This window comes from Schistocerca americana, chromosome 3 (assembly GCF_021461395.2).
Source record: "Schistocerca americana isolate TAMUIC-IGC-003095 chromosome 3, iqSchAmer2.1, whole genome shotgun sequence".
Taxonomy (NCBI): domain Eukaryota; kingdom Metazoa; phylum Arthropoda; class Insecta; order Orthoptera; family Acrididae; genus Schistocerca; species Schistocerca americana.
Genome location: NC_060121.1, coordinates 777,945,666 through 778,234,023, shown reverse-complemented (window position 1 = coordinate 778,234,023; position 288,358 = coordinate 777,945,666). Strand labels below are relative to the sequence as shown.

At 42.5% G+C, this 288,358-nt stretch overlaps 1 protein-coding gene across 1 annotated transcript; it reads right to left on the bottom strand.

Moving 5' to 3' along the window:
* Window positions 1–141,661: 141,661 nt before the first annotated feature.
* On the bottom strand, window positions 141,662–264,009 carry LOC124606396. Its single transcript, XM_047138377.1, has 5 exons — window positions 263,781–264,009; window positions 239,528–239,741; window positions 184,300–184,476; window positions 182,262–182,382; window positions 141,662–142,133 (listed from the first exon to the last, which is right to left on the bottom strand). Exons 1-5 carry the CDS (start codon window positions 264,007–264,009, stop codon window positions 142,023–142,025), a joined length of 852 nt encoding a protein of 283 aa, XP_046994333.1. The 3' UTR covers window positions 141,662–142,022.
* Between the last annotated feature and the right edge of the window lie 24,349 nt (window positions 264,010–288,358).

Genomic DNA, 288,358 nt, shown 5'->3' with positions numbered 1-288,358 from the left:
ATTTTGACAATGTTTACTGGAATACTCTCTTTCAAATTTTGAAGGTGGCAGGGGTAAAATACAAGGAGCGAAAGGCTATTTACAATTTGTACAGAAACCAGATGGCAGTTATAAGAGTCGAGGGGCATGAAAGGGAAGCAGTGGTTGGGAAGGGAGTGAGACAGGGTTGTAAGCCTGTAGGTATTAAAATCCATGGAGAATAAATAAAAACTCTGAGGTTTGCCGACGACATTGTAATTCTGTCAGAGACAGCAAAGGACTTGGAAGAACAGTTGAACGGAATGGATAGTGTCTTGAAAGGAAGATATCAGATAAACATCAATAAAAGCAAAACGATAATAATGGAATGTAGTCGAATTAAATCGGGTGATGTTGAGGGAATTAGATCAGGAAATGAGATGCTTAAAGTAGTAAATTAGTTTTGCTATTTGGGGAGCAAAATAACTGATGATGGTCGAAGTAGAATGGATATAAAATGTAGACTGGCAATGGCAAGGAAAGCGTTTCTGAAGAAGACAAATTTGTTAACATTGAGTATAGATTTAAGTGTTAGGAAGTCGTTTCTGAAAGTATTTGTATGGGGTGTAGGCATGTATGGAAGTGAAACATGGACAATAAATAGTTTAGACAAGAAAAGAATAGAAGCTTTCGAAATGTGGTGCTACACAAGAATGCTGAAGATTAGATGGACAGATCACATACGTAATAAGGAGGTATTGAATAGAATTGAGGAGAAGAGGAAGACTTGACTAGAAGAAGGGATCGGTTGGTGGGACATGTTCTGAGGCATTAAGGGATCACCAACATAGTATTGGTTGGCAGCGTGGAGGGTAAAAATCGTAGAGGGAGACCAAAAGATGAATACACTAAGCAGATTCAGAAGGATGTAGGCTGCAGTAGGTACTGGGACATGAAGCAGCTTGCACAGGATAGAGTAGCATGGCGAGCTGCATCAAACCAGTCTCCGGACTGAAGACAAAACAACATATAAGGAGTGTTCACATCAATAGGTATGAAATGTCGTAACGACCAAACCGGTTGAAATCTGCATCTGCCGCTTTGGAACAACGTAGTGCGACATCTACGGACGCGAATGTAGTATTGTCACATCCCCCTAAAAGATTTTGAGCTGAGTCCTCAGTAGGCATGTTTATGCTCTCTGCTTCTTGCGCAGTCGGCGATCTCATATTCACCGAATTCCTTGAGCGCGGAAAATCCATTAAATAGTGACGTATACTGTGAGACACTCCGTAGCCTACGCTAATCCACCAAGAACAGACGGCCTGGGTAGCTCGCGGAGGCAGTGATTCAGCTCCACAATAAAGCGCATCCGCATGTCTCGAAAGGGGTTCTGATACTTTTGATCAGACAGCGTATCTATTTAAACATATTAACCTATTATTCATCATAAATTCTGAGAGTTGCGTGTAGAGTTTCATACTCTGCAACATGTGTGTGACAACTCCTGCAGAGTTCTTACAGGAACACTTACACACGAGGAACACCAACATGACCGTGTAAAAAGTACAACTGAGGTTCTGCAACGCGCCAAGTCACCGATTCTGAGAAGTTGGCTGCAGTGACGTGGCGTGAGCACAGTGCTTGCGCGTTTCCTCCTTGTAAGGGGGCCCGTACAGTCACGCAGCACCTGGAACGAGACCTATTTCAGAAGACCTTTGCTAAAGGTCGCTTTGTGTCAAAATACTCCTGATCGTTGGTTTTTTTTGTAGTGAATTTTCATGTCAGAGAACAACATATAACGCTTCTTACGAAAAACGATGCGCTATTTTAATAACAACATTCAAGAGCCTGGAGGGTGGTTAGCAAACCACAATGGTTTACTAGACACGGACCTGCTAGAGATGGCATTTCTTGCCTTCCTCTGACGGGTAATTGCGTTTCCAAACCAGTAATGGGAGACAGTTTGACGTGTAATGTAAACTACGCCACAACTTGGCACGTTTCATATACTCTAAACCAGCAACTCACGTGAAATTCACAAAATACCAGAAAAATTCATTGGATAAAGTACGGGCCGGAACCCCGCACTATAATACTTGTAGTTATCTTCTCAGCCATCAAATCACACGAGATACCTGATTTTATGATGTACGAAAAAAAGATCACGTATAACATCTTTAATGACTGACTAAATTGCACGTATGTCGTTTGTGAGGTTATCTAAAGATACGTTCCTTGTGTCCAGACAGCTTGGATATACCACTCTTCTGCACAACATTTTGACGAATGGTGTAGCAGTTTTTATCCTGTGCTGCAAGCTACGATCGTAGGGCGGTTGAGGTCCACGTGATGACTTCCGAAGGCACATTATGAAGAGCTGAGACGTCAGACCAATGGAGAAATGCGTCTACTGTGTGTGTGTGTGTGTGTGTGTGTGTGTGTGTGTGTGTGTGTGTGTGTGTGTGTGTGTGTGTGCGCGCGCGCATCTACTAGTTGAAGCGTTTAGTAAACCCTCAAGAGAGTGATGACAGTGGCACGTAAAGTGCCCTCCGCCACACACCGTTGGGTGGCTTGCGGAGTATAAATGTAGATGTAGATGTAGAGGGCCGTTATTTACGATTCAGAAATGTGCAAAATGCCAAATTTTGCGACATCTTTGGTTGTATTCAAGTTGCCTGATGACCTACGAGAAAAACGAGGTCATACCACAATTGTCAGCAGAGCACAGTGCAGTTCAAATCAACCAAGAGGTTTTGGACAGCTCTGTTTCAAGTTCTTTATTTTTCCGACATTGACTGGCATGTGGTACGAGTGCATACGTCAGAATACGTGCAAGGATTCTGTTTAAGGTTGCTGTCTGAAAACGCTTACTTGTTATTCTTTACTACTATAAACTTGACTGCACGCAGCTAGGCAAATGGAGGTAAATGTATCAAAAGAGTATTTGGACTCTGCTATTAATACAGGACTCATATAGCGATGATTAAAAGATTTCCATCACGTGAGATGACCATCGAAATTTTAAACTGTCTACACTTTTAAGAGAAGCAGCTTGCAAACAGAAAGGCATAGTTGCGTACAAGCACGTCGAAATGTGACATAATAGGGAAGACTTCGCGTCTAGATAATCCCAAGCTGGCAAGCACTAGCAGAGACACTGATAAGTACGCCTTTCCACTCGTCGCCAACACACATTCTATATGCGTAGCTATACCTTACAGCTAACGTTCAACAGAAACGTAACAAACATTGGGCGTACCCCAAGAAAGCGTAGTAGAACCTCTAAAGCGTTCAATACACACAAAAGATTTATCAGGAGGAAATGCAGAGAGATTTGGAGCAAGCTACCACTGTATGTAATGAACGGCTGCTCTATTTGAATGTGGATGTAAGGTAATGCCCTTAACAAAGAGAGAAACATAGTATCCAAAGCGATGTGAAATGGGATGATTATGTGAAATAAGTGATAGGTAAGACCGTTGATCAATGGAAATGAGTCGGCTCTTCGGATGAATCACATTTTTGCAACAGTAGGTGGCTTGTCGTCTCCACAAACGCCGTCATCGAGATGGACAGACACAGGGGGAGAGGAGATGGACAGAACGGTGTGGAGTGGGGGTGGAGAAGGTGGACAGAGAGAAGGGGAAGGCGGTGACCGACAAAAAGGCAGGTAAAGAGGAGATGGGCTAATAGAAGACTAGAATTTATACATGGCCGCGGAGCGCCAGGTACTCAGCTAAAGAAACACATGAAGAATATGACAGGCTATTTTGTTAATAGACTATGTGGGCCTGATAGGCAACTACGTTCTTAGTCAGTGAAAGGTAAATTGCAAGGTCCGATTCCAGTAGACAACTCAGGTTTGGGTCAAACTTGCCCTCAGAGCTCCAGCCTACCGAACGGATTAAAGCACGAGGGTCACTCCAAAGGAAATGCTCACTATTTTTGCAAAAATACAGTTTTCATTCTGTATGTGTGAAAGTTTTACAGTGTGTAGATACATCCATTCCGCTTGTTTTCAAACTTAGTTCAACCTGTTCCCGTGAGTGGCGCCATCACAGCATACCTTCAAGATGGCTGCTACACTTGACGTTCGTCAGAAGCAACGTGCTGTCAGAATTCCTGTACTGTCAAAACGAGACAGTGGGAAACAGCCACAAGAGGTTGAAAAAGGTGTACGGAGATGCTGCTGTCGATCGCAGTACAGTCAGTCGGTGGGCAAGCAGGTTACGTGATGAAAGCGGGCACGGCAGTATTGAGGATCGTCCTCGCAGCGGCAGGCCTCGTACTGCACACACTCCAGACAATATGCAGAGAGTTAACGAATTGGTGACTGCTGACAGACGCATCACAGTGAACGAATTGTCACGCTACTTTGGGATGTTGTTGTTGTGGTCTTCAGTCCTGAGACTGGTTTGATGCAGCTCTCCATGCTACTCTATCCTGTGCAAGCTTCTTCATCTCCCAGTACTTACTGCAACCTACATCCCTCTGAATCTCCTTAGTGTATTGATCTCTTGGTCTCCCTCTACGATTTTTACCCTCCACGCTGCCCTCCAATGCTAAATTTGTGATCCCTTGATGCATCAAAACATGTCCTACCAACCGATCCCTTCTTCTATTCAAGTTGTGCCACAAACTTCTCTTCTCCCCAATCCTATTCAACACCTCCTCATTAGTTACGTGATCTACCCACCTTATCTTCAGCATTCTTCTGTAGCACCACATTTCGAAAGCTTCTATTCTCTTCTTGTCCAAACTGGTTATCGTCCATGTTTCACTTCCATACATGGCTACACTCCATACAAATACTTTCAGAAACGACTTGCTGACACTTAAATCTATACTCGATGTTAACAAATTTCTCTTCTTCAGAAACGCTTTCCTTGCCATTGCCAGTCTACATTTTATATCCTCTCTACTTCGACCATCATCAGTTATTTTACTCCCTAAATAGCAAAACTCCTTTACTACTTTGGGATAGGGGAAGGAAATGTTTGCAGAATATTGAAAGTGTTGACGTTAAAAAAAGATTGTGCCAGGTGGGTTCCCAGGATGTTGACAGTGGCTCACAAAGAAACAAGAACAACGGTATCCAGCGAAGTTTTGGAACAGTACGAGAATGGTGGAGATGAATTTCTTGGAAGAATTGTGACAGGTGATGAAACATGGCTCCATCATTTTTCACCAGAGACGGAGAGGCAATCAATGGAGTGGCATCATGAAATTCAAAAAATTCAAAACCACACCTTCTGCTGCAAAAGTTATCGCTACGGTGTTTTTCGATTCCGAAGGACTCTTGCTTGTGGACATGATGCCAGGTGGAACCACCATAAATTCTGATGCATATGTGACGACACTGAAGAAACTTCAAGCTCGACTGAGTCGTGTTCGACCACATCGGCAAAAGCAGGATGTTTTGCTGTTGCACGACAATGCACGGTCACATGCCAGTCAAAAAGCCATGGAAGCGATCACAAAACTCGGATGGACAACACTGAAACACCCGCCTTACAGTCCTGACCTGGCTCCATACGACAATCATCTCTTTGGGAAACTGAAGGACTCTCTTCGTGGAACAAGGTTTGAAGATGATGACTCCCTTGTGCACGCTGCCAAACAGTGGTTCCAACAGGTTGGTCCAGAATTTTACCGTGCGGGTATACAGGCGCTGGTTCCAAGATGGTGTAAGGCAGTTGAGAGGGATGGAAATTATGTGGAGAAATGAAAATATTGTTCCTAAAGGGCTACCCTCCATTCAAAGGCTGTTGCACGCAGCGACTGTTATATTGACTTTTAAATAATAGATTTCAGCTATCAGTCGGCATTTTCAAATTTTACTGGCAGATCTAGATTTCAACTAGAAACTAGCCATTCTCAATGCACTATCATTTTTGATTACATTTACATGCATTGATAAAAAATGATAGTGCATTGAGAATGGCTAGTTTCTAGCTGAAATCTGGATCTGCCAATAAAATTTGAAAAGGACGACTGATAGCTGAAATCTTTTATTTACACGGATTAAAGTAGTTTACAGAATTTTAATACACGAGGTTTCCGATAAAAGACATCAAGATGGCAGTGTTCCTTCGCTGCTGTGACCAGGAAATAATCACTGGTGCTTAAGTATGGCGCGGCGTGCTCGCAGCCAGCATCGTCGCCAGAATCTGGCTATCGCACGCACTGCACTGGCACTCCCCTGCGTGTTTGCTCCAGATAGCCGGGAACACACAGCACAGTACCCGCTTTGTCGGCCCGTGCGAAGTATCAACACGGAGCGCCGCGCTTACCGGCCGCAATTACCGAAGCGAGCGACACGTGCTCTCCGTCCAACCTGCGAGACACAGCCAGCTAAGAGCTGCACGGAGGGAGCCCGGATTCATTTCGCAGGCCTGAGCAGATTACTGACTATCTTAATTGTCGACAGGTGTCAACAGTAGTCTCCTAATGCCCTGATAAGCGCTGATTACTAGCACAGCTTGTTAACGAAAAAGTAGTCATCAGTTCGAACACTGGTTTAAAAAAGCTTTAGAAGGCATTACTAACAATCTGCGCTGTATTATTCTGACAAACTCACAAGATTAAGAAATATTTAACAATAATATATTCATTTTAGTTGTCTTTGAGCTCAGTCGCTGTCTATTATATTGTTGTTGTTGTTGTTGTTGTTGTTGTTGTCTTCAGTCCTGAGACTGGTTTGATGCAGCTGTCCATGCTACTCTATCCTGTGCAAGCTGCTTCATCTCCCAGTACCTACTGCAACCTACATCCTTCTGTATCTGTTTAGTGTATTCATCTCTTGGTCTCCCTCTACGATTTTTACCCTCCACGCTGCCCTCCAATACTAAATTGGTGATCCCTTGATGCCTCAGAACATGTCCTACCAACCGATCCCTTCTTCTAATCAAGTTGTGCCACAAACTCCTCTTCTCCCCAATCCTATTCAATACCTCCTCATTAGTTATATGATCTACCCATCTAATCTTCAGCATTCTTGTGTAGCACAACATTTCGAAAGCTTCTATTCTCTTCTTGTCCAAACTAGTTATCGTCCATGTTTCACTTCCATACATGGCTACACTCCATACAAATACTTTCAGAAACGACTTGCTGACACTTAAATCTATACTCGATGTTAACAAATTTCTCTTCTTCAGAAACGCTTTCCTTGCCATTGCCAGTCTACATTTTATATCCTTTCTACTTCGACAGTCATCAGTTATTTTGCTCCCCAAATAGCAAAACTCCTTTACTACTTTAAGTGTCTCATTTCCTAATCTAATTCCCTCAGCATCACCCGACTTAATTCGACTACATTCCATTACCCTCGTTTTACTTTTATTGATGTTCATCTTATATTCTCCTTTCAAAACACTATGCATTCCGTTCAACTGCTCTTCCAAGTCCTTTGCTGTCTCTGACAGAATTACAATGTCATCGGCGAACCTCAAAGTTTTTATTTCTTCCCCATGCATTTTAATGCCTCCTCCGAATTTTTCTTTTGTTTTCTTCACTGCTTGCTCAATATACAGATTCAATAACATCGGGGAGAGGCTACAACCCTGTCTCACTCCCTTCCCAACCACTGCTTCCCTTTCAAGTCCCTCTACTCATAACTGCCATCTGGTTTCTGTATGAATTGTAAATAGCCCTTCGCTCCCTGTATTTTACCCCTGCCGCCTTCAGAATTTGAAAGAGAGTATTCCAGTCAACATTGTCAAAAGCTTTCTCTAAGTCTACAAATGCTAGAAACGTGGGTTTGCCTTTCCTTAATCTTTCTTCTAAGATAAGTCGTAGGGTCAGTATTGCCTCACGTGTTCCAACATTTCTACGGAATCGAAACTGATCCTCCCCGAGGTCGGCTTCTACCAGTTTTTCCATTCGTCTGTAAAGAATTCGCGTTAGTATTTTGCATCCGTGACTTATTAAGCTGATAGTTCGGTAATTTTCACATCTGTCAGCACATGCTTTTTTGTGATTGGAATTATTATATTCTTCTTGAAGTCTGAGGGCATTTCGCCTGTCTCATACATCTTGCTCACCAGATGGTAGAGTTTTGTCAGGACTGGCTCTCCCGAAGCCGTCAGTAGTTCTAATGGAATGTTGTCTACTCCTGGGGCCTTGTTTCGACTCAGGTCTTTCATTGCTCTGTCAAACTCTTCACGCAGTATCATATCTCCCATTTCATCTTCATCTACATCCTCTTCCATTTCCATAATATTGTCCTCAAGTACATTGCCCTTGTATAGACCCTGTATATACTCCTTCCACCTTTCTGCTTTCCCTTCTTTGTCGATTATATTAGTTGCGCAAAATTAACAGTTAACAAATAACGGCAGCAATATCAAAACTGCTGTCGGTATTTTAACGATGCACTTACTGAAGATTCAGCTATGTATAAAGCTAAATGAAGATGTGTGAAAGCTTGAAACACGTTTTAGTATAAATCAAAATACATAAAAATGCACGTCTGCTGTATTTATTACAATAACAATACGTATTATTGCCGCGAAGAGAAACGCCAATTGCAGCGGAGACGGTTTTGAATCTTTGCAAAAAATCAACATTGATTCTAGAAACGGAGATCTTGTCAAACGCAAGACCTCCCATCAGACCCGGAGCGCCGTGAATAACGTGTTCAATGACTTCCAGAAAGCATTCGATATCGTACAGTCATTTAGTGGAGAAAATACAACCGTACCAACAGGTTTGTGATGGAAGCAAGACTTTCTTGCAGCCACAACTCAACACGATGTTGTTATAGAAATGAAATCATCGCATAGGTACATTATATGGGTGTAAATAGGCAAAGAGATTCACTATTGTTCCGTTACACTACCGCCGATAAATCATTGGTAATACTAACAACCGTGAAATACCTACGAGTAACATTCCAGAGCGTCCTAATTGGAATGACCGCCTCAAACGAATTGTGGGAAAATCAGATTCCAGGCCGACATTCATTCAATGGCAGAATCGCAAGGATACGTAATACATCCACAAAAGCAGCAGCATACGAACACCTGTTCCATCGATCCTTGATTATCGTGGCGATCTCCTACCAGATCAGATTAACAGAAGAGATGGAGAAGATCTAAGAAAGAATGCGGCCTTTCGTCACGGGATCGTTTAGTAAGAGTGAGAACTTTACGGAGATGCTCAACAAATTGCAGTGGCAGAAGTTTCAAGAGAGGAATTCCGCATCATGGAGCACATACTGTTGAAATTCCGAGAGCATGCGTTCTAGGAAGAGTTGAGCAGCACGTTCCTTCCTACCGCATAACTCCATAACTTAGTATCACGAAATGACCACGACGAGAAAATCAGAGAAATTACAGCTCATGCGGAGATTTATCTACAATGGTTCTTCATATATATATATATATATATATATATATATATATATATATATGAGAGAGAGAGAGAGAGAGAGAGAGAGAGAAACTCACGGTCAACAAACTGTACGTCCATTCCACAGATTCAACTAATTCTAACCCTCACAAACAGCCTGTGTAACCTTTCGTCCACCAAAACTGTGTGGGTTGCTGAAAACACAACACTGTCATAGATCCTACCGTAACTTAATTCTTGGAATGTTTATATCAGACATGTCGTGGTTATTCATATTTGTATGAAATCAAAACCGACAGCACATACAACAGAGGGTAAAACTGCTGTTCGTTATGAGGTGGAAAAATCTTGCAGAAGATAGCACGAAACACTATCTTGAACGTATCCACAGCATTGTGGTCACTTTCATGTGTGTTTTAGTATGAGCAGCTGAACAACTCCTCACGGTGGTGGACGTTTTTAGCTTTTGTGACATTCACAGCGACACTGTCTGCAAATGGCATTTAGGGCTTTTTGATTCTTTTTCTCAAGCACTCACATTCAGCATGTTAACGTTTCTTATGGCAATTCGGATATTTCACTCTTGAGTTATTTCGGCGTCTGGACGATGCAAAATGTTCAGTGTTTTAGTCACTATTTCAAGGTTTGGTATGAAACCTTTCAACGAGTGTTCTATGGTTATTTCACTAGTTCGATCTACTTAATTTTAGATTTCGAAATTTTATACGGTGTGGAGCTTCCGCAATAATATCTCTCTTCCCGTGACCCAGAGTACTTTGCACTCATGTTTCCCTCCCTGTGACGTGACTACTTCATGACTTTTGTGGAGATATATGTAAAGGACTTGGTTTATCGATTTACATATTTTAGTACATGGCAAATCCACAAATAACACTATCTTAATACTCGTCACACATATCACCCCTTCCCCACTACCTCGCTGAATCATAGGAGCTTTAATCTGAAAACAAAGCACCGCCGTGAAGAGAGGAGATAGCGGAGGCGGCATGAGTCACGATATACCGATACGTTACGAGACATTCGGCTGGGTCGTTGGCTTCCTTGTTTACGTGAGCCGCCTGCGTAAACTCTTCGGCGTCTGTAATTTGCGTTTTAGGTTACCTACTCAGACAAGACTACGTTTTCAGTCTCTAATATTTTAGGCCTTTGAGCCAGCCTTCTTAATTTTATAAAGTATTTGCATTAGTAGAGGATTACAATTTGCGTATCACCTCAGAATGGTTTCTCGTGCTCTCCAGCCAGAGGCGATACTTACCTTTCCACATATAAACTACGTAATGATGAAGCTCACCGAGACGTGAATGGTGGACGATAGTCGTATAACAGAAACTAGGGTTCTCGTTTTCCCTTCTATGGATGGAACACGCAATGCGCACTTACTCTCACATCCATAAGTTTCAGTAATTCAGTTACATCTTCGTGACACAAATCCAAAGTGCACACACGTCGTTCAAATTTATGGAGGAAAGACGAAATTGCCTACTTCTCCTTCTCCTTTGAACATACCCTCTCACGAGGTAGACAGGCCGTCAATCAGTCAATCAATCAATTCAGTATCACTTTCTAGGAAACTAGAACACGTAATTGTTACTGCCTAGTAACGAATGTAAACAGCTGAAATCGTTAAAACTGAACAAAGCCCCAGGTTCCGATGGAATCCCTATCAGATTCTACAACCAATTCGCAGCTAAGTTAGCTCCTGACTATAATCTATGGTAGATCCCTAGAACAAAACACAGTGCCCAGTTCTTGGAAAAAAGTACAGGTCACACCCGCCCACAAGAAGGGTAGCAGAAGTGGTTTTGCGCAACTTTCTCGGCAAAGTCTTGATACTGTAGATCTCGGAATGTGTAATTCCCTGAGATTTCCGAAATGAAAGTACTTGGCATCCAGCTTCAACTACCATTTCGAGTTCAAAGTTTGTTAACTCCCGTACTGCTGCCTTAATGACGCCGGAAACCTGAGTGCAAACGACAGCTCCGGCAATGCACTGCCCTTTTATATCTTATGTACGCTGTACTCCCGCCAACTGTATATGTGCCTATCGCCATGCCACGACTTTCGTCCACTCAGTGTATAGGTCAATCACCGATTACTTCGAAGACGGACAGAAACTAACGACAGGGTAGAAGAGAGAAAGAAAGATGCAGGCTCGAATGCGACGATTTTTGGCTAGTGCAGCACGCCCGGCTAGCCGGGCGATCTAACGCACTGCTTCGCGAGCGGGAAGGCGTGCCGGTCCCCGGCACGAATCCGCCCGGCGGATTAGTGTCGAAGTCCGGTGTGCCGGCCAGCATGTGGATGGTTTTTAAGGCGGTTTTCCATCTGCCTCGGCGAACGAGGGCTGATTCCCCTTCTTCCGCCTCAATTACACTGTGTCGGCGATTGCTGCGCAAACACTGTCTCCACGGACGCGTACACCATAATTACTCCACTGGGGACCGAACCGCGGCGGTGAACTGCGGTAGCCTGTTGTACGGTTGTGTACCACTGAGGGCTACGGCGGAGACGAAGCCTCTCCATCGTTTCAAGGTGCCAAGTTCAATACATACATACGCACATACAATATACACTACTGCCCATTAAAATTGCTACACCACGAAGATGGCGTGCTACAGACGCGAAATTTAAGCGACAGGAAGAAGATGCTGTGATATGCAAATGATTAGCTTTTCAGAGCATTCACACAAGGTTGGCGCCGGTGGCTACACCTCCAATGTGCTGACATGAAGAAAGTTTCAAACCGATTTCTAATACACAAACAGCAGTTGACCAGCGTTGCCTGGTGAAATGTTGTTGTAATTCCTCGTGTAAGGAGGAGAAATACGTACCATCACGTTTCCGACTTTGATAAAGGTCGGATTGTAGCCTATCGCGATTGCGGTTTATCCTATGGCGACATTGCTGTTCGCGTTGGTCGAGATCCAATGACTGTTAGCAGAATATGGAATCGGTGGGTTCAGGAGAGTAATACGGAATGCCGTGCTGGATCCCAACGGCCTCGTATCACTAGCAGTCGAGATGACAGGCATCTTATCCGCATGGCTGTAACGGACCGTGCAGCCACGTCTCGATCCCTGAGTCAACAGATGGGGACGTTTGTAAGACAACAACCATCTGCACGAATAGTTCGACGACGTTTGCAGCAGCACGGACTATCAGCTCGGAACTACGACTGCGGTTACCCTTGACGCTGCATCACAGGCAGGAGAGCCTGCGATGGTGTGCTCAACGACGAACCTGGGTGCACAAATGGCAAAACGTCATTTTTTCGGATGAATCCAGGTTCTGTTTACAGCATCATGATGGTAGCATCCGTGTTTGGCGACATCGCGGTGAACGCACATTGGAAGCGTGTATTCGTCATCGCCATACTGGCGTATCACCCGGTGTGATGGTAGGGTGCCATTGGTTGCGCGTCTCGGTCACCTCTTGTTCGCATTGACGGTACTTTGAACAGTGGACGTTACATTTCAGATATGTTACGACCCGTGGCTCTACCCTTCATTCGATCCTTGCGAAACCATATATTTCAGCAGGATAATGCACGACTCATGTTGCAGGTCCTGTGCGGGCCTTTCTGGATACAGAAAATGTTCGACTGCTGCCCTGGCCAGGACATTCTCCAGATCTCTCACCAATTGAACACGCCTGGTCAATGGTGGCCGAGCAACTGGCTCGTCACAATACGCCAGTCACTACTCTTGATGAACTGTAGTATCGTGTTGAAGCTGCATGGGCAGCTGTACCTGTACACGCCATCCAAGCTCTGTTTGACCCAATGCCCAGGCGTATCAAGGCTGTTATTACGGCCAGAGGTGGTTGTTCTGGGTACTGATTTCTCAGGTCCTATGCACCCAAATTGCGTGAAAATGTAATCACATGTCTTCTCTAGTATAATGTATTTGTCCAATGAATACCCGTTTATCATCTGCATTTCTTCTTGATGTAGCAATTTTAATGGCCAGTAGTGTACTAGTGTCGCCTAACGGAGTTTTGTATGGCCTTTATCGAATAAAAATTAAAGGTTTACGAAAGGTAGTTTCCTGTATGCTGTGGTTTGTTCCGTACCCTCGCATAAACCTCCATAGTTAGGGAATGTAAGACAGGTCCCGGGCTCGGGGTCCCGCCCGTAAACAAGCTAGCTACAGCTGGCGGCTGTCGGCTGCCCTCGCTCTGCCTACCAGTACGAGTACCAGCCGCGGCCTCTGCTGCGCCCTTTCGCCGCTGGAATGCCGCGCCGAGCCCCACCTCCCGGCCGGCTGGCTTGCGCCACGGCTGTACAAGGTACGCAGTTACAGCCAGGCGAACAGCTGACGCTCGTGCAGAAAAAGCTTTGCCCGCACTCCAAATTAGCAAGCACCACCTGCCTACGTGATTCATAATGCCACGCTTTCGGGTGTTCGGCCGAGGCGTTTCCTGTTTTCTACACAGACGTCGCCTTTTTTTCTTCGGGAAGAACATTTATCATACAGATTATACGTAATTCAAAAGAGCCCTGATCCCTTATTCAGCAATGTTGTTGTTGGTTTTCTTCTTCTTGTTCTTCTGTTGCTCTATATTTCATTACGAGTCTTGGCATCTTCAACTGAAACGTCCCCTTAGAAAAATTATAAATGACTGTGCTTAAACTGACACACAATATTTTTAGCGCAACGCAATCTGACATTCAAAAATCCCTACAAAGGAATGGCCCTGACTGACAATAACCTATACCTTTCATGAATCACTTACCTCACAAAAAGCTTCGTTACTCGAACTACTGCAATACAGTGAGCGCCACTACTGCCAGCTAAATAAAAGATTCTAACTATTGAAGGCACTATTGATAGGCATAGTTAGGAAGTGAAAGATTTTGATAAAGAACAAACAATGTATTTACCTTAATAGTCTTCAAAAGTCATTATATATATTAGTTCATGATATCCAGTATTACAAATTCACTCTCTCTGATGGACACACGTCCAGATCATCCGCTCTCAAAACTCCGCCATCTCTCTCCCCACATCCACCACTGCTGGCGGCTCACCTCCAACTGCGCAACGCTACGCGCTGTAACAGCCAACTGCCCAACACTACAATAGCAAATTCCAACAATGCAAACCAGCCACAGACTTCACACAGCACAGTCAGTGATTTACATATACAGCGCTACTTGGCGTTACCAACATAAAAACCTAAACAGCCTACTTACACAACGAATCTCGGCAATTTTCTTCTTAGCGGATACCACAGCAAGAAATCGAATAAAAGGTAGAATTCCTTTCACATCTGCATTGTTTACTTTTCTGGTTCACGACTAGTTTCTGCCTTTTAGGCCATTATCAAGTGATTTTCTGTTTCAAAGAGAGCACACACTACATTACCTTCACGAAGAGAAACGCAATGGTATGGACGTAACTTATTAGAAAGTAGAAAATTGTGTCATATGCATCAAAATGGAAGCGTCTTTAAATTTACGTGTTCTGTTCGCATATACTGTCTTGGTACTCTGACAGCCTGGCATTTTTATAAGGCGAAATTCAGAAAATTCCCGAAGAATACAGTAAAGCATGAAATAATACTTTCAAATAACTCTGTACCGGGTGATCAAAAAGTCAGTATAAATTTGAAAACTTAATAAACCACTGATAATGTAGATAGAGAGGTAAAAATTGACACACATGCTTGGAATGACACGGGGTCTAATCAGAACAAAAAGAAAGTATTGCTAGACGCGTGAAAGATCTCTTGCGCGCGTCGTTTGCTGATAATCCTGCGCCGAGCCGCCACTTTCGTCATGCCTGGCCTCCCAGGTCTCCAGACTTCAGGCCAAGCGATTATTGGCTTTGGGGTTACCTGAAGTCACAAGAGTATCGTGATTGACCGACATCTTTAGGGATGTTGAAAGACAACATCCGACGCCAATGCCTCACCATAACTCCGGACATGCTTTAAAGTGCTGTTCACAACATTATTCCTCAACTACATCTATTGTTGAGGAACGAAGGTGGACATATTGAGCATTTCCTGTAAAGATCATCATCTTTACTTTGTCTTGCTTTGTTATGCTAATTATTGCTTTTCTGATCAGATGAAGCGCCATCTGCCGGACGTTGTTTGAACTTCTGTTTTTTTTGGTTCTAATAAAACCCCATGTCATTCCAAGCATGTGTGTCAATTTGTACCTCTCTATCTACATTATTCCGTGATTTATTCAGTTTTCAAATTTATACTGACTTTTTGATCATCCGGTATGTATGTGTGTGAATGTAAGGAAAGTTAATTAATAGCAAGACATTAAAATATTGGAAAAATAAATATATTAAAATGTACTGGGAGGTAAGGCTAAATTTTAAATTGAATTTGTTGTGTAGACAATTTTTCATTGGTCGTTAGCAGAATGTGACTGAAGTTATTCAGAAACGTTTTGTTCTGTAGATCTGTTTGCTCATTAATAATAATGTGGCGGACTTTTTAAATGACTAAAAATTTCAGTGTACTCCAAGGTATTCATTTTCTTCCCTTTCTTCATATCACTACGTTTCCATTTGTGGACGAAACGTACTCTGCTCTCTTTCATACAGAAAATAATTTGAAAATCAATGCGCCAATAGTCGTGTGCCAATGAAGTGAATACAGAAAAAGTGAAAAATGCCACTGCCTTTTAATTCTCCATAATTTACCAGGACCTACCGCTCGAGCAGGCCATCCCCTACAGGTCATTTTCTGCAGGTCCCCCATGACTCAATTTACTTGTGTGGATCTCAGTCTACCACGTCCTCTGATCTCCAGAATTCACACTTATCATGCTTGGAAATACTTTAGTATGCAGAACACAAGTGTGTGTGTGTAAATGACTCATATTGTTACCACAAAGTGAGAAGGTTCATATGGCTCTGAGCACTATGGGACTTAACCTCTGAGGTCATCAGCTCCTTAGACTTAGCACTACATAAGCCTAACTAACCTAAGGACATCACACACATCCATGCCAGACTGAAGCGTCTAGAACCGCTCGGCCACCAAAGGACGGAGGAAACCTATAAAGTGACATTCACTCACTCACTCACTCACTCACTCACTCCCCACAGCACAAGAATTTTTGTAAGCGAAGTGATTCCACATGCATAGGAACAGTTTTTCTTCACGACGCACTATTGACAGGACAAGATTAAGGATTCACTGAGAAGCAACAGTTTGCAGTTGTCGATAGTCAGTGTGCCGGCCGAGCGAGTTGTTCTCATGTTCGGTAGGCGACACTTTGGGTGAGCAGAGGCAACGAGAAGCCAACGGCCTTGGCGCAGTGGTAACAACGGTTCCCGTCAGATCAACGAAGTTAAGCGTTGTCGGTCTGGGCTAGCATTTGGATGTGTGACCATCTGGTCTGCCGAGCGCTGTTGGCAAGCGGAGTGCACTCAGCCCTTGTGAGGCAAACTGAGGAGCTACTTGATTGAGAAGTAGCGGCTCCAGTCTCGTAAACACACACGGCCGGGAGAGCGGTGTGCTGACCACATGCCCCTCCGTATTCGCATCCAGTGGCGCCTGTGGGCTGAGGATGACACGGCGGCCTGTCGGTACCGTAGGGCCTTCGTGGCCTGTTCGGGCGGAGTTAAGTCTTAGAGGCAATGATATCACTACCACACGATGATTACTCAGCTAAATCTTAACTCCATTGAAGCGCTCTCCACATCGATGCCGTTCTTACATTTTTAAGAAAGCCTCTCCGTCGTTTCAAGGTGCCAAGTTCAATACATACATACGTACATATAAAATACACTACTGGCAATTAAAATTGCTACACCACGAAGATGACGTGCTACAGACGTGAAATTTAACCGACAGGGAGAAGATGCTGTGATATGCAAATGATTAGCTTTTCAGAGCATTCACACAAGGTTGGCGCCGGTGGCGACACCTACAACGTGCTGACATGAAGAAAGTTTCAAACCGATTTCTAATACACAAACAGCAGTTGACCAGCGTTGCCTGGTGAAACGTTGTTGTAATGCCTCGTGTAAGGAGGAGAAATGCGTACCATCACGTTTCCGACTTTGATAAAGGTCGGATTGTAGTCTATCGCGATTGCGGTTTATCGTATCGCGACATTGCTGCTCGCGTTGGTCGAGATCCAATGACTGTTAGCAGAATATCGAATAGGTGCGTTCAGGAGGGTAACACGGAACGCCGTACTGGATCCCAACGGCCTCGTATCACTAGCAGTCGCGATGACAGGCATCTTATCCGCACGGCTGTAACGCATCGTGCAGCCACGTCTCGATCCCTGAGTCAACAGATGGGGACGTTTGCAAGACAACAACCATTTGCACGAAGAGTTGGACGACGTTTGCAGCAGCATGGGCTATCAGCTCGGAGACCACGGCTGCGGTTACCCTCGACGCTGCATCACAGACAGGAGCGCTTGAGATGGTGTACTCAACAACGAACCTTGGTGCACGAATGGCAAAACGTCATTTTTTCGGATGAATCCAGGATCGTGATGGTCGCATCCGTGTTTGGCAACATCGTGGTGAATGCACGTTGGAAGCGTGGATTCGTCATCGTCATCCTGGATTATCACCCGGCGTGATGGTGTGGGGTGCCATTGGTTAGACGTCTGGGTCATTTCTTGTTCGCATTGTCGGCACTTTGAACAGTGGAAGTTACATTTCAGACGTGTTACGACCCGTGGCTCTACCCTTCATTCGATCCTTGCGAAACCCCACATTTCAGCAGGATAAATCACGACCACATGTTGCAGGTCCTGTACGGGCCTTTCTGGATGTCGAAAATGTTCGACTGCTGCCCTGCCCAGCACATTCTCCAGATCTCTTACGAATTGAAAGCGTCTGGTCAATGGTGGCCGAGCAACTGGCTCGTCACAATACGCCAGTCACTACTCTTGATGAACTGTGGTACCGTGTTGAATCTGCATGGGGAGCTGTACCTGTACACGCCATCCAAGCTCTGTTTGACTCAATGCCCTGGCGTATCAAGGCCGTTATTGCGGCCAGAGGTGGTTGTTCTGCGTACTGATGTCTCAGGATCTATGCACCCAAATTGCGTGAAAATGTGATTAAATGTCAGTTCTAGTATAATATATTTGTCGAATGAATAGCCGTTTATCATCTGCATTTCTTCTTGGTGTAGCAATTTTAATGGCCAGTAGTGTAATTACGTTATAGCTTTGTAACGAATCGTCGGAGACCGTGTACCCCTTTACCAAATAGCTTAAGAGGTACCCCTGAACGACCTCTGACAGTTTGTCGCTGAGTTCTGATTGGCAGTGTATAAATGAGGCTCTCTGTATAGCTGTCCTACTGCTGTAATTGGCAATTTTTCTATTAGGTGAGGTGAGAGTTTTTTGGTTTTAGTGGGTGCAGTGGGTAAGTGGTGGTGGTTTGACTTGGGTGAGCTGTGCAGCGCAGGGACGGGACACAGGCAGTGTCAGGGGCAACAGCCATCCACACAAAGGCTCCCGGCCGCCGGCCCGCGCACAATGGATCCCGCGGACAAAGGCGGCAGCCGCGTGTCGTCCGCGCTGGCCGGGGGGACACAGGACCGACTGCCCTCGCCTCACCGCCAAATCGCCACCGTTCGTCATTTATGGTTACAATGTCTGTCTTCATACAGTGTCTGCATCTTCGTAATTCAATTTCTTTTAGACATGCAAGTATGTCTGAAGGAACAGACGCCGTCACTGTCGGCTACAGCTGTGGTAAACAACACGAAACACACACTAACAAGGGAACCTCCCCATCGAACCCCCCTCAGATTTAATTACAAGTTGGCACAGTGGATAGGCCTTGAAAAACTGAACACAGATCAATCGAGAAAACAGGAAGAAGTTGTGTGGAACTATGAAAAAAATAAGCAAAATATACAAGCTGAGTAGTCCATGCGCAAGATAGGCAGCATCAAGGGCACTGTAAGCCCTGAAGCTTCGTGGTCCCGTGGTTAGCGTGAGCAGCTGCGAAACAAAAGGTCTTTGATTCAAGCCTCCCCCGCGTGAAATTTTTTTTTATTTTCAGACTATTATCAAAGTTAAGGCACTCAGACATAATCAATTTCGCTCTCCAAAATTCCAGGACATGTTCAGATTTGCTTGGACACATGCGGGATTTGACGGTCTACACACGGAAAAATTTGAAAACGTTAGAAACATATGTTTTGACAGAGCACAGGGAAAACTGCGACTGTGAAACTGTTGCAGTCATTTGTTGCAGTTCATGTGACAAACTCTTATGTTTTCATCACTTTTTTGGGAATGATTATCACATCCACAAGAAAACCTAAATCGGCAAGGTAGAAGAATCTTTTTACCCATTCGCCAAGTGTACAAGTTAGATGGGTCGACAACATATTCCTGTCAGGTGACGCACATGCCGTCACCAGTGTCGTATAGAATATATCAGACGTGCTGTCCTGTGGAGGAATCGGTTGACGTATGACCTTGCGAGGAAATGTTTTCGGTGCCCACTGGAGAGGCACGTCATTTCGTCTACTAATCGCACGGTTTTGCGATGCGGTGGCAAAACACATACACTAAACTTATTACGGTGAACAGAGATGTCAATGAACGAACGGACGGATCATTACTTTGCGAAAATAAAGAAAGTAAAATTTTCACCCGATGGAAGGCTTGCACCAAGGACTTCTCCCTCCAGAGCTGCTCACGCTAACCACGGGACCACGGCGCTACTGAGCTCACAATATCCTTAATGTTGCTTATGTTGCATGGACTACTCAGTTCGTATATTTTGCTTATTTTTTTCGTAGTTCCACACAACTTCTTCCTGTTTTCTCGATTGATCTGTGTCCAGTTTTTCAAGGCCTATCCACTGTGCCAACTTATAACTAAATCTGAGGGGGGGTGCGATGGGGAGGTTCCCTTGTAAGAAAACAAGACGGAAATCGGTAGATGTCGCGTACATCCAAAATTGAAAAAAATGACTACAATTTCAGAAAAGTGATCGATTTATTGAAGACAAAGAGCTTCACAGATTGAAAAAGTCAACAATGCATTAGTCCACCTCTGGCCATTGTGGAGGCAGTTATTCGCCTTGGCAGTGATTGACAAAGTTGTTAGATGTTCTCCTCATCGCAAATGACAAAATCCCAGCAAACGATCAGCTAGCGAGATGCTCTCATTCACAGGTCCTCGTGTGGAAACTGCTGCGCGGTGTGGGATCCTTACCAGATAGGAATGACGGAGTACATCGAAAAAGTTCAAAGAAGGGCACGAACGCTTTGTACTATCGCGAAATATGGGAGTGTCACAGAAATAATACAGGATTTGGGCTGGACATCATTAAAAGAAAGGCGTTTTTCATTGCGACGGAATCTTCTCATAAAATTCCAATCACCAACTTTCTCCAATGAAATTTTCACTCTACAGCGGAGTGTGCGCTGATAAGAAACTTCATTCAAGAAACGTCCCCCAGGCTGTGGCTAAGCCATGTCTCCGCAATATCCTTTCTTTCAGGAGTGCTACTTCTGCAAGGTTCGCAGGAGAGCTTCTGTAAAGTTTGGACGGTAGGAGACGAGGTACTGGCAGAAATAAAGCTGTGGGGACGGGGCGTGAGTCGTTCTTGGGTAGCTCAGTTGGTAGACCACTTGCCCGCGAAAGGCAAAGGTCCCGAGTTCGAGTCTCGGTCCGGCACACAGTTTTAATCTGCCAGGAAGTTTCACCAACTTTCTCCTCCCAATGCGAAAATATTTAGTTGACACCTACCTACATAGGGAGGAACGAGCACCACGATAAAATAAGGGAAATCAGAGCTCGTACGGAAAGATATAGGCGTTCATTCTTCCCGCGCGCTATACGAGATTGGAATAACAGAGAATTGTGAAGGTGGTTCGATGAACCCTCTGCCAGGCACTTAAATGTGATTTGCAGAGTATCCGTGTAGATGTAGATGTTTCGCAAGTTTGATGCAACTATAAGGGCCCGTCAAAAGAAAAGGAGATAGATGGAAAAATAAGTAAGCTATTTCTTATTTCAAAAGTAATCTCTGTAACTTCAATCATTTATCCCACTGTGAGACAAGACGGTAAATGCCTTCACGGAAAAATGTTTGCGATTGCCTACGGAACCATAATTGTACCCAGGCGTGCACTCTTCGTCCGAAGCAAATCGACGGCTACGAGTATCTTTCTCCAGGGCCCCAAAAATATCGCAATCGCATCGGGAGGGATCGGGACTGTACAGAGCACGTGCAAGGGGTTCCCGGCGAAATTTCTGCAGCGTGCTTTAAACAATCTTGCCAACATGTTGGCCCGCTGCGAAGTTTCGCTGGTAAGCCCTTACACCTCCTCCATACAGTCTCGACCTCTCCCGATGCGATTGCTACATTTTTGAGGCCCTGAAGAAAGCCGTTCGCAGCCGCTGATTTGCTTCGGACGAAGAGGGCCTACGTACAAGCGTGGCTCCACAGGCAACCGCAAACATTTTTCGACGAAGGCACACACCGTCTTCTTCTCAGACAATGGTATAGATGTATTAAAAATTACGGCGAATACTTTTGTAATAAACAGTTACTTTTTTCCATCCGTCTCATTCTCATGATTTCCAGGTATATAATGTAGTTCATGAAATAAGTTAGTGGCTTGTGGAAAATAATTTGATGCTAAATCACGGTAAGACTCAGTTTTTACAGTTCCTAACTCACAATTCAACAAGAACCGATATTTTGATCAGACAGAATAGGCATATTATAAGCGAGACGGAACAGTTCAAGTTCCAAGGCGTTCGGATAGATAGTAAGCTGTTGTGGAAAGCCCATGTCCAGGATCTTGTTCAGAAGCTAAATGCTGCTTTATTTACCATTAGAACAGTATCGGAAATAAATGACACTTCAATACGAAAAGTAGTCTACTTCGCATATTTTCATAGGCTTATGTCGTATGGTATTATTTTTTGGGGTAATTCTTCTGATTCAAAATGGGTGTTTTTGGCTCAAAAACGGGCTGTTCGAACTATATGTGGTGTAAGTTCGAGAACCTCTTGTCGACCCCTATTCAAAAATCTGGGAATTCTGACATTGCCCTCACAGTATATATTTTCTTTAATGTCATTTGTTGTTAGCAATATTAGCCTATTCCCAAGAATTAGCAGCTTTCACTCAGTTAATACTAGGCAGAAATCAAATCTGCATGTAGAATGCACTTCCTTGACTCTTGTGCAGAAAGGAGTGCAGTATTCTGCTGCATCCATTTTCAATAAGCTACCACAAGAACTCAAAAATGTTAGCAGTAGCCCAAACTCTTTTAAGTCTAAACTGAAGAGTTTCCTCATGGCTCACTCCTTCTATTCTGTCGAGGAGCTCCTGAAAGAGCTAAAAAATTAAGCAAATTCCAGTGTTACATTGTTGATTTTCTTCATTTAAACTTACGACTTGTCACCTGAATATGTTTTTTTATATTTCATTTTATCTGTTTCTAATATCGTGTTATAATTTCATGTATTGACTCGTTCCATGACCATGGAGACTTCTCCTTAATTTGGTCCCACGGAACAATAAATAAATAAATAAAATAAAAATAAATCGATAATCTGCCGTATTTTCGCCCATGCTTGTAAGAGATGACCCCTACAGTCTTGAACAGTGCAAGGTTCTTTATTTACGTGACCATTACGGCACTCCAACCCCAGTTCTCGATACCAGTAATATCGTACTGCTTTTCTGCGAAGTAACAGACATTTTTCTGACAATATTCACATTTGGTTTTATTAATGTATAGGTACTCCGATGTATCGATATATTACAGTGATATGGTTCTTGTGTGTATTCATTTCTGTGAGACTGTCATAATCTTTGACTTACTTGTAACCGTTTTGGCGCGAATGCGCACAGAGCAGTCTTTGTTTCACTTTCCAGAAGTTAAGTTGTTATTTCGCTTTGTAAAAGAACAGTCAAGTCTTGTGTTTGGTTAATGTGGAAATTAAATATATGAAGATTGATAAAAAACTTTCTTGATGATGTGACAATTAAGAAGTATATGTGAATTTACTAGAAGTTTAATAAAAATTTGGATCGTGAACCCCAAGTCAAAAATTATTCCTACCATACCATTTTTCCGATCAGCGATTGTTTGATCATTAAGAATTTCCTGAAAAACGCATTTGTTAGGTCTTCAAATATTGCTAAAATACAGATCTGGAACTTCCAGCAGTCAAATTGGAATCACCCTAGCAGCAACAAGATGAGCCATAACAACTTCGACGAAATCTACGTGGGAATCAATTCAAGATAAGTCCCAAAATTAATGACCTTTTTACATTGACTTCATTATTTCCATTCTGACCATACCATCCACATTCAATAACTGCGTGAGCAACATTATTAATCTGATTTCTAACCTACTTTGCGAGTGGTGGTATTGTTAGAACAGGTATCCGTAACTTCCCACTTCTTGATGTATTCACAATATACATAAATGACCTTGTGGATGACATCGGAAGTTCACTGAGGCTTTTTCCAGATGATGCTGTGGTGTATCGAGAGGTTGTAACAATGGAAAATTGTACTGAAATGCAGGAGGATCTGCAGCGAATTGACGCATGGTGCAGGGAATGGCAATTGAATCTCAATGTAGACAAGTGTAATGTGCTGTGAATACATAGAAAGATAGATCCCTTATCATTTAGCTACAAAATAGCAGGTCAGCAACTGGAAAAAGTTAATTCCATAAATTATCTGGGAGTAGGCATTAGGAGTGATTTAAAATGGAATGATCATATGAAGTTGATCGTTGGTAAAGCAGATGCCAGACTGAGATTCATTGGAAGAATCCTAAGGAAACGCAATCCGAAAACAAAGGAAGTAGGTTACAGTACACTTGTTCTCTCACTGCTTGAATACTGCTCAGCAGTGTGGGATCCGTACCAGATAGGGTTGATAGAGGAGAAAGAGAAGATCCAACGGAGAGCAGCGCGCTTCGTTACAGGATCATTTAGTAATCGCGAAAGCGTTTCGGAGATGATAGATAAACTCCAGTAGAAGACTCTTCAGGAGAGACGCTCAGTAGCTCGGTACGGGTTTTTGTTAATGTTTCGAGAACATACCCTCACCAAAGAGTCAAGCAAGCAGTATATTGCTCCCTCCTGCGTATATCTCGCCAAGAGACCATGAGGATAAAATCAGAGAGATTAGAGCCCACACAGAAGCATACCGACATCTTTCTTTCCACGAACAATACGAGACTGGAATAGAAGGGAGAACCGATAGAGGTACTCAAGGTACCCTCCGCCACACACAGTCAGGTGGCTTGCGGAGTATGGATGTAGATGTAAACCTAGTACAGACAGCTGGGAAAGTCGTTGCCTCTCACACCCTTCAAATCTTTAGGGCAAATGGCGTTTTCATTCCGGGCATGGTTGCCTCACCTCGCCTACGGCGTGACACGGGTTTGGTCTCACACTAACCTATATATTTCGTTGTGAATGCAACGTAGTCGCGCTTGGTTCAACCGTAACCGACAGCGTTAACTGCTGTCACGGTTGGGCTACAAAGGTGATACTTCGGTGATCAACCAGCGATTCGCCACGTGACGCCTTCGGGAAACTGGCCCGCGATGGAGCCGTTTGAAAGGATGGGCAGCGTGCAGCGGAACGCCTGGTTTTCCGCGGAGTGGAGAGACAGGTCGCTCGTGAGTCAGGGGGCCGCATGCCGTCTGCGCCGGAATGGCCTGCAGGCAGTGGCGGCTACGGCGCATGCGCCAGCGTCCCGCCCGGCCACAACGGCGTGCTAGAGGACCGCGGCGCAGCGACCAAAACTACAAACCAGAGGCGCGCTTCTTGCCGGCTTTGTGTGCTGTTCCGTCACTAATCTCATCATTCTCCTCACTTCTTAGTCTTGCTAGCGCCGAAGATGCGCCGCATTCCACTCCAATAAGAGTCGCCTCCGAAAAGGTTCCACTAGTTCTCTCGCTACTTGTGACGTACAGTCCTTCAAACGTCCCTTCGTAGCGGCAACGTTCGTGTATACGGTTTGCCTCTCACGATTATGCTGCTGTACCTGTTAGCATTACTGACAATACGGAATTAAGATCTTTCTTATCTCAAGCGGTCTCTCAAATTCCGAAACGAATTACAGCTCAGGCATCGATATTGATAGTTTGCAGTTTACTGTACGTCCGTAATACCTAAACCTCCGAATATACGAAACACTCCAAGGATTCTGAATAAACACCTCAAACATTTGGGCGAAATACAAAGCGCTGTAACCTGGCTCCTCACGGCATAAAACATGCTGCTCAGTCAAGATGTCGTAACTGACGACTATGGACCGATAATGATTAGGTGTCATCTAAAACACTTTTATTCTGTTAAATGACAGCGTACTGTGAGGTTTCCTAGTACAGGAAGAAAATAGGTAACCCCAATAAAAGATTAATGACGCTAACAGGTCACTAACTTTGTAAGGAAAGGCTTTTATTAGCAGCTAGTAATCAACGCTAACTAAATGTGGCGGTGTACCCATCACCGCAAGCTCGACAGAGGGCGTGTAGTAAGAAAATGGCGGGAATTAGGATCTTGGAATGGTAATTTATTTTAACCTGTACGGTAAATGCCGATAATGTAACCGCTTAACACTATTTCACCTTAGACTAAGCCTTCTCTCTATACTTCAACAGCCGGCCGTTGTGGCCGAGCGGTTCTAGGCGCTACAGTCTGGAACCGCGCGACCGCTACGGTCGCAGGTTCGAATCCTGCCTCGGGCATGGATGTGTGTGGTGTCCTTAGGTTAGTTAGGTTTAAGTAGTTCTAAGTTCTAGGGGACTGATGACCTCGGCAGTTAAGTCCCATAGTGCTCAGAGCCATTTTATACTTCAGCATTATAAACATGAGCGTTGCATGTGTGTCGACACAAAGCTACGTAACGCGCAAAACAATAATTAGAAGCCTATACACGGTGTTGCAAACAGTTTGTTTTATGCGTCAAGGGAGGGCACACTTCAGTTTTAGTACTGCTTAGTAACCGCTTAAGGGCTGCATGTCTGAACACTCACCAGTTCGTCTATATTGGTGAAGTCTACGTAAACTTTTCAAGTACACTTTTTACTAGGTTGTGCGTCAAGTCTTCATCGCATGCTGTTCACGGATGGACTGTAAGAAAAATAACTGTAGACATTATTCTCACCGACGCCGTCGAAGAATATTTTCACTGAACAATATCTTTAGTTCCGTCCCGAAAACTTGATGTTCGTATTTTATTAGCAGTTTTGTGCGATATATCGGTGACTTACAGTTTAAATTATTCAAACGAGTTCAACAATTCGAAATAAAATAGCCAAAAGTTACTTAATGATGCCCCCCCCCTTGCATTTTTTATTGTTTACGTACGATGTGTGTACATACTATACACCAAAATATTCGCCAGGTACTTGTTTATTAGGCTTTTCAAATATATGTGATTTTTTGTTGTTATAACGAATAGTGAGCTAAACATTTCGTACAAACATAGACGTCTGGCTAAGCTACAGCTCAGTTTCTTACCATGGCCATTGTTTCGGATTCACATTCGTTGTTTTCACCATGTGTCATCCAGATTTTCACTTTTGAATCTGACCTAGAAATCAGGCTACGTTACTACTCAGCCTTGGCACCACAACGAGGATGATGAAAAAAGGAGGCAGAGGGCATTATCACTCTCTAGACGATAAAATAATGGAGCAGCTCAAAGTAAGCCCACGGATTAAATGGTTTTGAGAGGCATTAATGTCAATCGCTCTTAGCCACCATTGTATAAAACAAGACCTACTTCGGTTCCAAATCGAGTGAAGAACGATTTAAGCAAGCCGCAAAATATTGTACAGTTTGTTGGAGCATAGTGCTGTTAATGGTAATCGTGATCTGCACTGTTAAAGACAGCAGTTATTGAAACCTTCTACATTAGCTATTGTGTGACTTCTTCTGGAATGCGAATATATATACCAGACGTTGGGTGAACAGTACGGCAAGGGTGACGATACGTACCTGTAAACAAGGCGAAGTTGCACGGCCTTTGCTAGATGTTTTGCCGCTCCAAGTGAGAATTCAAAATGACGCCTCCACTTTTCCACCAGCATCGGTCTTCTTGATATCCTTCCCCCTCCAACTAATTGTTTGATTGTTCGACGAAGGGCTCGGGGCACACGCAGCAAATAGTACTTACACATTTTGATGTTATTTTAACACAGGCAACAGTTCGACTAAAATTATAGTGTAAACTGTAGCTGAATGATTAAAATATACACAGAATTCGTTTCTACGATATTATCGCACCCCCCCCCCCCCCCCCCTTGTTTTGACTAATCAATCAAAAACTTTGTCAGATTTTTGGATGAACTCATTTTTAACTTCATCATGAAACAGAAGATCAGTGTTGTTAATAACATCCGCGTCATTGTTCTAGACTACGGATTCTGCTAAGAGTTTTTGTCGTAACAGCGCACGATGCCTAGTCCCTATACGCTTTAAAGCTTAGAATATCCTTTCTCGCCGTCAGCAAAGAGCAATATGCAACAAGGAGATTTCGGTCTGCGCTGCTGTCGTTAATTATACTGAGAAAATAGCTTGCAAGCACAAGGCACTCAATTTCTACACGTATGTCCCGGTGGTAAACAAGTCTTTACTCTCTCTTCCTGGTTGTTTGCGTACACATCAAATTTTAAGAAAACTACGACTAATTTGTTTGAGAAAAGACAGTTCTTTTCTCGTGCAAAGGGTATCTGCCACCCAGAGACACAATTACGCGCGCACGCACACACACACACACACACACACACACACACACACACACACACCAACTGATATTTATGTATGGTTATGATAAACTGTACATAACCTTTAACTCATTTGATTTATTTTGAAAGGTAATTACAAGAGGTAGCTTGTAAATACGTAATCGATTGTCCACAGGAAATAATAGTAGAACTCAAAATGTTCAAATGCGTGTGAAATCTTATAGGACTAAACTGCTAAGGTTATCAGTCCCTAAGCTTACACACTACGGGAAATACGGAAGCGTCCGATCCCGCCCGTCTGCTTTGACCCATGACGTCACAAATATGGCGGAAACAAAAACAAACACACACACTTTCCACAAGAAGCCTAATGACACTAACGGGACAAGCGCGGGAAATGGGGTGTTTTGGGTGGAAGGGGGGAACTAAATATAAACAAATTTAGACGCCTTGCGTAGCTACAACGTGTAAGTGAAGACAGCCATGCATGAATACCCACCCACCTCCCCAGGGGTCGTAACCCCTGCAACCCATAGAAGATAAAGATGCTTCAGTAGCTGATTAGTGTTTTTTGTCTTTTTTTTTAAAAAAAATATCACGGGATAGAACAAACAGATCAGAAAGATAAATATAATAAACCAAAACAGAAATTGGAGGAAACATAATTAAAATAAGTAATAAGCGTTTTTAAATTTAAAAAATCTCACGAGATAGAACGAACAGATCAGAAAAGTAAATAAAATAAGATAAAACAGAACTGGAGACAGCCACACTCAAACCAAACTCCGCGCCGTCATGACGTCACACACAACACCCTTACGTCACGGGTCAAAGCCGACGCGTGGGATCGGACGCTTCTGTCGAGCCCACACTACGTAACCTAAATTATACTAAGGACAAACACACACACCCATGCCCGAGGGAGGACTCGAACCTCCGCCGGGACCAGCCGCACAGTCCATGACTGCAGCGCCCCAGATCGCTCGGCTAAGCCCGCGCGGCATAGTAGAACTGAAAATATCAACAGAACCACTGAGGACAACTGTCGCTTGACAAATGGTCTACAGAGGCGAAAACAAAAAGAGGGACTGAACGTGGTAAGGCATCAGCACGCAAACACGATCACAAACCAGCGCTCGACAGACATGAATTAAGGTCATGTTTTTTTCCGTTTCGTATCCAGTTCTGAGACATCGTGGGATCACCAATTTAGTATTGGAGGGCAGCGTGGAGGGTAAAAATCGAAGAGGCAAATCAAGAGATGAATACACGAAGCAGATTCAGAAGGATGTAGGTTGCAGTAGGTACTGGGAGATGAAGAAGCTTGCACAGGATAGAGTAGCATGGAGAGCTGCATCAAACCAGTCTCAGGACTGAAGACCACAACAACACAACCCAGTAGTGGCTGCTTTAGTTTTCAGATTGATAAAGACAATGTGTGTCGTTTCGTCAAAGTAAATTCCGCCTGCTTTTGAAAACAATTAGCTGTTTTAAGTTTTCTCCTCATTTTTCGCTGCTCGATTTGAAATTAATTTTTTCCGCCCTTTGCCGCGCCTAAAATTGTTGTCCTAGGCGCTATCTAGCCTTGCCTAGAGGTAGAAGCGGCCCCGCGCAGCATTTGTTGCAGACGGCAGGTAAGAAGCAGCTGGCGTGGGCAGCCGGAGAGCGGCTCGCCTTGGCCTCCGCGCGGCGCACTCACCTTGCCGGTGGCCTTCTTGTAGCGCAGCGTCGCCTGCCGGATGAGATCCCTGACGAGCATGTCGCCGTCCCCGCAGGGCACCACCACCCGCACAGGCCCGAAGATCACAGTCACCTTCATGCCACCACACACTGCGTTTTACTCCAGCACAGAATCACACAGCACACGCGCCGCGTCGCGCACGAGCAGAACGGGCCGCACGAGCACACGGGTTGGCTGGCCGCATGACGGCGGCGTCGCCGAGCGCTTACTGCTGGAAGACCGGAGAGGAGCGCTGGAGGCTCCGGGACTGCCGTCGCTCCGCCCTCAGCCGCGCCGCCGACAAAAGCCGGAAAAACCTGTTTTCCACCGGCCCCAAGGTGCGGCGCTGGCGCCTGCCGCAGCGCGCCCTGCCACCTGGCGGCGGCCGGCCGAGACAATGGCGCGTTATCTGGCGGCGCACCTCCGAAGTACTGGGAGCCCAGGCCGGGCGGGTTGCGTGAACGCACCAAAATCAAAATTCGCTCGCACGCTAGTTTACTTTTTACTTATCTGCGTGTTCTACAGATCATAATTGCAATCTCCGCTATGATATGGCACGAGCCATTTAGTTTACAGCTTTTCTTTTTCTGATTTTGCGGCCTCATTGGACCAATTCAGTCAAACATTTTCTGCTCTTCTTCTACAATAGGTCTTTTTTTTTACCGAATTGCCCAGTATCTTTTCAGTCGTTCTAATCTTTTTTGTCGTTCCTCAGCTGTAAATACCCTTTTTATTTTTTGTCGTTTGTCTGCTTTTCATATAAATCTTATTTCAATGTTTTTTAGTTTCATTAAATTCTGTGCTTTATTTTGCAAATCGTCCAGGGTTCATTCTAGGTCTCTCATATCCGGCTGATTTCCTGTTATTCATTCTACTTCTTGCTTCATGTTCCAAAGCTTCTCTATAATTTTTGAATATCTGGATTCTGGTTTCCTCATAATGTGACCAAACAAAGACTGCCTTTTCCTGTATATACCACTTCATTTGCCACAATACCAAAAGAAACTTAAAACTGGAGTAGTGTTCATTGATCTGTCAGCAGCTAATGATGTGGTGTGGCGCTAGGGCCTATTATTGAAATTTTTAAGAGCTATACCTTGCAAAACTCTAGGCAACCCCTTAAGTAACATGTTAAGCAATAGGCAGTTTAAAGTACATCAAGGAGAAGAGAAAAGCAGATGGCATGTACTCACTAACAGATTACTTCAGGGCTCTGTTCTTGCTCCAGTGTTATTCAACCTCTACACAGCTGACCTGCCGAATTTGACCTGCCGAAAATTTCAATATGCAGATGACCTGGCAATTTCATATCAGAATGGAGACCTTTCTGAATGTGAAGAACACCTAACGAACAGCCTTACTAAACTTTATGAGTATTTTGAGACATGGCGACTAAGACCAAATGTTTCTAAAACCGAGGTAAGCCTGTTCCACCTCTCTAATCGCCTTTCATCAGCAAAGATCAGTCCACAGTTCGACCCTCTTGGCACAGTCAGATACAACAAAAGGCCAAAATACCTGGGAGTCACTCTGGACAGAACTTTAACATACAAAAAACACCTTCCCAACTTGGCCCAGAAGATACAAACACAAGTGAACCTTGTGAGAAAACTGGTAGGCAGTACATGGGCAGCAACCACATCAGTTTTCCGAGGAGCATCCCTTGCACTGGTATACTCTTCAGCAGAATACTGTGCACCAGTTTGGCTCCGAAGCACCCATGTAGCGAAAGTAGACGTCCAACTGAACTCAGTTATGAGAGTAATTAGTGGTGCAGTCCGGTCTACACTTACTTGCTGGCTACCAGTGCTTTCAAACATCTGTCCACCAGACCTCCGTCGAAAGGCTGCTCTTTACAACTTCTGTCAGCAAGTTTCTGAAAACAACTCTATCCCTCTTCATGACGATTTGCTATCACTGCCCAGGAAACTCCTCAAATCTAGAACACCAGCATATGAAATGGAAGTCCAAATGCTATCCACAGGATTCGACCTGGACGCAGAGTGGAAACGTGAGTGGCAAGCTACAAGAACCCGAAACCACGAACTTGTAGACAATCCAACAGTTCCAGTTCCAGGCTTCCTCCAACCAAGGGAGGTGTGGGTGCAGTTATACAGAAATCAGTCTGAAGAGGGTAGGTGCAAATACAACATGCACAAGTGGGGCTTTTCAAGTGACAGTGTGTGTGGTTGTGGTGACACCCAATGAGGCACATTGTGAATGAATGTCCAATCAGATGCTTCCCTGGTGGCATTGAGAAGCTCCATCAAGCATCCCACGAGGCACTCCGCTGGATCGAGTCCATCAACATCCGAGTGTAGTCCGAGCCGTTTTAAAACTTGTTTACGATATATAATTTCACATGTTCATTTTTATATATATTTCTTTGTTTTGCTAAATGTGTATTGCTGTAATTGATGCATACGATAATAATAATAATTTGCCACAATCCGCCATTGTCCATCTTTATGATATTTCTTATTTATGCATGTTCTAGCAATCTTCTGTGGGGTTGCTAGTCCCCCATCGGGCGCCTCCCTAGGTGGCGGATAGGGGAACACTCACCAGATATGGCGGGTACCGGGGAAATAAAATACCTGGGGTGGATGACCAAAACTAGCGTGGCTAGGACAAGTCACTGAGACATAGAGAAGGCAATGTTCTTAGAGCTAGACCCCCAAATACAAGGTCTCTGGTCCTCCAGGCTGGGGGTTGTGCAGACGGCTACCTCCCCTCTCATGGAAAACAAGATCTCATCACGATACTCTACACGTGCCTCGGAAACAGGACTGTCTTAATTGGAACAGAACTCGGAAACGAAAACCAGACTTAAGATTTGGAACATGCAATGTAAGAAGTTTGTTCAGGCCGGGAAGCATGCAAACTCTAGTCAGCCAACTAGAAAAATACACGCTACAAATTGTAGCACTGCAGGAAATCAGATGGTCAGGAACAGGGGCTGTAAGAACAAGTACAGGAAGTATTCTATGTGGAGATTGTGGTGACTATTGAGAATGTGGAACAGGCTGTTATGATAGTAGTACAGCGCTAAACTTGCTGAAAGAATTCAAATCCATAAATAACAGAATTTCATGCATAACAACTGCTGGGCAAAGCATAGATGTGACCTTTCTTAATGCATATGCTCCTTGTGAAGACAAAGATGAACTCATCAAAGAAGAATTCTATAGTTAACTGAATCTCACATATGGCTCACTGCCAAACCATAGTATCAAAATAATGCTTGGGGACTTCAATGCTAAGGTAGGAAGAGGGACAACTTCCAGGCCTGCCATTGGAAATGCCAGTTTACATAAAAAAGTAATGACAATGGTAGCGATTTTGCTGATATTCGCTACAGATCACAACTTATGCATATCTAGCACCATGTTCCCCCATAAAAATATTCATAAGGGGACATGGATATCACCTGTGAACCAGATAGATCATGTATGAATCCAAAAACGTTTTGCAAATTGCATCAAGGACACCAGGTCATACAGAGGAGGATATTGTGACACTGATTATTTCCTAGTAATAGCTAAAATGACAGTAAAATTTAAGAAAGCCACAAAGACAATGACCAAAAGGGTAATCTATAGTGTAAATTTGTTAAAGGAGCCAGAAAGAAAGGAGCAGTTTGTGACAGAACTAGCTGAGAAGATAACAAAGATGGAGAAAATGGTGTCTGGTCACCATAACATGAATGAAGACTGGACCAAAATCAAAACCACCCTGAATGAAGCAGCCGCAAAAGTTTTGGGGAAACGGGAAAAACCTAACCGGGTATGGTTCAGACGGAGATCTAGAAAGGAGTGGTTAGAAAACATGAACGATATACAACTAAAAGAGAACTTTACTCGAATAAGGAAAGAAACATCAACAGTTCTTAGACAGGAAAAAAGGAAATATTACAATGACATACTTAACGAGGCGGAGGAGCATCTTACTCACCACAGGACTAGACAAATGTGTCAAAACGTGAAGAAATATACCAGAATGTATGTAAAGAAAGAACAGTTGATTAAATATGAAAAAGGAAGAATACTAGTGAATAAAAAATAGACAGGGTAAAAATGGGCAGAATATTTCTCCCAGCTCAGAATACAGTTCAGGTACCAAGTTATTTTCTTTAGACATTAAAAATCTTTATACTAATGTCCCTGTACAGGTAAATTGACCGAGCGAGGTGGCGCAGTGGTTAGCACACTAGACTCGCATTCGGGAGGACGACGGTTCAATCCCGTCTCCAGCCATCCTGATTTAGGTTTTCCGTGATTTCCCTAAATCGTTTCAGGCAAATGCCGGAATGGTTCCTTTGAGAGGGCACGGCCGATTTCCTTCCACCACCACCACAGGTAAAGAAACATATGCTGATCAGATCGTTCCTGCGTCTTCCATGCATCCACAGGTTCATAAAAACGACTTTTTTCACTCTGACATTCACCGAGCTACTTCCATTCCACTTTCAAAAGAAAAGTTCAACGACCAAATCAATTTACTCAAAACGATAGTAGTTAATAATGAGTATAAACCTAGCATAGTAAATGACATCCTCAGAAAGAAAACTGTTAAAAGAGTTACTACCCTCGGCACCTCTATAATTGAATCCAACCCAAAAAAATATTTTTCTATTCATTTCTTGGGGTCCATCTCCTGTCAGATCCAACGTCTTCTGAGTAATAAATATAATTGCAACGTAGCCTTTCTACCAACAATAACTTGAAAAAAACTTCATTCATAATGTAAAATCGACTCGTTCCCCTTTAGAAAGTTCTGGCGTCCATAAAATTTTCTGCGATACCTGCTCTTCCTACTACTTAGGACAAACTGGACGTGCCTTTACAACCAGATATAAAGAACACCTTTTAAGAAAAAAACGACTCTAGCCCTCAAACTTCGTCTTTTACCGACCATCTTCTGATTACAGGTCACGCGCCTAAGCTATTTCCGATAGCAACATCTTGCGCACCGAAAAGAAGGGGCGTAAATTAGATATTCTTGAAGAATTAGAGATTTTTAAACGTATTTCTCGAAATGATGGCCTCATTCTCAATGAGCAGCTGCAGTTGCGTAACAAAAATTTCTGTAGCGGTATAAAGCCGTTATTTGACATTTAATTTCGGGTCTCCTCGTGCAGTTCACCGAAATGTTCTTTTCCATCTAAGCCATCGCATTATTTTTCATTTATTAAAAGATTTATTGGCTCTACTTCATGTTATATCTTTTTTTACAAGCTGTGTTATTCAGCCCTTTCTCTTTTGTATGTTCTATAATGACGTTTTTATTCAAATTGTACCTCTAAGACCTGTTGTAGACAAAATGTTACTGTATCGTTCGCTGTTAAACAAAACATTGGCCTTTATATTATGTACTGAACAATAATTATTATAATTTTCGCCTGTCTCCATTTGAATATTAAGTAGCCAAGTTGTACCTGCGGCTACTAGATGGCGCTCTCGCTGCGATGTCATGTACACTTGCCGCACTTAACGCGGGCGACTCAGTACGTTGCAACCTGTGGCTGTACAGGTATGAGCAGCCATTAAGACTGGCTCGCCATCACACATTCTTTTTGAATTTTTGTGACTAAAGCCCTTCTGGCTTGTTATTTATGTTATACTTGACATGTGAGTACTGTCTCTGTCTAGTATTGTTAGTCAGTATTTACAATTTTTTTATATGTCAAAAATTTTTCTTCAATAAATTTGTAATTATGTAATAAAACACTTTGTATGTCTAAATTCTGATGAAGGCACTCTTAGAAGTGTTGAAACTTGGTCAATAAGACTATATAAAGTGTGACTGAGGGCTCATTTGTTTCATTTTCTGCCAGCTCCTAAATTGCGAAGACCCCATAGAACTTCTTCCTTTTGAGTCCCCACAAACTGTGGACACAGAAGTGACTACTCCCACTGAATATGAAATCATACAAATACTCAAAAAATTAAAAAAACAACAAAGCGGCCGGGGAAGAGCAAATTGTTGCAGAGCTCATAAAAATGGAGGACCTGACCTTGTAAGAGCCATGACAAACCTCATACGGAAGGTCTGGGAGCAAGAAAGTCTCCCATAAGATAGGAAAGTGGCCATCATCTGTCCATTACTGAAAACGAATGATCCCCTGGTATGTGACAATTATAGGGGAACATCTCTGCTAGATGTCAGCTATAAAGTACTACCTCTATGCCTCCTAAATAGGATACTACCACTTGCTGATGAAGCTGTAGGAGACTACCAATGTAGGTTTAGACGCAACAGGTCAAGAGTGGACCACCTATTTACCCTACGTCAAACAACGGAGAAATGCTGGGAATATAATACAGATGTGCACATGCTCTTTACTGACTTCAAAAAAGTCTATGACAGCGTACGCAGGGGGACTATAATCAGAGCGCTAAAGGAATTTCAGTTTCCATCTAAAATAATCCGCTTGGTGGCAATGTGTCTAGAACAAACACTCTGTAAAGTGCAGACAAGTACCGGTCTATCAGAACAGTTCGAAGTTCGAACCGGCCTCAGACAGGGAGACGCCCTCTCCCCTATATTATTCAACTTTGTGCTAGAAAAAATAGACGGGGAATTTATGAAAACTGACCCCATTGGAATACCCCTAGACAACATGTTAATGACGCGACTGGCATACGCGGATGATATAATCCTAATCAGTGGTAGTAGAGAAGAGCTCAGAAGAATGGCAGGCTCGTACTGCAAGATTGCCACTAGGGCAGGCTTGCAAGTCAGTGAAGATAAGACAGAATACATGGTCCTGAGCAAGTCAGCGGGAGATGGGGACCCGCTCGCGGTGGACAGTCTCCGATTCAAGAGGTCAAAAACTTCCAAATACCTTGGTAGTCTCTGCAGTGATCGGAACTGCTGTGCAACTGAAATAAATGCAAGAATTGTCGGAGGCAACAGAGCATACTTTAGCCTTCGGAATGTGCTGAAGAAAAGATCCATGTCAAGAAGTTTTAAGATCAGGTTGTAGCAAAGTAAGATTATGCCAGTGGTTATGTACGGTTGTGAAAGCCTCAGTTTTAGGAGAACAGATGAAGAGAAATTACTTGCCTTCGAACGAAAAATTCTCCGAAAAATGTATGGTCCTGCGATTGATTCACAAACAGGGGAATGGAGAATTATAAAAAACCAAGAATCAAAAAGAGTTTTACGCACAGCCTGACATTATAAAAAGAAAAGAAGAAGAAGGTTGACCTGGGCTGCACCTGTAGCAAGGATAAATGAAGGGAGGATACCCCATGATGTGTTTGTGGGAGCTGTAGCTGGAAGGAGGTACCGGGGACGACAGTGAACAAGATGGAAGGACAATATTGTCAAGGACACCGAAGACGTGGGGCTAGGAGCGGGCGAATGGTGGCACGAGGCTCGCAACCGGGAACGATGGAGGAGGAGTATGGAGCAGGCATATGGTCACTGAGGCCCAAGACACGGATAAGTAAGTAAGCAATTTTTATCTCTACTCATAGGATTTTGTCGATTTTGTACTTTTGGGTGACATACAAGAGAGTTTCACTTCAATATGTCATCTCTGGTTGAACCACCGTCTTGCAATGTTTTAATTTAGTGTTGATTCATTGAAGTTTTTAGTGTTGTAGATCATGTTAATTTTTGAGCTTTTAACATTTTGTTACTTCTTTCTTCTCACGCAGTTTTCTCGTTCAAGTTGTATATAATAACATCTGCTATTTTTGATTTCCTGTTATTTACTGTTATGTGATTGATTATTAGTGGATTTGCTACGATTATCTCAGTCTTTTCGAATGATATCTGGAGTCCAATTTTTTGTACTGTATTGTGGGTTTGTTATTTGATCTCCGGCTTCTTGAATGTTATCAGCTAGTAACGCTAAGTCAGCTGCACATCCCAAGCAATTTAAGCTTATTTGAACTTTGTCGATTCCAGTTATTTTGTTTTTGGGATTTTCCTTCTACTATTCCCTAATTACGTACTCGAGTGCACAGTTTACAATTATAATAAATTTTCTGTTAGGCACCACGACCTGCAGGATGTCACAGGGCTCCGTACTGGACCCACTTCTTTCCCTTATTTTTGCAAACGAACTTATTATCTGTACAAAAAATACTTCAGTCTGTTTAATGATAACATAACCATTCTGACTGAAACTTCCCTCCACCCCCCCAATAACAGAATGAAAAACGTTTACTCACTACTTTAAGAGAGGTTCTACGACGGTCTCAATCAAATGGTCTCTCTCTCTCTCTCTTAACGTGAAGAAGACAACTTTGCACAATACGAAAAATACTAGATTACCTCACCATAAAATGCCAGGATCCAATAACAAGGGTACATTCTACTCGATTCCTTGTACAAACTCATCTTGACAGTACGCACACTAGAACTATGAACAAAACTAAACTCAGCAGCATTCGCTATTCGTATGATTTCTTTTATTTGTGAAAAACAGGCAATCAAAGTAGCTTGCTATCGTTATTTCCGTTCTGTTACAATGTATGTGATTACATTGTGGGGGTTATCAACTTAAAGGAAAGTGTATTTTTACTGTTCAAAAGAGGTTGAGAAACATGAAAAGAGTTCATCTCAGACACTCCCGCAGCTATTTATTCCAACAGTTAGGAATCCTCAGCTGCCATGCTAGTGCATTCTCTCCCTGACGAATTATACAAAAATCGTCCATATGGGTTGGGTTGTTTGGGGGAAAAGACCAAACAGCGAGGTCATCAGTCTCATCGGATTGGGGAAGGACGGGGAAGGAAGTCGGCCGTGCCCTTTCAAAGGAACCATCCCGGCAATTGCCTGGAGCGATCTAGGGAAATCACGGGAAACCTAAATCAGGATGGCCGGACACAGGATTGAACCGTCGTCCTCCCGAATGCGAGTCCAGTGTGCTAGCCACTGCGCCGCCTCGCTCAGTGAACCAGGCGTATCACGGACGTGACACACGAAATGAAAACCGATTTATTGGGTTGGTGCATAAGTTCGTAGCGTTTTTCCAAGCGTTTAATAAACACAAGAGATACACGTAACAGAGACTTTAGTCATCAATAATGTATTCTCCTTCGCTATTTACAACGGTATGCGAATGCTGTGATAACTTTTCGGCTCCGTGACTGCAAAAATCACGTGGTTTTGAGGCGAAGAACTCGTCGTGTCAATTTCTGAACGCATTTTCATCCGGAAATCAAGTTCAAATGGTTCAAATGACTCTGAGCACTTTGCGACTTAGCTTCTGAGGTCATCAGTCGCCTAGAGCTTAGAACTAATTAAACCTAACTAACCTAAGGACATCACACACATCCATGCCCGAGGCAGGATTCGAACATGCGACAGTAGCGGGCGCTCGGTTCCAGACTGTAGCGCCTAGAACTGCACGACCACTCCGGCCGGCGAAAGCAAGTTCCTTGAAGATAGTTGAACAGAGAGCGTAAAAGGCGTAAATTTGAGGGCGCAACATTAGCTGAATGAGGTGGTGCGGAATGGCTTCCCGGCACAATCCCTGTATGGTGTTTTTATCGGTCTATCAGAATGCGGGAGAGCGTTACCGTGGGGTAGCATCACGTCACGCAGTCTTCCTGGTCGTTGTTCTCGTCTGCAAGATGTCTCGTTTGTGACAATAAATGTCAGCAGTGATGGTTACACCTCGGGGAAGCGATTCGTAGTACATCACACCGTCGCTGTCCCACCAGCTGCAGAACATTACCTTTTGTGGATGAGCGCAGGCCTTTGAACGGTGAGTTTCTGCTATTTTTGGGCTCAAGCATTTCTTCCTTTTCCTTATGTTAGCGTAAAGACACTATTTCTCGTCACCAATAACGGTACAATATAGGTATTGTCGATGTTGTTAACGAGCCAATTAATGAGAGCAAGCAGAGATGCACATATGGCCACGCACTGATTTTTGTGGTTTTGGTTTAGAGAATGCGATAACCAAACACACAATTTTTGAACCTTCCACACTGCATGCAAACGCATCATTGCACTTTGGTGGAATGACCCCATTTCATCACATTTACCTTTTCTCGAGTACACTGACGTGGATCATTGTGGATTAACGCGTTTAAACGATATTCGTCAAACCTCGAAGATCTTCCTGAACGTGGAGAGTCATTAACGTCAAAACGATCCTCCTTTAAACGAGAAAAGCATTTTATTGCCGTGCTCTGTCTGATGGCAGTATCCCAATACACGGCGCAAATGCTTCTAGCTGCCTCCTCTGCTGTCACCTCTCTATTGAATTCAAAGGGAAGAATATGTCGGAAATGTACCCAGTTATCCACTTGTCACTCCATTTCCTAGGATCTACAGATTCATTCAGTATCTCCACATGAGAAAATGACAATATGTAAACTCAAATATCAACAGTGAACTGTTGTTGTTCTTGTTGTGGTCTTCAGTCCTGAGACTGGTTTGATGCAGCTCTCCATGCTACTCTACCCTGTGCAAGCTGCTTCATCTCCCAGTACCTACTGCAGCCTACATCCGCCTGAATCTGCTTAGTGTATTCATCTCTTGGTCTCCCTCTACGATTTTTACCCTCCGCGCTGCCCTCCAATACTAAATTGGTGATCCCTTGATGCCTCAGAACATGTCCTGCCAGCCGATCCCTTCTTCTAGTCAAGGTGTGCCACAAACTCCTCTTCTCCCCAATTCTATTCAATACCTCCTCATTAGTTATGTGATCTACCCATCTAATCTTCAGCATTCTTCTGTAGCACCACATTTCGAAAGATTCTATTCTCTTCTTGTCTAATCTATTTATCGTCCATGTTTCACTTCCATACATGGCTACACTCCATACAAATACTTTCAGAAATGACTTTCTGGCACTTAAATCTATACTCCATGTCAAACAAATTTCTCTTCTTCAGAAACGCTTTCCTTGCCACTGCCAGTCTACATTTTATATTCTCTCTACTTTGACCATCGTTAGTTATTTTTCTCCCCAAACAGCAAAACTCGTTTACTACTTTAAGTGTCTCATTTCGTAATCTAATACCCTCAGCATTTCCCGACGTAACTCCACTACATTCCATTATCCTCGTTTTGCTTTTGTTGATGTTCATCTTATATCCTCCTTTCAAGACACTGTCCATTCCATTCAACTGCTCTTCCAGGTCCTTTGCTGTCTCTGACAGAATTACAATGTCATCGGTGAACCTCAAAGTTTTTATTTCTTCTCAATGGATTTTAATTCCTACTCCGAATTTTTCTTTTGTTTCCTTTACTGCTTGCTCAATATACAGATTGAATAACATCGGGGATAGGCTACAATCCTTTCTTACTCCCTTCCCAACCACTGCTTCCCTTTCATGTTCCTCGACTCTTATAACTGCCATCTGGTTTCTGTACAAATTGTAAATAGCCTCTCGCTCTCTGTATTTTACCCCTGCCACCTTCAGAATTTGAAAGAGAGTATTCCAGTCAACATTGTCAAAAGCTTTCTCTAAGTCTACAAATGCTAGAAACGTAGGTTTGCCTTTTCTTAATCTTTCTTCTAAGATAAGTCGTAAGGTTAGTATTGCCTGACGTGTTCCAACATTTCTACGGAATCCAAATCGATCCTCCCCGAGGTCGGCTTCTACCAGTTTTTCCATTCGCCTGTAAGGAATTCGTGTTAGTATTTTGCAGTCGTGGCTTATTAAACTGATAGTTCGGTAATTCTCACATCTGTCAACACCTGCTTTCTTTGGGATTGGAATTATTATATTCTTCTTGAAGTCTGAGGGTATTTTGCCTGTCTCGTAAATCTTGCTCACCAGATGGTAGAGTTTTGTCAGGGCTGCCTCTCCCAAGGCTAGCAGCAGTTCTAATGGAACGTTGTCTTCTCCCGGGGCCTTGTTTCGACTTAGGTCTTTCAGTGCTAACAGTGAACAACAAATAAAATATGACACTCGATAAATAAACCCATATCAGCTGGGATACCAACATGCAAAATAGAAACGCCTTGAACTCACTCACCAGTCTAAACCATACAGAGACAAAATACAGCAGCATGGTACGCAAAGAGGTACATTACCGAAGTATGAACCACATGTCAAATCTATAGCTGGTACCGTGTACAGATTTAGAAAAGGACTTCCGCAAACGTTTTTCTTCTCTACATAGAATTTTTTTTGCATTACGTAATACTTGTAAGTTTGAAATACCAGTAATGAAGTGATTACTTAGGCTAAAACCTGTGAGTACTATTAACATAATCCATTAGCGCTTCTACATACACTCTAAGGCAAAAAAAAAAAAAGACGCACCACACAGGAGTTATCCGCTTGGGGCGAAATCGGTACGTGAGATTTATATGTACAGACGAAAAAATGATTACAATTTCAGAAAAATTGGATGATTTATTCAAGGGAAACAATTTCAGAAATCGAACAATAATGCATTGGTCCACCTTTGTCCCTCATGGAAGCAGTTATTCGGTTTGGCACTGATCGACAGAGACGCTGTATGTCCTCCTGAGTGATATCGTGCACAATTCCGTCCAACTAGTGCGTTAGACCGTCAAAATCTCTAGCTGGTTGTAGGGCGCTGCCCATAATGCTCCAAACGTTCTCGACTGGCCAAGGTATGGTTTTGCAAGCACGAAGACAAGAGGTATAAACACTCACCATGTGCGGGCGGGCGTTATCTGGCTGAAATACAAGCTCAGGATGGCTTGCGATGAAGGTCAAAAACCGTGAAACGTCTCTGTGAAGTCGTTTCATAAGACGCTTGTCGAATTCGGTACAAATTATTCGCTTTACTACCTGATTTTAGCTCAAGTCACGAACTCTTCCAGAAAGACTGAGCACACAGATAAGGCCTATTGAATATTACATGTGTGTTTGAATGTGGGCTTTCGGTTTTGTTTTGTGGGAAACACTGAGATGGTCATCGTCTGCCGGGAGCAGACGATGTTGCTTCTCGTTCGAAGGAGAGCACAGGATGACCAACTTAGGTTTCCAATACCTGACCAGAGAGGTTTAGCCATCTTAGTCGAAGGCTGTTTTTGTGTGTGAGGTTGGTGACGGAGAGCTACCCCTCTGGTAGCTTCCGCTGCACGTAGAGCTAGGTAATCTCGAAAGAGAAAGGGGCACTCTTCGCTGAACCCTTGGTGAGTACGGATAGTAGCTCTTAAGGGGGGTTCAGGTGATAGGAAGCAGGTTTAGTTAGGACTTCCTTATGTTTAACTGTTGAAATACTTAAGAACTTCAGCCTAACTGAAGCGTGTGAAGCGAGTTATTTTTCCGAATGTGCCATAATTATATTGCTTTAAATAGGCGATTTTTGGGTGTTTGAGTTAAAAGTATGGAAGCTACTTTGTTCATTTTGAACAACGATGAAGTAGAATTTCAGACGGTAAATCTGATTAGGAGAAGCTGTTCGGATCACTTCAACCGTACGTGAATGTAATACTGTGTCGAAGCGAGTATGATTTTTAATGATTTTTAATCTTATGTTTCGTGGAAGTTGCCTTTGACTTTGTGTGTCGATTTTGTGCCACGTGTTTGGTAATCAATGACACTTCTGGTCCACCACGGCCCGGAAATAGGCTTTATTTTAAGAGTTTGCTTGTTTAATGAGCTATAATTTCTGCAAGAATATCTGTTCTTTCGTGCGCTTTCTAAAAAGCAGCACAACAGTTTGATTCGGAACGTACCACGTGCTCTAGTTCTGCCGTTTGCAAGCAGCAGACGCAGTTAGTGTGTTGAATGATTATCGCACAACCTCGTGTATTGGTTAAACCTCTGTCCAAAATAGTGCATGCGTAGAATCGTAATGAAATCTCACTGAGATATTTTTATGGCATAAATGCAAAGGAGTTGATAGTATCATTGTCTCCCACCCCCGTTTTCTGTGATTCTTCTTGATGTAGTTAAATTGTGCTCTATTACATTCTCACGTAATTCTTACTTAAATACACTACTGGCCGTTAAAATTGCTACACCAAGAACAAATTCAGATGATAAACGGGTATTCATTGGACAAATATATTATACTAGAACTGATATGTGATTACATTTTCACGCAATTTGGGTGCATAGATCCTGAGAAATCAGTACCCAGAACAACCACCTCTGGTCGTAATAACGGCCTTGATACGCCTGGGCATTGAGTCAAACAGAGCTTGGATAGAGTGTACAGGTACAGCTGCCCATGCAGCTTCAACACGATACCACAGTGCATCAAGAGTAGTGACTGGCGTATTGTGACGAGGCAGTTGCCCGGCCCCCATTGACCAGAAGTCTAACATGGAAATTAAGCGTTTCCGGACACATGTCCACATAAAACCTTTTCTAGATTTGCGTGCGAGGAATGTTTCCTGAAAGTTTGGCCGTACCTTTTTGTAACACCCTGTATATTTACTGCTCTGTAATAGTCTATAAGCATGATTATTTCCATGAATTAAATTAGCTTTTTACGAAAATACCGTGAGTGTTTATGTTTTGTTTCTTTTTTCAAAGCCAAGAAATGTGTCAGGCTTGTCGAGTTTCCCGGAGTGTCGAGTTATCGAGAGACCAGTTTTCGGGGTTCTAATGTTGATCATATGACTCTAAGATGCTTAAAAATCTTTAAAACACACTATTTTTCATCTAAAATTTAGAAAATTTTCCGGGCAAGACCCCCACTATGCCTCGGCCCCCCCCCCCCCCCAATAATTTTTTAAGTCGGCTCCCCTGGCCATATGTACAAGTTTTTTAGTCTTTACCTATTTCAAGCCATTGTATAATCAAAATATTAGGTAACATGTCACTTTCAGAACAAACATAACGCCGTAGCGGACGCAGATACTGCTACGTACGACTTGATTCCGGATCCCTTGTTACACTCTCCTACCATAAGATCGTGGGTTGTTGTTTGTTGCAGTGGCCTTCAGTGCAGAGACTGGTTCGACGTTGATCTCCACGCTACTCTATCCTGTGCAAGCCTCATCATCCACGAATAACTACTGCAGCGCACATCCACTTGAACCTGCCTACCGTATTCACTCATTGGTCACCCTTCAAAATTTTTACCTCCCATATGACCCTCTATTACAGAAATGACGATCCCTTCATGCCTCAAGATGTGTCAATGATCCCTTCTTTTAGTCAAGTTGTAACTAAAGTTTCTTTCTTTCTCAATTCGATTCAGTACGTCTTTATGTATTATCCGAGCTACCCATCTAATCTTATACATTGTTCCGTAATTTCTGGAAATTATTCTGTAAAATACCTCATTTCAAAAGCTTCAGTGCTTTTCTTCTCTAAACTGCTTATAGTCCACATCTTACTTGCGTACAAGGCTATACTCCAGTCACATACGTCCAGGAAAGGCTTCCTAACACTTACATTTATAATCGATAATAAAATATGTTTCTTTTTTAGGAGCGCTTTTCTTGCGATTGCCAGTCTACATTTTACATCTTCTGTGCTTCGGTCACCAGCAGTTACTTTGTTGCTCAAATAACAAAAATTATCTCTTTCTTTAAATGTCTCATTTCCTAAAATAATTCCCTCAACCTCGCCTGATTTAATTCGACTACATTCCATTATCCATGTCTTGCTTTTGTTGATGTTCATCTCATAACCTCTTTTCAAGGAAGTATCCATTCCATTCAACTGCTCTTCCGAGTTCTTTGCTGCCTCTGACACATTTACATTGTCGTACACTAACCTCAATTTTGTTATTTCTCCTTCCTGAACTTTAATTATCTTTCCAAATTTCTCCTTGTTTACTTTTATTTCTTGCCCAATGTACAGACTGAATGATATCAGGGAAGGACTAAACCCTGCCTCCCTTCTCAACCATTGCCTCCCTTTCATCTTCCCCGACTTTTATAACTGCAGTCTGGTTTCTGTATTTTATCTCTGTTACGTTCAGAATTTCAAAGACTGTATTTCAGTCAGATTTGTCAATTTCTCTAAATCTACAAATGATATAAACGTCGGTATGTGTTCCCTAACCTGTCTTCTGAGATAAGTCGTAGGTTCAGTATTGCCTCGCGTGTTCCTACCTTTTCACAGAACCCAAACTGATCTTCCCTGGGGTAGGGTTCTACCAGTATTTTCATTCTTCTGTAAATACTTGATGTTAGTGTTCTGCAACCACACTTTTTGAATTGATAATGCAGTATTATTCACACTCGTCAGCATCTGTTCTCTTTGTATTTGGAACTGTTACATTCTTCTTGAAGCCGGAGGGTATTTCGCCTGTTTCATATACTCGTAACTTGCACACCAGCTGCAATCGTTTCTCAAGAACCTCAATAATTCTTTATGGGAATGATGTCTAGTCCAACAGCCTTGCTTCGACTCACATCTTTCAGTGCTCTGTTAAATTCTTCTCGCTGTATCATACCTCCCATCTTGTCATCATTTGCTTCCTCTTCTTCTTCTATAATATTGGCTTCAAGTTCTTGGTTGGCAGATCCAAAAAGCGGTAGACGGAATGTAACATCCAGCATAAGGATGCCTTCTCCATCATGATAACTTTCCCAGGCACTCCGCCGGTAGAGGTCTCCGCCCACGACGGAAATAGCATTGGCATCCGCAAGTCTTTTGTCGGCTTTCGGATAATTCTATTTAACCCATTCGGTACGTTGGAACTCTGACGGTAGGATTCCGCGAGGCCACATGTTTTACGTAAGTGACAGGTATGATTCAGGCATAAGGAAGCTGCCGGTACGACGGTTGCAGGATGTATGTGTAGTGGTGCATAAAACCATGACGTCGTCTTTAGCTCTTGCAGATGCCAACAGCACATTTCCAGGATACTGCACATTCGACCCAGTACTGCAGAGATCTGTACGGAGTAGGTAATAATACTGACGTAAACAATAATAATCTTTCTTATCGAGCGCTTATAATGCAAAAATGGATGAAAATAGTAACACTGAACTTTAACTTTTAGCCAGAAGGTAATTATTATTGCAGTTATCCTCAGATTCACCTGCGGATATTAGTAACGGCGCGTCTTTTATCCATAAAATCGATGTTAGTGCCAATATTCGCTTCTATGTAGACATCGGTCCCTAGGATAGGCGTTGCAGACACCTCAACCTGCTCGTACAAGATAACACCTGAAGGAGAATTAATTCAGCAATTCATTATGTGTAAGCGGTATTGCCATTGGCAAGTCACTTTGTATGAGAGGCCAAAAAAGGTGAATTACCAGTCTCCCTCTAGTGACATTACTGTTCTAGAACCAAAAAATGTAGCTGCTTACAGAATCAAAATGGACTTAATAAGAGACTTAATGAGCGTACATGACTGTCCATTCCGTAGGAGACCTACGCTAAAACCCCTTGTTTTTCTTTAGCCTGTAGAAACCATCGTGTAACCAAAGGATTACACAGCAATTTCACTTCAGAAAAAATAGTATATTTATTACATTGAATGAAGGTGGCATTTTTCCTCTTAGGCTGTAATATGTATTAGGCCTCTTCTTAATTATATGATTTGTCACGGCCTATATAGACATGTTGGAGTGTTTACACATAAAAAGCATGGTAAATACACTCTCTGATGAAAAGCAACAGGACACCTCAATGTATTGTCGAATTGGGCATCAGATATCACGCCAGGCGTATCCACCAGTATAAAACGAGGCAGGGAGTGTTCAAAAAATGGCTCTGAGCACTATGGGACTCAACTGCTGAGGTCATCAGTCCCCTAGAACTTAGAACTAGTTAAACCTAACTAACCTAAGGACAACACAAACATCCACGCCCGAGGCAGGATTCGAACCTGCGACCGTAGCGGTCTTGCGGTTCCAGACTGCAGCGCCTTTAACCGCACGGCCACTTCGGCCGGCAGGGAGTGTTGTGTTGTCAGTGGAGAAACGGTAAAAACAGAATGGGCCGGTCAGAAGACCTCAGTCAGTGAGAAACAGATCCATCAGGGACACTTCACTCCTTCTAAAGCTGCCCATCTCAATCATTGATGATGTGACTGTGAAGTGGAAATGGAAAGCAATAACCACTGGTAAACTAAGAAGACAGACAGACCTCAGTAGTGGAACAAAGACATTTCTGGAACAAATAATTTATTCAAAATGGCGGCTGGGTCTTCCTCACCCCCTATGACATCACCCCTCCCCTCCATCTAATTTCCCCCTCCCCTCCTATCCTCCTATGATGTGACTCCTGGAGATGGCAGGAAAAGATCAGTTGGGCTGCCCTAACTTGTGGAAATGGTGGGAAACAATAATTCTTTGATAGAGAGGGACTCAGGGAATTTTACGTATTTATGTATATATTTATAGCTCAATTGGGCTACTTTCAGTATACCTAATACAGAGACATGTGTGCTACCATTGATGTGGAGGGACTGATTGAGCTAGTTCACACTACATTCCGCAGAGGGTGCTATTGACCTCTCCCCTCTTCCCCCATTCCCCCTACTCCTATGACATCACCCATTCCCACCACCACTTTTCCCCTGGAAATGGCAGGAAAAGGTCAGCCTCTGTCCAGCTGCCAGAGAGGAAGGTTAGGTTAGTGCACTTTATTTTTGGTGGGAAACTGAAGTAAAGATCGCTCCTAATTACACATTTATATGCATAGTGCTACACAAGAAGTGTTTACATCGCAATGCGGCTCAAAAACGACGATGTCGCACAACTGGCGTTATCCTGCTGGGAAAAAAAATTCACAATACCACTCGAAACTAGTAGGAGGGGGATTCTAAATAAATAGCAACTCCACACTGGTTACCTCCTACACCTGCAAATTGGAATAAACCTCTCTACTCCACCTGTGAATTGGCGGGAAAAAGACTCAGTCTAGAACGGTAACTGAAACAGTTACCTAAACTGGGATATGCATAGAGCCTGGGGAAAAACTAGGAATGGGGTGATATTAAAAAAAATGACTACAGATACCTGCTACTGATAATACCACTGTTCTAAAAACGACTGCACAAAGAGTAACAGCACTTTGTAAATTACAGCCGTATGCTGCAGGATATAAAAGAAAATACGAAAAAGCTTTGTAAATTATTGTATGGTAATGTAGCGGATGTTAAAAGCGACTACACACTAAGCTGGTCATAGTGTGTTTAACGCGCAGTGTGGCACTGCGCAAGGTACTAAGTTGCTGGGTGGGGACACATCACGTTGGGATGACGGTGGGCCTTGTTCGATGCTCTGCCGCAGACTGCGGCCTGTAGCAGAGATGCCACGCACACTGCCAACCATCGCGATACCTGACAACCGCCAGAGGACACATCTACGTGATTACTCTGCTATTCACAATAAAGTGCCTCACAGAGAGTTCAACGAACCACCTTCAAGCAGTCTCTCTACCGTTCCACTCTCGAACGGCACGCGGGAAAAACGAGCACTTAAATTTTTCCGTGCGAGCTCTGATTTCTCTTATTTTATCGTGATGACCATTTCTCCCTATGTAGGTGGGTGCCAACAGAATGTTTTCGCAATCAGAGGTGAAAACTGGTGACTGAAATTTAATGAGAAGATCCCGTCGCAACGAAAAACGCCTTTGTTTAAATGATTGCCACTCCAATTCACGTATCATGTCTGCGGCACTGCCTCCCCTATTTCCTGATAGTACAGAACGAGCAGCCATTCTTTGAACTTTTTCAATATCATCCGTCAGTCCCACCTGATACGGATCCGACACCGCACAGAAATACTCCAGAATAGGGCGGACAAGCGTAGTTTAAGCAGTCTCTTTGGTAGATCTGTTGCACCTTCTAAGTGTTCTGACAATGAATCGCAGTCTTTGGTTTGCTCTACCCACAACATTATCTATGTGATCGTCCAATTTAGGTTATTTGTAATTGTAGTTCCTAAGTATTTAGTGTAATTTAAAGTCTTCAGATTTGTGTGACTTATCACGTAATCGAAATTTAGCGAATTTCTTTTGGTACTCATATGAATAACTTCACAGTTTTCTTTATTCAGGGTCAATTGCCACTTTCCGCTCTATAGAGATATCTTATCTAAATCATTTTGCAAGTCGTTTTGATCATCTGATGACTTTACAAGACGGTAAATGACAGCATCATCTGCAAACAATCTAAGACGGGTACACGGATTGTCTCCTGTGTCGTTAATATAGATAAGGAACAATAGAAGGCCTATAACACTTCCTTGGGGAATGCCGGATATTACTTCTGTTTTACTCCATGACTTTCCGTCTATTACTACGAACTGTGATCTTTCTGACAGGAAATCACGAATCCAGTAGCACAACTGAGGCGATACTCCGTAGGCACGGAGTTTGATTAGAAGACGCTTGTGAGGAACGGTGTCGAAAGCCTTCTGGAAATGCAAAAATATGGAATCAATTTGACATCCCCTATCGATAGCACTTTTTACTTCATGAGTGTAAAGAGCTATTTTCTGAATCCGTGCTGACTATATGTCAATAAATCGAGGTACTTCATAATGTTCGAATACATTATATGTTCTAAAACCCTATTGCAAACAACAGGTGCTGGAACAGCCTCCAGCAAACAGAGACACCGGAGCAGCCTTGCAAGCAGAAATTTTTAAAAAAATTCTATAGTGCTAAAATACATTTCGTTTGTTTCGGTAGTATAGGAGAGAGGTCTTTCTCTAATAAATCGATGTATTATTACAGCGATCTCGATATAGTATTATTAGATATAGTATTATTACAACGATCTCGATATAGTTGACCAGTGGCTGCATGGTAGCTCAGACATTGAGATGTCGAGATTAGAGACGTGGTGAATCAGAGTTCGAGCTACCGCTACCTGAATGGGCCTATGCAGTGCCTGATGATTCGAGGGAGATGATCACCTCCTGCCCCCAGAATGACAACATTAACGGCGCTGCTGGCTCAGGTAAATTGTTATGTTCACACGTTTTCTCTCCGTTTGGCATCTGTGTTTTTTAGTCAGTGTATTTTTCTTCCTCCATCTACTACCGACACGTCTACATGTTTAACTAATGTTCATTCTACAGCTAGTCAACGGGCAGTACCTGGCGGCGGGCTACCTGTGCGGGTGCGGCCTACTGCAACCATCACGGACCGGCTCGCACGCCGTCGACCAGAGAAGCAGCGGCGCTTAACCTGCAGCCGGAGTGGCTAGCATATCCGCAAAATGGCTGTTCATTCTGGCCAAGCGAGGGCGCTGGAGTTCCGCACCGGCGTCCTACGTCACCACCGCCACCACCACTACCGCCACCACCGCCGCCACCACCACCACCGTCGCCTTGGGTTAGTTGTAGTAGTAGTAGTAGTACGAATTGTATTTTAGCACTATAGAATTTTTTTAAAAATTTCTGCTTGCAAGGCTGCTCCGATGTCTCTGTTTGCTGGAGGCTGTGCCAGCACCTGTTGTTTGCAATAGGGTTTTAGAACATATAATGTGGTAGTAGTAGTAATAGTGATAGTTATATGGCTAGTAGCGGTCCCCACCCCCATCCTATTACAGGATATCAGATTACAAACATCATGTCAGAACCAGAATATGCAGTGATCGAGGATGCGTTTGATGGGGTATCTTGTTTACAAGGATCGAGAATCTGGCAGGGTGGTACAGGGATGTTACAAGTTTCCTTCGGCGTGCCATCCTGTCGTAGAGAGAGAGTTCACCAAATTCGTAAATGATCCGCGAAATCCCTCTGTGAAATGCAGCGCTGCGGGCTATCGCATCCCCCTCCCCCTTCCCAAAGAGAAGGCTCTGCAGAAGCGAAAATTACTGTCCATCTTCAGGGGAAAGACGAGGTGATTGATACGTGGGGAGGCGCTGGCGCCAGTCGCTTTCTCCGTTCCTCTGGCGCCGCTTATCTTTGCCTCGTTGGCCGGTGGTGGTGCTGGTGGGATGGCGGGCAGACTGGGTTTTGGCTTCGGAACGGCCGGTACGTGTCGCTGCTCAGAGAGTGAAACTTGTGATGATTAAATGGACACCCTAGCTGCAAACAGGCGTTGATGTACTTCATTGGGGACATGTTGAAAATGTATGCCCCGACTGGGACTCGAGCCCCAGATCTCGTGCTTACATGGCAGACGCTATATCCAACTGAGCCACCGCGGGCACAGAGGATAGTGCGTCTGCAGGGACTTATCCCTTGCACGCTCCCCGTGAGACCCACACTCCCAACATGTCCACACCACTACATTCGTAGTGCGCCTAATAGATGTTTGCCCATCATACTCATTACTCGTGGCAGATTAATCTACCAAGTCCGTACGAGTTCGGGCATAGCGTGTGCGTTCGCACAAGAAGGTCAATGGCCGGGAAGCCATATTTTAAAATATAAAATATAAAATATAAAAAAAATATTTAAAAAAATATAAAAAAAAACTCGTACGGACTTGGTAGATTAATCTGCCACGAGTAATGAGTATGACGGGCAAACATCTATTAGGCGCACTACGAATGTAGTGGTGTGGACATGTTGGGAATGTGGATCTCACAGGGAGCGTGCAAGGGATAAGTCCCTGCAAACGCACTATCCTCTGTGCCCGCGGTGGCGCAGTGGGATAGAGCGTCTGCCATGTAAGCACGAGATCCCGGGTTCGAGTCCCGGTCGGGGCACACATTTTCAACATGTCCCCAATGAAGTACATCAACGCCTGTTTGCAGCTAGGGTGTCCATTTAATCATCATTTCATTTCTAGCAAAGCTGCATGGTCATCCACGGTAACTGTTCCTTCTGGAACAGATACTACCGTCATTTGTGTTTGCGTGGAGTTAGCTGGATTTGACCGGTGTGTGTGGCTCGGAGTGCGGAAGCGGACCTGTTACTGCAAGTTCTTGAGGCGTGACTGGGACATGGTCTTCTTCACAGGACGCTGAGCAATGTGGTATTCATTTTCGTTAGTGGAGTTGAACTATGTACCATGCAGCTGTCTATTGAAGAAGTAGACATTCAAGCTTTCTAGTTTTGCCCTAGGGCCTACCCGTGTTATCACTAGCTTCTACCTTTTCTTATGAGTGTCAATATTGTAATGGAACTGCAAGGTACTGGTGTAATAATATTATGCTTTGTCTTAGCGTTGCCCTTTTAAAACTAGTCTGTTTGTGCTGGGGCAATTTTACATATTTTGAAATTCGAGGTCTACAGTTAATTCTTTTAAGCATTTTTAATTTGCCTTTGTCTTGATGTGATCTATCTTCGCAGAATTTTATCTTACTATATTCCGGGGCTGTTAACAGTGTTTCTTTTGGCTGTGGCTGTGTGTTTGTGCTTTTCTGTTGCAGCACTGCAGCGGGCGCCTAGTCCATGTCTAAATCGATGTCCGGAGTACGACGCCTTGGCCGACCAGTACCAGAGGGCACGGGAGGTTCTTTTGGCCCCGGGGAAAATGGCAACCGATACGGTGGCCGCTGAGTTCTTCGGGTTGCAGTGAGTGGAGATCTTGCATTAAGTTAAGTTTCCTCTGCATTGGGACGCCAAGGCGTCTGTTCCGTTTGTTATACTGCTTGTATATTTACCTTCAAAACCATAAAGGAAGGAGACTAGTGTTCTGAATTATTCCTTACGTGCAGCGGGAGTTGAACTTATGTACATGTTAAAGAGAAATACTTGATGGGTAGCGGAAATTGGCAATTATGTTAATTGTTCTATTGCGCTTGCCCAGGTGACCTATTTAAAAGAAACTTATTTCACCTTTATCATTCTAGTGCCCTTTGTTAAATGAAACTGATTTTACCTTTTATTATTGAAGTGCTTACAGTTAGTATAGAAGTTATAAGAAGTTCTTGTTTGTATGTAATTCAATCAGAAAGGTTTTATGTAATGTATTTTCTGACTTGTGTCTCCTGTTCAAAAGAAACTTATTACAGTTTTATTATTCTAGTGCCCTTGTAAAATGAAGCTGATTTTACCTTTTATTATTGAAGTGCTTACAGTTAGTATAGAAGTTATAAAAAGTTCTTGTTTGCATCTAATTCAATTAGAAAGGTATTGTGTAATGTACTTTTCTGACTTGTCAATAAGAGACACTTGTAGAAAATTTTTAGTTAATACTGTGCCCTTTGGGTTAAACTGTTGATCAGTAATAAATCTATTGTATCTTGCAAGTTCTCTGTACTTGTTATTATTTCACTTCTCACCGGTTTGCACGTTAACACCACGTTGCAGTGATATTGTGGAACACCTGGATCACTGAGTGGTTCCACGACCCTCCGTGAGTGCTATTTTGACCGGGATTTGGAGATGGCTGGTAGAGGATCCGGCAACGGCCTTGCCACAGTGGATACAAGAACGGTACCAACCAACCAAAGACTGGCGGAGATAAAACTCGTCGCAAGTGACAAGTGTGACGTATGTGGCATGACCGACACCCTCGAGCACCGATTCACGTGCGGGAATGCCATCAACATCTGGGAAGTGTGCCAGCAGATGGTGGCCCACATCAACAGAACGGCGCCGGGAAGCATCACAGTGGAAGCAATCACCGCCCCAGACTACAACCCATTTCCACGACCCAAGCGACTGGCGACTCTCTGGATCCTCGCCATGACGGCACACGCCATCGTAGCGCGGAGGCAGAATGACCGGCTGGCCTTCCTGATGGACCTCTGGGAGGAGAACAAGACGGCCCAGCAGCACAGGCGATACCACGAGAACTTCAAAAACTTCCTGCAGATTCCACTGCAGACAGCAATCGCCAGAGTCCTCCCCAGCCTGTGACCCTCAGCACCGCCACCAGCCACCTCACCACACTCACCACAAGAATAACGTGTGCAGTGATAGTGAACAAGTGCAACACAAAAGATAAAGAGCTTTCTCTTCTCGCATCAAATAGTGAAGTATAGTAGTATAAAGTGTTTCTTCCTAGTGGAATCAGTAACACAAAGTGCTCCCTAGTGGAAAGTGCCAACTACTCATTATTATTAGATATTTTGATTTCCTTTACTTTGTGCCTATAAAATTCTATTGATTACTCACACTATCCTTTCTGCTTCTCTTATGTAATATGACAAAATTTTCTCTCTTCTTCAATTAGGTATATTCTGTAGTATATGTAAAAAAAAAAAAAAAGTTTCTTCCCCTCTGCTCCACCTATCATGGTGACGTTCCTTCATACTGTCCCACTAAACAGTGTAACTAGAGGAAGAGATCAAACCAGAATACACAATGTGCCTGTGTCATCACAAGTGCATCACATACAGAAACATAAACTAAAAGCAGTGCAACGATGCCAAATATAAACTGTTATGCCTGTCCTGCAATGTCTACCCCCTCAAAAAAAAAAAAAAAAAAAAAAAAAAAAAAAAAAAAAGACAACAAATGGCCATGTAAAAGGGTTTAAGGAACAAACAATAAGAGAAAAACGAAAAAGGAAAATATAAAAACGAAAACATATAAAATGACAATAATATTAACCATCACTAGGATAATAGATTAATAGAATAAAATGTCTTTTTTTTAAATGTATCGTTGTTAAAATAATTAAATAAATATATATATGGTTACAAAAAAAAAAAAAAAGTTCCCGTCAGGTCACCGAACTTAAGCGCTGTCGGGCGAGGCCAGCACTTGACTGGGTGCCCATCCAGGCCGCCATGCGCTGTTGCCATTTTTCGGGGTGCACTCAGCCTCGTGATGCCAATTGAGGAGCTACTCGACCGAATAGTAGCGGCTCCGGTCAAGAATACCATCATAACGACCGGTGTAGCGTTGCTCTTGGGGGGGCAAAAAGAAAAAGAATTATTTCATATTTTTTTTGAAAAAATGTCGTAAAAGTGAATATTTTGCTGGGCCACTTGGCAACAGAATCAGGGATTGATTTCACTATTATAATAACACACGTTGAGCATTAAATACCTGAATAAGAGAAACATTATCATTTCTGTGCATTTTTATATTCGCGATGAAGTCATACCCGGAACAACACCAAGGGACCAGAAGATTTATAGACTTTAAAAGAAATGCAACACTACACAATTAAAAAACTTGGTTCAGGAATAATTGGAAAACGATAATGTTCCTTCTGCCTCATGCTGCGTTCGGCCCATCAACGTGATCGTAATTTCTGGTGATGAATTAACACAAAATAATTATCAACTGAGTAAATGAGGAGATGGAAATCATCAAGGTTAATTTACTAAAATAAGCACACTTATCTTTAACACACTTTACTTAATGCTACGTACCTTTTCATATTAAATTACAATAGACGACCATTGTGGTTAAATCCCTTATACATAACAGTCAAAATGTCCTCTTGATGCTGTCTGTTCGTAATCAGTTACAAGAAACTACATGTTTGCTGATTGGAAAAATAACAATTAGCATATTCATTCAATATTTTCACATGAAATATAAAATACCGTTGCGGAACGCAGCAAGTCCGCGTCCGCCTTTCATGGAATACAAACGGTAAAAGGTGAGACGCCAATTGCCTCATTTGTCTTGAAACAACGGAATTCTTTTTTATATCATTAATCGATACATGTACATAGAGATTTACAGGCACCGCGCAAGAACGGCAAAGATAGAGAATAATAGATTCTGTCGCTGCTATGCGATGGTTCATTTCTTTTACTTTACAATTGTTCGATAACTTTAAGCCATCAGGCGTTTACTATTGAGCGTATATTAATGTCTGTGAGCCGAAAATTACTAACATTACACCGGGAGAGTGGTGTGCTGACCACACGCCCCTCCCATCCGCATCCTCAGCTGAGGATGACATGGCGGTCTTTCCCGATGGGCCACTTGTGGCACGAAGACAGAGTACTGCTAAGTGCTGGTAGAGGATCCGGTAAAGCACGCAGTCGTGTTCTACATGTCGAGATCCATTAACATCTCCATGACCAAATAAATGGAGGGTCCAGCTATATCGAGCACGAAAGATATAGCAGGCATACATGAGTGTATTAATGTCAAGAATAAAACAGACGACGACTATTTCGCTTGGTCAATACTGGCTTTTGAAAGGAAATATAAGGTTCATCTGGAGCGTCCAGGGGAATACTGTGTTCGTAGTATTAATACATGTTACAACTATGTATTGAGTTCCTCGTTAAACTTTAGGACATACCCAAATTCTGGAGGCAGAATGAGGGTATTTCAATTAACGTTTTTGACTTGAAGAAAGACGGGCCAGATGACAATGGTAAAATCACCCACAAAGTCGTTTGGCCGCTGATACACTCCTGGAAATGGAAAAAAGAACACATTGACACCGCTGTGTCAGACCCACCATACTTGCTCCGGACACTGCGAGAGGGCTGTACAAGCAATGACCACACGCACGGCACAGCGGACACACCAGGAACCGCGGTGTTGGCCGTCGAATGGCGCTAGCTGCGCAGCGTTTGTGCACCGCCGCCGTCAGTGTCAGCCAGTTTGCCGTGGCATACGGAGCTCCATCGCAGTCTTTAACACTGGTAGCATGCCGCGACAGCGTGGACGTGAACCGTATGTGCAGTTGACGGACTTTGAGCGAGGGCGTATAGTGGGCATGCGGGAGGCCGGGTGGACGTACCGCCGAATTGCTCAACACGTGGGGCGTGAGGTCTCCACAGTACATCGATGTTGTCGCCAGTGGTCGGCGGAAGGTGCACGTGCCCGTCGACCTGGGACCGGACCGCAGCGACGCACGGATGCACGCCAAGACCGTAGGATCCTACGCAGTGCCGTAGGGGACCGCACCGCCACTTCCCAGCAAATTAGGGACACTGTTGCTCCTGGGGTATCGGCGAGGACCATTCGCAACCGTCTCCATGAAGCTGGGCTACGGTCCCGCACACCGTTAGGCCGTCTTCCGCTCACGCCCCAACATCGTGCAGCCCGCCTCCAGTGGTGTCGCGACAGGCGTGAATGGAGGGACGAATGGAGACGTGTCGTCTTCAGCGATGAGAGTCGCTTCTGCCTTGGTGCCAATGATGGTCGTATGCGTGTTTGGCGCCGTGCAGGTGAGCGCCACAATCAGGACTGCATACGACCGAGGCACACAGGGTCAACACCCGGCATCATGGTGTGGGGAGCGATCTCCTACACTGGCCGTACACCACTGGTGATCGTCGAGGGGACACTGAATAGTGCACGGTACATCCAAACCGTCATCGAACCCGTCGTTCTACCATTCCTAGACCGGCAAGGGAACTTGCTGTTCCAACAGGACAATGCACATCCGCATGTATCCCGTGCCACCCAACGTGCTCTAGAAGGTGTAAGTCAACTACCCTGGCCAGCAAGATCTCCGGATCTGTCCCCCATTGAGCATGTTTGGGACTGGATGAAGCGTCGTCTCACGCGGTCTGCACGTCCAGCACGAACGCTGGTCCAACTGAGGCGCCAGGTGGAAATGGCATGGCAAGCCGTTCCACAGGACTACATCCAGCATCTCTACGGTCGTCTCCATGGGAGAATAGCAGCCTGCATTGCTGCGAAAGGTGGATATACACTGTACTAGTGCCGACATTGTGCATGCTCTGTTGCCTGTGTCTATGTGCCTGTGGTTCTGTCAGTGTGATCATGTGATGTATCTGACCCCAGGAATGTGTCAATAAAGTTTCCCCTTCCTGGGACAATGAATTCACGGTGTTCTTATTTCAATTTCCAGGAGTGTATGTATCCAATTTTCTAGATCAGGAAAAGTTGCATGTTAAAATGCTGCTACTCTCAGTGACGATGAAAATCAGCACCACGTGTGGGTCAACGACATGTCCCGACTCCTTTCCTTCCAGTTGAGTAGATATGGAAATGAACAGCATATTTGCTACATGTGCCTCAATGTCTTTTCCTCAAGCGAGCATTTACCATAACATCAAGTTGGTTGCTCGGCCAATAAACCGGTGCATGCAGAGACAACAGCAGAGGAAAACAAATTCTTAAAGTTTAAGAATCACCACCACCATGAGTGAAGTCCCTTTGTAGTGTATACTGACTTCGAGTGCTTCCTCGCTCTTGTCAACAGTGTGAAGGTGATCCCAATGCCTCACATACAACATTCACCGAGAAACACAAACAGTATGTGGTGGCGCGCCAGGTGGAACGTAACTTTAATTCCAGTTTCAATCATCACAAATCATTCATCAGAGATAATCCTACGATTTTCTTAATCACTGAGCTCGAGAAACTTTCGTGGGAGATCGATAAGCTTTACAGCAACATCGTCCCCATGGCCAAGTCAAAGGAGAATGATGGTCTGTACAAGAAGGCTGTTGTCTGTCATATTCGTAGGTTGCCGTTAGACTGCAAAGTGGAAACTCCCTGTAAGGTCCGTTGTCACCTAACGCCGAAATTCTACAGTGTGGCTCACAATGCGTGTAACCTGAAGTATCAATTACCGTGACATGTACCTGTTTTCTTCCATAACTAGAGTGGGTATGATGCTAACTTTCTTGTTGAGCACTTTGCTGATTTCGGTGAAAAGAATGATCAGGTCATTGACCTACCTGAGAGCCTCGAGAAATATAAGTCATTTTACAAAGAAATAATGCCTCAAATAATGCCTCTTCCTCAGCTTGCTACGTTTTATACAGACACCTTCCAGAAACTTGTTGAAACTATGTGTCAAGGCGACAGGCACGTCACCTAAGCTGCATTTCCCGATGACGTAAAATTCCATCTTGTGACTAGAAATGGCGTTTTCCCATCTGGACAGTATGGCAAAAGTCGACGAAACAAGACTACCCGACATATATGTATTCTCCAGTAATTTCATGGGCGAAACCGTAACGGATGCAGAGTATGAGTATGTTGTGAATATCTGGCAGGAATTTAATATCCCAACTTTGGGCGAATATGCAAAGCATAGACATAGACTTGCTTGCAGATATTTCTCAAAACTTCTGGAAACTTCTGGAAATTAACGAACAATTCCATTTTCGGCAAAACTACGGGGAATTTAAAAATTCACCACAATATTTCTATTAGAACTGCATGGGAGGGGCATTATGGCTCAAGGAAATGCATCGCCAGACCATATTTCAAACGGGTCACTATATTCAATAAGAACTTTTTCGCTGTGGAGATGATGAAGGTTGCAGTAGAGTTCGCAAAACCTGACTATGTGGGGATGTGTATATTAGACCTACACAAACTTCACATATACCAGAATGAGATTTTCACTCTGCAGCGGAGTGTGCGCTGATATGAAACTTCCTGGCAGATTAAAACTGTGTACCCGAACGAGACTCGAACTCGGGACCTTTGCCTTTCGCGGCCAAGTGCTCTACCAACAGAGCTACCGAAGCACGACTCACGCCCGCTACTCACAGCTTTACTTCTGCCAGTACCTCGTCTCCTACCTTCCAAACTTTTGGTAGAGCACTTGCCCGCGAAAGGCAAAGGTCCCGAGTTCGAGTCTCGGTCGGGCACACAGTTTTAATCTGCCAGGAAGTTTCAAATATACCATTTCCATTATGAGTTTGCAAAAACTCATTTCGCTAGTCCGAAATTACTTTATACAGATACAGATAGCTTTACCTACTGGATGAAGAACTGCGATCCATATGAAGTAATTAGGTACCATGGCAATGAATTCGACACGTCCTCATACAACGTCATAATCCTTACGGTACCGTTCCACGGAACAAGAAGGTTATTGGGCAAATGAAAGAGGTGGTGAATGGATTACTGATCGTGTAGTTTGTAGGTCGGTGAGCAAAAATGTATGTGTATCGCACGCTGGGAGGTGACACCCAGAGATGGACTAAGGATGTACAACGTGATGGGTCAAGGCCCCTCACAGTTGACGATTACTTGTGGTTCCTATATGGTTGTTTTCACGGTGCTCCACCATAACCATAGAATATCGTGCAGGAAACTAGTATTCGATCACGAGGGCATGAGGTGCACACTGTGGTGCAATGTAAAATCTGGCTGTCGCCTCATTACGATAAATGGGTCGTTTGTGAGGACGGGACTGAGATCCTTCCATACTCACACTGTTCACTCCGTGACATGGGTGAAGAGAACTATAGGGAGTGAATCCGTGCGTGTACGATGAATGAATGCATGTGGAATAGTGTGACATACTCATCATAGTGTAAATAGTAGTAGGTTACACACCTTGTGTGCTATAAACAGTTTTTTCACGCACATCACACATATAAATATGTCACGTGGAACACACTTTGCCTGCCCACCACGTGTGCCATATACACAGTTTTGGTGTTTTTACACAGAAAAAAGATCAAACAATAAAAATTATAAAAGCACTGTATAAAAAAGTCAACTGGAATACATTTCACTTCCGTAAACTGTCTCACAGCACGTCATACAAAAATGTGTACCAGATACATATGTAAATAGTCTAGTTTTGAAGTTTCATCTGCTACTAGCCATCCCAGCCCTATTAGTTTTTAGTATTTCTTCTTCCCAGTCCAATGCAACTTGTAGATATTTCGGATACATCCAGTGTTACTACTTTAAGACTGTCCCTCGATAAATAGTCCATTGCAAAAAAAAAAAAAATCCCATGTTGCTCAAAACTGCTTGGACTGTAGGCTATAGGTACTATTAGTAATAGCACTAGCTTAAGGAAAACAAGTACCCCTGCTTGAATGTAAAATATGAATGTATCTGTTTTCTAAAAGAACCAAATTTTAACTTATATTTTGACTAAAGTTCAGTCTTGATCACGCCATTTTATGTTTTAATGACATAGGTAACCGGTTTCGGTTCTTTTTACAAAACCATCATCAGACCTGTGGATAAATTTTAGAAAATACTAGAAACCAATCTTTAAATAAAATGAAAGATCTTTAAATAAAATGAAAGATTGGTTTCTAGTATTTTCTAAAATTTATCCACAGGTCTGATGATGGTTTCGTAAAAAGAACCGAAACCGGTTACCTTTATCATTAAAACATAAATGGTGTGATCAAGACTGAACTTTAGTCGAAATATAATAATTAATTGATCACTGTTTTCCAAAAATGTTTACCAAAATTATACAAATTTTAACTGTTTTGAAAGGTATAAATATGTATTTTCCTAAAAAAAGAACTAAATTGTATCTCATGAAACAAATTCTACCTGTGGATTGTATCTCAGTAACCACTGCGCAGAAACAACCAAATTACATTACTGAACATTTACATGCGTCTGTGTCTGTGTCTAGACGAACAGAATTGTATCTCAAGAACCGAATTGTATCTCGAGAATCAAATTGTATCTGTAAGAAATGAATAAACGAAAAAATTCGTTACCACGTGTCTTTGTTGTTGTTATGTATAGAAAAACTATCCCACACATATATACATAAAGGATGTGTAGGGGACAAGTAACATTACTTTTTAACATAAGTCCTATTATGGAGGTGAAGTTTAAGATAGAGGACAACGAAATATGTGCAACGGTTTTATTGGACTATGTCTATCATGCTTCACATGTTTCGTTGTGGGAGCAGGTGACGTGTGACTTTGTCTGCCTCCAAAGATGTCAAGCAGACATGTCTAAAATTATATCTCCTGTGCTGGAGGAGGCCCACAGATGTGGTATCTGGGTAAAGTTACATACTGGCAAAAAATGAAAAAAGTACACACAGATTATGAGATAAAAATTAATTTATTTCTCATCCAGCTTAACGGTAATTTTACATTTTCATAAGGAGACCCAACACTATTTTCACACAGAGTCTTCTTCTTGAGTCGACAGAGAGCAGGGCATTTGTAGAACTCCAGGCCTCGAACAGCAGCAAACCTGAAGATTCGACGGATCCATGTGACCTTCTCCGCGCCTTTGACGTAGGTGATGGTATCTGTGCGGTCAAATAATAGAAGTGATGTCACCATATCTGTATGGGGTATACCAGGAACATCCCAGTGAATTTCAGAAATGTGTTAGCCACCTTGTACTTCTCCACATCTTAAAACACTTCACATCCTTTAAAAACCTTGGTGATGCAAGGCGGCTGAGGATACCTCTATTATACCAGCACGTTCTGTGTACGCTACAAGTGCAACATCTTTAAATATGAACTGTCCATACTTCTCATCATGGACTTCATGAAGGTCCACAATGATGTTCACACCTTGAGATCCCATTGTGAAATGCTTCAGGTATGGCACAACACTTGTTCATTTGTACAGCTCGACGAGCAACACCAGTGAGCGGGCAGTAGTTATCACACCGTCATGTAGAACTAGAGCACATGATGCAGTGTGCTCATGGAAATTTGCCAAAGATTCAAATTGAATTCTCACATCTATAGGCCTCGAGTTCAGACTTCTTGTTCTGTTTTGAGCAGTCTGTTACGATTGTTGGTGCCAGCTCTTTAATTTCCGTGGGATGAGTAGGCTTACTTCCTCTTCATAGTAAGAAGTATGGAACCGAGCATACATGTCAAATGCTAGATTATCTCCATTTTCATTCCACTGCAAACGCAAAATATCATATGGGTAGAATTCAGAGTTTAAGTACAATCTAACATTAGTTAACCCACAATTTTCAATTTTAACGGAATAATTTAATATATTCCCTCTTCTGTTGATATGGAACACAAGTAGGATGAATCTCGATGCCTCGAGTTGAGCAGAGGGTTTAGTAGCCCACGTTTGCCTGCCTGCAGTCGGTAAAACTGGGTATTCAGAAAACTCCCATGAACAGAAATATAATGGTAGAAATATATCTGAAATCTGAACTTTTAAAAGTTTCAAACGCTGCTCATCCAATACAGTGTTGTGTGGCATTTTCCATATTATTTTATTGATGATGATCTCGTTCTCCTCTTGTGCTCCCCGAATGTATGAGTTACTATCCGTTGCACTCCGTACCAGAATATGTTCCTGTTAAGAATTCAAAATAAAGTGTTGCTTGTCTTCAAAGTCTCCCATAAGCAGGTTTAGAGGTATACACTACTGGCTATTAAAAGTGCTACACCAAGAAGAAATGCAGATGATAAACGGGTATTCATTGGACAAATATATTATACTAGAACTGACATGTGATTACATTTTCACGCAGTTTGGGTGCATATATCCTGAGAAATCAGTACCCAGAAAAACCACCTCTGGCCGTAATAACGGCCTTGATACGCCCGTGCATTGAGTCAAACAGAGCTTGGATGGTGTGTACAGGTACAGCTGCCCATTCAGCTTCAACACGGTATCACGGTTCATCATAAGTAGTGACTGGCGTATTGTGACGAGCCAGTTGCTCGGCCACCATTGACCAGACGTTTTCAATTGGTGAGAGATCTGGAGAATGTGCTGGCCAGGGCAATAGTCGAACATTTTCTGTATCCAGAAAGGCCCGTACAGGACCTGCAGCATGCGGTCGTGCATTATCCTGCTGAAATGTTGGGTTTCGCAGGGATCGAATGAAGGGTAGAGCCACGGGTCATGACACATCTGAAATGTAACGTCCACGGTTCAAAGTGCCGTCAATACGAACAAGAGGTGACCGAGACTTGTAACCAATGGCACCCCATACCACCACGCCGGGTGATACGCCAGTATGGCGATGACGAATACACGCTTCCAATGTGCGTTCACCGCGATCTTGCCAAACACTGATGCGACCATCATGATGCTGTAAACGAAACCTAGATTCATCCGAAAAAATGACTTTTTGCCATTCGTGCACCCAGGTTCGTCGTTGAGTACACCATCGCAGGCGCTTCTGTCTGTGATGCAGTGTCAAGGGTAACCGCAGCCACGGTCTCCGAGCTGTTAGTCAGTGCTGCTGCAAACGTCGTCGAACTGTTCGTGCAGATTGTTGTCGTCTTGCAAACGTCCCCATCTGTTGACTCAGGGATCGATACGTGGCTGCACGATCCGTTACAGCCATGTGGATAAGATGCCTGTCATCTCGACCGCTAGTGATACGAGGCCGTTGGGATCCAGCACGGCGTTCCGTATTACCCCCCTGAACCCACCGATTACATATTGTGCTAACAGTCATTGGATCTCGGCCAACGCGAACAGCTAAGTCGCGATATAATAAATCGCAATCTCGATAGGCTGCAATCCGACTTTTATCAAAGTCGGAAACGTGATGGCACGCATTTCTCCTCCTCACACGAGGCATCACAACAACGTTTCACCAGGCAACGCCGGTCAACTGCTGTTTGTGTATGAGAAATCGGTTGGAAACTTTCCTCACGTCAGCACATTGTAGGTGTCTCCACCGGCGCCAACCTTGTGTGAATGCTCTGAAAAGTTAATCATTTGCATATCACAGCATCTTCTTCCTGACGGTTAAATTTCGCGTCTGTAGCACATCATCTTCGTAGTGCAGCAATTGTAATGCCCAGTAGTGTAAATGCAGTAAATCTCCTGTACTCTTCAGCTGTTCTACCGACCGGCTCGTCTATGAACCAGATCCGAGAAAGAAGCAGAGACATACATTTTAAGAGTTGATGCTATCCCTACATTGCGTGTACGGTCTATCTTGGCCCCATTAAGTTCATACCGTATCTCATGAAACAGGAATGCTGAGGCATTATGCGAAAGCTTCGATCCCACAGTAGCTTTACCATCCCTTTTCGTTAATGATCCATCAAGATATATTAAACTCCTGCATGGGAGGGTTTAAGCGTCTTGGTGTTGGATGACAATCCTAATCTCATATTTCTTGTTAAATGTGGTTGAAGCATAAGGTTTATGTGAGAAGTATTCTTGATGTATGGTACACTCGTCATACACCACTGGGCTAGTTATATCGAACGACGTCATTGCATGGTTTCACACTTACTGATTTAAGAAACTCGTAGTTTGCACGTGTGACCTTGCGGTTCTGTTGTAACGTGTCACGCTGAGTGTCGTGCACATCAGTTTTATATCTTATCCCCATAACTGCTTCATGACAGATGGCACACCTCAAGTCTCAGCTGTTTGAAGATCGCTGCCACTTCCAGGCTCACGGTAATGTGAGAGGTTGGGGGAGAGTCCACTGCAGGTCCCGACCAGTTGAAGCTCACTGCTGGTCTCTGCATGTTCAAGATCACTGGTGGTTCTGCTATGGATGTAGTCATTCGAAGATTGCCTCACTACAAAAGTCGACAATTTGATTATCCTGGTCCACAATATGTAGCTCCAGATAGTCGAATATCTGGACTGTTGCTGGAAGGTGTACAGTGTTGGTAGGAGTCTCAGTAATTTTATACCCAGTTCCAACTAATGGGAAGAATCTATAATTATATGAATCAATCTACGGTTGAGATAAGAGTTTGTTACAATGTTACACAGTAACTATATCTACCGACTGATCAGATCTGCAAAATTTACTACGATCCTTCCTCAAAACCTGTCCTTTTGTGAAACCCAGTGGTCATCCTACAATCATTGCATTCGCAGTCTCATTTCAGATCTAATTGTTTAGGTGTTTGCACATAGCACAATTTCTTTTCTAGACAGTTTTCTAAATTTCGTTTAAATCATCAGTCTCATACACAGCACACAATTTCTTTTCTACCGTTAATTTCCAAATGAACTTTACTGTTAGCCTCTGTGATATTCGGAGTGCTGTTGTGTATCAACAGCCCAATCAATGCGATACTCCACTCTCCATTGCTTAAATCAGTCGTTGGAAAGTAATTTGCGCGTTATTCAGATGATCGTTCTTTTAAAGTCAAAATATACGACATTGCATCGGAACATCAACTGATGAATGGATGCTTAATACAAGTATCGTTGTAACTCTTCTGGTGGTTGCAAGTCTCTAAATGAGTCGAAATGGTAGATGTTATTTGTATTTTTCTTAATATACGCCACCCAGTGGGTTCCAAGTCCTCCAGCATCATCTAAATTCACAATTCCACATTCTCTGGATTTCCACATAGTCTTCGGCAATGTGCTCCCCACAGACACACCACTGAATCCTGGGATGCCTTTTTCCCAATAAATTTGAGCAAATTTGTATTCGGAGTAGGTATTAAAATCCATGGAGAAGAAATAAAAACTTTAAGGTTCGCCGATGACATTGTAATTCTGTCAGAGACAGCAAAGGACTTGGAAGAGCAGTTGAACGAAATGGACAGTGTCTTGAAAGGAGGATATCAGATGAACATCAACAAAAGCAAAACGAGGATAATGGAATGTAGTCGAGTTAACTCGGGTGATGCTGAGGGAATTAGATTAGCAAATGAGACACTTAAAGTAGTAAACGAGTTTTGCTGTTTGGGGAGCAAAATAACTGATGATGGGCGAAGTAGATAGGATATAAAATGTAGAGTGGCAATGGCAAGGAAAGCGTTTCTGAAGAAGAGAAATTTGTTAACATCGAGTATAGATTTAAGTGCAAGGAAGTCGTTTCTGAAAGTATTTGTATGGAGTGTAGACATGTATGGAAGTGAAACATGGACGATAAATAGTTTGGACAAGAAGAGAATAGAAGCTTTCGAAATGTGGTGCTACAGAAGAATGCTGAAGATTAGATGGGTAGATCACATAACTAATGAGGGGGTATTGAATAGAATTGAGGAGAAGAGAAGTTTGTGGCACAACTTGACTAGAAGAAGGGATCAGTTGGTAGGACATGTTCTGAGGCATCAAGGGATCACCAATTTAGTATTGGAGGGCAGCGCGGAGGGTAAAAATTGTAGAGGGAGAACAAGAGATGAATACACTAAGCAGATTCAGAAGGATGTAGGCTGCAGTACGTACTGGGAGATGAAGAAGCTTGCACAGGATAGGGTAGCATGGAGAGCTGCATCAAATCAGTCTCAGGACTGAAGACCAGAACAACAACAAGCAATCTATCCGGTAGGATGGCTAACGGGATTTTTTTTATTTATGAAGAGACCTAGACCTTTCATGTATTGTTTCAGGTACAGTCGGTTGCCGATGGCTGCTGCTTCCATCATGTGGTTATGTGTCCTTGCCTCCTCTAGCTGCTCCTGTGAGTTCTGTGCGTTCTTGACAATTCTGGCAGAAGCCACAGCACCACCAGTCAGTGGACCTGCAAGGGCAGGAATGAGGAAGTGTTGAGTATTGGCAGAACCTGGGATACTTTAACCGGCCCTTTATGCTTCAGGGCGCTTTTAACTGCATAAATCGCTGCCAGGACAGTTTTTTATCATCCCTTCTTCTCCTTATCACCAAGAGCCAAACATTTTTGAAGCTTTGTACCAGGTCCACAGTAGTTATAACTCAGAATGTGCAGTTCAACTGGAATACCACTGCCTCCTACAACGTGTCTCGTGTTGTGCATCTTATGCTGTTATGCTGGTTCTGCTCTGTGCACTACATTTTACAGCAAATCATCAGCGTCAGTCCAGCTGTAGTGTGTTGCAGAAAAACCAAGCCATTTAACTAGTGCTCTATTCCCTCGACTTCTTATGACATGCTCTATGAGAAGTATGACTTCTCAAATGCTGACTTGTGTTTTGAGGTATGTGCCAAATTATCCAAATTAAATTTCTGTTTATGTGGATCCAGAATTTTAATACGACAGTATACCGTATCCATGTGTCCATTGTCATGAACATGGATTAGTCTAATTTTTATTGAAAGTTACGCCTATACCTACCGTTATTCAGTTTTCGTGTTTTATCAATAACGAGAAACCTGCATTGTGAATCTGGCAATCTCCACATATCTTTACAGCTTCATTGATTGACACATCAATTCCTGCATGCGTTTCCTCAGTGTGCTTTAAATTCAGATTGTCTTGTCCGAATGGTGTAATGAGGTTTTTCATTATGCTCTAACAACTGTTTCAGGATTATGGAATATGTGTGAGTCAAATACAATACGTCAACACTCGTATGACGACCAAAACAGAAATACTGTAGAATTTGGTCCTGGTATTCCACAGCAACATCATCGAATATGAAACAGTGTTTGATTTTACTTTTTCTGGTGCAGGGATTTCACTGCTTTGACCGAGTTTCATGTGTGTTACACCATAGACATCTTTTAGTATCTTTTGCAGCAGCTGGTACTTGGGCTGAAACAGAGTTTTTAAAAATACACATACACGCTCAAACTGGACTCCATCCAGGTGTGTTAACAGCAGCATGAGAACATTTGTCTTACGGCAACTGGATGGACGTGCAATTATCACTTGTGTATTATCAGGGAGGAGTATCCCATTTTTCTTATTCTTCTGGTCTTCTTCCGCACAGAACCAGTCGCTTACAAAAAAATTCTGATGCTTCACCCACTGTGCCATGATGCCAACTATGTCAGGTATTGGCGTGCAAAGGATTTTTATAGAAAAAACACATTTAATAAAACATTTAGGCACTATAACTCAATGAGCACCTTACTGACTGAGATAAAGTGGCTGCATTATAACGAGAAGGTTATGAAGTAAGAAAAATAAGGTTTGTAATAATATATGTTATTTACTCTTCGGTAACCATTCACAGGATGCAGTACATCAGCAAAATCCAGTGGTTCTTTTTTCACACAGTACAGTATGTAGCCAATAACAGTTTCTAGTACGCACAAAATTAAGCGTGTATTAACCTCAAGCCGGCCGCAGTGGCCGAGCGGCTCTAGGCGCTTCAGTCTGGAACCGCGCGACCGCTACGGTCGCAGGTTCGAATCCTGCCTCGGGCATGGATGTATGTGATGTCCTTAGGTTAGGTAGGTTGCAGTAGTTCTAAGTTCTAGGGGACTGATGACCTAAGATGGTAAGTCCCATAGTGCTCAGAGCCATTTACCTCAAACTGATGGGTTTTCCTCTAGCTTCTTCTTTTGGTCTCGTGTTGATACAGTGTTCTAAATCGTCTACATCCATACTATACGTATGGAGATAGTTCACAATGTCTTTATATGCACTTTGGATATAAGGCAACCATCTGTTCAGTCTTTCCAACGCAGTGGATAGCACCATCTGTAGGTCGAACAAATTTGCACGGTAGAGAGCTGTAAACAAATGGACCGTCCACCCGATCTCAGCATAAGTGATGTTATGGATAGCATCAGGCAGGCACAGAAAATCTCTGGGGGAGAGCGAGATGGATCAAATCCTTGGTCATCTGCTGATTGATGTAGGGTTCTGCATTACACAGTTTATCCAACTCCGACTCCATAAATCTCAATTTAACGCCTCTCGGTGCATTTTCAACATGCCAGTCACTGTCCACTGATGCTTCTAAACCAATATATAAGCTAAATCACCTCTCCACTACTTTGCAAGTACCATATACTAGACTGTGAATGCAGACGGATAACTGTGCCGTACGCCCATTCTATCATATACAACAAAGTACACCAGACAGCGCCCTATTCCGATACAATTAGATTAGCTACATATTTCCAGTACATCGATCATAATGCAGAATTTACAATTACGAACGGCCATCTTTCCCTGTCTGGAAGGGCGCCACAGAGTATTCTCGCACTCGTATGATGAAGTAGGAGAGTGACAGATCCCTCCCACATTGTCCTTGACCAATCCTTCCTGCAACACGGTTGGCAATTTCATCTGCACCTGACCAGAAGTATGAGGGTCCTACGTCTACTACATTCCACGTCTCGTGAAGGAACAGGGCGAGCTGTATCCGTAACCGATGTTCCACAAAGACTTTTCTCCACCCATCCATATCCACAAGATCTCTCCAGATGGGTGTGTGTCGAGGAGTGTAGCACCCCTTATCAGCGTATAATAGACATGAGAATGTTGCAGTGATATAACCGACGGTTAATACACTCCTGGAAATGGAAAAAAGAATACATTGACACCGGTGTGTCAGACCCACCATACTTGCACCGGACACTGCGAGAGGGCTGTACAAGCAATGATCACACGCACGGCACAGCGGACACACCAGGAACCGCGGTGTTGGCCGTCGAATGGCGCTAGCTGCGCAGCATTTGTGCACCGCCGCCGTCAGTGTCAGCCAGTTTGCCGTGGCATACGGAGCTCCATCGCAGTCTTTAACACTGGTGGCATGCCGCGTCAGCGTGGACGTGAACCGTATGTGCAGTTGACGGACTTTGAGCGAGGGCGTATAGTGGGCATGCGGGAGGCCGGGTGGACGTACCGCCGAATTGCTCAACACGTGGGGCGTGAGGTCTCCACAGTACATTGATGCTGTCGCCAGTGGTCGGCGGAAGGTGCACGTGCCCGTCGACCTGGGACCGGACCGCAGCGACGCACGGATGCACGCCAAGACCGTATGATCGTACGCAGTGCCGTAGGGGACCGCACCGCCACTTCCCAGCAAATTAGGGACACTGTTGCTCCTGGGGTATCGGCGAGGACCATTCGCAACCGTCTCCATGAAGCTGGGCTACGGTCCCGCACACCGTTAGGCCGTCTTCCGCTCACGCCCCAACATCGTGCAGCCCGCCTCCAGTGGTGTCGCGACAGGCGTGAATGGAGGGACGAATGGAGACGTGTCGTCTTCAGCGATGAGAGTAGCTTCTGCCTTGGTGCCAATGATGGTCGTATGCGTGTTTGGCGCCGTGCAGGTGAGCGCCACAATCAGGACTGCATACGACCGAGGCACACAGGGCCAACACCCGGCATCATGGTGTGGGGAGCGATCTCCTACACTGGCCGTACACCACTGGTGATCGTCGAGGGGACACTGAATAGTGCACGGTACATCCAAACCGTCATCGAACCCATCGTTCTACCATTCCTAGACCGGCAAGGGAACTTGCTGTTCCAACAGGACAATGCACGTCCGCATGTATCCCGTGCCACCCAACGTGCTCTAGAAGGTGTAAGTCAACTACCCTGGCCAGCAAGATCTCCGGATCTGTCCCCCATTGAGCATGTTTGGGACTGGATGAAGCGTCGTCTCACGCGGTCTGCACGTCCAGCACGAACGCTGGTCCAACTGAGGCGCCAGGTGGAAATGGCATGGCAAGCCGTTCCACAGGACTACATCCAGCATCTCTACGATCGTCTCCATGGGAGAATAGCAGCCTGCATTGCTGCGAAAGGTGGATATACACTGTACTAGTGCCAACATTGTGCATGCTCTGTTGCCTGTGTCTATGTGCCTGTGGTTCTGTCAGTGTGATCATGTGATGTATCTGACCCCAGGAATGTGTCAATAAAGTTTTCCCTTCCTGGGACAATGAATTCACGGTGTTCTTATTTCAATTTCCAGGAGTGTATATGATGGAGTCTCAGACAGATGGCGTTTGCAACATTTCACGTAAATCAGCTGTGCTATCAATTATGTAGTATTATTCCACTGCCTGGGGTCAGTACGAGGAAGATACCGGCATGAGAGAAATAATCATGGAGCATAAACACACACTCCTATGGTTACACGGTTCTGAACCTAAAAACGCTATATTATTAATGCCGGATCGTTTCCGAAGCATTAGTCGTGCGGAATGCGATGCTCTTAATACTCTAGCGCACGATATATTTGTCCAACATCAGACATACAACTACCTACAAGTTTTCTATCCCAATCATTACGGTGACAAACTTTAAAATGATAAAACTACTTCCTTGTGCACTATTCTGGGAAGACATCGTCAGTGTATATCCGCCTCTCGATCTGCTCATAAACCAACTAGAACGAAGTGAGGAGACTGCAGTTCTGTCTCGTAGCAAATTAATGGATTTTATACATTTTTTTAAGTCGGAAACGTACATACACTCATTCACACTTTTCGCGTCAGTCGTGCTTATAATTAGTAGTAGTAGCGATTTTCACAGATACCGCTGTGTCTCACTAAGAAATAGATCGAGGAGAAAACAACACGAATATTTTCGATAGTTAATACATTGCGCTGCCACCCATGCACTGCTGCACGAAAATGCACATGAAGAAGTAGCAACTTCTTACGAAGGAATAAGCACCACAATTAGTAGCCAAAGGAGATGTAACAGTCTTATTGCTGTTTACAGTAGCTTTACCACGGCTCTGGTAACATTCCTCTTGCACAAAGAAGTCCTGGTCAGATGTTAGGTAGTTTTGCTCATGTGCAGGATGACATAGCCATTACGTCCTAATACCATGTCTCTCGGGTACACCCTCCTCATGTAGGTAAAAAACGGGGTTACTATATTTTCAACTAACTAATTTCAACTACTTTTCAAGGTCAGCCAACTACCTACTTTCCCCATCCTAAATACAGGTACATGGATTATTGTTATAGGAAATATATTAGGATCTTTGGTAGGTCAGCGAATAAGACAGGCAAATATTGTAGTACAACATATGTATTAACTTTTACATAAACATTTGCATACATAAAAACTCTTTCCTTATTCTTGTTCGGTGTAGTTTTAATAATGTCCAATTCAATTTTTAACTTATAACTTGAATCCACATCTGAATCATCTATTTCTTTCCTCAGTCAGTAATTTCACAAGTACAGAGAAGGTGTGTTCTCGAATTTCAGTATGTATCTAATTTTTTCCTGTAAACTACCTCTTTAGTGGCTTTAACAACTAGTTCTGCTCCTTCCGGCAATTCTTCTGGACGTGAGCATTTGGAGATTTTAATTTTTCCTCTTATTTCCTACGTAACACTTTTATTCTAACACTCGACGTCTTCCGAGGTGTAGGCTGCCAGTTCTTCTGCTGCGCCGTCTTGTGGAATTTCGGTATACAACTTTAAGTTTACAACTTTTGCAAACGAATTGCCATTAAAGCTTGTTATGCCGTTGATTTTAAGCTCTGCAGACGGTTATTATGTTGCTAAGTGATTGACATCAAGGTCACCATATTTCGATATATTGTAACCATTGTTGTTAAGCAGATCCAAGGAGGAATGTGGTTTGATGAGCAGATTTTTCGTCTGTCCTTTATTATAGTAAACGTGCTCCAATACGCAGTTTTCCGCCAGTACTCCAGCGTATGGCCACTTGCCTCTGCTCTTTACAGTAGACGCTATTATTCCCCAGTCGTGGCCAGATTTTTCCATCCATTGTGTTGAAAGTCATACGAAAACCTAACCTGCACATCCACAATTTTCCATTTGCACCTTGTATTCTTCCTTTTTGGCAGTTGTTTTCTCCATATACTCCAGTTTCCTTTTCTTCACTTCGATGTCCTGCATATCCAGTTTTCTTTTCAGTGCTTTTAACACATTAACTGTACTTAAAGGTGTAATTTCTTTAATGGGGAATGGTTTAAGTCTGTTCGACATATTGGTTCTTTTTCTTACGACTTGCGGTATAATATTGCCTGTGTCAACCAATCTTAATTCTGCAGTATCTACATCGGATGTTCTACATTGAGAAAAATACGTTTCTCTTGCTTTAACACAACACTTCTGTATAATACTTATATCGCCTTTATTGGAGTCAGTGTTAAGTATCTCCACGTAATTTATAGATAGACGGTTAAAACAGGGCGCAGACAGAACATATCTGATGAGCATTTCCTGGTCTTGAGTATCAGGAAGACCTACTTGTACATCTGTCAATTTTCAGGTATTCTTATTACACCAGTACACAAACTGCAAAGCGTTATCAAACACAACACGACAGCTGTTCTGTAACTTACCTGTTAATGGGCGCGACATGGACGCAATTGGCACAGAGTAAAGAGGAGCACTTTGTAAATACTGTCTGTCGGTGTCTAATACTCGTGAACACTCTTGCTCAGGATCAAATGCAGGATCCATTCTGTAGGTGTATAGTGTACCCCCAACCTGGTAATGCCATGCTACTTAGCAAAGAAAGACCTAAACGTTTCTCGTAGTCGCATGTCAGGACACTTCATAAGGTCTATAATGTGGTTACCAATATCTTTGTTCACTCCAAGACTTGTTGTCCGACATATAAATTTATTATTTATCTCCATTCTACAGTTGGAGCTTAACCACGTTAGACAGTCTATTCCAACCGTCTCATCGTCGTCAACAATCACACTGCTGTTTCCCTGGCGATCTTCTTCCATGCTTAAGCCGTGGTTTGATATTAACTAGTCGCACATCTACATTTTATTAAAAATTCCGGCAAAGTCTCGCGTTATGTCCAAATCCAAAGGTAACAGTCGTCTACACGTAGTTGTCCCAGGCAGCTCATCCGTTAGAACATCTATTTTGACGACAGCTAATTCCAATTTATACGGTATAACCACAGGATTTTTTATATATTTCCTCGAAATAATTTCCGGTGCTTCCTTACCGATTTTTTCTCGCATCCCCCTGTCTGTCACACTGTCGTTCCCGTGTAGGAGAAAAGACAGCTTCTCCTTGACACCATGTCTTGCAGTGACGAAATTGGAGAATTTACTACTTAGAAAATAGTTAAATGAGCCACACTCTTTCTTCGTTAACTTTAGAGATCGCCCTCTTTCCAATTGTCTTTGACAGTCCACTTGATCACAGGTTTTAACCAGCATAGTGTTATCGTAAAACGGTTCTGATCAGTTGCGGCTGTCAAGCCTTCTTTTATACTCTAAAGATCCTAAATGGTGGCACTTCCGGTTACGTGATTTTCGGTCACGCACTCTACATTACTCCTAGCCGATTTGCGCTATTTTATTTGCAAGATGTGCTTACACCTATTACAGAATCACACGATTTGTTTCGTAAACGTCAGTGCGATGTAGCATCATACTGGTAAAATGGGATTTACCATAGTGCACAAAACATCCTCTTGAATTATAGCTTGCTTTTGTCGAGCAGTGTTGTGTTTTTTCCGACATGTGAGAAAATGGCGTGAAAAGCTGTATTCTTTAATGATATTTCACTTGTCTGAAATGTTTTTAATGAATACTTCCATGACGGTTTGCTTACAACAACTGATTTGAACGTGAGGGACGCTCTGAAATCATATAATGTGCCCATCAAGCTGAAACAAATCGCTTAACACAGATGTTTTTACCACGATGACGGTTTCGAAATAATGAGGATATTCTGCAGTGATTGGTGTTTTTGCAGCAAAATAGTGGAAGTTTTTTTCTTATCTTACGCAGGGTAGACATGCATAGGGGGTATGAAGCCTAACCTCTGCAGTTTGGTCATCTGTAATCGGCGACGGTGGTGTATTTTTTTTTCACTCCGTTGGATGCCGCAAAATAACGGGAATTGGTTGGGAGAGAGAGAGAGGCGAATAGTATCTTGCAGTCGAACACAAAAACTATACCTATTTTGGTCAAAAAACTAAAGGAAAATCGACTGCACCTTTTTTTCGTGGAAAGAGGACATTTATTATCACCGTGATTGTGTTTTCCTTTCTAATAGATGCTCGCTCATAAGAGATGCATTGACGTTAAATAAAAGTGTTCTCCACCGGGGATTGGTTGGCTGCCGGAGGCATTGAGGCGGGGCCCACAGTGGGTGGTCATCCGACGCAGTTGCACTCTGACCAGGGGGCGGTGCGGGGCCTGTGTGGGGAGGGGGCGATGCGATGGCTACATTTTAGACAAATAAAGCAAGTAGCACTTAGGGTGGCCGTCGTTTATCTCACATTGTTTAGTTGGTGTTACATCCTTTTGTGTTGGTAAAAGACCGATGCGTAGACTATCACCTCAAGGCATGCGGGGTACAGCAAGCGACCATGGGGGCAGGCGGTATGCCGCTGAGAAATGCGTTGCATACGGTAGCTGTTGACTGTTTGAAAAAGCATGTGTCCCAACTGTAGACGGAGGGTGAGACGAAGGGAGGGGAGGCATGAGTGGAGGTAGGAGTGGCTATAATTTCGTTAGTTTCTGGTCCTACATCGAGCAGGATGCCCATTCAACTGCCGCGCCTCTCTCCTATTGCAATCCTTAGGGATGACGATTTTCCACAGTACGTGTGTTGCTTTACGATCCCTTGACACAAGTGCCGTTTTTCTTTATGGCAAATTCTATGTGTAAATTTAACAGTGAAACATTTTCCATCGAGCAATGCAAGGGGAGGTGTCTGTAGTAAAGTCTGACGTCAAATAGCAGTAGATACAATCCTCAGCTGTATGTTTACAGGTAATACACTTATCAAATTCCTCTTTGTCGAACACCACCATCTCGTCAGTTGAACACGATTCCCGTCAAAAATAAAGAGAGTGCCTTCCACTACTTCATATTTCCCACCCGCTTGTAGGTGGAGGGCAGAGTTTGAATACACCTGCCACTATTTTCGAGTGGTACTGTGAATTTTTTCCCCAGCCGGATAACGCCAGTTCTATGGTATCAAGAACTTTTGAGCTGTATTGCGATTTTAGACCCTCCTTGTGTAGCAGTGTGCATATAGTTGTGTAGTTGGGACCAGTCTTTATGATTAATTACATAATTAGGACCGATCTTTACTTCAGTTTCCCAATCAAAATAAATAAAGCGCACTAACCTAGCCTTTCTCTCCTGCATCTGGGCAGTTTTCACGTCCTTGTGAGGTGCATTTGGGCTGTCTGTCCAGAAGGACCAGTGTTTGAGTCCCAGAAAGGGCGCCACCATTTTTGATTTCTCGCAAATTCCCGGGTGGGGGATGAGGCGGGACGTCAGCATAGCCCTGGGACAATGCAGTTCCCACCAAAATTCAAAATTCCGTCAAAATTCAGAATTCCCGCCAAAATTCGAATTCCTGCCAACAGGCTAGGTAGTGTGGGGGATGGGGGATGGGTAGCGTATGGGGCGGGAACCGATGTGCCGGCTGAGGAAAACACATGACATCATCTGGAGGTGGGGATAGGCTTGGAGTTGGGTGGGGTTGTGGGCTGGGGTGAAGGGTGTTTAATTGATCAATTTAATTAATTTGCATACAATTTGATATTAGTTTCGCTGTATGAGGAGTTTCCTGTGAGTTAAGAGTTCAATCCAACAATGCATTGTTGATGAGAGTTGCGCCGCGCGGAGGGGCCGCGCGGTTTGAGGCGCCATATCACGGACCGCGCGGCCCCTCCCGCCGGAGGTTCGAGTCCTCCCTCGGGCATGGGTGTCTGTGTTGTTCTTAGCATAAGTAGTTTAAGCTAGTTTAAGTAGTGTGTAAGACTAGGGACCGATGACCTCAGCAGTTTTGTCGCGTAGGACTTCACACACTTAAAGTTTTTGATGAGAGTTGCAGAAATCCGCCATCCGATGACAATTGTGTGACGTATACCTCCCAAAAAACACTCTGCAACTGACCACCGAATAATTCAGAGACTCGCAAGGTTGTGTTACGGGGAAATAAGTGAACACACAATATTTACAAGCCAAAAGCCAAAACTGTCATATTTAAATATCTAAAGGAAGTCGTAACTACAGGTATTATCTGAAGAATATGAACATACGCTAATTCGGATAGCTCCATCAACCGACGTTCACTACTTTCCAACAAATATTTTCGCAGGAGCATGGCAGTTAGTAAAAAGCTGTGTTACTGACAATTTCCCAGAGAATTTCCAGAAGAGCGGCTCCAAAACTGGAGGTAATGGCAGCACGGATAGCTCATTCCAGTGTCCAAGCGCTGCTGACAAAAGAAACTGATTCCGCTTCACAATGAGACTTCTAGTTTTCCTGCAGATGCGACAGGTGTACTTACAGCTTTTCGTTACTTATAGGAGCACACACTGAAAATTATTTTGTTTACAAGAGTTTGCAAGAGTTTGTTCCGAGATGTGCTGATCCTAGTCCTTAGCAATAAAACTAATCCGTTGGTATTGACTACTTCGAAAGCCAGCGTGTGAATCAACGGTTGCCGGAAGAAGACTAAATTAACGTGGATAATGGCAGCCGTTAACGTTAAATATAATGAAGCAGTCGATGATTTAGAGTAGGCTGTAGACTTCGACATTTTCAGATGCTCCCATCACATCTAAAGACTATATTGTCTATAAAAGCAAGGCGCTAATGGGAAGACTAACATTAAGTACCTAAATGAGGCACATTTACACATTGTGTTGCTGGGGACATTCCCTTTTCCCCTCGCGAGTGGTACGTGGGAAGAACGACAGTCGAAAAACCTGCAAATAAGTTCTGATTTCTCCAGTTTCTCGTCGTGGTCAGTTCACGAGACATATCTGAGAAGAAGTAATACGTTGCAACACTTTGCTTCGAAACTACGCTCTCGAAATTTCAACAGTAAATCTCTCTGGGATGCACAAAGCCTCTCCTGTAGCGTCTGAAACTTTTTTATAAGCCACTTATTTCGCGGATGAATTACATTTTCTTTTCTTGAAACGAATCTTAGCTTGGAATATGCTTTTACTACAGTTAGTTTTATATGGTCATTCCTCCTCAGATCGTCCCAAATTGTTACACCTATAGTTTGTGATTTGCCAACAGCGACAGTGAACAGTAATGATACTCTTCGCCTATTTATGCGCAAAACGCTATACTTATTTACATCACGGACTAGTGCCGGTCCCTGCTACACTGATCCTCTGCAGATATTCCTGTATTTTCTTATCGTTCAGGCTTCGCAACTATCCTAACGCCGTTTGCCAACAGCCTCATATATGCCATTAACTGAATTTTCTGTCTGTGCTTGCCAGAGCATGACAATAATATTAAAAAGGAAAACAGTTCCTAATGTTCTACAAAATAATGTTTATTTACTCACGAACGTGTTTTCGGCTTCTTATGTCATCTTCAGATGACAACTGAATGTCGCAAACACAGGTAAACAAGATGTGCGGTGCAGAAATTATTTGTTGAGAATATACAAAAATGACATTCATTATGTTTACTAGAGACTCCCAAAACTGGATTTCACAAACTGATTTCACAATACCGTTTCTGGTTTCTCCACATTTGATGCTGGAAATGCATTTCTAGCTGCCGGTTTTCGATTTCTACGATCGATTTTCTCTCCCATGTGAACGCCCAACGGATTTCAAAACTTGCTTGAGTCGTTAGGTTACGTCTTAAATTTCAAAATATTCAGCTAATATGGACAGAGTGACTTATTACGCAGTGAAGAAGAAGCAGTATATTAGGCTGAGCATGAAGCTGTCAACCACTAATATCTACCTGAAGAAAAGTAGAGATGACTGAATCAGAAGCTGGAATAGCTGCTTTCCAGACGCCATTTTAACTGTGCTAGCAAATCCGCTTCAGAACTTAACACATAAACACGACCACGACAAACGGTTTCCGAAATCCTCAGACGGGTGTGTCGCTCGTAAATGCAACGATAGTGTCTTTTTAAGCACGAAAACGCACATTTTTTGTCACTAGTAATAATTATTTTAACTAAAAATTGAGGAGATATATTTAACAACTGATGAGAAATAACTTAACTTTGGAGTTCAAATTTAGTATTTGTAACGAAAGATTAATTTGACTAAGGGGAAAAAGGAAACAGAGTCTGCTTATTTCAGGCTAAGCATGAGACAAATCTGTAGGCTGTGAATTCAACTAAATACCTAGGGATTTCAGTTACAAATAATTTTAACGATCACATAGATAATATTATAGGGAACGCGAATCAAAGACTGCGATTTGGTTGAAAGTGCAATAGAACTACTAAAGAGGCTGCCTACACTACGCTTGCCCTTCCTCTTCTGGAGTATTGCTGCGCGAAAAGGGATCCACATCAGATGGGATTGACGGAGGGTATCGAAACAATTCAAAGAAGGGCAGCTTGTTTTTTACTATCGCGAAACAGAGGATATTCGAATTCGGGTGACAGTCACTGAAACAAACGATTTTTTCGTTGAGGGAGGATCTTCTCATAAAATTTCAATCACCAGCATTCTTCTCCGAACGCGAAAATACTCGTATTTTGTCGGCTCCCACATACAGAGGTAGAAATGATCATCATAATAAAACAATATACATCAAATCTTGCACGGAAAGATTTAAGTGTACGTTTTTCTTTCGTTCGAGAGTGGAACGGTAGAGAAATGGCTTGTAGGTGGTTCGATGAAGGCTCTGTCTGGCACTTGATTGTGAATTGCAGAGTAATCATATGGATGGAGATATAAGACTTTTCTTTTTAATCGTCAACTTCGTTTACGTTCAGACAGCCTAGCTGTCACAGCTCTACCTGACTGACCAACACGTACTTCTTCACACTTCCTGTATGTGATTTCACACGCACCACTCCATGGCAAGGGTTGCAATTAATCTTTACCACTGAATAAAAATTGTGCTATGCTATTGATGTTACAAAATGCAAGGTTGTCTGAAATGTTGCCAATATATAGACTTCGGTAAGTGCAGACTGTTTGCTGTTGTCCAGCGGACTGAAGTTGTATAATTTCACACATTTCCTTTTTTCGTAGTACTTTTTATGTACATGCAAAATAAGTGTCTTCCCTTGGCAATATCTGCATTAAGGTCCAAGAAATATATAGAGGAACCTCTCATCTCCATTGTAAATTTAATTTTCTTATGGCATGAGTTTAAATGCTGTAGAAATGTGTTTAATTACTTAGTGGTACTGGTCCACAAACGCAGCACATCATACCATGCACATATATGAACCAGTACTTAATTTTGCTGTTCAGGGACTCTTTCTGTATGTAAATTTGTTCTAAAGTCTCTATGAAAATTTCAGATAATATAGGACTGGGAGGTGAACTCATAGGTAGGCCATCTGACTGACTATAATACTTGTTTTGAAAATGGAAATAATTCTGTTTTACACACATTTGAGTAGCATCGATTGTGTCATGTAATTTTACAGCATTTACTTTGGATTTGTGTAAAAGGTCTGTTAGTATGTTTGTACATGCATAAGAAGTGTTTTCCTATATAAACACTCTACGTCATTTTTGTATCCACTGCATAAATAATATCTGTGTAAGTCGCACATCATGTTTATATGTGTTTATGATATTCAGTTGTCACCTAAAGAAGGAATAAGACGCCGAAAACAGGTTCGTGACCAAACAAACATAATTTTGCAGAACATTAGGAAGTGTTTTCGTTTTTAATATTTATGTATAATGTAAACAGTAATGGCCCTAAAACACTCCCTCGGGCTATCACGAAATAACCCTTACCACTGCCGATTTGGTCCCGTAAAGTAAGACATTAAGGACAAATGCAACTGAATATTCCGCCGGAGCCCTGGTTGTGGATAGTTAAATTGTCTGAGATTTAATCATCTTTACCGAATACACTTTGGAAATAGTCCTTGCTATGTAGCGTCATGCAATAACAACTGGAAATACACTAGGGCGTGCTGAAAAGTAATTTCTACGAATTGTTTATTCTATTCTCAGTATCGGTTGAGATATTACTGCATGCCATGCATATTAATGGATCGACTTCCCCCTCTGGTATCAACAAACTGGTGTCTCGATGCAGTAAAGTGTTCGTCGTCAGGGTGACTATGTTGAGTATTAAATATGCAGATATGAGGAATAAAGATGTACAATGTTAGTAAAGTTTATTTTGTTTAAAAATCTCCGAGAATTTTCATCAAAAATTCGGAAGCATTATTTTTCAGCACACCCTCATAAATAATTCTCTTCGCTTGTAAGCGGTATGCAAAGAAGCAGTCGGGATTCTTGCAACAGTTGATCAGACTTTGTAAATCATTACCCATTAATATGATATCTCTCCATCATCAAATCATATATTACTTTTAAAACACTGTAACGAAGTGTATAGTACGGTCCTTGCAGGCGTACGAGCAGACTTCCTCTCAGTCACGACGTTCAGATAACCAATGGGATGTGCACCGATCGTCCTCACTCTGTTTCATTTTCCGTTCTTTATTCTCCATTGTAGCTAGCTGTTAGTCTATGTATTTGGATTTGTTTCTTTACACGTGCGGGAGTCTATGGATAATTAAACAAGCAAGTTATGACTATAATCTTTAACTCTGTTCTGCAGAATTCATAAAACGCATCCCGTACAATCCATGTAGATCTTTAGATCCTTGATTTATGTAGCAGCAGCAAAATATATAAGTAAAACGGAAGCTAAACATGTGCATTCCATCTTCTTACAAGCACATAAATTCCGTGAACAAACAAGAATACATTATTCTCAGCTCGCTTCAACAATGTTGAAGGTCTAACACGGACATTCTGGTGGTGTTGTTAAGCCCACGAACTTGCTAATTCTACTCCCTTACAAGTCGTGTTACAGCATAGTAGCATAGACTGCAGGCAGGATTGATTACTTTGTCGTCAAGACGTATTTTGAACAATTACATCGTCATCTTCGTAACTTGCTTGTATAGATTAACGCCGGGGGGGGGGGGAGGAGGAAAAACAGATCTGGTTCATCCACATTCCAGTTCAATGACCTTTGTTGTGATATACCGGAATGGCTAAATGTGGTTTCCAGGTTGTTTTGAATTTGCCAGCTTACCTCTCATTTACGTCTCTGAAATACAGCACGCGCGCAGTAACTCAGAACAGAGTTTACAGGTTTCCTGAGCAGTTGGCACACGTTTCTCGCTGCCAGTCACAGGGTGAATACGACGAGTCGACAGTATTGATACCTCTCCACAGGAAAAATATAGTAATCGATAATATAAAGGTGTCCATCACATACTGACCTAGGAAATGGAATTAACTGCAGTTAAGGAGAGAGGCAAATGTTATCTACGGACAGTTATCACACTAAAAAACTAAACTCCGTCCGAACAGGCCTTGTAAACCCCAATGGTACAGACCGACCGCCGTGTCAACCTCAGCCCACAGGTGTCGCTGGATGCGAATATGGAGGGACAATGTGGTCAGCTCACCACTGTCAGTTTTCGTGATGGCAGGCACTAGTTCGCCATCACGTAGCTCCTCAATTGGCCTCACAAGTGCTGAGTGCACACCGCTCGCCAACTGTGCTCAGCTGACCGGACGGTCACCATTGAAGTGCTAGCCAAGTCCGAAAGCACTTAACTTCAGTGATCTGATGGGGACTAGTGTTACCACTGCGGCAAGGCCATTGGCCATTTATTCCTACTAAGTGCGACTGAATACAAATCTTTTGTGCGTGAGTATATTTACCTTGGGGTATCATACTAAATCAGATAGAAATAAGTTTCAGGTAGCGAGGGTTTAGAAATATATATATAATTAAATGTACAAGATGTACTTACCATTTTGACCTTGACAGTAGATGCAATATTAGAAAATACATCATATCGTTTTGACTGATCTGTTTGTCAAAACACATAAAAAACTTGCATTGTTAGTGTCAGAGACCATGCATTTGCTACCAAAGATTATATTGTCAGTAGATTTGAACCTGTGTCACAACAAACAGAATTATCGTCGTCTTCTTTTTTCTTTTTTCCCATCACACGTGTTTGAAAACGTTTAAGAAGTTTGTAAGAGGTGAACAGATTTACTTCCATTTTCCCACGTGAATATTTGTTGCTTTTCTCTGGAAATGTGAATAAATTTCTGATTTTTCGTCCCGGAGTTCTCATTTTTTGCCTGTGAATTTACTGCCTGTTTCAGGTAGATGGCTTGCAACAGCTGAACGTTTGTTCCTGTGGCATGGTTTTATATTTTCATGTGCCGGCCGCTGTGGCCGTTCGGTTCTAGGGGCTTCAGTCTGGAACCGCGCGACCGCTGTGGTCGCAGGTTCGAATCCTACCTCGGGTGTGGATGAGTGTGATGTCCTTAGGTTAGTTAGGTTTAAGTAATTCTAAGTTCTAGGGGACTTATGACCTCATATATTAAGTCCCGTAGTGCTCAGAGCCATTTGAATCATTTTTTATATTTTCATGATAACTTTTGTAGCATTGCCTACCAGGTGTCCCTTATATTTAAATAGACCTTAAGAAAATGTGAAACGATGTTTCCGAATTGTGTACCTCCACTCCTATTGTAGCTTCTCACTGGTCAAAACAACTAACTTTACTTTGTGTTGTCGGCACATATTTGCTGCCTTTTTGAAAAATATTTCCCATGAAGAATATGGAAGCTGGTTCGGTGTAATGTTCTTTCATTTTCTTGTTAGGTATTTTTTAATATCTGGTTTTAATGCAGATGTCATTTTATACTGTATTATGTCCTTTTTAGAATAATAATTATAGCCATTGCGCATTGTCATAATAACACCAATTTCTGTCTCTGGCTCTTATATGTGTATATATACCCACGGTTTTGGTCACAGAGTAGGGTTACATATGGAGAGAATGTTCAGATGCACAGAACAGAACTATTGTAGCCTATATACATTGCCTCCAAGGTCACGCTATGGTCGGGGGTAAGGTAGATTTCGCGTTTTAGGATTCGAATGTCATTACTTTCCTGGTACAGACAGATCATGTATCATGATTTCTGTCCACACGATACGTAGGCATGCTATAAGTGCCATCGATACCGTAACAAAAGTGAACTTGGCTTCAAGCTTTGAGAAGGAAAAAGGAATCGACGATTGTCCTCGGAGGATGCCTTCCGCAGTCGAAGGCAAAACGTCAGGGGACAGTCTTATGTATGGAACATGGCATCTCAGCCCGGAAGTGTTAAGTGATGACAACACCTGCCGTGAAAGCCTTGATTCTATGATCAAACCCGGCGTTGCCCGGCTAGTAGTTTTGTCAAAAAATAAACTGCGTCTGTAGTGCAATATCGAAGAAAATTTATTTCTATGTATTTGTGAACACACCATTGAAATTATGAAACAGTCGTACAGAGAAATATGCAAAATGCAGTAATGTTTAAGTACAGTATCCAGATTAAGAAACATAGTACGCAAAATACAAATTCATTGTTATGTTTATTTATCTTAGAATTTGATTATAAACAATATTTCTATTACACTGTGTACAACTGCTTAGTGCGTCTAGAACGCGATTTTGTAAACATTTCTATGGCAACGCCTCCTCATAGCTCTATAGACTACCACTGTTTTCGCCAACAGCCGCTTGCGCTTTGCAGTTGAAAACTGTCAAAAGCGCTGTCAGGTGTCAGGGACGGCTATCCTTAAGCTGACTCGACTGTAAGAGTGTCTTAGTAATAAAGAATAAATGCATGGAAACTTCGTGCATTTTTTCACGCATCTCAGTGTTTCTGGCGTCATATATCATGAACTATCTGTCGTAATAATGATATATTTGTTAGGTACATTCAGGGGCGTATGTGGAAACTCTCTGCCAAGTATGTTGTGAATACATTTAGTAGCCAAGAAGTAGTCAATTAAAAAGTCATGCGTGATCCGCCAGTTTTCCACGCATCTTAGTGTTTACGACGTTATATAATTTTGTAGGTACAGGCAGTGGCATATGCGGACACTGTCTGCAAAATGTGTTGCGAATAGATTTAGTAGTAAAAAAGCAGTAAATTTATACGTTAAGCACATTGCTGGCAGTTTTTCACGCATCTCCGTGTTTATGACATCATATTTACTGAACTATGTGTGGTACCATTATATAATTTTTTAGGTGCATTTAGCGGCATATGTGAATACCGTCTGAGAAACGTACTGCGAATACTGTTAGTAGCAAAGAAGTAATAAGTTTAATCGTCATGCACGATGCGCCAGTTTTCCACGCATCTCACTGAAAATTATTTCTCCCGAACTATGACACGTAGGTGGTTCTTACTCCCGCAGCGGAGTAATTGATATGTGCACCATGCATCGTTGATATCGTCCCATTCGTAGAGGAGATGTTGAATGTGCATGTATATATACACACAGATTCTACGGTGGAATTGTGGAATGGCTTGTTGGCACGCCATTGTGAAAGCGTCGCGAAAAACTTCGAAATTGGAGCTATGATATGCAGCGAATTAGAGATTTATCACATTCTGAAATTTGTTGAGGAAAGAAAACCTTCCATTTTCACCTTGGGGCACAATATTTTTAATCATAGTTAATCCTTAGGGAAACTAAAATACTAATCGCACTTTGGCACTAATTGTACTGTTTTCAAGTGTTGATACTTAAAATAAACTTAATGACTTTGTGAGTTCTATATAATCTGGAGGTGATGACTCAAACTGTTACATATAAATCTTATATGCTGGTGTTTATTGATCGAAATATATATACATTCTACAGATAGACTGACAGCACACTTTCACACTACTGAATTTATCTGCCACTTGTCTCATGGATATATGAACGTGCAGCAACATAATTTTACCGTCTGCTTTATTCGTTTATTACACTGTGTCCGATGTATTTGAAAACATAAAGCATCTCTTGCTAGTACGATAACCAAATAGCGTAATACGATACGCAGGTCTAAAATCTGTACGGATTTATCTTCTTATTATTTTATTGTACAGCTTACTCTTTTATCAAAAAGCGGCTAACCTTTTACTTTCTTCATATCTTCATGAAGCGTGACTTGAAGGTGCTCAATCAAGTAAAGCGAAGAGTGAATTATTATGACACTGCGCAATCAAACAAAGCGAAGTTGAAGAATTGATTCATGAGACAATTAATTGAGGCGAAGAATGAAGTATTGCGCTGTTACATAAACAATTAAAACGAAGAATGAAGTATTATACCAAGGCACAAACAATTAAATCGAAGAGTTACGTATTATTTGCTATAAAATGCCGGCATCAACAATGCAGATTCTTTCTGTCTCTTGCTATGCGCTTAGTGGTATACAATTATCCGAAACTTTGATATCTGTGACACAGGATCTGTGTTGTACCTCAGATGAGGTAGCAACCAACATCATTGCTCAAATAAAGGATGCTGCTGATTTGATTGACTCCATTGTGTACAGTAGAAGCTATACATTTGAAATGTCACAGATACGAGGACAGTGAAGTATTGCAGTTTTGTCAGAAAATAATGTTGTTCCTCTTCATGAATTAAGCTGTGGAGTGCAACCGCATCCAGCATTTAATATTTTATTTTGATCAAGTAAGTCGCAAATGTGAAATGCAGTGTAAAATAGAGAATGAAAATAAGTAAATAAGACATCTTTAAAAATGGTGAGAAACCCAAAACAATTATTACTGTATTATGTTGATAGAGATACAGATTACTTTAAAGTAGAATTGAGCGACAAAATGTGGGCTATAGACGTAAATTAAATTTGAAGTTGCTATTGCTGTAACAATGCTTGTCTGGTACTGTCTCAGAATTTTTAATGCATTTCATAAAAACAACGAACAATAAAAAGTGATTTCTGGAGGTATGTTCCGTCTACGCAACTAATTGCAGGCAGTTTGTTTATTGCCACACGCGGTTCGCTTCTTTTATTTGGGAAGCTTCTTCAGTGGCCTGCAATACACGTTTCTTCTTATACATACAATAAACGTATTATGCGGTAGTTACAGTATGCAGCTATGTTACATTTTGTCGTGTTTTTTGTAAGTAACACCGAACGATAAGGTCACATTACGAAATTTGTGCTACAAAAGTTGATTCTAACCTAAAAAACAAAAGCAAAACACGACAAAATGTAACATAACAGCATATTGCATCTACCACAAAATACGTTTATTGTATGTATAAAAAGAAACATATTACAGGCCACTGAAAATGCTTCCCAAATAAAAGAATAAAAACGCGTATGGCAATAAACAAACTGCCTGCAATTAGTTGCATAGATGGAACATACCTCCACAAATTTAAAGCAGCTAAGGAAAGCCAGAAAACAGAAAAAATGTCAATAAAAGAGTATGTTGCGCTGTGACCTCCCCTTCTCTCTTTGCTCCGTTTCTTTCGCTGATCTATCCTCTTCTTTCTTCTTTCTTCGTACCGCGGCTGTATCTCAGGATTTTCAATGCAGAAATGTAGTGAGAAGGGGGCACGTGTGTGTGGTGGTTTACGATATCGTAGAGCTGTGAGGGAGCGTCACCCGTGCCTCTGGTTTGAGAAGACTGACGACTGAAGCACGACCATTTCTCGAAAGAAAACCAGGTATGTGTTCTCTTTTCTTTTAAAACTATAAATAGTAGCGTAGCTAGTACTATCTATCGTTCTACTAAACTGAACGAGAGCGGCACCATTTATAAAGTCTCAACCTCGAAAGAAGTTTATTAATACCAATTAGCTGAAATTAAAAAAAGACTCATCCAATCCAGAAGTCACTCACAGAGTAATTAGTTTCTGATGTGTGTGTAGCAGTCATTAGTATTTAAGCAACGTATCAACAAGCTGACTATACAATGATTAATATTTGTCGTATCCCGACAGTAAATTGCTTCTCGCTTGCTTTAAGCATCAAGACGATTACTATGCCACTCATATAAGTCTTTGATAGTTATTATCAAGCGAATGTCCGTAAATTGCGGTTAATGCTACTGAATCACACACGCGACGATAACGCCCGATATCCAGCCGCGTATCTTGAACTCCGCGCCGATAGATGAGAATTCGCGCGCGATTTGTTTGCACCAAAGTCGGCCCGTGGTTCCCTAGAATAATTTTTAAATCGACTGCGGGTTGTGAATTAACAATTCTATGCCCATTCATGAAAGTTACAGCAGATCCGCACTCAACGACTACTTGATAGCGTACACGAGCAACACGGAAGTTTTTTTGTTCTTAAAAAGAGAAAACATATCATGCATAATGCAACAAGGTTATTTGCCATGTCAAAACATATTTATATCTATCTCGTTAAAACTCATTACCTATTAAATGTTCTACATAATTAAATTCTTTACTCTGTAAATAATCAATAAAATTTTGAAATGAATGACATGTATAAAAAAAAAAACATTCATGTTGATATGACGTCATTGGTCACTACTGGTTTGGGCTCCCCTACACTCACGTGGCGAAAAGTAGATCCGACTATATAGGACATATTCATGTAATGTTACAACGCTTGGTTTTGGTTCTACAAACATGCTAAAGAGAATCATTTCTGCCTTCAATTTAATTAATATACTACATGTTTCTTCGAGCTTTGGCATGTGATCCTTCTTTACAATGAATCAACAATACAACGTAATAGCAGCCTCCATCAAACACAGTGCATTGCATTCTGAATAATCTTGTTTGAATCTTCCGTAAATATGGATTAAGGTGCAATATATTCAGATGACCGTTTTTTGCAAACATTTGGGCGTTTGAAGATTTATAGCTGTTGCACTCTTTGGTAGCCGAGCCTCAGTGAAGGAACAGGATTTGTTCCATCATCCTAACGTCACGTATGCCCACAACGATTGGTGCTACTAGCGCATTTGCAACAAGCAGTTACTTCCCATGTCAAACATGCAACTGCTAACGGCCGCACTTAGTGACTCACGCACATGTGTCACATGTACGGCGCGTTTCCCAGTCCTCATGCCGCACACGTCCCCTGCTTCCGGTAGCGTCATAGATGTACTGTGCCAGTTGGCGGCACACGTGACGCGTTGTTTTCTTCTCGTTGTTGTTTTTAGTCTCTGAATTGCCTCATTGAAAACGGACATACCAGTGGAGAAGGCTTGTAGTCAAGTCTGCACACGTGGAAATGTAGGATGGCTTATCTTCAGTGCCAGCAAATGACTTAATTATGGTTATGAAAACTATGTTATATGAGAGTCAAACAATTCTTTCTTGATATTTTACATCGCTGTACTTCACTGTGGAACATTTTTTCAATTTAAGCATCCATCTACATGATAATGTATCGTCGCATCCACAGACTATGTAAGAAATCTGGAATAATGGTATAAGAGAAACGAAAATTATTGCATCTTGAAGCTATGTTGTGTTACTACGGTATTTTTTTCGTGTTATAAACGCGAAGAAATATTTTTGCCGAAAATGTTCAGTTAATACAAATATTGAATCTGGTATAGGGGAGAGTGTTGCACACTTTGGCACACTTTTTAGACTCAAGCCCAGTAACAGAAGTTTGATATATTTTCTTATTCAATTTGGAAACGATAATATTCAGTTCATGTGTGCTGCAGTCTTTTATTGACATTTCAAAAATTATTCCGTAAATGTAAGGTTTTTCAAATTTGGAAAACTACTTCAAGCTACAGAACCAATATTCAACCTAGGAACCAATATTCCGTCCACATTTAAAAGTGTTACAGTTGTGAAAATCTTGTCATTACTGCATTTAATGGTCCATGAGTTACATTATTGCTATACTACGCGCCAAAATCAGTACGTGAAATCAGATTAAGAACAAACGTTATCAAGAACCAGTTTTGAAGTGAAAGCTACTGGCAACTAACATAAATTTCCATTTTCGAGGCAAGAGAAATCGCTGAGACATTAAAGAAACTCAGTTCATTTGCAAATATCACGTGTTCCATGATAAAAGGCCTTCTGTACCAAGCTATATGATGATGCAAAATGCAAGATGGCCTAACCGTCCACACATTATGCAACTAGATTTATAAATATACAGAATTTTAGCCACAATAGAACTGAAGAATTAACAATATCCTCAAATAGCTATAATATACTATATGGCACTGTATAGAATTCGTAATTTTTACAAACGTTGCATAACCTCATGTCTCACAACAACAAAAACGGTAGAAAATGCCGGAAACAGTTTATGGTAGTGTTCAGGCAGCGTTCCCTTATTTGACGCTAAAAACTGTGACTGGATTGAAACACTGACCGGGAAACATAATATGCTCCTGGCTACATTGGCTCCAAGCACAACACTATCCTACTAAGTAACCGAAAAGCAGTTGACTTACGATACCACACAGAAAATATCTGATCTGTCTTGAGAGGCCGGTAAGTGATACCGGCTTATTATTAAACTGTAATGAGTGCGCTACTGAACTGCTTTGATTTCGGTGAAAGAACAATAAACTAACACAGTGTTCTCGGTACGTGTACGTAACCTGCAAGTTTCGTTCTCATCCATCTCTCAAACGTTGGACATTCAGTTCGCAAGAGCCACGAAACTAAAAATGAACTTAACAAAAAGTGACTGATCATTTACTCTTTCCTAGATAGATCTGCGCGTTCATGAAGATTCTCAATCAAGTTGAGAATAGAAAAAACCTGTTTGTTACACATGTAGTTGCGAAAATGGCTTATTATAAACCAATTCATGACCCGACTGACCAATTTTGTAAAGTTACGTGACTTAGATAATGAAAAACGAAGTTAAATGAGTGGCTCACACATAAATAGTTCAGCTTAATGAATGGCTGACACTGTATGAGTAACTGGACAGCAATGAATCTGAAAATTACTCTTAAGCTCCTATCAAAATTACTGAGTGATTAGTGATCAACTTATAGTCGACCCTCTGTGCAATGATGATCGAGGGCCCTTTCAGTAATTGCAGTAGTCAAATATGAATAGAGAGTACCTGATCGCGATACGTCTCATAATCGTTGGAATCATGTGCAGTTCGCCGGCCGGTGTGGCCGAGCGTTTCTAGGCGCTTCAGTCTGGAACCACACGACCGCTACGGTCGCAGGTTCGAATCCTGCCTCGGGCATGGAGGTGTGTGATGTCCTTAGGTTAGTTAGGTTTAACTAGTTCTAAGTTCTAGCGGACTGATGACCTCAGCTGTTAAGTCCCATAGTGCTCAGAGCCATTTGAACCATTTAATGTGCAGTTCTAAGGACCTGTTAAGTAACATTGGACGCATCGAGGTAACGCCATTTGTGTTTTAGTTTGTTAGACATGAATATATACACTTTATAGAATCAGCCACAGCATTTTTTTTTCAGCGACCGTCGTTACACCTATCCTCACAACTGGAATTAAGTCTAAAGAACGTGGTATTTATTATTATAAACAGTGCGGAACTATCCGGGAACTGAAATACTTCATGGATTTTGTCAAGTGCATCGACTATACAGATAAAAGGTAACACCTTGCAACACGTTATCACGAAATGGCAGGAGACAAAGCACACGCCAAAATGTACGTAAATATCAAATAAATGACTTAGGGGAGTGAAAATGAGAAACGGTATACCCAATTAGATTGTACATTCGTTTCCAGCATCAAGTAAGCTACTTGGCTTTCGAAAAACGCGTGCACATGAAATGAAAGTACTTCCAATTGCGAAGACTAATATGTAAGCACAACTTCAAGAAAAATGCATCATGAGCTGAATTGATGGGGAGACTGATTGAGTTAATTGCATAACGTTTCACACACACGTTTCTGTAACCATCTCCAAGCCTAATGAATTCACGAAGACACAGAAGTTTTGTGAGACCACGCACATGGATATCAGTTCACCTTCGTAAATCAAACAGAGTTTAGCAAGCGAAATTAGTAAAAAGTTAACCGAAGGATATGAACACCACACGGGATGATATGCCTGTAAAATCTTCGCTGTCAGCAGCCGCTCGAATAATCGCGAACAAGTGTTTCAAAAGCTATCCGCAAGCATGGACTCTTAACCGCCGATGTGCTAATTAGCTGAAAGCGTCTGGGAACGTCAGAAGAGACGACACTTCCGCCACAACTACTCAAACAGACAATAAAAGAATCTATACTACTGGCCATTAAAATTGCTACACCACGAAGATGACGTGATACAGACGCGAAATTTAACCGACAGGAAGGAGATACCGTGATATGCAAATTATTAGATTTTTAGAGCATTCACACAAGGTTGGCGCCGGTGGCGACACCTACAACGTGCTGACAGAGAAAAGTTTCCAACCGATTTCTGATACACAAACAGCAGTTGACCGGCGTTGCCTGCTGAAACGTTGTTGTGATGCCTCGTGTAAGGAGGAGAAATCCGTACCATCACGTTTCCGACTTTGATAAGGGTCGGATTGCAGCCTATCGCGATTACGGTATATCGTATCGCGACATTGCTGCTCGCGTTGTCGAGATCCAATGACTATTAGCAGAATATGGAATCGATGGGTTCGGGAGGGTAATACGGAATGCCGTGTTGGATCCCAGCGGCCTCATGTCACTAGCAATCGAGATGACAGGCATCTTATCCGCATGGCTGCATCGGATCGTGCAGCCACGTCTCGATCCCTGAGTCAACAGATGGGGACGATTGCAAGAACGTTGCACGAACAGTTCGACGACGTTTGCAGTAGCATGGACTATCAGCTCGGAGACCATGGCTGCGGTTACCCTTGACGTTGCATCACAGACAGGAGCGCCTGCGATGGTGTACTCAACGACGAACTTGGGTGCACGAATGGCAATACGTCATTTTTTCGGATGAATCTACGAGGGCAGTTCAATAAGTAATGCAACAGATTTTTTTCCTCGGCCAATTTTGGTTGAAAAAACCGGAAATTTCTTGTGGAATATTTTCAAACGTTCCCGCTTCGTCTCGTATAGTTTCATTGACTTCCGACAGGTGGCAGCGCTGTACGGAGCTGTTAAAATGGCGTCTGTAACGGATGTGCGTTGCAAACAACGGGCAGTGATCGAGTTTCTTTTGGCGGAAAACCAGGGCATCTCAGATATTCATAGGCGCTTGCAGAATGTCTACGGTGATCTGGCAGTGGACAAAAGCACGGTGAGTCGTTGGGCAAAGCGTGTGTCATCATCGCCGCAAGGTCAAGCAAGACTGTCTGATCTCCCGCGTGCGGGCCGGCCGTGCACAGCTGTGACTCCTGCAATGGCGGAGCGTGCGAACACACTCGTTCGAGATGATCGACGGATCACCATCAAACAACTCAGTGCTCAACTTGACATCTCTGTTGGTAGTGCTGTCACAATTGTTCACCAGTTGGGATATTCAAAGGTTTGTTCCCGCTGGGTCCCTCGTTGTCTAACCGAACACTATAAAGAGCAAAGGAGAACCATCTGTGCGGAATTGCTTGCTCGTCATGTGGCTGAGGGTGACAATTTCTTGTCAAAGATTGTTACAGGCGATGAAACATGGGTTCATCACTTCTAACCTGAAACAAAACGGCAATCAATTGAGTGGCGCCACACCCACTCCCCTACCAAGAAAAAGTTTAAAGCCATACCCTCAGCCGGTAAAGTCATGGTTACAGTCTTCTGGGACGCTGAAGGGGTTATTCTGTTCGATGTCCTTCCCCATGGTCAAACGATCAACTCTGAAGTGTATTGTGCTACTCTTCAGAAATTGAAGAAACGACTTCAGCGTGTTCGTAGGCACAAAAATCTGAACGAACTTCTCCTTCTTCATGACAATGCAAGACCTCACACAAGTCTTCGCACCCGAGAGGAGCTCACAAAACTTCAGTGGACTGTTCTTCCTCATGCACCCTACAGCCCCAATCTCGCACCGTCGGATTTCCATATGTTTGGCCCAATGAAGGACGCAATCCGTGGGAGGCGCTACGTGGATGATGATGAAGTTATTGATGCAGTACGACGTCGGCTCCGACATCGACCAGTGGAATGGTACCGTGCAGGCATACAGGCCCTCATTTCAAGGTGGCGTAGGGCCGTAGCATTGAATGGAGATTACGTTGAAAAATAGTGTTGTGTAGCTAAAAGATTGGGGAATAACCTGGTGTATTTCAATGCTGAATAAAACAACCCCTGTTTCAGAAAAAAAATGTGTTGCATTACTTATTGAACTGCCCTCGTAGGTTCTGTTTACAGCATCACGATGGTCGCATCCGTGTTTGGTGACATCGCGGTGAACGCATGTTGGAAGCGTGTATTCGTCATCGCCATACTGGCGTATCACCCGGCGCGATGGTACGGTGTGCCATTGGTTACACGTCTCGGTCACCTCTCGTTCGCAATGACGGCACTTTGAACAGTGGACGTTACATATCAGATGTGTTACGACCCGTGGCTCTACCTTTCATTCGATCCCTGCGAAATCCTACATTTCAGCAGGATAATGCACGACCGCATGTTGCAGATCCCGTACGGGCCTTTCTGGATAGAGAAAATGTTCGACTGCTGCCCTGGCCAGCACAGTCTCCCGATCTCTCCCCAACTGAAAACGTCTGGTCAATGGTGGCCGAAAAACTCGCTCGTCACAATACGCCAGTCACTGCTCTTGATGAACTGTGGTATCGTGTTGAAGCTGCATGGGCAGCTGTACCTGTACACGCCATCCAAGCTCTGTTTGACTCAATGCCTAGGCGTATCAAGGCCGTTATTACGACCACAGGTGGTTGTTCTGGGTGCTGATATCTCAGGATATATGCACCCAAATTGCAGTGAAAATGTAATCACATGTCAGTTCTAGTATAATATATTTGTCAAATGAATACCCGTGTATCATCTGTATTTCTTCTTGGTATAGCAATTTTAATGGCCAGTAGTGTATACTGTATAAAGGAATGCTGGTTATAGAGCATCTTTACAGAGTACCACGAAAGGTAAGTTCGAAATATACTGAAAGAAAGGTCCTGAAAACTGAAAGTAGTCGTTTAACAGGCAACTTTGATTGTTGAAATGTATTGAAACCATTGACAGAAATTTTGAAATTTATTCGTTGACTGTGTTAGAATGGTTTTAATCAATCAATGTACGAAAATGACATTCTATTTTGTCTGTATCAGTACTGTGTGCGTGGTCCAAGAGGTATACAATAAAAGCCATGAGATGCCGCCGAGGCGTGGACCACTCGCCGGCCGCCTCTCACTTTCAAGACGATGGCTCTCGCAAATCCGACCTCTTTCTGCTTCCGCGCCTCGTCCGTCAGTGCATCGTATTCGTCTGCCGATAGTTATGCCCGCCACCAAGGACAACGATGTCAACCAAGGACTACTTTGTCCCCACCTGGTGCTGGCGGACATGGAAGTCCTTCCGCCAGCAGACAGAAGAGGTGATGTGCCGTGGACACTCTCGCAGTTCCGATTTTGTCATCAGACGATACAGTTTAGTGTCTGCATACAGCTCAGTGCAGCACAGTACCCGCAGTTACACTATACGACGAGTTCTGTTCTGAGAACAACAGTTCTGGCTTGCCAAGGGGGGGAAGAAAGCGAGTGTGCTCTCCGTGAGCAAAATGTTGTTGTTGTTGTGGTCTTCAGTCCTGAGACTGGTTTGATGCAGCTCTCCATGCTACTCTATCCTGTGCAAGCCTCTTCATCTCCCAGTACCTACTGCAACATACATCCTTCTGAATCTGCTTAGTGTATTCATCTCTTGGTCTCCCTCTACGATTTTTACCCTCCACGCTGCCCTCCAATACTAAATTGGTGATCCCTTGATGCCTCAGAACATGTCCTACCAACCGATCCCTTCTTCTGGTCAAGTTGTGCCACAAACTTCTCTTCTCCCCAATCCTATTTAATACTTCCTCATTAGTTATGTGATCTACCCATCTAATCTTCAGCATTCTTCTATAGCACCACATTTCGAAAGCTTCTATTCTCTTCTTGTCCAAACTATTTATCGTCCATGTTTCACTTCCATACATGGCTACACTCCATACAAATACTTTCAGAAACGACTTCCTCACACTTAAATCTATACTCGATGTTAACAAATTTCTCTTCTTCAGAAACGCTTTCCTTGCCATTGCCAGTCTACTCCTTTTATATCCTCTCTACTTCGACCATCATCAGTTATTTTGCTCCCCAAATATCAAAACTCCTTTACTACTTTAAGTGTCTCATTTCCTAATCTAATTCCCTCAGCATCACCCGATTTAATTCGACTACATTCCATTATCCTTGTTTTGCTTTTGTTGATGTTCATCTTATATCCTCCTTTCAAGACACTGTCCATTCCGTTCAACTGCTCTTCCAAGTCCTTTGCTGTCTCTGACAGAATTACAATGTCGTCGGCGAACCTCAAAGTTTTTATTTCTTCTCCATGGATTTTAATACCTACTCCGAATTTTTCTTTTGTTTTCTTTACTGCTTGCTCAATATACAGATTGAATAACATCGGGGAGAGACTACAACCCTGTCTTACTCCCTTCCCAACCACTGCTTCCCTTTCATGTCCCTCGACTCTTATAACTGCCATCTGGCTTGTGTACAAATTGTAAATAGCCTTTCGCTCCCTGTATTTTACCCCTGCCACCTTTAGAATTTGAAAGAGAGTATTCCAGTCAACAATGTCAAAAGCTTTCTCTAAGTCTACAAATGCTAGAAACGTAGGTTTGCCTTTCCTTAATCTTTCTTCTAGATGAGCAAACTAGACGGAGTCATTCCAGACGTGAAACGGGTCCTTTCGGATGCCACGAAGAGCACAGGGTGCAGCCAACTGCAAGTGGTGGCTCATGTCGGTTAGAATGACGTGTGTCACTTTGGATCAGAAGAGATGCTCTCTGGTTTCGAGCGGCTATCAGAAGTAGTAAAGGCTGCCTGCGAGATGAAAGCAGAGCACACCATTTGCAGTATAGTCGGCAGGACCGATTGCAGACCTCTGGTACAGAGCCGAGTGGAGGGTCTTAATCAAAGGCTCAGGCGGTTCTGCAACCGTGTAGGCTGCAGATGCCTCTACTTGCGCCATAGGGTGGTGGGGTTTCGGGTTCTGCTAAATAGTTCAGGAGTCATTCTTCAGGCTTTCCCGGCGAGGTGTCGTCATGTTGAACAATCGGTTTCTGCCGGTTATTCGCGTCTTTCTTGCACGATATTCTGAAAACTGTGCGCGTACTTTGTCGTTATTATCCGTTGTCAATCATGCTGTAAGAAGTTCTGAATGAATATCAAGTCATACTAGACTTTTAGACTTTTATCTTCCGATTGTAGTCATTTAAGCCCTCCTGTGATGTAGGACGTTCTGTTATCGTGGCGTGCCGTGTCAGGCTTTCCGTTCGAAGTTATACCGGCCAGGAGCGGTTGCAATGTTATTTTCAGACCGCTGGCGTTCAAATTGCGGCTCGAGACCCGATAAAACATTCTTAGGTACTAGATCTGTTGTCTGAGGTACCATTTCACGTGCATCCATGGTTACATATGTTGGGGTGTTTTCTCTAACTGCATTTTCATTCGTGTGTCCCTTGGGGTCTTGACGTTCGCTTCATTGTGTCTTCAGAAGATCGAGTATCGGGTTCATGAGATTCTCTGTGATCTTTGATGACGCTATACCAGTACCTCGATGTTTGTTTTAGAATGTTGGCATCATTATAGTTCACAGAATGACTGAGTTCTAAACAATGCTCGGCAATCAGTGACTCGGTGTCTGTCTCACTTTGGTGTCCCTTTGGTGCTCATTGCATCTAATGTCAACGGCCCTGGTCATCTAGTCGATGTATGCCATATCTCATTCACAAGGTATGTGGTAAACGTCCGGTTTCTGTAGACCCAGTTGATCCTTCACACTCCTTAGAAGAACCTTCAGCTTGGAGGGTGGATGGAACACGCTCTTGATGTTATTTTGGGGAGAATTCTGCTGATTTTGGCATATATCGGCCCGATATGTGGCAATATGCAACCTTCTTCGTTTCTTCTTGTACCTTTTCAGGAACCTCTGCGACCGGGGGAAACAGGATGTAATGCCTTTTGAACATCTTGAGAAGAGTATCCATTTTTGTAGAACGCATGTTGTAAGTGTTCTGTCTCCATTGTCAGATTATGAGGATCTGCCTAAGTTAGTGCCCGGTGAACCAAAGTTCACGTTTAATTAGACTACATTTCCTTATCATTGTTTTGATTTTGTTGATGTTAACCTTATACCCTCCTTTCAAGACACTATCCTTTGCTGTCTCTGACAGTATTACAAACCTAAAAGTTTTTATTTCTTCTCCATGGATTTTAATTCCTACCCCAAATTTTTCTCTTGTTTCCTTTACAGATTTAATAACATCGGAGATAGGTTATAGCCCTGTCTCACTCCTTTCTCAATCACTGCTTCCCTTTCGTACCAATCGGTTCTTACAACTGCCATCTGGTTTCTCTACAAATTGTAAATAGCCTTTCGCTCCCTGTATTTTACCCCTGCCACTTTCAGATTTTGAAACAGGGTATTCCAGACAACATTGTCAAAAGCTTTCTCTAAGTCTACAAATGCGAGAAACGTAGATTTGGCTTTCATAACCTATATTCTAAGATAAGTCGTAGGCTCAGTATTGCCTCACGTGTTCCAACATCTCTACGGAATCAAAACTGATCTTCCATTCCTCTGTAAAGAATTCGTATTAGTATCTTGCAACAGTGACTTATTAAAATGGTAATTCGGTAGTTTTCACATATGTCAATACCTGCTTTCTTTGGGATTGGAATTATTCCATTCTTCTTGAAGTCTGAAGGTATTTCACCTGTCTCATACATTTTGCTTACCAAATGGAAGAGTTCTGCCATGGCTGGCTCTAACAAGGCTATCAGTAATTCTAATGGAATGTTGTCTGATGTCAGGGCCTTGTTTCGACTCAGATCTTTCAGTGCTCTGTCAAACTCTTCACGCAGTATCTTATCTCCCATTTCATCTTCATCTACATCCTCTTCCATTTGCATTATACTGCACTCACGTACATCGCACTTATATAAGCCCTCTATATACTCCTTCCGCCTTTCTGTTTTCCCTTCTCTGCTTAGACTGAGTTTCCATCTGAGCTCTTGATATTCATACAGGTGGTTCTCTTTTCTCCAAAGGTCTCTTTAATTTTCCTGTAGGCAGTATCTATCTTATCCCTAGTGATATATGCCTCTACGTCCTTACATTTGTCCTCTAGCCATCCCTCCTTAGCCATTTTGCACTTTCTGTCGATCTCATTTTTGAGACGTTTGTATTCCGTTTCGCCTGCTTCATTTACTGCATTTTTATATTCTCTCCTTTCATCAATTAAATTCTATATATCTTCTGATACCCAAGTATTTCTACTAGGCCTCGTCTGTTTATCTACTTGATCCTCTGCTGCCTTCACTATTTCATTTCTCAAAGCTACCCATTCTTCTTCTACTGTATTCCTTTCCCCTGTTCTTGTCACCCGTTCCATGATGCCCTCACTGAAACTCTCTACAACCTCTGTTTCTTTCAGTTTATCCAGGTCTCATCTTCTTAAATTTCTACCTTTTTGCAGTTTCTTCAGTTTTAATCTAAAGATCATAACCAATAAATTGCGGCGAAAGTCCATATTTGTCCCTGGAAATGTCTTACAGTTTAAAACCTGGTTCCTAAAGCTCTATCTTACCATTATATAATCTATCTGAAACCCTCCAGTGTCTCCCGGCCTCTTCTAAGTGTGTAACCTTCTTTCATGATTCTTAAACCAAGTGTTAGCTATTATTAAATTACGCTCTGTGCAAAATTCTACCAGGCGGCTTCCTCTTTGATTACTTACCGCCAGTCCATGTCCATCTACTACTTTTCCTGCTTTTCCTTTTCCTACTATCGAATTCCGTTCCCCCTGACTATTAAATTCTCGTCCATCTTAATTATCTGAATAATTTCTTTTATCGCATCGTATATTTCTTCACTCTCGTCATCATCTGTGGAACTAGTTGGTACATAAACTTTTACTACTGTAGTAGGCGTGGTCTCGTGTCTATCTAGGCTACAACAATGCTTTCACTATGTTGTTCGTAGTAGCTTATCCGTGGTCCTATTTTTTATTCATTATTAAACCTACTCCTGCATAACAAATATTTGATTTTGTATTTATAGCCCCGTATTCACCTGACCAGAAGTCTTGTTCCTCCTCTCACTAAACTTTACTAAATCTCACTATATCTAACTTTAACTTATCCATTTCCCTATTTAAATTTTCTAACCTGCCTGCTCGATTAAGGGATCTGACATTCCACGCCACGATCTGTAGCACGCCAGTTTTGTTTCTCCTCATAACAACGTCCTCCTGTAGTCCCAGCCAGAGATCCGAAAAGACTATTTTACCTCAAGAAAATTTTACCCAAGAGGACACCACCATCATTTAACCATTAGCAAAGCAGCATGCCCTCGGTAGAAATTATGGCTGTAATTTCCCCATGCTTTCAGCAGTTTGTAGTACCAGCACAATAAGGACGTTTTGGTTGACGTTATATGGCCAGATCAGCCACCATCCAGATTACTGCCTCTGTAACTATTGAAAAGGCTGCTGCCCCTATTCAGGAACCACACTTTTGTGTGACTGTCAACAGATATCAATCTGTTGTGGTAGCACCTACAGTACGGCTAACTGTATCACTGTGGAATGCAAGCCTCCCTATCAACGGCAAGGTCCATGGTTCATGGTTCATGTACCAATTCAAAATTTAATTATTTATACAATACCAGTTTCTTGCTAACTGTTTATTACAGCCTCAAGATTAACCTAAGTGACGTTTTCTGCGCAAGGGACAATAACTATAGGAAACAGGAGGTTGGTGAACATTTTTCAGATCTTATGCATTCCAGTCAGAGGGTTGGAAGCAACTAGGCACCTCATGTTTACTGCAACCTTAGTACAAATGACATCAGTGACACATCATCTGTGGTAAAACAGAAGAGGTACAAAGGTGCGAAATTTTCGAGGGAAGGGATTTATCATACACAACATAAATCCCTCTCGCTGTTTGTCTCTCTCTATCTCTCGTTCTCTGTCTTTTTCACTTTCGATGTTAAAATTCTTCTTGGAAATCTGAATACACCAGTTTGGAAAGAACAGAAATGTAAGTATATTGTAAGCAAACATTCAGCACGCATAAGAAGAAACAGAAGTGGTGAAAAATGATCAGTATGTGTAAATGTTCCAGTTAAAACTGATTCCCACACATTTATACAGACTAACAAAAAAAATCTCTAAACCCAAATACATCCCATTTCAGTTTTAGGAGAATTTCAACTCGATTATCTATTTATATCCAAAAGGAACATGAAGGAAATTATAAATTTTAAAGTGATCAAAAACGCGGAATTTGATTCAGATTATTATATCTCTAAGTTTCGTAAGACAATCTAAAGTGTTGATTAGGATTAATTACAGCTATAATTTGCTGAAGTGGCAGAGTCAACTCTAGGATTGGCCAAGGATAAAACGAAGACATGGTGGATAAACAAGTGTGAAGAAAAATGGACATAATTAAGCAGAGAAGAACACATACAGCAATTCAGAAAACAAAGAAAAGATATATCCAAAGTAACCACATAAGTGAAAAATAACCTTTTGATATCTCAGCTTCTAGAAAAACAAGAAAATTTCACCCACAGCAAATTTTTTTCTAACTTTTAAACGCATATCAAGCACCATGTATTTGTTTGAAAAATGAAAATAGCAAAATAAAATTTAATAACAAGGTAAATGATGAAATATTGACTAAAATTTTTGACAGGCTATTTAATACACAGTTCAGTTTCAATATTTAAATTAGAATTTCCAGCAGTACCATAAAGTCATGAGGATGACTTTCTATCAATAGAGTTGGAAATTCATGAACCCATCAAAAGACAAATAAAAAACAAAAACATAACTGGTTAAGGTATTGTTACAGCAGAATTATTTACATGTTCACAACCAAAGATTGTAAGTGATATGCAGTTACCATTTACAAACGTTTAGGAAGCGGAAGAGATTGGAGAAGAGTGAGAAAGACCAGTAATCCAATTGCTACATAAAAAGGCAGACAAAAATTTAAAAAAATTATAAAGTAGTGTCATTTCTGCCAGTGGAATACATAATACTGTCAGTGAGATTCTCACAAGGAGAGGATGTTTAAAGTGAAGTCGATAGTTCAACACATAATGTTAACCATCAAACATATAATTGTACAACTACTGACTAAAAGAGGGTATTTGATTCTATAGACAGAAAAACCAAAGATAAAAACATTAGACAATCTGATGTTAGAGTAAAATTGGCAAGCATAATTCATGAAACTCTAACAAGTACAATTTCTAAAATTAAATTTATTGTAGAATTATTTCATTCATTTGAAATAAAAAATGATGATAGGCAAAGGAACAACTTATAACTTTTACTGTTGAAGTGCAGTTTAGAAAAAATTGCAAGGTTCTGGAATTTAGAGGTAAAAGATGTCAAAACTTAAACAATAATTCTGTAAAGAAGTCAAGTGGAATTAAGATAAACAATCTGGCTTTTGCACACACTTTTGCAATACTTTCAGAAAATGTGACAGAAGCAGTGACTCAAAAAACTCTTCCAGAAAAAATGGAAAATAGAAATGTTCTGAAAATTTCAGTTGAAAAAAATTCATGACAACTTTAAAAATGTTCCAAGATGTATAGAAAAACAATCAGGTAAAATGCAGTCAGTTACAAAATATAAGTATCTTGGAAGACCACACAGCAGACTACATGTGTAGAAAAATTTGCAATAGATGTAAAAGTTAATAAATTGGAAGAGGTTATAGTCTGACAAAAGAATGTGCAACGGAAATGCATATCTAGAAAAACAAGATTTAACATTATACCCCCAGTGGTGAGATCAGAATGTTTGTATGCATATGAAAGCTTAATGATTAGCTATAACTGTATAGAACTGAGGTATTTGAAGGCAGATTATTAGAATCATAATGGGTGTGATAAAAAACTGCAGATAGTTGAAAAACGAAATTTCAAAAAAAAAAAAAAACATAAAGAAAATGGAACATATCAGAAGTAATGACAAAGTGAGTGAAGATTCTTCTTCTTTGGACAAAGTGCACTGAAATAAAATTACGATTGTGACTGAAGACAGTTGCTATTTATTGTATGGAAGTATTACAATCAAAGAAGAAACACTGAATGCAATGGATAAAATTAAGTTCCTTGGACAACTATAGTGAATGAAAGAGAAGAAGCCAACAAGACAAACACTCCTGTATTTCTGGAAAAAGAAATCGACAGTTATATGGACACAGAAATAAGAAAAGAACTGAAAAGAAACGTCAAAGAATAAGAAATGACATGAAGAAAATACAAAAATTTCTTTCAGTCATAATTTGCATAGATGGAACACATCTCCAAGACTATATTAATAATAATGTAGAATTTTTCCATATCAAATCACCCACGGAATCACAAACTTTAAACTCTCAAACACACGACACAAAGACTGAGGAAAATCCCACTTTGCAGATAAAACTATGAAAAATAATTGCAAATAATACAGCTTGTAGCCAAAAGCAGTGGGTGTGATACCCATAAAACATAGAGTCTAATAACAAAATCGAAACACAGCTAAAATAAAATAAAAACATATGGAGAACACAAGCATGATAAAACTCCACTGCCAAACAGACACTACACTACACACAAACACACAGAACATAAACACTTATGACATAATAACAAAAATAAGTGGTACACATTAACATACACATGCAAAAAATTCATACAATAACAACTATATTGAAGAAACAAAGATTACACATAACATGCAGAACAAGAAACACATTCCAGTCACGTTTTCTGACACCAATACAGAAATCAGACAGATACTAAGGGGCTGGTCTATATCAGTTAGAATGTCAAGACTGTAAATCAGTGTACCTGGGGCCGAAAGGCAGAAATTTAAAACCTTTATACGAGGAACACATAAGAAACTGGATGTTGTTAATGCAGTAACTAAATTCCACTCTTAATTTAGCCCAAACATCCATGGTAACAGATAAATATTTCGCTGCTGCAGTTCCTTCATACTGTTCATTGCACACCACAACTATTAAGTAAACACCTGCTGTGGCAGGGTGCACTATAACAAATATGTGACAACATAATAAGAAATAAAAAATAACATTAATTAGGAGTATCTTACATATGGTACCTAATACAGTGAATCTAAATAACTTTTCTGTCTCTTGGTAGTTTATAATATTGCTACTACAGGGTGTTTCAAAAATGACCGGTATATTTGAAACGGCAATAAAAACTAAACGAGCAGCGATAGAAATACACCGTTTGTTGCAATATGCTTGGGACAACAGTACATTTTCAGGCAGACAAACTTTCGAAATTACAATAGTTACAATTTTCAACAACAGATGGCGCTGCGGTCTGGGAAACTCTATAGTACGATATTTTCCACATATCCACCATGCGTAGCAATAATATGGCGTAGTCTCTGAATGAAATTACCCGAAACCTTTGACAACGTGTCTGGCGGAATGGCTTCACATGCAGATGAGATGTACTGCTTCAGCTGTTCAATTGATTCTGGATTCTGGCGGTACACCTGGTCTTTCAAGTGTCCCCACAGAAAGAAGTCACAAGGGTTCATGCCTGGCGAATAGGGAGGCCAATCCACGCCACCTCCTGTATGTTTCAGATAGCCCAAAGCAATCACACGATCATCGAAATATTCATTCAGGAAATTAAAGACGTCGGCCGTGCGATGTGGCCGGGCACCATCTTGCATAAACCACGAGGTGTTCGCAGTGTCGTCTAAGGCAGTTTGTACCGCCACAAATTCACGAAGAATGTCCAGACAGCGTGATGCAGTAATCGTTTCGAATCTGAAAAATGGGCCAATGATTCCTTTGGAAGAAATGGCGGCCCAGACCAGTACTTTTTGAGGATGCAGGGACGATGGGACTGCAACATGGGGCTTTTCGGTTCCCCATATGCGCCAGTTCTGTTTATTGACGAAGCCGTCCAGGTAAAAATAAGCTTCGTCAGTAAACCAAATGCTGCCCACATGCATATCGCCGTCATCAATCCTGTGCACTATATCGTTAGCAAATGTCTCTCGTGCAGCAATGGTAGCGGCGCTGAGGGGTTGCCGCGTTTGAATTTTGTATGGATAGAGGTGTAAACTCTGGCGCATGAGATGATACGTGGACGTTGGCGTCATTTGGACCGCAGCTGCAACACGGCGAACGGAAACCTGAGGCCGCTGTTGGATCACCTGCTGCACTAGCTGCGCATTGCCCTCTGTGGTTGCCGTAAGCGGTCGCCCTACCTTTCCAGCACGTTCATCCGTCACGTTCCCAGTCCGTTGAAATTTTTCAAACAGATCCTTTCTTGTATCGCTTTTCGGTCCTTTGGTTACATTAAACCTCTGTTGAAAACTTCGTCTTGTTGCAACAACACTGTGTTCTAGGCGGTGGAATTCCAACACCAGAAAAATCCTCTGTTCTAAGGAATAAACCATGTTGTCTACAGCACACTTGCACGTTGTGAACAGCACACGCTTACAGCAGAAAGACGACGTACTGAATGGCGCACCCACAGACGGCGTTGCCTTCTATATCTTTCACATCACTTGCAGCGCCATCTGTTGTTGAAAATTGTAACTACTGTAATTTCGAAAGTTTGTCCGCCTGAAAATGTACTGTTGTCCCAAGCATATTGCAACAAATGGTGTATTTCTATCGCTGCTCGTTTAGTTTTTATTGCCGTTTCAAATATACCGGTCATTTTTGAAACACCCTGTATAACTGACAGTAACAGTGCAGCCACTTTTGGTTGTGCTGTTACTTCGTAAACAGCGACTGCCAAGTCGGAATGTAGTCTTCAGAGGCTGCACTAAGTTGGCTGCAGGCACTGAATTTAACTGTTTATTGCTAGGTGGGAACTGTCCGATTTTCCGCGGCACATCGTGTTCTGCACATGTGGGCGGAAGAATTGCCATGCCAACCAGTACAAGGCTGTATAAGTGGGGCCCACTGCTGACAACACTCTCTTTGGAAAGTGTCCTGATTATCAGCGAAGTACACCGCGCTGTCGGAAGTGGCACAGAAGTAGGAAGTGATCTACATTTGCGAGCGAAATCTGGAGGCTGCTGCACACAGTTTAAAGGCACCAGGCGAGTTGACATGGCTGTATGGTGGCGGTCTCTCATGGTATTTCTTGTTTATCTATCGCTTGGTTCACAACACTGGGGGTATAAAACTAGCCAGTTTATCTTTGCTGAACACCTGTTAAAGCATAGCCCTAAATGACCTAACAAAGTGCAGGATAGGGAAATTATTAGAATGAACAATCACAACAGGAATCTTTTAACATTACAAGACAATTTTCATTTGCAATGAGCCCTAGTAATGAACAAGAAAGATTTAAACAACTATATTAATACAAGTAAACTCATTGATCACGTTAGCCACGAAAACAATTTGTAGAATGTAACCAGATTAAATAATAACCAACTCAGTCTCCCCACCACTGACACTTCCATTGAAAAATTGTGCTTTTTTCACTCAATGTTCACCCTTTGAATATAGCATCCTGGACCATAGAGATTAACAAATGCATCTACACAAACGAATACCACAGTACATACAGGCACCAAAGGAAACAAAAGACGACCGAAAACATGCAGTGACAATTGGCAAAACTATGAACAGTAAACACATACAACAAACAACAAACGTTCTTAAAAAATACACACTGTGAATGTGAAGTGTTTAGATGCAATGTACCTGATAACGCCGAAAATCGGTCATCTTGGTGTCTGCAGGACAATGAGATAAAATCCCAAGATTCACAAAGAATTGCATGTAGAATCAAATAGAAATTTAACCTTATGAAACTTGCACTCCAAGAAGATACCTTTCACCTGACGATACGAGAGTAACGAAACAACTGTGGTATATCTGGAAACATGTTTAGTATATACATAAAACGAACATCTTTCCTCAAAAAACCTTAAAAAAGTTTCGGTAATTGAAGTTTGATTCCTGTACCACAAACAGAACACAACATTAACCAGATCTAAAATCGAAGTTAATGAAAGTGGAATAATAACCTATATTAATTGGAAGACAATATCGCCGAACACTGTGATTGCTGGAGAGCACCTTCCCTGAAAAACCATTTTAAAAATCCGTCACGTGATTAAATTTCGATTAATGTAGCACAAGTGGAACATGTCGTCAACTAGGCCTGAAATAAAATGCAATAAAAGTACAATAATAAAACCAGCATTAACTAGACAACGAAGCCTATTATATTTTTCTATTGTTTAAGTGTACTGGATAATTAATGTACTATTTTTATTATTATTGTTATCATTGGTGATATATGCAGAGATTACGAAGTCACTTAATAAGAATCATTGTCACGGAAGAGAGGTGGAGCACAGGTGAAGTATGATAATGTCATACATTTGCACTAGCCTGCTCCTGCATGTAGGCAACCTGATAGTCAAAGATACAATTTTATGTGAAGTCGTTGTTACCCTCATATTCATATTCCCTGGAGTTGGTACATAACAATCTGCCCCTTGTTAAGTAGAGGACACATTGAATGCAGACAGGCACAACAAAAAGTCTCATATACATTTGAGCTTTTTGTCAGAAGGTCTACTTCTAATGTAAAAAATACACACACATTCAAACAAGCACAGCATACACGCAAACGCACACACACATACATACACACACACACACACACACAGAGAGAGAGAGAGAGAGACACGACCACTGTGTATAGGTTTTTTGATCGTCTTTTGTTTACTTTGTATTGACTGTAAGTGTTCTGTTATTTGTTTGTTACGTAGATGCATGGGTTATTCTCTGTGGTCCAGGACACGCTTCTCAAATGTAACCAAGAGGGTATTTTGGAACATTCCATTTAAGAAAATGTTTCATTTCATGCTGTTGTGTTCTGTTGTGTGTATTTCCTATGACTAATGTGATTAAGAACAGGAGTAAATAATGTGCTGTTTCATGGAAATAAAGCATTTCCTGATCCATGTTAATATAACGCATCTTGTTCTTCTATTTGTAAGGAATGTTCCTGAAAGTCTGTCCATTTCCTTTTTTTACACGCTCTGTAACAGACATACATAACAGCACTACTGCCCAGTTGCAGATAAATAGTCAACAGTGACGAATTCTGAAATTCAAAACAAAGGCGAGTATTATAGCTTTTTTAACCATGCTTCGTACCTATTAATATTTACCATTTCTGTTGTATTCTAATTTGCTTAAAAAACGTCTTATTCATTAGCAAGAGATTTTATGTTATCACAATTGTGATTAAAGCAGCATATGTAACACACTTATGAATTGGATATAGAGTTAGTGAAAATTAATAAAATTCACCCTCTTTGAATAATTATATTTATAAATACCTTATTTATATTAAAGTGGGTGACTTATTTTAGATAATGTCTAGAAGGAAAGTGTACTATTAGTACCTGAGAGATGCTGGAAACATTAGTGTCAATAATTGATGTAATGCATGTTATTAATCTACAAGAATGATTCTTTACTTAAAGAATTTCTTTATAATCTATCAAATGTCTTAGGGCGCGTATATAAATAGCTTAATACCTCACTGAATTGCTATTCTCACTAGTTCACTAGTGTTTATATAAAATATAAGTAATACTAATGTAGTAAGTAACTGTTACATGCTACATTTATCATCCATTCCATAGTACTTTTGTTTTGCAGAATATTGTCAGCTCTTTAACATTAAAACAGACTGCTCATTATTAATAGTTATTTCAGCAATGAGTTTCTATATTCTGTAATTAAGTGCAATACTCAGCTTTTACAAAAACATATAATTTTGTAATTTTGTGAATAGAAAAGAATACCTACATATACCCGAAGTGAAGCCAAGATTTAACATTATATGACATTATCATTGACCTCTTCTCAGTGTATAAAAATACTTTCATCATACCTGTTTTTTATTTGTGAATATTTTGTTGGATATGAAGTCAATTAGTAAAATATTAAGTCATTAATAGCATTGGTTGTCAAAGCTCTTAAAAGAAATGTGGTGAGACCTATCAAATTCTGATATTTGTTATTTAGTATAAGCAATGTTGCTTCTTAAGTAGCTGTTCAGAAAAATAGAGTTATTTGCTATTTGGATTAATGATGCTGAGACTGATGACTCACTGGACTTACATTCGGGAGGACGATGTTTCAATCCTGCGTCCAGCCATTCTGATTCAGGATTTCTGTGATTTCCCTAAATCGCTCCAGGCAAATGCCAGGATGGTTCCTTTGAAAGGGCATGGCCAACTTCCTTCCCCGTCCTTCCCTAATCCGATGAGACCGATGGCCTTGCTGTTTGGTCTCTTCCCCCAAAACAACCCAACCCAACCCAGACTGATTACTGATATTGCATATCATAACAAAAATATGGAAAGAGAAGGAATAGTAAAACATAGCAGTCTTTGCAGCCACCTGTTATTCTTCTTGTAAAGAATCTGGATGGTGGCATATGTTTATAAAATATGTAGTAAGTTCTGAACTGGTGTGTATCGCACTTGTGGGTAAGGGTTTTTCTATTATGAAGCAAGAACATACCTTAAATGTTCATAAAGTTATTTTTTAAAGCTGATAAATTTTGGAGGTCAAGTGGAATTAGGTTTCACCCCAATTACATATATAAAAGCCTATTTCATAAAATGCTTCTAGATTGTGGACCTCATCATATTTTTGAATATTGAACCAACACTTCAAGGTTTAACAATATTATGTGGCCCACAATCCAGAGGTGTTTTATGGTATATGACTACAGCCATATGGCACATCAGGAAGTGATCTGACATAATGCATTGATTTGTAAGAATTTATAAACTTTTGTTGATGTACCATAGCAATCTTTGTGGTATGCTGGTATGTGGTATTTACTAGTTATTTTGAAATAATTTTTATTTCACTTCTGTTGACACATGCAAAGTAAGAGATATGATAAGTGAAATGTCAATAACAGATATCTTGTGAAATCAGCTGTTTGCACTTCTATGACCCAGCTGATGATTGAAGATGGTACTCCAAAACAAATTATGTGGTGAAAAACCCTGATGACAATGTTTCTTGGAAGGCAGTTTGTATGTAGTTCTTGTTCAGATCTGCTGCAGTCCATTGTCATATATGAACTCCTACTCACACCTGACCAATTTTGTTTGTGTACATAAATCTTTGCAACTACATATTACATTTTAACCAAATCCATCCAAATAATTTAACTGATGATAAATGAAAAAGTTAGGAACACTTTATAGTCAATAAAGAGAAACGCATCTGGTGAAAAAAATGCATTTTTGTAGTTGCAATGTTAGAAGAAAAATACCCTCAAGAATTGTAAAGCAATTACAGACACTATGCAACACAAATGTAGAAGTCAATGACGGCTTGTCAAACATTTCCAGTTGGGCTCTATTACCAGTTTAAGAAGATTCGTTTTAATCTGTATAAAACAGTTTAAACTATCAGATTCAATAACCACTGTAAACGTAATGATCTTATGCCAAAATACATGAATGTAAAGATCAAAAACAGTTCGAAAATAGCAAAAGTTGCCAGACAGTCCACTAAAAATGCCTGGCTGAAACACGAAATTAAGACTCTACAGACAAAGAAACAGACACTAAACCAAGAATTATACGACCATAAGTAGAAACCAACATATTGTTAACAAACAGTTTCGGATCTTAAAGCAAATCAAAATGTAAATAACTTAATTACAGATCACTGACGATGCTTTACCTCAATAAAGTGACATGTGTCTGGTGAAAAAAAGAACACGAATTTGCAACGACAGAACACAGATACCCTCAAGAACAGTAGAATCAGAAAGACAGAACGACAGATTAAAGAATTATTTGAATAAATAAAGATTCCAAATGAACCACTGTCTACTTTCTGAAGTGAAGCAGAATTCACGAAAGTGGTGCTCGTTGCTCTTGACAAAGATGACTATGTCACAGGTATATTTTTAGGTCTTTCTAAGGCTTTTGGTGTTGTTGATTATAACATTCTATTCAATAATCTTGAAGCATTAGAAATAAGAGATCTAGCTAATGATTGTTCTGATTATAGCTTGCAGGTAGGGTACAAAGAGTAGAATTAACACAGACTTCGAATAAATTCTAACTTCAGAACCAAAATACTTGACACTTGAGGGTAGCATTTTAGGACCAGTGCTGTTCCCGATCTACAACAATGACTTCCCTGTAGTGTCAGTCATAGGGAGAAATTTTCCTTGCTGATGACACCAATATTATAATCACTGAGAAAAAATGGGAACTCCTGGCTTAGGAAGCAAATGAAAGCCTCAAGGAAGTATACAACTGGTCAATATGCAGTCATATTAAAAATAAATAAAACAGAGTCCATGAATTTCAGTTTAAAGAGACGAAAATACAATATTAAGTTAAATGTAGATGGCACCTCTACAGACCGTCTCACAATCACATAATTTCTGTGAATGAATACTGATTCTCAGTTGAAATGGTGTGAACACAAAAATACACTTGCAAACAAAATGTCATCAGTATCTTGTACCCTTAGAGTCCTGTCATCAATGTGTAACAGCCACTGTCATTTAGTTATGTACTATTCATGTGTACACTCAGTTATTAGCTATAGAACTCTTTCGTGCAGAACAAGTGCAAAAAATATGAACACATTTTCCAAAATACAGAAAAGAGTAATAAGCAAAAATAATAGTGGAGCTCGAATAAACATTGAGGATTTTAACTACACCATGTGAGTACATTTGTCTATCAGTTGCACACATCAAAAATAACATTGGTAATAATTATTGCACAGCACTGTCTGTGGCCATGGTAAAAAATCTATACTGAATTTACATTTACCAAAAAAGAATAAACATAAAACTCAAAACATGGTTTCTACAAGAAATAAAACTGTACCATATATTGCACAAGGAGATTAAAGAAATTACTAAAACAGACTTACTTACATTGGATATATTACTTAGATAACACCGACTAGTGGTTAGGTAAAATATGTAATACAGGTAAGTATTAACAACGATAATGAAACACCTGCCGTTTCACATAAAAGTTTCATGCTGTGTTTTGCTCCTTTTTTTTCTTGAAAATCTTGCTCCGAAAGTAATACAGTGTATAATATTAACACCTTATGCTGTTTCTGAACTGAAAACTTATTCATTATAGAGCGATACTGACTCAGTTTTCCAGGTTAACAAATTGGAAACCAAAAATCCTCTCTATGTTCCCTGCGTCATCTCGTAGTTTATGTAGCGTTGCATTATGAAACATTGTATACATAGTGTGTGTACTGTGAGTAGTTGCTGGGAGTGAGAAATCTTCATCCGGTCATCCCGTTTAATGTTTTCCATGGTTTCTCAAAATTTCTTCAGGCAGATACTGGTGTGGTTATTACTATAAGTCCACAGTTGACTACCTGTCTCATTCTTGTCAAACTAAAACTGTAAGAAGTATGTACTGCCTGTATATATCAATTATGTTACTTTCGTCGTTATTGAATTGTAGGATCAAGCCATATCCAATATATTTGTAAAAATTACTTTTTTTTTTGAGTCATCGATCTTGTGACTGGTTTGATCTCATTCTTGTCAAACTAAAACTGTAAGAAGTATGTACTGCCTGTATATATCAATTATGTTACTTTCGTCGTTATTGAATTGTAGGATCAAGCCATATCCAATATATTTGTAAAAATTACTTTTTTTTTGAGTCATCGATCTTGTGACTGGTTTGATGTGGCCTGCCACGAATTCCTCTCCTGTACCAAACTTTTCATCTCAGAGTAACACTTGCAACTTACATCCTCAATTATTTGCTGCATGTATTCTAATCTCTGTTTTCCTCCACAGTTTTTAATCTCTGTAGCTCCTTCTAGCACCATGGAAGTTACTGTATGATGTCTTAACAGGTGTCCTTCCATCTTGTCCCTTATTCTTATCGGTGTTTTCTGTATACTCTCATCTGCGTCGATTCTCTGGAGAAACCTTTCTTTGCCTACCTTATCAGTCTACTTAATTTTCGACAATCTTCTGTAACACCACATCTCAAATGCTTCGATTCTCATCTTTGCTGGTATTTCCTTCAGTCAATGTTTCATTACCACACAATGCTGTGCTCCAAACGTAGTCTCAGAAATTTCTTTCTCAAATTAAGATCTATGATTGATACTAGCAGATTTCTCCTGGCCAGGAATGTCCTTTTTGCCAGTGCTAGACGGCTTTTCATTTCCTCCTTGCTCTGGCTGTCAAGGGTTGTTTTGCTGTCTAGGTAGCAGAATTCCTTAACTTCATCTACTTCATGGTAACCAATCCTGACGTTAACTTTCTCGCTGTTCTCATTTCTGGTACTTCTCATTACTTTCGTCTTTCTTCGATTTACTCTCAATCCATATTCTGTACTCATTAGAGTATTCATTCTATTCAGCAGATCCTGTAATTCTTCTTCAATTTCACTGAGGATAGAAATGATAGATTATTGATGTTCTTTCACCTTAAATTTTAATTCCACTCTTGAACTTTCCTTTTATTTTTGTAATTGCTTCTTCGATCGAACAGAAGGGGCAAAAGACTACATCGTTGTCATACACTCTCTTTAATCCAAGCACTTCATTCTCCATCTATCACTCTGACTGTTCCTTCTTGGTTCTTGTACATATTGTATATTACCCGCCTACCCTATAACTTAACGCTATTTTTCTCAGAATTTCGAACATCTTTCACAATTTTATGTTGTCAAACGCTTTTTTCAGGTTGACAGATCCTAGGAACATGTCTTGACTTTTCTTCAGTCTTGGTTCCATTGTTAACTGCATTGTCAGATTGCCCCTGAGGTGTCTTTAACTTTCCTAAAGCCAAACTGATCGTTATATGACATTTCCTCCCTTTTCTTAACCACCCGTGGTCTAGGGTAGCATCCTTGATTGCCAACCAAAACGTCCTCGGTCCAGTGTTCTAACCCCACCATCACATACTCATTGTGCCAACGGCTCATCAAAGAGGGCGGAAGAGCGATAAGAGGTTCAGGGCCCTCTCTTGATCTTGGGGTGGGAAACTGCCCTAAAGACGTAAGAATCAGCAATGATCAAGGCATGAGGTTGGAGAAAGCAATGGAAGCCATTGCATAAAAGACATATATGGTGTATTCATAGGACATGTGGCCTGTAAAAGAAATTACCTACTGATGAACAAAGCTACTACTGCTAGTACTACTACCACCTTGAATACCACCACAAAGCTTTTCCGTTATCAGCAGACACAATGTTAGATGTGTGTTTCGTCCGGCAGAGAAACTAAGCAATTTCGTAGGTCTCCACGAAGACTTTCCTCGGTCTCAGGAAATAATGTGTCTAAGAGATTCCTTGTTAGGGTGGAGTGGCGTATATTGGCCAGACTTATCATACAATGCCGTACTGATGTGATGAACGCCAACCTTCATACACGTCTGGGCTGATCAGATAAATCTGCAATAACAGAGCATTGCCTTAGTACAGGGCACCACGTGATATTAGGAAAGACAAAGATTACACTCTCAGTTTTATCTTTCTCGATCTATGTGGTAAAGTAGCCAATAGACACTTTCGTGCATGATAACCTAATATTGAGGCACTCAAGATTCCATTTAAATACAACTCGGAACTTGCCACCTGGAGCGTGTGTAGAAGGCCACAGCTCGGATTCCGGTAGGGGGCGCTGAACACGCTACTGTCATCCATCTGCGAGTACATGTGCGACTTTCAAACGAGGTCTCTACAGAGAACACTGGCAGCTGCTACCTACTGGTAGTAAAGCCACCACCTGACAATGTTGAGCAGTTTTCATGTGAAGGTCTTCGTAGATGGGATAAGTTTCTAGTTACTCAATGGCTCACAATGATTTCTTAGTCAGGGGAAAATTGTGTGATCTGGGTGGAGGAAGCTATGCATGGAATGCACTGACACAAGTCCCGAAAAAACCAAAAGGTTTCGTAGAAGTGGTGAAATCGATAAACCGAAAAGACTCTAGGGCATTTTTAAATTGTAATTACATCCTTTGTTCATTGACAAATACGTAATGGCAGGAGGCTTTTTTGCAGTGAAAAAACGACACCCAGCTGGTGAAAATCAGAGATGTTAAGCTGCTGCTTGAAGGTAAAGGTACTATGGATTATGTTCCAACATACATTTATGGGAAGTAATCAAACTACTATTCACATAAAAACAAAAAGTTATGTATGTCTAGTCGTAATGGAAGGACAGATTGGACGTAGTCAATTGTGATTTTAACACACTGAGGAGTATATCCAAACGTAAGTGGTGATAGATTCATTTCGTAAACACCTGCACAATATAGCAATGCAAATGTTCAGCTGGACGGCTATAGTGTACAAACAGGATGGGAAATACGGCTCTAACAATACGTCCCCTCATTGGCAGCCCTAAGCATAGCTTTGCATTTTCGTTGTTGTTCTATCGATAGCGATGTTGATTACAGCGCAGCAACCAGCATCGGTGATGTCTTTCCAAGAATTATGTACACGGGTGCGACATTCATTATCACATAGTGCGGGACGCCTGTCCTTCATAACACTTGTTTGAAAGAATCTTGGCAGGATGCAGCACCTTCCAGAAGCGCTGATTCGAAGACTTTGTCAGGTAATTTCCCAAGACTGAGGAGAATCGAGACATATAGCCTTTAGTGAGTGTAGGCATATCATAATTTTTTCAGGCGCTGTACAGATATAAGAAAACTGCACTGTAGGTGTAAAATGTGTATATATTGTAGTGGTATGTTACTGTGGCTTATGTTATGACATGACCAGAGAAAATGAGTGTATGTCTTATCGTGAGGGATGTATAAATTCAATGCATTGATAATCGCAACGGTATGAGAGAGATTTTTATGTGGAAAATTATGTGTGCCATAGATGCTGAGATTCGTTCCAGAACCACGCCCATCAAAAGGAGACATTACCCGTACATCGATTGGTGCCACACTGCAGCAGCAATCGTAATATTTAATTATAGTTACACTGGTTAGTATGTTCCTGGTTCCTAACATTCTTGTGAGTCTTGTATGTATTTGATGATCTGTAGACAACTTTTGTGGGGTTTATCTACGGAAAGATATGGTGATGTATTCTTTATTCACGTGTTCAAAGACAAGTTGAAGCAGACTATCCATCCCTGGCGTAATGCTGTCCCTCATCCGACGTAGTGGTATTAGGAGCTCTCTAGACCAGTAGCTGTAGGACACCGAAAATTACAGCCACGCTACACACACATCTCCTGGCTATACGTCAGCATCACTGGGCAGGTAAACACACGAGCGCAGCTGACGCATCGCGTGTCCTGTAATAATCACTAGGAACAATGCACCCTGAGTTATTCTGGGAAGCATTGGAACAGATTTCAATACCACTGCACCTGCAGATCTGCGGCATTGTGCCAGCAACAGTGCCTAGGTGAATATGTATTTTGATAGGAATTTCTTAGGTGTCAGGTATGAAATGGATGCCACCACCTCATGCTTGCGGGACCCAAACAGACACCTGTGCGTGGCTCAACAGCTGATGTCCACGTCGTCACTTTGTGGGGCCGCCAGTGCACCCCAACTACTGGGCGCGCTTGCAGAGTTGGTGGAGTCAGCGTTGGATGTCAGGATGTGTTTTTTACTAGCGATCTTTTGTTTAAACTATATTCCATCGATTTCACAGAGCAATAGGATGCTGATAATTTAAAAAAAACTACCCCATACATGTGAAGAGTATCGATTTAATTAATTTGCATAATTTCTTTTTATTTTAACATGGTGTTAGTGGTACAATAGTTAAGAGGAGGGTGTACATGAGTTGGTGACATGGCGCAGAACAACAAGTTAAGTGCAGAACACTAGGATAATTTGCACAATTTTATGTAAAACGCAATACAATAGTGTAAGGGGGTGGGTGACAAAGAGGAATGCGCCAGAAATGGCGTTCAAAAGCACGTGAAATTTGAAAAGTGTACCATAAAATGGTGGGAGGACATAACTAATTACAATAGTTTAACATGTTTCCAAACAGCAGAGAATGATGAGAAAGAGAAATCCAACCCCACAAACTGAATTTTTTATAAATAAACAATATACCCTTAAATTTCCTGTTATGAGATCCTTACTCTTGACCAATTTCCATATGTTCCACACACTGCCTTGAATCCCCTAAATTGTTTAAATAAACAATATTCCACATATTGTCTAAATTGTTTAAACGATATTCCATATACTACGATCGCATTCCCTCCAAATGACCGATCAACTGAGTCTTTTTCCTGCCAATTTCCAGGGGAGAGGGTGGGAGGAGAGGGGGTTAACCACAGGGGGAGAGGTTTATTAATTGATCAATTTAATTAAGTAGTCAGTCAAACTGATAAGAGTGAGAGGGGCTATTCCAATAACCCAGACCAGAAAGTGTACCTGTAGCAGTGAGGGAGGAGGTTTCCTGAGGCAGGAGGAGAGTGGGGGGAGGGGGAACAATAGGTAAGTGCCTGTCAATCAAAAGGAAGGATCCTTTTAGCAGAACAATAGGTTAAGGACCTGTCAGTCAAAGGAGAACAATAGGTTAACGACCTGTCAATCAAAGGAGAACAATAGGTTTGCCCCTGAGTGCATACCTGCCCCTGATGTAGGCAGCTCGCACTAACAAAATGGGCTTACTCTCTCTTTGGTCGACTACTGCCACCATCCACACGAAAAATGGAATTTTTGCCTTTAAGAGACACAGTGGCTAGTTCTTCCTTGATACTTAAGAAGCTATGTATGTCTGGTGAAATGGAGGATTGTTTGTACTGTAGAATTCGCTAATATAAGTACATGATTTTTCCTATTCATCCTGTTCGTTGTACAGTGTAGGTTGAAAGGATTCCCTTTATTTTTCTCTATGCAGCGTGTTTGACTAGTGCCCACAGATTGAAATGTTTCTGGCGAACACCACAATTATAGTAATCTCCATCTGCATATCAATGAAAATATTTATTTAACACACCATTTAAAAAAGCAGCATCTTTATCTCTAAGAAGTTCTTCAAAAGATCCAGTATTTGTGATGAAACTTTGTAAGTTTTGTTTCACGTTTCTTGTGTAAACTTAGTATTCTGTACATAAAACGAACTGAAACAAATCCAACACCAAATTCATAAATAGTAGCTTAATCTGCATCCACAGTATCACAGTGATTAGATAATCTAAGTATATATTCAGTATATTTAACTTATAGCCCCCGACAGTAATTAGGACCTTTCTGAATAGAAGTTTATATTTATTTCTGACTAGAGTTCTATATTTTTAAACTTTTCAGATGCATTGCTTTTAAAGACTGTAGTTACACCTGAATGCATACCTAAAAAATGAAATGTTTTCCACTTATCATTTGAAATTCCATATACTTGATATGATTAAATGACATTTGGATATTCTCAAACGCTCTCTCTCTTCCTATTTCTCTTTCTCGCTTTCTCCCTCCCCCCTCTCTCTCTCCTTCCATCTCTCTCTCTCTCTCTCTCTCTCTCTCTCTCTCTCTCTCTCTCTCTCTCTCTCTCTCTCCCCCTCCCTCCCTCTCTCTCTCTCTGTCTCTCTCTTTCTCTCTGGTACTGGCCTCTATAATAAATACAACCTTCTCCTATTGTGTTTGAAACATACCACCCTGCACAGTAAAACACACAGATACATACAAAATTTTTAAGTTTTGTCTGGAACTATGAGTGACATTTTCTTAGAAACAGGTTAAAATTTCTCCAGTCCTCCAATTCTGACCAAGGTTTCCCTCGATTGGCATAGAGCTACCGGAACTGGTAAGCCCCTCCGTTTAATTTTCAACTGGGAAACCCCTATGTCTCACTACCAGCTCGTGCTGTACTGACTGGAAAGAACCGAGACTCCACAATCGGCCGCATCTAAAATAGCCCGCTCTAATCCTTGGAATGAAGATTAGTGCCAAAAGAAAGTGTGTTCGGTGGCGTAATTCAGGTTTGAGTATCTTCAAATTCTCTGTTTGTAGATTTACTCAGTTATTCGATGTTAAGTGGCCAGTATAAGGAAACACTGTGAATTCTACATAATTTCGTGAAAAATCACTCCTGTAGCGTTATTAATCACGGCTAACACGTTACAAACAAAAAACATTAAGAAAAATTATCTACAAATGGCGATACCAGATCAGAAACGACTGCCATTCTCATTGAAAAACTATTATTTAAAGATAGCATTGCCCACAGTAACATTCATGAGTCAAATTATTCTGATTAAGAGACCAATTTAAAAAAGTGTGCCTCACACAATGCCAGTTCTTTTTATCGATAATTATTATTCATAATTATTTTATTGAACTGGATTTGGAAGAAGACTCTTAAAAATTACAGCTTTGCCACTGAAATATAGAATAGCAGTAATAATTTTCTGATGCATGACATTAATTTATATTTTGTCTGTAGACATCCTGTGTGGTTGAAATCTTCTCGTGAATTGTTTATGAGACTGTTAAAGAGTTAATCTTTCATTATCAACTAAGATATCACCTTTGACTTGAAACAGATTGCCTTTCCTGAGCCAGTTTAACAACCTCTATCGTTTGCACAAGAATAATCATTCTGATATATGATGTAAAGAAAATAATGCAATTCGACCTGTGCAAATCACTACATATCTGCTGTGGTGTCTCAGCGAAATGGATCAGACCACTACAAAGTTACGAAACATTTGAATTGTTTTGTCTTTAAATAAATGTTGATAGGAGGTGAAATCACGAATCTGAGAACTAGACCTGTCTGTTGTTAAAGAGGAGTGGGAGTTTTATTCAACTGTGGATTGCTTTAACAGGGCTAGTGGCAGTTTGAGAACAAAAATCGTAATTCATCTATGCAGAGGCACTTACATACCTAATGGCTCGGAGCACTATGGGACTTAACATCTATGGTCATCAGTCCCCTAGAACTTAGAACTACTTAAACCTAACTAACCTAAGGACATCACACAACAGCCAGTCATCACGAGGCAGAGAAAATCCCTGACCCGGGAATCGAACCCGGGAACCCTGGCGCGGGAAGCGAGAACGCTACCACACGACCATGAGCTGCGGACTTACATACCTATCTTTGTAGTTCGACATGAATGGTACAGGTAGCCATAGTTATAACAGGAACGATTTTACAATTTCCTGAAGTCTTTTAGGAAAATTGGGATGGAGAGTGAAGTCACCCTCCACCTAAATTCCAAGCCAGTCTGTTTTAAACTGCGTAACTTCATTTGCATTATAGCTAGCGTACAGCACTGTTTAATCCATACATTCTAGCAAAGAAATTATTTAGTAACTCATATACAAAAAGGAAAGGATATTAATAACTTTTCATGGCAGAGATCTGGTGTAAAGTTTTCCATAAAAAATTAACATTATACAGCAAACATGTATTGTGAAGTGACAGAGATATTTTATTATTATTTAACTGTGTTCGATTTTCTGTTTTTTTAATCAAATCCCTACTCATATTATCTAAGGAACCCTTCACTGCACAGCATTTATTGCTTAACAAGAACTTGACTCAATTTTTTAAATAAGTTTGTTTTACATCTCTTTAATTTCTGTAAGCAATTTATTGTATAATTTCTTACATTGGGAAAAAATACTGATTTGAGTTTTATGTACATTCTTTTTACGTAATGTAAGTTTACTCAAGGCTTCTTTCCGTGATCATGATCAGAACTGTTTGTCCAGTTATTATCAAAGTTATTTTTTATTTACGTAGGTGATTGGTAAATTGACTCATACAGTGTGGTTAAAATTCCCAAGATGTTGAACAGATCTTTGCAATGAGTCTGATCACAATTTTTTTGTTATTAAACTATGTACGTTTTCTGTAGTTTGAAAAACTACAAATTTTTTGCATTTATTCCCGAGAAAGAGTTCCACAACTAAGAAGTGAGAGTAGATGTGAATTATACGTAATTGAAGGTGTAGAGTAGATCTAGATGGGGATTTTCCAGGTAGAACATTGGAGGGCATAAATACCAATGATCTACATTTTATTGCAAGACATAGACACATCCAAACGCATGTGTACACAACTGTAGTCAGTGATGAACAGACTCAAAGAATTTCACTGAGGCGGAACCGTAGTGCTGGCTAAAGAATTTCTTTGCTGGACGGCACGACTGCTGCTAGGTGAGCACAAAGGCACTGGCTGTACACCCTGGTGATGGCCTTTAAGGGGGTGACACACTGATGACATGCAGTTTGCAAATGTCAGTATGTGTTCACACGACTTTAACAGAGAATTAGTATTCATTCCTAGAAATTTTGTGATTGGTAATTGGGGTGTCTGATATCAAATAAATAAAAAAAATTATGATCAAGATTGAACTGTTATCTCTATGTTGCACGCAAATGAAATGTTACAGAAACATTAAATAAATTTAAATTATGAGCCAAAAATGTTCACGTTTGTAGGTCTCAGTCTGTTATTGATCTTGTAGATGCAGTCGGTCTATTGATCATTAGATACACCGCATAACAGGGTGCAGCCAAAAAGCTTAAATCCAGGAATGTAGAAACATCATTTCATGCGCACAACACAATTGGAAACGTTTTTCCCAATGGCAAAGACAGTACCCCAACTTGGTAAAAGAGTGGAATATATATAATTACTTGTAATTGTGGCAGATTCTATATACGAGGGTCAGTCTTGGAGGACCATATGTACCCGCTTGAAGGAACATCGCACAAGTTGGAAATTTACGAAAGGAGACTCTTAATTTTGCAGACCAATTGCTTAAAGAACGCCATAGTTACAAGATGAAACATGAATTATTACATCACATTCATAGAGGAAGAAAGATGAACTGTCTTGAAATGAGAATGAAATGAAGTGTTATGTGGCTGGGGCCTCCCATCGGGTAGACCGGTCGCCTGGTGCAAGTCTTCTTAGTTGTTTTTAGTTGACGCCACTTCGGCGTGTCCAGGGGGATGAAGACAACACAACACCTAGTTCCTGAGTGCAGAAAATCTCCGACCCAGGCGGGAATCGAACCTGGGCCCCTTTGCATGGCGTCTCATCTCGCTGACCACTCACCTATCGAGGTAGACTATCTTGAAGTAATGGAAGCTAATAAAGACATGTCCATCAACCCAAGCTTAGTACTGAAGTATCAGCATTAGTCAGAATAATTTCATAATTAATTTGAACCATTTCAAGTTACTAGTTTTACTGAAGCTCAGTTCATTTAACTACCAACAATTATTTCCTGTGCATTTCAGTCACATCAGTTGACATCTAAACAGATGTAATTACTAAAATAACCTACAGAAATCCCTAAAGTAATCGGGTAGCTGACGTCCAGAAACTGGTAGGAACATTAGCACTTAATTAGTTTTGAGGTAGTTAACGCTTTTATGTGTGTTACTGTTTATTTAGCTATTTTTGCGGTTTCGTCATAAAGAAGGCTTATTTCAGTCTAAACTCTTATTGTAACATGAAGTTCAGACTAAAACTAGTATTTCTGCATCACTCAATTAATTTGAGGTGTAAAATTATCATTGCAAATGATCGAAATTACATATTTAATAAAGTGAAACTTTAGTAGCTATTTTCGAAAAATTATATCTGCAATGGGGCTGGAGCCATTCTTACCTCACTCTGTTCCCAGATTTTGAGCGTGGAACCCCTGTCAGTCAAAACAGTAATAATGTAACGGTGCAATTAGATGTTGTTGTGAATAAGAACACGGGCAGTGAAGAAGGGCAGTTGATAACGATTGCTGCTTAACTGTAAAATAAAAGTGCCACACGTATAGTTCATCGGAGTGAGACTGTTGTAGGTTAGTGCACACTCACTGTTGTCGTATAATTAGAAGGTGCAGTATGTGCATTCCTGGTAAATGAGGCTTAAGTACGTAATTAAGATACACATACTGAAAGATACAGACATGTCATACCTGATTCAGTGAGGGGCGTCTGACGTTTATGGAAGAAAAATCAAATGTGGTATGCCTGGACCACATTATTGGATGTTTACAGCTAATTGTTCCCACTGATCGCTGCGACCCAGGAACTACAAGCTTATATATGACTAGGTACGTTACCAGGTGCTTCACTCGCCTGCTTAATATCACTATTATATATGTTTGTAGTTTAGGACCTATTAAAGAGAAGATTAATTTGTTCAGCCACAATTTTGGAATATGTCACGAAAGTTTATAGTTCAATAATTTTCTTGTGTACAAATGTTGCAATTTATCTATAGTACATTAGTTAATGTATCACATATTTTGCCTTAGTTAAATAAGCTTAAATCGCATTTGCAGTGAATTAATTCGTCTTGTTTTATTCCTAATTCTAGCATTAACATTTTTCATCTCCGGAAATGCAGATGCTCTGTAGACGCACTAGTTCGAAATCTATGATTCAACAAAGTTTCACTGCACCGCATACTTATCTTTGTACCTGATGATGACATAACAGCTGAAAACCTGTTCGTGCAACAATTAATAAATATTGTAGACTATTACACCAGCGTTGTGTGAGTTTAATTCATAATATATAAAACATCTACTAAGAATTGACGGAACAGTCAATATAATAACACAATGAATGACGGCAGTGCATACGAAATTGTATCCAAAACAAATTAGAGTTTCTTTTATACAGATGGAGGAGCAGTGTCAGGTTTTAATTCTGCGGTGAAATCGGCGGAAAAAGGTCCCTGACAGGTGGCAGCGTTGCTGCCAGCTTTCATCTGTAGAGAGCAGACAGCTGCAGGCGAAAGCAAGTCATCTAAAGGGTGTTCGGAAACTCCTGTCACAAACTTCTAGGTCTTATGGAGGGGAGTGAGTGCATAATATTTCGAATAGGAAACTGTGTCTGGAAACGTATCATTTCTTTGCTACAGCCGTTTAAAAACATGTTTGCTAGGTAGGTCTGCAACAGGGTAGAAATGGTAGGGGATTGCTTACGTCGGATCGGCTGACGTCATTTGAAGCCTGTCCTACCTCTGTGACCTGCTTCAAGCCTTCTTCACGTGTCTCTGAGTGTTAGAGGAACATGGCTGAGTACACGTTTGCCAAATACACCGACATGATACTTCTGAATGACGAAGCTCACAGGAATGGATGAGCTGCTCGTCGCCTTTATCAAGATCGTTCTCCACAGCGACGGACTCCATCTCACACCCGTTTCGCCACAACCACGCAACGGCTTCGAGAAAGGGTACCTTCACCGTCAGCAGGCGTGACTATGGTGCTCCAAGGAGATGCCACACACTCGAGTTGGAAGAGGCCGTACTGCATCACTCTGGAGAGAACCCGTTAGTAAGTTCAAAATGGTTCAAATGGCTCTGAGCACTATGGGACTTAACATCTATGGTCATCAGTCCCCTAGAACTTAGAACTACTTAAACCTAACTAACCTAAGGACAGCACACAACACCCAGTCGTTAGTAAGTACGCAAGCAGTTTTTTCGCTATTAATGAGTGGAACTGTAACACAAGAGATGTAATGGGTCACTCTTAATCAATTACTTATAAAGGTGGTTGGGTTATCAATGAGTTTTCAGATGGTTGTAGCACGGAAACGGTACGTTTCCTGACATGGGTTCCAGTTCAGATTATTATCTGTTTACTCTCCGCTACTGTAACGGGAATTTCCGAACACACTGTATAGGGCTCCAGAAACAAGGAGTCGTCGGCATAGAGACGTACGCAAAATCGCATTACTTGATTGGTTGAGGAAGATGCTTCGAAGCAACTGTGCCACGCCCAGTGCAATGTCGTCTTCTTTCACTGAACCTGCTGTAGGTGCTTCTCCTACACACTGTTCTGAATCAGCTGGTCAGCTGTCATCCAAACGGAATCGACATGTAGGTACAAATGCTTCTTTTCGTAAATGCTTTTTCACGTGTTCAGCGATTTTGTGTTCCTGTTAATAGTTGATACGGTGGTGTTAAAGGTGTGATTCGTAGATAAAGCGACAACTCTGCCAAGGGAAGCAACAGACAAGTACCGTTGTGAAAACAACGTTTGTTTGTTTTTCGACATGAAGCCAATTAAGTGAAACAGCGTGTCCATAAACAGTTACTCCAGTCTGATTGATTCTTCTGATGGGTGACCACCTGATGAAAAACAGTGTCTGGCAGAGAAACACCTAGCAGAAGAATGCATCACCAGCGCCCTCCATATGCAGTAAAGGAATTACCATAACTTTTGTGGCCCCCTCGTACATATTCTGACGGCCAAATGGATTGGTCCAGCATCACCAGAAAAGGATTTAAATGCTGAAAAGTGAAGTTCTTTTGTAAACTGGATCTGTGGTCACTCATTATTGAGACTTTTGTATACGTCCAACGACACGAAAAAAGTACACGAATATTTTTGCACTGGAATACTTTTATACAACCCTGAAAAACGAGTTACATTTCCGATGAAAAAGAGTATGTTCAAGTAAGTTTCTGAGTTCCATTAATGAATCTGAACTTACAAACAGTAACAATTCTCATTCTCCTAAAATCTCGAATTAATCTATAAAAAAGTTGCTTACGAGGGGCGTTTGAAAAGTCCGTGCAAAGTCCGAGAGATGTTACCACCGACGCGTATCGAGGTCATGATTAGTTAACAGCATCTTTGGAAAGGACGCACACCAAGTTTCAGCGATATTGGTCTATTTCTTTGTGTCTGGCATTCGTGTGAATCAAGGAAGTCGAGTGATTGTCAAAAAATGGACGAAAAGGAATTTCGTGTGGTGATTAAACATTACTTTATGAAAGGCAAACCGCCTCAGGAGACTAAAGAGAAGCTTGATAAACATTACGATGACTCTGCACCTTCGATTAGAACAGTTTATAAGTGGTTTCAAAATTTTCGGAGTGGCCATATGGACACAAGTGATGTTGAACGTTCTGGGCGCCCTGTGGAGGTTACGACTCCAGAAATGATTGATAAAATTCATGATATGGTGATGGATGACAGAAGAGTTAAAGTGCGTGAGATTGCTAGTGCTGTGGGCATCTCGAATGAATGGGTACATAATATTTTGCATAAACATTTGGACATGATAAAGCTATCAGCAAGATGGGTTTTGCGATTGCTCACGTTTGACCAAAAACGGAATCGTGTGAAGTGTTGCGTGGATGGTTTGCAGCTGTTCAGGAAGAATCCGCAGGACTTTAAGCGTCGTTTCGTCACTATGGATGAAACATGGATACATTACATTGCTATACTCCTGAGAGCAAACAAAAATCTAAACAATGCGTTGTCAAGGGAGAATCTGCACCAAAAAAGGCGAAGACCATTCCTTCGGCCGGAAGGTTAAGGCGACTGTCTTTTGGGATTCGCAAGGGATAATCCTCATCGACTATCTGGAAAAGGCTAGAACTACTAGAGGTGCATATTATTCATCATTATTGGACCGTTTGAAAACCGAGCTCCAAGAAAAGTGCCGGCGATTGGACCGCAAAAAAGTCCTTTTCCATCACGACAGTGCACCAGCACACACCTCAACAGTTGTGGTCGCAAAATTATTGGAAATAGAATTCCAACTAGTTTCACATCCCCCCCCTATTCTCCAGACTTGGCTCCCTCGGACTACTATTTGTTCCCCAATTTGAAGAAATGTCTGGAGAGACAAAGATTTCATTCAAACGAGGAGGTGATTGCAGCAACTAATAACTATTTTGCAGACTTGGACAATTCCTGTTATTCAGAGGGGATCAAAAAATTAGACAGCGTTGAACAAAGTGTATAAGTCTAAAAGGAGACTTAGTAGATAAATAAAAAGAAGTTTGCCCCAAACACGTCGTAGTTTTTATTATTGCACGGACTTTTCAAACGTCCCTCGCATGTCTACTTATTGCGACAAAGGATGGTACATAGTTTTGGCTCTGAGCACTATGGGACTTGACATCTTAGGTCATCAGTCCCCTAGAACTTAGCACTACTTAAACCTAACTATCCTAAGGACATCACACACATCCATGCCCGAGGCAGGATTCGAACCTGCGACCATAGCAGTCCCGCGGTTCCGGACTGTAGCGCCTAGAACCGCACGGCCACCGCGGCCGGCGGTACATTGTTTAATTTCCTATAATTCATATTTTAATATTATGCATGGCAGTTATGGGAAGCCTTTGGGGTTGACTCATGAAACATAGTCTGCTGCTTACAAGCGCAGGATCTTCAGGTACTGGTAAGATGGCTCCCCCGTCTTCTCCCCAAGGAAGAAGGGATACGATATACGCTATCCGTACCTACAGTCTGACAGAACTGCAACCGGGCACACACCAGTACCCCGCGGGTGGCGCACCCGCAGGTGTCGTCCGCAATGGGCACAGGCGTCTGGAAGCCAGCTACAAGGGTTGGAAGCAAACAACGACAACAACAACAACAACTCGACTGGTTACCGCCGGGAATTCAGGACGTCACTTCTGCAGGCACTACTCTCTCCGTCACAACAGAAGGTGCAGCCAGCGTGGCACTATTTCCTTCTGCAAGTCACGTCCCTGAGAATAGTCCCTGCTGTATACATCCGCCTCCGCAATACTTCGGGCAGTGCACGGCCTCCAAGAAGCTAGTCACTGTCGGGAATTACGCAGGGCAATTGCGCCAACCACTTCGCAGTTCCTCATTCGGAGTACCTCCCGCCCAACGCCGGCCGCCCTCCACCAACTTGAGGAATCCTCTCGGCAGACACCTTCTCGCAGACCTCACTGATAGGGCTCCATCACGCATTTTCAGGGAAGTTACTAGCCCGATGATATCTCCCTCAGTAACTCCCTAAGTGGTTACTTGCTAAATGCCAGGCCTACCTTTAACCCACGTAGACTATACAGTTGCTTCATAGTGTTATTTCTTCCTATATCTGTACCCTGAATAAATGTGTTATTGTTAGCAACCACACTATGGGAGTAAGGGAGCTCCAGTCAGCTTATCGCGAGTTTTTATTGTGATATTTCAGGAGGACACGCTGAAACACTTGATAGTATATGCACACTCTCCACTGATATCATTCACAGTGCGATGTATTTTCCTTAGACACCATTGCACTTGTTCCGTGTCAAGGCATCGCGTTCTACATCTACATCTACATCCACACTCCGCAAGCCACCTGACGGTGTGTGGCGGAGGGTACCTTGAGTACCTCTATCGGTTCTCCCTTCTATTCCAGTCTCGTATTGTTCCTGGAAAGAAGGATTGTCGGTATGCTTCTGTGTGGGCTCTAATCCCTCTGATTTTATCCTCATGGTCTCTTCGCGATATATACGTAGGAGGGAGCAATATACTGCTTGACTCCTCGGTGAAGGTATGTTCTCGAAACTTCAACAAAAGCCCGTACCGAGCTACTGAGCGTCTCTCCTGCAGAGTCTTCCACTGGACTTTATCTATCATCTCCGTAACGCTTTCGCGATTACTAAATGATCCTGTAACGAAGCGCGCTGCTCTCCGTTGGATCTTCTCTATCTCTTCTATCAACCCTATCTGGTACGGATCCCACGCTGCTGAGCAGTTCTCAAGCAGTGGGCGAACACGCTTCCTTTGTTTTCGGATTGCATTTCCTTAGGATTCTTCCAATGAATCTCAGTCTGGCGTCTGCTTTACCGACGATCAACTTTATATGATCATTCCATTTTAAATCACTCCTAATGCCTACTCCCATATAATTTATGGCATTAACTGCTTCCAGTTGCTGACCTCGTATATTGTAGCTAAATGATAAGGGATCTTTCTTTCTATGTATTCGCAGCACATTACACTTGTCTACATTGAGATTCAATTGCCATTCCCTGCACCATGCGTCAATTCGCTGCAGATCCTCCTGCATTTCAGTACAATTTTCCACTGTTACAACCTCTCGATATACCACAGCACCATCGGCAAAAAGCCTCAGTGAACTTCCGGTGTTACCCACAAGGTCATTTATGTATATTGTGAGTAGCAACGGTCCTACGACACTCCCCTGCGGCACACCTGAAATTACTCTTACTTCGGAAGACTTTTCTCCATTGAGAATGACATGCTGCGTTATGTTATCTAGGAACTCTTCAATCCAATCACACAATTTTTCTGGTAACAGCTACGCGTGGCCAACAGCAGTAGTGTCGTGGTCAAGTACTTCTTGACTGCTGTATTATCTGTATGTACCGAACCACAGCACATAATAACAAATAACAATTTTTCCACTAGCAGTCCAAAACATATCTGTATCATCTGCTGTATTCGTTGTATAGAGGGCGAACGTTAATAAAACCGATAAACTGCAGGGACGGATTCCTGAGTGGAAATGGAGGACCAAAGGTCCTACGAACATGGGTCTGGAAACGGACGATGGGTGTGCAGCGACCACAAATCGTCCCTGAATACAGTACCGAGCTGCATCGCATTCACGTCATAACAAATGTCCCAAGTGGCCTCCGTGGAATGCGGTTGTCATCCAGGATACACGTTATCGTACTTTAGGTTACACCATGTCACCTCCTTGAAGTAATTCTTATAGATTTAACAGAATATTCATGAATGTCAGTGTAATCCCATAGCTATAAATCTCAACAAAAAATGAGCAGGTAATACGTCTGTTACATACAAGTGTGCGCACAAATTGTTTCGTCATGTTGCATACATTCAGTTATCATCTTACATGCACACTGTAAGCGGAACTAATTTACATTACCTTGGCTAACATTTTGAGACAATTTGTGAAGCAACATTATCTGAGAATGAGATTTTCACTCTGCAGCGGAGTGTGCGTTGATATGAAACTTCCTGGCAGATTAAAACTGTGTGCCGGACCGAGACTCGAACTCGGGACGTTTGCCTTTCGCGGGCAAGTGCTCTACAATCTGAGCTACCCATGCACGACTCACGCCCCGCCCTCACAGCTTTACTTCTGCCATTACCTCGTCTCCTACCTTCGAAACATTATCTGAAATGTTCATTCTTCATTAGAAGAATCAGTAAAGCTGGATGTAACTAGGAACTAAATTCTCCATAATCTGTTTCCAAATACAGTACGGAAGAAAACTGCTTAGTAACAACTCCCACATTTTATACTTCATAACAAATGCTACAATAAATTGAACTTAACGTCCTTCATATAAGAAGAGTAAATCGAGTGTGAAAACTACTTGCTCTACACAAAACCAGCTCTGAAAACGAGTGCCTCAAAGACATAAGTAAATATTCATATCATTACTCACTTCTCCGCTAACATCTCAAGCCCACCGACTTAGATATATAAAACTAGTATTAATAGGCGCCAGAGAAACTGTTGCGAATGTATTAATACCAATCAAATCAATTGTTTGCAGTAAATAAAAGAATAAGCGGCATGTAAGACCAGTTGTATATGTATTTAGCAATGTCACTTAAAGGGTTAAATGACGGAACAATTACAAACCAGTCAATGAAACACAAACTCATACTGGTAATCACCCACATCGAGTGAATTAGGATCCAGAGAGCATCAGAGGAAACAAATAAGATGGTGTTAGAGTTCTGTGTCCCGTCAACAAACTAGTATTTAGGAATGTAGCACCAGTTCAGATGGACTAAGAAAGGAGTCATCACCTTGTAAGAGGTCCATGATTAAAGAATTTGTTGCTAGCGCACTCGGGCAGATGTAATTTCGATGGACTGCTCACGCGCTGCCTGCGGTATGTAAGCTATAAGAGAATCTGAGAGCAGAGAGCAATGTTGTCAGCAGTAGGAAGTGTGTAGCAGTAGCAGTAAGTAGTAGCTAGCAGTCTGGTGTATCGTGTTGGTTGGGCCGGTCGTGGGGAGCGATGGCGGAGGTTGGTTGGTTGGTTGTTTGGGGAAGGAGACCAGACAGCGTGGTCATCGGTCTCATCGGATTAGGGAAGGAAGTCAGCCGTGCCCTTTCAGAGGAACCATCCCGGCATTTGCCTGGAATGATTTAGAGAAATCACGGAAAACCTAAATCAGGATGGCTGGACGCGGGATCGATCGCGGAGCCTGAGCGTTGTAGTATAAGGTTAAAGCAGCGTCGCGCATATATAGTATTGTTATATCCCATGTAAATGTTTTTAAAAAAATCTCTTAATAATAATCCTTCTCATAAAAAGTAGCTTTTGACAATTATTCATTTCAATTTAAAGAATTTACTAATTTCTCCAATCCTTGGTCATCCCGATTACTGAAAAGAAAAATCGGTTGTTTCTTTTTATACATGAAAAATCTATCGGCCAGCATTGCACTCGGCTGTGCAAGAAAAATTTCTTATAGGAGCAGATATATATGCGTTATCCGGCGACCTTATTGAGGTAAGAATTTTTGATTTATTCAGTATGATCTTTCAGGGCCCTGAGGAAGCACTGCTGACGTCCAAAATTTACCAGTTTAAATTCACAGTCAGTTATTGAAAGGTTATAAGTGAGTCACAATTTTTTATTGAGAGATTAGTCATATTTTATTACTGATAGGTTATGCAATTTATTTATTGGGAGGTTACGCTAAATGTCAATGTTATAGTTATATTTTTTACTGTTGGGAGGTTTCGGAACTTTTCTGTTGGGAGGTTACACTAAATGTGAATGCTTTACTTATTTTAACTGTTGGGAGGTTATCATATAATTTATCTGTTGAGAGGTTACAACCTTGTTGTAGGAACTGTCTCAGATCTAGCTTGGAGTTATTTTAGAAATTCACGAGAAACATAAATCTTAATGGTCAATTGGACTTTCGAATCCTCTCCCTCATATTAGTCCAGGATCCTAATCTCTGTATCATCTAACCTGGTAGGCAAAGCTAAACACACACACACACACACACACACACACACACACACACACACACACACACACACTCTCACTCACACATACATACATACGTATATACAAATTGTGAAGTTTTTAAATGGATAGAAAATGTTTTATGCAGAATGCTGTTAAGAAGGAGAGGGCAACGTGAAAAATGAATAACGTACTTGAAAGAAAGAAATGTTAGGAATATGACCATGTGGTTAAAAGGTGTCTACATGAGTCTGATACATAATGAAGGAATGCCGAGACAGTAGTTTGTACAGGAGAATCCAAGTAACAATGACAGTGTTGCACGCATTATGGTGATTCTTGATGTGGGGGGGGGAGGGGGGTATGTTCTGCTATAGGACACTTTTACTTCTCTGGAGATAGTGTCTACCTACGGTCACTACATAATACAGAAAGTGAAACCGGGGTCCTTTCAGGATGTGTGTGACAGTGGTGTCTTCAGCATAATACGAGGAAATATATAATTACATTGACTTACCTCACGTAGCGGTTAACAACACCTCCCGACGATTCGTCAGTGAGACACTGCTTACATGAACTTAACAAATCTGTTCCGGCAGGAACAGAATCGTCTAAACAGTAAGATGTAAGTAATATACAAAAGGGCCATTCCGAAACTAAAGCCTTCCATTTTTTTATGAGAACTTAACCGATACAGAAAGCACAATAACATAGTTTAAGATAGTAAGATTTCAGCTACATCCTGTCATTTTTCGACATAGTCGCCACCATTCGTTGCACTCGTACACTTTTGCCAAAGACGAACAAGGCCTGCGTGCTGCGGTCGTAAAAACCTAAACCAGCTGAGGTTAGCCACTGTCTTACAGCTACACCGACAGTATCTGCGTCTGGGAAATACTGGCTGCGTAGTCGTTCATAGACCTAAAGAGATGGAAGATTGAGATTCTGAATCAGGACTGTAAAATGGATGTAATGGGTAGGACAATGCAATTAAATTCGGCAATTAGTTCCACGGTAGCAAAACTGTTGGGGGGCCTGGAGTTATAGTGCTGAAAGCAGAAGTTCGTGAGCAGGATCGCCTGGGTGTCAACTTGTCGTGCACAGCCTTTCCACCACTAGCGAAACGCAGTGCCCACCGCCCCACACTGTTTGTGTCTAGTGTATCATCTCAGTGTACCTCCGGCAATCGTCAAAGGATTTCGGCTCGAGCAATTTGTTCAACAGTGAGGTATTCAATGACACAAATCTGTTTTGTATGCACCTCGGTGTCAGACTTCATTCTGAAACATTCTCCTGCAGCTGCCACCTGTCACAGGACGACGAAACAACCAGGGCTTTACGGGAAGGATCCAAAACTCAGTACTGCACCAACATAATCTGGCTCAGACATACAGTCGACAGAAAAGAAATAGAGGGCGTTAGTTTCGGAATGACCTTCGCAGCTTTTCCAAACACTGTAGACTTCAGACAATAAAACAAACAACAGTTTCTGATAAACACATTCAGCACAATTTAATATACACTCAATTTACAAAACATCGAATAAAATATATCTAATTGACTCAATTGTCTGAAAGTGTAACTCTCATAAACTCTTTGAAGTGAATCACAACTTACGATACTGCGTACAGTAGGAGGTGTTAAGTGGAGTGTGGCAGAAAATGCGTGTTTGCGCACGTGAGGGGGCCTGCCTGTGCCGAAAACACGTGCGTCGCTCTGTCTTCACCGTGACGTACCTTCTCTGACTAGCATTTACAATAAACACTTTGTACAACTGAGGTTCGTATGCGTCCGGAGCCTCCGGCCGCTCTGACCATTAACGCAGTCTGCGTTCTGGATTTCTTCGTATGCGTGTCTCCGTCATTGAAAAGGAAGTAATGGGATAGACAGTCCATAATGAGATGTGCTAGGATTGCATCAGATAACTTCTACCCTTGTTTGATTTGGAATTTTTACAGAATACGATAATTTTGATCTCTCCTCTGTTATTCAGAGGACTGTCGTTGTGCCTCGAGCACCCTCACGGCGGGGTCCGAAGTATTACATGATGGCAAACTTCTGTCTTCTTCTACAAGTCCATTGAATAATCGGATGCCGGCCGCGGTGGTCAAGCGGTTCTAGGCGCGCAGTCCGGAACCGCGCGACTGCTACGGTCGCAGGTTCGAATCCTGCCTCGGGCATGGATGTGTGTGATGTCCTTAGGTTAGTTAGGTTTAAGTAGTTCTAAGTTCTAGGGGACTGATGACCACAGTAGTTAAGTCCCATAGTGCTCAGAGCCATTTGAACCATTTTTTTGAATAATCGGATCTGTACGGATTCTTTTGATACGCAGTCCTAAAACACCTGACAAGTTCAAGAAAACCAATATCCGCAATCTACTCATTCTTCAAATTCTTTCCTAACATGACAATAACTGATTCACCTACCACGACGTCCATTCTTTCCGTCCTAATTCCTTCCTATCCATCCTCCTCGCATCGTGATTTACCCCTTTCGCTCCCCTTTCCATGTGTATCATTATCATAGACGTGACACAATCTCTAACCAGACATACTTATTTCAAATTCTCGTATGTTCCAACCGACAACGCTCGACAATAGGCTAAATCTTTGAAGTTGAATGCTAATTGTACCTTGTCGTAATCATCTTGAAAATTTGTTAATATTCACATTCCTGTTTACTTAGTCTTGAAATATAGATTGAATACGTTCGTAGGGAACGATCTGTCATTGGCGAATAGGAAATTTTCTGCAGCTAAGATCGCTTGGTATTTCAATTTTATTTAAGAATAACCGGTTTCGATAGCATCCTACTGTCATTACTGAATCTTCGAAAAATTCTTATTAACATGCATACGGGCCACCAGTACAATTAGAACACTTTCCACTCATAGGAAACGACACCAAGCTGACTTGCCAAATACATAAAAGCGAACATATAAAACATCCATTGCACCAACTGTGTGACCAGGAGTGAAGGTGAACAAATAGAAACTGCAGTCGTAGGACGAGCACAACACAGTAAAAACTCAAAGGAAACTCTGGTGTTTCACAAGTTCAACATGGTCACGCATTGAAACAATAATCCAGGAAGTGTAGAATGAATTTCTTTTATTTCCGCCGATGATCACAAAACTTTTGGTCTTTAGACAGCCGGTTTCGGTCAGCAATGAGCATCTTCGGATCTGCACAAACTATGGGAAATGAAATACAACTAGTGATCAGATTATGCCATAATCAAAAATAATTACTTTCTTAGATAATAATAATGTCGTGTGACGAGGGCCTCCCGTCGGGTAGACCGCTCGCCTGGTGCAAGTCTTTCAATGTGACGCCACTTCGGCGACTTGCGCGTCGATGGGGATGAAATGATGATGATTAGGACAACACCCAGTCCCTGAGCAGAGAAAATCTCCGCCCCAGCCGGGAATCGAACCCGGGCCCTTAGGATTGACAGTCTGTCGCGCTGACCGCTTTTTTTTTTTTTTTAATTCTTTGTTGATCTCATTTTGTTCGTTGTATATGATCGGGGCGGACGTCTCGTGACACCCGTTCAGGTTGTTCGTTGATCCGTTTACTCAGTTTTTTTTTATTACAGAGGGCAACTAAACCCTCTGACCAAACACGCTGAGCTACCGTGCCGGCTGACCACTCAGCTACCGGGGGCGGACACTTTCATATATGTGAAAACATGTGGTTAAAATATGACGAGGCATGCCAAAGTGTCATCGTCACAATTAGCTTAACATCGTCGGCCATATTTAAAATGTGGTGTAAACTAGACCACTGTTCTAGCAGTCATATTGTCTCTATCGCTACTGTTGAAACAAACTCCAGTACAGTGACCACAACATATGTTTGTGCTGTAAGCTTACTAGGTATCTCTACTGTAAGTTGGTTCGTTGGTTTAAGGATGGGGAATGGTGTGGGGGGGGGGGGGGGGGGGGGGGGGAAGGGAAGAGACCAAACTCCTAGGGCGTTGGTCCCTACTGTAAGTCTACACACATTTGTCGATTATAAAATTGTACACTACGCAGTAAATGAAGGGTATAATAGGTAAAGCTACAGTGGGCTTGCCAGATGTATACGTTATTACAGTGATAAAGAGTAATAATTAAAAACGAGAATAAAGTTACATTTAAAATTGTTAAAAGGAAATGGTTAAGTGATAATATATGCTTCTCAGACGTTCTTTTGGTTATTTTAGATAAAAATACACAAGAATAAGCTGAAGCTAATAAAATAACGTAAAGGTGATAGAATAACTAGGGATAGAAGCAGAAAGGATGAAAACAAAAGACTGTAGTGAGCAATCAGCGACGTCTGTTAGTGTAGCCGCCAGAATGTAGCATAGGCGAGAAGTTTTGTGATCATTGGCAGAAATAAAAGAAATTCATTCTAAACTGCGATGTTCTTGAGCCACGACTCTATTTCTATTTGCTGACGTCCACTCCTGGGCAGACAATTGGTACAATGGATATAAGAATTTTCCGAAGATACGATGAAGACACAAAGATTCTGTCGAAAGCAGTCATGGCGAAATAAAATAAATAAACCAAGCACTCTTGGCTGCAGACGATTTTCTATTTACAAAACATATTTTTTTGGGAATTCCGCCTCGAACGAAACAAAACTGCTTCCTTTTCAGTTTCCTCGTACATGTGTCGATCCTGTTGCATCAGAATCTGAGTATTTATTTTTATTTTACTATGAAAGCTAAATTGCATTGAATATACTACACTGCCATTTTCTATAAAGAACACGTACTATAACAGCACATTTGGTTCCTCATGTTCCTGTCTGACTGACATAGGGCCGGGTATACTTTTATACAGTTTGTCATCTACGAGTAATAATTCTTTTCCTTTGAAGCTGCATGTGAACGGGAAACCCAGGGCTCAGTGATATTAAAAAACCGTCAACAACCAGAAGGTTTGCTTGATCAATGCTGCACTTTTTTAGACGTGATCCTATTGAGATCTTTTTCCGACTTAAGAACTTAGCCGGCCAGTTTCCGGCAGACCTACATTATAACGTAGACTCTGAACCCCTGTGCAAAATGACATTTTTTACACTAATAAATTACTAGAGGTAAAACAAGAGATACGTGACAAAAATATTCTTACCACAGACTCGTATGGAACCACAAATACTTGGATTTGTTGTCTTGCCCTTAACCACAGATACACCAAGCTACACAGCTAATAAATCTATTAAGTACTCTATCACTAGTATTTGCGTTTTTAATTACATTGTTCCTGATTGTTGAATGGACTACTCTTTCACACTTCATGTTACTGTTATTTACTTGCAATTTCTGCCCGACTGATGTGACAATGAAATCTATTTTAAGACTCGCGTTTTTGCTGTCTGTGAGCTAAAAACACGCATTATTTAGTATGAAATTCTGTCGTAATTACTGAGATTATGGTTAAAACTAGCTAACTGAAGAGTTGTCGTTTGGTAACTGAGCTCATATTCGTGCTTCCTTTTCAGTCATTGTTCAGCTCTCCATCTGGGTCTTACAAGCGAACTCCTTCATTTCTGCATAACAATTTACTCCTGCACATTTCTAGCTTGTTTTAAACATGCTGATCAGGGCTTTCTTCGACCCATCTTTCGTCGTAATGTCAGTTCTGTGATATTTTGAGACAGTCGATTATGGCGTATTATATGACTTATGCAGTGAAGTCGTTTTCGTTGGATAGTTCTGATGAATGGTCGATCATCACTAATTCTTTGAGAAGCCCCTGCTTTGTCGTTAAGCGTATTTCAAATGGTTTAAAAGATTTTATTTCAGTTTCGCCTATCGCTCTCATTTTAAAGCTCTAAAGAGTTTAGCTACAGTTGAAGCATTTAACAAGGCTTGTGAGCATCTCAGTGCTTCTGCAGGTTCAGCAATGCAGTCTTCTTTTATTAATTAATATTACTTTTGTTACTCTAAGAATTATTTTATGTATTTTTTGCTTCGTCTGTTACCTTACTGCCCAAATCTTCGTATATTCTTGCATGTTCTGTTTTATTTCCTCCAATTTTAAAATTTACTTTTTAAGATTCCTTGAAGCACATTACTATATCTGCCTTCTTTCTATTAATTTCGGCTATTAGCTAGTTTTTCATTTCGGTTTTGTATCTAAATACAGCATCCAAATCTTTTAAAACTGTTTGGAGGCTTCTTTCGTCTGGGACACTTGGTGACCCAGTTACATTTCGAACGTACCTGTCCCATCTCCTTTCTCGTCGGTATACAACAGATATCTAACAGGCATCGCACTCACCAACAGGTAGGTATTTTTCTAGTCTGGTGACGACATAACGCTAACACGCACAGAGCTGCACTCATCATGGTCAAGAGAAGGAGGTGTCAGGTGTTGCTTCGCCCTTGCAGCAGTGGCAAGTGGGAGAACTCCCGGGTTGGTATTCCTGCTGTGCCGGTTACCTCAGAAAACTCACGTTGCACACATGGACATAGATTTTTAGATAAAAATCCAACAGCGTTGCCATTGTGGTAGTCATCGGCTGCAGTTCTGTTCCAGTTTATGTGGGATTGCTGCTTATCTTGCAGATAAGAATGACTATCGCTGGTCTTTTGCAAATGGATTTTATTTTGTTCCTTAACCAGACGTGTTTCGCCTAATTCTTTCAGGCATCTACTCGTGCTTTTGGTCTCCCCTATCTTCTATATAACATGTATAGCTAGTTATTCTAGCTTTAAATGCGAACAGTTTAGGTTAAGTTATACCATGACAAACAGATAACAATTAAAACTAGAAGTTGACTGTTACCGGTCGCCTTTTGATAACAGTGTCACTAACTAACGAATTATTGGTATATAGGGAAGGAAAGGCAATCTGTAGTGTGCATATACATATTTAAGAATGTAGGTTGCTCTTAAAAACAGAGATGATGCTGTTGTAAATATTGTCATTTACGATCGACTCATGTCATTTTCTTTGGCGTTGTATAGTGCTGATACTTATGTTATTAACATTTTGTATTCCACTTATTTAGTGCCATGTTATCATTGAATCTAATCTCAAATGTCTGCTAGTCTGACCTGTGTAGAAACAGTCAAAACACAATATACAATTTTATATTCAGCCATATGCTGCAATGGGTTTCTAGTGTTCCTACTGAGAGATATTTTCTACCCAATCTTAATGATATGAGACATGAGGTCTATAATAAGGTGAGAAGAAATACCCTCAGCTGCTCTGTTGTTAAGAGGTCTTTGTTTTTTCTCCTTTTTTGTTGTTAATTTGAGACGAATACATCCTGAAATATATTACGCGCACAGTTATTTCAATAATACCTTGAAAACGATGCATTCTGAACTTACATACACATGAGATTTACTCTCTGTTTTGATGGGAGGTACTTGGGCCCAAAACTTGTCCAGACATTCTTCACACAAATTTCGTGTGCTCATTAGCAGAGCAAGGCTATCGGTTCTGACCTTCATCAGATATCGCAGTACACAGATAAACCTTCTGTCACTTCGTGAGTATACCAGAATTTTTAATTGTCCTTTTTTGCCCAGGATTATTAGACGGCAAATATGATTATAATTTACAGTTCTCCTATGAGCTTGTAAGGAGAACAAGAGGAATTGTATTTAATGCATTCGAAGATGCTCTGCTGTAGCAACAAGCTACGCTTGTAGCTGTATTTCAGTACAGTTCACTGCGCCAATGTGCCTGAATATGAAGCAATAAAATGCTCGAAAACGGTTGAAAATAAAGCAAACAAGCACATTTGAATGGGAGGTAGCTATGAAAAGAGCATTTGTGCTTCAAACCATAATTTTAACACTAGTAAATAACATACTAAGTAATTTGATCTCCTGTGTTCAGATACTTTTCAAATGTTGTTACGTGCGTTAATATCACGACCGAATAGGCACTTTCCTCGTCTAAGAATGTCATCAAGATAAACGTAAAGCTGCACAAGGCAGTAGTTTACACCATCATCAGGCGCTGAGTTTGTTAACGAGATAAACGTTTCACGAAACGTCAGAAGTACATGTTGATCTTAACATTTATTTGTATCACACATTATAGTGTCTGGTTACTATCGGTAGGCGATTTTTAAAGTATTCTTAGTTTGTTGGCTGAGTGAGTTTAAGCGCCTGCAGCAAATGTAACTTTGGGTTATCGATGTAGTATTTAATAAAGACAGTTTTGAGCGACATCTTGCAGCGACAATGAGAAAAATCGATGTGGTATGACACCTGGACTGCATAGCCATTGGCTGACTGGTTTGTTTACACGGTGAAACCCCCGTGTTCGGAGCGTGCTGGTCAAGAAGTTCACGCGACAGCCGCTGGATGGCGCTAGCGGTTGCTGAGCGCCGATGAGGACGCAAACCTTTCCTCTACAAGACAGGAATTAGCAGATAAATGCGGTGATGGTACATATGAAGACTTTTCCTGCACTCTTTACTGACACCATGTTATCTATGTGATAACTGGAGGGATATGGGAAAGTAGGCGAATCAAAAGAAACATGTACTTTGTCAAAGATGCGGGAAACACGCTGTCAGTGATCAAAATAGCACACAGCATGTGAAATTACAAATTTTCAGATTTGATTAAAATTATTACGAGGATTACGCTTCGTCATCATAAAACACTAGATCAGCTAAAATGGTGATGTCGTCCTGAAGAGAAAAATTGCAAAGTCGGTCGAAATGTCAGCATTTTAGTTATTTTAGTTTTTTATAATGATGTGGCCTAATACACAGAATGATTTTATTCAAATTGACACTGGCCGTGGATGCTACAATCTAATATTTTTAAAGATTATATTCGTGTCCTCAATCTAGAGACAAACTAACTGACTAGGAAACGTGAGGTTTACACCAGTGGATCGTTGGTTTCTACTTGCGAGGAATAGCATCTACTGTGTCTCGAAGGAGCGAGAAGGGCAATTTTGATGGGGTAACTGTAACATGATGGTGTTCCTAGAGCACCACTTAAAATTTGGTTTTTCGTTGGCGTGACGAAAACCAAGTGACATGAGCAAGAGAAACGCATAGAAAATTCTTACAGCAGGAAGTTTCAGGTACGTAGGGACGCGCGCTTTCATAGTGTTCATACATTCTGCTTACTGATATTACAGAAGATGCAATCCATCTTCAAATAAGTTAATGTACATTTAGTGAATTGGCATGCTATATAGACTATATGCTTTTCCACGACATAATCAGCAGTCGTAAAATAAAATTTAATTTTTCTGGTACTTAGACATTTCATCTTCATGAAGTACATGTCCAAGAACTGTATCCTCTCCTTCCGTTACGGTTTCATCGCTCAATTCTTTTTTTTTTTTTTTTTTTTTTTTTTGCGAGAACTGCTACCTTCTCTGATAACACGAAACTTGGTGTCAAAACTGAAGCTGGTGTACAAAATATAAATGCCTTACATTGCACAAAAGTGATGGAAAGCTCTCCCTAATTTAAACAACAAAAAATAAAAGAATTTTTGTATGTAGCATTATTCTATCTAAGCATCATCCAGTTATGCACGTCGACACGCATACGAAGAATATCCAGAGTGACATAAATTCTAGTCTTCAGAGCACCAGACCCACTTCGATCCACAAAGTTCATCACATTGTATCACATTTCATAACATCATATCACATTACATCACATAACACCACATTACCAAGTCCACTATCACCTCTCTTTACAGCTTCATGACTAGCTCGGACAGTATCTGTGAGTAGTTGTGCTCGACGCTCAGAGATGGCAGCACTACCGACCGTTCGCCAGCTCCTAGGGACACGGTGGCCAAGACCTGCGGACAAAATAAAATGTCCCCATTCAGTTTATACATTGCTACTGCAAGGCACATACTCTAATTAGCACACTGTCTCATAGCAGATACCTCCACGCACCAACCAAATTATCGACCACGGGTAAGATGGGGTAAAGTGGCCACTCTAAAAGAAACAACTTTTACAAAATCATTGTTACTTACAGAAGCTTACACAAATTGAATCTTCATGTTGTAAGGTATCAAACGAAATATGTTTCAATGAAGAAGATGATAACAATAATACTAACTACATGCATTTTACCGACGGCTTACATAGCGTCCATTTTTGCCTATGAAGGGGAAAACCTGGCAGTGCCATCGCAACGACATCCCATGTGTGTCGTTTGATTTCCGAACAAATTTTGTGGGCATTTTGATGTAGTAGCATCTTAAACAATACCAAGCGGCTGCAGCAGACCTATTTCAATCACATTTTGTGTATTAGGCCAAACACATTGGAGCAGAGACGATTTTACAAATACAAATTAATTCGAAACCGCCACAAAGGGACAGAATGACGAATTATAGCTTTCTATATAAAAAGGTTCAGAAGTTAGCCTGATGGTTGGTTGGTTGGTTGGTTTGGGGAAGGAGACCAGACAGCGTGGTCATCGGTCTCATCGGATTAGGGAAGGATGGGGAAGGAAGTCGGCCGTGCCCTTTCAGAGGAACCATCCCGGCATTTGCCTGGAGTGAGTTAGCCTGACCTGCAGTATTAGACGTGATGTATGGCAGTAACTAGCTGTTACGCGATACTCGTCTCTGACAGTGTTCCAGCAGTAGTGGACACCAAAAGATCCTGAGGAAGATCCCAGCAGAGGGGTCGAAACGTCGAACATTTTAGAAGAAACATGACGCGGCCTAATAACCCAGAAGATTTTAACTTCAGTGACAACGGCTACAAAAGCCTGCAGACTTACATAACTAACTGTTGTTGGGGTGAACACCTAGGCCACTTTTCCCGATCTGTCATCATATCGGCATCAGTCATTCAGAGAGGAAACTACCAAGCCGAAAGAAACAACACGAACTGTATTTCTAGGCCAGAAGACGTTGTTCAATCATTGATATGGCAAAGATAACTCTCTTTGTATAAATGAGGTGGCAAAAATAATATAAATGAGTTACCTAACATCAGACAACTGAAAGTCAGAAAACATTTACTAAAACTAACAGAACAAGCTTCTTTGTAAAACTCACTGACAACAGTGATAGTGTAGCTGTATTACAGCTAGTGAGACTACTTCTCTTTAGGCAGCAGCTGAGTAGAGGGGAAAAAAAAATTAATGGGCACTTCTTCCGCCCAGTTTCCCATATCAGCATACAGAATACCCACTGTGAACACTTCCCATATTCCACTATCCCACACATCTTTCAAACCTGAAGCCAATAACCACATCGTTTCCCCTGCACTTATCAATCCTGATATGTTGTTGTGACTATACCATCCCAAAACCCACAATCTCCATGTCCTCTTCCGACACAACAGGCTCCCAATCCCAGACAATGAAGTTCACCCTCTCATTTCTCCTTCCTGTCAAATCTAATTCATTCCTCGCAATACCTCCCCACGTCTGGCATAGACATGACGTCAATTAAACCGTGTAAGAACTAGACATGCGGAAATTAAATCCGTGATGCACAATTGGGGTACCACTGATAACTTAATGTGTGACTGTGAAACTGCTGAACAAACATTGCTACATATAGTACAAGATTGCTCTCGTTTGGATTCAACTTTATAGTGGATTAAATATACTGGTGTTTTTTGTCTTTATATTATTATTTGTGGCTGTCTTGTTTGGATTTAACTTTATAGTTGATGAAATATACTGGCGTTTGTTGTATTTCTATTAGTACTTGTGCTGTATCTTTGTCATATTCGAATATATTGTACATATATTTTTTATGTACCTTACGTATTTTAATCATCTCATTGTTTGGACTTGCACTTGAGCGGCCACACGATGAATAAAAAAAAATAAAGCTTGTCTAGCTATACTTGCCTTAGATTCATTCGAGACATCTGTTTATGTGTATCACATTTAGCAATATTTATCTAGTCTGTCGCAACTTGATAATTAGTTCGTAGTTATCAGATGTCACTACAAACTGCGTTTCAAACAAGTTATAAATTGATCACCCAATTTATGACTTGGAGAGCTAACTAAATTTCTCAATATCTGGATAGTTATTCAATGCCCTGGGGCTCAGCCAACTTCTAAGTTGACTGCTATTTTAATTTTTATTATACCACTTTCAAAGGTGCCAATATCTCACTCTACCGAAATATTCCTAGTTCAATAGTTTTTTCTTCTTCTAAACTTCCCATATTAGGCACCCATCTTTTTCCTTGGTGTGACACGATCTGCTTTATGTTTTTGGCTAGGAAATGTTCTAACTTAATTGGCAGTCTTTGTGGAGCCGGTTTCTGCAGATATTCATTTGATATTTTTTTGTTGTCTTCTAATTTTTCTCATACACTATCTTTTTAAAGTTCTTTTTAAGGTTTTAATTTCCTTTGTTTTCTCTTAACTATTTCATTTATGCGTTTTGAATATGTTTTTAGTGTTTCTTAGTTGAAATATATGTTTCATTCTCATACATCATTCTTGGAAGATTAACGACATTATAAAATTTTACTCATACTATTTTTGCGTTTTAGTTTTTAGTTGCCTTTTGATTGTTCCATATATCACGCCAAGCAAGCTCACTTTAGTCTGTACGTCGTTATTATGATCATAAGATTTGCCACAATAAAAGTAACTGAAATGCTTTACTTGGTCTTTTTTAACAATATTTTTAATTCAGATAAGATTTCTGTCTAAAAAAAATTATTCTTGAAGTATAGTGAATTGATATATTGATATTTTTTTCCATAAATATTTTGGTTTCTGTTCAGTTCTAAATATCTGTTTATTTCTTCTTTTTTTATTTCAGGTGCCTCAGCAGACTACAATGTGTGAATCACATGTTGTAGAGTCACCGCTCCGCAATGCGAGTATACTTAAGTTTTCCATTTTTTTTCTTTCGTGTATCGAGCAGCTGGAATCTAAATTTGAACAACCATTCTAGAATTTCTGCCCATAGTGTAGACTATGTCCCTCGGTTTTTGTTGCCTTGTGGTTCTCACCTTTATATGTTTCTTTCCGGTTACCGTCCGTCTATCTAAATCGCAATACGCTCGTAGAGGTCTTCCTTTGTTACCCTGCGCCTCAGACGCAGTTCAAGTACTGAGCTGTACATTGTTCATTATTGCTTTCAAATTTGGTACACTAGTTTTTCTTTGAGTGAGGTTTTTGGCTCGTAAACTAAACCCTGAAGGACATAAAGAGTGAAAATCTTCATTTCTAAATATAGACCGATTTTTGGTGTGGAAGACATCCATTAACTTACTTCGTGCAAACAATGCCTAGTGTACTAACCTTGTTATTTCACATGACTACATCTATGTCTGTCCGCTTCCTAACTCAATGATCAGCAAGTCTGGCTGTAATGCGGACGATCCGAGTTCAATTTCCAATTTCCGGTACTACCAGGAATCTTTCCTTAGTGGAATGAGTGCACTCAGCCTCGTAATGCCAGCTGAAGAGTTCCAAGCTCAAGAAAACAGACAACAGTGGGAAGAGTGGTGTGCCGACATCATCCACCTCCACACCGTATCCGGTGACGCCATTGGCAGACGATGACACGGCGTTCGGTCGGTCCCCATTGTTCCCTGAGGTCCTGAACGCGGAGCTTTACTTGCTTACATTTACATCTACCCAAACGGGATGTAAGTAGACGACCATTATGCGCTCTTCGAATCGGTACTCAGTTTCGCAGCTAGCACGATGGCACACCGACTGAATCTGGTCACCAATACAGCACCAGTCACACGAGGGCAGAGAAGTGTTCTACTTAGGCTCTCAGGAGCCCTTGGCACCACCTTAGTGGATGCTCTGTGTGTGTTGCTCGGAATATGCCCGATAGATATCACGATCAAATACAGAGGTGCAAGGTACTGGTTAAAGATGGAAGACTAGATAAGGTACACATCACGTCCGGTGTACCGATACAAAGACACGTCCCCTTAAAAGTTTGCGTTTGGGTACATGGTAGGGTGAGTGAGATGTAAATGATAAGGGACCCGGACTGTACGATTTCCTCCCCGACATAAGGGGACGGTTGAAAATGAAACATATCGATCCCAGCAGCGGTATGGTACATTTCTTACCTCAACATGGACCTTACCCCACGCACTTAAACTGCATGACTCTGAGACAGACACCTAAACGCACATGCGTGGAAGAAGGTTCCCAAACACACTGTCTTCTTCTGCGGGCAATATGCGAACGATATAAATGCACTTCTGTTAGACTACACAGAAACAGAAATACATATATACACAGCAATAAGAAACAAAGAACAATAGGCACAATTAAGTGCATTAACAGACTATAATTAAAAAGAACGTACGAAGAGTGCCTGTGGAGACGGCATAACAGACATGTTTACATGCAGCGTAACAACAATCTCCAGACGGTAGACACCGATACTCACAGTGACGGCGACAACGATGACACTGAAGAGGAACAGGAGGAGAAAGAAGATGAGAAGTAATAGTAAAATAAGACACCTGGAATTATGAATCAGACACAGGACGCCAAAATGCACTGACAAATCGCACATATCAGTCAAATAATAGATAAGGATTACGAATACTGGAGTAAATGAAGTGTAAGGTACTGGCAATCAAGCCAAGAAAGCACCCAGTTATGTACACAGATGGATACCAAATGTTAAAGCATGGGACAAGCAATACCATTTCTCTGCTGCTAACTAAAAACTATTTTCTTGTGACTGGCGTTCAATAGCTCGAAGAAACCATTCCGAAGTATTCACCGCCAGTCACAATTGGTGATGCAATTAACAAATCTCTGCTCTATCCGATCATATTTTTACATTGTTCTTACACCAACAAAATTTTGTTTATATTTCTGTCTCAAATTATTTTTTAAGTATTTACTCTGTGTCAAATGTTTCAGACAAAAACAACTACAAAAAAAGATGACAAAAGAGAACTATAATGTGCGCGACGTGTTTTAAAATACTACTCTAACAGGTCTCCAAACCACACACACCGCGCACGCACGCAAAACACCCGCTCACAAAACAAAATATATCGGCCCACGCACACTCGGACTCAGCCGCGCCGCCACCCACGCAAATCACCGCCTCTCGCACAACACACAGCCCGGCATCTCCATCGATCGATAGATAAAACCCACCCTCCTCCCAGATTTCCAATAAATAAATATATAGAACATGTCATAATAAACAACAGGACCTGGCACGGGTGAAGGTAAACAATAATACTAGCCAGAATAGACATGCCGTCTGTGAGATGACCGCCAATGTTTGGTTAAGAGCCGCCACTGACTTGGGAATGAAATAGCGTCCTAGACATTACACCTGTATTTGAAAAGTATGTGGCGCTTATATGATGTATGAAGCTGTTGTGGGACGACACACTTTCCAGTATCGTTCTAGACTGGATAGGTCGAGCAGGGCAGATACGTTGGCTTCAAAAATTATCTCAGTATTGATACTGTTGAAGAACTGGAGGAGCGATTTGTACGGATATGTCGAGATTTACGGGACGATCTGGCGGCGTTTGAACCAATTCATGACTCACTGCATAGACGAGTGCAGTATTCATCCAAATGTGGCTACGACAGGGGTAATGTATACTTTAACATCCCCTTTTGCGAGTTTGCTGCAAGTTGTAACATGTAACGAGGTGAAATAGTATTTTTGGAAATTTCTGCTAAGGTTCTATGGGAAATTTGAGTGCAATTAGGTGGAGATACAATAGAAAAGATTGCATTTTAAATAGATTTATACGAACTAGGACAACATTTAATGATAAAATCAAAGTCGGGTCATAACCACACATTCGTAAACATCTACCTCTGCATCTACATCCATACTTTGCAAGTCACCTGACGGTGTGTGGCGGAGGGTACATTGAGTACCTCTATCGGTTCTCCTTTCTATTCCAGTCTCGTATTGTTCGTGGAAAGAAGGATTGTCGGTATGCCTCTGTGTGGGCTCTAATCTCTCTGATTTTATCCTCGTGGTCTCGTCGCGAGATATACTGTAAGTAGGCTGTTTAGGTTTTTTATTGGTAACGCCACGTAGCGCTCTGTATGAAAATCACTGGCTGTGCTGTGTGCAGTCTGTGGCTAGTTTGTATTGTTGTCTGCCATTGTAGTGTTGGGCAGCTGGATGTGAACAGCGCGTAGCGTTGCGCAGTTGGAGGTGAGCCGCCAGCAGTGGTGGATGTGGGGAAGTGAGATGGCTGATTTTTGAGAGTGGATGATCTGGACGTGTGTCCATCAGAAACAGTACATTTGTAAGATTGGATATCATGGACTGATATATATACATATTATCACTTTTGAAACACATTGTTTGTTCGCTATCGAAATCTTTCATTTGCTAACTATGCCTATCAGTAGTTAGTGCCTTCAGTAATTTGAATCTTTTATTTAGCTGGCAGTAGTGGCACTCTCTGTATTGCAGTAGTTCGAATAATGAAGATTTTTGTGAGGTAAGTGATTTGTGAAACGTATAGGTTTATGTTAGTAAGTGCCATTCTTTTGTAGGGATTTTTGAAAGTCAGATTGCGTTGCGCTAAAAGTATTGTGTCAGTTTAGTGTTGATCAGAATAAGTAAAGAGAGTAATGTCTGAGTACATTCAGTTTTGCTCAGTTGTTTAAAAATCAAATAATTTAAGAGCACAGTAATTCATTAATTTTTCTAAGGGGACGTTTCATATGGCGACTCTGCCAGGAGACCTCTCTGGAATCTTCTGATTTTTTCCTTGTAGTTTGTGTAATTAGTGTAGCTATTGTTTATTGCTAGCGTGTAATCATAGAGAGAATTTCCGTTGTAGTTGTAGTTTTTCATTGTTGTACAGTAAAACAGTTGTGGCATGCATGTAGATTTGCACCAAATATTTCACAGCTGCGCTTGGAATTAACTAGATATTATTTTCAATGCTATGTTAATGTGTTCTCTTATTTTTGCTCTTCAAATTGTGCTTTTCTGGGTTATCATGTGAAATATTGTGACAATAATGGCGTGTGAAAAACGTAACACTAGGCTCCAAAGTAAACTGAGAAATAATAGTGACGACGAGCGTAGCTTACCAGCACCACCGTGTAATGAATTAAAAGACATTCAAAGTAGTAATTTGGTAATTGTGCATAGGGAAATGGAGCGGGCGGCAAATAATGGTGTAGACAGTGAAACAAGTAGTGAACAGGGAAGCGTTATCGATCGATCGGTCGGCAACAGCTCGCCTCAGGAATCGGGAATGACAGAACACAATATTGCAAATACTGTAGACTCAGGTTTTGGGTCCTCACCGTTTTCTCAAATGAGTCAAGACACATTTTCTGCTTGTCAAAATGTGAATGTTGCCGGCGAAAATGCACTGCCAGAAATCATAGAGAAACAGATTCCAGACACTAATACATTATTATTGCAATTAATGCAACAAATGGAACAAAATCAGAGACAAACACAGCAAAAGCTTCAAAAGTTAGACACAATGGAACAAAATCTTCGGAAGTTAGACACCACACGTGAAGATTTAACTACTGAGTTACATAACATTAAATCGAAATGTCAAAAAGTCTGTAAAGACGTAAAAACACAAATATGTGAGCATTTTCAACCTATTTTTTTGCAGCATGAAAATGCTTTACAGAATCACGAAGCAGCCATAAAAGAACTGCAAACTGTTGTTCATGAAAATCATGAGAACTTGCAAGCTAAAATTGACTCAGTTGCATCTACCGATTCGGTTACGCAACTTGCAAAAACTCAGGAAAACTTAAAGGACACAGTAGATATTCTGAAAATTGGTTCAGAAAGACACATGGAGGAAATTAGTTCATTATCAGAGAAAGTAGTTGAACTTTCGGATCAGCTAAATACTTTATCTACGAAGGTAGATGATAATTTGAATGACACAAAACCGGTAGTCTTTAATGACACAGAAGAGTGCGAACAAATTAGGAAATTCAAACAAAATCAGAATCAAAGTAATACGCAACACCAAAGAGAAATCCGGGAAGTACAAGATCAGCTGACACAGGTAATACAAGAATTACATATTTCAGAGGACACTCGCGCTCCAATACGGGAAGAGGGACATAGAAATATGGAACAGCCACAAAATAATAACACAGGGTACTTCGGAAATTATGAAAGAAATTGGCGAGGTACACCGAATTTTGAGATGGAACCGCAGAAACGAAGTAACAATGACCGATATGCGTCTCGTCGACATGATGATTTTGACTATAAGCTGTTTATTACTACACGTAAATTCAAAATATTTAAGAATTCCGGCAACGACATTCATCCACAAGCGTGGCTTCATCAATTCTCTCATTCTTTTCCTCCCAACTGGTCATTAGTGCACAGACTAGAATTTATGTGTGGCTTTTTAGAGAATGAACCAGCTGTAAGAATGCGATCGCTCATTCACGATTGCCACAGTGAAGGAGAATTTTATCATGCCTTCCGCCCAGCATATTGGTCTCAAGCTACACAAGACCGAGTAAAACATAGCATCATAATGATGAAACATTTCGAACAATCTGAATTTTCCAGTCTTGTGAAATATTTTGAAGACATGTTGCACAAGAATCAGTACCTGTCAAACCCATACAGCCCCTCAGAACTCATCCGCATTTGCTTAATCAAATTACCTGAACATTTTAGACATATTATTTTGGCAGGACGTTGCAAAGACGACATTGAAGCTTTTCAGGGAGTCTTACAAGAATTAGAAATTGACACTGACAATCGCGGAACATGAAAACAGGAACACAACAATTACAGGTCACATCCGTCACAATTCCACGTTGAAAGAAATAATAACTGGACACGACAAGGCTATTCTCACAACACAAATCGTGACCAAAACAGACACCACCCATATGACAACCGTTGGCAGAGTAGTAATAATTACAGGGAAAGATCACCTCTCTGCGGTACTGACTATCACAGAGACAATCAGAGAAACAGACAATATGGGAACCAAAATAATTATTATCAAGGGAGACAGAATAACTTTAGATGCAAAGGTCCAGCGTGCAGTTACGATTCAGGGAGAAATTGTCCACCATGTGACTGACAAGAAAGAAACTATGGAATCTACCGACATAACGACAGACGATATGATCGTAGCGACAGAGCTGAACTGCATCAGAACTGGCGGGATTCAAACAGGGCAGGGTCCTCTCGACAAGGTGAATTTGTAGAAGTTAGGTCTCCAAATCCCAATAACGACGTGCGCCAACAAAGACACAATAGGCAATGACTCATACCGCTGGCAGCCACAAAACGTACTTATGAAACTGACGACGCAGCTGCCGTAGCTACTAATTACGTAAAAATGGAAGACATTAGGGACATCTTACTCCAGGAACACGATGTAAAACATAACAACATTGCATATCCTGTGATTCACATCAGAGTAAATGACGTAAAATTTACGGCAGTACTTGACTCTGGCAGTCCCATTTCAGTAATTAGTGAAACAGCCTTTAGCAAATGCAACAAATCGAACGATTGCCCCACACTTCCGTTACGTAAGATTAAATTACAAGGTGAAATCTTTGGAAAAAGTGTAGATGTACGCCAACAAACCAACTTAGAATTCTTTTGTCAAAGCCACAGCTTCTCTATGAACTTTCTTATTGTTCCATTATTGTCAACGGAAATTATATTGGGAGTAGACTTTTTGAATGAATACAAAGCCATCTTTAAACTTTCACGATGCTGAAATAAGTTTAGAGAAAGAAGGTAAGTCAATAGCTTTGAAATTTGAAGATTGGCTCTCAAACCATGACGAGGAAATTAATCGGCTTTACCTCCTGTTAGACAACAGTTCGGAATTTTCGACGGAACTTGACACTAACAATCACTCTGCAAGTACTGACAGGGATGATATCGACGGCGCATTTGAGTTAATTCAGAATAAAATTCAAACAATTGAGAATTGTAATGACACTGATAGGCAAGACCTTTTTGAGATTTTACAAGCACATTCCACAGTTTTTACTCACAAAACAGGAACAATCAAGGGATTTCAATACCAATTTCGTGTTCGTGACCACACTAAAATTTGTGTTAGACCATACGTAATTCTGGCACATTATAGGGACCGTGTTAGAACAGAAATACAATCTATGCTTGACGAGGGCATTATTGAGCCTGCAGTAAGCTCATACAACAATCCATTACATGTTGTTGAGAAGAAAAATGGATCGATCAGGCTTTTCTTAGATTCGAGACAAATCAATACTATCATTATTCCTGAAACAGACAGGCCGCAAACGTTGGAAGAACTTCTTCAAAATTTTAGTGGTGTAAAAGTATTGTCTTCTATTGATCTCAGATCCAGCTTTTATCAGATCGAACTTCATCCAGAACGTAGAAAATACACAGCTTTCCTTTGTTTCGGCGTTTGTTATCAGTTTCGGAAACTTCCTTTTGGTTTGAACATTTCTTCGGCAGCATTCATTCGCGTGCTAAATTCCATATTACCTGAGTTCTTAAAACGTCACATCACCTTGTATGTGGACGATATTCTGATAGCAGAAGCCTCATGGGAACAACATAATCGCATCCTCAACAGCGTGTTACATATTTTTGCAGAATCTGGAATTACAGTTAACTTGGAAAAGTCTGAATTCGGTAGGACAAAGGTGAAGTTTTTGGGACATATTATTTCTTCTGAAGGCATTCACCCGGATCCTGAAAAGTTAGAAGCAATCAGAGCCATTCCAGTTCCATCCACAAAAAAACAAGTCCGCAGTTTTCTAGGTCTCGTAAATTTTTACCGTCTTTTCTGAATATGCAAATTCTAGTTACATCAAAACTTTGTTCTCTCACTGGAAAAAATACTATTTGGAACTGGGACGAACAAGCACAGTTAGAATTCAATTCTTTGAAAGAATCGCTACTTAACGCGCCCATACTAGCTCATCCAGATCTGTCACAAGATTTCTGCCTTAGCACGGATTCTTCTAAAGTCGGTCTTGGTGCCCATTTATTTCAAGAAGCCACAGAAAATGACACTACTGTTCAGAAAACCATTGCTTTTGCTAGCCGAGTGCTAACAAAATCTGAAAAAAAATTATTCCGTTACTGAATTAGAAGCTTTAGCTATCGTTTGGGCATTTAACAAATTCCGTTTCTTTCTTTCTGGTAAGCACGTAAAAGTATACAGTGATCATCGTGCATTACAATTTCTTATGTCTTCAAAATTAAATAATAACAGGTTAAAACGTTGGGCATTGTTTCTGCAAGAATTCCGCTTCACAATAGTCTACATTCCCGGCAAGGAGAACATTGTTGCGGACGCACTGTCACGCGCACCGGCTGGGCTTGAGAAAAGTAACACAGAAGGCAACCTCGAGAAAAATTTCAGTATTCTTTACATTCAGAAAGTCGCCTTTGAAAACTTCATTTCCACATCTTAGGACATTGCTCATGAACAAGATAAAGATCCGATTTGGAAAGACATGACAAGTAAATGGTATGAAAAGACACACACTCAGATTCGGCATTATTATCTGGTTAGAAACAACATACTCTTCAAACGCTGCACTGTTGATGACAAGCTATGGGTACTTCGCATTCCAGACGATTTTGTTCATAAGCTCATTTGGTACATTCATTTCAGCTACACACATTTGGTCCACGAAAATGTTATCATATTCTTCGAACGACTTGTTATTTTAACAATATGGAAAAGAGAATTCGAAGAGTCTTGTCTATTTGTAAACTTTGTCAAAAGGCGAAACCATCTACCATCTCACATCGTGCTCCGTTGTTTCCTACCATTCCTTCTAAATTAAAAGAATTTGCTGCTGTTGATCTCTTGGGACCCCTTGTCAGAACATCGAATGGATTTTCGTACGTTCTAGTCGCTGTTGAACTTACTTCAAAATTTGTTTCTTTCACTCCATTACGTAAAGCCACTGGACGGTCTGTATCCAACGCCTTTGTTAAAAATTTCTTACGTGAAGTTGGACACGTTAGGAAAGTCATTTCAGATAACGGACCACAATTCAGGTCTGCTGTTTGGTCAGGCATGCTTCAGAACCATAAAATCAAACCTGTTTTTATTTCATTGTACTCACCACATTGTAACCCGTCTGAACGGATTATGAAAGAAATCAATAAGCTTTGCAGACTTTATTGTCACAGAAAGCATCAGCATTGGGACAGATATTTACACTTGTTTCAAAATGTGCTGAATGAAATGCCTCATGACTCCACTGCTTTACCACCTACCCTGGTACTGAAGAATGAAGAACCACCGAACAGAATCAGAGAGCTTGTACCTTTCGCGAATACACGTTAGCTTCGACACAAAGACATAATTGATTTGGCTATTAAAAATATAAAATCTACAGTAGACAAAAGGAGAAAGCTGCACGGTAAAGCAAATGCAAAGAAATTATATATTGGTCAGAAAGTTCTCATTAAAGCTCATTCATTGTCACATAAGAAGAAACACTTGAGTCACAAATTCTTTCTGATTTACAACGGACCTTACGGAATACGACGTATACCACATGATAATTGCGTTGAAGTTGAAACTCTGCGTACTAGGAAGAGTAAAGGATTGCACCACATTTCACATGTAAAACCATTTATTGAGAGATAATCTGTTTTTTTTTACGTAGTCTTTGCTATAAAATTTTTCAGTTTACATTACTAGTATGCTTTGTCAGACTTAGAATCTACCGAGCGAGGTGGCGCAGTGGTTGGACACTGGACTCGCATTCGGGAGGACGACGGTTCAATACCGCGTCCGGCCATTCTCATTTAGGTTTTCCGTGATTTCCCTAAATCACTCCAGGCAAATGCCGGGATGGTTCCTCTGAAAGGGCACGGCCGACTTCCTTCCCCATCCTTCCCTAATCCGATGAGACTGATGACCACGCTGTCTGGTCTCCTTCCCCAAAAACAACCAACCAACAACCAACTTAGAATCTGTTAACATGCAACAGTGTTTGAAGTTAAATATCCAGTCAAGAACCAAGAGAACTTATTTAAACAGAAATTACGAATGCATTGTTATAGTGAACAGAGGACATGGTGTTATTGTGTGTGTACATTCTTGCTTGTTAATTGCACGATTACGTAACGACTATAAGGCTTACATACTTAGAACATATACTGCTAATGAGATTTTAATGCAACATTTTGGTTTACTTGAAAAGATACCCTTTATTTGAAGTTAATTCGGTGAGATTAAAGATGACTTAGGATTTGGTTTCTTTGATAGCTACACGATTATATCGTGACGCTACTAATATGTGACACAATTTACATTGTTGCTTTTGCGGTGTATCTGTTTTATATCTGCACAGTTTTTTGTATTATTCTGGAAAGTAAAACATGTTTTAGTAGTAACTTTTGTGGTATAGCTACAATGAGACAGCCTTTTCCGTAGCACAACAATACGTTACATTATAGTACTTTCTTGATCATGGCAATGTACGTAATAACTACGATATCTATACGCAAAGCATTTCACTTTCGTTTATGATGACTTCAGCAGAACTTTGCTTACAGAAGACGATAACTACGACACTTCCACAGAATTATCTTACAGCAAGACGCACATTTAGCGCTACAGGACACGCATTTGAGTGATTAATTTTGTACTTAAAACATTTATTTTTAAAGATTTTTGAATTACAAGGAAAGTTTTCCGTGATACATTTCATTCCATTGCTGTAATCTGTAACACCTGAGGGTATAATTACATTAATCCTCAGGGGGGTACACGCTTACTTTGTGTACCATGTGTTTGGCAAGCACAAGGAGCCCTAGCTAATATGGTATTTGCTTATACAACTTTACACATCGGTACCATATTTCTCTAACACATAAATTACACAGCTATCTGATCATTTAACTGAGAGAGACAAACATTTTTTTACTACATCAGTGACAGATGTTTACGTAATTACACAGTTGGATAACCTCACACTTATGAAACTGTATTTTGTCTGTGCTTTGTGAACTGTTTATATTTTTTCGGAACCATTGTGATACTATGAGAGCTTTGAATGATGTATTTGGTATAAGATCATGATTTTTAAAGTACGTTTGAGGTAGATGACACTATTGAAAGGAGCAGAGAATTTTTTTAGGTTTTGAAATTATTGAAGAAAGCTACGACGTTTTTGAGATTTGACTGAGGTGTTATGATGTTATTATTATGATGACAATGTGTATTATGCTGTTGAGGTATGTTTATGATCAATAAGCTGATGCTATATGAGGAATTTGATTATGCTATGTATTTATTATGATGAAATATTGAAGAAGTGTCGACGAATAAGTAATGTGTAATGTGTAATAAGGTAAGGAATAATGAGTAGTGGTTAGGGACTCTGACTTGTGAAAAAGGATGTTGGAAACCAAGAATCGTACTTTAAGAGTTATGAAATGTGTGTAAATGCGTGAATGTATCACAATGCCGGCGAAAATTTTTTGGACACTGTTATAATTATAGGATTTTGTTTCTACACATTTGCAACACAAATTCTCGGCCTGCGAAATTTTTTATATGCAACTGTCACTGTAGTGCAAACTGGTGTCGTAAATATTTTGGTAAGAAAGCTAAGTGACTTTGACGTAATGCGTTATGGGCGACCAGCTGTGCGAGTAACCTGGAGAAAAAGCCATTAGGTGGAAAAAAAAGAGACCATTAACCTCGCTATTGACATTCCTTTGTAGAAAGCATCGCAAATACGACACGCTCATTATTTGGAAACATATCGTACTTTGTGCTACTTACTGAAATGCTTATGAATTGATGGGAAATACTCTTACATCTGCAAACCTGATTGTGACAAGTGTCTTTGTACGACAGTTGAGAGAACTTCTACTGATTTATGAAATGCCACATAGCTATTGTATGATGTTTTTATGCTTTGCTTTGCATAATTGCTTACTTCATTTTATATCTGTTTTCCAGCCATGTTGCAGCATTAGTTTTATAAAATAGAATTAAATGCATTTGCTAATGTGAACACTTTCTGTCAACAGATCTATTAAATAATAATTTTGTGATCCACATTCTTCGAAAAAGGAACACTTGGAAAGGAAAGAACAATAAGAAGGGACTAATAACAGTAACTGCATGCATAATTTTCTTTTCAAGTACTTGGTAATTACTTTTGTAGAATAAGTGTTGGTGCACCATTTTAATTACATTGACAATAAGATGTGAATAGACATTTCCCTTATCTGCATTGTTGTCTTTAGTGTACTATTTTTTCTGCTTGAGCTTTGTCATGTTTACATATAAGTTATAGTATTTGCTGCTGCTGTTTGCCAGGCATAGTGTTACTGAATTTCACTTTGTATTACTCTGTTAAGCCAGTTTCACTACTGATTTATTTTTCTTTTTGCTGCACATTGGCTCATATTAGTGATAATGTTGCATTTTCTTTGCTAATTTATATTTATTGCTGCTTGCTTTGCCAATTTGCATTTTTTGTCATTGCTGTTTGTGTTAATATGTTATGTGTTGCTGTATTGCCTCGTCCTGTAGTTTATGCATCTGAGCTGAGTAGATTTAAGTTAGCTTAAGAGGGGGTAGACTATATAAGAGAATGAGTTGCGATGAATTGGAAGAAATGCATTGAGAAGTTATACGAAAAAAGTACAGAAAGCAGGTATAGATAGGACTTTTTGGGTACAATGATGAACGAAGGGAGATCTCCAAGAAAAAAAAAAGTTTTGTTTGAAAAATATTGCAGTACCAAATGTTACACTGAAAACGAACCCTGTCCTTTCCTTTTGTGTTATCCCCCTATGTGTTTGTGTACCCTTGTGTATTTGTATTTTTCCTGTATTTAAGTGTTTAGCTGATGAGAGTTATGTTGTAGAATTTTTCTAATACTATGTTATCTACTTTGTAGGGATGTTTAGATATTATTTATTCTGTTCTGTTTCAATGCTCATATGTGAAATTAATGTTTCGAAAACTATTCTCATTATTTTATATATTTACTTATGTCATAATTCCTGTAACATTGATGTATATGTCTATTTCTATTCTTTTGTTAAGCCTGTATTACTACAAATGTTATCTGTATTATCACGTTTTCATGATGTTTTCTGTATCTTTGTAATTGTATTCTCATGTTATAAAATTGTAATGGACACCAGTTCATCAAATTAAATAACTTGTAAGCATACATTTCACTGCACACATTTCTGTTGGTCATAGTATATGAAGAATATGTGGGAAAAAAAAGAGACTGGTAGTGCTGGCACGTGTGTTAATAATTCAGCAAGGGACTGGATAACAGCATTGCTGGTTCTAAGGACAATTCCAAAAACTTTGTGAGTGCACAAGTGGTGGTTTATGGACTTGTTATATTCTCCTCAAGCCTCTTCGATGGTGATTGTGCACCTGCATAGTCGCAACAGATGGCTGCTCGCCGTCTCTACAAGGACTGAAGTGGGTCTGCACCTTTGATGGCCCACCAATACCATAATTTCTACAAAGACTGAAGTGGGTCTGCACCTCTGGTGGCCCACCAATACCGTGATCTCTACCAGAACTGCAGTGGGTCTACTCTTTGATGACCTACCTACCAATATTCTTCTAAACTTCGACTGACTCTGCTGTGGGTTTGCTCTGTTGTGGCCCATTACCTGTCTGCATATCAAGAGTCAGCAATGTCTTTCCGTTGGAAGGACAACAGTACTTCTTCAAGACTGCATGGAAATCCACTACATCCATGTGCATTTTCTTTTACTGCTCAGACTTCGAGAAAAAAGAAAACACTGCAATTTTACTGTGATGAATGATCAGGACTGTCTTTATGGACTGTGAGGAAATTTTAGCGTTTGACCAACATTGGATCTATAAGTGTGTGCATTTGATTTCTTTGTTATTGTAATTATGAAATTTTTTTTCAAATCTGTATTGGCCACTGCCGAAAACAATTTGTGAATTTTTCTGTGGGGAGCATGGGGGCTGTGTAAGTAAGCTGTTTAGGTTTTCTATTGGTAACGCCACGTAGCGCTCTGTATGAAAATCACTGGCTGTGCTGTGTGCAGTCTGTGGCTGGTTTGCATTGTTGCCTGCCATTGTAGTGTTGGGCAGCTGGATGTGAACAGCGCGTAGCGCTGCGCAGTTGGAGGTGAGCCGCCAGCAGTGGTGGATGTGGGGAAGTGAGATGGCTGATTTTCGAGAGCGGATGATCTGGACGTGTGTCCATCAGAAACAGTACATTTGTAAGATTGGATATCATGGACTGATATATATATATATTATCACTTTTGAACACTATTAAGGTAAACACATTGTTTGTTCTCTATCAAAATCTTTCATTTGCTAACTATGCCTATCAGTAGTTAGTGCCTTCAGTAGTTTGAATCTTTTATTTAGCTGGCAGTAGTGGCGCTCGCTGTATTGCAGTAGTTCGAGTAATGAAGATTTTTGTGAGGTAGGTGATTTGTGAAACGTATAGGTTAATGTTAGTCAGGGCCATTATTTTGTAGGGATTTTTGAAAGTCAGATTGCGTTGCTCTAAAAATATTGTGTGTCAGTTTAGTGTTGATCAGAATAAGTAAAGAGAGTAATGTCTGAGTACGTTCAGTTTTGCTCAGTTGTTTGAAAATCAAATAATTTAAGAGCACAGTAATTCATTAATTTTTCTAAGGGGACGTTTCAATACGTAGGAGGGAGCAATATACTGCTTGACTCCTCGGTGAAGGTATGTTCTCGAAACTTCAACAAAAGCCCGTATTGAACTGCTGAGCGTCTCTCCTGCAGAGTCTTCCACTGGAGTTTATCTATCATCTCCGTAACGCTTTCGCGTTTACTAAATGATCCTGTAATGAAGCGCGCTGCTCTCCGTTGGATCTTCTCTACCTCTTCTATCAATCCTATCTGGCATGGATCCCACACCGCTGAGCAGTATTCAAGCAGTGGGCGAACAAGCGTACTGTAACCTACTCCCTTTGTTTTCGGACTGCATTTCCAATGAATCTCAGTCTGGCATCTGCTTTACCGACGATCAACTTTATATGATCATTCCATTTTAAATCACTCCTAATGCCTACTCCCAGATAATTTATGGAAGTAACCGCTTCCAGTTGCTGACCTGCTATATTGTAGCTAAATGATAAGGGATCTTTCTTTCTATGTATTCGCAGCACATTACACTTGTCTACATTGAGATTCAATTGCCATTCCCTGCACCATGCGTCAATTCGCTGCAGACCCTCCTGCATTTCAGTACAATTTTCCATTGTTACAACCTCTAGATATACCACAGCATCATCCGCAAAAAGTCTCAGTGAACTTCCGATGTCATCCACAAGGTCATTTATGTATATTGTGAATAGCAACGGTCCTACGACACTCCCCTGCGTCACACCTGAAATCACTCTTACTTCGAAAGACGTCTCTCCATTGAGAATGACATGCTGCGTTCTGTTATCTAGCAACTCTTCAATCCAATGACACAATTGGTCTGGTAGTCCATATGCTCTTATTTTGTTCATTAAACGACTGTGGGGAACTGTATCGAACGCCTTGCGGAAGTCAAGAAACACGGCATGTACCTGTGAACCCGTGTCTATGGCCCTCACAAATGGTTCGCTTTCGGGCTCTTGCGTACCGGAAGATTTTTGTTTCTGTTGACGTATAGTTTCACCTGTGTCAGTTTTAGTTGTAAATCTGACACACCCTGTGCATTGTACAGCGCGTGACAGATGGGACTTGGTATCAGTATTATCGAGATGCTGCCTATTTCATTCGCATATCGAATATGCGGAAATTGACTATCGATATGACTCTGTGCCCTCCCTAATTTCTCTTATCTTACTGTCGATCCCTACGTAAGATATTCGATACTGGTAGCAGAATTTTCGCACCGCCCTCCTTGAGTTCAGGCTCACTGAACATATCCGTCCGACAGGGCTTTCCTGAGAATAACCCCGCTTTTTTTTTTTTTTTTTTTTTTTTTTTTTTTTTTTTTTTTTTTTTTTTAGAAATGCCGACGTTTAATCGTAATGTTGCTTCCTTCCTTCAAAGACTCCCACGTGAGTTCCCCGAGCACCTACGTTACACTTTCGTGTGGGATGTACCGACGTGACAACGGGCTTTTGGATTCTTCTATGTCTGCTATCATACCTTATTGATAAGGACTCCGTACAACGAAGCAGTACTCGAGAACTGGTATGCATTTTTTATTTACAGTTACACTGCATTTTAACAGAACTCTTTCAATAAATCTAAATCTTCAATAGGTCTACCCTACAAGTAACTCTGTGTGGCTACTCCACATCATAAACCTTCTTAGTATTACCGCTAAATAGTTCAGCTACAGATCTGCTCAAGAAATATACAACTAAATGTTTTTCAGAGACTACATGCTCCTTTCATTTTGTTGAGGGCGTTATTCTACTATTACCCACAGCTGGAGCATTCTACGATTAATTACTCGAAGGGGTAACTTCTCTCCAAGTATTTCTGGATACCCTTACCATCATCCAACTATAAAGAAAATTATTACAAATGCGTGGGGTGTAATAATAACATTATAAATTTGGCCATCCTCGAAAACGACCGTACTTTCCAGTATACAGGGTGATTCAAAAAGAATACCACAACTTTAGGAATTTAAAATTCTGCAACGACAAAAGGCAGAGCTAAGCACTATCTGTCGGTGAATTAAGGGAGCTATAAAGTTTCATTTTGTTGTACATTTGTTCGCTTGAGGCGCTGTTGACTAGGCGTCAGCGTCAGTTGATGCTAAGATGGCGACCGCTCAACAGAAAGCTCTTTGTGTTATTGAGTACGGCGGAAGTGAATCGACGACAGTTGTTCAGCGTGCATTTCGAACGAAGAATGATGTTAAACCTCCTGATAGGTGGTGTATTAAACGTTGGTATAAACAGTTTACAGAGAATGGGTGTTTGTGCAAAGGGAAAAGTTCTGGACGGCCGAGAACGAGTGATGAAAATGTAGCACGCATCCAGCAAGCATTTGTTCGCAGCCCAGGAAAATCGACTCGCAGGGCTAGCAGAGAGCTGCAAATTCCACAATCAACTGTATGGAGAGTCGTACGAAAAAGGTTAGTTATGAAACCTTATCGTCTGAATTGAACGTCAACTACCCGAGGCGATGGATCGGCCGCCAGGCAGCCCGTGACAGAGCACTTCATCACTGGCCTCCAAGAAGCCCTGATCTTACCCCCTGCGATTTTTCCTTATGGGGGTATGTTAAGGATATGGTGTTTCGGCCACCTCTCCCAGCCACCATTGATGATTTGAAACGAGAAATAACAGCAGCTATCCAAACTGTTACGCCTGATATGCTACAGAGAGTGTGGAACGAGTTGGAGTATCGGGTTGATATTGCTCGAGTGTCTGGAGGGGGCCATATTGAACATCTCTGAACTTGTTTTTGAGTGAAAAAAACCTTTTTAAATACTCTTTGTAATGATGTATAACAGAAGGTTATATTATGTTTCTTTCATTAAATACACATTTTTAAAGTTGTGGTATTCTTTTTGAATCACCCTGTATAACGAAGAATCAAAGAGTTCTGCTGGTCCTATCGGATAAATAATTTAAGTTCAGTGTGGATACTTGTAGCCCTGTTACGCCTACTTTAGTTTCTGTTGAACATGTCAGATTACCCATACCGACAAGTCAAGAGAGAAATACAAACTGGCTCCCATAATTGCGCCGGAACTCCCCACCTCTGGCAGGGACATTATCGATGTGGTGAAGCGTGTGAAGAAGCGTGCTTCCGCGTTGCGTCTGCGTGTCTTCGTACGGCAGTACTCTCTCCGTATCGACGAGGGAACTAGGAAAAGCAGAGGCCAGTGGGTCAGTGCGAGCACCAGTCGATACGATCAGCGTACGACGTCTAACAATCGATACTGGCCACTCGCCTGCACTAGCACCTACCGCCGTTTTTTCTCGAAGTTCGGGACTTTATTGTGAAAAACTTACAAAAAAAATATGATTCATAGTATTGCCCATCGCTGGCCACTACAGTCTCCCATATTTCAGAAAGCATACGATTCCCGTGACGAAAGAACTGGGCGTCCTTTGTGGGGATCCATGAATCGATTCAATTTTGCACTTGTTCATATGATCTGAAGTGTTGGTCAGCCAGTGGTCGAAAAAGGTGTTAGTCAGAGAGAGCAACGTATGGAGAATACGGCGGGAGGGATAGGACTTCTCTTTTTAACGTTACCACGTATATTTTGACGGGTTTTGCGACATGGGGTCGAACACTGACCTGCTGCAAAATTACCTTTACGTGTCTATCGCTGTATTGTGGCCTTTTGTGTTTCAGTGCTGGGCTCGAACGCTGCAGTTGCTTTCGATAATGATGTCCTGTGACTGTCTTCGTCTGTTTCAGTAGTTACGAAAACTTTGTCTTCCCCCGCCATGTCGGTCTTCGACATCAGAATCCCCTTCTTAAGGCGTTGTAAACATTCTCTGCACGTTCTTCCACTAATAGTCCCTCGCCACTGGTCTTACCCAGCATTTTAAGAGCCACAGCCGCAGATTTATTCATGTTAAAGCAGAAAATTAAAACTTCCCGCAAATGGCGAGAAATGGGTACGTAAGTTGACGTACTTAATCGAGAATAGCCTGATGATGCAATCACAAATCGACTAATATTTTTATGGTATTATGTTTACAGATGCCAAGGCTTATTGTATTACACCTAAGATCAACCACCTGAACCGCACTTGCCGATACTGCCGTCTATTGCAAAACGGCAGAGGCAAACTTGTAGACCTAATAGTTTCCATTCACTGGAACGGCAGATCTTACACTGGCAGAGCGAAATCGTCAATTCTATGATAACTTCTGTATGAGCTTCTTCCTGTCGTATTGTATGGGAGTGGGAACGAATAGCCGAATCGTCAATGTCTCTCACATTCAGAATCCACAGTAGAAAACTAACTCCAGGATTATTGGGCTCGCTTGGAAATACGATGTAAGGGGAATTAACCGTATTCGACATCTGTTTTTACACACGCAGAGTACGCAGACAAGAATACGATAAAAAAGTTCCTGTGTGTAGCAAGATGTATTAGAAGCATGTTTCGTTTTAAAATACTCTGTAAACTTACTGCACTCGTTCTTGTCATTCCGGCTATGTCTCAGATTATGTATCAGATTTATCAAGCTGTCATGAACTTAAATCGCCCTGAATGGAAATAATTTTTACAGGAATCTGTTTATCATCTTTTTCTTAAGTCATCCCCATTCACTCTCGTCTTCCCTCTTTGCACGCAGCGTAATTCTGTAATTATACAGGGCGTTAATTTTAAGTTGACATACCAGAATAAGTCGGAAAATAAGCTTCACATGAAAAAATGTGTAGAATCCAAAGTTGATTAATTTCGAGGGGGAATCTGTTGGTGCTGAAATTAGCCCGCCACTCCAGCCCCCTGGGGTGGGATGGGTGGCAACTTTAAAATTTCAAATGGGAACCCCCATTTTTATTGCAGAATCAGATTCTACATAAAAAACTACGTACATTTTGTCTTAAACATTTGTTTTGATTCTTGGTAGTTGGCGCTGTAATTCAAGAAAATCGATGTCCTCATTTTTGGGTGGAAAATGGATACGGATAATTAAAAAATACTTATTTACTTCGTTAATTTTGATTCGAAAAAACTGTAATTCCTCCCGCTCAAACCCCATCCTATGGGGAGAGAGGGAGAGTTTTAATTTTAGCGAATCAAAATTTACAAAGTAAATAAGCTGCCAGGCATACTGGAACTAACGCACGCGGCTTTTTCACATGTCACTGCCTGATACTGGCTGAATTAGGAGCAGCACCTCATAAAAGGAGAAAATGCGGCGCCTAGGTCGCTTCGTGGATCCTGTTGTTGATCGACTCTTTATCAGCGTAGCAGATGACAATTCCATAACTGAGACGTATTTCTCGGATTCGGACAAGAAAGGAACTAAGAGACTACCTGACGACTGGCTGTAATTAATACCTTCATTGCTTTCACAGCCTGGCTTCTGATCCACGTGAAACGAAATCCAATGACATTCAAGAAAACGCGAAAGAATACATGGCGTAATGTTTACATCAGTTTTATACTTATGATGAACAGAGTATAGGTGATGGAATATTTTTAGTCAGATAGCCTACAGGTGATGCATCCTGTCAACTGTTTCTGTGAGTTCCATCCATTGGAGTGAAATCACAGTAAATCTTACCGAGTTCAGTATTTATTCTAGTGAAAAACTAAGGTTACACAGCAGTTGATTAGAAAATATGCTCCGTCAGTCACTGCGAAGTGCGTGGCAGAGGGTACTTTTTCCTACGCTTTTTACTGTTCTTTTCAGGAATGGATGTGAGAAGAGCGACTGCTTATTTGCCTCTGTGTGAAATGTTTTTCCTTAACTTTACCTACGATCTCTGTGTGACAGACACTTAGAGCACTGAAGAATATTTGTAGTCTCTACCCTGAAAGACGATTCTTCAGATTTTCTAAGCGAATTCTCCCGAGACACTTGTCAGTGCTCTAAAGCCAATGATTAACTCCCTGTAACAACTAAACGTTGTGGTATTTTAGCCAGTTAGCTTCAGGAGCGGAATGCAACCATTCTCATTGGTCATTTTCACTTCCTTCTCCAGCCAATAGCATGCCTTCGGGGACTGTTGCTTCCTCGCAGAACTTCCAGGAAGTTTACTCTGAACATCTGTTGAAAAATAGCTGTCGTCATCGGAAATTCACTCAACCTTACGCTCCTAGGTCCCAACCGCATCCTACTTTAGGTGGATTATGGAAAGGGAATCCTTCAGCTCTAGTCTATACAAAGCCCAAATCCACGGGATTGTGGTTGCTGTATCCTGAGCCATAACAGCCCCATGGCGCCTCTGGCGTTGGTATGTTACACAGTGTGTTTGGTCTCTGTTTTTCTGAACTGAATAGTGTCAATGTTTTAAAGACTACCGATGACCAATGTACATCTCATAAATCTTCCATCTTCCAAATTTGGATGACATTTTAGTGAACTTTGGCCGAAAATATATGATTTCCACAAAAACGCGCAATGACCCACGTATTTCATAGTTTTCTTGAAGAAAATTTCCGAGAGGGACTACATGACTGTATCAACTATGGACTCTGTTACCTAAGTAAAGTATTGTAGTAAAACACTGAAAAACTTGATTCTATGTGCTTTAGGGAAGGCAGGAAAATTAGGGTTTAACGTCCCGTCCGTGACAAGAACATTATATGCGACAAACTAGAATTGGGAAAGAAAACTGGCCTGCCTTGCCATAGGATTTCATTCTTAACCGATTTAGGAAATTCACGAGATACCCAGCTCTGGTTGGCCAGACAGGCATATAAACTGCTGTCTTGCCGAATACGAGCCCAATGTCTTTACAGAGCCTCGAATCGCTTGTTATGTATATTTTACTTGCATTCATTGTTTTAAGGTGGTTTATCGTCAACTTATTTCGAACATCGAAGAGTTTAATGACGTTCCCTCCGGTATTTCCTCACTAGTCGGCTGAGTACGTATCAGTTACAACGCTAGACGCTGGATTACACCCCTATTTAAGTGACTGTGTTGAAGAAAAGTGCTACGAATATCGACATAGCGCAATTAAATCTGCAATTCACTTGTCAAACACTGATGGATATCAGCCTAGTATGCTTTATAGCTTAGGAAAGATAACTTGTACACCTATGTCCCCACAAGTCGGCAACCCACATGACTGCCCTGCCTTGCGGTATCATGCGCAGAAGGCGCGGGGCGTACCCTTCCTTCCAATCCGTACCCACGGACACTGCAGCCAGTGGCATAGCCGTAATCACTCATTGCATTTCTTTACTAGTTTTAAGGGGAAAATGCATAGTAAAAAAACTGAAGGCTGCAGTTCAGCATTCTTAGAAATGGAGCACTAGACTGTATGTAAAAAGAATAGGAGATGGAAATAGTCTTGACTACATAGAAAAAATGGTTCAAATGGCTCTAAGCACTATGGGACTTCACATCTGAGGTCATCAGTCCCCTAGACTTAGAACTACTTAAACCTAAGGACATCACATACATTCATGCCCGAGGCAGGATTCGAACCTGCGACCGTGGCAGCCGCGTGGTTCCGGACTGAAGTGCCTAAAACCGCTCGGCCACCGCGGCCGGCCGACTACATAGAAGAAACGTAGCTAAGATCCACCGTCAATGATTTAAAAGGAAGGAAAATTAGGGCTCAACATCTCGTTTAAAACAATATCGTTAGACACGAAGCACAAGTACGCGTTGGGGAAGTATGGTGGAGTATAATGGAAGGTCAAAGTTTCAGCTCGAAGGCTGTAGAGTTCAGAATGGGTATGCCAACAAAGTAAGATCGACGTGAGCAGCTGGCTGAACATACCAGTTTGGTAAAATACCGTGTCCTGCTGTGTGAAGAAGTCCTTAACTGCCTGCTGCACATCCTCATCCTACAGGAACCGTCGCCATTCAAGGCTTTTTTTAATGGACCGACGGCGTGATAATCGCGTGGGGAGAAATCAGGACTACGGTGTGGGACCTCGAGGGTCTCCCGCTTGAGTTGGCGTAACTCCTACGATACGACATTTGTGATACGTGGACGTGCGTTATCATGAAGCGGCAGCACCCTTTGTCGCAGTTTTCCCGGACATTTCGCCCTAACTGCACGCCGTAATTTCTCCAGCGTTGCGCAGCACCGTTCACCTGTGGTGGGGACACCAGGTTCTTTCAAATCAATAAGCAAAGGACCCCGTTATCAAGGAACAGGACGGGCATCACCTTTCCAGCAGATGACTATGGATGACACCACTGCATCTTCGACGTTTTCGACTCTGCTTATCACTGGTGGCACCATCTCCCGTAGCATGCAACAATGAGCTCAGGGAACGTCGGTCATGTTTGGACATATTTTGTAATACCGTCTCCATAGTTCACGTTTCCGCAATTAGTGCACGCACGTCTGAAAGACACGAGTGATACGCTAATCCCTTGCCTACATGCTTATATACGCGTATAGGAGACGTGCAACGTTGCATATACGCTGCAGCAAAGCTTACTAACGTAAACTTTTTGATCGTCTCTTATAAATCAGCGGTGTTCTTTCACGTAGAACGTTCTCTACATTTAACTATATATGACGGTAGTATCTGTTTCCCAAAGAACAGTTACCGTTGACGACCATGCAGCTTCGCTAGAATGAAAGGATAATTAAATGGACACCCTAGATGCAAAGAGACGTTTATATACTTCATTGGGGACATGTTGAAAATGTGAACTCGGGATATCCTGCTTACATGGCAGACGCTCTATCCATCTCTACATTTACCTTAAGCAGTTTAGGGAAACCTCTGAAGAAATTAAATCTTGATAACTGGTCGGGGTTTGAACAGCCGATCTCTTGAATACAAGTGCAATGCCTTACTACTGCGTCACCTCACTTGCTTTAAATGATTTAAGGTAAAAGAGGAAAGCTTAAATCACGATGGGTGAATGGGATTTGAGTCTCACTTCTCCTCAGTACGACAAGAAGAACGAAAAGAAGGAAGATATCTACGTCGACGCAGAATACAGCAGAGGTGGAAGACATGCTTCAATGTTTATGGAGAAAACCGGAAATTTTAAGTTGGATGACCAAAAAGGGACGTGAGGCCTGTTCATCCCGAATTTGATTCTTTTGTCGTAATCGCAATTTTTGCTCACTCCGCAACAATCAAGTAGGCTACAGGTAATTCGAAGATATTAACAACATCTTTTAACTGAAGTAAACGGTTGTCTTCCATTGTATAATGAATGTTTGTCGCGTCTCTGGATAGCGCTGTACTTACGAAAGTATTAGCAGATGGTCGGTGCAGACTATACGAAATAACAGCCCCGGCCGGAGTGGCCGAGCGGTTCTAGGCGCTACATTCTGGACCCGAGCGACCGCTACGGTCGCAGGTTCGAATCCTGCCTCGGGCATGGATGTGTGTGATGTCCTTAGGTTAGTTAGGTTTAAGTAGTTCTAAGTTCTAGGGGACTGATGACCACAGCAGTTAAGTCCCATAGTGATCAGAGCCATTTGAACGATTTTTTGAAATAACGGCACTGTTGATAATAACGGGTCCGCCTTACTGGGAAGTTAAACATGGTACTTTTCGAGTGGGGAGTGAACTTTGTGTCTGCACTGGGTACTACTGTCCATACTGTCCATTCTCTCATTACGATAACTAACAACAGAATCACACGATTCCTATACAGACACCCAACGTGGTCATTTAGCAGTAAACAGTTAGTCGTACTGTTTTAGAGCATGGAAAAATAATTTTAGGATAGTAGAGCAATAGTAGTGGTTGCGAAGGGCGTGAGACAGGGTTGTAGCTTATCCCCGATGTTATTCAATCTGTATTTTGAACAAGCAGTAAAGAAAAAAAATATGGAGTAGGAATTAAACACCATGGAGAAGAAATAAAAACTTTGAGGTTTGCCGATTACATTGTAATTCTGTCAGAGACAGCAAAGGACTTGGAAGAGCAGTTAAACGGAATGGACAGTGTCTTGAAAGGAGGATATAAGATGAACATCAACAAAAGCAAAACGAGGATAATTGAATGTAGTCGAATTATGTCGGGCGATGCTAAGGGAATTAGATTAGGAAATGACACACTTAAAATAGTAGATGAGTTTTCTATTTGGGGAGCAAAATAACTTATGGAGGTCGAAGTAGAAAGGATATAAAATGTAGACTGACAATGGCAAGGAAAGCGTTTCTGAAGAAGATAAATTCATTAACATCGAGTATAGATTTAACTGTTTCTGAAAGTATTTGTATGGAGTGTAGCCATGTATGGAAGTGAAAATGGACGATAAATAGTTTGGACAAGAAGAGAATAGAAGCTTTCGAAATGTGGTGCTACAAAAGAATGCTGAAGATTAGATGGTAGATCACATAACTAATGAGGAGCTGTTGAATAGAGTTGGGGAGAAGAGAAATTTGTGGCACAACTTGACTAGAAGAAGGGATCGGTTGGTAGGACATGTTCTGAGGCATCAAGGGGTCACAAATTTAGCATTGGAGGGCAGCGTGGTGGGTAAAAATCGTAGAGGGAGACCAAGAGATGAATACACTAAGCAGATTCAGAAGGATGTAGGTTGCAGTAAGTACTGGGAGATGAAGAAGCTTGCAAAGGATAGAGTAGCATGGAGAGCTGCATCAAACCACAACAACAGCAATAATCATGATGCTTAAAATTCACTGCGTATGAAAAAGTAAGGAAATGTTCATTTGAATTTAGAATATACAATTCATAGAGAGAATGTTCTGCTACGTAATGTTATAAGATTGACATATCACGTGCAATAAAACGCGATACTGTCACGTAACTTAAAATAACTGTTGATCTTGTTAAAACAGTGCAACTCTACACGTTGTACAAGCCTTTGGATGGCACGAGATCCTAAACTGAGAACGGTGAGATAAGAAGCTAACTGACATAAACAACTTACAGCTTACACCGTCTCACAGCAGGTCCTCTAAAGTGGCGACAGAACCTGTCCTCAACCCATGCATTGCGATGTTGCATAAAATTTTGCCGCGCCGTATCAAACCATCACGACAAAGGCCTTGTTCGTAAAATACGCAACCTGTAGGGAGTTCGGCAGTGCAGTACTGCCCTGGATAATCCCATAAGAGAACCCAACTCTGTGTTCAAAATCATTTCTTGACCACACTGCCTGTAATCTTCGTTTATGAAAGGGATGTAACTCTACCACCACCCACCACACTGTGTTCCTCAAAGTGTGTACTTCACGGGCAAGTTGACGAATGCCTAGTGATGAATCTCCTACCACAAGGTTTAGCACTATCTTTGCTAATTCTATGTGCGAACAATTCTTTGTTGCCAAACTTGACCACCTCTACTGGCCTAACGACTCGGCTATTCGTACTTTTCCGTCCTAAGGGATCATTGTCTACAATGTGGGTAGTGTCTGTTGCTAAACTTTCCAGCACTACAGCCTGCTATAGCGTATGCACTGCCGACAAAAAAAGTGAAGTATGCGGAAGGGAAAAAGCTAAATGAAACTTCACGGATGGAAGGAGTATATGATATTATTTCACTGATTACAAAATCGAGTCAAATTTACAAAGGACTCTGCAGTATGATGATGCATCTCAACTGGCGTGGAAGCACACACTGATTCTGTTGTACGAGGTGCATTCAAGTTCTAAGGCCTCCGATTTTTTTTCTCCGGACTGGAAAGAGATAGAAACACGCGCATTGTTTTAAAATGAGGCCGCGTTCATTGTCAATACGTCCCAGAGATGGCAGCACCGTACGGCAGATGGAATTTTACCGCCAGCGGCGAGAATGAGAACTGTTTTAAATACCTAAAATGGCGACGTTTTCCTTACTTGAACAGCGTGCAATCATTCGTTTTCTGAATTTGCGTGGTGTGAAATCAATTGAAATTCATCGACAGTTGAAGGAGACATGTGGTGATAGAGTTATGGATGTGTCGAAAGTGCGTTCGTGGGTGCAACAGTTTAATGAAGGCAGAACATCATGTGACAACAAACCGAAACAACCTCGGGCTCGCACAAGCCGGTCTGACGACATGATCGAGAAAGTGGAGAGAATTGTTTTGGGGGATCGCCGAATGACTGTTGAACAGATCGCCTCCAGAGTTGGCATTTCTGTGGGTTCTGTGCACGCAATCCTGCATGACGACCTGAAAATGCGAAAAGTGTCATCCAGGTGGTTGCCACGAATGCTGACGGATGACCACATGGCTGCCCGTGTGGCATGTTGCCAAGCAATGTTGACATGCAACGACAGCATGAATGGGACTTTCTTGTCATCGGTTGTGACAATAGATGAGACATGGATGCCATTTTTCAATCCAGAAACAAAGCGCCAGTCAGCTCAATGGAAGCACACAGATTCACCGCCACCAAAAAAATTTCGGGTAACCGCCAGTGCTGAAAAAATGATGGTGTCCATGTTCTGGGACAGCGACGGCTTAATCCTTACCCATTGCGTTCCAAAGGGCACTATGGTAACAGGTGCATCCTACGAAAATGTTTTGAAGAACAAATTCATTCCTGCACTACAACAAAAACGTCCGGGAAGGGCTGCGCGTGTGCTGTTTCACCAAGACAACGCACCCGCACATCGAGCTAACGTTACGCAACAGTTTCTTCGTGATAACAACTTTGAAGTGATTCCTCATGCTCCCTACTCACCTGACCTGGCTCCTAGTGACTTTTGGCTTTTTCCAACAATGAAAGACACTCTCCGTGGCCGCACATTCACGAGCCGTGCTCCTATTGCCTCAGCGATTTTCCAGTGGTCAAAACAGACTCCTAAAGAAGCTTTCGCCGCTACCATGGAATCATGGCGTCAGCGTTGTGAAAAATGTGTACGTCTGCAGGGCGATTACGTCGAGAAGTAACGCCAGTTTCATCGATTTCGGGTGAGCAGTTAATTAGAAAAAAAAAATCGGAGGCCTTAGAACTTGAATGCACCTCGTAAATGGCTATCATAAATCCAACGTGTCTTCCCCTGAGCAAGCGGGCCCACAAGTATTGTAACTGTACCTTGATATTCTGGATACTTGCGCAGGGTCAGAGTTGACGTCCGAGCTGTCCGAGCTGGGCCCACAAATGTTCCTATCGGGGACAAAACTGTGGATTTTCCTGACTAAAGGAGTACCTCAACATCACGCAGACAGTTCGTAGAGACACACGCCGTGAGCTAACTAACATTCTCGTGTTAAAAAATGGCACCACGCTACTGTAGCGTGAGAGGTAACACACGAGGACGCGGAATGTCCGTGACGTCACGTTGTGGCGTGAGAGTTCCCTCAGTCACTGCCAGCCGCGACTTGATGTCACAACCAATGGCTCACGCACCAGGGCGCCAGCATTAACATCGCTATGCCTCTCGAGAGAACTGGAAGAACTGGTCATCTTCCCAAGTCGCCGCCGTACTTGACGACGATAGTCATCCGGGATCGTGCAGAACACTGTGTGACGCCATTCGTCAGCAGCTCATGCTCAGCTGTCAGCTGTTTGTTTGTGGTGTTAACGGCAGCCTACGCATGCGACGGTAATTCCCTAGACCGGCTGCTGCTAGACTCCGAATAATCGTATGGGATGACACAAAATGTTTCAAGGGTCCATTGCTTGTTCTCAGAGAGCAGGCTCATAAAGGTTTATGTTGTGCTTGGTGTACAGTACGGCGATCTTCCCTTGTGGTCCTGGCCGGCCGGAGTGGCCGAGCGGTTCTAGGCGCTACAGTCTGGAGCCGCGCGACCGCTACGGTCGCAGGTTCGAATCCTGCCTAGGGCATGAATGTGTGTGATGTCCTTAGGTTAGTTAGGTTTAAGTAGTTCTAAGTTCTAGGGGACTGATGACCTGGGCAGTTAAGTCCCATAGTGCTGAGAGCCATTTGAACCATTTTTGAACCTTGTGGTCCTCAGATGTGATTAATTGAAACCTTTACGAAGCGTCTGGTCCTCACGTACCTACGCAATCCAGCATCGGGCCGTTGTCACATCCGAATGCCACAAAACTCTGGATAATTCTCGATTCGACCAGGTGGCCAAAAAAATGGTTCAAATGGCTCTGAGCACTATGGGACTCAACTGCTGAGGTCATTAGTCCCCTAGAACTTAGAACTAGTTAAACCTAACTAACCTAAGGACATCACAAAAATCCATGCCCGAGGCAGGATTCGAACCTGCGACCGTAGCGGTCTTGCGGTTCCAGACTGCAGCGCCTTTAACCGCACGGCCACTTCGGCCGGCTCCAGGTGGCCAAATTGAGACTAAAGTGAGATCTATTTCAACCTCTTGTCAGTTGCTGGTAAGCCTGTCTAATACACGTATGCGACGTGTATCATTCACTGAGATCTGACGCTTATAGAGTGTGTTTCACAGTTCACATTGCACACTTCTAGAGGTTGTGGAGGGGACAAAGTAGATCAAGAACCCATATCCAGAAACGTCATCCGACGACGCTACAGAGCGCCAAAGTCATAGGCGCCAGAGCCTGTAAATATAATTATACACAGGGTGAGTCCGTGAGGATGGGTTAGCACACTAGACTCGCATTCGGGAGGACGACAGTTCAATCCCCCGTTCAATCCCGAGTCCGGCCATCCTGATTTAGGTTTTCCGTGATTTCCCTAAATCACCCCAGGCAAATGACGGGATGGTTCCTCTGAAAGGGCACGGCCGACTTCCTTTCTCGTCCCTCCCTAATCCGATGAGACCGATGACCTCGCTGTCTGGTCTCCTCCCTCAAAACAACCCAACCCATAAAGATCTTGCAAACTTTCAAGGATGATGGAGACGGATAAATGTATCTATTTGAAGTAAGGATGCCTCTTTCCGAAATGAACGGGTCGAAAGTTACAAGTGAAAATCATTCTCATATCTCTGACAGTGGAACACATGTAGTGGTACCTCCCACGCCCGGGTTCTCGGGTTCGATTCCCGGCGAGGTCAGGGATTTTCTCTGCCTCGTGATGGCTGGGTGTTGTGTGCTGTCCTTAGGTTAGTTAAGTTTAAGTAGTTCTAAGTTCTAGGGGACTGATGACCATAGATGTTAAGTCCCATAGTGCTCAGAGCCATTTGTAGCGGTAGTGTTGTTGCTATGACTGTGGGTTAGGCAACTTTCAGAGGGGGTCGTATGGACCAGGACAAAAAAAGAAAACTAGGGGCTCTAAAATGCATACTTCAACAGCTCTGAGCACTCGTTCAATAGAAGAGAGATGTTTCACACTAACGAAGATAAACAAGTGCTCACAGCTCCTCACGTACGCATTTTAGAGCCCCTGTTTACTAGACCTTTTCTTCTTATCTCGGTCCATACTTCCCTTCTGAAAGCTGCATGCATTACATTCTTAGCAAAAACAGTACCGGTACATTTATTCCACTATAGAGATAACAGAATGATTTCGCATGTAACTTTCGCCTCGTTCGTTTCCGAACCGGGTACCCTAACCGCAAACTGACACATTTATCTGCTTCCACCCTCCTTGAAATTTTGTAACAACTTCACGGAATCACCCTTTATATACAAAAGTTAACGGCGCCGGCTCCTATGGCTCTGGCGTTCTGTAGCGTTGTTGGATGACGTTTCCGGACGTCGGTTCCAATGTAAAACTTGATCTACTAAGTATCGTCTACAACCTCTAGAAGTGTGTAACATGAATTGTGAATCACCCAGTGAATCCTGTCAGGCCGGATAGCGACACTAAACACAAACAACACTACCGCACGCTGTTCGCCTTTCTACCAGACACAGAGAGTTGCATCTCTAACCATTTACATACCTGTCATTGGCAGCGTGCATGTACGAAGTTACACTGACATGTGACCACGTGTTCTGGCTGTTTCACTTCCTTCATCAGACAGTGTATTTAAGTGCACACCTGCACGTTGCTGATACAAGAAAAGTTGTATTCCTACATAGGTGTTCTTGGAGGCAAACATTAGCGAATTCTTGCATCAGCAGGCGACGTTGCTTGTAACTAAGTTGTGTCTTGCGAATGTAAAAAGAACGTGTGTTACATGGTGAAGCGGAAAAACACACATGCTATTCAATAGACATCAAGTCAGACAATAATGTGGCTGCGTTGCAGAGTATGTACATTTTCATCAGGATTTAAGACCAATTCGTGATTTAATTTTTTACGACTGATGCCGAATTGTTGATGTAGTAAGTTAAGCGTAACTCTGATTGTGTAACATCTTCTCAGGCTTCAGACGTGTGAAGATTGTTACAGGTCCATGTGCTTTCGGTTGAGAGACGCTTAGTTATTGTCAAGTGGTTGCCGACTGCCACATGTATGTGTTTTTAATGCATTTCATTCTCTAGTGCTAAACGTAGAACGCGTTGGTTCAATTCTGACCCGCCGTCTTTTGAACCAAATACCAGGCGAGGTTTCATTAGGGCACAGGGAGTCGCAGTTGGGAATAAATGGGAGGGAATTTCCAGTACTGGAATCTGCCGTACAAGAAAATCAAACCTCATTAAGACCTTGGTTAGCAACGGGGAAGGGAATAGTTTTTAATTCTGATTCTGGGACAACAATGTCCAGACAAAAATATGAAAGTCTAGCCTATGTGTGCTTCTGTTTGTTTATGTGTATACACCAACCACTTGCCCCCTATGACCAGTGGACCTGTGTCCCAGCTATGGCAGCCCTTGTCCGTAAAAATAAGTACAGGTTGTAACGGTCTGCACCTGCACGCAGCTTTGGCCTTTTAGCGAAAAAATGCCTTGTGCGGTGATGGACTGAGCACCAGTGACGTCACATCCAGAACAACAGCTACACGAGGTCGGCGCTAGTCAGTTTTTATTATCAATGGCTGACGACAGTCGGCCGATAGAAATACAGGCTGTACCAAGAGTCCCATAAACCCTCCCCATCTAACTGTGTACTAATCGCTTTTTCTTGTTACAGTTGATGTTGATTTGTGAGAAGAATGGCTGATAAACGCAATTACACCTTGGGACAACGAGTCGTCATGAGTACTTGGGTTTATGAACGACCTCACTCTGGGAAAACGCAGAGAGATTCGAAATGATTTCACCGTTAGATTTAATATGATGGTGCCGTCAAAACCACCAACATTACGTTGGGAGAAGAAAATGCTTGAAACTGGTTCAGAAAAAGACAGGCCACGCTCTGGAAGAGCGAGATTAAAAGCAAACACATATGCGGAAGTTGCAGCATAAGTGGAACGTTTGCCGAAAAAGTTGCTACGCAAGCGATCACTCGAAATGAAAATCCCATTAAAGTCTTTACGGCGACATATGCGAACAGAGTTAAACCTAAAACCATTCAGGTCCTCGTTTGAGAATGAACTGAGAGATCAAGACTTGGAAAATTGGTGTGACACTTGATCTCGGTTACTGGAGGTGTTCGACCAAATTCCCAAACGTACCATGCAAATAACGGATTGCACACAGATAACCTGCAGTAAACGGTGGTAATCTGATGGTACACCCTCCTCTTATGAGATCCGTGCTGTTGTAAGAACATTTAGCACGGATGTAAGCAGTGTAAAGGGGGTGTAATAATACTTTTGGAGCAGCCTGTACAAATGATGACTCGGCGCGGCTAGAGTTGTGGAAGAGCTTCTTCTGCATCTACATAAACACTCCGCAAGCCACCGTCAGGTGCAAGGTGGGGGATATCTTGTTCCAATAATAGTCATTTCCCTTCTCGTTCCAGTCGCAGATGGTGGAGGAAGAAACGGCTGTCTATTTGACTCTCTTATCTTGTATTCGCGGTCCTTAAGAGAAATATACATTGGCGGCAGCAGAATAGTTCTGCTGTCAGCCAAAAATGTCTGTTCTCTAAATTTTCTCAGTAGTGTTTCGCGAAAGGAATGTCGTCTTCATAAAGGTTCAAATGGCTCTGAGCACTATGGGACTTAACATTTGAGGTCATCAGTCTCCTAGAACTTAGAACTACTTAAACTTAACCAACCTAAGGACATCACACGCTTCTATGCCCGAGGTAGGATTCGAACCTGCGACCGTAGCGGTCGCGCAGTTCCAGACTGAAGCACCTAGAACCGCTCGACCATACCGGCCGGCCAACGTCGTCTTCGCTCCAGGCATTCCCATTTGAGATCACGGAACATTTCCGTAACACTCGCGTATTGACCGAACCTACCGGTAACAAATCTAGCAACACGCCACTGAATTGCTTCAATGTTTTCTTCAAACCGACATGGTGGGGAACCCAAACCTTCGAAGAGTACTCAAAAATGGGCCGCACAAGTGTTGTGTAAGCGGTCTAGCTTACACGTGAGCTTCACTCTCCTAGAATTCTCCCGATATACTGAAGTCTACATTTCTCCTTCCCTTAGAACGACCTTAGATGCTCGCTCCATTTCACATCGGTTTGCAACGTGTCGCCCAGATATTCGATCGAACTGAATGTACCAGGCAGCACAGTACTAATTCTGTATTGGAATCTTAGAGAACTGATTTTCCCACTCACGTGCATTAACTTACTGTTTTTTCCTATATTTACAGCAATCTGCCATTCATCACAACAAATAGAAATTCTCTCTAAGCCATCTTGTACACTCCTACAGTCACTCAACGACGGCAGTTTCCATGACACTGCACCATCATCAGGTAACAGCCGCAAATTGCTGCTCACGCAGCTTGTCAGATAATTTATGCACATTGTGAACAAGAACGGTCCTATCATGCGTTCCTGGTGCACTCCTGACGATAACAGTGTATCTGATGAACACTTCTCCTCGAGACCATATATTCACACAGTTACTTTTACTGCTCTGATGACGAGTGGAAAGCAGCTGTTGTTGTTGTGGACTTCAGTCCGAAGGCTGGTTTGATGCAGCTCTCCATGTTACTCTATCCTATGCAAGCCCGGAAAACTACTGCAACCTACATCCTTTTGAACATGCTTACTGTATTCATCTCATGGTCTCCCTCTACGATTTTGCCCCTGACGCTTCCCTCCAACACTAAGTTGGTGATCCCTTGATGTCTCAGGATAAGTCATATCAACCGATACGTTCTTCTAGTTAGGTTGTGCCACAAATTTCTCTTCTCACCAATTCTGTTCAGTACCTCCTCATTAGCTATGTGATCTACCCATCTAATCTTCAGCATCTTTCTGTAGCAATCTCTTCTTGTCTAAACTGATTATTAACCATGTTTCACTTCCATACATGGCTACATTGCACAAAAATGTTTTCAGAAGACCTTCTGACAGTGAAATCTATATTCGATGTTAACAAATTTCTCTTCTTCAGAAACACTTTTCTTGACATTGCCAGTCTACTTTTTGTATCTTCCGTACTTCGGCCATCATCCGTTATTTTACTACCCAAGTAGCAACAGTCATGTACCACTTTAAGTGCCTTATTTTCTAGCCTAATTCCCTCCACTTCACCTGATTTAATTCAACTGCGATCCATTATCTTTTTTTCTTTTATTGACACTCATATCCACATTTCAAGACATTATCCATTCCGTTCTCCTGCTCTTCCAAGTCCTTTGCTGTCTCTGGTAGAATTACAATGTCATCGGAAAAACCTCAAAGTCTTATTTCTTCTCCCTGAACTTTAATTCCTTCTCCAATTTTTGCATTGGTTTCGTTTACTGCCTGCCCAGCGTACAGATTGAATAACATCAGGCGTAGGTTACAATCCTGTCTGACTGCCTTCTCAATCATTGCTTCCATTTGATGCCCTTCGACTCTTATAACAATAAACTGCCGACTGGTTTCTGTAAAGGTGTAAATAGCCTTTCACTCCTTGTAATTTTACCCCTGATACCTTCAGAATTTCAAAGAGTGTATTCGAGTCAGCACTGTCACAACATTTATGTAGGTGCGCAACTGCTACGAACGTAGGTTTGCCTTTCCTTTCCCTATCTTTTAAGATAAGACGTAGGGTCAGTATTGCCCCGTGTGTTCCTACATTTCTACGGACGCCAAACTGATCTTCCCCTTCTGCTAGTTTTCCCATTCTTCTGTAAACAATTCGTGTTAGTGTTTTGCAGCCACGACTTCACTGATAGTTCGGTAATATTCACACCTCTCAGCACTTGTTTTCTTTGGAATTGGAAGTACTACATTCTTCTTGATGTCTGAGGGTATTTCGCCTGTCTCATACATCTTGCACACAACATGAAAGAGTTTTGTCATGTAGCTAGCTCTTCACGTACACTACTGGCCATTAAAATTGCTACACCAAGAAGAAATGCAGATGATAAACGGGTATTCATTGGACAAATATATTATACTAGAACTGACATGTGATTACATTTTCACGCGATTTGGGTGGATAGATGGTGAGAAATCAGTACCCAGAACAACCACCTCTGGCCCTAATAACGGCCTTGATACGCCTGGGCATTGAGTCAAACAGAGCTTGGATGGCGTGTACAGGTACAGCGGCCCGTGCAGTTTCAGCACGATACCACAGTTCATCAAGAGTAGTGACTGGCGTATTGTCACGAGCCGGTTGAGATGATTTCAGTTGGTGAGAGATCTACATCTACATCTACATCTACATCGATACTCCACAAGCCACCCAACGGTGTGTGGCGGAGGGCACTTTACGTGCCACTGTCATTACCTCCCTATCCTGTTCCAGTCGCGTATGGTTCGCGGGAAGAACGACTGTCTGAAAGCCTCCGTGCGCGCTCTAATCTCTCCAATTTTACATTCGTGATCTCCTCGGGAGGTATAAGTAGGGGGAAGCAATATATTCGATACCTCATCCAGAAACGCACCCTCTCGAAACCTGGCGAGCAAGCTACACCGCGATGCAGAGCGCCTCTCTTGCAGAGTCTGCCACTTGAGTTTATTAAACATCTTCGTAACGCTATCACGGTTACCAAATAACCCTGTGACGAAACGCGCCGCTCTTCTTTGGATCTTCTCTATCTCCTCCGTCAGACCGATCTGGTACGGATCCCACACTGATGAGCAATACTCAAGTATAGGTCGAACGAGTGTTTTGTAAGCCACCTCCTTTGTTGATGGACTACATTTTCTAAGCACTCTCCCAATGAATCTCAACCTGGTACCCGCCTTACCAACAATTAATTTTATATGATCATTCCACTTCAAATCGTTCCGCACGCATACTCCCAGATATTTTACAGAAGTAACTGCTATCAGTGTTTGTTCCGCTATCATATAATCATACAATAAAGGATCCTTCTTTCTATGTATTCGCAATACATTACATTTGTCTATGTTAAGGGTCAGTTGCCACTCCCTGCACCAAGTGCCTATCCGCTGCAGATCTTCCTGCATTTCGCTACAATTTTCTAATGCTGCAACTTCTCTGTATACTACAGCATCATCCGCTAAAAGCCGCATGGATGGCGAATGTACTGGCCAGGGCAACAGTCGAACATTTTCTGTATCCAGAAAGGCCCGTACAGGATCTGCAACATGCGCTCGTGCGTTATACTGCTGAAATGTAGGGTTTCACAGGTATCGAATGAAGGGTAGAGCCACGGGTCGTAACACATCTGAAATGTAACGTCCATTGTTCAAAGTGCCGTCAATGCGAACAAGAGGTGACCGAGACGCGTAACCAATGGCACCCCATTCCATCACGCCGGGTGATACGCCAGTACGGCAATGACGAATACACGCTTCCAATGTGCGTTCACCGCAATGTCGCCAAACACGGATGCGACCATCACGATGCTGGAAACAGAACCTGGATTCATCCGAAAAAAAGAAGTTTTGCCATTCGTGCACCCAGGTTCGTCGTTGAGTACACCATCACAAGCGCTCGTGTCTGTGATGCAGCATCAAGGGTAACTGCAGCCACGGTCTCCGAGCTGATAGTCCATGCTGCTGCAAAAGTCGTCGAACTGTTCGTGCAGATGGTTGTTGTCTTGCAACCGTCCCCATCTGTTGACTAAGGGATCGAGACGTGGCTGCACGATCCGTTACAGCCATGCGGATAAGATGCCTGTCATCTCGACTGCTAGTGATACAAGGCCGTTGGGATCCAGCACGGCGTTCCATATTACCCCCCCTGAACTCACCGATTCCATATTCTGCTAACAGTCATTGGATCTCGACCAACGCGAACAGCAATGTCACGATACAATAAACCGCAATCGCGATAGGCTACAATCCGACCTTTATCAAAGTCGGAAACGTGATGGTACGCATTTCTCCTACTTACACGAGGCATCTCAACAACGTTTCACCAGGCAACGCCAGTCAACTACTGTTTGTGTATGAGAAATCGGTTGGAAATTTTCCTCATGTCAGCACATTGTAGGTGTCACCACCGGCGCCAACCTTGTGTGAATGCTCTGAAAAGCTAATCATTTGCATATCACAGCATTTCTTCCTGTCGGTTAAATTTCGCGTCTGTAGCACGTCATCTTCGTGGTGTAGCAATTTTGATGGCCAGTAGTGTGTATAGAGAGTGCGTTAGGCAGTGGAGCAGCAGTGAGGAAGCGCTGTGTGTGAGTACCTGGTGCTGTCCGCCGGCGTGGCCGCGGATCAGCGGCAGGATGGGGTCCGCGACGGCGCTCACCAGGCACGGGTCCTCGTCGCGCGGCAGCCGCCACGACGTCGCCGCCACCTTCTTCGGCCTGCCATACACAACACACACCATCACCAACTACTCCGTACCCATTGCAGTGCCCATTCAGAAATATTGAGTGCCGCAAGCAGTCACGAGCGAAGTCATAACGTGCAGGTAGAGCAGTTGTAGCGCGGGGGCAAGGAAGCAAGCAGTTATTCGCTGAACCTGGGACTTGCACATATTTTAAAGCCACCTACAGATTGTTAGTGAGCAACGGGAGCCATCGGTATTTCAAAGGTGACCATTGCGTTTCATATCGCACAAACTACTACACCCTCGTTTTTGTATGAGCTGGTCTACACCGAGGTGACTAAAGTCATGGGATACCTACTAATATCGTGTCGGACATCCTTTTGCTCGGCATAGCGCAGCAACTCGACGGGGCATGGACTCATCACCCCGTTGGAAGTCCCCTGCACAAATACTGAGCCATGCTGCCCTTATAGCCGTCCGTAATTGGCAAAGTGTTGCTGGTGCAGGATTTCGTGCACCAACTGACCTCTCGATTATGTCTGATAAACATTCGATGGGATTTATGTTCGGTGATCTTGGTGGCCAAATCGTCCACTCAAACAGTCCAGAATGTTGTTCAAACGAATCGTGAACAACTGTGGCTTGATAAAATGGTCCACTGCCATCCATAAAAATTCCATCATTGTTTGGGAACAAGTCGTTCATGAATGACTGCAAATATTCTTAGTTGATTCAGCTGAACCAGAGGACCCGTCCATTTCATGTAAAAACAGTCGACACAGTTACGGAGCTCCACCAGTTTGCACAGTGCCTTGTTGACAACTTGGGTCCGTGGCTTCGTGGGGTCTGCGCCACACTCATACTCTACCATCAGCTCTTATCAACAGAAATCGGGGCTCATCTGACCTGGCTACGTTTTTTCAGTCGTCCAGGGTCCAATTGATGTGGTCACGAGCCCAGGAGAGGCATTGCAGGTGATATCGCTCTGTTAGCAAAGCCATAGCGTCGGCCATTTGCTGTTATAGCCTATTAAAGGCAAATCTCGCCGCACTGTCGTAACGTATACATTCGCCGTGCTTCCCACATTGATTTTAGCGATTATAGCTCGCAGTAATTGTGTGTTAGACACTGCGGTGTCTCTGGTGGGAGGTAATGCCTGAAATTTGGTATTCTCGGACACTCTTGACACTGTGAATCTCGGAATATTGAATTCCCTGACGACTTCCGAAATGGAATGTCCTATGCGCCTAGCTCCAACTACCATTCCACGTTCATAGTTTGTTAATTCCCGCCATGTGGACATAATAACGTCGGAAACCTTTTCACGCGACTTACCTGACTACAGACAACAGCTCCACCAATGGAATGCCCTGTTGTACCTTATGTGCACAATGCTACCACCATCTGTATAAGTGCATATCACTATCCCATGACCTCGGTCACCCGAGTGTATTCTACCGAACAAGACACAAATAGCACCAGTAACAATGTATGGCTTCTGAAACACCTCATAGGATATAGTAAATGTGATGAGGAAGATACAGTGAGAATTTGTATAGGTAAAAGAAGAAATTTATTGTAAGAAATGAACCTGACTGACGTTTCTGATTTTCCGCCAGTACAAGGGATAAATGTCAGGTTTGATATCACACCATGCCAGTGAGAATAAGGAAAAGTTACTAATAGAACAGAGAAGATAAGAAATGTAGATCCCAACCCAAATTTCTCATATAAATCGAGAGATAACAGAGCTATGTATGGCAGAGCATTACGCTCTCTGAGCACCCACTCTCTTCCTGCCAGGGAGTTCTTGAAAGATGGGCAGAAGCTAGCATACCACCCAGAGCTAAGCGTAATGGCAGTCTTCAGATTCTCAGTAGGCGCGTCAACACAGAGTCGAAGTGCTGCTCGTCAGGTGTAGAGTGCACGTGGTGTGTTGCGTGCAACGCACCTGCCCCTGCGCGCGACCCTGGCGGCGGGCTGGTCCAGCTGCTCGACGCTGCGGAACAGGCTGAACAGCAGCTCCGTGTTGGCGACGCTCACCACGCGCCGCTTGTCGCGCTCCTCAGGCGGCGTCGCCGGCCGCAGGCCTGCAGGACAAACCACAGACTCAAGTCCCCTGTACATACTGCAGCGAACGGAGGCGAACACGACCGAACGACCATTCGCAGGCTGTTCGCCAACGTTCAAATGGCCCTGAGCACCATGGGACTTAACTTCAGAGGTCATCAGTCCCATAGAACTTAGAACTACTTAAACCTAACTAACCTAAGGACATCACACACACCCATGCCCGAGTCAAGATTCGTACCTGCGACCGTAGCGGTCGCGCGGTTCCAGACTGTAGCGCCTAGAACCGCTCGGCCAAACCGGCCGGCCCGCCAACGTTCGCTACCACCCATTTCTACCTGTGAACAAACTTTTACAGTTAAACCAGGTAAAGGTGGTCACACTGATCTCCGATGTTAGTTTGCATTCTTTGTGTAAGCTGTTGCGCTGGTGTCTCCTACACTACTGGCCATTAAAATTGCTACACCAAGAAGAAATGCAGATGATAAACGGGTATTCATTGGACAAATATATTTTATTAGAACTGACGTGTGATTACATTTTCACGCAATTTGGGTGCATAGATCCTGAGAAATCAGTACCCAGAACAACCACCTCTGGCCGTAATAACAGCCTTGATACGCCTGGGCATTGAGTGAAACAGAGCTTGGATGGCGTGTACAGGTACAGCTGCCCATGCAGCTTCAACACGATACCACAGTTCATCAAGAGCAGTGACTGGCGTATTGTGACGAGCCAGTTGCTCGGCCACCATTGACCAGACGTTTTCAATTGGTGAGAGATCTGGAGAATGTGCTGGCCAGGGCAGCAGTTGCATATTTTCTGTATCCAGAAAGGCCCGTACAGGACCTGCAACATGCGGTCGTGCATTATCCTGCTGAAGTGTAGGGTTTCGCAGAGATCAAATGAAGGGTAGAGCCACGGGTCGTAACACATCTGAAATGTAACGTCCACTGTTCAAAGTGCCGTCAGTGTAAACAAGAGGTGACCGAGACGTGTAACCAATGGCACCCCATACCATCACGCCGGCTGATACGCCAGTATGGCGATGACGAATACACGCTTCCAATGTGCGTTCACCGCGATGTCGCCAAATAGGGATGCGACCATCATGATGCTGTAAACAGAACCTGGATTCATCCGAAAAAATGACGTTTTGCCAGTCGTGCACCCAGGTTCGTCGTTGAGTACACCATCGCAGCCGCTCCTGTCTGTGATGCAGCGTCAAGGGTAACCGCAGCCGTGGTCTCCGAGCTGATAGTCCATGCTGCTGCAAACGTCGTCGAACTATTCGTGTAGATACGAGGCCGTTGGGATCCAGTACGGCGTTCCGTATTACCCTCCTGAACCCACCGATTCCATATTCTGCTAATAGTCATTGGATCTCGACCAACGCGATCAGCAATGTCGCGATACGATAAACCGCAATCGCTATTGGCTACAATCCGACCTTTATCAAAGTCGGAAACGTGATGGTACGCATTTCTCCTCCTTACACGAGGCATGACAACAACGTTTCACCAGGCAACGCCGGTCAACTGCTATTTGTGTATGAGAAATCGGTTGGAAACTTTCCTCATGTCAGCACGTTGTAGGTGTCGCCACCGGCGCCAACCTTGTGTGAATGCTGTGAAAAGCTAATCATTTGCGTATCACAGCATCTTCTTCCTGTTGGTTAAATTTCGCATCTGTAGCACGTCATCTTCATGGTGTAGCAATTTTAACGGCCAGTAGTGTACTTGTTGTTTACAGTACTGATTCATTCAGAAGTAACTGCAGCATTCATTCATCAATCACCACAATGAAAAATCACATGCACTTCAGTATTGTACAGAACGAAGTGCATCGTCCAGCAGGATTCATTTTCAATAGACCGCTTACAGAACGAGGGACTTAGATTCAGAAATGCGACACTGTAAGTAGTAGGTGAGTTTTGCTGCTTTTGTGATCTCTCCAAGGTCTTCAATTGTGTAAATCATGACACTCTCCTACAACAGCTCAGGTTCATGGAACTGATGGCTTTACACGCAGTCGGTCTGAATCATACTTAACAAACAGAATGTAAAAGGCTGTGCTGAATAATTCAGACAGCATCGGAAAGGCAGAAAATTTTCTGATGGGGGTAAAATCTCAAAGGACGTCCCATAGAGTTAAATTCTGAGTCCACTCCTATTCCTCATACATGTGAATGACCTTCCACTTAACATTTAACGAGCAAAACTGGTACTTTTTCAGGACGATACCAGTTTTATAACACACTGAAGGTCCAAAGAAACACCTGCCTAATATCGTGTAGAGCTCCCGCGAGCACGTAGAAGTGCCGCAACATGGCGTGGCATGGACTCGACTAATGTCTGAAGTAATGCTGGAGGGAACTGACATCATGAATACTGCAAGGCTGTCCATAAATCCGTAAGAGAACGAGAGGGTGGAAATGTCTTCTGAACAGCACGTTGCAAGGCATCCCAGATATGTTCAATAATGTTCATGACTGTGGAGTTTGATGGCCAATGGAAGTGTTTAGACTCAGAACAGTGTTCCTGGAGCCACTCTGTAGCAATTCCGCACGTGAGAAGTGTCGCATTGCCGTGCTGGAATTGCCCAAGTCTGTCGGAATGCACAATGGACATGAATGGATGCAGTTGATCAGACAGGATGCTTACGTACGTGTCACTTGTCAGAGACGTACCGCTCCAACTGAACACGTCCCACACCATTGCAGAGCCTCAACCAGCTTGGACAGTCCGGTACTGACTGCAGGGTCCATGCATTCACGAGGTTGTCTCCATACCAGTACGCGTCCGTCCGCTCGATACAATTTGAAACAAGACTCGTCTGACCAGACAACATGTTTCCAGTCATCAGCATTCAAGTGTCAGTGTTGACGGGCCCAGGCGAGGCGTAAAGCTTTGTCGTGCAGTCATCAAGGGTACACGAGTGGGCCTTCGGCTCCGAAAGCCCATATCGATGATGTTTCGTTGAATGGTTTCTCACTCTGACGCTTGTTGACGGCCCAGCATTGAAATCTGCAGAAATTTGCAGAAGGGTTGCACTTGTCACGCTGAACGATTCTCTTCAGTCGTCGTTGGTCCCGTTCTTGCAGGATCTTTGTCCGGCCACAGCGATGTTGGAGATTTAATGTTTTATCGAGTTCCTGATATTCACGGTACATTCGTGAAATGGTCGTACGAGGAAATCCCCACTTCATCGCTAGCTCGGAGATATGTCCCATCGCTCGTGCGCCGACTACAACAGCACGTTCAAACCCACTTATATCTTGATAACCTGCCATTGTAGCCTCAGTAATCGATCTAACAACTGCGCCAGGAACTTGTTTTATGTAGGCGCTGCCGACCACAGCGCCGTATTCTACCCGTTTACATATCTCTGTACTTGAAAACGCATGTCTGTACTAGTTGCTTTGGTGCTTCAGTGTAAATACCATTAGAGAGAAAGAAACAGAACAGTCATTAAGTTATATGTTCCAAAGAATTATTAAGTGGTACTCAGAAAAGAGACTGCCCCTAAAGTTTAGGCTGGCCGGTGTGCCCGTGCGGTTCTAAGCGCGTCAGTTTGGAACCGCGTGACCGCTACGGTCGGAGGTTCGAATCCTGCCTCGGGCATGGATGTGTGTGATGTCCTTAGGTTAGTTAGGTTTAAGTAGTTCTAAGTTCTAGGGGACTGATGACCTCAGTAGTTAAGTCCCATAGTGCTCAGAGCCATTTGAACCATTTGAACCTAAATTTTGAAAATAAAAACACATTACATTCTATTCCGTACAACAAAGAGAGTCATACTAAGGCTTGATGTAGGACATGAACAGCAGCCGTAAGTAGCGTAGAGTCCTCCAAATTTTTGGATATATATGTTGATGAAAACTTGAAGTGGAAGAATAATGAAACTTCCTGGCTGATTAAAGCCGTGCGCCGGACCGAGAGTCAAACTCGAGAAAGAGAATGATAAAGGTCCCGAGCCACGCGGGATTAGCCGAGCGGTCTGAGGCACTGAAGTCATGGATTGTGCGGCTGGTCTCGGTGAAGGTTCGAGTCCTCCCTCGGGCATGGGTGTATGTGTTTGTCCTTAGGATAATTTAGGTTAAGCAGTGTGTAAGCTTAGGGACTGATGACCGTAGCAGTTAAGTCCCATAAGATTTCACACACATTTGATCATTTGAAAGGTCCCGAGTTCGAGTCTCTGTCCGGTAGACAGTTTTAATCTGCCAGCAAGTTTCATATCAGCGCACACTCCGCTGCAGAGTGAAAATTTCATTCTGGAAGAAGAGTACTACTGATGTGTACGTATAATGGCTAATCTTGGAAACAAAAGTATCAGCCTCCTGACATACACTCCTGGAAATGGAAAAAAGAACACATTGACACCAGTGTGTCAGACCCACCATACTTGCTCCGGACACTGCGAGAGGGCTGTACAAGCAATGATCACACGCACGGCACAGCGGACACACCAGGAACCGCGGTGTTGGCCGTCGAATGGCGCTAGCTGCGCAGCATTTGTGCACCGCCGCCGTCAGTGTCAGCCAGTTTGCCGTGGCATACGGAGCTCCATCGCAGTCTTTAACACTGGTAGCATGCCGCGACAGCGTGGACGTGAACCGTATGTGCAGTTGACGGACTTTGAGCGAGGGCGTATAGTGGGCATGCGGGAGGCAGGGTGGACGTACCGCCGAATTGCTCAACACGTGGGGCGTGAGGTCTCCACAGTACATCGATGTTGTCGCCAGTGGTCGGCGGAAGGTGCACGTGCCCGTCGACCTGGGACCGGACTGCAGCGACGCACGGATGCACGCCAAGACCGTAGGATCCTACGCAGTGCCGTAGGGGACCGCACCGCCACTTCCCGGCAAATTAGGGACACTGTTGCTCCTGGGGTATCGGCGAGGACCATTCGCAACCGTCTCCATGAAGCTGGGCTACGGTCCCGCACACCGTTAGGCCGTCTTCCGCTCACGCCCCAACATCGTGCAGCCCGCCTCCAGTGGTGTCGCGACAGGCGTGGATGGAGGGACGAATGGAGACGTGTCGTCTTCAGCGATGAGAGTCGCTTCTGCCTTGGTGCCAATGATGGTCGTATGCGTGTTTGGCGCCGTGCAGGTGAGCGCCACAATCAGGACTGCATACGACCGAGGCACACAGGGCCAACACCCGGCATCATGGTGTGGGGAGCGATCTCCTACACTGGCCGTACACCACTGGTGATCGTCGAGGGGACACTGAATAGTGTACAGTACGTCCAAACCGTCATCGAACCCATCGTTCTACCATTCCTAGACCGGCAAGGGAACTTGCTGTTCCAACAGGACAATGCACGTCCGCATGTATCCCGTGCCACCCAACGTGCTCTAGAAGGTGTAAGTCAACTACCCTGGCCAGCAAGATCTCCGGATCTGTCCCCCATTGAGCATGTTTGGGACTGGATGAAGCGTCGTCTCACGCGGTCTGAACGTCCAGCTCGAACGCTGGTCCAACTGAGGCGCCAGGTGGAAATGGCATGGCAAGCCGTTCCACAGGACTACATCCAGCATCTCTACGATCGTCTCCATGGGAGAATAGCAGCCTGCATTGCTGCGAAAGGTGGATATACACTGTACCAGTGCCGACATTGTGCATGCTCTGTTGCCTGTGTCTATGTACCTGTGGTTCTGTCAGTGTGATCATGTGATGTATCTGACTCCAGGAATGTGTCAATAAAGTTTCCCCTTCCTGGGACAATGAATTCACGGTGTTCTTATTTCAATTTCCAGGAGTGTACTTTGCATATTTCCATTCAGTAATGTCGTACGGAATAATTTTCTGTGATAACTCATCACTAAGAAAGAAAGTACTGATTGCACAAAAGCGAGGAATAAGACTGATATGTGATGTTCACCCACGGATGTCAAGGAGTTATACATTTTAACTGTGCCGTTACATACATATTTTCGCAAGTTAAATTCATCATAAATAATCCGTCACAATCTGAGAAGAACGGTGACGAAGGTGCCCTTTATTGCCCATTGTTAAGGCTGTCAGTGGCTCAGAGTGGAGTTCAACATCCAGCAATAAAAAATATCGATCAATATCCCAATCACACAAAAGTCTGACCGATAGCAAAGCAAGTTTTAAATCCAATTTAAAATCAGTCTCCTCGACAATTCCCTCTATTCCTCTGATGAACTTCTACTTGAAAACTGATTACCAGTTTTTAAGTAAATTTTTAAGTTAACCTTTTTAAGTTTTTAAGTTAACCTTGTTTTTAAGTGTAGTTGCATGAGTAGGAATAAATGTTCAGTAATGTTAACACTAATCACGTATACATATTCTGTAAACTGACTCGTTCTACACCATTTTGCTAAAATAAACGTCCAAATGATCTATGGAACATATTACTAACTACTAACTTTGAGCAACGAAATAACTGATGATTGTCCAAGTAGTGTCGTAATAAAATGTAGACTGGCAATGGCAAGAAAATCGTTGCTGAAGAAGATAAATTTGTTAACATCAAAAGTAAATCTTTAATCTTAGGAATTCTCTTCTGAACGTACTTGTCTGGAAGGTGTCTTGTACGGAAGTGAAATGTGGACGATAAACAGTTCAGATAAGAACAGAATAGAAGGTTTAGAAACTTGGTGCTGTAGAAGAATGCTGAAGCGTACCCGGGATACAGAATAACAAATTGAAAGATACTAAACCTACTTGGAAAAAAAGAAACTTATGGCACAGTTGACTAAATGAAGGGCTCCGGTGACAGGACACATCGTGAGGCATAAAGGAATTTGGGCAGACAAAAATTACAGAAGGAGGCCAAGCCTTCAGTACAGTAAGCAGGTTGAAATGGATGTAGGTGGCGGTAGTTATGCAGACATGAAGAGGCTTGCACAGGATATTCTAATATGAGAGTTGCATAAAACCAGCCTTCGGCCTCTAGACTACTATAACAACAACCAACAGAACTGAAAAAATTTGAGGGATAAACTGGCAGTATTCAAATGTGAGGTGAAATGCTTCCTTGTGGCATACTCTCTCTATTCTGTGCAGGTCTTCTTCACAGTAATACAGAACTTTCCTCTGTAATGTATAATTTATTCGTACACCCTCGCATTTTTCTCGTGTTTTACTAATTCTTACTATTTTCTTTATACATTTTCTAATCAGCATTCTGTAGATACGTATCGCCTAGTTTCATTACCTTTGGCTTCCATAGTAATCTGAAAGTTACCTATTCGTTTTTATCTACTATGTAGGGTGATTCTGTGATGATGTTACAGACTTCCATGGATGATGGAGAATGTTAAATGTATCAATTTGAGATGAGGGGCTCTGGTCTGGACACGACCGAGTCAAAAGTAATCTTTCTCATGCCTCCGACAGTGGAATATGTGAGCTATACTGATGTTGTTTATATTGTAGGGTATGCAACTTTCAGAGATGGTAGTAGAGATTAAAACAAGAAAAAACTGTGTAGTAGACATCGGTTCTAAAATGTATACCTTAACAGCAACGAGCGCTTGCTCATCTTCCCTACCTCTATTAAACAAGTGTTTGTGTAGTGAGAACTTACTATTCCGACTGCTCATTGTGAAATTCACGAATGTCTACATTGATTTGAGAAACAATCTGGGCTTGCAAATCAGTTTCACCGTTTTGGTAACAATATATAGAAGAAACCGCCTAACTCGGCCGGCTAGCCGCGCGGTCTAACACGCTGCTTCCTGAGCGGGAAGGCTTGCCGGTCCCCGGAACGAACCTTCCCGGCGGATTTGTGTCGAGGTCCGGTGTGCCGGCCAGCGCGTGGATGGATTTTATGGCGGTTTTCCATCTGCCTCGGCGAATGCGGAGCTGGTTCCCCACATTCCGCCTCAGTTACACTATGTCGTCGATTGCTGTGCAAATGCTGTCTCCACGTATGTATACACCATAATTACTCTACCACGCAAACATTGCGGCGTACACTCGTCTGGTATGAGACGTTCCCAGGGGTGGGGGGCTCCACCAGGGGCTGAACCGCACAGTAACCCTGGGTTCGTTGTGGGGCGGCGGTGGGGTGGGTGGACTGCTGTGGCCTCTCCGTCATTTCTAGGTCCCGGGTTCAATACGCAATACACAAACCGCCTAAAATTCCATGGCAAATACTGCGGAAATGGAAAGTGCTACTGATGTACAGTTTTCACAGAATGAATCGGTAGTCAGGGGCTCATATTGTTAGCAAATCAACAGATTGTAATAATATTTATAAAGTGTATTTTTTGTGCAAACATACCGTTTTTTAATATAACAATACCTATTGACAATAACAAACTAAAAGTGTGGTAAATTAGAATGTAAGTAATTAGAATGTAAGTGGTGTATGTTGCAGGATTCTAGAGCGAGTCGTTTACGAGATATCGTATTTTGATTAGTTTCCACACCGACACTTTTTTGTGCTATTCAACCTACGAAATTGCTAGGAACGATGTTGTTATGTTTGCTTTCAGTGTGCTTGTGTGTTCCTTGAGTGCACTGCGACTTCCTAGTTAATTAGTGTGAGAGAGTCCAGGTAGTAGGTCGCGAGTGGACAATAGAATTTACCGATGCAGAAAAGCAGACATGCTCACGGCGTGTGGAGAACGTATGATGGATGCAGTTCGTTCAGAATAACACAAGCTCATCACTACTTCTGTGATTCTGAACCGTAACGAGATAACTGGCCCTCACAGGTAGTGTTCAAAATGATCACCGGCTGCGGCAAAACAGACCTCCAGTCTGCTATGGAAGACTGCTGCACAAGTGCCAGTGTCTCAGCGCAGACGTCCACGCAGGCTGCAGTAATACGGCGTTGCGGGAACTGGTATGTCCTTGTAGCCAGTGTATTTCAGCTTTCCCCAAAGAAAAAAGTTTACAGGCGTCAAATTCGGGAAACGGGCCGACCGAGGTACGGATCCTCTGTGTCCAATACAACAATTTACATCAATTCATGAAGACATGTTGCAGTACTAAGTGCTCTATGCGCTGGACAGCCATCGTGTTGGTACCATAAGTTCCTCCTATCTGCAGAGGAACGTCACCTAGCATCCGTGGAATATGGCCTGTTGGAAGGCGGAGATGTCTGTGCGCGTTCAGTGTCCCGTTTTTGAAAAAAAGGCCTACGAGCTGATGGTTTACTACTGCACACCACTCGTTTACGCTCGATGGACGCTGACGTTCCCCCAGACGAAGCCAACGGTGATTGTCAACAGACCAGTACTGCATGTTTCGGACGTTTACCTGGCCATGTCTGGTAAATGTGGCTTCGTCACTAAACAAGATGACAAAATACTTTTGGAGTATCCTGCCTTAATGGCCATGTAGAGAAGGTGACACGATTTTCATAATCGGTTCCATGCAGCAGTTGATGGAGAGAGATGTGACAGGCATGGGACCTATGTCGACGGAGAATGGGCAGAACACTTGCCTGAGTCATGTCACTTCCTCGTGCGACTGTGCGAGGGCTAACGTACGGTTCAACTGCAACAGCTGCAAGAACGTTAATTTGTCCCTCTTCTGTCGTCACTTGTTTCCTTTTTTTTACGTTGTCTTGGTGTTACACTACCATTTTCACGTAACTGGTTGAAAAGCTTGATAAATAATTGCCGATATGGTTGACGTCTATTGGGATATCTTGTCGTTTTCACCATACAACAACGAACTGCATTCTTCCTACACTCTACATACATCATGTGCATGTCGGCTTTTTCGGCTCTCGTCCATTCACGAGCTAGTACCTGGACTGTCACATGCTGACTATCAAGTCGCAGTGCACTCAAGGAACACGCAAGTACGCTGTAAGCAGACATCACAATGTCGTACCGAGCAACTACGCAGATACGCGCATACAACTGTCGTTGTGGAAATTTTTCAGAAAATGGTTCAAATGGCTCTGAGCACTATGGGACTTAACATCTACGGTCATCAGTCCCCTAGAACTTAGAACTACTTAAACCTAACTAACCTAAGGACATCACACAACACCCAGCCATCACGAGGCAGAGAAAATCCCTGACCCCGCCGGGAATCGAACCCGGGAACCCGGGCGTGGGAAGCGAGAACGCTACCGCACGACCACGAGATGCGGGCAAATTTTTCAGAAAACGACTCGCAATAGAAACCTGCAACAAACGCCACTGACATTCTAATTTACCTTACTTGTAGTTTTTTAATGTCAATAGGCATTGTTGCATTTAAAAAGTGCATGTTTACACAAAAAATCCATTTTCTGATTATTATTACAATAAAAATATGAGCTCTTGACTACCAATCCATTCTGTAAAAACCGCACTTCAGTATCACTTCACAATTCCGCAGTATTTGTGGTGCAAGTTTTAGGTGATCCACTCTGTATAAATGAACTTTCTTTCTGAATTATTTTCCTCTAAGCCAAGTCATTTCTTTGTTACTCCTATATGATACAGTGCCATGTCGCTACACCGCCATATTGCTTCAACTTGTTGACGCTAATTACAGTGCCGGCCGCTGTGGCCGAGCAGTTCTAGGCGCTTCAGTCCGGAACCACGCGCCTGCTACGGTCGCAGGTTCGAATCCTGCCTTCGCCATGGATGTGTGTGATGTCCTTAGGTTAGTTAGGTTTCAGTAATTCTAAGTCTAGGGGACTGATGACCTCAGCTGTTAAGTCCCATAGTGCTTGGAGCCATTTGAACCATCTAACCACAGTCTGTAAAAATCTGTTGAATCAAAGGCCATTTACTGAATTAAGTCTGAAATTCCAAAATGTTAACAATAAGTAGATTTTCATTGCATGGAATTACGTATGAAACTTAGAAAGGGAAGTCAACTACTGCTGTTACAGCGGTCGGTGCTTACTAAATGTGCTGCGGAGTGATCTAGCGTCTTACTTAGATATTAGAACGAAACCGTATTCATCTTCATGCTTCAGTTCTTCTTTAATGCTTGGAATCAATGACTACATGCTTGAGCGAACATCCTCACGTCCACTCCCGGACGCTATAAGCTGTAAGCAAACGGTTATTCAATTCTTGGTCAGTTTCTTGCTGAGTCAGTATTTAAGCTATGCAAAACCCACTTACAGCTGCGCTTAACTTTTGTAAATGTGTGTGTGTGGGGGGGGGGGGGGGGGGGGGGGGTTGGTGGGTGGTGCAGATGGCTCTTAGCACTCTCTGAGGTCATCAGTCTCCTAGAACTTAGAACTACTTAAACCTAACTAACCTAAGTACATCACACACATCCAAGCACGATTCGAACCTGCGAACGTAACGGTCGCGCGGTTCCAGACTAAAGCGCCTAGAACCGCTCGGCCACACCGGCCGGCTTGGTGGGTGGGCGGGTCGGTGTATTCAGTTCAACATTACGGGACAGAATGCATTTTCGATTTCATTCTGGGGCTAGAAGGTTCATACCTAATGCGTAGCTTAAAAGTTCAGAATTTTTTTCATTGCTCATTGGACTAGTTTAGTTCTCACAACACACACAACTTACAAATTAAATAACCATATAAATAAACTGGAGGGAACGGAAGAGAACAGTAGAGATTGAGCATGGCGTGCCAACACTATGAATGATGAGTTCTACAGCTCCAACCACTTTGCACGAGACTCCTTATGATGTGTGGTGGAGGGTATTTAGTGTTTTATTGTCACTTCTCCCTTTTCCTGTTCCTATTGTGAATTATGCATGGAAAGAATGATTGTTGGTAAGACTCCATATGAGCTCGAAACTGTAATTTTACTGTTGCCGACATATTACTAACAACAGGTTCTCTAACGGCGTTGAAATTTTAATTTATCTTTCATGTCGATCTCTGAGTTACATATTCATTTTTACGATGACTAGTGTCGACCTTCTTCACATGCAATGTTAGTATCCCCAATCGCTTCAGCGTTCCATCTTTGACAAGCTAGTCTAAATGGTGTCACGAAATCAGCTGAGTACAAAATACTCGCAATTCTCACGTTCATTTACATATATTTACGTATACAGTGCGGTTAGACACTGTCTGAAAAGCTTATAAGAGTGTTGCAGGGTATGTTGCACAGAAAAATAATTGTTAAGAAAAAAATTCGATATGTTGCGGCCTTTAAGAGTTAAGTAGCATCGAAGTTAGCCAATCAGGCAAGTTCAAGCGGCCCGCCAGATGCAATTATAATTTAAAAAAAGTGTGTGAAATCTTACGGGACTTAACTGCTAAGGTCATCAGTCCCTAGGATTACACACTACTTAACCTAAATTATCCTAAGGACAAACACACACACTCATGCCCGATGGAGGACTCGATCCTCCGTCGGTACCAGCCGCATAGTCCATGACTGCAGCGCCCCAGTCCGCTTGGCTAATCCCGCGAGGCAATTAGCATCAGTTGTTCTTATAGCATAGATAATACCACAAAAGACTGCTCAGTCTTTGGTTTGGGTTCGATCCTTATTACCGTCCTATGTCCAATTTTTGTATCGCTCTCTTTTTCGATTTTAGGGAACCAAATGAAGAACGCGCGTCGTGACACCGTCTCTGGCGGGCAGCTTGAATTTGCGCGCGCAGCTGCCTGATCGGCTAGCTTCAGTGCTGATTAACTCGGAAACGGCGCTACAAATCGAATTTTTTTTTTCATATTTATTTTTCTGCACAATACACTTACAAGCTTTTCAGACAGTTTCTGATTACCCTGTACAGGTCGACTTTCAGTATTTAGTTGCTGGTGAACCATTCGGGATGTGAGATCCTGGTCCAAGATGCTCTTCTGTTCCTGACGTTTCGTCCAGGACTGCGCTGGACTTCCTCAGAGCCGACAAGACTCAGCGGGGGAGCGCCTCTGAGGAAGTCCAGCGCAGTCCTGGACGAAACGTCAGGAACAGAAGAGTTTCTTTGACCACGACCTCATATTCCGAAAGGTTTACCAGCAGTTATGTCATCTGGTCGTGAAAGTCTTCATTCTGTTTCAGTATTTACCTTGTGTCCGAGTAAAACCAAGTGTGTTAGTTAAATACGCTTTGGAAACTTAAGTCCAAAAACTTCGCATAGAATTCAAATGCAGTCTTCGTGTTGATTGTATCAAAACCCGTGCGTGCACCGTGATATATTATGTATTTACGTACGCCGCGAAAAAACATATTTTGAGCTGTAGCGTCAGTTGTAATCAACATTTGGGCTTTATACAATTTTAGCACTAGTACCCTCGTTCAGAGAATCGTATACTCCAAATTTCAGTATATATGTATATCAATGTGAATAAACGTATACTTTTGAGAATTTTCGTAAGTTACGAGTGTTGTGCATAACGTATTTCGTAGGAAATCGACGTTTGTGATTTACAGTTTATGTAGCACATATTACAAATAATGTATCGTGTCACATTAAGTTTTCCCTATCACATACGAAAAACAAACTTTCCTTTCCCACCCCCTCTCTCTCTCCCACTCTCTTTCTCCCTCCAACCTTTCTCACTTCATTCTTCCTCCTTACCACTTTTCCCCATCTCATTTCCAACTCATTCTCCATTCCTCTAATTTGCATTCACTATTCAATCATCTTCCCCTAGTCCTCCCTTCCCACAACTATTCACCATTTACATTTTCAAATAACTCATTTCCATTACTGTTCCTCCACTTCACGTACACATCAAATCAACACATAGTTAACACAATTAAACTAAGTTATACAAATATGACGAATCACAGAGGAAGAGAAAATTTTTAGATCAAGGGAAAGGCGATGCTAACGGTTAATTTGGCACCATCACTCACATAAATATATACAGACACATGTTTATCGAGTGGGATGCAAACAAACAGTAGTCGTGCATCATAGCATTGTTTTTATCATCGAGTGATGTGCAGTTCTGCAAAGCAATGTGGGATCATGTGGAAAACAATAAAGCCAAACGAGGGAATAGCTCAAAAACTTGTGTGCGGATGGCGTTTGCTGATGAGAGCGAAAATAGGACACAAAGTACCATAGGTAAAACCACCATCTTTTGTAAAGAACTGTTTTATGTCTAAAAGCAAGCGATATTGTAAATATAGACCATTGGTGATGTTTTATGTAAGACGAAACGACTCTGGTGACAAAAATACGCATTTTCTTGTAGTCGCAAACACGGATTTAAAATACTTTCAATAAATATAAAGCAACTGCGGATAGTATAGCCACACAAATGAAGTCTCTAATTTTACCTTCACGGGCTTTTCGCCGTGGAAAGAAGCAGTATATTAGTTGACTCTACTAGAAACATGCGTTTATAAAATCTGTTCCTGTGATCACTTGCGTGACTTTAGGCGAACACGTCACTATCTCAGCTCGTTGTCCTGGTCATTGCCTAAAGCACCAGATTCTTTTCGTGTTGGACGTTTGATTCGCCTTGGTCTCGCGCTTCATCGCAGTGATTGTTACCAAGTATAATCAAAATGAAAGACAACAGGGGACAGCACAACTCTGCTTAATAAGTGTCGACTGCAGACTCGACTACAAAGATATACAATACTGTTTCACACAGATACATGATTATACTTCCAACAAAGCTCACACATTTAATATGTCAGAAAGCACTGAAATCAGTGGATAATTATTGGTTAAGGAACCGGCAAATACCGCTCAGTCAATAAAGAAGTATAATACACAAGAAATCATGGTACACATACATGAATATAGAAATTAAACATTAAAAAATTGAGGGCGAACGAGAGAGATTCTGTCAAGTGATAATACACGGCAGTAGAATGTCGAGGATAGCATTAGCGGTGGCACAGAATTGTCTGTGATTCGGATGCGATCGTAGTTGCGAGTTACCACCGCATTTCTGTGATATCGTGATCACTGAACATCAAAAGCGTGAAAAGTTATGCTCTACAAAACCAACATTTCATGTAGTGTCTGCCAATGGAGTTGGACGACCGTCTCAGGTTATTAAGCAAATGTCTGACGAAACGTGCTGCTCTTCTTACGACTTTTCTGTTTCCTTTTTCATTTCTACGCTAACGAGAAATACCGAAGTAGCCGTCAAACGAAGGTAGACACCTCCTTCGTGGATGGATATACTTCCTGAGCCTGTCGTCACATGCTTTTCCTACGATTAGTTTTACGCGCTCGTTACAGGTCGTATCACTCCGTATCTATACTCCAAATAGTTAATGGATATTTACTTCGAGTGATTGTTTTGCAATCCTAAAATTATGCAAAAACGGGTCGTTCCACCTATTTATCAGCCACACGTTACTACATTTGTTTGTGTTAGCGATAAATCTCCAATTCCTGCGTTAAACGGCGATACTCTGCAAGTCTTCTTCCAATTCACTACAATTTTCTAGCTTTGTGACTTCTTTATATACAACAACATCATCCACGAACAGCTGCGTGGGGCTCCCTAAGTCCACTAGGTCACTTACACACCTTATGATCACAAGTGGTCCTATAGAGTCGTTGGGGTAAGCAGGACGTTATTACGTCTGAAGATTTCAGTCCTTTGAAAATGACATTATGTATTCTGTTTGCTAGAAACTTTTCAAAGCAGTCACAGATGTTCCATACGCTCATATTTTGTTCACGATGTGACAGCGAGGAACTGTATCAAAAAAATGGTTCAAATGGCTCTGAGCACTATGGGACTCAACTGCTGAGGTCATTAGTCCCCTAGAACTTAGAACTAGTTAAACCTAACTAACCTAAGGACATCACAAACATCCATGCCCGAGGCAGGATTCGAACCTGCGACCGTAGCGGTCTTGCGGTTCCAGACTGCAGCGCCTTTAACCGCACGGCCACTTCGGCCGGCGAGGAACTGTATCGAACGCATATTAGCTGTCAAGGAACAGGGCGTCGTCATGGTATTTCAATGCCTTTCGGGTCTTGTCGATAAACACAGCAGACTGGGTTTCACGGGATCCTTGTTTACAAAATCGTATTGAGTCTTACAGAGGAGAGTTTCGGTCTTCATAAAGGTCATAATATGAGAGGGTAACTGCTTTCTTTAAACTAATAATCATTGTGCAGGTACAGTGGCAAGAAACGATTCTAGAAGTTAAGCGTTAGCTACTAGACGCACCTAACAGTATTCTTTTAAAAAAAGCTGTGCAGTTAAAATTATAATCCTAGAATCGGGTCCTTTTGCAGTTTTTTAACGATCGAAGTAAATTGACGTTTCTTTGAAGCCCTGTATCTTGGTATTTGTCTGGAGTAATATGACGCTTAGCTAGGGAAAATTGTAGGCAGTTCAACGCTCTATGAGAAGGATCAAAGTCCTTTTGTCATAGAATCAAAGAGATAAAATTTATAGAGGAACATTGATCAAGTGCTAGTAGGACTCAGGCACTAATATAAAGGAAAAAAAAGAAGCTATTGAAAAACTGGACTACAGATCTCTTACGAAAAGACACAGTTTATGAGCACAAAGGAACTTTCATCTCTGAGCACAAAGTAAGGCACGATTTACAAAACGGCAAACCTCAAGTAACTCGGTGAAACACTACAAATGAGCAGACATAACAGAGACTCAAGCGAAGAAAGAAAAACTGAACTGGGCGAGGCAATCAAAGAAGTGTGGAATCATTACAATAAGAAGTCTATCTCACAAAAAGCCAAATTACGCCACTACGACACGGTGGTGCTCCCCGAAGCACTGTATGCAGCAGAGACCACACTAATCCTGGGGCATACATGTATCGCCGGCCGCTGTGGCCGAGCGGTTCTAGGCCCTTCAGTCTGTAACCTCGCTGCTGCTACGGTCGCAGGTTAGAATCCTGCCTCGGGCATGGATATGTGTCATGTCCTTAGGTCTAGTCCTTAGTTCTAAGTCTAAGTAGAGCGGAAAATACTTAGGAAAATATTTGGCGCAACTAACAACAATGGAATATGGATCAAGAAACCTACAGAGGAACTATACAAACATACGGAGACAATGACAGAAAAGATTAGAAAACGCAGACTACACTTCTATGTACATCTATACAGAATGCCATCACACGGACTGACCAAACAGATCTTTGACTGGGTAACCACTAGAAGCAACAAATGGGTGGCAGAGGTAAAAAACGACCTGAACCAATTCAACATCACACCAGACACAATAAACGACAAAATAAAATTCAGAAATATCATTAAGAAAAGTAAATTACATGAGATACGCTGTGACGAACGAACAGGCATAAAATGTACCGAAGAACGCAAACAAGATCACAGACGGAAGATGAAAGAAATATGGGTAACCAAAAAAGGCAACCAAGATGAAGCCGGAGACACGAAGCCGACAAGAAGCATGGGCAGAGGACCGGAAACAGAAACACAGCAAGCGAATGAGGGAAGGGAAGTTCGGGCAGCAAGGAAGACAGCAAAAGGAATTGGTCATGTAGTTTAGGGTAGCTGCGCTCTTTAAGGACAAAACACCAATAGGGTGAATCACCTAAACTTTCTCTGCAATAAAGTGCTATTGATGTGCGGTTTTCAGAGAACAGATTGGTAGTCAGGGGATCGTATTGTTAGCCAATAAACAGATTGTAATGATACTTAGAAGATGCATTTTATGTGAAATCATGTATTTTTTTAAAATGAAGCAATGCCTATAGACATTAAAAAACTGAAAATAGGGTAAATTAGAATGTCAGTGGTGTTTGTTGCAGGTTTCTACTGCGAGTCGTCTAAGAGATTTTGAAAAGTTTCCACACCGACGCATATTTGTGCCATTCAGCCTGCCTAGTTGCTAGAAACGATGCTATTATGTATGCTTACAGTGTGCTTTTTTTTCCTGGAGTGCTTCGCGACTTGTTAGTCAGTTGGTGTGAGTCAGTCCGAGCAGTAGGTTGAGAATAGACGATGCGATTTACTAATTGCAGAAAAAGCCGACGTGCTCATGGTGTATGGAGGATGTGGAAATAATGCATTGCGTTCTTGTACGTCGTATGCGGCAGGATATCTCGAAAAACGTCAACCATCTTGGCAGTTATTTATCAAGCTCTTCAACCAGTTACTTGAAAGTGGCAGTGTAACACCTAGACAACTTAACAGAAGAAAACAAGTGACGACAGAGGAGGAAGAAATTAATGTTCTTGCTACTGTTGCACTTGACCCGCACTTTAGCTCCCGCGCAATCACAGGAGAAAGTGGAATGAGTCAGGCAAATGTCCTACGCATTCTCCACTGACAGAGGTTTCATCTCTATCACATCATTTTCCATCAAGAGCTACATAGAAACAATTTGGGAATCGTGTTAAGTTCTGTACATGGGCATTAAGACAGTGTATTCCAGATATACCATGTATCTTGTTTAGTGAGAAACTACATTTACCTATCGTGACGAGATAATCCGCCGAATCATGAAATACTGGTCTGTTGACAGTCCCCATTGGATTCGCCAGGTGGAACGTCAGCGTCCGTGGAGTGTAAACGTGAGGTGTGGGATAGTGAAACATCAGTTCATAGGCCCATAGACGGAACACTGGACGTGTTTAATTACCGCAGCCTGTTAACAGACTATCTTCCAACGATGCTAAATGACGTTCCTCTATAGATTAGGAGGAACGAGTGGTAACAACACGATAGCTGTCCAGCCCATAGAGCACTAAATACTACAACAGGTCTTCACGAATTAATGGTTCGATAGGACGCAGAGGACCCGTATCTTGGCCGCACCGTTCCCCAGATATCACTCCGGCAGACTTTTTTCTGAGGTGAAAGCTGAAAGACGCTGTCTACAAGGACATACCAACGACACCCGACGATATGCAACGACATATTATTGCGGCCTTCTCGGACATCTCCGCTGAAATGCTAGCACTTGTGCAGCGGTCCTCCATAGCAGACTGGAAGCGTGTATTGCTGCTGTCGGTGGTCATTTTGGACGCAACCTGTGATGGTCAGTTGTCTCGTTGCTGTTCAGAATCTATAAGACTAGTGTATTCACTTGTGTTGTTCTTTCGTCTTTGTTACCACAGATATTATACAAGTGGCTGTGTGGGAACTTTTCAAAATACGATACCTCGCAAACGACTCGCACTAGAATCCTACAACAAACACTACTAGTCCATTGTGTGAAAACCGCACGTCAGTAGCACTCTCCATTTCCGCTATACTTGCGGTGGAAGTTTTAGGTGATTCACCCTCTACATATAGTTCATCCGTCCTGGGAACCCAGAATTTCAACTATTTTTATCTGATAGTGGGAAGATATCGATCCTGAGAATTCCAAGACCGAACCGAAATCTCTGCAATAGTTTCTCAGACTAACCCTGATGTACAAAAAGAAACAAGGATGGAACTTCAGTTTCTATATGTAGATACAAAATATTTAATAAAATACTTTTTATTTACACTACTGGCCATTAAAATTGGTACACCAAGAAGAAATGCAGATAATAAACGGGTATTCATTGGACAAATATATTATACTAGAACTGACATGTGATTACATTTTCGGCCCGCATCTCGTGGTCGTGCGGTAGCGTTCTCGCTTCCCACGCCCGGGTTCCCGGGTTCGATTCCCGGCGGGGTACCTTTACCTTTAATCCATATAAAAACAGTTTCATTAACAGATAATTTACGTCTATTACGTGTATACAAGGAAAAGGGTGAAGGTGACATATAGGTTGATTTGCCAAAGTCTTTATTAGCATTTTCAGTAACATGATATGTTCGGTATGCTATGATGTCACGATCAACAAAGCTTTCTAGTCCGGATACATTGGGTACGCCTGTTCCACCACGTACAACAGCGACTGTTAGCCATCCATTTCCGTGGGTAAAAGAATCATTGATGTCGATGCTGAAGTTCAGTCTGCATCCACAAAAGACTGCAGGTCCGTCCAGTAGAGCGTCTGCAGCGACAGATTTGATAGTATTCTTTTTCTTGTCGGCGGCAGATGTGGTCATTTCAACGTCTTCAATTGTTTTATATATAGTCTGTCTTGCACGACGACGGCGGTTGAAGTCCATCTTGGCAGCGCGCCAGCCGCCGAAGACTGACAAACAGCGTACGCGGGCACCTAGTATTACTAGTGCCCGCGTACGGGATGACGCTCTGCTGGCACTGTGAAAATGTCTAAGTCCCTTATCTCTCGCCGCGCCCAAGCGCGGCTATAAAAGCGAGCGCTGACCGCGGAGCGGATCATTCGCGCTGCTGCTGCTGCACAGGCAACTGCATTGAACGCTGCCAAGATGCCATACAGAAGATACAGTCGTCGTCGTCGTGCAAGACAGACTATATATAAAACAATTGAAAACGTTGAAATGACCACATCTGCCGCCGACAAGAAAAAGAATACTATCAAATCTGTCGCTGCACACGCTCTACTGGACGGACCTGCAGTCTTTTGTGGGTGCAGACTGAACATCAGCATGTTACGTCAGCTCTCTGATCGCTTGACCTTTGACCCCGCCGATAAGGCGGTTGAAGTCCATCTTGGCAGGGATTTTCTCTGCCTCGTGATGGCTGGGTGTTGTGTGCTGTCCTTAGGTCAGTTAGGTTTAATTAGTTCTAAGTTCTAGGCGACTGATGACCTCAGCAGTTGAGTCGCATAGTGCTCAGAGCCATTTGAACCATTGATTACATTTTCACGCAATTTGGGTGCATAGATCCTGAGAAATCAGTACCCAAAACAACCACCTATGGCCGTAATAACGGCCTTGATACGCCTAGGCATTGAGTCAAACGGAGCTTGGATGGCGTTTACAGGTACAGCTGCCCATGCAGCTTCAACACGATACCACAGTTCATCAAGAGTAGTGACTGGGATATTGTGATGAGCCAGCTGCTCGGCCACCATTGACCAGACGTTTTCAATTGGTGAGAGATCTGGAGAATGTGCTGGCCAGGGCAGCAGTGGAACATTTCTGTATCCAGAAAGGCCCATATAGGACCTGCAACATGCGGTCGTGCACTATCCTGCTGAAATGTAGGGTTTCGCAGAGATCGAATGAAGGGTAGAGCCACGGGTCGTAACACATCTGATATGTAACGTCCACTGTTCAAAGTGCCGTCACTGCGAACAAGAGGTAACCGAGACGTGTAACCAATGACACCCAATACCATCACGCCGGGTGATACGCCAGTATAGCGATGACGAATACACGCTTCCAATGTGCGTTAACCGCGATGTCGCCAAACATCATGATGCTGTAAACACAATCTGGATTCATCCGAAAAAATGACGTTGTGCCATTCGTGCACCCAAGTTAGTCGTTGAGTACACCATCGCAGGCGCTCCTGTCTGTGATGCAGCGTCAAGGGTACCCGCACCCATGGTCTCCGAGCTGATAGTCTATGCTGCTGCAAACGTCGTCCAACTGTTCGTGAAGATGTTTGTTGTCTTGCAAACGTCCCCGTCTGTTGACTCGGGGATCGAGACGTGGCTGCACGATCCGTTACAGCCATGCGGATAAGATGTCTGTCACCTAGACTGCTAGTGATACGAGGCCGTTGGGATCCAGCACGGCGTTTCGTATTACCCTCCTGAACTCACCGATTCCACATTCTGCTAACAGTCATTGGATCCCGACCAACGCGAGCAGGAATGTCGCGATACGATAAACCGCAATCGCGATAGGCTGTAACCGGCCTTTATCAAAGTCGGAAACGTGGTGGTACGCATTTCTCCTCTTTACACGAGGCATGACAACAACGTTTCACCAGGCAACGCTGGTCAGCTGCTGTTTGTGTATGAGAAATCGGTTCGAAACTTTCCTCATGTCAGCACGTTGTAGGTGTCGCCACCGGCGCCAACCTTGTGTGAATGCTCTGAAAAGCTAATCATTTGCACATCACAGCACCTTCTTCATGTCGGTTAAATTTCGCGTCTGTAGCACGTCATCTTCGTGGTGTAGCAATTTTAATGGCCAGTAGTGTAGTTCATCCATCCTGGGAACCCAGAATCTCAAAATATTCAAAATGTGTGTGAAGTCCTATGGTACCAAAGTGCTGAGGCCATCGGTCCCTAGACTTACACACTACTTAAACTATGTTACGCTAAGAACAACACACACACCCATGCCCGAGGCAGGACTCGAACCTCCGGCGGGAGTGGCCGCGCAATCGGTGACATCACGCGCCTCTAACCGCGTGGCCAATCCGCGCTGCCCAGAATCTCAACTATTTTTATCTGTTTTCGCTATAGAGATTGGGAAGATATCGATCCCGGGAGTTCCAAGACCGAATCGAAATCTCTACAGTAGTTCCTCAGACTAGCCTTGACATACAAAAGAAACGAGTATGGAACTTCAGTTACTACATGTAGATACAGAATATTTAATAATATGTTTTCTATTTAGTTACTAAAACATAACTAAAACTTACATTTTATGTTGCATGCAGTAATGTTCGTCTGTTATGCTTTTGATGGATGTTGAATGCAATGTATGTTATGATGGCAAAAAGATGTAATAATTACAATTTCACAATTTTCAGATTTTCATTTTTTTCTTTGCTTTTATTGTGAAACCTTGGTTCCTCTCAAATATCATGATTCTACGTCAATGGAAGGTACCCAATAGATCTTGGTGATCTCACTGGCGGGAAAAAGACTTAGGTCTTTAAAGATCATAAAGACATGGGTACGACATTCTTAAAACGCATTTAAAAATTTCTTGAAGATAAATACAGAGATTTCAAAATATTGTTGAAGGTAAATACAGAGATTCCAAAATACTTTTACAGATGGCTGAGGGATGCATTTCGCAATACGACGACAATTTCAGACTGCCAGTTTCTGCTTCCTTCAGATTATCCGTCACGATTAGCACGCTTAATTCATTGTAAATTCTTCAAAGAAAGGGCAATGAGTTACTCACCTATGAAGTATCGTAATAAATAGGACCAATAATGAAAAAATAACCACTTCATCATCAGGCTGTGATGCGACACTTACAATTTGAAATAATCAAATGCTTTTAACCAATAGTTTCCCAGCAATCGTTTGAGAACAATTTTTTTAATTCAAGTGAAGCGTTTTCCCATAAAGTATCCAGCAACTCTGCTTCGTCTACATTCAGTATGTTCTTTCAATACCGCAGCAGAGAACTCAATTTTCATCTTTCTATTTTCCTTGAATCAGTCCTAGATGTGGACACTGTTCTTTGCTTGGCACGGCGAAGAAGTCTCCCATAATGAGCACATTACAGAGAATTGCAGCAAGGAGTCTCAACGGTTCATCACAGTGCACACGAAACTTCACCAGAAGAATGCTGTAACACGAGCTAGACATGCAGATCATGTGAATTTTTCCTGATTTTTTTTCTTTTATTTGGACCATCTCAGCCAGCCTCTGACACTTGTTGAATCACTCACTCACACACACGCACACCACTCAATATATATATATATATATATATATATATATATATATATATATATATATATATATATATATAAATGAGAAAAAGGCCTTTACATTTGCTGTTCCTATGACATGGAGTGAGCAAAGGAATCATTCCAATAATTGCTACTTTTGCAGTATTGGTATTACTAGTCATAATTCGAAAAACAAGAAGGTAATAAGCTACCCTAACCTTCCGTCCGCCATCCGACCAGGAGGGCGTGGTGTAGATTTGCCTGTACCTGAACCACCAGATGATTTAAATTCTATTCCAACAGAAGTATTTTCTGATGTACAATCTGATTTACATGAACCAGATTATGATGAATTCCACTGTAACACAGAAAGTCTAGAGCCCAAATTGTTTACTCAGACCGAGCTTAACAATTTAGTTAGCGATCTGGGCTTAACGAAAGAAAAAGCTGAATTGCTTGGCTCTAGATTAAAAGAGAAGAACTTATTGGCAGTTGGAGCCAGCATATACATGTATAGAAAGAGAGAGCAGCAGTTTTCTAAGTTTTTTCAACAAGAAGGTGATTCAGTGTACTGCTCAGATATTCCCGGTCTGCTGAATGAGTTTGGCACTAAATACAAAAAGGAAGACTGTTTATTGATTCATCCAAAACTAGTTTAAAGGCTGTTTTACTACACAATGGTAACATGTATGCATCTATACCTATTGGAGATTCTGTACAAATGAAAGAAAGCTATGAAAACCTAGAAATAGTGCTAAATAAAATAGGCTATTCTGCTTATGGTTGGATGATATGTGGCGATCTAAAAATATCATGCATGTGAATGGGATAGTAGGGCTTGGGATCAACACTGGAGCAGAAAGAACTGGCCTGTGAGGAAGTCTTTAAAACCTGGTGAGAAGAACATCCTACGCAAAAACCTTGTAGATAAAGAAAAGTACTCCTACCACCTCCACATATAAAGACAGGCCTAATAAAACAGTCTGTAAAGGCTTTGCCTGAAGATGGACCATGTTTTAAATATTTATGGAAAACTTTCCACACCTTTCAGAATCTAACCAAAAGAAGGCGTCTTTGTCAGACCTGACATTAGAAAATTGGTGTTTGATGTTAACTTTGAATCCACAGTGACCTTAAATGAGAAAGAAGCTTGGATATCATTCAAGCAAATCGTAACAAAGTTCTTAGGACCTGAAAAAGACCCAGAATATGTTTCTGTTATAGCTACAATATTAACGAGGTTTAAAACTTTAGAATGTTTAATGAGCCTGAAAGTTCACTTTTTGAACAGTCACGTTGATTACTTCCAGGACATTATGGGAGATGTAAGTGAGTAGCATGGAGAGCGTTTTCACCAGGACATTAAAGTGATGGAAAAACACTACCAAGGCCGCTGGAACACCAACATGATGGGGGACCACTGTTGGTCATGTCACCGAGAAGTTCAGCAAGTGACTCATCGTAGAAGAAGCTACACAAGAAGCTTCAAAGAAAAAAACAGAAAGAAAATACAAACCAGTTCCAGCTGACAAGTGATACCTGTGTTAACACATAACATTGTTTTAAGTAGCTTACTGTAAATACAAACCATGCTTATGTTGTAACAAAGCGTTTCACTAATTTCCCCGTTTACCATGTAGCATAGGATTTTTATACTATATAATAAAAAGCATATTGGTCGAAAACTGTGGGTGATACAAAAAAACTAAGGCTAGGTCTGGTACAGCTCATAAAAATCTATAAAGATCAGCTATCAAAGTAAAAAAAAGTTTTTCAAACTCTCATACTCTCCGGTTATCAGTACTCAGATTGATACATTCAGCAGCAGATTACTGTACACCTGTCTGGCTTAACAGTCTACACGTAAAACGACAGACGTAGAACTTAATGAGGCCATGCACATTCGCGCTGCTGAGTAAATACCAGAAGATTGCTAGTAACACCGACCTCCCAATAATGGACCGAAAAAGACTAAAATCAAGATGTACCACGCTCATCACAGCCAGGGCTCTCATGCAAACTGAATTCAATACCATCTGCGAATGGAAACTCTGCTGGTAAAAAAAACTGTTTCCCACAATGCCTAAAGCTGCCCTGAATCCAGAAGAAACCCCCTGGATTCGACAGCCTCAGACAATTTGGACTACCTTGAACCGCATCCAGATGGCCCATGGATGATATGCAGACACTCTATATAAGTGGGGCAAACTTTTATCAGCATCGTGTGACTCTGGTGAAGAAAGGCGGGCAGTTGCTCATGTTGTGTCGACACGTCCCGCACATGCCTACAAGGGTCCTTTCGAAGATTTCCTGACAGCGACGAGTGATGTCATAAAATACATAAAAGACCCTCATATCCATATATAGCTGGTGTCATTTGTGTTAGTTTATGCTGGAGAGCTGTGCTGAAATGTTGGTGCACAGTTTTTTGTAATCTTTGTATATGTATTGTGATGTGATAAATAAATAATGATAAATATAATATATAAATAAATATGTAATATATAAAGAGGAAAACTCGTGACCAAAAATCTCGAAACATACTAGACAGATTTATTTAAAATTTTGCTTGATTGTAATATATGACATATAAACACGTATGTAATACATAAAGCTGGTAAACCGTTACCACAAATCTCAAAAAATAGTTATTGATTTACTTCAAATTTTCATAAATTACTCTAACAAACGTTTGAACGAATATATGTATATAACAGTGAGATGTTGCTAGCACAAATCTCAAAAAGACCATGACTGGTGTACTTCAAATTTTAAACGATGCTGTATTACACATTGAAACTAAAGGTCCTGAATTTTCAGTAACTGTAAACAAGGCTCAAGGTCAGAGAGAGAGAGGGGGGGGGGGGGGAACGAGATGAACAGGGGGGGTGAGAGGAAATTGACATACAGAACGGAAAGGAAGAGATGGACAGAAAGGGCAGGAGGAGATGGAGAAAGAGGGGAGGAGGGTAAGATGGACATAGAGAGAGGGGGGGAGGCGGTGATGGATGGGGAGGAGGTAGAGGGGAGGAAGTGGGCAAAGGGAAAGGGGGGGGGGAGAAGATGGACAGAGACAGGGAAGAGAAGGAGTTTAGGACGTGCTTTCGCTTTTGTTTCTTTTCCATTTAACCAGACTGAGTCTCAGCAACGCTTTGCCAGGTACTGCTAGAACACTCTAAAATATCTTGCTTCTGCACCTCCATTGCTTTCAATCGTAATGACTGCAGCTTATGTCCCTCTCTAACCCTCAGCGATATTTATTAGATTACTTTCTGACCTTGGTCATCGATAATTTCAAAATAAACATCCTGATTCAAGTTAGAGCTACCAAAATGGAGAGGTCAGAGCCATGGTACGAAATACGCTCTCTAAAAACCACAATTTCACCTCGGGTCTAAATTAAACGTCCCACATGCTGCGACTTAAATAACTCAATGGTCTGTTGGTGCATTGAACGGCTTGCAAAATCGCGACTCCTAGGACCACACTTGGCCTTTTAGGAAGGACCCGACTCTAAACGTCCAGTTCATACAGCTATTTTCACGGTGATCGCTGGGAATCTGGTTGAAATTGTACTACATCCACCGACAGCAGCAATTTCTATTAGATTTGAAACCGGTTGTAATTGATAAGGCGGGACTCTCATCTTCGGTCCATTTCGGTTACTATCTTCTTACTACTACAGTTCTTACGCTGTATTAAGTGACTGCGAATGGTACACTCTTCCTTGCAGACATCTTAGATGGTGCTCGTTGATACATTAATAAATCGGGTAGCTTCATTCATGTCTCCACGTTGATCCTATCTGTCACCCTTCTCCTCCCTACGTCGATTCTATAAACCAAATGATACATACACCCTACACCACTACCATGTCTTAACTTCACAGGTGGAGGGTGTCACTGTAGCTTGGTACCAGTTGAACACCATATAAAATTTTTTTGAAAGAAATAAGTTTGCCGGCCGGTGTGGCCGAGCGGTTCTAGGCGCTTCAGTCTGGAACCGCGCGCCTGCTACAGTTGCAGGTTCGATTCCTGCCTCGGGCATGGATGTGTGTGATGTCCTTAGGTTAGTTAGGTTTAGGTAGTTTCAAGTTCTAGGGGACTGATGACATCAGATGTTGAGTCCCATAGTGCTCAGAGCCATTTGAACCAAAGAAATAAGTTTCCTGAATAGGCTGTTATTTGTTTTCCTTTTATTTTTATTTTGCATACTGTGTCGTTTCGCCTGTATTGCCATTCTCAAGTAACTGCGTATGTATCAGAAACATAGTAATTAAAATACAAACTAAAAAGCTATTTGCGGCTACAGTAAGGTAAGGTAAAAAGTAAAGTTCCACGCTGTGGTCCTAGATGGACCAAGCAGGCCTGGCCAGCGTCAACGAGATATACAGGCCATGCGGCATACATCATAGACACCACAGACTTTACGAGTTGCATCGAGCGTCTCCAATGGGGAACGAATTACCATTTCAGAGCAGTTTAAGACATCGTAGGTGCGAGTTTAAATATGCTCACGCTCTCGATAACACATGACAAGGTGAAGGGCTTGATTGGTTACCTTTTCATTGACATACTTATTTCCCGCCTGGTCCTGGACGCAGCCTAGCGTTTGCGAGTGTGTCGGGCAAGGCAACTAGTGTGACGTCACAAGTTCGTTGCGAGGCCTGTCTCTCCCGCGCGCCCTGGCTCGACCAACAGGTGTGTCATCCTCTGCCAGTGGAGCCATGGGATGCGGTATGGAGGGCCATCTGGCAAGCACATCGCTCTCCCAGTCGTTGATGGATTTCTTGACCTTAGAACCGCTACTAATCGATCGAGTAGCTCATCAGTTGGCCTCACGACGCTTATTGCACCCCATACCAGTCGTCCCATCAATAAAAAAGCGCTGACCACTCACAGTTACGGAGGCGGACTATTTGTTGTAGTAAGCACAATAACTCGGACTGAAAACAGACTATAAAGAGCAATTATAATATAAAATCTGTTAACAACGTAAGTTACGCATTACAGTCATTTTGATGGGTAGTTGGTGGTCGGCTTCACACACAGTAAAGTAAATAAACATTAAAACGCTCTGTAAGTACAAGAGAAAATAGTAAGCAGTCAATAGTTGAGAACGTCATACATCATATACTATCAATAACAAGGTTAATGTTTGTCAAGGTGTTCTAATTTATGGGGTCATGTCACTAAAATATCTGGAGAAATTGGCATATAGTTATTTACGCAGTGAAATTTAGGTAGGTTTCAAATGTGGTGATATTTGTTGGTATAACTGCCTGTATGTGCACTTTTATAATATGTTCATATTTTATTCGCGGTAGCTTATAAGATATAGCAGATTTTGTTGCCTTTAGTAAGAACCACTTAGCGGATGTTATGAAAAGTTCCAAAACGTTCGTTCCACGACCCAGGCATTGCATGCTACGGTACGCATTATTCACAAAATGTAATGCCTTTTCAATCAATGGTACTTGAGGTTATTGCCTTTCAAAGTGAAAGGCATACGCCGCACATAGTTTTCGTGCAGCTTACATGCTTGGTACACCTATCTGCAGGCGTCATAATGCATGTTACAGCGTCTTTTGTAATAAAGCCCTAGAAAATTAAGTATTAATGTAAATTTTATCTAGTATATTTACCGAAGATTTTACGCATGTAAGATCATAGTACAAATAAGGCTTTGGCCTAGAAAGCGGTCTTCGCATCACGAATAATGATATTGTCGGATGATGCCTAATATGGTGATGTGTAATATTTATTCCTTGCGTAACTGGAAGATTGTTATCAGAGGTTACATAATGTAAACAACGCAGATGTAACTTTTTATGTCTTTCACCTTCTTTTTATTCCTCCAGAGTGTGTATGAAAGAAATATGATAAGATAATAATATTTCAGATTTCAGCATTGACTTCCTGTATGGGATGCAGCAGCTTTCGGTAATGTATTATCGCAAGTCTTAGATAGAAATTTTGTACCTTGCAATGAAAATACGTCGTTATTTACGGGAGTGCTCGCTAGTCATCTCTTGGCTTTAAATGCTTAAATTAGATGCTACGTTATTTTCAAAACAAAATTGTTAACATTTCTTGTAATGTAAAATAGATAGTTTTCTATGTTACACAAATGTTATGAATGAATGAGTGGGTGCAGCAGCACTGTAGGAAACTAATAGGCGGCAATATGCGGATGTGCATATGTATGAGAGCGACACCTACCAACGTGTCCTGTACTCCACTAGGATTCTTGTTAGTTTGGTTGTGTCTTTCGGGTGTAACAGTAGACAAATAAGTTGTCTTATCAATGACATTAATTGTTGCTCACAGTTTGACTTTCTTGTAGGAAGCTATTCGTGCCCTTTGGCACCATGCTGTACTACTAGTTATTGTTATTAAGATATGTCTATAATGAAACAAGTACTTGTAATATGTATATGCATACTGTACGTAAATATTTCTGTACAACATGTACTTCGAAATTTTTAGACATGTGGTTTGAGAACGGGAGAGTTAGCACGAAACTGGTAATCAGTGTAGCAATAAATGGTTTATTCGTGCAACTGAGACAGACAAAATAAATGTTTGTCAAATTTTTCTCAATTTAGTGGAATGGTTTGCCACATTAAATGGTTTGAATGACGTAGCCACGATATGCGGTACAGCACAGACAGTAGCACACAACTACTTCATTTAGTATTGTCAGGTGCCGCTGAACTGTGTGCAGTGACACCTCGCGGCAGGCAAGTCAAATATAAATCTGTATGGACAGGTAAGCACAAACATGGCCTGCCTTATCTAAGATTATTATAATAGATGTTACAAAAAGAAGGATACTTTCTCTTTATGCTATGTTCAGTCTACAGCGCTCCAAAGCGACCAGTGTGACCTTTTAAGGGGGTTCAAAAAAAATGATCAAATGTGTGTGAAATCTTAAGGGACTTAACTGCTAAGGTCATCAGTCCCTAAGCTTACACACTACTTAACCTAAATTATCCTAAGGACAAACACACACACTCATGCCCGAGGGAGGACTCGAACCTCCGCCGGGACCAGCCGCACAGTCCATGACTGCAGCGCCCGAGACCGCACGGCTAATCCCGCGCGGCTTTAAAGGGGGTAACTAATATTTTGTCCGGCGAGCTTAGCTGACAATGTTCGATGGGTCTGTAAACAAGACAGTATCACGTAACGATTCACGGTGTATTAGCTGCACACGACTATGTAGCGAACTACAGCTGCCAGGCAGCGCGATCCCTGGCGGTGAGGCGTCAGTCTCCGCACCACCGCTTCCCCCGAGGTGCTGTCCACTTTCCACGCTTGGGGCGCCGGCGTGTCCTTCACCGTTGCCACGCGACGACAGGACTTACGCCCTCTCAGGGTCAACAGTCGACCGCCGCAGCTTCGACCTCTCACCACCTCTTCCCCCCGCCCCTACCCTCCTAGAACAACCAGGACGACGACACGCCCCATCACCTACAAGTAGGCGGTCGATAAGGAGGTAGTCGCCGCACCTGCATTATTCACGACGCTGTCGGTTCTCGTTGAGGTCGACTGTCGAGCCACACCTCTCAGTGACGTCACAGGTTATCGGCGAAGGCGCACCCGCACCGTCAGTTACGCGCGCAGTGCACGATCTTGAATTTAGCACAGTCCTCAATATGTAATTTAGTCTCCCGTGCATCAAAAAGACTTACCTTTGCCGTCTTGCCAGGAAGACTACGAATGTAATCGGGCGTAGTAATATCTGCCACTGAGAGTGTTATAAGGAGCTAGAGCCGAGTGGAACAGGATGGTTTGCTATGACCCAGATACCGGCGCGACAAGCTAACAAAGCGTACGGTCCGCATTTTCAGGTGCTCAGTTTATTCACGTGGCAGAGCGTTTGAGGTAGTCTGCTAAATCATATTTGCGAGTAATATTGTAAAGCATGTCTTTTGTGCCGTTGCTACATATGATTTAGGCTCTTTCGTGATGGATAAATCCCCCAATGTCAAACTTTTACAGGTCGCATAGGCGTATTTGCTGAAATATTTTCTGTAAGGGAACAATCGTATCTAGCAGCTCGTTATCGAGTTAGTTGGTTTATTGGTGCACAGTTCATTTGCGGCCGGCTGCTGTGGCCGATCGGTTCTAGGCGCTTCAGTCCTGAACCACGCTGCTGCTGCTACGTTCGCAGGTTCGAATCCTGCCTCGGGTATGGATGTGTGGATGTCCTTAGGTTAGTTAGGTTTAAGTAGCTCTTACAAGGGGAGGCCGCCAATTGTGAAATTCAGATTCGGTTCATACTGCGCATAATAAAAGCTCATGGCCAGAGATGTAATGTGGCAAAGCACCAAAATGCACTTCTCAGCCGTTGTCGAGAAAATCGACAGTTAAAAATAAACCGTTGCGGCGTATAGTAAGTTGTTGAAAGTCGTTTGTCGTGGAAAAACTGGCGACTTCGAACATCATTATGTTTTCCGCAAACAAAGTTGTATTTCAAAAATGTTATTAATTGTCTTTATAATGTTAACCACGTATAGTTAACGGAAGACGTAGAAACGATATTCCGAAACGAATACGTATAGCGTAAGTCAAACGTTCGAATTAGAATAGAAACCCCACGAACACAAATTTGCTGTGGCAGGTATGAAATATAAACTCCGTTACTCCCTCCTTACACTTGAAGGGCAGATGTTGAATGGGCCGAAACGAGCCGCCGCATAACAGCGTAGTTGCCTGCCAACTTCGAAAGAAGGTAGATGCGGTCACTAGCGCAACTTATAACATCGTCGAAAATCAGTGCGGACGTGAGAGCTTTGGTACACCATGTTAAACAACGGAGAAATGGAGGCGGTACAATTGGAGAGCGATCCGCCTTCACCAACATGCATAAGCAATTCATTAATAGTTTATATATATATATATATTTGAATTACAAAAAACTAATAATAAAAAAAAAGTTGCATGGCGCTAGATTCGAACCGGCGACCTTTGGATTACAAACCCGAGCGCTTACCGCTGCGCCACGACGCTGTACGAAATATTTAATCGTAGAGAGTATTTCACCGCAACGGTTTCTTTTAACTGTCGATTTTCTCGACAACGGCTGAGAAGTGCATCTTGGTGCTTTGCCACATTACACCTCTGGCCATGAGCTTTTTTTATGCGCAGTATGAATCGAATCTGAATTTCACTATTGGCGGCCTCCCCTTGTTAGTCTAGAGGGCTGATGACCTCAGATGTTACGTCCCATAGTGCTTAGAGTCATTTGAACCATTTTGAGTTCATTTACACAGCAATATTTGACATGCCATCTTAACACAAAGGTACAAAAATAATTAATTCATAAATACAACCATATTATTAAAGACAGATTTCGCCGACAAATGTCTGATAAGTGGTGTACAGTTTTTTTGTAGACAGGGTGAATCATCTGAAACTTGCATCGCAGATATTGCAGAAATGGAAAGTGCTATTGATGTGCTGTTTTCACAGAATGGATTGGTAGTCAGGGACTCATATGGTTAGCCAATAAACAGACTGTAATAATAGTTAAAAAGTGTATTTTTGTGCAAACATAATTTTTTTAAATGGAACAGTGTCGATTGATATTAAGAACTACCAGTAGGGTAAATGAGAATTTAGTGAGGATTCTAGAGCGAGTCTTTTAAGAGATACCATATCCTGTAAAGTTTCCGCACCGACACATTTTTGTGCTATTCAGCCTGCGTAGTTGCTAGGAACGATGTTGTTATGTTTGCTTACAGAGTGTCTGTGTGTTCCATGAGTGCACTGCTACTTCTTAGTCAGTTAGCGTGAGACAGTCCAAGCAGTAGGTCGTGAGTGGACGATGCGATTTACTAACTGCAGAAAAAGCCGACGTGCTCATGGTGTATGGAGAATGTGGAAATAATGCACTTCGTTCTTGTACGTCGTATGCGGCGGGATATCTCGAAACATGCCAACCATCTCGGCAGCTATTTATCAAGCTCTTCAGCCAGTTACCTGAAAGTGGCAGTGTAACACCTAGACTACTTAACAGAAGGAAACAACTGACGTCAGAAGAGAAGGAAATTAATGTTCTTGCTACTGTTGTACTTGATCCGCACGTTAGCTTCAGCGCAATCGCAGGAGAAAGTGGAATGAGTCAGGTAAGTGTCCTACGTAATCTCCATTGACACAGGTTTCATCTCTATCACGTCACTTTCCATCAAGAGCTACATGGAAACGACTGTGTGTAACGCCGGAAATGCATATCCTCCTATTTCCATCTATTGTACTATAAATTTTTTTCCTTATTTTGTTACCTGAAGATATGACATTTCTGTGTCTTTATATATTGTAATTGTTTTACTATATATATTTATGTCGATGTATAATTGGTTTGTTTTGTAAATATTTTTTCTATTTTTACGCTGGGTCTGGCCTAGGGACAACTATGCTATGGAACGATTACATCGATAGGTCGTGTGGAGAACCAAAGTGTTTAGGATCTTTGGTAGTGTTAACTCTGCCGCATGGAGCGCGGGCAGAGGGAGTCTGGCTGGAGTAGGGCGGTGGAGCAGGTGTGTTGTGTGACGCTCCCGCGAGTTGCCACGCTTTCGGGGTTTGGCAGCATGTAATTGCGCTCGACTTGCTATGATAGTTTCTGACGCGGTGTTGCGGACGGGAAGCATTAGCTGGCGCACATCAAGAGCCCGTTTTGCCTGGTGACCGTGTCGAGAAGAAGGCGCGCCAACATCCAGCTTCTGCAACAGCGACGGCCGACAATGAGTGACTGTCGCCACCTCCTCGATCGACGACTTCAAACCTTCAATCAACCAACAAGGAAGACTGGAAGCACGTAAAGTTTTAGAACTGTATGGCAGACCTCAGCTTTTCAAACTGTTCCATTTGCCTCACAAAATTACAGCATCTTAGCATGAACCTTTGTTGCTCATTGTCCCAATTGCATTACCAAGAAGAGTCCCTTCCTTTTCCGGAATGAACCCGAGTGTCGTTGAAATTCGAACGCCAGCATTAAAGTAATACCATTCCATTTCACTGCTTTAATTTCAAAGTTCAGTTAAAGTATTCATAGCTGGCTACAATATTTAGATTACACAAGCACAAATTAAGAGTGCGAGTTTTGTTACCATATTTTAGCTTACCTGTGACTGCAGCTCAGCTTGGTACATATTAAATTTTACTATTGTTAATTGCTCAGAATCATTTCATTCAAGTTCAAAGTTAAATCTCTTATTTCTAAATTGAGTAGATTCAAGTAGCTTTTGGAATGATTGTTGAGGTAGCCCAAGACTAACCTTATTTTATTGAATTTCGAAGTGCTTCAGAAACAAAGTTCACTATTAATTTCAGTCACTAAATTAACTTTCAATTTTCCGGTTTTATTAATTCTTTTGCTAAATTAAGGCAGAGTGTAGCGAAATTTATTACTTCTGACAAACATTCAGTTTTCACACAACGCGTGTCAATCTTCAGTTGCCACGCTTTTAGTGCTAATAATATGTGCATTACTCTTTCATTTTCAGTTATTATAGTAGTTTTTCATAGGACTGGCGACCGTAATTTTCCCCAAATCTCAAATATTTAATTAACGCCAGTTAATTGTTAACGTAACGACCGCACATTTACTTTCTTTAATAATTTTACCCTTACCTCAAAATTAATTTCCACCAATTTCATTTGCATTTTCCTTTCATTTAGATGTAACCCTTTCCTCCCTCTTTACCGACAAATTAACTTCGGTGACGATTGCTTTTCCCAAATCTCCATTAGGTGCACGCGGTTTAATTTTTCACTGTCATTAAGGTCGATAAGTGAGGGCGAGATTACATGTGGGAATCGTGTTAACTTCTATATATGGGCTTTAAGACAGGGTATTCAAGATGTATCACGTATCATGTTTATTGGTGAAGCTACATTTACCAATCATGACCAGGTAATCCACCGAAGCATACAGTACTTGTCTGTTGACGTCCGCCGTTGGCTTCGTCAGGTCGAATGCAAACGCAGCGTCCATGGGTGTAAAAGTGTTGTGAGGGATAGTGAATCAAAAGGTCATAGGCCCATTTTTCGTAGACAGAACACTGAAAGCGCATAAATATCGGAATATCCTAACAGACCGTCTCCGAAAGACGCTAGAAGACATTCCTCTAGACACTAGGAAGAACCTGTGGCACCAACATGATAGCTATCCAGCCCATAATGCACGAAGAACTACAGCATGTCTTCACGAATTGTTTCCAAGTAGTTGAATTGGACACAGAGAGCATGTATCTCGGCAGGCCGTTCGCCGGATTTGACGCCTGTAGATCTGCTGGCGCTGTCTGCAAAGACATACCAACTGCATCAGATGATATGTAGCGACGTGTTGCTGTAGCCTGCTCGGATATCTCCACTGAAATGCTAGCAACTGTGCAGCAATCGCTCCATACCGGACTGTAAGCCTGTATTGCCGCTGCCGGTGTTCATTTAGAATACAACCTGTGAAGGTCAGTTGTCTCGGTACTGTTCAGAATCCAAAAATGGTTCAAATGGCTCTGAGCACTATGGGACTTAACTGCTGTGGTCATCAGTCCCCTAGAACTTAGAACTACTTAAACCTAACTAGCCTAAGGACATCACACACATCCATGCCCGAGGCAGGATTCGAACCTGCGACCGTAGCGGTCTCACGGTTCCCGACTGTAGCGCCTAGAACCGCTCGGTCACTCTGGCCGCCTTTTCAGAATCCATATAACTAGCGTATGTACTTGTGTTGTTGTTTAGTTTGTGCTACCACAGGTATTGTACGAGTGTCGGTGTGGGAACTTATCAATATACGGTATGTCATAAATGACACACTAGAACCCTGCAACAAGCTGCACTGACATTCTCATTTACCGTTAAGCATAGTCCGTTAACGTCAATAGGCAAGTTTTCTTCTTTTGGGCCAGCATCGTAATATATGTCTGATAACGACATGATTGTTACAGTAGATACACCAAATAGCTGTTTATAATAAGTCATTTTTATTTTCGTTTACGACAGTCTGTTTCGGCTTAATCGCCATTTTCAAGTACCTACAACTACAATTTCGGTGAGAACAGGTATGGATGCCAATGTCATTCATATTAAAGTAGCTGTCTTGTATTCACGTCTACACTGATGTAACGTCCATATTGCGTCGTTAGTGGACTGTTGTGTAACTGTCACTGTTTTAACGAGATCGTAAATGTTGTTAAGACTTTGAAATTAAATGTTAATTATTACCTGATAGCTGTTTGACAGTCCCACCATTACGACGCTATATGTTTACAAAGATTGTGCAGATGAACAGCGATTTTATTTTACTAACTAAAATTTGTTACGATTATCTATGGATGTTGCATATGTTACTTCCGATTTATCCATTTTCGTGTACTAAAAGCTCAATAAAATTTCTAAGGTAGTAGCTACTTGTGTCTAAATGCTGTATGTTCGTTTAATATTTATTGTGGGTATTTTCTCGTGTACATATAAATTTCTAATTCCTCAAGAATGTTCATTGAAAAACCTTTTGGCATTTTGTGCAGAATCTGCAGTGCATTTTCGATAGTATCAGTAGTGTGATTTTGAATTTTCAAGTGTAGAAAGAAGCTCGACTGATTATATTCAAGTGTGTTCTTTATATTTCACGTTAAAATTTCTTCCAGTTCGGCCAAAGTAAAAGCTATTACAGCTGCCACATGTGATTTTGTATATGCCTGGGTTTACATATATCGATGTTCTAGTCAATAAGATTACGCTCGTTCACCACCGCAACATCGAAATATGATAACCCAAGTATGTATAAAATCACATGTGGCAGCTGTAATAGCTTTTACCTTGGCCGAGCTGGAAGAAATTTTAATGCGAGACATAAAGAGCACACTAGAGAGAGCGAATATAATCAGTCGAGCTTCTTTCTACACTTGAAAAATCAAAATCGCATTGCTGATACGATCGAAAATTCACTATAGATTCTGCACAGAATATCAAAAGGTTTTGCAATAAACATTCTTGAGGAATTAGAAATTTATATACACACGAGAAAATACCCACAAGAAATATTAAACGAATATACAGTATTTAGATACAAGTACTATCTTAAAATTTTTATTGAACTTCTAGAACACGAAAATGGATATATCGGAAGTAACATATGCAACAACCACAGATAATCGTAACAAATTATGGTTAATGAAATAGTCGTTGTTAACATATAGTGTCGTAATAGTAGAACTGGGAAATTACAGTGTGATTTTAATTTCGGCATCTTAACAATATTTACCATCCTGTTAAAGCAGTGACAGTTACACAACAGTCCACACTAACGACGCAATATGGACATTGCATCAATGTAGAGATTAGTAAAAGACAAATACTTTAACATGAATGACATTGACATCCACATCTGTTCTCGCCGAAATTGTAATTATGGTACTTGAAAAATGGCGATTAGGCCGAAACAGATCGTCGTAAATGAAAATAAAGATTACTTATTATAATCATCTATTTGGTATATCTACTGTAACAATGTCAATAATCTTTGTTCCATCAAAAAGTGTATGTTTGCACAAAACATACGCATTCTAAGTATAATTACAGTCTGTTGACTGGTTAGTACTACGAGCCCCTGACTACCATCTCATTCTGTGAAAACCGCACATCAATACGAGTTTCCATTTAAGCAGTATCTGTGGTGCAAGCTTAAGGTGTTCACCAGGTAAACAAATTTATACGTTGGCCTCTGTACATGAGCGCTCAACGGGGTGACTGCCATGCAAAGGACTCTGATTCCGTTCCGCGTGTGACAGCGATTTTTCCTTGGTGGAAAAACTGGATGGTGGTGTATTTAGCCTCGTAAGGGCAAATAAGGAGCTTCTACAATGGAAAGTAGAGGCCAGCGAGCCTGCAGAATCGACAACGGCCGGCTGAACGGTGTGCCGAACTCATGTACCACCCAGCACAACGGATCCAAACGCCGCGATCTGGCAGAGAGAGACATGTCGCCTATCAGTCTGCACCTGACCGCTAAGCCAGTTTTTATACAAATATTTATAAACAAGTGAATTAACAACCCAAAGAAATATTTGCGATAAACGATATTCCGATTAAGGAGACGATGATTGACTGTAGTTTTGTTTATTTTTGACACAATCACTTTCTATGACACAATCATAACCGCTTTCGGCCCTCAACGGCCATCTTCAGATGCTATGGGTGGCATTTGGTGAAAAAATGTTTGACGACGCATGAAAATTTAGTCACCAAATGCCGCTAATGGCGTTTGATGAAGGTGGCCGTTGAGGGCTGAAACCGCTTGTGATTGTGTCATAAAAATTGCTTGTGTCAAAAATATACGAAATTTTCTCAAGAAATACAGGGACACTATTCATATTGTTTCATTAGTTAATTGCTTCAATACACACCACACACACACACACACACACACACACACACACACACACACACACACACACACACAGACGTTGCACAAACTTTTTTACGAAATGCAGTGAGTTGTGAAGAAGTGAGAAGCAATATTCGTTCGAAAATTTCTTTTATTCTACATGTTTGAAAGTTTGACAGTGTGTAGATACACCCTTTAGGAACAATATTTTCATTTCTCCACATAATTTCCATCCCTCTCAACTGCCTTACGCCATCTTGGAACCAGCGCCTGTATACCCGCAAGGTAAAATTCTGGACCAACCTGTTGGAGCCACTGTTTGGCAGCGTGCGCAAGGGAGTCATCATCTTCAAACCTTCTTCCACGAAGAGAGTCTTTCAGTTTCCCAAAGAGATGATAGTCACATTGAGCCAGGTCAGGAATGTAAGGCGGGTGTTTCAGTGTTGTCCATCCCAGTTTTGTGATCGCTTCCATGATTTTTTGACTGCATGTGGCCGTGCATTGTCGTGCAACAACAAAACATCCTGCTTTTGCCGATGTGGTCGAACACGACTCAGTCGAGATTGAAGTTTCTTCAGTGTCGTCACATATGCATCAGAATTTATGGTGGTTCCACTTGGCATGATATCCACAAGCAAGAGTCCTTCGGAATCGAAAAACACCGTAGCGATAACTTTTGCAGCAGAAGGTGTGGTTTTGAATTTTTTTTTCTTGGGTGAATTTGCATGATGCCACTCCATTGATTGCCTCTTCGAATCTGGTGAAAAATGATGGAGCCACGTTTCATCACCTGTCACAATTCTTCCAAGAAATTCATCTCCACCATTCTCGTACTGTTCCGAAAGTTCGCTGCATACCGTTTTTCTTGTATCTTTGTGAGCCACTGTCAATATCCTGGTAACCCACCTGGCACAAACCTTTTTTAACGCCAACACTTTCAGTATTTTGCAAACACTTCCTTCCCCTATCCCAACGTAAAGTGACAGTTCGTTCATTGTGATGCATCTGTCAGCAGTCACCAATTCGTTAACTCTGTGCACATTGTCTGGAGTGTGTGCAGTACGAGGCCAGCCGCTGCGAGGACAATCCTCAATATTGCCGTGCCCGCTTTCATCACGTAACCTGCTTGCCCACCGACTGACTGTACTGCGATCGACACCAGCATGTCCATACACTTTTATCAACCTCTTGTGGATGTTTCCCACTGTCTCGTTTTCACAGCACACGAATTCCATGACAGCACGTTGCTTCTGACGAACGTCAAGTGTAGCAGCCATCTTGAAGACATGCTGTGACGGCACCACTCACGGGAACAGGTTGAACTAAGTTTGAAAACAAGCGGGAAGGATGTATCTACACACTGTAAAACTTTCACACATGCAGAATGAAAACTTTATTTTTACAAAAATAGTGTGCATTTCTTTTGGAGTGACCCTCGTACAAATAAAATGCCTCCCTTGCACAGAAATAACATTAGTCGGATGTACGGGTGCAGGTATGACACACGGATGACGGCATACGGGAGTCTGGTCTGGCCGTTGAGTCTTGCGCTCACGTAAAGCGGGAAATCCGGGTGCGAGTCCGCGCCCCGCACAAATTGCATTGTCGTCGTTCCATTATACAGCTGTAAGCGAATACATTTCGTGACACATTTTTGGTTCAAAAAATGGTTCAAATGGCTCTGAGCATTACGGGACTTAACTTCTGAGGTCATCAGTCCCCTAGAACTTAGAACTACTTAAACCTAACTAACCTAAGGACTTCACACACACCCATGCCCGAGGCAGGATTCGAACCTGCGACCCTAGCGGTCTCGTGGTTCCAGACTGTAGCGCCTAGAACCGCTCGCCCACCCCGGACGGGCACAGTTTTGGTTGACACTGATCATGACGATGGTCTTCCATAGTGTGATGTACTTCATGTTTTCTCATCTGTGTGTCTAAAAAACTGTCAGTATCCAACCCCATGCAGTCTGACGTAGTGTGTCAGAGGTGTAAGATTCCCGAGAGAGCGACAGACGGATTTTTATATCTACACAGATAAAGCAGTAAGGTCTCTACCTGGCAGTGAAACAATGCTTATTTGCTCAAAAACGCCCTTATTGATCGTCGTAGTCCCCTTTCATATATAATTTTGTTCAGAGAGAGGTTTCCATTCCCGAACACGGCTATGGAAGGTCTTCCTAAAACATTGATAAGATTGTCATGTGGGCGTAGTTGTGCACAAAATTTTTCCCATCCACAAGTACTTTAGATGTGGAAAACTGGCTATCAAATCGGGTGAAAGTGGTAGATATTGAAACAATTTGTGCGCCTTTCTCGACAAGTACAGTGCCCCGTTGTTGTTGTTGTTGTTGTTGTTGTGTTCTTCAGTCTGAAGACTGGTTTACTGCAGCTGTCCACGCAACTCTACTCTGTGCACGCCTCTCATCTCTGCATAACAGCTGCTAAATGTATTCACCCCATGGTCCTCTCTACACTTTTTACTTCACAGACAGCCCTTCCCAACCCCCCGCCACCTCTTATCAAATTAACGACTCACTGATGCCTCAAGATGTGCTAAAAAGTTTCGATGGCTATGGGATAGTCTTGAATACTTAACTTCCGTATTTTGTTTTCGTTGAGCGAGTGGTGTAGCCCTTAAAATAAACATCTTTTCCTTTTCCAAACTTGCCTAGCAACCACATCTAGCATTACCAAGACAGTTATTGTGGTACACTATTTATTAAATCACGTAGCCGACACCTTACAATTTTTCTTTCATCTATTTATTTCTAAAAAGACATACACAGTAACATATTGCCACAAAATCTCTTCCAAGACTGCCGTAAGACTGATTCAACAGCGATGCAAGCCTAACGGAGTCCTTACTGACGCAGCTCGGCTACCGCCATTGCTGCTTATATAACATCCAATAATTACAAAAGCTTTCTGCGTATTGTTTTAATTGTACATAATTTGAATTCCAATTGAAATCTACGTGCATTTTTGAAACTGAAAAAAAATTAGTTTCATAAATAGAGGCAACAAGTTTGACCAAATAAGCATATTTAAATAAATCGAAATTTCTTGAAATAGTAGATGTTAACAGTTGATTGACAACGTTATTTAATTACTTTGTAATTACAGAATGACTTCTGCCACTAATGTTATTTCGGTGTGTTTACGTTGACTTCTGTCATTACTACTACTACTTTTTCGTATCTTGTTCTGATAAATTATATTCTCAGTATGCATTTACATCTGGTCTAACATACTTTGAGTTTACAGCACAACGTTTCCGAACTCAAAGGAACAGGAGAGGAGCGGAGAAGGGGAAAAGACCGGTGGGCGCGTTGACAGAGGGCGGCACATAATGAAGGCGAAGGGACGTGAATCGGGAGGAGGTGAAAGGACAGAGGGGGCGGAAACTGTTGGGTAAGGTGTGGTTTGGCTTTTTTGTTTTTTTTTTGTTTTATGGCTGCAAAAACAACTAGGGTCATAATGCGCCCATGACAGAACTGCAGAACACGAAGACGAAAAAGAAATCAAGAGTGACTACACGTTAAGTCCAATCGATGGAAGGAAAGATAGCTAAAGACAGGGACTTCCTCTTGGAGAAAGGTCCATAAAATACGCCATAGAGACAACGGAGGTCCTGAACTGAAGATTAAATGTTCTTCGCTGTACTGCTACGACTGATAAAAAGTAAAAGGTTGTCGACAGACCTCGCGTCGTTCGCTAAAACGGCGGATAACTCATATGGAAATCATAAGTTAGAACGTAAGTGGTTAAAAATAGGGCATTCGGTCAGGAAATGGCGAACTGTCAAAGGATGATGTCAATTAGGGCAAAGTGGTTGAGGATCACCACTTAACAAGCGGAAATGGCTAAAACGACAGTGGCCAATACGTAATCCAGCTAGAATGATCTCATCGCGGCGAGAGGGCCGAAAGGAGGTCGGCAAAGCCGCTGGGAGAGGTTCCATTCTCTGGAGCTTGTTCCCATGAAGGGAAGACCAGTGGTGATGCCAAAGTGGCACCACCTGCTGACAGACGGTAACACGGAGATCATCGGAAGGAATGGAAGAACTAGCGGGCCGAGGTAGGAGAACTGCAGCTTTGGCAGCAGTGTCAGCGGCCTCGTTTCCCGTCAGACCGGCGTGACCAGGGACCCACATAAATATCACAACATCTGCATCAAAATCGAGCAAATGGAAGCTTCTTGGACGCTTTGCACTAAGGGATGGACTGTGTACAACACGCAGAGGCACAGAGTCGGAGCAAATGACACTACTGAAAAGCCTGTGTGGCCAGATGTACTGCATGTCCTGATACAGGACGAAGAGCTCCGCTGTAAATCTGAGCAGTGTTCCGGAAGCCGATACCGAAAATCATCGGTGTCAATGATGAATGCACACTTGACACCACAGTCTGTCCGGCAGCCATCAGTGTACGCAAAGGTACTATCGTGAAGTTCCGTGCGAAGATCGAGAAACTTACGGCTAGAGAGCGAGTCTGGAGTAGTGTCCTTAGGAAGTGAACGAAGTCCAAGGTGAACACTGGCCGCCACACGAAGCCAAGGTGGTGAAGTGTCCACACCTATCGGGAAAGAGGCAGGTAGCGTGAAGTTAAGCTGCAGGAGCAATAGCCGAAAGTGAACTCCAGGAGGTAACAGAGAAGAGGGACACGCTCCATACTGACAGTCAAAGGAGTCATCCAAGAAGGAGGAATAAGATGAATGGCCACGCATGGCAGAGAATCAGCTTGCGCATCCCCTTAGGAGAACATCGCATTAGTATGACAGAGGTAGTTCGGCAGCTTCTGCATAGAGGCTCTCAACTAGGCTAGTGTAAAAGACGCCAGTGGCCAAATGGATGCCACAATGGTGGATTGTATTTAGACGGCGTAAGATGGAGGGGTGTGCATATGCATAAAAGAGACACCCTAGCCTAGTTTCGAATGGACAGGGGATCGGTACAATTTGAGGAGGATGGTCCTACCCACTCCCCAGAAAGTTCCGCTGAGGGCAAGTAGGACATTGTGGGTCTGGAGACAGTAGCTTACTATCGCTTGAGGCTGGGACGATTTCAGGAACAGAGGTTGTGTTGTAAAGATAACTCCAGTCCGCACAGTGCAGAAAAGAAGGTGTTGAAGCAGAGGATTCAAATGTCCTAGGTTGTGCAGCAGCCATCGAAACCAAGCATGCTATTTTCGGCTGCATGTTGTGCCACAGGATGGTCCACTTCGCTCTTGGTCACAGTTTGGCAATGGCCATGCAATCTGATGGACAGCCAGTTGATAATCATACCAAAATAAAAGCCGTGCGATGGTAGTAGAGGAACTGGTATATGACATGGCTACTTCCACAGGTGGCCCAGCCTCTGATGTGGTAGGATACATCTGTGGTAGGACTGGAATAGATAGTGCTGGGTGGGTGGAGTGGGCAGCTCTTGCACCTAGGCCCTTCACCGGGATATGATCCCTGGGAAAGGCTTTGGGATTGGCACAGGGATGTACTAGGATGTTTTGGAGATTGGGTGAGTTATGGAACACCACTTTAGGAGGGTAGGAAGGATGTTGTGTAGGATGTATCTCATTTCAGGGCATGATGAAAGATAATAAAGCACTGATGAAGGAAGTGGCTCAGTTGTTCCAGTCTGGGAAAGTACTGGGTGGCAAGAGGGAATTCCCTTTGTTGCTGGTTCTTGCGGTTGTTGGAGGATGGGTTGTGTGTGGGGATATGGAATTGGAAATCTGTTTGCAGACTAGATGTTGAGATAGTGCCTGTCTGTGTAGGCCTTTGTGAGACCTTCAGACTATCAGAAAAGGGAGTTCTTGTCGTTGAAGATACGCTATCCTGTGTGGCAAGATTGTATGGGAGGGATTTTTTGACATGGAAGGGATGGCAGCTGTCGAAATGCAGGTACTGTTGCTGGTTGATGTGTTTAATGTAGTCGGAAGTGTGGATGGCGCTATCAAAGAGGAGGAGATCAGCGTCATGAAAGGTGGTATAGTGGGTTGAAGTGGACCAAAAAAAATGGCTCTGAGCACTATGCGACTTAACTTCTGAGGTCATCAATCGCCTAGAACTTAGAACTAATTAAACCTAACTAACCTAAGGACATCACACACATCCATGCCCGAGGCAGGATTCGAACCTGCGACTGCAGCGGTCGCTCGCTTCCAGACTGTAGCGCCTAGAACCGCACGGCCACTCCGGCCGGTGAAGTGGACCATGTGAATCAGATGGGAGATAAGGTTTGTGGTTGTGAAGGAACAAGGATTGGATGACTTGGCCCTCAGTGCAGATAATGAAGATATCATCAATGAACCTGAACCACAGGAGGCGTTTGGACTTTAGAGAGGCATGCAAGGTCTCCTCCAGATGATTCATAAACAGGTTGGCCAAGGATGGTTCCATGTAGGTTCCAATGGCTGTGTCACAGACTTGCTAGTATACCTTCCCTTCAAAGGAGAAATAGTTGTGTGTTAGGATAACGTTAGTAAGATGTATGATGATGTGGTAGTGGCATTAGTCTGAAAGACGTTGGGAAAATTAGTGTTCCACAGCGGCAACATCATGATAATGAGGATGGTGGTGTGAAGAAAGTGGCGTCAGCAGTGAGGAGTAACGATCCAGAAGATAAATGGGCAGGAATGGTGGAGAGTAGGTAAAAGAAGTGGTTGGTATTTTGATGTGGGAGACTATATTTCAGGAAATTGGTTGGAGATGTTGGTCAATGTGAGCTATAATTTGTTCATTGGGAGCATTGACCAATTACATTGGGCATACAGGTTTGTTAGCTTTGTGGATTTTGGGGAGCACATAGAAGGTGGGTGTACAGGGTGTCATAGGGATAAGAAGGGAAATGCATTCTGGGGAGAGGTTCTGGGAAGGACCTATGGCTTTAAGCAAGGGATGGAGGTTATGTTGAACTTTTGGAATGAGATCACTCTGGCAGAGTTTATAAATGGAGGAGTCAGACAGTTGGCAGAGTCATACGCCTGGTAGTCACTGCGTTTCATAGTGACAGTGGTGGAACCTTTGTCTGCAAGTATGATGATTAGATTTGCATCTGTTTTGAGGCTGTGTATGGCTCGCTTTCTTCTGCTGAATGATTGATATCCTTAGGACTGAAACGTCTGTGGGTCTGAGAATTTTGGTGGAAATGTTCACAATGGCGTTCTGTTTTTTCAGCTTAGGATGTAGTAGAGTGGTGGTAGGGAGTTTTGGGGGTTGAGCCAAGTTGAAAAGGGCAGCGAGGCAGGATCAGAGTGCTATTGACGAGGAAGAACAGTCTGAGTAGGACAGGGTTCGGGTATTTGTGCTCCAAGTCGGCAGTAGGATTTCAGCAGACTAGATTCTTATGGAGGTTGTGTCTGGAATGCTCTTCCAAGTGCTGGAGTGCAAGCAGTTCAATTTCAGAGATTATGTACGTAGCAGGAATTGCACAGTAGCCGTATTTTTCGGAGGGAACAGAGGTTGTTTTAGGATACCTGTGCCATGGAGACGCATTATTTCAGTACCTGATCTGTGAGGGACAGGGATTGGCGGAATCTGAAAAGATGAAGATCATTCTGAAAGCAGTGGTGTGATCCAGAGTAAGGAATTTTCATGTTCGGGCTCTTTGGGGGATTCCATGGTTTAGACAACAAAGATGGAACAGAATTGTAGCCAGAGAAAAGGATACTTTTCTTAACTGGTGCAGAAAGGTGGAAGAGGAGTCTGTTGTGGCAGGGATGGCTTTGGGGAAACGGAAAAGGACTTAGGAAATGGGTAAATGAAGTTGTTAGATGATTTGAGGGGGGCTGGATAGCAGAAAATAACGCCTAAAAACGAAGAGATACGTTAAAATACACACATATACACAAAGGTAAGCACAAACGCGTAAAAATACACACTAAGACGCACAAATACGTAAAAGACGTAAAAAAACGTGAGAAAAAAAGAATGGATCGGATGCGGGTACCACCTCCACCAGTTATCCAGCTTGCCAAAATCATACTGCCGCCTTGGACCAGTGGCAAAAAGGGCCAAGAGAAGTCTACTAGTATCAAACATAGGTCTTAATTTGAGTAAGAAACTTCTGAGAACGTACGTTTGCAGCACAGCATTGTATGATAGTGACACATCGAGTATGGCAAAACCTGAACAGAAGAAAGTAGGAACATTTGAGGTGTGGTGCTACGGAAGATTGTTGAAAATTAGGTGGACTGATAACGTAAGGAGCGGGGAGGTTCACTGTAGAATCGGCGAGGATAGGAATATATGGAAAATACTGACAAGAAGAAAGGACAGGATAATAGGAAATCTGTTATGATGTCAGGTTATAGCTTCCAAGGTACTAGGCGGAACTATAGAGGAAGACAGAACATGGGTTGTCAGTGCCACTCTGAGATGAAAACGTTGGCACGGGAGAGGAATCTGTGATGGGCTGCATCAAACCAGTAAAAAGACTGATGATTAAAAAACAATGACTACCAGCTAGCTGTTCATCAGGATGAGTGGCCACTGCCAAATTGCGACCAAGAGCAAAATGAACCATCCTGTGGCACAGCATGGAGCTGAACATATGGTGCTTAATTTCAATAGCTGCTTCACAACCTGGGCTATCTGAATGCTCCCCACCACCACCAGCTTTTCTGAACTGTGCAGATGGAAGTTATCCTTACAACACATTCTCTGCTCCCGAAATCATCCGAGCTTCGACTTATGGTAACCTACTGTTCCCACACCCTCCACCCAACAGTTTCTGCCCCCTCTGTCCTATCACCTCATCCAAATTCAAGTCTCCTCACCTTCATTGTAAGCCACTCTCTGCCGACGCACACTGGTCATTTCCCCTTCTCCAATCTTTTCCTTTTCTGCTGCCCGTCTTCTGCCTCCCCACCCCCTCCCTCCCTCCACCACAGTACCACAATACTGTGCCTGGCAATCTTGACCTGCCACCCTGTAGTCGCTGCACACTCCGCCAAGCAGCGCTGACCTCCTCCCCCCCCCCCCCCCCCCAATCTGTATCCCCGTATGCTTCCCCCTTCTCCACCCTACTCCGGACTGCTGATTCTGTTCTCTGTGACACAGCTGGACTCTGCCCAAAGTGGACGGAGATAGTGGTCAGAAGCTTGTGCGAATGTGTGTGTTTTTCCTTTCTGAAGAAGGTTCCTACACAGAGCAGAATCAGTAGGCAGGTGCCTCTTCTTAGTGTGCTGATTATTCTGATCGTGAGCATAGCCCATCAATAGTGGACCTCTGATAGTAACAACAATAATTAATACCCCAGTTAAAATGAATCTTTTTGCTTATTGATTACTGTGATTTAACTTTTGAATGCACATTAGCAAAGACATATTGGTGTCTGCTGCAATAGAAAGCTGTAAAATGACCAGATATCTAATAATTTGAATTTATCAAATACAGTGCTCTTTAAATCTAAAACTAAACTTCGTCTGAACAGCCCTCGGAAAGCCCAGCGATATCCGAGCGACCGCCATGTCCTCGGCTCAAGGCGTTCACTCGATACGGATGTGGAGGGGCATGTGGTCAACACACCATCCTCCCGCCCGTTGTCAGTTTTCGTGACTGGAGCCGCTAATATATATATATATAAGGTGTTTCAGAAGGGATGGTCAATATTTAGGGATATGACAGAAATGACCAAAGTCAAGTAAACATGGAGTCTAAAACGCATACCTTACGAGCTATGAGCAATTATTGATCTTCGAAATTGTGAATCAAATCTGTTCCATTGCAACCTCTTTGTTTTTCATTTTTTGGGAAGTGGTAGTATGGACCAAAGCAAGAAAAAATGTCCAGTGAACTTGTGTTCTGAAACGCGTACCTTAAAAGTTATGAGCACTTGTTCATTAGGAGAGTTTTGTTTCAAAGTAGCGAAGATGAACAAAGTATGCATTTTAGAGCACATGTTTACTGGACATTTTTTCCTTGTTTTGGTCCATACTACCACTTCCAAAATATGGAAAGCGAAGAGCTTAGAGTAGAAGAGATTTGTTTCACAGTTCCAAAGATCAAGACTTGCTCATAGCTCTTAAGGGATGCGTTTTACGGCCCATATTTACTTGACTTTTTGTTTCGAATGATCATTCCTCTCACATCCCTGAATACTGACCATCACGTCTGAAACACGCGTGTGTGCGTGTGTGTGTATGTGTGTGTGTGTGTGTGTGTGTGTGTGTGTGTGTGTGTGTTTGTGTGTACTGGTCAGCTGAAGAATACGAAACAGTACCTTTCACCTGTATTTCACTTGGCATTCCCTACGACAAGGTAGTAACCCCGCGAATTCACCTAGACAGTCTTAGTGGTATTCTGTTTATATTGTCGACACTTTCTGTAGTGTATTTACTTATGTGCTTCGAAACTTAGTAACACGGCAAACATTGTAGAAAGTCCGATTGTCGTTATTATAATTCCGGTTCCTAATAAGGAAACCATGGGTACTGTGCCGTGTAGTCCTGGCCCCTGGTGCAGTGTACGGCGTTGTTGTCAAAGTGACGCTCTCTGGTTATTTTATGTTGGATGACAAACTTGTTTGGTGAATACGGTAGGCTCCATCAAGCTGGGCATAGGAACTTCCTCCACTACTAATGTTGTATGCTCGTTTTTAAGAAAATCTAGATAAAGAGGCCCCGTAAGATGATGCGACAATACAATAGCCCAGCTAATTGCATACCGTTCCGCACTACACTTTTACAGAGAAGCGTTCTTGAAAATAAAAACGTATGGGTCTTCGTAGGACAACCGATGTAAGCACGAGTGTTACTGATACCGTCAATAGTGAAATTGGCTTCATCAGTAAACAGTGATTTGCATCTAGCCAATGACAAAATTGCAGTCGCTTTCGTTCATCTCCTTCTCGAAGAAGTTGAATCCCTTGTAATTGATAAGAATAGAGGCCGTGCGTACGTAGTGTCACCCATATTCCTGCTAAGGAACTCTGATTTTCGTAGTAATACTCAGTGCAGTTTTTGAAGGACTACCAACTGAATAATATCTTCTACATCATCCACACACTGTTCATTTGCATTTCCTGATGACTATGACTGTTGTGCACTGCATCAGTTTCATGCACTTTGATGAACGCTGATAACTATTCCTAGCCGAGCGGTCAAAGGCGCTGCAGTCATGGACTGCGCGGCTGGTCCCGGCGGAGGTTCGAGTCCTCCTTCGGGCATGGATGTGTGTGTTTGACCTATATAATGATATAATCTCCTGAATGGTGTAGCCATAACGTTATGACCAGTGCCCACCGCGATGTTGGATGCCTCCTGGTGGCGTTGGAGGCATGCCACGCGGTAACAAAGGTACGTAAGCGGCGCAAACACGGACCGGAGATCACCCTATGGGCTGCAAATGGTGAAATCCATTGAGATAAGCGACTTTGACAAAGGGCAGATTATCATTACACAGAGCCTGTTAACGAGTATCTCGAAAACGGCGAAGCCGCTCGAATGTTCAGGTGCTCATATACGTGAGCCTCTATGGGAAGAGGTAGAAGGACAGTGAAAGTAGCACTAGACGTTAAGTGATTGAACGCCCACGACTCTTCAAAAACCTTAGTATGGAGCTCCACAGCAGTCCACCCCTACGTGTTCACATGTTGACCGAACGACATCGTCAATCACGATAGAAGTGGACACGAGGCCAGCGGGATTCGACCATCGATCAATGGAAACGTGTCGGCTCTTCGGGCGAATAACATTTTTGTTACACTAGATCGCTGGTCGTCGCCACAAACGCCGTCATCAAAGCGAACGACGGTTCGAAACGTGCAGCGCGCCACGGACGCAGGCTGGTGGGAGCAGAATTACGCTACGTGAGACATTCTCCTGCGCTTACTTGGGACCTGTGGTAGCAATCGAAGACATGCTGATAGCTGCGAACCACCTTCATCCGTTCATGCTTTGCCTTCCCCGACGGTGATATCATCTTTCAGCAGTATAATTAACCGTCTCTAGGAGCCAGGACCGTGCTACAGAGGTTTGAGGAGTATTATAGGGAACTCGCGTTGATGCCTCGGCGACTAAATTAGCCTGATGTGTAAATCCTATGGAACTCGTATGGCCGCTATCACCGCGGTTACTTACGCGAATTAGGTGACCCGTGCGTAGACATCTAATGCTCCATACCTCCGCAAACCTACCAACAAATTGTTGGATCCCTGATACGCAGAATCAGTGATAAAGTTCGTTCCAAAGACGGACAAAGAAGCTGTGAAGCAGGTGGTAATAATGTTTGGCTGATCAGTGTAAACAGTAACTGAGGAGGCTTGAAACCGCTAAAGATAAATAATTTGTCATAACAAAACGCGAGTGGATGACTTTACTTATCACTGTAGCAGTGTCTGTAATAATAATAATAATAATAGTAGTTGTTGACACAATATTTGAGCAGTCTTACAGACAGGTGTGTAATTGAAAGTGTGTCAAATTGGCATCACGTAGCGAGTTAACGGACTTTAACATGCGCTAATATCAATACAAGACGTATGAGTCACAGTATATCGGGGATCACACAAAAACTCGGTTTTCCGAGGTAAACACATGTAAGCCAGAGACCTTTCCGAGACGTAAAGCGCATGCACAAGACTCAGCAGCTGCTCAGTCCAGGTCCCTTACAAGGAAAGAGAGTTTAACTACATTAAAATCACCATGCCAGTCACGAATTCCCATATATTAGGTAATCACAAGTTAAGTGATAGTATTCATGGGCCTATAAATCAATAAATTAGAGAGTCGATGAAATCAATCAGTCAATTTATGCATTTAAATCAGTTTTCCCCAGCCACTGAAACCAGCGACGGCTCGTCTGAGACGAGGACCATCGAATGGTGGGATGGAGTAGTTTCCGTATTCGCCAATCTATTAATTCAGACTATTCTAAGATTGCGGAAATTTGTTGAAGTTCGGGGCCACTACTTTTAGATTCAAGGTGCAGCCACGCCAACGCGCTGGAAAACTGTCACCACCACAAAGTCGCCAATCTGAGCTCCAGTAAGCCGAATTGACCCTCATGCCAAAAGCAACAGTAACGGTTTGAATACTACTCCCATTCAAGTTGGCTATATGCACCTTTTCCTGTCGGAGGAGGCACACAGCTGTGCTGTATCCGAGGCTGCAAAAATACGAAGAGACGCTCTCCCAGCCCCATCTCGTTGTACTTCTCCGCCATCTTCACGCCGTAATTAATAGTAGTGCGGTAGATTCAGTCACAGTAGGACGCTACTGCTAACTTCAGCCACGATTAAGTTGCTAATATTCTGCTTGCGCTCCGCGAGCAGCCGGTAATGGGATTCCATCGACGCAAGGCGGTTAGTTTTGATGCGTTGCCGCTGTCTGTGTGTTCGTATTACGTGAGTCCTCGTGGGTAACTAATTCTTTTCCTGATTTTCTGTTCCCAAAATTCACTTCAGTTTCACGGATCATCACTGTCTCTAGGGATTCTACGAGTTACCTTTCTTTCTCTTTTGATACTCATTGTTTTTCATGCATATTAATCTCGTCCTACAGCACGTCGGCAACTCGCCATACAGCCCATAATTGTGGATTGGCTAAATTCTATTCTTTATGACAAGTCTACATCACATTTATGTGTTCTTACCGCGAAAATATTTGATTTAATTTAAATTCAATGTCTGTTACTTGTCTGCAGTCCCACTTCCCTCCCCCCTCCCCCCTCCCCCCTGCGGTCCCCATCATTAACTAGGTCATTTACCCAGACAACAGAACTCTTGCTGTAAGTGATGACTGAGGTCTCCACGGTCGACGGAACAGAAGCTTAGCATGTCAAATGGTTCAAATGGCTCTAAGGACTATGAGACTTAACATCTGAGGTCATCAGTCCCCTAGACTTAGAACTAATTAAACCTACAACTAACCTAAGGACATCACACACATCCATGCCCGAGGCAGGATTCGAACCTGCGACTGCAGCGCCTTTAACCGCACGGCCACTTCGGCCGGCGGAAAACAGCGACACGAAGTAAATCTCATTTCCATCCGATAAACCTATAGCCTTAAACCATGCCAAATGCTGAATCTACATAGCGTCTAGGATGAACGATATCGCAGAGTTGTGTTCAAACACGCATACACCGCTGCACAGGGCATATCTCATTAGAGCCAAATGTGGTGATCGACGGTTTGTTTGAGTCAGTCCTCCGCCAGTTTGAATGTGCTGCGTCACGAACCACTTCTAGCAAGACTACACGGACACCGACGCATCATACGTGCTTCAGAAGCAAAGGAGCGACCCACTATTAGTGTCGTGTCCGGTGCATTACCATTACTTTTGGCAACACTATGCGCATCAGGCGTTCTATAACTTACAAGGGGAGGCCGCCAATTGTGAAATTCAGATTCGATTTATACTGCGCATAATAAAAGCTCATGGCCAGAGGTGTAATGTGGCAAAGCACCAAGATGCACTTCTCATCCGTTGTCGACAAAATCGACAGTTAAAAGAAACCGTTGCGCTGAAATATTCTCTACGATTAATAATTTACTACAGCGTCGTGGCGCAGCGGTAAGCGCTGGGGTTCGTAATCAGAAGGTCGCCGGGTCGAATCTCGCGCTATGCATTTTTTTATTATTAATTTTTGTAATTGATATATATATATATATATATATATATATATATATATATATATATATTCCGAAAAATGAACAGCAGACTCCGGGAGACTGCTGGTCGTTTAACACCATGTACTGTTTGTAGGATTTTGTTTCCGTTGAATGAATCTTACACTAGAAACAACAGAATGGTTGGCAGTTACATGTCACAGATTCATACTTCAAATGACTCCTAAAAATTGAAGTTATCTTAAATGTAACGTAAATTTTGACTTTAACTGACGCTGAAAGAAAATTCAACTTGGCGTACCTGATTTCACGGAGGGCAGCGTGCCACCTGTGAGTAAATTCATTTGGTCTTGGATGGAAGGAGATGCATCTTTCCTTCTAATTTCATTTTAAATATTGAAATGTTAGCTATATTTTGTACGCGGTAATGTGTGGTCTAATCGCTCGAAATGTAAATACCCAGTCAAAATTTATAATCAAAAAATTCAAATTATTTGCTGTCGGGCAGTTCCGTTTGAAACGTTGTGATAACTGTAATGTACAATGAAACAATAATCGCTCCATCATGAACTTAAAACGCTAGACCGTATGATATTAAACGTTCAAGTTGTCTGAACAAAACGTTTCGCAAAAATCAATCGAGAAACGTTACAGACTGAATATAGTAGCCAGAATTAAGAACTATTATTTTAAATTGTTTTATACAAGAAGTAAAATATTGAAAGTAGTACTAACTTCATAAATGGCCTAAAATTGATTCATTTGCACTGGCGTAACGAAGGAATGACAGCCAGGACGCGTACCCTGTGCGCCGTTTCCATTGCGAGAAAGAAGATGAGAAAAGGTAAACGAAAGAAGAGAGGACGAAGTATGAATAATAATAATAATATGATGATGATGATGATGATGAGGAGGAGGAGGAGGAGGAGGAGGAGGAGGAGGAGGTAAAAGTAAGAAGAGATGGAGGGAGAGAATTGGAGGGTATTAAAATAGGAATGTGATTGGACTGGTTTGGGCAACAATTCCAGGAGACGCACGTCGCTCTGATACAGAGACACCTGTTCCTTGTTTTGGGTTACTAGGTCGGGCCACTCTCGCTATACCATGTGAGGCAACGCTACGGAAGTACGGAGTATAAAGAGTATGGTTCGCGTTTATTGTTTTGTTTGTGATGACTTTGGATTTATGAAAAAATTGCTCTAAGCACCATTGGGAGTTAACATCTGAGGTCATCAGTCCCCTAGACTTAGAACTACTTAAACCTAACTAACCTAAGGACATCACACACATCCATGCCCGAGGCAGGATTCGAACCTGCGACCGTAGCAGTAGCGCGGTTCCGGACTGAAGCGCCTAGAACCGCTCGGTCACAACTGCCGGCTTGGATTTATCGGCAATGAAAGAATGGAAAACTAATCGCAACATTGTTATAATACGAATCTGGACTGCGTGTTGTCCCGTGCTCTTAACTGGTATTATATAAAAAGTAATTACTGAAATTGGTACATTTTACTTCTCTGTTAGTTAGCTTTGTTACACCGCTGTTCATTTCCTGTGTGTACCCAGCTTCTACAGAATCGTAACGGATAACTGTGTTGCGGCGGACTGCCGAGTGTGATCAAAGCAGTCCTTCGCAATGTTCCTTCCACCGCCTTCATACAGGATTCATTACACGGGACGAAACTTCGACAACTTTGTTTCGGTCAGTCACGCAATCCGCCTTATAGTCTTTCCACCTGAACGCTTCCACATACAGCAATGGACGTTCAGCCTCCTTCATAAAAACCAGTTCGAGTTTGAAAAGCTCCCGCCACCATCGACTTGAGAGCTCCCCGAGACGGCGACTTATCGACCGCCGCCATAACAGGTGTTTACTGCGCCGACTGACCCCCGCGCGTGCCGGCCACCTTCAATTATGGATCGCGCGGGGGTCGATGCCGTCCAGTCGCCAGAAAAGCCCTTCCGCCGCGGTGGGCAGCTTGGACACTCGGGCCGACACGGATCAGCATGAAACGTGGCCGGCGCGGGAAAGCACAGGACCCCGAGGCCTATGTATGGGTCAAGGGCACCGTCAGGGGCAAGGTCAACAACCTCGCAGAGTCCTACAGTGGCGTGTTTAGAAGCAGAGCTGCTAATGTGCAAACTTGGTACTTAGTGAGCCAGAGCAATTACTGGAAATTCTTGTACGGACGTAGACTATCAGTTGAGAGCTACAAGGCTTGTCCAGAAAGTAAGTTCCGATCAGTCGCGAAATGGAAACTACATTGAAAATCAGAAATGTTTTATATGCGATAGTTGCCTCCACCTTCCAGCTACTTCTCTACATAGTCGCAGCTCCAGCTAGGACATCTGTCGCACCGTTATACCAACTTTCCAATACCTCGTCATAGAAGACAGCCGCTTGTGCTTCCCGCCAATTCTCTACGCTCATCTATAGCTCGTTGTCTGTGCGAAAATGTTGCCTTCATAGCCAGTAGTTAATGCGAGCAGAGATGAAACACAGAGGGAGGCAATTACCGGCTGTAGTGCGGGTGATCAAACACTTCCCATCGAAAACGCTGCAGGAGCATTTTCATTGCCTCTGCAGACTGCGACCGAGAATTGTCGCGAAGCAGGAACCGTATGACAGTTCTGTAATGTGGGCTGCATAACATCAGGTGAAATCTCTCACCAGGACCTCATACTTGGCGGGAGACACTAATTTCTACGCACTTTCCGAATATCCCTCGTATTTAACGATCTTGCGCCTGCGAGGAGATAAAAAAAAAATTGCTTGAGCAAATTGATGTTCCAGGTCAGAATGGGGCACGTTTGTGCGTATGTGTGTGAGTGTGTGCGTGCGTGCGTGCGTGTGTGTGTGTGTGTGTGTGTGTGTGTGTGTGTGTGTGTGTGTGTGTGAGAGAGAGAGAGAGAGAGAGAGAGAGAGAGAAGAGGTGCGGAGGCGAGTGACAGGAAATGGAAAAAGAAGTGTGTAGAAAGAGGAGAACGGCAGAAAAAAAGAGAGAATGATTGTAGAGAAACCCGACAGGAAACAGAGACCGAAAATTGGAAAGGAGAGGGAGAGGAGAAAAAAGAGAGAATTGAGACTACAAGGAGGAAGCCACAGAGACTGAGCAAGTCAATAACTAGTAAACCGCTTCTAGCTTGTTTGTATTTCATCCTATCCAATAAATTCCTAATTCCCCAAAACCATCAGTTGCAGAGTGTTTCCGAACGGTGGTATAAACTTTCAGGTACGACAGATAAGGGAAAATGTTATCAGTCTGAAAGAGCAAACCATGATTCAGAAACGAATTAATTAAAAGCTATGAGCGAAATTAGGAAAATTTAAAGAGTTACCATTGTTAGGCTGACGATGATAAAAATTCAAGTAATAGGTATTTTGGTAATTTTTCCATTTATCTACACATTTTGCAAAATTTCTTAAGCTTCTATCATGATCGTGTATAAAAACTGTTGCATCCCCATCACCAATCGAAGGCTACACATTATTAGTAGAATTTTTGTCAAATGTGGTGCATCTGCATAGAAAATCCGCACAAAACTGCTGGAACATTCTTCCGAGGATTAAGAGAACGAAAAAAGTCAGCATGAGACTGCTATGCATTCTATAATTTCGTGAATGTTAGATTGTGGTTTGGAAACAGTGACTGTTTACGACGTAAAAGATAAATTGAAACAGTTATCTGCCTCAGTTACTTTTATTTTCTACCAGGGCGCGTTTCGAGGGCTTACACCCTCATCTTCAGATCGATCGGTGGATTACATAATATTTTTGTTTGCTCTGTGCATCCAGTTGTCTGCTTCGAGTTACATTCCGATCAAAGTAAGATTTAACTTCCACTTGTTAATAAAATACAGCACTGGAATTATAAATTGTAAACAACAATGTAGTTACTTACACGGTGTTCCAGCAGAAAAAACCGTGAGCATTGTCATAAATATACCCTCAGCGTTAGCTCCGCTGGAACATGTTGTAGTTGCCATATTATTTTAACAAGTTCCACTTGTACCTTATTTGTAACGAAATAAAAATCGAAACAGACAACTGGCCATACCCAGCAAACAAAAAAGGAATGTAAACCACTGATCCTGCAGATGATGAAGTTGTAAGATCTCCAAATGCGCCGGGATAGAAAAAAAGTGACTGACGCAGCATTGAAAATTGTTTTAATTTATCGTTTATTCACTCATTTAATATGAGAATTTTATGAATGTTCACGGGGAAAGTCTAAAAATATCGGCGTGGAAAAGAAACATGTCCTTCCCGAGAAATGGCAATGGGAACAAATATTGAGCCAATATCCGAAACACACTGTGAACTGAAGTTATTTCTCACATCCTACATTTCACGTCACAACCATAAGAACAAGACAAAGAGATTTTACGGCGTCTGCGGAGGTACACAGATAGAAATTTTAACCTATCATCATAAGCGTATCAAACAGGAGAGGAAGTAAATAACACGGACATAAAATAATCAAAATAATCTCCACAGTGCCTCCACCTGTGGCTTCTTATGTGTTTACAAGAACATCTGGAACCGGTAGCCTCTCCGGGGCAGAGGAAGCCGACGCGTGTCAGTGCATTGGCTTTCGACCCGGCGCTGGTGGAATGAAATGTGATGTTTTGATCACTAGTATCTGGCCGACAAAGAGAAGATAGGTCGTGGTATGGTGTTCATGATAACTACACTTTACATCAACTCACTCCGCAGCATCTCTTGGAAAGAGCGCTTGCGAAAAGGATATGTGCCAGCAACGGATTGCAGCCGTTCTCGTCACCAGAAACAAAGGTACAACATTATAGTTGAAACTTCCTGGCAGACCAAAACCGTGCGCCGGACCGAGACGTGAACGGGACCTTTGCCCTTCGCGGGCAAGTGCGCTACCAAATGAGCTATCCAAGCACGACTCACGCCCCGTCCCCACAGCTTTACTTCCGCCAGTACCTCGTCTCCTACTTTCCAAACTTCACAGAACCTCTCCTGCGAACCTTGCAGAACTAGCACTCCTGGAAGAAAGGATATTGCGGAGACATGGCTTAACCACAACCTGGGGGATGTTTCCAGAATGAGATTTTCACTCTGCAGCGGAGTGTGCACTGATATGAAACTTCCTGGTAGACCAAAACCGTGCGCCGGACCGAGACTCGAACTCGGGACCTTTGCCCTTCGCGGCCAAGAGCTCTACCAACTGAGCTACGCAAGCACGACTCACGACCCGTCACACAGAGCACGGTTTTGGTCTGCGCACACTCCGCTGCAGAGTGAAAATCTCATTCTGGAAACATTATAGCTGTTACAACATCATAGTTACCAGCCTTCATAACACCCCTACAAAACAGATACTCTTGTGATACTTCGGACACAGACGACGCTATGTGCACTCAAACCGAAAGAAAATATGAAGTTGAAATTAACAAGTATAGAGACACAATTCTTTTTGCGACGTATTTTCACGTGGACAGTTAACTTTTCTTTTATGATTGAAAGAAACTTCCATGGTGTGTAAGCTTGGAATATTGATAAGTCTGGAAATATCCTCCTTTTTGTCTTGCTACATTCTCTTGTCACTTTGTGCGTTATCTGTTCTCCTCCTAGCCTTTATTTGTGCAGATGTGTGAAAATCTGTACGTTATCACTTTGGTTAATTATAAGTACGATGAAATAGACACACTGCATTGTGCGTCCTCTCTTCTGTGAAACTAATGATATATTTGTATTTTAAAACCTCACGCTTTGGAAGTATCGGTGAGTTTGTTTCATGATCAGAATTGTCCCGCTTTGATGTGATCTGTTTAGCTGCCATTACGGCTATCTCATCAAGATAACTATTGGGTTGGTGCATAAGTTCGTAGCGTTTTTTCCGTAAGTTTCATAAACGCAACAGATACACACAGGAGGCTTTAGTCATCAATAATATATTCTCTTTCACTACTTACAACAGTCTGTCAACGCTAGGGTAACTTTTCGAGCCGGTCGCGGTGGTCTCGCGGTTCTAGGCGCTCAGTCTGGAACCGCGCGACTGCTACGGTCGCAGGTTCGAATCCTGCCTCGGGCATGGATGTGTGTGATGTCCTTAGGTTAGTTAGGTTTCAGTAGTTCTAAGTTCTAGGGGACTGATGGCCACAGATGTTAAGTCCCATAGTGCTCAGAGCCATTTGAACCATTTTTAACTTTTCGATTCCACAACTGTAGAAATTAATAGTTTTTAGGTGATGAACTCACCGAGCCCTTTCCGGATCGGATTTTCATCCGAAAAGGAAGTTTCCTGAAGACTGTTCGACAGAGAGTGGAAAAAGTGAAAATCGGAGGGTGCAAGATCAAGTAAATTAGGTGGGTGAGGAATGACTTTCCAACCCAACCCCTGTTTTTGTCAGTCTAGGAGAAAGTGCGCGGGCGTTGTTATAGAGTAGCATCACTTCACGCATTCTTCATGGTTGTTGTTCTTGGACTGCGTCTGCAAGACGTCTCAGTTGTTGACAAAATATGTGAGCAGTGACTGTTACACGTCGGGGACGTAATCCGTAGTACAGCATCTTTTATGGATGCGCTCAGGTCTTTGTACGGGAGTTGCTGCTTTCTTTGGGCTCAGCATTCCTTCCTTTTCCTTATGATAGATTAAAAGGCAGCATTTCTCGTCACCAGTAATGATATAGGATTGGAATGGACAGTGTTGTTCACGAGTCAATTGAAGAAGAGCAAATAGAGAAGCACATATGGCCACCTGCTGTTTTTTGTGATTTTGGCTTAGAGCATGCGGTATCCATACACCCGATATTTGAACCCTCCCCATTGCATGCAAATGTCACACAGTGGTGGAATGATCAAAATCAAAGTTCATCGCATTTGCCAGTTCTTGACTACACTGATATGGATGATTGTGGATTAAAACGTTTTAATGATCTTCATCGAAACCAGAAAGTCTTCATGTACGTGGAGAGTTACTAATGTCAAAACGATCCTCCTCAAATCGAGAAAACCATTTTCTTGACATGCTCTGTCCAATAGCACTATCTTCATACACGGCGCAAATGTTTCTGGCTGCCTCCGTGGCTCTCAACACTCTATTGAACTCAAGCAGGAGTATACACCCGAAGTGTTCTGATTTTTCCACTTGTTACTCCACTTTCTAGGGTCTGCATCTCCACGCACCGTCTCCAAGTGACAAAATGACAAAATGTAAGCTCAAATAGCAAGAGTGAACTACAAATAAAAATGACAATTGATAAATAAACCCATAGCAACCGGAATACCAACATGTAAAACAAAAACGATACGAACTTACACACCAATCTCATATTAATTATAGTAATTATGTAGAATCTTCTTGTTTTTTAAAACGCGAAGTCTGATGCAACAGTGTGAACACGATTGGTGCACTTCAAATATATGCTGTAATTAAGGAAGCAAGCAACTTTTAAGACACAGTATTTCGCGTTTTTCAAATGGTTCAAATGGTTCTGAGCACTATGGGACTTAACATCTTAGGTCATCAGTCCCCTAGAACTTAGAACTACTTAAACCTAACTAACCTAAGGACAGCGCACACATCCATGCCCGAGGCAGGATTCGAACCTGCGACCGTAGCAGTCCCGCGGTTCCAGACTGCAGCGCTAGAACCGCACGACCACCGCGGCCGGCTCGCGTTTTTTATTTGACACTATATCTAGGTCGTAAATGTTGCAGTTGTTGTATGGTTTAGCGCAGAAACGTTAGTGCGTAAGTCATTTGAAACATTGGTGGAAGAGAGCGAACAGAAAGTCAATTTTTGGTGAGCATGGAGCATAGGCATAGGTGTTTAGTCGTCACGCCATCTGCAGCAGTGACTGAGATCAGCAGACACTTAGCGACTTACTGTTCTTCCTAGGCACACGTACGCGTTCGGCACTTGCCGTTCAGAGAGAACAAAACGTAATGCACTGGCTTGTTTCAGCACATTGTTTACGTGGTTTTCTGAACTCTCCGCAGATTTCTCCGCCTATACTATGTAAGTAAGCTGTTTATGTGTTTGTATGTTGGCAGCGCTATGTAGCGCTTTGCATTACTAACTCTGACAGCGCTGTGTGCACTCTATAAGAGACTTTGTGGCTGGTCGGACTTGCAGTTGCAAGTTAACAGTCTGCGGTGATGGAAGTTGGAGGTGAATAGCCAGCAGTAATGGAAGTTGGGAGTGAGTAGTCAGCAGTGATGGAGGTTAGAGGCTAGTAATTAGCAGTGTTGGAGGTTTTGCAGTATTAGGACGAGCGGATGGTCTGAATGTGTATCCGTCAATGAGATTTATTACTGATGATTATATAATTTTTGAACTGGTTGTCACTTGATTAAGGTAAAATTTCGTGAATACATTGTTTGCTCTGAAACAAAATCTTTCCATTACTAACCACATGCCTATTAGTAGTTAGAGCCTTTAGTAGTTAGAACCTTTTATTTAGCTAGCAGTATCGGTGCTTTCGGCATTGCTGTAGTTCGTGTAATGAAGATTTTTGTGAGGTAAGTGACTTATGATATGCATGGGTTATTGTTAGGATTTCTACTAATTCATGGTCATTATCTTGAGTTAATTTTAAAGCAGCCAGATCGCGTTACCGTTGAATGTTGTGAGTAATTAATGAACAGGAAAAGTATGAGCTTTGATAGTAAGGGCAAATTCAGTAGGTCAGTGTTGTAATGATAAATAATAAGTAGAGAGACTGTAAGTTACAGCACGTTTAGTTTCTCTCAGCAGTTTAAGAACATTGAATAAGCATTCAGCAGTTTAAGTAAAAATTTTTAAAAAGAAATTTCAACTATGGGATGGGAATCGCAAGGTTCCACTGACAAGTCAGGGTTGTACTGCGCAGATGAGGCAGCTTCTCGGATTGCATAGTGTATTTTGAGTGCACATAGTTTTTCTTTAGGCTAGGGATAGTTTGATATCCTCTATGAACGCTCCGCAGTCAATAAGAAGAGAGCAAAATCAGGTCGTGTACAGAGTAGAGACACTTCTAGCATCAAAATTTTAAGGCGAAACATTCGTAACAAAGTCCCTCAATTTCTCATCCTTCAGGAAAGCTATCGTGCTCAAATGATACTCTGTACTAAGAAGTTGATGAAACGCTAAGCAGGAAGCTATGAAATAATTAACGAGGCATGGAACGTGTGTCGAACAAACAGGCTGAACTTCATGAGGGGGGGGGGGGGGGGGGGGGAGGGACAGTGTTGACAATCGACAAATATGTTATGTCTGTCGAGGTCGGTATTGAGTATGACTGCGAACTTATATGGACGCGAGTAACCGATCTAATTGAACTAAAATTGATCATCGGATTTTTTACTGCCCACCCGATTCCGTTGTAATATTCAAACAATGTCTGCACTCAATAGCGCGGAAATACCCCGAATATTGACTTTAAGTTTGAAACGACTTTAGCCTACAGAGTATTGATTGGGAAGTCTATGGTACAGAAAGATAGACTTGCGAAGTAGTCCTGAACGCTTTCTCCGAAAACTGCCTCGAGCAACTTGTGCAATAACCCACACGCAATGAATATATTTTACACCTCGTAGCTACAAACAGACTTCAACTTGTTGATAGTGTCAGTATAAAAAAAAAACGAATCAGCCATCACGACGTCATCATAGCTACGATGGTTGCTAAAGTTCATAAAGTCATCAAGAAGGCTAAGAGAGTTTTATGCCGCAAAGAGCAGGTAAGCAGTTGTTAGCTTCCATCTTGGACAAGGAATGGGCGTCACTTAGTACCAGTGCGATGGACGTACAGGAGTTATGGGCAAAGTTTAAAGCGATCGTAAATCGCCCTCTGGAGATGTATTTGTCAACTAGTGGAGTAAGGGCAGTAAAGATCCACCTTGACTCAATATAATAATTCGGAAAAGATAAAACAATGCTTGTTGCGCTCTAGGTTCAAGAAAGATCTACGCGCGAAGCGTAGTACTTCCACCGTCAAACGTTAACAAAAAATCTTGTCGAGAATCCGAGAAAATACTGCTCCCACATAAAATAGCTAAACGGTTCGAAGGCTTCTGTTCAGTCACTAGTGGATCAGTCTGGTAGGGCAACAGAAGACAGGAAAATAAAAGAGGACATTTTAAATTTCCCGTTTAAAAATCATTCGCGCTGGAGGATGGTACAGTCGTATCATCGTTTGGCAGCCGCACTGATTCCCTTATTAAAAATATGTAAATAGACATCCCATGTGTTCAAAAGTAGCTCAAGGAGTTGAAAACACCTACTTCGCCAGGCCTAAATGGAATCCCAGTTCGGTTTTACAGGCATTGGAACCTTACTGAGGTTGCATTTATCGCCAATCTCTCTTTCAGCGGAAAGTCCTAAGGGGTTAGAAAGAGCACATGTTATTCCAATATATAAGAAGCGTAAGAGAACAGACCTGCAAAATTAGAGACTAATTTCTTTAACGTTGCTTTCCTGAAGAATTATTGAGCATATTTTATGTTCAAAAATAATAAATTTCTTTGAGAGAGAAAAGCTTCCATCCGCAAATCAATACGGATTTAGAAAGCATCGCTTACCCTTTTCTCGCAAGATATCTTACAAACCATAGATGTAGGGCAACAGGTAGATCCATGGACCTAAATTTCCGGAAAGCATTTAACACGGTGCCCCACTGCAGACTGTTAACGAGAGTTCGAGCACACGAATAGGTTCTCAGATGTATGAGTAGGTATAAGACTTGAGCAATACAACACAGCACGTTGAGCTGAACAGCGAGTGTTCATCAGAGATACACGTACCGTAAGGAGCTCTCCTGAGAAGTGTGATAGGACCGTTTGGTTTTTATGTAAAATTTTTAACGAAGGTCTTCAGCTGTGTGTATTCCTTAAGGCAATTTGAATAACTTGTGTTCGGGCCTTCAGCCGTATTGTTTTGAATGCTTTTAAGGGCATGTGTGATTAAGTGTTTTAGCAAAATAAAGTTTGTATGTTTTGTGCAACTGACAGTAACTGATTTTGGCCCCTTTCCACAACTATAACCTGATACACTCTGTCCTGCGAAACCAGATTTCAGTCTCTGCTGTCCTGCGACTAAAGAAGCCAGCAGTGCCTCTGCTGTCTTGCAACTAAAGGAGCCTCACTGGAGGGTTTGCATTCTGTTACATTAGTCCGTGAGTGACACTGGTAAATGTACACATACCATTGACATTTAACACTGTTTATTACTCTATGTAGTGCAAACAACTGATTTTATTGGTATTAATAGGTTCTCAGTAGGTTGTCTGATAAGTATGAACACAATTTTTATGTTTGTAAGTCGGTAGGCTTGAGACATTGGTGAACCAGTGAGTGATGGAACGAATATTTACGATGGATTTTCAGGCACTAGTCTTCAGAGCTGCTATTGTGATCAGCTGGAATTTGTCACCTGCGGATTTACTCTTTTAATCTCTTCTAATGCAAATGAGGGCAAATTCATTTCACAGGAAAATTTCCTACATTATAAAACATGAAATCAGTACCAGAGTCGTTAGAGGTACTTTTTTTCCTCAAGATACATGTAAACAAGTAGATCGTCGTGAAGTCAGTTTCTATCTTTATCCAGTTTATGATGTGAAATGCTCCTTGTAATGAAGAATGAACATTACAAACAATATGTTCTCACAAGTTATCTCGTAAATATTAATCACTGAATTAAATAAATTATTTCCACTGCCAGTGAAGGTGTAGCTGATTACTGAAAATATGCATCATGACAGACACGGATTGTGCACACAATTAATTGTAACAGCTGTATTACACTACTGGCCATTAAAATTGATGCACCAAGAAGAAATCCAGATGATAAACGGGTATTCATTGGACAAATATATTATACTAGAGCTGACATGTGATTACATTTTCACGCAATTTGGGTGCATAGATCCTGAGAAATCAGTACCCACGACAACCACCTCTGGCCGTAATAACGGCCTTGATACGCCTGGGCATTGAGTCAAACAGAGCCTGGATGGCGCGCACAGGTACAGCTGCCCATGCAGCTTCAACACGATACCACAGTTCATCAAGAGTAGTAACTGGCGTATTGTGACGAGCCAGTTGCTCGCCAACCATTGACCAGACGTTTTCAATTGGTGAGAGATCTGGAGAATGTGCTGGCCAGGGCAGCAGTCGAACATTTTCTGTATCCAGAAAGGCCAGTACAGGAACTGCAACATGCAGTCGTGCATTATCCTGCTGACATGTAGGGTTTCGCAGGGATCGAATGAAGGGTAGAGCCACGGGTCGTAACACATTTGAAATGTAACGTCCACTGTTCAAAGTGCCGTCAATGCGAACAAGAGGTGACCGTGACGTCACAAGAGGTGACCAATGGCACCCCATACCATCACGCCGGGTGATACCCCAGTATGGCGATGACGAATGTTCACCGCGATGTCGCCAAACTCGGATGCAACCATCGTGATGCTGTAAACAGAACCTGGATTCATCCGAAAAAATGACGTTTTGCCATTCGTGCACCCAGGTTCGTCGTTGAGTACACCATCGCAGGCGCTCCTGTCTGTGATGCAGTGTCAAGGGTAACCACAGCCACGGTCTCCGAGCTTATAGTCCATGCTGCTGCAAACGTCGTCGAACTGTTTGTGCAGATGGTTGTTGTCTCGGAAACGTCCCCATCTGTTGACTTAGGGATCGAGACGTGGCTGCACGATCCATTACAGCCATGCTGATAAAATACCTGTCATCTCGACTGCTAGTGATACGAGGCCGTTGGGATCCAGCACGGCGTTCCGTATTACCCTCCTGAACCCACCGATTCCATATTCTGCTAACAGTCATTGGATCTCGACAAACGCGAGCAGCAATGTCGCGATACGATAAACCACAATCACGATAGGCTATGAGAGTCGGAAACCTGATGGTACGCATTTCTCCTCCTTACACGAGGCATCACAACAACGTTTCATCAGGCATCGCCGGTCAGCTACTGTTTGTGTATGCGAAATCGGTTGGAAACTTTCCTCATGCCAGCACGTTGTAGATGTCGCCATCTTGGGTGAATGCTCTGAAAAGCTAATCATTTGCATATCACAGCATCTTCTTCCTGCCGGTTAAATTTCGCTTCTGTAGCACATCATCTTCGTGGCGTAGCAATTTCAATGGCTAGTATTGTATTTACTCATACTTAGTTGATTTTTATAGTTAGAGTGATCATACCGATATCTGTGAATATTTCTTTTATATCTACTATAAAAATGGGGAGAATGTATACAGGGGGCGTACAAGTACATCGTGCTTGCCAGATTTCGTACTCCTCCCCCGCCCCATCACCTAAGATGTCACGCAGTGTTGCCAGATTTCTGGCAAAGACTAGTTTCCTTATGTATAAAATGCGCCTAAATTCAAATTTTTGTGAGAAATTCGAAATTAGCTTCAGTGTGCTACAGGGCTTTCCCCCCTTTTTACAAGGTCACCGTGGAAGTAGGTAACTTTTGCTAAGTAAATAACTTTAGGTGCCTGACATGGGATACAGGCATAGCTCCATGACATCAGAATCCAAGATGGCTGTTTTGGAATATGGACATAGCCTGCACTGTTGCCAGATTTCCTGGGTCTCCTTCCCCCTCCCCCCGAGATTAAGAATATTTGTTTCACCTGTAGGTCAAAGCCTGTGGTTCTGGAGACAAAGGGCAAGGTCACGTCTCCCCCTAACCCTGCACCACTTCTAGGACAATAGGTGTTTGTTTCCCCTGCAGGAACTAACCTGTCTTTTAGACAAAGGGTGCCAGTCTTCTGAACTATTTAACATGTCCTCCCCAAACTGTTATTCATTCATGACACCTGTTCCAAGTATAGAACTCAATAAACGTTTTGGGGTTGAAGCTCTTTCCTTGTACATGCTTCCTTCTTAATAAGTAATAATGAAATGTGGTTCTCCTTTAAGCAAACAATCTCTCTTGTTTCAATACCCAATCATATTTCGGAGAAGTTTCTCCATTTTCAGTGACTTTATTTGTTCTGTTAAATATCATATAAACAATTTATGTACTTTGATACATAACAGTTTTTGAGGTTATAGTAGTTACATTAATCAAAGTACTGATGGAAATATTAACACTCCGTCTTCAGGCCACAAGTGGCCCATCGGGACTATCCGACCTCCGTGTCGTCCTCAGTTGAGGATGCGGATAAGAGGGGCGTGTGGTCAGCACATCGCTCTCCCAGTCGTTATGATGGTATTCTTGACCGAAGCCGCTACTAATCAGTCGAGTAGCTCCTCAATTGGCATCACGAGGCTGAGTGGACCCCGAAAAATGGCAACAGCGCATGGCGGCCTGAATGGTCACCCATCCAAGTGCCGATCACGCCCGACAGCGCTTAACTTCGGTGATCCCACGGGAATCGGCGTAGCCACTGCGGCAAGGCCGTTACGATAGAAATATTAACAGGAAAAATAAATGTTTAACAGTAGGATATTCAAGAAGGCTACTTGGTGCTCACCTGACGTTACTCAGTAGCTGCCCAAGTTTAAGTTCTGCTATCCAAAGCTTAACAATTCTCCCAACCCGTTGACATCATAGTTTAACAATTACGTCTGGAGCTGACCTGTTTTAAATTACATTCCAATCTGGATGCTCATACCACCTCACAGTCAAATACACCATCAGCCAGAAATCGCGCCACCGTCAGTCGGCCACGCTGAGCTGTACAGGGCCAGATCAGGCAACAAGCACCGACTCTCACTCATCCTGGAGTCGCGCCATCATCCACCGGTGACAACCCTGCGTTCAGAGATGCCACACTCATACTGTTGATTCAACTGCCAATGCAAACTGGAGGATAGAAGCTCTGATCACCACCAGTGGTATGCCGTTTGTGATAGCATCTCAGTCACAGCCCGCGTGACCCGAGTTAAAACAGTGATAAAAACAAAAAAATGCAAGAAGCGCACACATACTTGAACCCATAATGAAAAATGAGAGGGAAATTCACCTAAGTTGAAAATAACCTCTACGCCACACATGCGTTCTACAGGGAACTTGAAAATCAAGAGAAGCACTTTAGTCGTCCTGAGCTGGTAACTTGTGTAGTGGCTCTGAAGTCAAAAAAATAGGTTCAGGTAGCACGCTTGTAAAATTCAGCACAAAAAATGTGTGGAATGGATGGTGGCTATTTCACCTGCAGTAACGTAGCCAGCCACCACATGAAACATAATAGCAGCTAGGACCTTTCTCCTTTTTTAAAATTTGATACTAGCAGTTTCGCACTTGTATTAATTAACTAGAAAGCTAATGACATGTCAACAGCAATCTTAAGACTAAGCAAATATGGGAAATATTAGTAACACTATACTTTGGGAACTGTTATCATCACCTAAACCTGTACAATGTTTCCCTTGTGCCTCAAGCAGACACTGTAATTGGTAGGAACGTTAAAACCACTCCATTCCCTTAAAATTTACATATTTCTGCTACCATCATTGTTGATAACATATCTAAAACAGAAGTAATTTGAAAGTACTTGAAAAAAAATGGCTCTGAGCACTATGGGACTTAACATCTGAGGTATCCAGTCCCCTAGAGCTTAGGACTACTTAAACCTAACTAACCTAAGGACATCACTCACATCCATGCCCGAGGCAGGATTCGAACCTGCGACCGTAGAGGTCGCGCGGTTCCAGACTGAAGCGCTTAGAACCGCTCGGCCACTCCGGCCGGTTGAAAGTACTTGAAATCGTAAAAGAATCAGTCATCAGTATTGATGGTGCAGGGTGACAATGTTGAACTATATGAAATAAAATCGTCATAACTTTTGAGCGGTTTTCGTTAGGACGTACGCCTGTGAAGGCCTACTAAGCGAGCCGTAACAGCCTAACTGCGTCTCAAAGGACGTTTGCGACCGAGTTAAAGATGAAGACAACATGTTCAAGAGTGCTAAAATCAAGATTTGATTCGAAAGTTTGAAAAACGGATAATGTTCGTAATGACAGTGTTGGCAATGTCGGTCGTCCAAAAAGGGTGAAAACGCCTGAAAACATCGAGAAGACACGCGGCGTGTTTCAAACCAGCCTCAGGAAAGCTATCAGACGAGCTGCACAACAGGTGGGAATCAACCAGGAGACACCGACAAATTGTTGTTGAAGACCTGCAATTCTTCCCATACAAAATTCAAACCCGTCAGCCATTAAGCACCAGGGCCATGGAATAACGGTTGTGTTTTGCCAACACTATTGTCCACAGAACTGACGAACAGGACTTCGATGTGAATATTGTTTGGTTTAGCGACGAAGGCCACTTTCATTTGGATGAGTTCGTCTGGGGGACTGAGAATCTGCTTTTAGCCATCGAGAAGTCTCTTCACCCTCAACGGGTAACTGTGTGGTGTGGAATGTCCAATCACGGAATAATCGGTGCGATATTCCTTGATGGCACGGTGACTACCGAATGGTAAGTGAAGGTTTTGGAAGATGATTTCATCCCCGTTATTCAAAGTGACCCCGATTTCGACAAGATGTGGCTCATGTAAGACGGAGCTCGTCCCCATCGAAGCAGGAGGGCGCTTGATGTCCTGGAAAAGCAGTTTGGGGAGCGCGTTCTGGCTCTGGAGTATCCAGAGGCCTCTGGCATGGACCTCGATTGGCCACAATATTTCCCCAGACCTGAACACATGCGTCACATTTTTATGGGACTAAATTAAAGACAACGTGTGCAGTAATAACTTTAAAACCATTGCTGAGCTGAAAACAGCTATTCGTCTGCGCCACATTTTGCTCAGAATGCAGGCATACCGAACATGTCAAAACCTAAATCGGAATATCTGTAGTGACGTTTACATGTTAAATGAAGTGCGTACACACCGTAGTTTGTAATTAATTCAAGTTTTTTTAATAGTTCAATAATAGTCACTACGTGTATCGTTTAAAACTAATGGAATTCAAAAAAACAAAGAACAGAAGTTTACGAGAGTATCTATGAAATTAGAAGACGTATCCCGTCTGCAAGATTCATTTCTGAAAAGATTTTTTTGCTATAATGAAGTACATTTTTATTAAAGTTAGGAAACATCCTAGCACGAATTTATGTTCTGTATTTTACGAATAATCCAATAAAATGTAATATATATTTTTTATAATTATGCGTCTCTTTTCATTCTGAATGAGACTGCTTTGTAATGAATTTCGTGTATTATGTAATGTAATTTTATTCTACGAGTTATTCAAAGTTATTTAACGCCCTCTTATCAATAAAAACTCATTGTAATTCTTAAAATTTATGTTTTTAACAATTACGTCATTGTAGCAAATCCTACGTAAGGCCCATGTGGAGCCACTGTCGTACACCCAGTTTTGCTTTAAGTTTCGGCGCGGCACGTGTGTAATCGATTTTAAAAGGCACACACTGTGCCAATTTTGTAAAGTTGTACTCTGAAATAAACAAAACTGAAGCTGAAAACAAAACACGTCACGAATTAATGTGGGCATCACAGCTCACTTGGTAAGTATTTGTACCTCCAGGACGTCGATTTATTCTTGTCTTCTACAGCAACTGCTCCGAGATCAACTCTTCGAAGCTGATAACACGGGTCAATTATTTAACCCCAGCCAAAGAACAGCTCTCTTTTTATTTGGGAAACTTCTCACAGATAGCGTCAAACACGCGAACTTATACGTACCAGGCATTTAGCACCCTTTCAGAGTGAAACACATTTAGACTATTTACAAGTCGAATAGTAGCCATCAAAAAAATGGGAAATACGTGTGACGGGAAAATATATTTTCTACGATAATGTTGATCAACATCTTACTTATACACCACATTCCACTCGCGGTTAAGGCGCTCAGTCCGGAACCGCGCGACTGCTACGGTCGCAGGTTCGAAACCTGCCTCGGGCATGGATGTGTGTGATGTCCTTAGGTTAGTTAGGTTTAAGTAGTTCTAAGTTCTAGGGGACTGATGACCACAGAAGTTAAGCCCCATAGTGCTCAGAGCCATTTGAACCATTTTTGAACCATATTCCAAGACGAAAAACTGAGCTCTCATCACCAGCAGAACCTCTCACCATCTACTGGACGCAATATGTAGCCAATGTCTCACCAGCCACAGCCATTTAAAGGGAATGACGTGAGAAAGTGCTAGCTGGCCGCAAAGGGGGTGAGTGTGATCGTGCACCGCCACCACCACAGGGCCACGTTCGTTACTGAGATCGGTCACCGCCAGGGGGTGCATGAGGTCCCGCAAATTATACTCTGGCCACGAGTTACTCCTGCGCTGCCGTTAGCCGAGTTCGATTTGTGGAATATATGCGTGACCGTAAGACATCGGCAGCAGGTGATAATTCAAACTGAAGCCGCCGGAGGTACGAGGATGCTGGAGTGGAGGCGGTGGGGCGGGGCACAGGGCAACTCACGGCTGCAGAGAGACTCTGCGACAATCCGCAAACATCTTTTTTTCCCAGAATGAGATTCTCACTCTGCAGCGGAGTGTGCGCTGATATGAAACTAACTGGCAGATTAAAACTGTGTGCCGGACCGAGACTCGAACTCGGGTTCCTTTGCCTTTCGGGGGTAAGTGCTCTACCATCTGAGCTAACCAAGCACTACTTACGCACCGTCCTCACAGCTTTACTTCTGCCAGTACCTCGTCTCCTACTTTCCAAACTTTACAGAAGCTCTCCTGCGAACCTTGCAGAACTAGAACACCTGAAAGAAAGGATATTGCGGAGACATGGCTTAGCCACATGTGGCGTAGCGCCGTATACCGATCCTGCCTTGGAGGCGGTTACGTGGGAGATGTCTCAGAGCTGGATAGTGACAGATGGTGACGCGAGACTGGACGCGCACGTAGTTTATGTATCAGCCGATAGAGGACAGTATTGGATAGGAGACTGATTTAGTTTCGACTGTGCCCATTAGAGTGCACTAAAGTAATAGAATGTTTTTCATAAACTGTTCTAGTATTTTCATAAAGTGTTATGTCTTTTTGTGTATGTAAAATGTTATAAATGTGTTTTAGCAGTATGAAGGATCGTGAGTGTGGTTTAAGGTTAATATGAAGATAATTGTTTAACGAGCTATGTAGTAGGATTTAGTGTGGGAATATTTCGAAGAAGTATGGATATGGACAAAGGGAATTTTTGTAGAATAGATTTGTAAAATAAGTTTATGGTAAAGGGAAAGTTAATTCAGGTATAAATAACAATAGTAAATAAGTTTATGCATAAGCAAAACTTCAGCATATTGGACAATTAGGTCGGTAAGAAGTGCAGGCGTTAGGTTTACTATTTTGCGATTGGTTATTTATGAAAAGCGCGGGCTGACGCCTTAGAACGTTGTTTTGCTATTGGCTGTTGAGTAAACTGACCAATGGTAAAGCAATATTCTTCGCGCGCCTTTCTCTGCTGTTAGAGAAGACTTAGAGTATTTTAGGGAGGAGTCGAAGCCTTGCCATGAAACAGTACTGACGTGTGTAGTAGTAGTTCCGATGGAAATAAGTGGCCGGATCTAGCAGTGTTTCATACATCAAAAGTGTGGTAAAGTGTGGGCATAATTATTCGGATGGGCGAGTAGAAATTTCGGAATTTTTAAGGGAATTTTGTGACGCGAAGAGACATAAAATCCGCGTGGCGTTTTGAGCATGACGGTGGCTAAAAACTGTGACTGCATTAGGCACAGACGGACTTAACATTTGGCGAGCATTCTCAATCAAAAACAATCCGTATTTTTGTAGCTAATACGATTTCGGGAAACGCAACACCATAAACTTGCTAACGTGAGTGAAAGGGATTGTGAGTGACTGTGTTAAGACTAGCACCGGCTTGGCAGTGATATTTGTTCACCTAAGTTTCAGAATATATTAATTAAGCACAAACTTTCCAACCTTTCCATTCGTGTGAAAACTTTCTCCCGAAACGTAGATTAGTGACTTTAATTGTAGCCTGGTTCACGTCGAAGTACAGTAGGTTTCACTCGGCTTCCCTACTGATGATATGCTGAGACAATGTTCACAAGTAGGTGCAGTTACGTCGCAAAGGGACGAAAAGAACCGCACCGCCGTACACAACCTGGGGGACGTTTCCAGAATGAGATTTTCACTCTGCAGCGGAGTGTGCGCTGATATGAAACTTCCTGGCAGATTAAAACTGTGTGCCGGACCGAGAATCGATCTCGGGACCTTTGCCTTTCGCGGGCAAGTGCTTTACCATCTGAGCTACCCAAGCACGACTTTTCATCTTTTTTTCCTTTGCGTCAGGCGGTACATGTGTCCGTCGTCTCGCTCACGTCGAATTCCTCTCCCTCGGTGGTTTGGTCGCTCTGCTCTCTGCTTCACTGAGGACGCAGCCCCGTTGCCCGTGGCCCAGGTGCGACAGCCACGTCGACGCACGCTACCCCAGCAGCGGACTCTTCGACAGCGGCCGCGCGTCGGCATCCAGTGGCGGCTGCCACTCGCGCCACGCCGACCGCTCCCCGCTATGACGGAAAGCGCCACAATTGCGGGCTTTCAAATAATAAATGATGAAAGGATGTGCCCCCTCAACTACGTTCCCACTGACTCACAGCTGCAATATTAAAAGTTTTGCTGGTTTCGTTGTCTAGGGGCTGGGATACGTAGTTGCCGCATTACAGGCCAATTACTGCTGAGTCTACAGTATACGACAAGAATACACCCATGAATCGAATGGTCGAAAGTTTCTATCACTCGGCAATTGCGAATTACGAATGTAACATATAAGTTTATAAATGAAAGATTACAATTAAATAAAATCTGCAGGTACTGCACTACTGGCCATTAGAATTGCTACACACGAGGATGACGTGCTACAGACGCGGAATTTAACCGACTGGAAGAAGATGCTGTGATATGCAAATGATTAGCTTTTCAGGGCATTCACACAAGGTTGGCGCCGGTGGCGACACCTACAACGTGCGCATATGAGGAAAGTTTCCAACCGATTTCTCATACACAAACAGCAGTTGGCCGGCGTTGCCTGGTGAAACGTTGTTGTGATGCCTCGTGTAAAGAGGAGAAATGCGTACCATCACGTTTCCGACTTTGATAAAGATCGGATTGTAGCCTATCGTGATTGCGGTTTATCGTATCGCGACATTGCTGCTCGCGTTGGTCGAGATCCAGTGACTGTTAGCATAATATGGAATCGGTGGGTTCAGGAGGGTAATACGGAACGCCGTGCTGGATCCCAACGGCCTTGTATCACTAGCAGTCGAGATGACAGGCATCTTATCCGCATGGCTGTAACGAATCGTGCAGCCACGTCTCGATCCCTGAGTCAACAGATGGGGACGTTTGCATGACAACAACCATCTGCACAAACAGTTCGACGACGTTTGCAGCAGCATGGACTATCAGCTCGGAACTACGACTGCGGTTACCCTTGACGCTGCATCACAGACAGGAGCGCCTGCGATGTTGTACTCAACGACGAACCTGGGTGCACGAAGGGGAAAACGTCATTTTTTCGGATGAATACAGGTTCTGTTTACAGCATCATCGACATCACGGTGAACGAACGTTGGAAGCGTGTACTCGTCATCGTCATACTGGCGTACCACCCGGCGTGGTGGTATGGCGTGCTATTGGTTACACGCCTCGGTCACCTCTTGTTCGCATTGACGGCACTTTGAACAGTGGATGTTACATTTCAGATGTGTTACGACTTGTGGCACTACCCTTCATTCGATCCCTGTGGAACCATACATTTCAGCAGGATAATGAACGACCGCATGTTGCAGGTCTTGTACGGGCCTTTCTGGATACAGAAAATGTTCGTCTGCTGCCCTGGCCAGCACATTCTCCATATCTCTCACCAACTGAAAACGTCTGGTCAATGGTGGCCGAGAAACTGGCTTGTCACAATACGCCAGTCACTACTCTTGATGAACTGTGGTATCGTGTTGAAGCTGCATGGGCAGCTGTACCTGTACACGCCATCCAAACTCTGTTTGACTCAATGTCCAGCAGTATCAAGGCCGTTATTACGGCCAGAGGTGGTTGTTCTGGGTACTGATTTCTCAGTATCTATGCACCCAAATTACGTGAAAATGTAATCACATATCAATTCTAGTATAATATATTTGTCCAATAAATACCCGCTTATCATCTGCAATTCTTCTTGGTGTAGCAATTTTAATGGCCAGTAGTGTATCTTGATGACTTTAAATGATGACTACGATAGTAGAAGTACTTTTGAGAATGCGGTATATTTCTGCAAAACACGTATTGGTTTCGATGGTCCAGCAATTAAATAAAATATAAGTTGAATAACAGGGAAACAATAGATTCCTACAGCACGTAATTAGTTATGAACAACAACATAGCTCGCGAGATATTCACGTCTAAACGTACACTACGTCTTCACAGTAGAAGCTACGGAAAACTCACAAGTGCACAAATCGGCTCTCCAAAGTATTTCTATCCGCCGTGACCACGTGCAAACCGCTCCACACTCTCCAAGTATCTCACGCGACCTCGCCTCCGTCGCGCCGATACGTCCAACACTCCCGTGTCCTGCGCCGTCCGCCCCAGAACTCCTCACCTGAACTCGAAACGATGCACTTCTTCAACCTCCATACGTCTCTCTTAGTAACGAGCGCTGTGATTGGCTAGAGCGCTCCCTCCCTGTCTTCAAGCCAACGCACATTCACAAACGTAATGAAAAATATTCGAAATACTGGATTTACGTTTACCCCCATGAACCACGGACCTTGCCGTTGGTGGGGAGGCTTGCGTGGCTCAGAGATACAGATGGCCGTACCGTAGGTGCAACCACAACGGAGGGGTATCTGTTGAGAGGCCAGACAAACGTGTGGTTCCTGAAGAGGGGCAGCAGCCTTTTCAGTAGTTGCAGGGGCAACAGTCTGGATGATTGACTGATCTGGCCTTGCAATACTAACCAAAACGGCCTTGCTGTGCTGGTACTGCGAACGGCTGAAAGCAGGGGGAAACTACAGCCATAATTTTTCCCGAGGGCATGCAGCTTTACTGTATGGTTAAATTATGATGGCGTCCTCTTGGGTAAAATATTCCGGAGGTAAAATAGTCCCCCATTCGGATCTCCAGGCGGGGACTACTCAAGAGGACGAACCACCTGTTTTCCTCCACGCTTGATGACTTCCCGACGCCGACGTCGTCTTTCAGCAGTATAATTGTCCGTGTCTTGGAGCCAGAACCGTGCTACATTGGTTTGAGGAGCATTATAGTGAACCCAAGTCGATGTCTCGGAGACCAAATTCGCCTGATGTAAATCTGATCGAGCACGCCTGGGGCGCTATCGGACGCCATCACCGCGTACGCAAATAGCGGCCGAAGATTAATACGGATTACGTAACCTGTGCGTAGACATCTAACGTCCCATACCTTCACAAACCTACCAACAAACTGTCGGATCCCTGATCAGTGATGCATTTCGTTTCAAAGGGGGGCAAACAGCTTTTAAGTAGGTGGTCATAATGTTTTGGCTCATTGGGGTATAAAGTGCCTCGTATCAACAGACGTTTACAATTATTCACCTGTTGCACATAACTACTAAAAGTAACTGGTTCTCCTTTCTTCCCTTAACATGCGTAGCAACGGCAATACTGCCCTATAGCTGTTACTAAAACTTAACCGTGCAGAAACGTATATAAAATAAGGCGATTAGTTTCGCTATTACCGCAAACTGAAAACGAGCAGCGTCGTCCCAAAATCACGTGACTATCCCGGTGTGATGTCTAGAGCAAGCGCCGTAAACTACGCTCCCTCCATGGATATTAATGCTATATGTGGCGGCAGCATTGGACTCGCACCTTCCTTTACCTGTACGGGCAGTGGACCGGCTTTTGCGTGCTAGTGAGGTGTTGCGAGGCGAGTTAGACTGGGATGAGGCGTACCGTGAACCTGATGCCAATTTCAAATATAATTTATTTCATGACACTTTTGTAAATGCATTTGAAAACTGCTTCCCCAAGAAAATAGTTAAATATACTCGTAAGAAACCATGTAACCAACCATGGCTTACTAAAGGCATAAAAATATCTTGTAACCAGAAAAGGGAAATGTATCTGACAGCAAGAAAGAGTAGTGACCCAGAAACTATCAAACATTATAAAAACTACTGTGCTAGATTAAGAAAAGTTATTAAAAATCCAGAAATATGTGTATCATGTCTGAAATCAGCAACTCTGATAATAAAATTAAAACAATTTGTAATATTATTAAAAGAGAAACAGGTCAACCAAGAACACAGGAAGACAGTATTACCATCAAATTGAACGAAAACTTTACGAACAAAAAGTCAGAAGTTGAAAATATTTTTAATAATCATTTTCTAAATGATGTGGATATAGTAGGATCCAGGTATTCATTAGAAGACGCTAGGCTGTTAATGGAAGAGGCCATACCTATGCAATTTGATACAATTGAAATCTCACCCACTTCTCCCTCTGAAATTAGGAAAGTCATAAACTTGCTTAAAAGCAAAAACTCACATGGAATTGATGGCATTTCCAGCAAAATACTAAAAGCTTGTTCTCAACGGATAAGTAAGATTCTCAGCCACCTGTGTAATAGCTCTCTGGAACAGGGCATTTTCCCTGATAGACTGAAATACGCTATTGTTATACCTTTGCATAAAAAAGGGGATGGATCTGATGTCAACAATTACCGTCCAATCTCCCTTCTAACAGCTTTATCCAAAATTTTTGAGAAAGTAATGTATTCAAGAGTAGCTTCACATATCTGTAAAAATGAAGTACTAACAAAATGTCAGTTTGGTTTCCAGAAACGTTTTTCAACAGAAAATGTCATATATGCTTTCACCAATCAAATTTTGAATGATCTGAATAACCGAACACCACCCATTGGGATTTTTTGTGATCTCTCAAAGGCTTTTGATTGTGTAAATCATGAAATTCTGCTAGACAAGCTCAAGTATTGTGGCATGAGTGGGACAGTACACAAATGGTTTAATTCGTAGCTAACTGGAAAAGTGCAGAAAGTTGAAATAAGCAGTTCTCATAATATGCAAAGATCAGCACATTCCTCAAACTGGGGAACTATCAAGAATGGGGTTCCACAAGGGTCGGTCTTGGGTCCTTTGTTGTTCTTAATATATATTAATGACTTGCCATTCTATATTCATGAAGAGGCAAAGTTAGTTCTCTTTGCTGATGATACAAGTATAGTAATCACACCTGACAAACAAGAATTAACTGATGAAATTGTCAATAATATCTTTCAGAAAATTACTAAGTGGTTCCTTGTAAACGGACTCTAACTGAATTTTGATAAAACACAGCACATACAGTTCCGTACAGTAAATGGTATGACACCATTAATAAACATAGACCTTAATCAGAAGCATGTAGCTAAGGTAGAATATTCAAAATTTTCCATTGATGAGAGATTAAATTGGAAGATTTACATTGATGGTCTGCTGAAACGTTTGAGTTCAGCTACTTATCCAATAAGGGTCATTGCAAATTTTGGTGAGAAAAATCTTAGTAAATTAGCTTACTACGCCTATTTTCACTCATTGCTTGCATATGGCATCATATTTTGGGGTAATTCATCACTGAGGGATAAAGTATTTATTGCACAAAAGCGTGTAATCAGAATAATAGCTGGAGTCCACCCAAGATCATCCTGCAGAGATTTATTTAAGGATCTAGGGATATTCACAGTAGCTTCTCAGCATATATACTCTCTTATGAAATTTGTTATTAACAACCAAACCCAATTCAAAAGTAATAGGAGTGTGCATAACTACAATACAAGGTGAAAGGATGATCTTCACTATTCAAGATTAAATTTAACTTTGGCACAGAAAGGGGTGAATTATACTGCCAGTAAAGTCTTTGGTCACTTACCAAATAGTATCAAAAGTCTGACAGATAACCAACAAGTATTTAAGAAAAAATTAAAAGAATTTCTGAATGACAACTCCTTCTACTCCATAGAGGAATTTTTAGATATAAATTAAGAAAAAAAGAAAAAAAAAACAAAAAATTATAAAAAAATTAAAAAAACAAAAAATAAAAAAAATTGTTATATTAACTTAATTATGTTGTTAAATTAACTTAATTATGTCATGTATTGGAAAATTTGAGTTGTTCCACATCATTACGAAATATCGTATTCATGATCCATGGAACTAGTATTAATCTAATCTAATCTAGGTGCGTGAGACGTTACCTGCGCCGTCATCGTCCTTGCAGCAGAGCGGCGGCAGCACGGGGTAGACGGCTCCCGGGGACAGACCGCCCGCCGCGTTGGGCTGCTGCCAGAACGACTGCGGCAGCGCGCGCAGCTTCATCGGCAGCGGCTCTGCGAACACCGTCGCTGCACTGTCAGGGGCCCCCACCAGCACCAGCTGCAACTCACACTCACACCAACTACAACTACGCGCCAAGCGCGACACCATCCAGACACTGACAGTTTCGCATTGGGCCACTGTGCCACTTCCACAAACTCTCCTCACTGGACGAGCCTGTGGTCGCCGACGATACACGTTGTTTACCGAGGAGAAACGCCAAACAGCCGTATGGTGTGGGAAGTTATTTCACTTAGACAACCAGTTTCGCCATCTCAATAATGCCATTCAGGCCCCCGCATATTAAAAACGAGTATACATTTTGTGTATATCGAAGTATATCACAGCTGACTTTACAGAAAATGAATCGCATTAGTAAAAGTCCTTAAATTCTACAAAATGCAAATTGCAGCTTTAAGACAATTACCTGTGCACATACAGAACAACAAAGCAGAATGTGTACACATACAGGTTAGCACTGAAACTACTTTACATCACAGAGCTATAACAGAATATTCCAAACATAACAAAAAATCAAAAATAAGTAACATGCAATCAGAAGCGCAAACTTATTAAGCTTGTCTAGTTTTTTTTCCTTCATCAACTTTTTATCTTTCTGTTTCTTATTTTATTTATTTTTGTACTTTTTATTTATTATTATTTTTTATATATTTTTAAAATACAAACTGTGGGGTCTTACCCACTCGTTGCTTATAGGGTGCCTAGAGGATGTTGCGTTCTCGGAACAAATAGACAAATAACATTAGTAGTTTTATTTCTAGAAAGCAACTGACAATACTTAACTTTGGAGATTTACAAATAGTAATCGCAAACGAGGGGCTACTTGCAATATAATTCAGAGTCCTTGATATGTGAATTGTTCAGGCAAGTTGACACACGTCACTGATAACTAATGTCCGCGATCCGGTGCCGATCTGAGCGGCCGAGCCTCTTATTTTTTTTCTTTATTGTATTTCAGTTCCCCATCAGGGCGTGCTGGCAGCAGCATATGCACTGCTCTTCAGCCGAAAGACATAAAACATACAATAGAAGACATTTAAAAATAACATAAAGGAGAAAACGTGGTGTACATAGATATAAAAAAGGGGGGAACATTATGGAAGACAATAGACAAAAAGGGGCGACTGTAAAATGGAGGCCGGCCGAAGTGACCGTGCGGTTAAAGGCGCTGCAGTCTGGAACCGCAAGACCGCTACGGTCGCAGGTTCGAATCCTGCCTCGGGCATGGATGTTTGTGATGTCCTTAGGTTAGTTAGGTTTAACTAGTTCTAAGTTCTAGGGGACTAATGACCTCAGCAGTTGAGTCCCATAGTGCTCAGAGCCATTTGAACCATTTTTTTGTAAAATGGAGCTAAAAACTGTAAAAAAGTAGCGCACAAGAAAAACACTGGGACAATTAAAAGAACACAAGGCGAAGTATGACTGGAGCACAAAAGTGTCGACGGATGGCGTAGCACATAACAATCACTGACAGTAACACTATGTACAAGTCCAGCACATAATGAATCACACCTCTCGATGCAGAGGAGAACAGCACCAAACACAACACTGATGTAGCACACTGATGAAGATGAGCAAAACACAGGATCTTCCAGGGGCATGGAGATGAGGGAGAAGGGAGGGAAGGGGGGGAGACGAGTGGGGGCGCATTGAAGAGGACTGGGGAGGGAAGGACGTGGGGGGGACACAGTTGAGCAGGGGGTGCAGGGACTCAAGGGGGGAAAGGTGGAAAATCCACTCTGGGAGAAGGAGGGGAGAGGAAAAGGAGGGCCCTGGGGAGGCAAGGGAGCAAGGCCAGGTTACAGATGGAAGGAAGGGTATATGTCACAGTGAAGTTCAACATCTGGGAGAGGGAGGTAGTGGAAATTTCCCTGATGAATGAGATGGAGAGTGTGGAGATGGAAAGAGGGAGGGATACAGCGATACAGGCGCGGCAATAGGCGGGGGTTGAGAGGAAGGAGGAAACCAGAGGGTGGGGGGGGGGGGGGATCAAGCCTGCAGACAGTGTAAAGGATGCGGAGATGTTGGAGGAAATGGAGGAGGTGGGGCGAAGGGGACGAGGTCGTACAGGAGCCGTGTGGGGGAAGGAAGGCGGATACGGAAGGCAAGGCAGAGCGCATGGCGTTTGAGGATTTCGGGGGCCTTGTAAAAACACGTGGCTGTGGAGATCCAGGCAACGCTGGCATAACAGAGGATAGGATGGATGAGGGATTTGTAGGTGTGGAGGATGGTGGAAGGATGCAATCCCCATGTCCGGCCAGACAGGAGTTTCAGGAGGGCCGAGGCTAGCAGGAGCGTTGCTTACATTTGCTTCTTCTACATGTCGCTCTTGGCACAGCGCAGTCCAATGCCGTGCACCATTGGCTGCCGTTTCCTCCTCACAACCTTCTCTGCTCTTGCGTTCCACATCCTCGTTCCGGCGCTTGTGGTTATGCCAGAACACAAACAACCTACATAACTCCTCTAGGTGAGAAACACCCCACTTCTTAGGAAGACTTACCCTCATTCAAAGTAAAACGTCGCGACATAAGCTACGAAGTACACAACAGTGTGCATATCCACCACTATAATCACTACTCGTGATATAACTCTGTGATTCCAAAATAGTTTCAATGCTAACTAGTATGGACACATATTCTGCTTTGTTGAGCTGTATGTGCACAGGTACTTTTCTTAATGCTGCAATTTGCATTTTTTAGGTTTTAAGGACTTTTATTATTATTCTTCATTTTCTGCAAAGTCAGCTGTGGTATACCTCGATATATGCTACATATATATACTCGTTTTTAATATGCAGGAGATAGAAGATGGCATTACTGAGATGCCGAAACTGGTCGTCTAAATAAAATAACTTCCCAAAACACACGGCTGTTGGCGTTTCCCCTTGGTAAATGTATGACTGTCCACTGTCCCGATTCCACAATGGATCAACAGAGACTGATAATGAATTGTTTCCGTGACTGGTAGGGATTCTGATATCACAATATCATCTCCACCTAAGTCAAGAACTGTATTTGTATTACTTGACTTCACGATAGAGACGAATGTACACTCATACTTGACTTCATGCAATGTAAGCACCACACAGCATATTTCAATTGTAATAAACAAGGACATTAAGCTCGACATATGTTGGAGCCAATAGAAGCAGAACAGACACAGAGCTGTCTAGCTCATAAAAGCTGAGACACCACCAATTCACCTCATTAGTTCAGCAAGTTGTATTGCACGACTCATCGATGTTGGGGAAAATGGAAGCATACGTGCTCGCCTGGAGGAAAGGTTACTTTGCAGAAAAGCAAAACAGCATCTGGTTATGAGTCGATTATCTACAACCACATTAAGAAAATCCCTGTTCATTCCTACAAGCCCTGGCAAAGCTATATAATGCCTCCTATATATTGGATTCTAGCGTGAGATGTGGAAAATCACCAAAAGTACTCCTTCTCTTAAAATCGCACCTCATTTAACCTATCTATTAGCCTTTAGCAACTTACAAAAACCCACCCTAATCAAGCACATCCATCAACACTGAGAAACTCACCTACTCCTTTTAACAGCCCGTATGATGTCCGTCCAAAATGGTCCATTGCCTGCTACGGTTGCAGGTTCGAATCCTGCCTTGGGCATGGATGTGTGTGATGTCCTTAGGTTAGTTAGGTTTAAGTAGTTCTAAGTCTAGGGGACTGATGACCTCAGATGTTAAGTCCCATAGTGCTTAGAGCCATTTGAACCTTTTTTTTTCGGTCCATTGCCGATAAACTCCTCAATCTCATCCATGCTCTTTCCCTACATCTCACAAACGCCGTTCCACCAGTGTTGTCTCCCTCGACCTTGACAAATTCTTTGACCGATTATGGCATTCTGCTCTCCACTTCCAATCAATTACATCCGTCTTATAGCTTCCCCCCGCTTCCCCCCCCCCCCCACCTGACACATTTCCTTTCTGTTGTCACCAACAGCCATATTCAGCCTTGCATCTCATATTTATCTGCTGGAGTTCCCCAAGGGTTGGTCCTATCCCATTCCTCTATCTTCCTTACACATTTCTAGTCCCCAGCCACCAGCTCAATGCATATGTTCCAGCATTACGAGGAAAAAGTCTTCATTGTCCTCCATCGAAGCCTAACAGCATCCCAACGGACCTCCAGATCCACTTCAGTAACTTTACCTCCAGGTGTAACCTCTAGTGCCTCAAAACCAGTCCTATCAATATTGGGGCAGTAATCATAGGGCGCAATTCCCATCGTTTCCGTCTCTCTGACTTCCACATCACCTGTACATTTTACCAACACTCTAAAATATCTTACACTAACCCTCGACAGAAAACTAACGTGGCGCCCCGTGTACTAACCGTCCAAGAGAAAGCCCATAACAGATTGAAATTACTAAAACTATCAACAGGCGATATGTAGTGACTGCATACATCTACCACCCTCTACACCTACAAGCGCTTAATCTCACCCATTTCGCCTTCACCAATGTAACTTGGGTTTCTGCACCATCAAAATTTTATCATTCCTATTAAATCCTAGAAAGGCCGCCTCGCCTTTTGTATCCGCCTTCTGTCTTTTACACATATCGTCTACCAATTGATAACCACGCCCCCCCCCCTTCTCCCTCTCCCTGAATTTCGTCCGACACTTCGTAAATAACATGTATCCCATAAATTCGGCTGTCGTAACCGATAGGTTCACCCAATCCTCTTTAATCCGAGGATGCTGCCACGCGTACACATACCCTCCCTCTCCAACAACACCCTCTCTATCCCATTCCAAGGTAACTTCAACTGGCTACCTCTTCTTGAAGTGGAAACACTCCCTGTTACCTATCTATCCTACCAGCTACAACCTCAGTGCCATATTCTCTCCTCAGATAAAGACTTTAACACTTCTCCCAGCCTCCTGACCTACCCTGCGACATCAAGGGCCTGTCTCCATTATACATTCAGTTTCCCAACCCAACACCATATTCTCTCTCCAAAACGTAACGACCTATAAACATTATCTGATCAGAAGTTTCTGGACACCTATTGGTGGACATTAATACGGGCTGTGTCCATCCTTCATCTTTTCGACGGCTTTAACTCTGCAGAGAACACATTCAACGAGGTATCTGAATTCTTCTGGAGGAATGGCAGTCCATTCTTCCTCAAAGGCCGAAAGCAGAGAAAGTAATGTTGTTGCACGCTGGGTTGTGAAGCGAAAAGTTCTAACTTATCTCAAAGGTGTTCCATTGCATTGAGGTTGGGACTCTCGGCCAGCCAGCCCTTTTCAGGAATTTTATTGTCCACAAATCATTGCAGATGGCTGCTTTATGACAGGTTGCATTTTCACGGTGATATAGTCATCATCTCCGAACGGCACCAATGATGTGTGTCGCTATGGATCGGAGGAAATCCACTCTGGCTTCCGGCGACTATCTGATTTGGTGAAGACTGCCAGTCTCGCTAGCGGGATGAAAGCAGAGCTCACCGTCTGCAGCATCGTCGACAGGACTGACTGCGGACCTTTGGTACAGAGCCAAGTGGAGGGTCTGAATCAGAGGCTGAGACGGTTCTGCGACCGTGTGGGCTGCAGATTCCTGGACTTGCGCCATAGGGTGGTGGGGTATCGGGTTCCGCTGGATAGGTCAGGAGCCCACTACACGCAGCAAGCGGCTACACGGGTAGCAGGAGTTGTGTGGCGTGGACTGGGCGGTTTTTTAGGTTAGATGGCCTCGGGCAAGTACAGAAAGGGCAGCAGCCTCAAAGGGTGCGGGGCAAAGTTAGGACATGCGGGGGCCAAGCAGCAATCGGTATTGCAATTGTAAACTGTCGAAGCTGCATTGGTAAAGTACCTGGACTTCAAACGCTGATAGAAAGCACCGAAGCTGAAATCGTTATAGGTACAGAAAGCTGGCTGAAGCCAGAGATAAATTCTGCCGAAATTTTTACAAAGGCACAGACGGTGTTTAGAAAGGATAGATTGCATGTAACCGGTGGTGGCGTGTTTGTCGCTGTTAGTAGCAGTTTATCCTGTAGTGAAGTAGAAGTGGATAGTTCCTGTGAATTATTATGGGTGGAGGTTACACTCAGCAACCGAGCTAGGTTAATAGTTGGCTCCTTTTACCGACCTCCCGACTCAGCAGCATTAGTGGCAGAACAACTGAGAGAAAATTTGGAATACATTTCACATAAACTTTCTCAGCATGTTATAGTCTTAGGTGGAGATTTCAATTTACCAGATATAGACTGGGACACTCAGATGTTTAGGACGGGTGGTAGGGAAAGAGCATCGAGTGACATCATACTGAGTGCACTATCCGAAAATTACCTCGAGCAATTAAACAGAGAACCGACTCGTGGAGATAACATCTTGGACCTACTGATAACAAACAGACCCGAACTTTTCGACTCTGTAAGTGCAGAACAGGGAATCAGTGATCATAAGGCCGTTGCAGCATCCCTGAATATGGAAGTTAATAGGAATACAAAAAAAGGGAGGAAGGTTTATCTGTTTAGCAAGAGTAATAGAAGGATGATTTCAGACTACCTAACAGATCAAAACGAAAATTTCTGTTCCGACACCGACAATATTGAGTGTTTAAGGAAAAAGTTCAAGGCAGTTGTAAAATGCGTTTTAGACAGGTACGTGCCGAGTAAAACTGTGAGGGACGGGAAAAACCCACCGTGGCTCAACAACAAAGTTAGGAAACTACTGCGAAAGCAAAGAGGGCTTCACTCCAAGTGTAAACGCAGCCAAAACCTCTCAGACAAACAGAAGCTAAACGATGTCAAAGTTAGCGTAAGGAGGGCTATGCGTGAAGCGTTCAGTGAATTCGAAAGTAAAATTCTATGAACCGACTTGACAGAAAATCCTAGGAAGTTCTGGTCTTATGTTAAATCAGTAAGTGGCTCGGAACAGCATATCCAGACACTCCGGGATGATGATGGCATTGAAACAGAGGATGACACGCGTAAAGCTGAAATGCTAAACACCTTTTTCCAAAGCTGTTTCACAGAGGAAGACCGCACTGCAGTTCCTTCTCTAAATCCTCGCACAAACGAAAAAATGGCTGACATCGAAATAAGTGTCCAAGGAATAGAAAAGCAACTGGAATCACTCAACAGAGGAAAGTCCACTGGACCTGACGGGATACCAATTCCATTCTACACAGAGTACGCGAAAGAACTTGCCCCCCTTCTAACAGACGTGTACCGCAAGTCTCTAGAGGAACGGAAGATTCCAAATGATTGGATGAGAGCACAGGTAGACCCAGTCTTCAAGAAGGGTCGTCGAGCAGATGCGCAAAACTATAGACCTATATCTCTGACGTCGATCTGTTGTAGAATTTTAGAATATGTTTTTTGCTCGCGTATCATGTCGTAAAAAAAAATGGAAACCCAGAATCTACTCTGTAGGAATCAACATGGATTCCGGAAACAGCGATCGTGTGAGACCCAACTCGCTTCATTTGTTCATGAGACCCAGAAGATATTAGATACAGGCTCCCAGCTAGATGCTATTTTCCTTGACTTCCGGAAGGCGTTCGATACAGTTCCGCACTGTCGCCTGATAAACAAAGTAAGAGCCTACGGAATATCAGACCAGCTGTGTGGCTGGATTGAAGAGTTTTTAGCAAACAGAAAACAGCATGTTGTTATCAATGGAGAGACATCTACTTACGTTAAAGTAACCTCTGGTGTGCCACAGGCGAGTGTTATGGGACCATTGCTTTTCACAATATATATAAATCACCTAGTAGATAGTGTCGGAAGTTCCATGCGGCTTTTCGCGGATGATGCTGTAGTATACAGAGAAGTTGCAGCATTAGAAAATTGTAGCGAAATGCAGGAAGATCTGCAACGGATAGGCACTTGGTGCAGGGAGTGGCAACTGACCCTTAACATAGACAAATGTAATGTATTGCGAATACATAGAAAGAAGGATCCTTTATTGTATGATTATATGATAGCGGAACAAACACTGGTAGCAGTTACTTCTGTAAAATATCTGGGAGTATGCGTGCGGAACGATTTGAAGTGGAATGATCATATAAAATTAATTGTTGGTAAGGCGGGTACCAGGTTGAGATACATTGGGAGAGTCCTTAGAAAATGTAGTCCATCAACAAAGGAGGTGACTTACAAAACACTCGTTCGACCTATACTTGAGTATTGCTCATCAGTGTGGGATCCGTACCAGGTCGGGTTGACAGAGGAGATAGAGAAGATCCAAAGAAGAGCGGCGCGTTTCGTCACAGGGTTATTTGGTAACCGTGATAGCGTTACGGAGATGTTTAGCAAACTCAAGTGGCAGACTCTGCAAGAGAGGCGCTCTGCATCGCGGTGTAGCTTGCTGTCCAGGTTTCGAGAGCGTGCGTTTCTGGATGAGGTATCGAATATATTGCTTCCCCTTACTTATACCTGCCGAGGAGATCACGAATGTAAAATTAGAGAGATTCGAGCGCGCACGGAGACTTTCAGACAGTCGTTCTTCCCGCGAACCATACGCGACTGGAACAGGAAAGGGAGGTAATGACAGTGGCACGTAAAGTGCCCTCAGCCACACAGCGTTGGGTGGCTTGCGGAGTATAAATGTAGATGTAGATGAACAGTATGCTGTAAAACGTATTCACATCGTTTCGCATTTAGCGTTTACTTATGCACAATAAAAAAGCAACACCCTAACCGCGGAAAACACCCCCATATCATAACACCACCTTCTCCATACTTCACTGTTGGTACTATGTATTACGGCAGGTAACATTCTCTAGGCGTTCGCCAAAACCAGACCCTTCCATTGGACTGTCATGAGGCATAGCTTGATTCGTCACTCCAAATCACTCGTTTCCAGTCATCCACTGAGCAGTGGCGTAGCTCCTTACACTATTTGAAGCGTCACTAAGCGCTAACTAGGCTCAAATGGTTCAAATGGCTCTGAGCACTATGAAACTTAACATCTGAGGTCATCAGCCCCCTAGACTTAGAACTACTTAAACCTAACTAAGCTAAGGACATCACACACATCCATACCCGAGGAAGAATTGGAACCTGCGACCGTAGCAGCAGCGCGGTTCCGGACTGAAGCGCCTAGAACCGCTCGGCCACAGCGGCTGGCGCTAACTAGGTAATTGTGGCTTATGATAAGCTGCTCCACTACTTTACCCCATTCTTTTTAACTCCCTGCGCACAGTCATTGTGCTAGCTGGCCTGCTGGCAGGACTTCGGAACTCAGGAGTGATTCCTTCCGCTGATTTCATGCGATTTTTTACAACCACCCTCCCCAATCCCAACATCTCTGCTGATCAGTATGTGAGGTAGCCCGTTCTTGGTTTAGCTGCGGTTGTTCCTTTCGTTTCCACTTCTCAGTCACATCCAGCAAAGTGGACCTGGGCAGCTGTCGAAGGGTAGAGATGTTCATTACTCAGGTGGCATCCCACGCTTAGTCCACGTTCGAAGTGACTGAGCTCTCCTCACCATCTCATAGTGCTGTTTGGGGTTACCAGCTGACAATACGGAACGCCCCACCATATGTCACAGGGTGGGTCTGCTTCTGGAGATTACTATTGATCAATTTCGCACTAAATAGTCGTTTCTAGATACTTTTTCTCAGATAGAGTAAGTCTTTTTCCTCGGGCTCTGATCGCGAGGGGCCGCTGATTGGTGTTGAGTATGGCCTTCCTGTACCTCTCAGTTCCATATTCGCATGACAGACGTACGATACGACCAGCAGCAGTACCACAGTCCTAATGCGCCACGATTCTGTCACTCCAGCACTTGCTGGTAGGAGTCCTAAAACATTCTTCTCACAGACAACTAATATTTAACTTGAATTTATGAACGAGAAACCCCGGCATAAATCTTTCTTTATATTCAGTTTTTAGATCGTGTTTAAGAGAAAGCAGGGTACGTATAGCTCAAACAGAACTACCACCAACACAAAACTAGACGAAGCCCTAACTGCGCCATATGATTTATATGCAAACAAATTGGACAAGACACACTGAAACTCAACTTGGCCAGTGAAAGAGCAGGACATATCGAACTACAGTTTCGCTACAATGAAAGTGAAACTCAGCAAAGCGCTTATTTGAAGAATGCCGACGACGATGTTACCAGACAAAGTGAGAGAGAGAAACTTCGCTTACTTTATGACTGCAACCAGACAGAACGAATACAATTTTATACCTGGGTAAACAGTACCACGGCTCTTTCAGCATACTTCTAATTATATACATTACAGCCGGACGCGGTGGCCGAGCGGTTCTAGGCGCTTCAGTCCGGACCCGCGCAGCTATTACGGTCGCAGGTTCGAATCCTGCCTCGGGCATGGATGTGTGTGATGTCCTTAGGTTCAAAAATGGTTCAAATGGCTCTGAGCACTACGGGAATTAACTTCTGAGGTCATGAGTCCCCTAGAACTTAGAACTACTTAAACCTAACTAACCTAAGGACATCACACACATCCATGCCAGAGGCAGGATTCGAACCTGCGATCGTAGCGGTCTCGCTGTTCCAGACTGTAGCGCCTAGAACCGCTCGGCCACTTCGGCCGGCGATGTCCTTAGGTTAGTTAGGTTTAAGCAGTTCTAAGTCTAGGGGACTGATGACCTCAGATGTTAAGTTCCACAGTGCTCAAAGCCATATACACATTATAAATCAAAAAATGGACCCTCTAATTCAGTTATTTTCACATGTCGAAGTTCTACCGCACACTGATGAATTATCCGTTTTAGATCATGGGATGATATCGCGCTCTAGACGTACACTGACAGCCGCGTGCGTCAAAGCGCTGCTTGCAGGACTCTGTAAGTCGCGCCAGCCCCGGATGGAATCCGCCGGCGCATTAACGACGAGGGCCGGCGAGCCGGTCAGCCTGAACGCGGTTTTTGAGGAGTTTCCTACATCCGCGTAGCTGAATACCGGGCTGGTACCCAAGACACATCCCAATTAGACCATTTGCAAACGCTTAGGGAAAATGTTCGCACTCTTTCATACACATAACACTACACATAGACAGCTGTGGTACACATATTCCATTCTGGGGGGAGACGGGTTGGCGACAGACTGGCGTCTAGCCACTCTTAAAATTAACCGAGCCAAATCCATACATAACTATGTCAACCTCGCATAGATGTGGGACAAAGCCACAAGAAAAAGAATAATCAAATCGCTCTCTTATAGCTATCTGTGGGCGAATTGTATACTCAGTACAGCGGAAATACAGCAAAAGTTGCAAATTTCACTTTGATTTACTCGACGACCAGTTTCGGGCCGGGACCCGTTTTCATATCACCCAGATAGTCAAAATGGTATTTCCCAAAATATAAGAACCATATCAACATAACACAGATATACATATAACAAAGCGAAAATTAACAGTTATAGAACAAACAGATAACTGCAAATGAAGGGTTACCTGTTCATTTGCACTTTGTTATATGTATATGTTTGTTATCTTGACATGGTTCTTATATTTAGGGAAATATCATTTTGACTATCTGGATGATTTGAAAATGGGTCGCCGGCCGAAGTGGCCGTGCGGTTAAAGGCGCTGCAGTCTGGAACCGCAATACCGCTACGGTCGCAGGTTCGAATCCTGCCTCGGGCATGGATGTTTGTGATGTCCTTAGGTTAGTTAGGTTTAACTAGTTCTAAGTTCTAGGGGACTAATGACCTCAGCAGTTGAGTCCCATAGTGCTCAGAGCCATTTGAACCATTTTTTTGAAAATGGGTCCCGACCCGAAACTGGTCGTCGAGTAAATAAAAATGAATTTGCAACTGTGACTGTTTTTCCTCCGTACTGATTAACACAAGTTGCTGCCCTCCAATTACTCCAGCATGCTCGAAGTTTGTGAATTGTAAAATATCGGCATTATTGTTACAGCTTTAACGCAGTCTGTTGTCACAACTAAAAGCTGGAAGCAGCCTTTTGGTGTGTGAGGCGGAGGGTACTCTGTGCATTCTGTCACTTACACCCCCCTCCCTCTTCCCCTTTACTGTTTCCCTCGTGAATGACGATTTTGATAAACAGCAATTTGAATATATGAGAATGCCGGATTTCTCGGCTAATCTCGACGATAAAACCTTCTCAAGTTAATTGCCGAGTCAATGCGTCATTCTCTGGCAACATTTCAGCAAGCTTCTTACTTGCCATCCTAAGGCGAAGAGCCGGCCGCTATGACAGAGCGGTTTTAGGCGCTTCAATCCGGAACCGCGCTGCTGCTACGGCCGCAGGGTCGAATCCTGCCTCGGGCATGGATGTGTGTGGTGTCCTTAGGTTAGTTAGGTTTAAGTAGTTCCAAGTCTAAGGGACTGATGACGTCAGATGTTAAGTCCCATTGTGCTTAGAGCCATTTGAACCATCAGGCGAAGGTGGCAAGTTGCCGGAGAACGACGCATTGACTCGGTTCTCATTCCGAAAAGATTTTATCAACAATTTGAACACTCCTAGTTGCCTTTCGTAGTGATAAATCGCCACGCGGGATTAGCCGAGCGGTCTGAGGCGCTGCAGTCATGGACTGTGCGGCTGATCACGGCGGCGGTTCGAGTCGTCCCTCGGGCATTGGTGTTAGTGTTTGTCCTTAGGATAATTTAGGTTAAGTAGTGTGTAAGCTTAGGGACTGATGACCTTAGCAGTTAAGTCCCATAAGATTCCACACACATTTGAACATTTTGAAGTGATAAATCATCTATCATGTGTGGTCTACAAGCAAATAAAACAAGTCCGTAACACTTACCAAATTAGTTTTGACTTGGTACCTCGAGTCACTTGACCCGCAAGTTTGCAGTACGTAGCCATGGCCGTGAAGAACGTTTCTACCCTGAGCCGCTACAACCTTGACGCCGTTTTCGCTGAACAGTCGATAGATTACGAGATATCGCGCAACAGACCGCCCACTATGCAGCCGGCCCTGTATGGCACACGGCACAATACGACATTTAAAAAAAAGCTCGCTCTTGCTGCCCTGCAATCGTAGCCCGCTAGGTCAAGACGACCAGCTTATTCGCTGCTCCACAACACAGTGGTAGCAAAATGAGGCCATGAAAACAGCACATTTCCGGAAGGATGTGTGCTTTCTCGAAAAGAAAAACCTGGTAATGTATATACTGTTCGTTTTGCCTAGCTAGCAAGCGATCTTTTTACGTACTTTTCCCCATACTGAATTTTGCCGAGTATGCGTGTCAGCAAATTCGTGTTTGTGAAATGCGGTTCTAGATGTCACCCTGTCTTGAACGATTTCTTCACGAATATCAGTTTATTTTAGGTCTTCATGAACTTCTGCTAGCCAGTTCATGTAGCTTTTTATCGATAAGATTGTTCAGAACTTTCTTTATAAACAGGACCTCCTGTGATTTCTTCTTCTTATTATTATTATTATTTTGAGCTATTCCTCATTACAGAGGCTTATCTTCAACATAATAATTTACTCGGAAATTATAATACAAAGAATAAACGTTCTTAAACTATATTTTCAAAATATTCCTCCAGGTGTTTCGATCTTGTGTGTCCTCTTCCTCCACGCCCATTCTCCTCATTGTGTGCTGTACATTCTGGAGCCAGGTGGTGATAGGTCGTCCTCTTCTTCTTCTCCCCTCCGGTTCCCATTCCAGTGTCAATTTTGGTATTCTGGTTTTCTCCATTCGTCGTACATGCCCGTACCACTGTAATTTCTTCCTATCCATTACGTCATATATTCTTTCTTTTATTTCCATTCTCCTTATTACTTCGGTGTTTCTTATCTTTTCTTTCCTGGAGATTCTTGCCGCCGGCCGCGGTGGTCTCGCGGTTCTAGGCGCGCAGTCCGGAACCGTGCGACTGCTACGGTCGCAGGTTCAAATCCTGCCTCGGGCATGGATGTGTGTGATGTCCTTAGGTTAGTTAGGTTTAAGTAGTTCTAAGTTCTAGGGGACTGATGACCACAGCAGTTGAGTCCCATAGTGCTCAGAGCCATTTGAACCATTTTTTAGATTCTTGCCGATCTTCTCCAAAAGTCCATCTCTAGAGCTTCTAATTTTTTAATGTGCTTCAGGTTAATTGTCCAGGTCTCCGTTCCATACAGAACCATACTATCTAATATGGATTTGTATATTAATTTTTTAGTTCTGTTCATTACATTCCTGCTCCATAAGACTGAGTTAAGTATCCCAATGACCTTCCGGCCGCTACTAATTCTTTTATTGATTTCTGACTCTGATTTCCCCTCGATTTCTAAAATGGATCCCAAATAACAGAAAGTGTTTATCTTTTTGATTTTCTTTCCTTCAATGTATAGCTCATCTGAATCCTTAGTCAAGTATTCTGTTTTTTGGTAATTAATCTTCAAACCCCAAGTTTTGTATGCTACTGCTAGTTGATTGTACATATAGTTAGCATTCTCCCCATCTTGTGCTACGACTAGTGTTAGAAACACATTAATGAGAATTTTAACGAAAGTAATTAAAAACAAACTGGAAAAAATTTTAGGACCCAAGAAGAACAATGTGGATTCAAGGCTGGGAGATCATGTATAGACCATATTTTCACATTACGACAGATTTTGGAGAAACATAGGGAAAAATAAAAATATATAGGATTAATTTTCATAGATCTAGAAAAAAGCGTATGATACTGTTCCAAGAAAATTACTTTGGAGAGCACAACATATGGCAAACATCAACCTTTCCTTGATTAAAATAATACAACAAATATATAAAGATAACATTTGCCTGTGATTTCTTATTCATCCATACGGTAAAAACGTAATCCTTATAATATAACTTTGTTATCAGTCTGCCTGCCCGTCTGCCCGTCTGTTAAGACTCTTTTACTCAGGAACGTGGACAGGTATCAAGTTAGAAGTAATGTCATATACTGAAGGCTACAGTCCCTTGGAAGTGTAAATAATTTTAGCTTCTAAGTTAGTGGCATCAAATGATAGGGCCATACGTGTCACACATTTGAAACATGCAAACTCACTCATCAGAACCTAATGCTGAAGACGGTATAGAGTTGTCGGGCGTGGTGTCTTAGCGGTAAAGTGCATGCCTGCAAACCGAGATGTCGTGGGGTGGAATCTCGGTCGGATCAGGGATCTTTCACTCTTCGTTTTAACGTATCCTTCATCTCTCAACAATGTGACGAGTCGCCAGAAACAACCCGTAGTTCGGTTTCCAAGTTAACTGTAGGTCCCCTTTCCTCGTTCGACTAACTGGGGTAGGTTAGGTTCAAAATGGCTCTGAGCACTATGGGACTCAACTGCTGTGGTCATAACTCCCCTAGGACCTAGAACTATTTGAACCTAACTAACCTAAGGACATCACACACATCCATGCCCGAGGCAGGATTCGAACCTGCGACCGTAGCAGTCGCGCGGTTCCAGACTGTAGCGCCTAGAACCGCTCGGCCACTCCGGCCGGCGGTAGGTTAGGGACACGCAAGTCGCCGTAGTGGTGTCCAATAGAAAAGCTTGCACCAGGACATTGAACCACACGAAATTATTGTTATCATCTGTATACATAATTAAGTTTGTCATGGCGACATCTGTTAATGTGAAAGATGCCGAGATATACTTTGGTTTGAAGTCCAGCTTAAACTGTAGGTCCCCCTGTAATCGGGTGGGTAAGACAGGTAAAAGGTCGGAGGAAGGCAAGGGCATACCATCTCCAGTAGGGTTATGTCCAGTAAATACAGTGGGGCTCTAACCAATCTTCGAATTAAAAACAGCTTTATCCATTTTTATAAGTAGAATAATCATATTCCAATTGCGAATTTACCTTTCGAAAGATGACCATCTTCGTGGATACCGGTCGCTGCTCATCTTTTCGTTTGAGTGTCGTAACTAATCCAAGTTGGAGAGATGAATGGTAAAGTTAGTCTAGCTATTTTTACAAGTCCTCAGTGTGCTTTACTATAGTTCAAAAATGGTTCAAATGGCTCTGAGCACTATGGGACTCAACTGCTGAGGTCATTAGTCCCCTAGAACTTAGAACTAGTTAAACCTAACTAACCTAAGGACATCACAAACATCCATGCCCGAGGCAGGATTCGAACCTGCGACCGTAGCGGTCGTGCGGTTCCAGACTGCAGCGCCTTTAACCGCACGGCCAATTCGGCCGGCTTTTACTATAGTTCCACACCTCTGCGTCTCATGATGCATAATGTTCGACACACTTCACCGCTGTTACACTGTCACTCAGGACCACCACTGTGTAGCAATCCCGGAATAATGAGTTCGTCATAAAGAAAACTACGATTACTATACAACCACCTTCAAATGACATTGAATCATCCTTTCACAAATTATTATGCTGTATATCATCACGTCATCAATATTGCTAATAAGTAAGCTAAATTTACGCGTAAGACAGGACACATCGTTCACTAGTCGTGCTGTAAATCAGAGCGCGGACATATTGTTCCATTCACTGGCAGCTGACAGTACTGCTGCCGGCTTTCAGTTTGGGAAGTGCGAAAGACTGCCACAACACTGACTGCTGACTATAGTTGCCTAGAACTGCGCCAATACTGAGACGTTGCCTTAGAAGCATAAATGAAATCGTGTTACCTGATTATGAGTGACAGACGCCAAGCCACTCCACCACCCCTCTTATTTTCACGGACGAAGGGATTACAGTTAATTTAACACACCAGAGCTCTAACCCTGGTGCGTACGCCCATGGTTCTAACTTGTTCTTGGTAGTCGACATAAACGTTTTCTGGGTTTGGTACCGCGTCATAATGTAAAAACTACTGCTGCTGGAGAAAAACCAACGTTTCGGCCTGAGCAACCGTGGCCGAAATGGTTTTTCTCCAGCAGCAGTAGTTTTTACATTATGACGCGGTACCGAACCCAGAAAACGTTTATGTTGACTGACTCCGGCCGCGGAAGCCTACGTAATTATATTGTTCTTGGTAATTTTTCCGAACCTACATCTCCAAGCAGGCGCCATAGGAGTGAATGGTTCAAATGGCTCTGAGCACTATGGGACTCAACTGCTGTGGTCATAAGTCCCCTAGAACTTAGAACTACTTAAACCTAACTAACCTAAGGCCATCACACACATCCATGCCCGAGGCAGGATTCGAACCTGCGACCGTAGCGGTCGTGCTGTTTCAGACCGTAGCGCCTAGAACCGCTCGGCCACTCCGGCCGGCTCCATAGGAGTGAGGGGCAGCGCCAGTAACCAACAGTTCCTTCCTGACCAGCACAACGAAATCATTGTGAGCCAGTCAGGAGGCTCCATTACCCATCACGTTGTCCACCATTATTAGCCCTTATCTTCATTTGTAGCTATTAACGTCATTCTCAGTTACAACAGGGTGGATTTTTTTCTGCACGGCAACAATTTGATGCGCTGGATTTTTTGACTTGGATTAAAATATCCTTTTTTTTTATTTTTCACTACCACAGTTTCGGCAGTGTATCCATTTTCCAGTGCCTTAAATACAGGGTGGTTCAAAATGATTATACGGGTCTTAAGGCTTTTTTACACTTTATTACATTCAGCTTACTATTGCAAATAGTACATCAAATGAAAGAGCAATTCAAAGAAGTTTTCTTACAAGTGCTGAATGAGAGAGCTATTGGTCATACATAGAGTCGACTGGCGGGTTCTTCCCAAACCTCGATCAGTGTGTCTAAAGTAACTGTTGCAACAATGCTTTTATCAAGTCGGTTAGATCGGATGGTAATGGAGCAATATGTATACGATCCTATACGAACACCCAATGGTACACTATGTGATCAAAAGTATCCGGACACCTGGCTGAAAATGACTTACAAGTTCGTGGCGGTAATGCTGGAATTCAGTATGGTGTTGGCCCACCCTTAGCTTTGATGACAGCTTCCACTCTCGCAGGCATATGTTCAGTCAGGTGCCGGAAGGTTTCTTGGGGAATGGCAGCACATTCCTCACGGAGTGCTGTGCGAAGAGGTATCGATATCGGTATGTGAGGCCTGGCACGAAGTCGGCGTTCCAAAATATCACAAAGGTGTTCTATAGGATCCAGGTCAGGACTCTGTGGAGGCCAGTCCATTACAGAGATGTTATTGTCGTGTAACCACTCCGCCACAGGCCGTGCGCTGTGAACTGGAGCTCGATCGTGTATAAAGGTGCAATAGCCATCCCCGAATTGCTCTTCAACAGTGGGAAGCAATAAAGTGCTTAAAACATCAATGTAGGCCTATGCTGTGATAGTGTCACGCAAAACAACAAGTGGTGCAAGCCCCCTCCATGAGAAACACGACCACACTATAATACCGCCGCCTCCAATTTTACCGTTGGCACTACACACGCTGGCAGATGACATTCACCGGGTATTCACCAAACCCAAACCATGTCATCGGATCGCCACATTGTGTACCTTGATTCGTCACTCCACACAACGTTTTTTCCAGTATTCAATCGTCCAGCGTTTACGCTCCTTTCACCAAGCGAGGCGTCATTTGACATTTACCGGCGTGATGTGTGGCTTATGAGCAGTCGCTCGACCATGAAATCCAAGTTTTCTCACCTCCCGCCTAACTGTCATAGTACTTGCAGTGGATCCTGAAACAGTTTGGAATTCCTGTGTGATGGTTTGGATAGATGTCTGCCTGTCACACATTACGACCCTCTTCAACTGTTGGCGGTCTGTCAGTCAACAGACGAGGTCAGCCTGTACGTTTTTGTGCTGTACGTATCCCTTCACGTTTCCACTTCACTATCACATCGGAAACAATGAACCTATGGATATTTAGAAATGTAGAAATCTCGCATACAGACGAATGACACAAGTGACACCCAGCCACATGACCACGTTCGGAAGTCCGTGAGTTCTGCGGAGCGCCCGATTCCGCTCTCTCGAGATGTCTAATGACTACTGAGGTCGCTGATATGGAGTACGTGGCAGTAGGTGACAACACAATGCACCTATAATGGAAAACGTATGTTTTTGGGAGTGTCCGGATACGTTTGATCACATAGTTTAAAAATAACATGCCGTCAGATCGTGTGTGAATATGGAGGTCATGCAAAACAAGCTCTGTCACCCTGACCCTTGGGGCCAATCCAGCGCTCGGATACAACGTCCTTTAAATAATCGCGTACTGAGTTATGCTAGTGCTGTGACGCACCATCTTGCAGCCAAATAAAGTTTTGTGGTTCAGCTTCTTCCAGATGAGGAAGGATGCGTAGCTCTAGTGCATCAAGATAAGAAACTCCAGTTACAGTTTCTTCACCGGGATATGACACGAAAAAATTCAATTTAGGGGAATTTCGTTGCAACTGTAGCATTTTGTGAGGATTTTTTGACCTGCACGTATGCGTATTACGTGTGTTCGCGTTTCCACTTAGGTGAAATTTCGATTCGTCACTAAAGTTGTCACGATTCAGAAAATCTTCGTCGTAATGCAGCAGCATTGCGTTTGCAAAGTTTGCACGTAAACCAGTCTGTAGGCTTTAGAACTTGTAACATATGCAGACAATAAGGACGTAGTTATAAGCTTCTCCTTAAAAGTCTGTACACAGACACCAACGGAATTGCTAATTCCTCACCAACCTTCCGAACAAATATCTGGGGACAACAAGGAATTAAAGGCATTAGCTGCCAATGAGCATTGATTTACATCAATGGGGAAAGTTGAAACTTTGTGCCGAACCAGGATTCGAACCCGGGTCTCCTGCTTACGAGGCAAATGCTCCGACCACTACGCCATCTGGACACAATGGTCAGTGCAGGTGCACAGAGTACCCTCGTATGCCTCCCGACAAAGCCAAATTCTCAACCTATACCACACACCACTGATGTAGCGCCCCTGCTCGTTAGCCTCATTTCTCGCCGTTTCTCGCCGTTTCTCGTTAAGTGTTCGAGCACGGTGTGCACGTGCGCTGAAGGGATCATCGGCGGTCAGATGGCGTAGTACTCAGCACACCCGGATTCGACTCCTGGTTCTGCACAAATTTTCAACTTACGCCTTTGACGTAAATCAATACCCAGTGGCAGCGAATGTATTTAATTCAAAAATGGTTCAAATGGCTCTGAGCACTATGGGACTTAACATCTGAGGTCATCAGTCCCCTAGACTTAGAACTACTTAAACCTAGCTAACCTAAGGACGTCACACACGTCCATGCCCACGGCAGGATTCGAACCTGCAACCGTAGCAGCAGGGCAGTTCTGGACTGATGCGCCTAGAACCGCCCGGCCATATCGGCCGGTTGTATTTAATTCCCTTATGTCTCGGTTTATAGTGGTTGCAGGATCAAAATGGTCTCCGAAAGAGCAGACACCACATATTTGAATTCTTGGAGCTGGAGGTTCTCACTCGCTGAACACGTCATTCAGTCAGTCTTGATTTTTCCATACACTTCCATTTGCGTACAGGTATACAGACAAAACGGTTTGAGTTGCTCTTTGATTTGATGTATTATTTGTAATTGTAAGCTGAATGTAATAAATGCTATAGAGACTTAAAACAGGTATATTCGTTTTCGAACAGCTTGTACATACAAGTCGTATCATAGTCGTATACTGAAGACTAGATGCTTCACCGACAAAATAAATATTAAACACTAGGTAATAATAACAAATGTAAAAAGAGTACTTACACTCTCTGATGAACAGGTGTCCAGACACCCATAAGGAGTGCGGAACTGACCATTATATGTCACGAGTATAAAAGGAGGGAATATCGTGTTGTCAGTAGAGAAGCAGTAAGAACAATAATATGATTAATATTCTAAAGAACATAGTTCTTATTATAGGAAACAGCGATCTATAATTACACTACTGGCCATTAAAATTGCTAACCCACGAATATGGCGTGCTACAGACGCGAAATTTAACCGACAGGAAGAAGATGCTGTGGTATGCAAATGATAAACTTTTCGGAGCATTCATACAAGGTTGGCGTCGGTGGCGACACCTACAACGTGCTGACATGGGGAAAGTTTCCAACCGATTTCTCATACACAAACACCAGTTGACCGGCGTTACTTGGTGAAACGTTGTGATGCCTCGTGTAATGAGGAGAAATGCGTACCATCACGTTTCCGACTTTGATAAAGGCCGGTTACCGCCCTTTCGCGATTGCGGTTTATCGTATCGCGACATTGCTGCTCGCGTTGGTCGACATCCAATGCCTGTTAGCAGAATATGGAATCGGTGGGCTCAGGAGGGTAATACGTGAACGCCGTGCTGGATCCCAACGGCCTCGTATCACTAGCAGGCATCTTATCCGCAGGCTGACAGGCACCTTATCCGCATGGCTGTAACGGATCGTGCAGCCACGTGTCGATCCCTGAGTCAACAGTCGGGGACGTTTGCAAGACAACAACCATCTGCACGAACAGTTCGACGACGTTTGCAGCAGCATGGACTATCATCTCGGAGACCATGGCTGCAGTTACCCTTGACGCTGTATCACAGACAGGAGCGCCTGCAATGGTGTGCTCAACGACGAACCTGGGTGCACGAATGGCAAAACGTCATTTTTTCGGATGAATCCAGGTTCTGTTTACAGCCTCATGATGGTCGCATCCGTGTTTGGTGACATCGCGGTGAACGCACATTGGAAGCGTGTATCACCCGGCGTGATGGTATGGAGTGCCATTGGTTACATGCCTCGGTCACCTCTTGTTCGCACTGACGGCACTTTGAACAGTGGACGTTACATTTCAGATGTGTTACGACCCGTCGTTCTACCCTTCATTCGATCCCTGCGAAACCCTACATTTGAGCAGGATAACGCACAACCGCATGTTGCAGGTCCTGTACGGGCCTTTCTGGATACAGAAAATGTTCGACTGTTGCCCTGGCTAGCACATTCTCCAGATCTCTGACCAATTGAAAACGTCTGGTCAATGGTGGCCGAGCAACTGGCTCTTCACAATACGTGAGTCAATACTATTCATGAACTGTGGTATCGTGTTGAAGCTGCATGGGCAGCTGTACCTGTACACGCCATCCAAACTCTGTTTGACTCAATGCTCGGGCGTATCAAGGCCGTTATTACGGCCAGAGGTGATTGTTCTGGGTACTGATTTCTCAGGATCTGCGGTTCTAGGCGCTCAGTCCGGAACCGCGTGACTGCTACGGTCGCAGGTTCGAGTCCTACCTCGGGCATGGGTGTGTGTGATGTCCTTAGGTTAGTTAGGTTTCAGTAGTTCTAAGTTCTAGGGGACTGATGACCACAGATGTTAAGTCCCATAGTGCTCAGAGCCATTTGAACCATTTTTCTCAGGATCTATGCACCCAAATTGCGTGAAAATTTAATCACTTGTCGGTTCTAGTATAATATATTTGTCCAATGAGTACCCGTTTATCATCTGCATTTCTTCTTGGTGTAGCAATTTTAATGGCCATTAGTGTATTATAAATAAACTGGAAGCAGTCTTGATCGCATAATTTTTTTTTAATGTGGTGGCCGATCTCGATCTTATTATAATATCATCTTCAGACCTACAATGAACAATAATCCTTATAAGCCTATAAAGGACGAAATCGTATATTGATAAACCAGTAGCTAACGCTGATATACCATAGATGTCTGCCGGAGGCGGTGGCGCGTGGCAACCCTCTTGCTTGTGGCTCGTAGTGTACTGCAATGTGAAGGACGGCAGCTGCTGATGAAGTAGTTGAAGCCCCGCCCACAGTCTCTGGTATAACATCATGGATAGCCAATCACGTAAGTTGCATTTCTGTCGCTTAAGAAAGTAACGTGGTAGTTACTATTAAGTCATTATTACCATCTATAGAACTTATAGATGGTAATAATGACTCTATAGATGATAATAATGACTTAATAGTAACTACCACGTTACTTTCTTAAGCGACAGAAATGCAACTTAAGTGATTGGCTATCCATGATGTTATACCAGAGACGGTGGGCGGGGCTTCAAGTATTTCATCAGCAGCTGGCGTCCTTCACGTTGCAGTACACTACGAGCCACAAGCAAGAGGGTTGCCATGCGCCACCGCTTCCGGCAGACATCAATGGTATATCAGCGTTAGCTACTGTTTTATCAATATACGATTTCGTGCTTTATAGGTTTATAAGGATTCTTGTTCATTGTAGGCCTGAAGATGATATTATAATAAGACCGAAACCGGTCACCACATTAAAAAAATTTTCTGATCAAGACTACTTCCAGTTTATTTGCAATAATATGAATCTGTGAGGAGAGCTCAGCTTCTTCGAGAGCGGACTATTCATTAGATACCGTCTGATTAAAAGATCAATCATGGACAATTCAATCCTAAAACTTCAATCCTTACACTGTTGGTTATGCGACTGTGAAGTGGAAACGCAACGGAACAACCAAGACCAGCCAGACCTCATGTGCTGCCAGACAGGTACAGGAACCATCGAGCACTACAGAAGATAGCTTTAAAAGTCACATGAAATCAGTGGAAGGAAACATTCGTGATTTCCGAAGTGCTACCAACAGTCCAGACAGAACAATGACTGTAAACAGAGAGTTAAAACGAACGGGGTGCAGTGGTCGAGCAGCTACGTATAAGCCACACATATTTGTATTCAATGTCGAACGACGCTTGAGGTGAGGTACAGAGCGACGCTACTGGGCAGCGGATGATTAGGAACGAGCGATTTGGAGTGATGAATCACGCTGAACCCTGTGGCAGTCCGGTGAAAGGGTTTGGATTTGGCGAATGCGTAGGGAACGTTAACTACCAGCATGCGTAGTTCCAAAAGTAAAGCACAGAATTCACGGTATGACGGTACGGCAGCGTTTTTCGTGGTTAGGTTGTGGCATCCTTATTGCCCTTAAAAAAATGCAAAATGCGGAAGGAAATGGAGAGAATTTAGAGCACCATGCACTGCCTGCGGTAGAGGAAACTTCGGAGATGACGAATGTTTGTCAGCATGACAATGGACACTGTCATAAACCAGCATCGGTGAAGTAACAGTTTAGGGACAACAACATTCCTGAAATGGAATGTCCAGTCCAGAGCCCCTACCTGAACCCAACGGAACACCTTAGGGATGAGTCAGAACGTCGATTTAGCTCCAGACCCCAGCGTCCAGCATCACTATCTCCTCTGGTTTCAGCTCTTGAGGAAGAATGGTCTGGCAGCCCATCACAGACATTCGGGCACCTCATTGAAAGTGTCTTCAGCAGAGTTCAAGGCATCATGAAGGCGACGGATGGACACAGCCCATATTAATGTCCACTAGTAAATGTTCGGATGCGTTTGATCAGACAATGTACGGAGTGTAACCTGTGTGGTGGACCTATTTGTATTACACTACTGGCCATTAAAATTGCTACACCAAGAAGAAATGCAAATGATAAACGGGTATTCATTGGACAAATATATTATACTAGAACTGACATGTGATTACATTTTCACGTAATTTGGGTGCATAGATCCTGAGAAATCAGTATCCAGAACAACCACCTCTGGCCGTAATAACGGCTCTGATACGCCTGGGCATTGAGTCAAACAGAGCTTGGATGGCGTGTACAGGT

Coding starts and splice junctions, on each gene's coding strand:
- LOC124606396 (XM_047138377.1), bottom strand. CDS start 264,009: ATGGTGTCGCGCTTGGCGCGTAGTTGTAGTTGGTGTGAGTGTGAGTTG. Junction 239,742..263,780: donor CAAGGACGATGACGGCGCAG/GTAACGTCTCAC, acceptor ACGCCACTGTAG/GACTCTGCGAGGTTGTTGAC. Junction 184,477..239,527: donor GGTGGCCGGCACGCGCGGGG/GTCAGTCGGCGC, acceptor CGTTCGCTGCAG/TATGTACAGGGGACTTGAGT.